Raw genomic sequence first — 234,017 nt, forward strand, 5'->3', positions numbered from 1 at the left:
TGAGACTTGCAAAACAATGACTTGGTCCCACCTCTGCTTCTAACTCAGTGGAGGAACCACTGTTGTGTCTAAACACACATATTTTGTTATTAGAAGCCAGTCACAAAAACACATAATTGTTCCCATTTCTTTAGTTTAACCCATGAAAACTGCTGATTAGTTGTCATATTGCAGCATGATATGCAGTATATGCTTAAAGATTTTAAGTAGTGCTGAGGACTTAAAGAAATGACGAGAGTTCACGCTGTGTTGAAGAATAAAAGAGGTCATACCAAATATTTCCATTATTTGTTACAATTATACAAACTTTATTTTTCTCCTTACATACTTTATTTCCGTGTATGTTTGCTCATGTTGCAATAAATCACTGCACCTATAGCTACATTTTAAAAAGAAGATGAGGCTAGTTCAAGACTTCTTGCACAGTAAGTGCTTTGAAGATAATGAAATTAATATTCTGGATCCATGGCCAGGAAATTTCTGAGTTAATCTGATCAATTTTACAAAGAAAACTACAAAGAAGAAGAATCAGTACTATAAATATTGACTTGTTGCATTAATTCCAAGTCTTTGAAACTTATGAAGGTTCATTATTGTTGCATACTTCATCAAAGAAATATAAAGATAATCTAAACACTGAAACTGAAGCGTATGGAGTACAAGAAACACAAAATCGGAGCCACTGCTGGAATTTTTATCTGTCACCATGCTCGCAAATGAAGTTAAAAAACATCTGAGTTCTATGTGTCGGATGAGCCGTCTGTAATCCAGGGCTTATTAATGCCTTCGTGTGTTAGCCCTGCCTCTCTTGGTTTGCTGTGTTTGGTGTCGCAGCCCCGAGGCGGTACAGGTCATCCTGATTTGTGCACAAGTGTTGAACTTAACACCTGACCCCGAGGCTCTACCGCACAGATCCAAACCCAACGTGACACACGGCTACAAACGGGCATAAACATTTCACTCCCCCCCCACTCTTCTTCTCTTTTCGTTTTATGTGTTGAATATTATTTAAAAAAAACAAAAACAAAACATAGACCGCTATATATTCATGGTGTCAGGCGGGAAACACGTGGAAGGTGAGAGGAAGACAGCAAGCGCTGATCATACGCTCGTTACGACGGACGCGTGTAATTTTGAGTCTTTGTCGAGTCGGGAGCAGTAATGCAAATTGTCCTGTCACTTCGTTTAATGCCGGATGGAGTAGGAGGCATGTGTGCTTGTGAGAGGTGAGAGGAGGTGGTGGTGGGGGGAGAAGGCGGGAATCAGGCCGAATCTCTTCAAAACTCACACAAAAACACGAACACGTACTTTCAGTGGTAGAACCTGAGGGCAAAGCTGAGCCTCAACCTGAACTTGGGGAGTTCATTTTGTTTCTGTATGTCTGGAGCAAAAGAAATAGCCCAGGGATATTTCAAGTAGTTTTTTTTTTTTTGCCTTCTTTCCTGCCTGCCTGTTCACTTAATGTTTCAGTAAAACCTCTGGAATTACAGGCAGTAAGGTAATTTTGGCTTTATTTATTTATTTATTTTCCAGCGCTCCCAATTGTTCTGACAGCCAACCGTGCTCGTGAGATTCTTCCTTTTGGCGTTTGTGGTGTGTGGAAGGGCGCTAATAAATCAGACAAGGCAAAAGATGAAAATCATGAAAAATAACAAGAAGAAGAAGAAGGTTAGGAGAAGCTCAAATATATCCAGCACTGGAGGCGTCACTAAAACTAACATATGCAGTTGGATTTCCCAAAACGGTTTAAGCAATCCACCTCTCAATAATCATAATAACAACTAGACACTCTTTACATTTGAGTGTTTCTTTTTCCTCACCTTCCTCACACAAGCAGAAAAGCCTGAGGTTGAAGAGAAATTTAAATCATTCCTCTTCCAAATAAGAGGACCAACCCTTTAAAACCTCTATTACAGGTATGAAATTTTTTTTTATCATCGTTGGCTTCCACTGCTCTTGCTACGTGTAAGAGCACGGCCTCTGAGTATTAGCGGAGGCAGTTAAAGAGAAAAAGTTCATTAAATACCTCGGGGATTAGCTGCCAGAGTTGGCCCGGCGTTTCGGCTGGCAACGGTTAAACCTTTTGCACCTGCTTCACCCTGTGCTGACATCCTTCTGCTTTTTTTTTGCCTGTTTTTTTCTTTTCTTGTCTTTTTTTTTTTTAAAGAGCTGCTTTTAGAAGAAGAAGAACTCTTCACCTGAATGGTAATGAAATCAGCCAATTTAGCCTGAAACATAAAGTTGGAGGGGGGGGGGCAGTTCGGATAGATGGCATTGAAGCATGCACTCGAAATGTGGACTTCAAAAGAGGAAGAGAAAAAGAGAGAAAGAGGGAGAGTTGCATCGAAGCACGGCGGTGGCTGCGGTGTGAGGGGAGAAAGTTCCGGAGAGGTGGGTAAATCTGTAAAGCGCTGGACCTGAGAGGGAGAGCTAGTCACCTCATCAGGCGTAGATTTTACAGCCCCCGTTGCCCTAATCCTGACAAGCCGTCCGCCATTAGGGAAGCTGCGCCTCTCTCCTCCACCTCAACCCCCCCCCCACTACTGTGAATTTCATCTCACTGCTGAAGATGTCATGCAGAGGACAAGGTGGGGGGGGTGAGTGCATTTATTTGATTAAAGCTGATGATAAAAAAAAAAGAGGGGGGGGGGGACAGGGAGAAGGTGTGGGATATACTGTGATTAGGACTTGAGTCTTCCTCTCACGAAACACACACTGTATATACTGTTTGTTTTCTAAGTGGGATCCAAATCAATATTCCAACTCCAGGAGAGCCTTCAAAGGCAGCCAAAAGTAGCCAAGTGAAAATACTTGTTTGGGAAATCGAAGCGCAGGAGCATTGGATTTGGTTTGGTTCAAAACAACAACAGGAAAGAAAAAAAAAAAAAAAAGAAAAACATGGAAGTACAGACAAACACAGCGACAATGCAATGCAGCGGTCCATATTTGAGCTTAATTAATTGCCTAATGCCAATAATATTGCTGTAATGTGATGCTAATTGCAGGGTAATTATGTAAACGATGGTTAACTATGATGATCAGCGCTCAAATTAGTATTCAAATCATTTCAGCGAGGGGCCCACCTCTCATAATTGCATTAAAAGATGTACACAAGTTAGAAAAGCAAGCAGAAGAACCTTCTTTCTGTGTGTGTGTGTGTGTGTGTGTGTGTGTGTCTGCAGGAAATGTGCAAATGCCCTCCTCCCCTCACCCAAACGTGACACACACATCACCGAGCATCACGTACACACCCTATCTTCCACCTCTGTACTTTTTTTACAGTCAGAATCCGCAGAAACATCTGTTAAGTAGGAGCAAATGTCAGCTAATTATTTCACCAAAGCATGTTTTTAATTGATCAACAGGGGAACAGCTGTAGAGTGGGTTCTCGCGCGTCATGCTACTGGTGAATGAAGATGGAGACGGGGGAGGGAGAGCGTTTTGGGGGGGGGGGGGGGGGGGGGGTGAGGCTTCTCTGAGACAAGAGAGCGTCGAAAAGGTTTGACCCTCCGCTCCAATTACTTATTTGAGCTGAACCGAAGTGCCAACCTGCGAAGTCTTGACAGAGTCAGGGGAGGTGCACTCATGTTAAACCTTTGATCAAATGCATATTAGCAGGTTCATATTAGATTTACAGACCTTTTTCACTAATATAATATGCTGTGAACAAAGGTCTGCTGTTATTCAGAATTTTTCAATGTAGTTTTTTTTCCACTTATTCCCTGCTAGAGGCCAAAACCGGCTAAACCCAGCTAAATGAAAACAAAACAACCCCAACTGTGAAGATAAAGGCAAAGTCAAATGTTAAAGATCATTTTCATGTTAATATGCATGCAAATACAGTACATAAGCCAAAAACCGAGTTTGTACAATTCAATGTACAACTTATCAAGCAAGTCAATATTTGGTGTGACCTTTATTCTTCAGCACACTCTCTTAGGCAGCTTTCTTGTCATTTCTTTAAGTAGTCTTCAGGAGTAGTTCTTCGGGCTTCTTGAAAGACATTCAAAGCTCTTCTTTGGATGTTTGTGCTTTTTGTTCTGTTCTCTGTCAACATGATCCCACACTGCTTCAGTAGTGGGGAGGCCAGTCCATGACTGATAGTGTTCCACTGTGTGTTTTTCTATCCAGGTACGCTCTTACTGCATTGGCAGTGTGTCTGGGATGACTTTCTAATACTACTCATCTGCTATGACTAGCTTTTTAGACCAGACATTTCTATTTTTGTCTGATTTTTTTAAAGACACACTTCACACCATGCTGAGATATACTGTGTCTTTGGCTAATAGCTCTCTGAGAATCGCCTTGTTAGTACAGAAACGCTATTTTATGTCTGTCAAACTGTGTTATCTTTGGTATTTTAAATAGATTCAAGTAAAGAAATTGGAACAAACAATGTGTTTTTATGATAGGCTGCTAGTATTAAAGTGCCTAAAGGTACAATTTAAAATTGGGTCTTTGTTGTCTCTTGTGGACAAAACACTGGTTCTTTTTTTTTATGCATGAATGAGTCATAGGTGAGTATTAAGTGGATTAACAAATACAAACATTCCTTTGAAAATTGTCAGGTACAAGGACTGGATGAAAATGAGTGAAAAAGCAGCAAATGTTCAAAGAAGAACTTTGAAAGACACCCAGAAAGCCTGGAAAACAATTGTTCAAGGCCACTAAAAAGAAATGTGGGGTAGTGCAAAACTTTTGCACAACAGTGTACATCTTAGGTCCCTAACGCTCCTCTTTATCTAACTACCAATGAACTGAAATGTCTTTTTTTTTAAAGATTTATACACCTATAACACAGTAATATTGACAGGCAATCACGTGGATATGTACTTAGCCAACAGTATGTTAAATGGGAATGTTAAACTGTTAGCTAAATGTAGTGAATAAATAACTGAAATCGATAGATAACATGTAAAAACTGCTAGCAAATAGTATAAAATAAGGAAACTCTTTGCTGAAAGTATAAATAAGCATTGAAATGGTCAGCAAACAGTTTGGATCAACACATTAAACTGTTAACAATGGATAATGAATTAGTTAAAAACTATTACCTGAAAAATAAACATTGTCGATAGGGGTTGGCTCTTCCTAAGGGGTCACATGAAGAACTGGGACTGTTGTGGAGGGCTGCACTTATTGGTGTGGCCCTCCACAACAGTCCCAGTTTCTCATCTGGCCCCTTGGGAAAATTAATTGCCTAACCCTATCACATATAAACAAGCACAGTTCACAGCTAAACATAAACATTTAAGCTTGGCCAATAAACATAACGAAAAGCTGTGGATGAATGGTTGAAATATTAAATCAAGCTGTGGATAAGTGACTGGGAAAGCTCTCTAATCATAGGATATGATCAGGTTACCATGGTGAGCTGAAAGAAGTCTAGCTTCAAGTTAAGAGGACTTCAGAAAGGGTGTGGAGAATTGCTAATGCATTGAATGAACACATTAAAAGTTGTTTTGTCAGATGTGTCAGAAATGAAGAGATGAATGCTCAAGCAGGAGTAAGTATGTTTCTACCTATAGCACCTGTCTGTAGGCGAGAAGTGTTTTTATAAAGTCTGGTAATCAATACAAGTGTCTCAGCAGTGACTTGACAGCATGCTTAGATTTCTTCATTGTATCATTACACATAGGCTATATTTGCTGTGTAGCTCAACAGGTGATGCACTACTCACAGCACTTGGAGGCACACTGTATAAAGGTGTCGACAGGAGGACATATGCTTTGGTGAAAAGACGAAAAAAGCGATTCAGGCGACCACTTCCAGGTAGGCAAGTCTCATCGCTGGAAAAGGCTCGACAGGTTAAGTGATGTGTGATTTGTTGTGAGCGGAGTAGTTTCTCAGAGGGCAAATGCTTTGTTGTTTTGCTGCTCCTATTTCTGTCAGATCCAGGTAGAGGGATCAGGGAGAGGGTGAAGACCCAGAGAGACAAACAAATCTGGGTTAACCTCTGTAGATGCTGTCCCTCGAGGCTGGATGTGAACTGTAGAGCTTGTAAATGGAGTCTGTGCATGCTGCCCTTTACTAGAAATGATAGCACATGAGTACTTATATCCACCACAGAATTAGGTGATGCTACTGACACGAACAATCCATAAATGGGGATGCAAGCTAAACATGTGCTCACGTTTTATTCCTAATTCGCTTTGACGCTGCCAAAATCATAGTTTAACATTTATGAGGTAAAAGACACAAACAGTAACCACAATGTCAAGTGGCTGTTGCCATGTGTCATCTTGCTTGAAGGTTGTGGATTTTACATGTGGGGGGAGGTTTGTATGCAAAAGGTCAATGATATCTGCTGCTTTGAATTCTTAAAATCCACCAGGTTGACAGTAGTAATCTACGGTTGGCGTAATGTGCACTCTTTTTATATAATTATTACTTGTGCAGGTGAGCAAAAAGAAAACTGTGATACCAAAATGTACGAGACTCTATAATACAGATCATCTTCTACTTTCTGAAAATGTGCATAGTCTGCTGTGGTTAAAACTGAGCACTGGGTCGGCTTTTATCAAAATCACTAATGATCTTCTCATTGCTGCTGACTCTGGCCACATCAGCATCCTAATCCTCCAGGACCTTTCTGCAAACTTTAACAACGTTTCTCACACAATCCTTCTTTCACATCTGTCCAACTATCTTCGCCTCTCTGGTACAGCACCAAACACACCGTAGGAGGCTGCCCTGCCACCTCTGCCCCAGTTGAGTGGTGTGCAAAGTGTGCAGTCAACCATAGTGTGCTGTGGTTGACCACAGGTTCTGTAGTTGGACTCCTTTTCATCAGATCATTGCCATGGTCTCTTCTTCTATTTCTATGCTGATGACTCACAATTCTATCTCAGTACCAAACTTACTTTTGCATTTTTAATAGACAATGAGCTTGGTTGGATTTAAAAAAGGTCATAATTTGAGTTAAAAGCATAGACAGTATAAAAGACGGACATCACTACTGTGACATCAGTCATTGGTATGCGACTAAATGTCTTCTGTTTTGAAGGCTCCATGAGCTTTTTCGCCATCGCCATCTTGGTATTTGAAACCAGATGTGATGAGCCAAGGGGAAGATCTGACTGTGAACCTTCATGCTCATTGGCTTGTCAATCATAAGTGGTGAGCTAATGGTCATATCTTTGACAATCCTCACCATAGAATAACATCGTTTACTAAATGATATTAATGTCTTATTCAGTGTAAATGAATACCTTCCATAAACCAGTCAAGTTTTTCCCATAAACTTCTATTTGACCGAAAGTGTTTTTGCAAAGTCTGGTTTTGCATCAGACTGAGATGCTTTGACGTGACCTTAAACAGGTGTTTATTCTGGAAACCCAAAATATGGCTGAATGTAAAAAAAAAAAAAAGTCCTTGATTTCAGTTCTTGCTGTCGGGGTGGCAAAATCAATTTAGGGAGCAATTATTTTTCACACAGGTAGGTTTGGATAAAGCTTATACCTTAATAAATGAAATCATCATTTAAAAAGCCATTTAAATATCTAATATTAAAACTTAGTGTGACAATAGAACTGTATTTTCCCATGTTGTTGCAAAACAAAACGTGCTTGCAGTTCAGCTAGCCTGGGACATTAATTAATATGCGACATAAATGCCAGAAGCTAATTAAAAATAGATAAACATATAGATCCTACAGATTGTTTTGAGGCTTTAAGTTGCAACCTAAGAAAAAGATTATTCAGCAGGTCTGAATTTTCATGTTTTTGCTAAGACAATTAAGAGTTTTAATTAGAATAATAAAGAACAATGAAGACTTTTTAATGAATAAAAAAAACAACTTGTTTTTGGGGGGCAAGGTTTTTCTTTTCAGAGCTTGTCCTACCTGGAATTTGGCTGAAAATCAGGAAGAGGAAGAGGATGCTGTTAACAAAGACATCAGTAGGCTCATGAAGTCTTGGCATCTCAAAAAACAGAAGGAAAAAAATACCCCCTTCTATATTACACCAGTTTTCTTTTTCTTTTCTTTAAAGCCAGTGCTTTTAAGTTCTGTGGTCAGCATCTCTGCGCTCTTTCACAGCCAGGATGAAAAGTTAGAGGGGTAGAAAGATGAAGAGCGAGCGGGAGAGGAAGAGAAGAGAGAAATCTTCCAACTGGCAGCAGTATGGACTAGGGGAAGCTCAAGCATGACTAAAAAGTACATTCACCGCTAGTCAGTGAATTTTGCTCCCTATTTGTCACTGCCACCTTGGAGAGCAGTAAGCATTAATAATACATGGGAGTTGGGGGAATCTATTAGAGGCTACCCTTGCGGAGAGGAATCAGACGTAGGCTGAGCACTGGAGCTGTTAGGAAGGGAGAGTTTGAAGACAGAGAGAGAGAAGAACAGAAAGCCTGAGTGCTCCGACCATGCCCCTCTTATTTATTAGAGAGATTTTTAGGGAGGGGGTGGTGGAGGTGTCAGGTGTGGCTCATGTGATGCATCATCGGAAAGGAGAGAGAGAGTAGGAAAGGAAAAAAAGACGAGAGAGTGTCGTGGCGAGAGGAACCTCAGGACATGGCTGTAATTGAGTTCATTGATCAAACAGAGAAGGAGGAGGGAAGTAGAAAAAATAAATATATAAATATGGGACATACTGTTACCTAACAGTGCATTCAAGCAGCTCAACAAACTCAAGGAAGTGTGCTTGTGTTGTTTGACCTGAGATAAGCTGGCTGATTTGAATCAAACGACAGCTTCTGGGGCTGAAAAGTAAACGAGGCTTTGCCCAACAACTGCATTTCCCTTTAGTCACTACCTGAGGCCGGGTCCAAAACCGAGTCAATCTCCATGTACTCCCATGTTTAAATGTCCAAATTTACAGCAGAATTAAACAATTTTATAAGACCTGTTGAATAATTAGGGTAACCAATGTAGTCAGCTGAGTGCTAAGCTTCATCTCAGCTGATTCATAACACCGAGCTGTATCTCTTCCCCCTGTTTGTGGTGTTGGTGCCATTCAAAGCTCTTCTTTGGATGTTTCTGCCTTTTGTTCTGTTCTCTGTCAACATGATCCCACACTGCTTCAATAATGTTAAGGTCGAAGATCTGGGGAGGCCGATCCATGACTGATAGTGTTCCACTGTCTGTTCTTCTATCCAGGTATGATTTTACTGTATTGGCAGTGTGTTTGGGATCAGATGTGTCTTCCAGACAGTATATGATGGTCAGTGTTGGTCAAGTTACTTGAAAAAAGTAATCAGTAACTAATTACTGATTACTTCCCCCAAAAAGTAATCCCGTTACTTTACTGATTACTTATTTTCAAAAGTAATTAATTACTTAGTTACTTAGTTACTTTTTAAAAACACGATTTACAACCTGAATAGGTGATAAAGCGATAGATCTTTCAGCCCAATTCTACTTTTTCTGCATAATCCATCATACAAAAAGTAATCAAATGGAAAAGTCTCTTTTTTTAACTTGTTTTATCAGTTTTGATCTTTTAACTTTATGCATCAAGCAAAAATTTTATTATATGCAACATTCTCTGACTGGAAGAAATTTGTTTAATATTTAAACCTATTTTCTGCACATTCCAGCACATAAAATTTTTTTTTTTTTTTTTGTGTGTGTGTTAACACTCAGTCTTTCAAATAGTAAAACACAGCAGAAAATAAATAAAGTCAAAGACTAGCGGTCCTTTTGCTCTATTTTCACCTGTAAAGCAGTAGTGGTGTAGGCGGAGGTTTACCCTGGTGCAGGTGTGCCGCAGCGGTCAGCGGAAGAATCCGGGAGTTTCTCTGTGAGTTTCCCATTACGTCGTAGCGCACTCGGTGTTTGCTTGGAAGTTTAGGGGTTTTTTTCACTGTAAAAAGAAGTTTTCTTCCCACGCACGATGGACACTAATGTTTTTGTCACTTTTTATGGAATCAAACTCAAAGTAAGGTCAGTACTTCCACGCTTTAAACGCTGCACGCTCATACTCTCTCCCGCACTCGATATACGATCCATTGTTGATCTGCACACAGCTGTTGTCACGAACGTCGCACTTGCTTACGTCACTGTCATGAGACATTCTCGCAAAAAATCACGGTTTTAGTAACTCAGTAACGCAACGTTCCTACGGGAAAGTAACGGTAATCTAATTACCGTTTTTGCAATAGTAATCCCTTACTTTACTCGTTACTTGAAAAAAGTAATCGGATTACAGTAACGCGTTACAAGTTACAAGTAACGTTACAAGTAACGCGTTACTGCCCATCTCTGATGATGGTACATTTCTGCTTTCATAATTCCATCAATTTTGACAAGATCGCCACAGCACTGGCTGAAATGGAGCCGCAAACCATGACAGAGCCTCCATCGTGTTTTACAGATGCTCGCAGAAATTCACTGTTGTACATCTCTCCTGACCTCTTCCATACATTTCTGATGATTATTTGCAGAAAAATTCAAATTTGGATCCATCACTCCATCATAAATGTTGTTGGAACCAGTTTATCAATCAGTTGAGATTGACAGAAGGATCCAAACCTCTGCACTGCACCAGATGCAGTTTCAAATTAGCGAAAGATGTACAACAGTGAGTTTCTACGAGCATCTGTAAAACACAATGGATGTACATATATATATTTATATATGATATGATATGTTACGAAATATGTGTGTGCCACCTTTCAAGTACACACAAGCCTCACTTCTGCCACAAGTACATAATCCTCTAGAAATCACTGAATTGCATTTTAAGATCAAATTATTGATATAAAGCTAAATTTGAATCAGCTAGTACTGTCTATGAAGACAGTATTTTTATCATTTAAGAACAAATTAGCGCCCAGATTATGTTGTTCTTTGTCACTCTGACTGAATTCTGACTGGATTCAGATATTTTTCTCTAAACAAAGAAACTCTCTTTGTTGCCACACACTCTTACCCCCTCTCCTACATTTTGGCCAGGTCTGAGCACTTTGTGGAGGTGGGAGGGTGCAAAAAGAGAAATAAAAAGAAGAAGAAGAAAAAAGTGGACCATTTGTTGCTTCAGATGTGCTGCTAATCCTTTGATCGAACCTCTTATGCTCTTCAAACTTGCGACCGGGGCCAAGCTACTAATGAAATTCTGAGGCCGGCAGATAGGCCTCGAGCCGGAGCGTGACAGAGTCCATCTGGTGTGCTAAAGTCCCCCTCTGCTCTCAAACACACATTGCTCAGTGCAACTCTATGGGAACACTTTGAAGTGTTTTTGCAGTATTTAAGCTGCTACACTGGGGCCAAATCCACTCTGCCCCTACCTGAAATTAGAAGCCACATTAACTGCGCTCTGTATATTTTAATAGTAATCAGCCATTTATGAATACATTTTGGTACATTAGAATTTAAATAAGAACATTATGATGAAACTGTCAGCTTGTCCAACAGTCTCTACGCTACATTTTTCACTGTGAGCCACCTGTTCGGTTTTGGAGGGAAACCTGCTGGACTGCTTTATGGCACGAAACAGGAGGAGGGCGCTGTTCTTCCAGAGCGAGCAGACACAAAGATTTTTGAGCTTCTGGTGACAGCAGATGGTGGAAGGAGTGAAAGACTTCCAACATGGCTGTCCTATTCAGGAAAAAGGGAGCAAAAGCAACAAAACTAGTGAGAAATGTGTTGAAGTGATACTTCAGACAAAGCACATGAATCAAACCGTCACTTCCTGTCAGCTTTGAAGGTGGACGCTTTGTGGTTCATTCGCTGGTGCAGAAGGCAGACTCACAGAAGTTTTATCACAGGCGAATGTTAATCAGTTGCTTTACCTTGTTTTCTGTTTTACTGCACAGCTGAAATGAATAGCCAGACCTTCTGATGACAGAACCTCCAAATGTAACAGTGTTACTAGTTTACTTTACATTATGTGATACCAAATCAAATATCTTTGCATTTTGAGTCACGTCTTTGGCAAAACAGGTAATTTGAAGATACTATCCTGAGCACAGGGAAGTTATACTGGACACGTCTATACTTCCATTGTTCCGCTTGGTTTTTTCGGGGTCCCCCTGGTTACCCTTTCTCTGTTTCTTCATTTCAGTCTTGTCCTTTTTCTTTCAATTCAATTTTTATAGTATAGCAGCAATTTAAAACAATAACCTCAAGGTGTTTTATATTGTAAGGTACAATATAAGTGAGAAAACCCCAACAATCAGACAACCCCGTATGAGTGACCACTTGGTGACAGCGGCAAGGAAAAACTCTCTTTTAATAGTAAAAGGAAGGGAATGCCATCTTCTTTTACCACAATATGCTATAAAATGATATTTTTTAATGGTTATTTTCATTGTGTGGTTTACTGCATTTAACTTCTTGCCTTTGTGCCCCCCCACCCCGATTGCTATTGTCCACCTTATTATCCATGGTGTTCCTAAGAGCTCAGATAATCAAGATTCTTGAGTTGGGAAGTTATCCCTCCAAACTAAATGTGTTTTATTTAATTGCTCAACTTTGCAGCTGTTTCCAGTATGGGTCTTTTGTCTAGTCTTCCTCCCCTCACCCCAACCCGTCACGGTACATGGCTGCCCCTCCCTGAGCATGGTTCTTCCAGCAGTTTCCTGTTAAAAGGGAGTTTTTCCTTCCCACTGTTGCCAAGTGCTTACTCAAAGGGGGGCATTTAAATTAAAGTTTTTTACATACTTTCTAAATTAGTAAATAAATGATTTCTTAGTCTTTTTATTCTTATTCTTAATACAATTAACTTTATCAAAATTAATCAATCATTCATCAAAATTTTAAAAATCATCGACGTACAGTGGGGCAAAAAAGTATTTAGTCAGCCACCGATTGTGCAAGTTCCCCCACCTAAAATGATGACAGAGGTCAGTAATTTGCACCAGAGGTACACTTCAACTGTGAGAGACAGAATGTGAAAAAAAATCCATGAATCCACATGGTAGGATTTGTAAAGAATTTATTCGTAAATCAGGGTGGAAAATAAGTATTTGGTCACCTCAAACAAGGAAAATCTCTGGCTCTCACAGACCTGTAACGTCTTCTGTAAGAAGCTTTTCTGTCCCCCACTCGTTACCTGTATGAATGGCACCTGTTTGAACTCATCATCTGTATAAAAGACACCTGTCCACAGCCTCAAACAGTCAGACTCCAAACTCCGCCATGGCCAAGACCAAAGAGCTTTCGAAGGACACCAGGAAAAGTATTGTAGACCTGCACCAGACTGGGAAGAGTGAATCTACAATAGGCAAGCAGCTTGGTGTGAAAAAATCAACTGTGGGAGCAATCATCAGAAAATGGAAGACATACAAGACCACTGATAATCTCCCTCGATCTGGGGCTCCACGCAAGATCTCATCCCGTGGGGTCAAAATGATCATGAGAACGGTGAGCAAAGATCCCAGAACCACACGGGGGGACCTGGTGAATGACCTGCAGAGAGCTGGGACCAAAGTAACAAAGGTCACCATCAGTAACACACTACAACGGCAGGGAATCAAATCCCGCAGTGCCAGACATGTTCTGCTGCTGAAGCCAGTGGATGTCCAGGCCCGTCTGAAGTTTGCCAGAGAGCACATGGATGATACAGCAGAGGATTGGGAGAATGTCATGTGGTCAGATGAAACCAAAGTAGAACTTTTTGGTATAAACTCAACTCGTCGTGTTTGGAGGAAGAAGAATACTGAGTTGCATCCCAAGAACACCATACCTACTGTGAAGCATGGGGGTGGAAACATCATGCTATGGGGCTGTTTTTCTGCCAAGGGGACAGGACGACTGATCCGTGTTAAGGACAGAATGAATGGGGCCATGTATCGTGAGATTTTGAGCCAAAACCTCCTTCCATCAGTGAGAACTTTGAAGATGAAACGAGGCTGGGTCTTCCAACATGACAATGATCCAAAACACACCGCCCGGGCAACAAAGGAGTGGCTCCGTAAGAAGCATTTGAAAGTCCTGGAGTGGCCTAGCCAGTCTCCAGACCTCAACCCCATAGAAAATCTGTGGCGGGAGTTGAAAGTCCGTGTTGCTCGGCGACAGCCCCAAAACATCACTGCTCTCGAGAAGATCTGCATGGAGGAATGGGCCAAAATACCAGCTACTGTGTGTGCAAACCTGGTAAAGACCTATAGTAAACGTTTGACCTCTGTTATTGCCAACAAAGGTTATGTTACAAAGTATTGAGTTGTATTTTTGTTATTGACCAAATACTTATTTTCCACCCTAATTTACGAATAAATTCTTTACAAATCCTACCATGTGGATTCATGGATTTTTTTTTCACATTCTGTCTCTCACAGTTGAAGTGTACCTCTGGTGCAAATTACTGACCTCTGTCATCATTTTAGGTGGGGGAACTTGCACAATCGGTGGCTGACTAAATACTTTTTTGCCCCACTGTATATACTTTTTTGTACAAACCACAAATACAAATCCTCCTGAGCACCATGTTAAACGTTATTATATTTCTATGCTGTAATTTATATACACTTTACAATATATTATATACAGTATAATAATACTATAATTAATAATTCCCAGTCTTATGGGATAAATAAAGTATATCTTAGCTCTACTGTCTATGCTTAAGTGGTTAAAGTAATTAATTCAAATCATTAGCATCACCCCACCCCGAGTTTTTTTTCTCAAAATAAGGATACAAAAACATATTTTTTTGACATCTTAGAAATAGAATGATGTTTATACTACAAAACCATTTTCTCACTTGAGAAAAGAAGCCAAACTGGGCCAGCATTTGATGCCAGCTTTCAGTGTTTGTTCCTGTCAACACATTTTGGTCGGTACCCAAAAAAAAAGAGAGAGGCTCAATATCAAGCTACCTGTGATGTTTTGGCAGCTTCTTAGACAAACCTGAAGAACCTGCATGTAGAGGTGTTGTTTGCTCCAAGTAATCCTCTTTATCTCACGCCAAAATTAAGAATAACTCCTAGAGAAAGCAACCCTGATGACCACTAGCATGTTTGAAAGAGCAAATCACAGTACAAGCTGCCGTCCTTTCACCCAGTTTTTGAACCGTTTCTGTGAAATATCCAAACCTATCAAGCCTTAGATAGAACCATTTTTTTTTCATACATTTCCACACTTGACAGACCTGTGTAGGAACCCTGATCTGTCTTGTAGCTTGTGTTTGAAAACATGCCTGGTTGCACTGACCCAATCCATACTACACAAACACACACACACATACACAAACACACATGCCTCAGCGCCTGAGAGGATGAAGCATGCACACACAGACACACCAGAGCCTTACATGCAAGGATGCCCGTTGATGCTAACACATAGAGAAAGTAATGCAGAGAAAGAACACACACACACACACACTTAACTATACACTTTCCTATGCCTGTAGGAAAAAAGACGAGAAACAGCGAACCACCTGCTGTGAACTACACATTCATTCTGTTTGTATTTTCTTCAGTGTGCTGAACTCGCTCTATTGATGTGCTGTTTGTCTACTTTTTCACTTTTCAAACTTACTTCAAAAGTGAGGCTCTGTCTGCTCCATCTTAACAAAGCTGGTTTCATCATGAGGGCCAAAAAGAAATCGAGTTTCATTGCACGGTGTTGAAATTGTTGTTTTTACATATGTTTCAGTTAAATTCGGTCATACAGGCACAAGAATTTCCACAAGAATAACTGGATGTTTTAGTTTTTAGTGCTATTAGTGACCAAGAAGAACTTCTGAGCATTTAAATGACCTTTCTGCTCTATTGCAGTGGCTTTGAACTTGGTATGGTTTGCCTGAGAAACTCCTACACAGGCAGAGAATGATTCAAAAGAGACAAAATATTCAGAGAGTGGCAGTTCTCTCTGTGAAATTACCTTGTTGATGCCAGGCGCAAGATTAATTCAAATGATCAGCTGTTGCAACCAAGGTATGCAGAAGAGCATTTCTGGACTCTGAACATTGAAGCAGATAGGTTACAGCTGCAGAACACCACGGAAAATCAGTAAAATTTTATCTAAACAGTCTTGATTTGTGCTCCAACATTCAGATAGTACGGTCTGAATTTGGTGTAAATGACATGAAAGTATAGATATTCTTCCTCGAATCTACAGTTCTAGCTGTTGGCGGTGTAATTTTGAGGGGCTTATTTTCTTGGCACACTTGCCATTTAAACACACAGCCTACCTGAGTATTGTTGCAGATCATGTACATCCTTTTATAGTGCACCATCTTCTGTGGCAGCTTCCAGCAGGATAACACACCATGTAACAAAGCTGAGATCATCTCATACTGGTTTCTTTCGGTTCTCAGGCCAGTAGTGCCCCTTTGAGATATGGTGGATCGGGAGATCCTCATCATGGATGCGCAGCCAACAAATCTGCAGCAACTGTGTGATGCTGTCATGTCAACAAGGACCAAAATCTCTGAGGAGTGTTTCTGGCACCTTGTTGAATGAAGAATTAATGTAGTTCTGAAGGCAGCAGAAGCAAGCTGCAACTCATAAAATGTCCAGTGTGTGTAGCTACATCAAAAAAATCTTTTTCAAATTTTTAATCAGACAAATAAGAAGCTTAATGTGACAACTGGCTGCGTGCCTTGTAAGTTTCATTACATGAAAATAAAGTTATGATATCTGTGTTATAAACTTCTAAAGTGACTGCGTTAGAAGTTTAAAAATATATATATATTGGTAAACAGTACAACTCTAGCGTGGAATAAAATGGATCAATCCAGCACCAAAAACCAAAACAACAATTTTCCTGCAGATAGCGCTGACAAAAAGACCGTATCATATGGACACAATCACATCAAATGGACTGAAGATGATGCAGTGTTCAGTGATATGGAGCCCCGAGGCTCACAGTAAATCTGACCTCTCACTGCTGCAAATTACAACAATAGATTCACAGCTTGCTGGTTTCACATCTCATCTTCAGTGTGAGTCTGTGTGTGTCCTGAACGTCAGCATCAAGCATCGACACGAGAAGTTCCTGCAGAAGAAAGTCTGAGAACTTTGCCCAAATACTTGTTTGTTTGTTACACTTTGTATAAACTAACATTCATTTCAGTGATCACCACAACGTAAAATTACCTCCGTAAAATAAATAATCACATTTAAATACTAATTTTACAAAAGTTTGCTGATTTCGACTCATAAGGTAAAATAAATTAATAAATCCATAAAAATATATTATTGAAATTACTATTAGTATATAATAATGATCAAAAAATACTCATTATTCTGACTATATACTGTTTTAAAATAAACAAATGTTCTGTATTCATTTACAGTTTATGGGGGGGGGCAAGCAAACAAAAATACAAAAATAGATAATGTACTACCACATTTTCTGTTTTCTTTTAATAATAATTTTTTAAATAATAATTTTAATAATTAATAATTTATAAATAACAAAGTTGCTTTTTTCTTCTTCTTGAGTTAATGTTTGCAAAATTAAACTGAAAATTATTCAGATTTCAATTCAGGATTATTCCTGCTTCTCTCTCCCTTTTAAAGTCTCTGTTAGGTCAGAATTTAAAATGTATGTTACATAATCTAAAAATTTGTTTGCTTGTTTTTTATTCCCTTGTGTATTTTCCTGAAAATGAAGATAGAGAAGTATCAAAGGAGGTGGTAGTGTGTCCCAGGAGGCGACAAGAAGGAGTTCACCCAGGGCAGGAATTTAACGAAAAGAGACGACTGTCTGGAGTTAAGGTTTAAGGAAATAACTTTAAGGTGGGCTGTGGTTTTTTGTTTTGTTTTTTTTGTTTTTTGTTTTTTTGTGTGTCTGTGTAAGGCAGGAGGGGGATGTCTGTCTTCCATCTGACAGTATTTATAGAAACAGGAAGTGAAGGAGGTTCATAATTCAGTTTCTGAGCCAGGTCACGGGTGAAGATTAGAAATCAGATAGAGGTTCAGATTATGATTAAGATTACAATGAAAAACAAGCTGAGAATTAAAAAAAAATGTAGGTTAAATTAAAAACATGGAGCTGTAACCACTTTATTTACCGAAATAAATTATTTAAAAAATGTAAGTAAAGTGGAAAGAATGAAGTAAATATATGTGAAACTACGGGCAACGCAAAAACACAGACAATTGGACGAAATCTGAGGGTATGGAGGACCAAAACTGCAAAACTACTAAACTAAAAAGAACTATATTGCCACAAAAAAAAAAGCTGGAAATTAATATTTTTACTTATGTTATTTTAGATTTATTTATTTATTTATTTATTTATTTATTTATTTATTTATTTATTTATTTATATAAATTATTATTTTAGAATAATTTCAAGTCAAAGGGATGTAATTTAAAGTGCTATCTATCTATCAGTTTTTGGACTGAGTAGAATAGAAACTTTAGAAAAAATAATATCTTACAGCTGCCAAATGTAGAAAATGACTACATTAAACATAGCGATGCAGGAGGGATCCTGATGTCTAATTGTCTGGTAAAACATCACACTGATCACTAAATATTATCTTTTAGAAACATGCAAATCAGGTTCAAAAACTCACATATGTGACTGTATCGTTGTGTTCCCAGTTCATTTTTTTTTTTTTTTTTGTTAAACGTACAAATAATGCTTCTGTTGTTGTATTTATTTTGCAGACAGGCTGCACAAAGTGCTTCACAGGCTTTCCTGGAAGACAGTCACGTGTTGGGGGGGATAAACCTGCCATTTTACTCACAGAATACCATATTTTAGCAACAAGCAGAGTGTTGTGAGGGGATTACTGAAAGAGCAGAGCAAATTAAAACTGTGAAAGTAAATGTGACGGAGGCATGCTGCTGTAGATTTCTTGCAATGGCACAAAAAACACCCCCCGAAACTAAAATATATCAACCTTTATTGACCTGAGATGAGTTCTAGAGACTAATATCTCACAGGAAGACCAAATAAAATCAAAACTGTTTTGTCTGCGCAGCATTATTAAGGTAAGAGAGAAAATATGTTATGCTTTTATTTGTAATCTAGGTGAACCAACGCCTGAGGCAACAGCAATTCTTAAGGGGTAAATAGAAGCTTAAAGCATAATCCACACACTGATGCTTGTTTAAGTGATTATTACTGGCTGGATTTACCCACCTTCTGATTCACCACTGCATCGCTGATTACCACCGATTTATATCTGCTGAGAAAAAGGTGGGAGAAATCTTTATTTTTGTGACAAACAAAAGATGAAGCGAGCTGAAACTGGAGTGGGGTTTCTTAAAAAGGTAATTGTCTGGAAATGTAAAAAGTGTGGCTTTTTATCCCCTTAATCCTGTTAGATTTGGGTGGAGATATGAATGAGGCGCTCTAATCTGTTCTAAGGTGTGGAAGAAGGGATAATGGAGATTGAAGAAGATAGGGGTGTTAAAGAAGTGTGCTGCAGCTTTTGATGAGCAAGAGAAATGCGAGACACGGCTCATAATGTGTTCGAGTGTCCTTAAAAATAAAATTTGTTTTCGGAGCTTCCAGAAAATTGGCATTCTACAATAGGTGATGCAAAAGGAAAAGGGATTGATGTAGTGAGACATAAAGACTACACAAGAAGAAGGGATAACGATGAAATTAAAGCAGAAACCAAAACTCGTCAACTTTGCAAAAACCTGAGACCGTCATGGTGTTAAATTTAGGAGAAATCTTGGATATACTCTGACACTGAGGTAACCACAAGAACAAAATACATTTCACATTCTCAGAGAGTGTAAATTACATTTTGGATTGACTTTACAGACTAGTATACATTACACCCACAGAGGGAAAGCAAATCATTCTTTGCAGTTAGACTTATCAATAAGGAAATAGTTTTGATTTTAACCCAAAATATATCATCAGTATAATCAGAAGCATCTCGACCCATGTGGAAGAAATTATCTTTCAGACTTGAATAATTTGATATCTGTTGATTCCACATAACCCTGAAATTTTGGGCTTCCAGTGAAATTTGGAGTTCATTTTAAAACATTGCTGCGTATACACACATGAGCCTTAGTGTCAGGCTGGACCCTCCTTTACCGTCAGAGCTGCTTTAATCCTTCGTTGCATAGATCCAACAAGGTGATGGAAACATTCCTCAGAGATTTTGGTCCATGATAACATGACAGCATCAAGCAGTTGCTGCAGATTTGTTGTTTGCACATTATCATCATATGATGTGAATCTCCTGTTCCACCACATCCCAAAGGTGCTCTACTGGATTGAGATCTGGTGACTGTGGAGGCCAACTGAGTACAGTGAACTCATTGTCATGTTCAAGAAACCGGTTTGAGATGATTTGAGCTTTGTGACGGCGTGCTATCTTGCTGGAAGAAACCTTTAGAAGATGGCTACACTGTGGTCATAAAGGGATGGACATGGTCAGCAACAATACTCAGGTAGGCTGTGGTGTTTAAATGATGCTCAGTTGGTACTGAGGGGCCCAAAGTGTGCCAAGAGAATCTCCCCACACCAATAAACCAAGCCACCTGCAGCCTGAACTGTTAAGTTCAAGGCAGGATGGATCTCTGCTTTCATGTTCACACTAAATTCTGAACCTACCATCTGAAAGTTACTGCAGAAATCAAAACTCATCAGACAAGAAAACCTTTTTGCAACCTTCTATTGTCCAATGTTGGCGAGTGCATATGAAATGTTGCCTCAGTTTCCTGTTCTTAGGTAACAGTAGGTAGGTAACAGTAACAGTACCCGGTGTGGTCTTCTGTAGCCCATCTGCTTCAAGGTTCAAAGGGTTGTGCATACAGAGATGCTTTTCTCCATATGTTGGTTGGAATGAGTGGTGTTTTTTGTGTTGCTTTCTTGTCAGCTATGTTCAGCTATGTCCAACATCCATGCCTTTTCAAAGTTACTTAAATTACCCTTCTTCTGAATTCAGTTTGAACTTCAGCTACCTTTTTAAATGCATTGAGTTCCGGCCATATGATTGGCTGATTAGACATTTGTGCTAATGAGCAGTTGAACAGGTGTACCTAACAAAGTGGCCGGTGATTGTATATCAGAACTTGTAAGCCAATAAGGTCAGCTGACTCTGTGATTTATTTTATGCTAGAATATGGTTGATTTTTGTGAACATCAGCACTCTTTTATTTCTAACTCTTGACTCTAAGTATGAATCTATGGGTTTTATCCAACATTGCAAAGTGAAGTTATGTGGTTAACTACAAATGTTTCTCTTAGAATTTTAACTTTGATGTAGAGGAAATGTTTAACAATCCCCTGTTGTGGGGAAAACAAACAGCAATAAATATTAAATGACAATTAACTAAACAAAGCTATGCCTATGAGACAGCTTATAAGACAATGGGAGTAAAAACTGGTGAGGAAAAAAATCTTCCTTTATGTTGCTGTCATTGTCTTTCATTTCTTTAAAACTTCAAGAAACAAAGACAAACGCTTCAGCTCACGATAAAACCTAATTTCTCTTCATTCAGCCATCCTAATGCCAGTTCATGAAGAAGTCGTTGCCTTTTGTTATGTCAGGGCAGCGGACGTTTTTGACACTGCTACTATAGCTCGTCGCCTCGAAGAACGACTCCTCGCATCGCTGTTTACCACTTTGACAGATTACATTATTCTTCCAGCACGACACTGGCACATCCTCCGACAGTTTCTCAAAGCCCAAACGAAATCTGGAAGACGCCCCAATGTTTCCCATCTTGCCAACCAAGGATATCACTTCTTCTGTAACATGCTGGCCACTCAAAAGTTGACACATTTGACATCACGCACAGACCCAGAAACATTTTGTCCTTTTTCTTTTTCCAGTTAAAAATTGTCTACCACAGTAATAATGATACCACTGACACTATACTCTCAGTGACACTGTAAAGGTAGTCAAAATAGTAGTAGTGGTAAACACTAGAAGAACCAATAGTTAAATGGGCTGCTACAGTTTATTATTTGAAATAAGTCTCAAGCCATGAATATTAAAATATGTCATAAAGAGAGCAATTTGAAATACCATAAAATCAGGTACATGTACTTGGTGTCAGCTCTAGCCATTTTGGGGCCATAGCTAAGTTTACCATTTGGTTAACAGATGTTTTGCCACATGTGTAATTTGCATGTGCGAGTTTCTTGTTTGGTGATGCTCAAAGGAAAGCCTCCCACCAAAAGCAACAGTAGATGTAGGTAAAGAAGTAGTGGTCATACAGTTCAAAGAAATCATTAAAAGCCCCCAGTGACCGTTAGCATCCTGTAAAGGGATGCTAACAATGGCTAACTGTACGAGGATGCTAGCATCTACTAGCATCCTCTTACAGTCAGTCTGTCTCCTGCCTGTACCAGCTGTAAATCACATTTCATGGGATCTAATTATCAAATTTTAAGAGTTAATCTGGAGCAAACACAAAATATTTGGCATACCATGAACTAGTGGCACCATAGGTGTCTTTGTAGACAATCTTTGCAAAAAAAGTCTGTCTTAAGCTCAGACAGTAGCTCTAGTCAAAGTAAAGTAATATTAATGATATATAATAAATATTTAAAGTAAAGAAAGTAATTAATAGGTTCTGTTTTCTAATTTTTACTTTTCTGACACTCAAGTTGCAGGTTAAGTGCATCAGTGTGGTCTCCAACTATCACTCCACTGTATATTATTCTGCACTGTTACTGTATATGGATATCCATCACGGTGCCAGCGAATGAAGCACGGGCTCCCCAGACAAGAGTTTATCGTTGTAAGTGTAAACACACCAGCGTGGGGAGGAAGGTGTAGCGGAGAGGATGTTGTGGATGTAAGATGCAGGTCGCAGATAAAAGCCGTAATCACAACAAATGACCCCTTATTATTACAGATGTTGAGGATAACATGTTAAACGTGGGAGAGAGCCCAAGGGGGAAAGGGGCTCCACGGTGGTTTATTTTCCTCAGCAACAGGAAAAAGAAAAAAGAAAATACCAGCTTATATGCAACAGTGCACCCACGCCATTCCCAGGTTATCCCAGACTGACCACAGTTAAGGTGTTCTTTGAAGTTCTGTTGCTAATATCCATCTGCTGCTCCTGTTTCTGTTTTAACTGAGAGACTAAACACTAACGCTTTCAAGCTGCACTAATCAGTGATTCTACATCACTGATGACACAAATCAGAATGTGACTCGTGCTGCTGAGAAAAAAAGAAAGAAAAGAATGAAAGACCTCTTCACATCTATTTTATTTATTATTTCCATCTTTGTTCAACGCTCTCAAAATATACCATAAATCCGAGTGGAATGTAAATTCAGTATGTGGCATGCACAAGCACTTCTCATGATGCTTCCTGTGTACTTCAAGGCGTATCAACTGAAGGGTCAACACTGGAGGTGGGGTTCACACAAGAGGACACCGCTAGTCCAGGTTTTAGATGGCTCTGGTTTCTACTGAGCAGAGGCTTTGTAGCGTGGGATATGAGGCCAGACTCTAAAGCCGAAGGAAAATAAACCCAAACAGGGAGGAAATGTTGGCTTATCTGAGCTCAGGAACATGTACAATCCTCTCCCACCCTCCTACACTCCTATCCAACTCCCAGAGGCAATTTCAGCAGTGCGTTATTATGCATTCTTTTTAAGCCGTAAAAATATCTAATATGCCCTTCCTGTATTTAAGTGAAGCTTACCTTATTACATTATTGTATCACGTTTGCTGCCCTGCAAAAGCTAGAGTGTGAGCTGTGTGGGCAGTGAGACTGAGCTGATCTCCTGCTCTAACAGGAAAGAAGCGGTGGTCCAGGAAAGGATTATTTATCATTTAGTCCTATTTATGAGCATAAATTGTTTCTGTGGTGAAGTCTAAACTGTACTTTTGACCTTTGATCTAACTTTGGTTTGTCTTTTCCCTCCTTATATGGAATGGGCAGACCGCAAGTGCCTCAGAATGCAGCTGGGGCAAAATGGGCATTTGCCCCGAGGCACCCCAAAGTCCGCGGGCACTGAAATCTCTGAAGTTATTGTATGTCATTTGGTTTGTGCAAATTTAATTGAGGGTTTGTTTGTGAATTAGCATGCCTAATGCACAAGATCAGCTGACATGACACAAGCCCCAAAGCATTTCAAGTTAGTGCTATACAGTGTAATACCAACTTTTTACGCCGAGCAGCCACAACACATAAACAAAAGAAACAAAAAAACATTAATAAAAATGAAAGTTGCCCTGGAAACCTTGGGGTTTTGCATCTATGTGAATGTTAGTTTGGCACCTACCACCCACTTAACCTCATTAACCAGATAATACCATGTGAATATGCAGTATATGTAGGCAAGGATCAGTATTATTGGCTTCCCTTGAATAGTTCAGTTTATATAGTTGCAACAGTCCTTTGTTAAGCTTTGTTAGTTAAGCTTCTTTTTAGTTCTTTAAAATGTGTCATTTAAACAATGACAGAGACAATGACATAGAATTGTCTTGTAAAGTTTGTATGGCAGATACCGATTTGTCTGTGGTCACTAACTACTCCCTAAGGCGGTTGTGAAACTGATGAGTCAGGGTTGACGACTGGTCTCCAGTCCTGTGTACCTGAGGCCTAAACAATGTTGTAGAACGTCTGTGAAGGTTCTCAGTCATCCAGGTCATCGTAGTCAAAGGAGCTTGCAAAGAGAAGCTTCTTCAGTTCTAAGGTCAAATGGTGGAGAGTCTCCACCATTGACCTTAGAACTGAAGAAGCTTCTCGGATGAGAGGTGAAACGTCTTCAAGCAACTTAAAGAAGTCCAGACGCTTTTCTTTGCAAGCTCCTTTGACAATGTTGTAGAACCTGACCAATATATTCCTTCTGGACCGACGTCCATTAGATCACAAACAGCACTGAGAATCAGTTTTAGAAGCATGCCAAATTTTGACCGGGTATTCAAAATCCCCAGCTCCAAATTTATATGGGGCATGCAAGAAGCCTGATCTATGGAGGCCATATTTCAGAGCCAACAGCACCCAGAGATCTTTTGATTATGTCCCAATTTTTCAGTGCTTATTTGACAGCTAGAGGTGGACCTACCAAATATTGACCGATCAACATTAATGATGATCCCAACCCTTATTATAATCCCAGGCAATTAGAGTATGTACTTTTAATTGCAGCCGGTCCAGGGTGACCGGCTTGAGACAGGTGAGATAGGCTTCAGCCCAACCACAACCCTGATGGATGGATGGATTGATGGATGGATGGATGGATTGATGGATGGATGGACATTTAGGCAATCAAAGAAAATAATCATTCACATATTTATCATTAAAATCTGATTCGCCATTCTCCAATCTGTAGAGCTGGTGTACCACGTATGATGGCTTAGCCCTCAAGGGTTAATATGATCAGTGTATATGTTCCTAGATTAGTTCAATGATTACCAGATACTGAAGAGTCTGCAGATAAAGTAAGGTCAACACATTGTTCAGAGGACTTCTAGCAGGTTAATCCCTGACGTTTTTAAATGACATACTCTGTATATTACTGCAATAATATGCAGTGTAAGCCTTTTGTTGAGCTGCAGCAATACAAATACAGGTTTGAGACTACTGCTGGTTCCTTTTGGATTGTCGCCATTTAGTCTTTGAGGAATTCTAGGCTGGAAAACACAAGTCTTAAAACAAACCTGTCATTTGCTTTCAAGTATAATTCATTTTAATGTGCCTGTGGTGACCTTCTTTACCTTTAAAAACATATGACTTCACACCTTAGTTTTGCCCAGTACAAGGGCAGTTTTCTACTCGAGGCCATTGAGGACCTCCAAGTCAAGCTTTGGCTTTGGGCTCTTGCCTAAAGGCATCTGAAACACATTGTGGGGGGTATTACTCATTCACATGTGTTTTCCCACCTGGCAAAATCCAAGTTTTATTAAACAGGCAGTTTTCAGGTGTGAATGTGCAAACCGATTTTTTTCACACTCAGCAAAAACTTTAATTAAAAATTTAAAAGTTGATTTAAAGGAAGTTTTACTTCAATCTGCTGCCATAATACACTTACAGAAAGGTATTCTTTTGTCCGACACTTCCAGTACCAAATACCAGATTTCCACCCCATTCTAACACCAGTTCCTTTCTTAATCTTGGGGACTCGCCTCTGGCCACAGCTGTCAGGGTTTTTCTCCAAGATGAGAGCATGCCGCATCCATCTTTGCCAGGAAGTCAATTCCTCTGCGGCCTCAGTTTGTCAGCCAGAGCAAACAGGGTTTTGATAAATGGAATCCAAGGTGCGCAGTCACCTGAAGTTGGCATTCAAAGTCTTTTCTCTGTGTGAGGGTTTGTGTTTTTACAGCTGTAAGGTGCCTTCGGTGAAGTCCTTTCCACTCCTTTGTTAAATTTCATGCCTCATCCCTTCACCCGCTGGCAACAGCAGCGGCTTGAAAACACACCTTGAGAAACTCAGCACACACAGTTATGGAATGTCTAATGTGGTCAGAACTGAAACCAAAGACATACATTCACTAAATTAGAGCCAGAAATCTACAAAAACTAACAAATGTATCATGTCCCATACATCTTTGACTAGGTGGGCCAATCATCTCAAATCATCTCTCTGTTTGGTTTGGGTCTACAGCCAGTGTGTAGTGGTCTGTCTTTGGTTTTGTGTAGACCCCTAATTGCACAATATTACAAACACCGCACACCACCTTTGTAAACTCTTATATGGCCTCTTGAGATAAAACAGACCAAGATGTAACAAGATGTTGCACTCACTAAACCAAAGAAACACAAAAAAAGGGCAACTCGCTGATCACAACTGTTTTTTTACTCCTTAGTTTCAGTAACAAAAAAAATCTAAGCTAACATACTTAAGCCTCAGTTTAGAAGATAGTTTTGATTTCTGAATTAACGGCTATAACATCCTCTGCAACTTACCTACAAATCAATTATTCACAGTGTTTACCAGTATAAAGAAATTCACTTCAAGTCTTTCTAAGACCTTTAAATACCACTTTTAAACCATCAAAGTAAAAATACACACTTTCCCAGTAAATTCATTGTTGTCAGTTTCTCAAAGCCTATGCTCTTTTTTGAGTTTGCAGTACGCTCAACATAGCACACAATTTGCATTGTAATCATTTCCAGCCACAAACGCTTCAGGTTTCAAGCAATTTGCCAATAATAGGAGTATCAAGTAGCTGAAACCATTTTATTGGTGCAACAAAAATAAACAATAATTCAAGCGGAGGTAGTATCTTATGCAGTTCTTTATGGAGAAAAGCATTGAGCCACACCTCCTAATCTTTGAATTCAGGTGTATTAAGGCAGACTGAATGGCTAGTTGCTTGATTTACCATCAAGCAACTAGCCATTCAGTCTGCCTTTATCAAAATGTTTAAAATAATAAGCTTGCTGAATCTGAGCATAGTACTGTAACATGGATACCACCAAAGCAACAAGTCAGCTTTTGGTATTTTTCCCCCCTTAATATTTCATGTTCAGCTACTTGTAAGTAGTATAGTAACCATAGCAACTCAGCTGTGGAGTGACAGACCATGTAAAATTACACACTTGTGATAATTGGGTGCTGAAAAGTGCATAAAAGTCTCCAACTGCAGAGTTGCAAACCGCCTCTCACATTAACATCAGTGTAACACCTGCGGGCTGGGAGCTTCATGGGATGGGCTTCCATGGCTGAGCAGCTCCTGCAGCTGTAATGTGTAAGTCACCCAGTACCTTTGTCCATATAGTTTTTTAAAGGTTTTTTCAGGGCTTTTAGTGACCCTATTTACTGCAAGATAGTCGGCTATGATAAGATGAAATCCTGGAATCCATTGACTAGTCTGATTACTTAGCCTCTGGGGGCAATGACCAATTTTCTGGGGGTTTCACTGGAGCCAGAATATCCAAGAGTGGATTATATGTCCAGTTCTGTGTCATTGCTTATGAGTGCACCTTAAAAGATAAATAAAAAGCTAATAAAAAATCATATCATCATTACGCGGTGGCTTATGCAGCCAAAGCCTACTCCACTGTGATTGGGTCATACTAATCATACTTAAAAAGACAACAAAGAAAAGCTAAAAAGCTTATTGTATCACACATCTTGTTGTTCGGCAACAGTTTGTGTATATTCATTTTCAGAAGGAAAAGAAACTTATTTTGACAGAATTGCAAAAAATCATTGCTGCATTAAAAAAAAAAACAAATCTTATGAAGGCTAGGAGGGCACATATAACTCATTAAATGCTGACTTCGAATTAATAACCTGTGCTCAAATGAAGGCTGAAGTTGTGAGAACCTAGGATATTTGGGCATAAATTGCAGCATGAGGTTATGCTACAGGTGCTGAAAGCTGCACTCGTCGGCCAAACATTACACCTGCCTCCACAGTGGCAGTGATGCAGTTACACACACAAACAAAAAGCCACCTTGCATATTCAAGAGCTGTTACGGTCAGACACTCTGACAACACAACTCGGGTATGTGTATGATTGCAAAACCCTGAGCGAGAGCAGCTCTGTGATTAAAAAAGAGCACTTGACTATTGAGAAGCACAATGGGGGCCTGACCTTCCCGAGTCTACAAGTGTGCCGCCGGCCCCCAGGGGCTCCTCGCAGCGACTACGGATCTCATTTCAAGACATGGTGATTAAGAGCAGGCAGAGGCCTCAACAGTCTCTGCACATCCTCGAGAATTCAATGACCTGCAAGATACTGAGGAGAATCTGATTATAATAACACGCTATTTGTATCCCCATACCCAATTTGCATGCATGTAATTTCTTATTTCTTGGGACACCTTTCTTTGAGTTTATCTTTTTTTTTTCCTCACTTTGAAAAAAATGCCAAAGTTAGGAACAGAAGGGTGCTGCTTAAATGGTAATGCCAATTTATTATAACATCTGTGCTGCTTTTGAAGGTCTTACCATCTTTACAATTGATTATTACTCAAATGTGATTCACAATTTGATTGCTAAGGAAAATCCTGGAAGCCGCTGGCTAGACTGATGACCAACTCTGTGAGGGCATCTTAGTGTAGCCCAAGTATCAGGATCGCAAATAATAGATATCTGGTTTAAACCCCTGATGGCAAAGTCATAATGGCTAATAACTCTACCCTACCCATAGTCTATAATTTGGAGAAACACGATAATTTTATGATAGATTGTTATTGCCAAAGGTTAAGGTTAGGGTCACCCCTGGTGCTAGCCTTGGCCTCAGAGGATCCTATTCCTTAACTTGAATAACTATACTTTCAACTTTCCACTTATTCACAAGGGGTCACCGCAATGGGTAGCTCCACATGTTTGATTTGGCAGATTCGTATGCTCTTCCAGATGCAACCCCAAAGAGTTTTGTCATTCGTCCCAAGATCAATAAGAGATCTTTTAAGAAAATACGTAATCCACAACATTATGAAAATTAAAAGGCTCTAATTACCTTCAAGTAGGGGTTTACCACCATCCAAGGTTCTCCAAGGTCGTAAAGAAAACTCTGGTGACAAAATGGCAACCAGAAAGCTTCTTATAAGGAAAAGTCTTTACCCATGTCTCTATTCTAGAGATAAGTAATGAATAACAAGTTCAACGAGGTTGTAAACAAGCCAAGATGATCCAAACCACTTCATTTGGAGGTAACATCTCTATCTCTGAAACTCAGGGATTGGATAATAATTTTACTCTTCTCTGTTTTCACTTCTAAATAAATTTGGCTCGCCCAGGGGTTAAATTACAACCTGTCTGATTGTGTGTTTCCTGCCCAGACTTCTGTTTAACAGCGTTGCCAGATCTTGGCAATTACAGTGTTGAATACAATATTATCACCCACAGGAATGATGTCCAAAAGTGGGACAAAAAACACAGAATTTTCCCTGTAATGATGCAGAACTTCAGTCGCACCTCTTTATTGCTTTGTGTTCACTGAGAGATAGAGAAAAAGAGATCAATCATACCTTTTGCAACTTTGCCTTGAATAACTTTTACCCCCCTCCCATCGACTCCCATCTGTAGTCAAAGTGAGGTCTGCTGTGAGTTATGTCAGATGGAGCGATTACCAGAGAGGGGGCCAGGAGGATAATGAGTAACAGATGTAGGTCGCTCGCTCTTGTTCTCATACATCCACTTTTTCTCTCCATCACTTCATCTCTCGCTTTTTTCTTTCCCTTTCTCTCCTTCACTCTCTTTTATCTTCCTCGATGTTTTACCTTTTCTCATCTATTCTGCCTACTCCTGACTTTTTTAATCTTTATTCCTCACTCTCTCCCTCTCTGTCTCCCTCTGGCCACCCACAGCTGTCCGGTACAAGGTGCTGGCGAACACTCCCTGGAGCGGAGGTGCACTTGTTCTTTCCCGCTGCTAAATAGCATGCATCAATCACGCAGGTGTCTTTCTACCAGCGGCGGGAGGCATCTTAACGCATTGCACATGCAGCCAGAGTCGATCTATCAGCAGACGGGCAATGTTAATGTGGGACGGCAGCCAGGTTTTATGCATCTGCAGTCCACTTTGTCATTCTAATATCAGCGCAAAGATACGCGCTCGCCACTCGGGGTGCACTCACATCGAGGACGCCTCAAGTATTTAATGCTTTGGTTCAAGTTTGTTTGGCCAGGTGAGAACAAGAACATCGCAGCACCCAGGCGCCTGAAAATGTGGATCTTTCTCCTCTTCCAAGCAAACTGCAGTGAGGTTTGTTAGTAGTGAAAACAATCTGAAACAACAGGAAGCAACCCCAAAACACAGGGGATTAAGGGTGTTAGGACACACACATACTGGATTGTTTCTCCATGTGTTCCAAAACCAGACAATATAAAACATACTTGTTAGGAAACCAAAACCTCTTTTTAATAAACAAGCAACAAGAGACTCCATAGTGGGCAACTCCTCCTGTGAAGGAAACAAATACAGAAAAGATTTATCTTTTATACGTGAAAAAGTACTGGCTATTCAAATTACAGTATTGATGCATTCAGAAAACAAACATTTGAGGTTAGTTATGAACTAAAACCTTGGGTTGGATAATGCTATAAATATATATCTAGAATATACTAAGAAAGGAATAAGAAACAGACTCCCATAGACTCCCATGTTAAGACTTTAGTCACACAGACCTAGGAAACTGTCAGCTCCCCTTTTGCAACCTCAGATTTTGGGTAAATATGTAGATTCTTCAACCAATTGGTGAGCGATAGTTGGTTCTTGTTGGTAGAATCTGATCATAAAGAGGGTAGTTGCATGGAAAATCTTCTTGTGATTGCTCTGGTTACCTGTAATTTGCATAAAATAAGTTGATTTGTCTACAAACACTTGCTAACTAACCGGCCAGTTCTAGTGTACCTTAAAAAACATGCAACATAGACGGGATATGGAAAACACTCGCCTTCAAAATAGAAGCTACGCATTACTGCTGAAACCAGCAAAAGGTGCAACTTTTACTTTGAAGGCAGGCGTTCTGTGATTTGCATCACGTTTCTAAGCTCCACTAAAGTTTAGTGAGTCTTCCATGTAAGCTACATGTAACTGATGCTGTAGACGGTTGGTGTCTGCTAACTTGAAATTTGCTATTTAAAGACATTTAACTGGGCCTTTCCACTGTGTTTGAGTGATTGGTGCTGTTGGTCATAAAACTAAAAGCGTTATGCATGGGACAGGTCATTCAAGCAGTTTGATGGGTCAAATTCCCTTGTTTTATGAGCCAGTTTTATTAGCCCGATGCATAGCACTAATTAGCTGATGTGTATATCTGTTTGCTGTACCTGTGCAGTTTATCCAAGTATGATCACTTCTGGCTCACAAAACCCAACATGGTGACAGGACAAATACTAAAATTGAGGCATTGTGTGGGTTTCATTAACAAAATACTGTATAAATCCTTTAGGAATGACAGTCTTAATAGTTAAATGTCATTGTGAATATAAGTAATGCTGTAAAGTTGCTAAAATGGTCTTAATATCTAAATACTTTTCAAATACATTTCAAAGTATTTCATGTAGAAAGTAGGAAAGAAAACCTCAGCATCTTAACTTAAAGTCAGTAGACCAAATATTTTGTGAGTTTAGGGAGTAGCTTTGATATTTAGCCAACAGACAATGACACAATCAACCACTAAGCTTTTAAAGTTTGAAACAAACAGCACTCAAAGTCATCTAATTGATGTGGGCAAATGTACAAAAACACATAAAGCCATTCCAGCGACATGTAAAGTGGGAAGCTCACCTTCCCAAACAGTAACTAGTCATTTCCAGGGTCCACCAGCCCCTCCTGCTTTTTCTCAAGCCAGCTAGATTTTGAGGAGCCTGTCCAAATGATGGTTAGTGTTCTGCCAAAGCAGCTGGAAAGGCTGGCAACCCTGCATCTTCCAGCCAAAATGTGTAAGCATTTGGGTAATTTTCCAGCTACACTCAGGTCATCCAACAACACCAAATGTGACACTAACCTTACTCGATCCATGAAAAGCAAAATAACTGATGGACACACCTACTAAGGGAGAAAATTGCACCATTTTACTTTTATGTCTGTATCCCATCCTTTTTTAATCATTTTCTTTGACTCAACATGTTACAACACAGTACTCACAAGCAAAGTATTTTGATTCAGAACAACTTTAGAAGCTAACAGCTGATATTGCTGCTGATATTAACGGCAAAGTACCTAATGACTTTGAACAGTGTTCTCTTTCTCCTTCAAAGAAAATGCAGTAACTATGTTTCTGTTCTTGCAGACAACAAAACATTGTCAGTACTCAAACCACAGCATCATTTTGTATGCTAAGTGCTGTATGCTGTATGCCTTTGGCTAATAGTTCTTTGGGAATCACCTTGTTGGTGCAAAAATACTATTTTATTTCAGTTAAACTGTGTTATCTTTGACATTTTTATAGATTCAACAATTGGAACACTATGTCTTTTTTGGACAGGCTGCTGGTAACGTTCTTCAGAAAATGGTCAAGTACAAAAACTGAATTGAAAATGAGTGAAAAAAACTGCCAATGTCCAAAGAAAAACTTCATAAATACTGGAGAACTCATTCTCAAGAACATTTTAAAACATTTCAATAAGGACTGATCATTTGGAAGATCTAAAAATGATTTATTGATAAGGAAATCAATGTATTTGGTAATTAAACTCCAATGACCCATCATGGCAACACAGAATCTCAGTGGTGATAGGCCGGTGACACTGGCGGTGGTGAAGATGAGGGTGGAGGCTTGGACGGAGCTCTGAGTAACTTGGGTGAGGTGGAGGTGTGGACGGGGTGGGTTTGCATGAATAAAAGTGTGAAAGGGAGATTAACAGACAGCACTGAGGCAGATTGTCTCAAAGAAGGCCAGCAGGAAGATGATTGGACTAGTGTAATAATGTCAGTATTGAGTTTGACAGTGTAGGAGGTGAAGAAGAGACCAACAGCCAAACACCCAGGAAAGCCAGCAGATGAATAATTACAGATCTTCCTTATTGAACTAATGTATAAAGTTCATTACAAGAAAGTTTGGCTCCTTGGAAGGAAAATATAAAGAAATGAGATTTGGCTCAAGACTTTTTGCCAATTACCAGATTTTATTAACACTTACAAAAATCTTAATACTATAACAAGTCCTCCCCAACATCACATAAATGATTGGTTGTAAATGTATTTCTTCATTTATAAGACAGATTCTGTGTATCTCTTCACATCTTGTAGCCCAACTACAGTGGGGCAAAAAAGTATTTAGTCAGCCACCGATTGTGCAAGTTCCAACTGTGAGAGACAGAATGTGAAAAAAAAATCCATGAATTCACATGGTAGGATTTTTAAAGAATTTATTCGTAAATCAGGGTGGAAAATAAGTATTTGGTCACCTCAAACAAGGAAAATCTCTGGCTCTCACAGACCTGTAACGTCTTCTGTAAGAAGCTTTTCTGTCCCCCACTCGTTACCTGTATGAATGGCACCTGTTTGAACTCATCATCTGTATAACAGACACCTGTCCACAGCCTCAAACAGTCAGACTCCAAACTCCGCCATGGCCAAGACCAAAGAGCTTTCGAAGGACACCAGGAAAAGTATTGTAGACCTGCACCAGACTGGGAAGAGTGAATCTACAATAGGCAAGCAGCTTGGTGTGAAAAAATCAACTGTGGGAGCAATCATCAGAAAATGGAAGACATACAAGACCACTGATAATCTCCCTCGATCTGGGGCTCCACGCAAGATCTCATCCCGTGGGGTCAAAATGATCATGAGAACGGTGAGCAAAGATCCCAGAACCACACGGGGGGACCTGGTGAATGACCTGCAGAGAGCTGGGACCAAAGTAACAAAGGTCACCATCAGTAACACACTACAACGGCAGGGAATCAAATCCCGCAGTGCCAGACGTGTTCCGCTGCTGAAGCCAGTGCATGTCCAGGCCCGTCTGAAGTTTGCCAGAGAGCACATGGATGATACAGCAGAGGATTGGGAGAATGTCATGTGGTCAGATGAAACCAAAGTAGAACTTTTTGGTATAAACTCAACTCGTCGTGTTTGGAGGAAGAAGAATACTGAGTTGCATCCCAAGAACACCATACCTACTGTGAAGCATGGGGGTGGAAACATCATGCTATGGGGCTGTTTTTCTGCCAAGGGGACAGGACGACTGATCCGTGTTAAGGACAGAATGAATGGGGCCATGTATCGTGAGATTTTGAGCCAAAACCTCCTTCCATCAGTGAGAACTTTGAAGATGAAACGAGGCTGGGTCTTCCAACATGACAATGATCCAAAACACACCGCCCGGGCAACAAAGGAGTGGCTCCGTAAGAAGCATTTGAAAGTCCTGGAGTGGCCTAGCCAGTCTCCAGACCTCAACCCCATAGAAAATCTGTGGCGGGAGTTGAAAGTCCGTGTTGCTCGGCGACAGCCCCAAAACATCACTGCTCTCGAGAAGATCTGCATGGAGGAATGGGCCAAAATACCAGCTACTGTGTGTGCAAACCTGGTGAAGACCTATAGTAAACGTCTGTTATTGCCAACAAAGGTTATGTTACAAAGTATTGAGTTGTATTTTTGTTATTGACCAAATACTTATTTTCCACCCTGATTTACGAATAAATTCTTTACAAATCCTACCATGTGGATTCATGGATTTTTTTTTCGCAAATTACTGACCTCTGTCATCATTTTAGGTGGGGGAACTTGCACAATCGGTGGCTGACTAAATACTTTTTTGCCCCACTGTATATCTGCCAAATCTTCTCAAATACAGAGGTCAAACGTTTACTATAGGTCTTTACCAGGTTTGCACACACAGTAGCTGGTATTTTGGCCCATTCCTCCATGCAGATCTTCTCGAGAGCAGTGATGTTTTGGGGCTGTCGCCGAGCAACACGGACTTTCAACTCCCGCCACAGATTTTCTATGGGGTTGAGGTCTGGAGACTGGCTAGGCCACTCCAGGACTTTCAAATGCTTCTTACGGAGCCACTCCTTTGTTGCCCGGGCGGTGTGTTTTGGATCATTGTCATGTTGGAAGACCCAGCCTCGTTTCAGCTTCAAAGTTCTCACTGATGGAAGGAGGTTTGGCTCAAAATCTCACGATACATGGCCCCATTCATTCTGTCCTTAACACGGATCAGTCGTCCTGTCCCCTTGGCAGAAAAACAGCCCCATAGCATGATGTTTCCACCCCCATGCTTCACAGTAGGTATGGTGTTCTTGGGATGCAACTCAGTATTCTTCTTCCTCCAAACACGACGAGTTGACTTTATACCAAAAAGTTCTACTTTGGTTTCATCTGACCACATGACATTCTCCCAATCCTCTGCTGTATCATCCATGTGCTCTCTGGCAAACTTCAGACGGGCCTGGACATGCACTGGCTTCAGCAGCGGAACACGTCTGGCACTGCGGGATTTGATTCCCTGCCGTTGTAGTGTGTTACTGATGGTGACCTTTGTTACTTTGGTCCCAGCTCTCTGCAGGTCATTCACCAGGTCCCCCCGTGTGGTTCTGGGATCTTTGCTCACCGTTCTCATGATCATTTTGACCCCACGGGATGAGATCTTGCGTGGAGCCCCAGATCGAGGGAGATTATCAGTGGTCTTGTATGTCTTCCATTTTCTGATGATTGCTCCCACAGTTGATTTTTTCACACCAAGCTGCTTGCCTATTGTAGATTCACTCTTCCCAGTCTGGTGCAGGTCTACAATACTTTTCCTGGTGTCCTTCGAAAGCTCTTTGGTCTTGGCCATGGCGGAGTTTGGAGTCTGACTGTTTGAGGCTGTGGACAGGTGTCTGTTATACAGATGATGAGTTCAAACAGGTGCCATTCATACAGGTAACGAGTGGGGGACAGAAAAGCTTCTTACAGAAGACGTTACAGGTCTGTGAGAGCCAGAGATTTTCCTTGTTTGAGGTGACCAAATACTTATTTTCCACCCTGATTTACGAATAAATTCTTTAAAAATCCTACCATGTGAATTCATGGATTTTTTTTTCACATTCTGTCTCTCACAGTTGAAGTGTACCTCTGGTGCAAATTACTGACCTCTGTCATCATTTTAAGTGGGGGAACTTGCACAATCGGTGGCTGACTAAATACTTTTTTGCCCCACTGTATATAAGCAGCCTGCCATCTCCTAAGAAGAATCAAGCTCTTATTGTGTTTATCCTCTCTGTCTGGTTATGCATCATCACCAAAAACAATCCCCGAAATATCGCAAATATTTTCAGGCATTCTTTGTCACAAAACCCTAACACCCAAACTTAAATCACTTTGCTGTGATTTAAAAGCTGAAAAACTTTCAAAATTGAACAGTGTATAGCTTCTCCGTGGCCGTTCTCATAATTCAAAAGGAAACTCATTTCTTAACCTATGAAGGTTTCTGAATGGTCACAATATACCTGTCAAGCAAGCAATGCCAAATATTAATCACTCAATAAACATAACAACAGGCCAAAATTCATAGTGCATTCACATCATTATGTGTAACATTTCTAACTCTTCTGGTTATGCTGATTGATGGGCACATCTATCAATCTGGGTTCAATTCTACAAATTCTGAACCCGTATGAGCAGCGCCTCTCATTTGCTTGATGCCAAGGCGCTGCTACACCCATTTTGCATTTGCTGCACTACAGGCCCGTGTATCGGTGTAATCGCATATTCCACCCTGACATCTCCCTCAGCTGCCAATCACCAATTAGAGCAAGCATTCAGACAACAGACAAACCGATTGTTTTGCAAGCGAGAAGCAAGTCAGTGAATCATTAGCAGGCAGTGGAGGAAGTGGCTGTATCATTGTGAAAGAGGCTGATTTTTGCTGCTGCAGGTTTAATATGTACATAAGAAATTACTTTTAAATTTTCATTGCACAAGCCTTTTGAATCTCGCAGATGAAACAGCATAGTGTTTTTTCCCCAGCCTTGAGCCACATCCTCATTGCCCTAGATACATTTGCCCCTTACAAAAAAAAGAAAAAAATCTTGTATTCATGTGGAATAAGGGGGCTTTGAGGATTTTAAGGCTGGTTTGTGGTATGAGTGAATCGAGACGGCTTGTGACACTGCTCTTAAAGAATATGCTGTAGATTATATTTATTATTTCATAGATACTTGTTCTAATGTTAATGACATTTTTTTTTCATTTCATTTTTTTCATTTGGTTAATCTAGGATTGTTGGGCTTTTGTACACAAATTCTACCTTTCTACACCAACATAGTAAATTTTGAAGTGATGTCTAACAGTATTGCTTTAACTGTTTAGGAATTACAGACATTTTTTACACAGTTCCTCATTTGATGCAGTTTCATAGCATGGTAGCATTATCACAATACTAGAATTTCAAACATGATAACAATACAAACAGCCCCCAAATACCTAACATCTAAATACTTTAGCTGTTGTAAATAAAGACCATTATGGAAGTTACAAATGAACTTTGAATAAAGTGTGGTATTAGTTGTGCTTAAATAAAGAAGATATTTTAAAAAAGGAGTTTGCTAACACAACAATGTTATTAAATATTTTTAAAAAATAGAAAAGTTTTTCATCTGGTCCACCTCAGCAGCTCCTCAGGTGGTTCGATCCCCATCTGCTCCAGGCTGTATGCTAAATATCCTTGGGTACTAACCCCAAGCTGCTCTCCAATGCATCCATCGGAGTATGAATGTGTGTGAATGTTAGATAAAAAGCACTTACATAGAAAGACTATGTGAAAAACCCTTGTGTGAATGAGGCAAGTTCAGTAAAGCGCTAGTTAATAAGTGTGGCAGATAGGAGGCTTAAAAAACTAAATTTTCCATCAATTAAACCAGAAATCAGTGACAGGGTGCACAGAAGAATAAAAACATTACTGACCATCAGATCCTGAAGCATCTCTGTGTTGATGACACTTTTACTATGTCACATGCACATGTTTTCTTACGGTATTTATTACGGTAAATCGAGTGCTCAGATAGCACAGAAAAGCACTAGGTAAGAACCAGTCCAGTTATCAGTTGTTTTGTTTTTTTAGTTTTTCTTTTTCTTGACCAATCTTATGGCTAGTTGAGGTCTGTTCAGTCATTATTCTATGTCAAATAAAACAGATAAAGGATCAAAATGGGGCCATTGAGCTCTATATTTCAGGTCTAAAGATGATGAAATTGAAGGAACCTATCATTAGGCTGAAAAACCAAAATAAGCCAATACAAAAAAGCTTCAGGAGTGACCAAATCACTGATCAACAGCAAAAGTCCTAAAAGACCACAGAAGACAACTAAAGTGGATGATCACAGAATTATTTCCACAGTCAGGAAAAACATCTTCTAGCACACCATCTAACCAAGTCAAGAACTCTTGAGGTTTTTGAGGTGGGCACATCATTTCCAGAGTCTACAACTGTGAATGTGAATACAGAGGGTTTACAACTAAGTGCAAACCACAGGTTATAGTCAAAAACAAGAAGATGAGATTAGACCAAACAGGAAAGAGTTCTGGAAAAAAAATCTTTACACCCATGGGACCAAGGTTAACCTGTGACCGAATGATGAGAATAGAATAGGATAGAGAAGAAGAGTATATAAAGTATATAAACCAATCATTGCATTTAAATCCCCCGAGGTGATGCACAGAGGGAAAAATACAAAAAAATCAAGTCACTGTCTAAATACTTAGAAAAACTGACCTGACTCTAGTTTTCCCCAAACAGGCTGCTGCCTGCCTGACTATTGAGAGGGTAAATTATGCGAACATCAAGCTGTATGGTCAGGATGTGTTGTTGTTCTTTTCATAGTGGAGGTGATTTCAAACAGCCACTAATCAATCTATGTGAATTCCAGCAAGTAAAAAGGTTTTCAGCTTTGTTAATATGGGTTTTAGTCATTCATTTTCCTTTCCCTCAAGTCAAGTGCTCTCAAGAAAATAAATGGTATAATGCTATTTGTGTATGACATATTTCAAGTGGTAGGGGAAAAGGGGGGCATTACATCCATATCTGGCTTTAAAACGCTCACTAAATCATAATACCTGCTAAACATGCATGAGTGCAAGCAGTACCGCTTTTTATAAGCCACATGGAGGAGAAAACTGAACCTTCATTACAGCGGTGTGAGAAAGTGCTGAATGTGTTATGTAAATCACAAAAAGGTGTTTCCACCACAGCTTTGAATAGATACAACCGTTTTGAGGAAGGTGCGATGTCCTGCTGTACGCGCTGAGGTTGCCCAATATAAGGCTTGTGGTTGGCAGTCTCCCCAGTGGTTGTGACATAAGAGGATACCTGGGGGCCTTGGAGGGAGTTTGGCCTCCTTTTCCTATGCAAGTGCACCACAAACCACACAACCGATTAGACCCTCTGTTGCACTATGTATTGTGCGTTTTAGAGGTCTGGTCTTATATTGGTATTCTAATCCCAAAGGTGTAGGAGTAGGTGAAGTTGGAATATGAGAAACTTCATTGGTTGGAAATCTAGTGGGTTTTTTTTTTTTTGGGGGGGGGGGGGGGTTAACTGAGGTGTTTAAACATACACAAAGATAATTTTCTGGTCTTTCTTTTTCTCTATTTTTTTTTTTTGTTCTAAAATATCAAATTTTATAATAAAAAAAACATTTATGTCCAGGTTGCATCTGGGTTACAACCACATGATGCCCATACTAACTACTGAGCACCATTTTAGTTAGTTCAATTAAATTTCCGGGAAACTGGACGAGCCCACTGCATCATTTTTTCACTTTGATTTTCAGGGTGTCTGAATTCAGCCCCTGTAGGTTGCCAATTTTCATTTCCATCAAAAGATGTGGCTGTCCATGTCAGTATAGATATCCAGCATGATTTTTTCCCCACTGAGATCTGATTAGTTCCTTTAATTCTTTTGAGCAGTGTACTTGAGCAGTGTAAGTGTTTGTAGATATATATATATCTACAAACACTTACAATGATAGTGAGACCTGCTGTGATGCATGGTTTGGAGATGGCGGCAGTAACATAAAGACAGGAGGTGGAGATCAAGATCCTTTTATTGGGAGTCACCAGAATGTATAGGATTTGAAATGATTATATCAGAGAGACAGCTCTGGCTGAGATGGTTTGGACATTGAAGGAAAAGAGGAAGACAGAGAGAAGAATCATGGATCCAGTGAAAGAGGAGAAGCAGAGGGTTGGTGTGACCGAAAGAAGAAAAACATTATTTCATATGTGTAATCTTGCTTAAATCCTTCATCATTCTGTATATGATCACTTTATTACTCTACATTAAGCCCACATTTTCCCAGCACTATCACCAAAGTCAGTAAGGTTAAAAAAAAAGAAAAATAAAACAACAGCATTTAGTCTGTGCTGTAGTTTGATGAAGTGCACCTCCTACATTTAGAAGTCTCTATACTTTCCAGCTTTACTGCCAAATTATCTCCTGCTCTGACTTCATTTCCAAGTAATTTCTACCACTTTATAAAAAAAGAGGAAGGAGGCAAGGTAACAACTTAATTTGTTAATAGGAATAATTATAGTGTAGCCAGAGGCTAGCTCCATTAGCAGAAACAAGAAGAATCCAGCTCATGTTTATCTTGCGCTAATTGTTGCAAGCAAACAGCAAATATTTTATTAACTTCAGGAAGGCACTTTACCCATGGAAGGAGTGAGCTGAATTCAAAATTGTCTCCTGAGCATGAGAGCGTTCACGGAGATGCACAAATTGACTCCACTGAGAGAGCACCTTGTACTTTTGCTGCATTAACCTCAAGAGGTGGTGAACTGTGACCAAACAAATTCATAGACTTATTCATCTTTAGGTTATTTTTAATGTTTGGGGGGTTTTTTGGCCAGGTCCAGACATATTTTGGTGTAACACATAATCCATAAAGTGACATATAAATTACAGTGAAGGCTAAGTTTGAGGTGACATTCATTTCTTCCTTTAATCTCTAGAGTTTAGCTATATATGCACTACCAACAATGGCAAAGTTGACTTCTCCAGACAGATGAAGGGAGTTTAGTAAGACTCAGATTATCAACTATTATATATTCCTGGACCTGGCTCCATCAAATAGTGGCAGTTGTTGTAAAAATGGGTTATCATGCGATTTCCTGAGGTCAGATGGCCCAGGATGTGAGTGGGCGTTAAGGCGTCTGAGGAGGGAACTCAAAAGCGACCATCTTTGAACAGAGGCGGTGGTTTACGACACCAACTGTCTGCCATCTATAATCCAGTTTTGAGCATACGTTTTAGTCTGTGTGGATTAGCGAAAATTCAAAATAAGGTTTCACACCAAATTCCTGTTTTTAAAACTTATTAGATGTGTGCAGTACAGTCATTCCAATCTGGAAAAACAACAGTTTAAAGAAATCATGCTCATGATAAGTAGATGTAATCTTTTGACCCCAACTGTGTACATTTCCGTTTACTAGACACAAGTCGGTTAGTGAGTCGTCTCCATTAGACACTCTGGATCCGGCTTGGCGTGATCCAGTTATTTTTTTCTATTTAGCTTTTCTTCTTTGCATTTCGTCATCCCCCTTGTCCTAGAGAAGAAGGAATCAGTGTCACTCTAAATACAGCATTCCTGTAATGACTCGGTCTAATCAGGATGATGCAGACGAACTCTGGCGCTCAGATTTTAGCAAATGTGGAAAAGGTCAGTTGTGGTTGCAGTGAAGGGAGGGAACACGGACAGATGTGAGCAGCTCTGACGGTTCACTAAACCGTTCCTCGCATCAGCTTAACTGTTCCTATCTATTCTGAGCCGGGTTTTGAGAGGTACGTTAGTGAGTAAGCGCCGCAAGTGTGCAGAATTCCTGCACGCATGTCAAGCACAGAATGCGGATTGGCAAAGACTGTAAGGATGGTCGAGCATGAATTAACACAGGACTCTCCAGTGAAATACGAACACCTTCAGTCGGGCAAGTCACACCGAGCATGTAACCTAAATTATTAGGCTATTAGGCTCATACCTTTACTTCACGCAAAGGAAGTGGACCTTCTCTACGGTTCAGTGAAATCTTTGCTTTCGCTCCAGATGTTGTGCTTTTGTATGTTGAGGCTATTATCTCCCCGAGCTGATGTGATCGTCTCGGCGCGTCTTAAAGGCGCACATTATAACCAGTGGAGCAAAAGTCGGTGAATAGACTAACACGGAGTAATGGGCGCGGACACTTGTCAAGTCGCCTTTTGCTCACATGGAAAGGCCGCCATTTGCCAAATGACCCGCAATTTATTTATTTATTTTTACATAACAGACCCTAACCCTAACACAGACACACACACAGCGCTTCTATTCACACTTTGGCTCTTTAAAAGTGGCTTCCCAATTCAACATGAAGTACCCAGACAGTCATTTTTCCAAAGAATCAGACCTTGACAGCGTGTCGGTGGAAGGTGTGACACAGCCAGGTAGATGTGACACTTCTCTCCCAGAGGTGCTGACACCGGTGTGAGTGAGAGGTCAACACCTCTAGTACGAGCTTGTCAAATTAAGGGACTTTGCACTAGTTTGCCGCTAACAGGCACTAATTAGCGGCACTAACACACAAGCTCGAGGGTGTCACCTCTGTAACAAACCAGAGATTACTTGGTCGGGTTGCGGGCACCCTCGGGGGAAGAGAGTCCATTGACTGGCGCTAAAAGTCAATTGAGACTTCTGCAATGTAAATCAAAGCTTTGTTTTTACCTGTTTAGAACAAGAGGAACAAAAAAAAGTGCTTTTATGTGCAGCCTGGAAGGTGTTTGCTCCTTTTGCTGCCGCGTTTTGTTCACCCGTATGTGTGTTCATCTCCTTCTTCCTCAAACGAGTGTGTTGTCACAGTTCAGCTGACTCTATTTTCCATATTTTATAAATAGCCAGGAGAAAAGTATTAATTATCCTTGTACAATTTAATGCACCGAGTACTTTAACCTTTCAGGTTTCCGTTAAACACCGACATAACAAGGCATATCCGTAGCGGCAAACGTGATTTATGACAGGAATGCCTAATTCTTGTTTTTAAATAGGTTGGACGGCAATCTGCATACATTTAAATGTGCCCGCAAACACGTTCTCTCCCCCCTTCCCCACCTCGCCTCCCCCCTGCTCTTGTCTCGGGGCCTTGTTTAATATTCAGGGATGATTTTTTTGTCCACATACATTTTGGTCTGTGTCACCTTAGATTAAATTATTACCGTTTTGCAGCCTTTGCGGTGCCGGCCCGGGGCCCTTATTTACTGGAATCAATGAAACAGTAATGAAAATCCATTTTTCATAGTATCAGCCCCCGCTGTCTTTTATTTAGTTAGCTGTGTCTAAGCAAGCAATTCATTTTGTGTAAATGCCACCCTGAGAAAAAGGCATTAGCGTGGAAAGGGTTAAACCCACCCTCCTCTCCAAAAAAAAGAAAAAAAATTAAGACGCTCTTCTCGCCACTGACACTGAATAACTTTATCCCCAAAACAGCCATGTGGGATTTTCATTGTTTGTTTATTTTGGGGGGTGGTGGGGTGGGTGAGGTTCGGTCATGCTAGGATGCTGTTTCATCCAGAGTATTGATGACTCAGATGTCAAACAGAGGATTTACATGTGCACGGTTACATGGACAATTAAATAAAGCGTAGCCAGTCGAGTGTAGAGAGGATTTGGTTGTGGGCATGTTAGGTACATGTGTGGCGTACCTTTGAGCCTGCATATGTAAAGTGTATGGTGGGCGGCGCTTCGCCTTCTGGGTCGCAGGTTATAAATGGCGAGGTAATATTACACAGTCCCAATCTTGCATATTGAAATAGCTCCATCTCGGGAGCACGGGGTCGGCTTCGGCTGACGCTCATATTCAAATAGGTTTGTTTATTGACTTTGGTCGGGGTCGCGGATGTGGCAGCAGGGTAATGAAACAACAGAACAGGAGTTAAGAGAATGCAGAAGTACAAGGACAAATGATTCAAGTCGCATATGTGTGTGTGTGTGTGTCACTCCCACCTCCAGCCTAGTGAACAGTTAGGAGCTTCTCAAACAGTCTGTGGCAGTTTTCTTATAGCAAGTTCATGTTGTTAGCTTTTTCCAGGCTAAATTAAGTCAACCAGGAATTCTTCCTCCAAAAGCTCTTATATTAAGACTGTATATTGAGGATGGACATGCCCTTTTTTCTTTTTGGACTCTATTTTAAAGCCTTAATATTAGTGTTTTGGCTGTCGCCACATTGGTGTTTCATTGAATTTAACTCACCACTAATCACTCACATGGATGCAACAGAGTCATAAAACATGTTGGTACAAAAGTTGGTGGCATCATACTGAAAAACATGGCAGATAAATATTCCACTGACACAGGAAGGTTTTAAATACTGGTCCAAGTTCAACTATTTAAACTGACACAGTTGGCCTCCACAGAGAGTAGGTATTAAGGATATATCAGATAATTATGCACTGGAAAAATTGATCAGGATGTTTTAAAAGCCCTTTAAGTAATAAACAAACAAAAAAAAGCGCCCATTTTTTTTCCACTTTGCGACTTTCTGACTTTGGGAACCCAAACCCCAGAGAAGCAGCATCTCCTCCAATCATGGCCACTTCTGGCTCCAAGACAGAAAGACAGATTCACTTCATGGACCACTGGGTGATGTCACAGTGGCTATGTCCATCTTTCATATACAGTCTATTGTATTTTCCAGTTCCCTTTCTTCCTTCTTGAGATCCTCGCAAATAATGAACTAGAGAAACCGCAGCGGTGTCTTTATGCATGCAATAAACACTTTGTTTAATTATTTAGTCATTTATTTAATAAGTTATTTAACAATTTGTGCTGTGTTTTGTTTTTTGTGTGGGTGCCTTTAGTGCACCTGCAATAAAATTCAGTTCAGCTGTCACCCAAGACGTGATTTTAATCTATTTCTTTTCTTTAATTTGCCAACTTGCTGCATTAAAATGACAGTAAATCTATGAAATGTTATGTGTTTTACGAACTACTTGTAAATGACGCTAAATGCCTTCTCCAAACAGCACCCGCCTGCATATCCATCGCTCCCTGCGCGCACACAACAAAAGATCAAGGGCCCCGCCATGTCAGACGTGACACTAGAGGTTCACACACGCCCTCCTGCTCTCAGATTAGATGACTTCATAAGTAAATGAGTGTGTGCGGAGGTGAAAGGAGGGAGGCCCCCCGCCCTTTCCATTGCCTGATGAAATAAAATTTAATAACTGAATAAAAATGTAAATAAAGATTTGCTTAAAATGAGTTGTCCGTGAAATAATTCCTTCTCCCCACCCCGCCCCTCTTGTCCTCCATCCTTGAGCTAATACGGTGATGCGAGGGGTGGTGATGAAGGGGGGGGGGGGGGGGTATATGAAGCCCGTCCTGATGTGGCGTGTGACCTTTTGAAAGGCGCTCGCCGAGGGTTGATTAAAGACGTATTAAATTTGTTTAAATAAACCTCCTTGTAATGGCACATCATTTGTAAGAAGCTATTAGGGAAATGCTGGAGAAAAAATTGTGACGCCGTTATTTGCATGAAAATGTGCCCCGACTGCTCAAATTGAGGAGCGCTCCTGAATGAACCTCGATGAGAGAGCGGTGGCACTTCTATAATTTCCCACCCCACCCCAACTTACCAGCCCGCCCTCCTTTGATGTGGTGACAAAAAGGTGATCAAACTTCCTGTGTTGAAACGCAGGACGGGGGTGGAGCTCTTGTCGTGGTTAAACCCCTGAAATAAAACAAAAAAAACCCTGTGACAGAGACCCATCGAGCCCACCTTCGCACGCCTCCCCTCAAGTTACACTGTTTGAAAGAAGTCATTAGGTGGTGATAATAAAAGAAGGCTCAAGAAAACTTGCAGATGGAAGAACTGAGTGACACGTGTTTAGAAATCTGCACCTGTGAGATTATGTCTAAAAATACATATATCCATTTTCTTCCGCTTATTCAATTCAAGGTCGCGTCGGTCACATTCACACCTACATCCAATTTGGTAACACCCATTAATCTAACCCCACTAACTGCATGACACTGGCCTGTGGGAGAAACCCGGAATACCCACACAACAGGCAAACTCCACACAGGAAGGCCCAGCAAGATGGTGGATTCAAACCCAGGACCTTCTTGCTAACCACTCTGCCACCGTGCTGCCTTATGTCTAATATATTTATGTAAAATGTAAAATGTCTTAATTAGAGAGACCATATGGTGAAAATGATTTCTCATATGGTTACAAGACTTTTATAAACTTAGTCTTAAGTACAAGAAAGTAGGAAAATAGGTAACCATATGGTGTTATTGCTGCACTTTGTATCTGAGGTTGTCTGAAAAACTCACAGCTAGTAAATATATGTTGAAACGACCGTGCTAAGAGCTCAGCTTTATTTAAAAGTATATTAATTACTCAAAGAGAAAGTTAGAACCCACCACGTGTCTCATTCGGATTATTCAGATCTGTATCTTCAGCCATGTAGTCCACTGAATGAGCTGCGTTTCTTCATTGGTTGCTTCTCGGTCACACTCGCTGTTAATGACAGTATCAAGGTCTGGCAGCCCTCGCCGGTCGACCTGCCCGTTGTGTCCATGTGTTGTGTTTTGTTTTCTTGACTCCGCTCCCGATTCCCTGTTTTGCTGTTTGCATGTTTCTGTATGTGACGTATGTGTTTTCGGAAGACTAGTTTCCGAGTGTCATCTGACTGGGAAGTGTTCCCGCGCTGGAGGCAGCCACACCTGTCGCACATCAGCCATCGCCAAGCTGCAGCTGATTACCTTCGTCAGCAGACTCTCTATTTAATCGTGTGGCTGAGCTTCAGTCGATGCTGGATTGTTGAGTTTACTCGTCAGTACAGCTGTGGATTGCCTAAGAAAAACTTTGTGTGTGTTTGGACTGGCTAGTCAACCAATGTGTGTTTCTTCACTAGGAGTTGGGATCGGAGTTTGTAACTGGAGCGGAGCCAATGTACAGACTGGGAGTTGCTGTTTCACGATTTGACAGCTGAGAAGTAGGCAAACATGGAAACAGGTAAACAGACTTAACTACCACGACCTGTCAAACGTTCTGATCTCCAACTATATCTTCCTATATATCTCATGGCCTGGGATCCAGTACGAAGTGGGGGCTCATTGCTTAAAATAGCACTGGATTTATTTTTGCCAATATATCAGCATTTATAAAATCTTCTAAAGAAAATGAAAAACAGTTAAGAAAAAATGGGAGAAACACCCTTCATCCATGTTATGAGCGTCTATGCTGCATAGTTTGTCCACCAGAGGGCGATCTCAACGCTTTTATGGAACGACCGAGCAGAGTTGGGCGGGAAGCGGGAAATCCACGATCTTTTGTGACATCAAAACAAGACCTTTTTTACATACTGTAGGTGGACCAATACATCTGTCAGAGAGGCAGAAACTCAGCCTGATCTGATCTGGCAACATTATACTGTATTTTATGTACTGTACCAGCTTACATCACTAAAGCTAATATTTAACTTTGAGTAAAAACAGGACAACTCCCAGACTCCAGGAGTATTTAAACTCGGAATAAAATTTAATTTTACTTGTTGATTTCTGTTTAAATGCATGATTACATGCTCTTTTGGGGGCCCCAAAATTCCTGGGACGCTAATGTTTATTGAAATCTTTCTAAGGCCTGAAAGTCAAGCTAGAAGTAAAGCGTTATTGTTATGCCGTTAAGAAAACATACTCGTGGTCCCGTCTAATCATGAAAAATATTACTTTAAGATCATCATTCAGTGCCTCTCATATACAAAGAACAAAGTTGCAAAAAATCTTTTTCACCGAGAAAGCAGTTCAAGTTTAAGCATGGCTGAAAACTCTTGTCAGCTCAGCATCGCTTTGGGTAAACAAACAGCTGCTTTTTGGGGGAGTTAAACTAATGAAAAATAAGAAAATGTTGATTTTAAACCCAATCTGAATACAAATATCAGCAGATCCCAGACTTGTCATTGCTTCTTTCAAAGTACCTACATAAAACTTGCCTTGTTTATTTAGAGTCTTTCTTTTTGACTGCTTCCCATTCAGCCCAGGAGGGAGCTAACTCCAGCCAAAAACTGGGGCAGGGAGAAATGAAGTGCTGTCAGCCCCCTCGGAGAGAAGTTCAAGGCCTCAGCCAACTTAAAGTTGCTGTGGAGGGATGGAGGGGTGCTCAGCAGAGCATGAGGCTGAAGCTAAAGTTGCTGACAGGCAAACAGCTTGGGGAGGAAAGTTGAGATAATTAAAAAGAAATTCTTTTTGGGGGTTAGAATGGCTCGTTGATCAACTTTAGAAATGAAAACAGACATTGAAATTGCTCCCTTCAGACTGCTGGCTCTGATGCTTCATGCTACAGTTTTCAAAGAAATACTGCTGAGTGATAGCTGGCTCCGTGGTACAGCATTGGCCTCTGGACTGATAGACCTTCTAGTTAGTTTTTATATGTGTCTAACGCACTACTTTGGAGAAAGTAACACTAATTGAATCTGAATTCCTATTCAGAAGTTTAAAGATCAACAAGTCCTCCAGCCAAACAGTGATATCAGTCATTTGTTCTTATAATTTCCAACCGCATAGAGGGGTTTCTCCCAGCTTTTAAGGCCAAAAAGAGACTGCATTCACATGGGTGCAAAGCTTGGAGTTTGAGTTTGGTATGGCCGCTTTCAAAGTTTCATTTTCTCTAGCTCTTTGCTTTGATTAGGCACCAAAACATCTTGTTAAGAAAAAAACAATGGTTTGGCCTAAAAAAAGACATCAAACACATGTTGCAAAGCTCCATTTTATAGATTTCCAGGGCACTGAGTTCCTAGCCATCTAAAAGGTGAAAACACCACAGCACATTTTATTCAAAAGGCTGCTAAATTTAAAGCATCACTATAGGTCATAACAATAACTTGCAAACATATCCTATGGCGATGGGTTTGTTTGTTTGTTTGTTTGTTTGTTTGTTTGTTTGTTTTTACATTGTACAAGAACTACGACCTTAAAAGAAATCCATATACAAGGAATTTAAGGTAGAAGTCACCGAATCTGAAGCATGTGAAAAAGCTGTTTCAGTGTAAGTGCTATAAAGAAATAAAGATCCACTACTATTACTGACAGAGATCGTCCAGCCGCTGGCCTTGCTGTGGGACCAGAGACTTGTCTGGTCACTGAAGGTGATTGAGTCTTTGCAGTTTGGGGCTGAACAGACTTTAAGACTTTAACTTGTGTTTAATGTAATGTTTCCTTTCCCCCAGGAATACACTGCATGCCTTAAACTGCTTGTCTTTTATTTCCCTTGCATAGCCTTAAATGATACCAGGGGTGCTCCAGTAGCAGGGTGTTTAGCCTGCACAGGGTCTTTTGATTAGATTTGTTCTCCTTTCCTGCTCTGTCCAGCTTGACAGGGCTTCTGTTAAAAAAAATACATTTGGTGTTATTTCAAGCAACGCGGCGCAGAGATCCGCTTCTGAAATGAACTGCAGCACATCTGGTAGACTCGCGAGCATTGTCTTGAGTGGGTGTGATCAGCTCGAGCAGCTGTAACGGAACCTGAACAAGAAGCATCCACACCCACGGCCATCCTGCCAAAACGGCTCACACAGGACCTCTGGATGTTGGATCCTGCTGGTTTTCAGGTGAAGGCCTCTTTTGGATCAGGTTTGTTGCAATGCATCAAATCATCTGCAGTTTTTGCAGCATTGTCCTACTGGAAGAGGCTGCTGCCATCGAGCAAAGTGACTCAGTATGTAGTCTGTAACAAAGTATAGGAGGGTGGTGTCAAGGAAATGTCCACATAAGTGCGAGAAAGACAATAATTCCCAGAGTATAGTGGAAAATGAAGAGTGCAGAGAGTCCCTTCTTACTGGGTCTCTAGGCAGCACAGTGTTGTGGTGGTTCACACTGTTCCCTCACAGGAAGACTGTTCTGGGTTTGAATCCACTATGGGGCATTTCTATGTGAAGTTTCCATGTTGTCGCCAGGTGTTTATGGCTTCTCTCTGGGTATTCTGACTTTTTCCAGATTGGCGACCTGCCCAGGGTTGTACCCTATCTCTCAAGCTGTGACAGATGGGATAGGCTCCAACCCCCATGACTCTGAACAGGAAAATGGATCTGTTGGTTTTGGAAGCTTTTCTTATTTGAATAGGTCCATCATGTTGTGTAGTTGAAGCATTTAACATATTTTATATCTTACAGTTTTTGCCCGTTGCTTGAACACCATGAACCCATGCCTAGACTAAAGTAACACAAGTTGAAGCTTTTGTTACCATACCTCAAACACATGTACCCCTACCTTAAACAAAAGCGCTGCTTTGCACCCCAGTTCCAATTATGCAACACACCTACTCCTTTATGCAACACACATGGTCCTGCATGCTACACTCCATTTCATACATAAGACACTTCGCTCACAAAATGAAATTTCAGGGTGCCATTCGGAAAACACATGTATCCAAAATACAAAACACATCGGGTAATTGCAACCACTCAAATACACACCTGAAAGCACTTACTTGCAAAACCGAACACCAATTAGCCAACTACAAAAAGCCCTCAGCGTAGCCATTTCAAGAACTTTGCAAGCATGGATGGAGGGAGAGCAAGAGGAAGAGGTAGAGGAGGAGGAGGAAGAGGAGGAGGAGGCCGAAGAGGCCATGCACGGACCCATATTTCTGATGAAATAAGAGCAACTTTGGTGGACCATGTCATCAACCATGGCCTGACTATGAGGGAAGCTGGGCAGAGAGTCCACCCAGATCTAAGCCGCTTCACAGTGGCATCTGTAATACGAACATTCCGACTAGAAAACAGGTATGTCTTCACCTCCATACCTTCTGCTCTACTCAGATGGTTTTATAGCACTGTTCTACAGTATATCACATTACCATATCAAGTGTACGGGGTGCTAATGCTCCTCTTGCAGCCAAAGGGGCTGATTCCTTATATTGAAGTACAATGTTGTACAGTGGATGACACAGTACATACAGTAAAGTATTGTAAGAAAAATAAGCAAACCGATGACAATATGTGGTTGTATTTCTCCAGAATGACCCGAAGACCTTCTGGGGGAGGACGGCAACGCCTGTTCACACAACAGCAGGAACTTGCCGTTGTGGACCTAGTGAGGGCAGACAATGCCATCCGTCTCCACCAGCTATGACGGAAAATACTTGCAGACAGGCGAGTGTTCAGCAACATAGACCATGTGAGCATCACCACCATCAGACGCATCTTGGGTAAACACAGCATCACCATGAAGCAGCTCTACAGAGTCCCATTCGAGAGGAACAGTGACAGGGTCAAAGGACTTCGAGCTGAATATGTACGGGTACGTGTAACTGTCCCTTACATTTACAATAGAGTATTGGTGAAGTCCAGTAGCAGCTGAATATGTACCATATCAGTACCACATGGATCTATTCTGAGAGCTACACAGGTACCTGTGTGATGGGGTGAGGGTGCTGTATGTGTAGCACTGTAGTACAGTGATATGTTCCCCTTTTTTTTCAGAGAATCTTGGCCATGGATGGAGCTGCACAGCCTCATGAATACATTTTCATTGATGAAGCTGGATTCGACCTGAGCAAAACAAGACGACGGGGTCGTAATGTAATTGGCCAAAGGGCAATTGTGCACGTCCCAGGGCAGCGCGGGGGAAACATCACATTATGTGCCGCCATATGCCTTCGAGGGCTTCTGCACCATCATGCAATACTAGGTCCATACAATAGCCAACACATACTCACATTTCTAGATGCTCTCCATGATATAGTTGTACAGAACAGACCAGATCAGCCCAGGTTTGTGGTGATATGGGATAATGTCAGTTTCCATCGGGCTGCTCTGGTCCAGGCCTGGTTCTCCAACCACAATCAATTTGAAGTGGTATACTTGCCCCCTTACTCACCATTTTTGAACCCTATAGAGGAATTTTTTTCGGCTTGGAGATGGCGAGTATATGACCGCCAACCACATGCCCGCATGCCTCTTCTGCAGGCAATGGAACAGGCCTGCGGCGACATTCAGGTGACAGCAATCCATGGATGGTTTCGACATGCAAGAGGATATTTTCCCCGGTGCCTAGCGGGAGAGGACATTGCTTGCGATGTTGATGAGGTCCTGTGGCCAGACCCCAACAGACGGCGGGATCCATGAGCCCACTTATGCACAATTGTCATGGTTTTTTGTGTTTACAGTATAGTGTTTTTTCTATTGCAGTATTATTGTGTTGTTGTTGTTGTTGTTGTTGTTGTTGTGTGTTTTTTTTTTTTTTTTTTTTTTTTTTTTGGCTTTATCTGAATTCATGGTACTGCAATGTACAATATTGAGTAGGTCTATTTGCGTTTTTGGTTGTTTGAAAATGTGTCTCCTGTAAATGTGCCTTCTGAATAAACAATGGAAATCAAGGACTGCAGTGTTTTATATAAAGAAGACTAGTGTGTTCCCCCTGATCTGTCAGTGTTTGCATATGATGCAAGTATGTGTCATTTTGTCAACAGAGTTACATTTTGACAAAGGAATGTCAGGTTTTGACAGCAGAGTTTAGGTTTTGGGAGTAGAGTTTCAATTTGGCACAGATGTGAATGGTATATTTCCCAGTGTTGTGTCATGTGTACTTGTGTGTACAGTTTTGGCACAGAGAGCGGAGTTTTGCAAAATGTGTTCAAGCAGTGGGCAAAAACTGTAAAATAACTGGTTAGACCTGGTTTCATTTACGTACATGAACAATATTGCAGACACTTCTCAGGAAAAAACACCACATCCATAATTTTCTCTGTATTTTCTGAAATATTAGAAAATTTCAGGATATGTTCTATTTTCACGCATCTTTGACCTGCAGATGAAGACTTTATCCGTCTGTCTTTATTTTATCTTTCGCCATCTTTTCATTCTCACAGAGGTAACAAAGGGATGATAAATCCTTTCACCCTCCACCTGTGTGTCCTTCTGAAGCCCGGACGGTGTAATTTGAGGTGTCTGCTTGGTGTGAAACAGCTGAGGGGAGCAATCAGGTTTGTGGCTGATTACCTTTATGGTGGCAAATTCACAGCACAAGTGTGTGTGTGTGTGTGTGTGTGTGTGTGTGTGATGTAACAGCACCTGACATGTTGGTTGTGGCATGTGGGCTTGGCGGTTGGTTATTCAGTGACAGCTACAGGAAGGCCGGAGAGGCTCAGGCAACCACACACACCCACTCTCACACACATACACTTCTCCTGTTATATGTGAATCTTCCATCTGCTTAACCTTTAACCTTAAACCCGTCTCCTTAAATCGACCGTGAGCATTAAAAGACGGTAAATCCAGTAACATCTAGACAATTATTCTAACACCGTCAGTACCAGGCAGACAGATACGAGTGACCAGCGACCTCCACATTTCAGTTTTTCTTTCCTTCAGGTAACTGCTGCACACAGCTGCACGCAGGAAGCACCTTTACATGAAGAAATCCCTCAGTTTGACATCGACACAACGGCCATCAAGCAGTCACTGCACTCACTCAGGATGCTGTTGCATAATGTGAACATAACGCAGCGTGTAGCTCTGAAATATTACACAATGCAGCTGAATACAACCTCTGCACTGGATTATTATGAATACTGTGACCCTAAAACTGCAGAGCAAGAGAGTGGAGGCAAAATAATCACAAACAAAGGATGAAATGATCCTTTAACAGCTCTTTGCATGTACACCACTTGCACTGAACTGCAGGAGGATTTTTACTATGACAATACTTACACTTACCTACAAATACTTATGGGTAGCTAGACCAGAATAATAGTGTGATAGCTGATAGTCTTTACAGGAAAGAAGAAGTAATTATCCTGAAAGTAATTTTAAGCAGTGGGTAACTTGTGGGTATTTGGGGCCTACGTCCTGTAATGTTTACTGAAGAAGCTTCTCGGATGAGAGGTGAAACATCTTCAAGCAACTTAAAGAAGTCCAGACGCGTTTCTTTCCAAGCTCCTTAGACTACTGATTATGCACAATATATGTTACATTATTGGCATTGTTGATAATACCACGCATGACCCGAAGCATGGACTACTAATACAAATACACACACCAAAAACACACGTGTGCCAATGTGCATGACATCTGAGGATTTCACACCCACTGAAATGTTTGTATTATAACTGATCATAAAGACTTCAATTTGTAACCACGCAGAACAATATATTAGTAGATTTATGCTTTAAAATTGCAAGACAGGAAATGAAACAAAAAAAATGTAAATAAAGTGCAAGTATATTAAAAATCTGCTTGTGTAAGTCCAGTGGCACTCAGTCAAATATTTGACTTGAAAGCAGCTATGAGGAATCGGTTGTGTGAGTGTCGCAGGCAGTCTGATTATTCAGTTTAAAACTCTTTAGCAGCCCTGACTTAAAGTGCTCTTTAGCTCAGCAGGTTTAATCTACCTTGTGCAGACAACTAACAGTAAGAAAACAAAATGAGTCCCCTGGCATCTCATCCACTTACAATAATGAACTGAGAGGCCTTGACAGCCAGTCGCGTACACATTTCTACACTCAGAAACATCCAACTCTTGCTAACTCAACAATGCTCAAGGTTTTCTGAGGACAGGAAATGGAGTCAGGGAGACATGGGGCTCAGTAATGCGAAGAGGTTGCGTCAAGGACTGAGCACAATGCAACAGGAAGGGAGTCCTGTGAGCCTCCTGACTGAGAGCACGTCTCCTGAAATTGAACACAGACTCTGAATGAGGGGAAAGAGCTACATGACAGGTAGTAAAACTACAAACAAGAGTTGTGGGATTACAGTTGAGACTGACTGGGAAACTACATGAAAAGAGAAAATGGAGAAAGTGCAAGTGACTAATATCTGAAGTAGCCAGGAATGCAGCTGAACTTGCAAAGTCACAGGTTTGACGCTGCTGGAACAACCTGGGAAACCCCCACCAGGTTGCTCCAGCAGAGAAAAAATAAAATAACTACATGCAGACTACTTTGGTAAAATAAATTCTAATCGTTTATTGCATTTTTATTTGTGTTCTTCCTGTTTTGTTTTTACATTATGTTGATTGGTGAATAGGACAGATTAAAGGCACGCATTTCGTTTTATTCAATCTTCCTGCACATTCTGCATTTGGATCCTCTTCTATGCCACAAAATATTCAGCAAATTTTTTTTTACATATTTTTTTTTTAAAGCTAATGAGTAAATAATTCACAAAGACACTGTGTTTCATCTTACACTCACTGTTTCCTGAAGATAAATGTTCTTTTCTTTCTGTTTGTCGAGAACTACCAGCCATATTTTAGTATTTTGGATCTGCTTTGACATCTTGATGCATGCTCAATCATCCAGGTAAAGAAATCCCAAAAAGTTCATTGTGTTTATCTGGACGTAGCGTTTTCAGTGGGAGAAATGTGACTTCATCAGGCTTCCCCAAACTTATAAAGAGTACATTTGAATGACCGAAACTAGCACTACTGACGAACAAGGTTATCTGCTTTGACCTTTTAAATGCTACTACATTAGTCTACTACATGTAAACAAAATGTATCTGTAAAGAAAAACAACTTATGTCATTCATCTTTTGACAACAGGCTACTAAATCATGGACTATTCTACCACAGAAGGTAGAAAGTGAAACACGGTGAGAGCCATTATCCACAAATGGAGAAAACCTTTAAGAGCAGTGAACCTTCCCAAGAGTGGTTGGCCGATTAAAATAACTCCAAGAGCTTCGACCACTCATCCAGGAGGTCACAAAAGAACCAGAACAACATCTAAAGATCTGCAGGCATCACTTGTCTTAGTTAAGGTCAAAGTTCATGATCCAACAGTAAGAAAGAGACTGGGCAAAAATAGCATCTATGGCAGAATTCAAGGAGAAAACCTCTGTTGACCAAAAAGATCACAAAGGCTGGTTTCACATTTGCCAAAAACATCTTGATGATCCCCAAGAAGATATTCTGTGGACTCACGAACAAAAGCAGAACTTTGTGGAAGGTTTGAGTCCCGTTACATCTGACATGAAACTGACAGCATTTAATAAAAGAACATCACACCAACAGTCAAACATGGTGGTGGTAGTGTGATGGGGCTGCTTTGCTGCTTCAGGACGACTTGCTGTAACTGATGGAACCATGAATACTTCTGCTCTTTACCAGAAAATCCTGAAGCAGAATGTCCAACCATCAGTTCATGCCCTGAAACTCAGGAGCACTTGGGTTATGCAGCAGGACAATGATCCGAAACACACCAGCGAGTCCACCTTTGAATGGCTCAGAAATGAATAAAAAAATAAAATCAAGGTTAGGTTAATTAAGGTCTAGTTAAAGTCTGGACTTAAGTGTCATTGAGAAGCTTTGATGTGACCGTAAATGAGCCGTTTTGCTTGAAAAGCCTCCAATGTGTCTGAATTAAAGCAATTGTGCAAAGAAGAGTGGGCCGTATTTCCTCCACAGTTATGTGAATGACTCATTATCACAAACAACTGACTGCAGTTCTTCATCCAGCTAATATTGTTTAGAGGGAAATAAGGTTTTTCACACAGGGGCAGGTAGGTTTGGATAACTTTTTTTTTTTTTAAATCTTAATGACTAAGTCATCATTTAGAACGTTCTATTTACTCAGGTCTAATATTAAAATTAGTTTGAAGAACTGAAACATGGAAGTGTGACAAATATCCATACAAACAAACAAATCAGGAATTTGTATTTCAGTCAGAGATCTTTAAAATCCTTCTGTCCGTCCATCTCCTTCCACTTATCCAATTTAGGTTGGAGTTGGGAGTTTATCCCAGTCCTATGACAGCTGGGGTGGACTCCATATAACCTCATGTAAATTCTGGGACATAAAAGGTTATCTGAAGTATTAAATGTTGTGAATTCTTTATGGGGTAAAAAAAAAAAAAAAGACAACTTAAGATGATTGATAACACAAAAATAAGAGAAAAACTGGGAGTTTTCGCTTGAACGCTCTCTAGACGTGATCGCCTGCATTACTCGAGATGCAGCATGATGAGCTTCAGGTAATGAGATTTCTCTCCTCTCCCCCCCCCCCCCCCCCCCCCCCCTCCTGTATAAAAATGCATATATAACATTCTGGAAACAAACTCTTCAAATACAGACATCAAAACAAATGGTGAATTAAGGCACGGCACTCACTGCCTTGTTCTGAGAGCATGGCCTTGAGCTACCGATTTTTAAACTGTGCCACCGTTAATTTATGCGAAGATCTGAACTAATTCTTTGGCAACTGTGAAGCGAGAATATTAACGCGATGTATTTCCTTGTCGATGATAATGCTGCGCTCTTAATTTGAGATGTGCGGTGTAGTCGAACATGAAATGGAAATTTGCCCCAAACTATGTATTTGTCACTGAACGTCGGATGTGGAATGAGGTTATATGCATCCTTTGCTACCCACACTCCTAAGATACAAGAAGAGGTGTATTTCTCTCACACACTTTAGGGTGTGCGTATGGAGAAAGCGTCAACTTACAGCCCCGTACAGAATATATTATATACACGTATATTTTTTTAACCCGTGCATTTGCATAGTTTGTGTATGAGAAAGAGGAAAGAGGAGCTTGTCTTGAAAAATAAGATAATCAAACAGGCAGGTTTCCCTAAAGCATCTAAAGACTCCTCTGAGGCCACAGCGCATTTCTGTAAACATTAAATCATCACTTGATCGACATTTATTTTATACGCACTACAAAATGAAGCTGCTCAGGAAACAAAAATTGTTTAGAAAACTGTTGAAATTAATTGAAAATACAGTAAGAATAATAGCAGCAAAGGTTCTGACTAAAGTCTAGCATATGTACACTTCAGTCTTTGTTTCTTTATTCAAATAAAGCTTCGCCTTGCAGAGCTGGTGGTATTTTGCATCAAAGTCTATTGACTTTCTGTTCATTTTAACATTTTTCTACCCTTTACCTATTACGAAATCATTTCAGCACCCTTCAGTGCAAAGTGAAAGTGAGTTAAATGTCCAAGTTCAACTTTTAAAAATGATGAACTTTATGAAAAACAAAATCAACTTTGATTAATTCTATTTAAATAACATCTGAGTCCTACATAAGAGCTTTAGCTGGGTGCTTTTTTTAAATGAGAGCAGCAGAAATGCATGCTAAACCCCACCCTGAGCTCCATTGGCTGTCTTTAAAATTTTAACATTTAAAAACTTCCTGCTTGAAACAAAAAAACCAAAGTTGGCTTTACTCAGGCACCATTTCTGCGCTTGAGTGTCGATGACATGCATTTCAATGAACATGGAATAGTCCAATGACTTTCTCTAAAATCTTAATCACTTTATTTTATTTTTAAATGTATTTTTTGTTTAATAAAAAAGTGAAAAAAGTAAAGAATATATGTCACAAAGTTTATTAATAAGCAAAAATGAACACATTTAGGCTAATAAGAAAAACAGTGATGACAGTGCATGTAAAGACCAGGTGAGGTCTGTAGATGCCTCTGTTGTGTAAATACAATCCTTGATGTTGATTGGCATCTATACAGATATGTATATATAATATTATTATTATACATAAATATTTGTATATTTGGTTCTACACATTATAGAGTATGGTCACTCACCATACTCCACAGATTTTCTGTAGGATTTCAACATTTCTGCATTTCTTCATTAACAGGACATTAAGGTGCCTTAAGGCGCTTTATTTTGTAAAGTAAAGACCCTCCAATAATACAGAGAACAACAATCAGATGACCCCCCTGTGAGCAAACACTTGGTGACAGTGGGGAGGAAAAACTCCTTTTTAACAGGAAGAAACCTCTGTGGAACATTGCAAACCATGGATCAAACACCACTGACTGTTGAGCTGAAAAGAAAACCTAAAATTCCTGCACAGTTTCTGAGGATATTTTTGCATTTTGTACGTTCAGCTCCGTTGATTTCCTGTAATTGTTTTACCTTTTAAAAACTATTAGCTTTGATGGAGAGCGCTTTGTATGAATGAAACTGAAATCCACTCAAACTTTATCTCAAACTTCAGTGACTTATTTTCTGCAATTACAAAAGCTGCGTTTGAGTGTAGAAGCGAATCATCTCCAGTAGAGTTTCTGTAGAATTTTCTCTGTTTATATGGAAATGTGCAAATCCACTGACTTCTTTCAATCCAAGTTAAACTGTGAAAGTTCGGAGACAGGTTGCCTCCCACCAGGTGACCTTTGCAGTTCCAAAGGGGTTGCCTTAAAACAATTCAATGTAGTGGCCTGTTGCAGGGAGGGTGCTATCTCATTTTTGCTCTACTGTAACTGATCAATGTATCAGATCTTCTATTTAATGACATGAATGAAATACTTTCTTTAAATATACAGTATAACCCTGATTATATCTTAACTGGCAGGGCAGAAAACACCAGTTGCATCATTTTTAAGGCTACGTCCACACTAATGCATTTTCGTTTGAAAAAGCATCGTTTTCTCTGTTTTGGCCTCCACACTGAGACGGCATTTTCAAAACGCTCTCGAAAACAGATACATTTGGAAATGGTGCTTTTGCGTCGCAGTGTGGAAAGCGAAAACGGAGACTTTCGAAAACGATGACGCATGTTAGTCATATGATATAGTCATATATGGGCGACCGTGGCTCAGGGGGTTGGGAATCGCATCTGTAACCGGAAGGTCGCCGGTTCGATCCCAGGGCTCTCTGTCCTGGTCGTTGTGTCCCTGGGCAAGACACTTTACCCTACTTGCCTACTGGTCTTGGCCAGAGGGGCCGATGGCGCGATATGGCAGCCTCGCTTCTGTCAGTCTGCCCCAGGGCAGCTGTGGCTACAGCTGTAGCTTGCCTCCACCAGTGTATGAATGTGAGAGTGAATGAATAGTGGCATTGTAAAGCGCTTTGGGTGCCTTGAAGAGCGCTATATAAATCCATTATTATTATGTGACCAATTAAACAAAGATAGCGGAGGGCATTATGCAGCAGTTGTTTTGTTTGCTCTCAATTTTGACAGCCCTGTTAAAGATTAATATCAGTCTGTACATGCTTCAGGTAGCTTTTCTTCAAATTCTTTAACTCTCACTTGCTTTTGCAACTTTGTGCTTTTGTGTTACTCGCAGCAACAACTCCACCTCACTGTTAGTCCATTTAAAAGACTCATTTTGCTGCGGCATTTCAAAGAGCCGGAAAGTAAATAAACGGCTGACATAAATGAGGCAGGTCGAATCTTCTTGCGTTTCGCGCATGCGCAGGACTGGAACATAAGCATTTTTGGCCGTTTCAGTGTGGACGCACAACTCTGTGAAAACGACTGAAAATGCTAGTGTGGACACAGAGCGTTTTCAGATAAAAACACAGTTTTCAAATCTATCTGGGTGAGTGTGGACGTAGCCTAAGTCACGCAGGTATCTTTGGAGGGCATTAAAAATGTTGCGTTGAGTTTCCATTCTCTGTCATCAGACTACAATAAAAAGTTTCCACCTTCTTTGACCAGCTTTCCTGCAGTTCTCATCACTGGTTTGGTTTTCCACCATGACTTGTTTAGCTTACAAAAAGACAAAGGCAAGTATATGTTAAAAAAAACATAATTGCATGCAGCAAGCATTGAAAAAAAAACAAAAAAACAAAAAGGAGGGGAAATACACTGCTCTAAATGTAAATGAGACATAAACAGAAGTAAATGGTGTGTAACTACATGACAGCAGTATTTTCCCGGAGCTGCAAAACCACCCACTCTAAGCTGGAGTAAGCAAACGCTCTGAATATTTAGAAAGACTTCAAAATATTTCACCTAGGTGAACCTGTGACAGAAGAAAAAAATGTCATTTTAAGAGCCTGCGAGAGGATGTGAGTACATAACATTATGGCCACCCCATAACCCTAATGGATACAAGCTGTCATCAGGCTAATTCCCAGGCCGCGTCATGGCAGTGCCACCCAGAAAGCGGCGGGCCAAAGGTAGCGTCACATTTCCTGCTTTCACAGGATGAAGGCTGGTGTCCTGGTGGGTATACGGTTGGTTTACATCATGCTAAATGAGGGGGAAGTGATGCGTTTATGCTGTGTAAACCTCCACTGAGCGTACAGGATGCTGCAGCTGCTTAAAGTTTACCTGCTGAATGTAAACTATGAACACCGCCACACACACACACACGCACACATATATTTATATCCTTTCTTCACCCTCTTGTCATCTTTGTATTGTGACGTACTGCACCTGTTAAATCATATAAACTCTCCATGCTGACACATTTATAAACAGGCGTCTAATTACTGCGCAGTTCATTCTCGGTGTGTTTGTCCTTTCATACAGCTCAAACTCTGTGAAATCCATCCACCTCCCTCTCACATATATTAACTTCCAGCAGGTCTTAAAAAACCTAAAATTGCTCCGAGAGAAATGTGCCCGCTGCAGGAGGATTTAACAAATTGGGAGAAAGCGCAGATTATACATGGTTAAATGATTAAATCGCAGAGGTAGCGAGCAGAAGACGGGAGGGAGAAGGAAGAGGGGGAAAAAACAGGTCAACGTGCACCCACAGAGTGCTCAGGGGAAGGCAGGAGATAAGAGTTTATCACATGCGTATAAGCAGATACCGTTAATCCTCCTTCTGTGAGTGTTCTACATGAAATAAATCTGTGACTGACAAACTGGAAAGATAGCATTGTTTTAAAGGTGGAGGGATGCAGGGGGATGGAGGCGGCAGATAAGCGTGTAGATAATCAATTCACGCCAGGTTGAGCAGTTTCCCCAGGAAGTTGCGGCAAACCAGCGAGGCTGGCAGAAGCAGGTAGACGGGCTGTGCTTAGCTGGTAAATGTTTAGTCCTTAATAATTAATCCCACAGACTAGCCAAAAGCAAGATTGATTATTCTATTAGAGGTGGGGATCAACAATGACCTGAGCGGAGCTCTATTTCACACACTGTTTGAGTGGCGAAAATTACCACCAGTGTAATGCACACTGCTCTTTTTCTTATCCTCTTAGCCTCTGATATTATCTTAAAATATCACTGTTTTATATATGTAGTGTGAAAGATTGGGGCACGGGGCAATGAAGGAGCCGAGAGAGAAATAAAAACGGAAGCATTTTCTACTGCGTGGCGAGCTCTTAATTACAACAAATTACTGACTAAGTGGGGAGAAAGGGACTTCTTTTATATATGAGATTTTATTGCAGTTATCTGACAGACTTAGGAAAAGAATTCCTGCCAGAGTTAGTCATATTCCTTCTTGGTAATCAGTTTGTGATTCCAGCCTCCACATGCTTCTTGGAGTTGATCAGGAGGGTCTCTACGTATCTCCACAGGGATTTTCCCCACTGCTCTTTGGCAAACTTCTGAAAAGCTTTGAGATGTTTTCTTGTTCTTTTGTTCTTTCTACGAACTCTTGATGGCTTGTCCATTACAGAAAATTCACTTTGTTGTCCGCAAACCATTTTTTGACGATTTGTTTTGGATCATCATCCTAAGGGAAGGTCAGTTTCTGCCCAAGACCAAATTTTTTGAAGGACGTCTTTTAGGTTTTCATGATTTCACCAGCTTTTGTAATATTTCCAGGTCTGTGTGCTCAAGAACAACCACAAATCACAACTAAAGTCACCTCAAGGTGCATTCTGGTAAAGATCCTACAATAGCAGAGAGAAAGCCCAACAATCAAACGATCCCCTTTGTGCAAACACTTTGTGACAGTGGGAATTCATTATGCTAATGAATCTGCATTTGTTCCATCAAAGCCAAAATTCATTAAATATGGGCAAAAATTAGCTTTTATGCAGAAGAGAATTTGAAAAATACAGATTTTTTATCAATACTTATCAATCACATCAATCACCACTCTATCTAGCTAACAATGGCCCATCTCGGCAGCGGCCCAAGTGACCTTAAAAAGAAACTAATCAACTCCAGTCTCACAGCTAAGAATATTAATAAAATGTAGCGTTGTGTTACTATAAAAATTCAGTACTACTATTTCACTTGATTTCAGCAGACAGCACTCCACTTAGTATGTATGCAAACACACACACAAAAAACTTGAAACAGCATTTAAAAAGATTGTTTGGCATCAGTTTTTCTAACATAAAGTTCTTTATTTTTGAAACAGGGGTCTATTCTCCTCATTTATGTCTGACAAAATTCACGTAGTATAGGATAATGCAACATTATGTGTGTCGTATGTAATCCAGTTGTTCTGAGAAGAAAATGCTGCTCAGCCATGTCTTGTAAGCAGCATTTGGTGATGGTGGGGAAGAAGGGACAGAAACAGCATGTTTTCTGTTGTACATCATGAGCTTATAGCAGCATTACTACTGGAGTGTTCAAGGTCACTTGATCCAGTCCTAACTGTTTTATCAAAAAGGAAAGTTTTAAGCCTGGTCTTAAAAGTAGAGAGGGGGTCTGTCTCCTGAATCTAAAAGCCTCTGCCTCCCATTCTACTTTAGAAACTTGAGGAACCACAAGTATTTTTGGAAAAGATTAAAACAATGAGAGATGTGCAGGGACAATTTAACCTTTGACAGCGTACAATAATTTGGCTAAATGAGCACAGAGTTTGTCATCTAGGCCAAGCTCTACCCACAACCCTGGTGAACACAGATGTCTCAACTGAGACCCTTTTGCAAAATCACTATTTATACCACTTTAGCAACTACTACTAGTACGTACTGCTTTGTACTGCACACAATTACTACACATCTGCAAGCCACTTAGCAGCCCACCTCTGCTATCAGCTCCTTTTAATTGCGTGCCTGACTTAATGTAACATCTTTTATCGTGCCTGCTTTTTTGTGTCTTTCTTCTTCTGTTCTGTCTTTAAGCAAATAAGGCACCCGATGAGAGCCATATAGTATAATTAGCTGGAAAGATGATCCAAGTGCAGGGCATGGCAGCAGACTGAACAACATAAAGCAACCATTTTATTGGTTTATTTAAACCTTCCAAGTAAGACAGGAAGTGACAAAGAAAACACAGGCAGCAGAGAAACTAGAAACACAACAAAACTCTATCAGGAACCTTTTAGAAAAATAAAAGTATATCACAAAGTCCTGGGACCATTGCCCAGCTCAAAATGGGCCCATAAGTGTTACACGTGTAAGGATAATTGGTCTGCCTACAGTTAAGGCAACGAGTGTTTGTTACCTTGCTTAATGTTATTTCTGGCCTTTTGGTAACTAAAATAAATTTTAAGCTTGCGTAAACCAAAACTAAAAAACTAAAAAACGTATTAAAAATCCCAGTCCCAGTCTGTAACTGGTAAGATTGTTTTTTTTCATCTTTTTTTTCCTCTTCTGATTATAACAAATGACAGATTTTCAATAGGTGCGATACTCACGCAGCCTGATTAATTCAAACCTGTTATGACTCAGATCCCGGGTCAGATCTCTGGTTGCTGAAGAACCGAGTTGACCTGCAAAGACCGTTTAAACCCACATTGGTCCCCGCGGTCGTGCCGAGTGTGCAGGCTCATATCATGAAACACTTCATAACTGTTCTGCAGCCTTGTTACGTTCTTTCCCTCCAATCCCACCTGCCTAAGAAAGACGACAACACCAGCTTTAAAGTTATTTATTGAAGGCTCGATTGTCTATCTAGTGCCAGGATTTTTTTTTCCTTCTTCCTCCTCTCTCTGGTTTCTGGAGGGAAGGAATTGTCCTTTGACTCCCTAAACCATCTTCAACCCCTCCAGCTTCTCTCTCAAGCTCATATCCATCCACAAAACACACACACACATGCACAAACATACACACAGGCAAAGCCACATATCAACAGGGTATCTAACCACTGGGAGGCAAGAGATCCACAGAGGTGTACATTAACATAAATACCAAATCTGTTGGAGGAGAGAGAGAAGTGTAAGGGGGGTGGTTTTAAACAATATATTCATTGTGTGCAGATGGAGGATGAGAGAGAAAGAGAAGTGTAGAGTGTAGCTCCATCTACAGGCCGAGAGATCACACACATTGGAAATGAAACACTTTCAGTCTTTAAAAAAAAAGGGCAGCACGTATAAATTTGCACACATCTCTGCAGATGACAGACAACACTCTGTTTTTTAAACCTTCTAAATTCTCTCAGGCATCATGTTAATGCAAATTACAGTTTACAGGAAAACAAGGCACACAACAGAGCGCCATCCTGCTTCCCTCCTGAGGTTCGTTAAGATCAGGTAATACAATTAAAATCTAATTAAAACCACATTACGTCGCTTTTCAGCGTCGTCACTTGTGTAAAGCAGGGGCGGGATCTCTATTAGCGCGCTCGCAGATGTGATCCGGTACAGGTGACACAGAAACACTCGCTGATGTATTCAAACAAACAAATAGAGGATTATAATGTGTCTAAATGTGGTAAGCAAGGCTGAGGTCATGTTTACATGAATTGCTGATGCGGAGCAGCATTTTTATGTCTTTTCTGCACACACGCAGATGTCGTCATTCAGCAGGTGTTCTCCAGTTTGCTCTAAATGTCAGTTTTAAAACCACAAAAATAACTGAAGACTAGAGTTTGTTTTTTTGTTTTTTTTGTAATGGCTTGTTGAGCTTATGTCATTGAATTTAGTGCTGAGGTGAAAATCCTGCATGAATGCATTGGTTTCTTTTTTATCTTTTCTTCAGGTAACGTACATTGGACTGCAGTGCATTATTACAATGGCGACCCTTTATAGTAGGAAAGTGAAAACAGTCCTTATCACATTGTTTTATATTATAAAACAGAATAATATAATAGCTTGACGCTAATGAGGCACAGACATCTAATGCATAATGAAAACGTAAAAAGGTAAAGTTAAGCCACTTCATAATACAGCCCATACCTCTTAGTTTAAAATGGAGGCATTTTGTTTGCTTTAAAGTACAAAATATTAAAGTATACTTATTATGTTTTTCAATATGGTTGCTATGGTGGAATCTGACAGTTTTTTTTCTATTCTTGACCCTGTATGGTGTCTTAATATGGCAATGTGGTCATGTCTGTTAAGGATGGGCTGAAATCTGAAGAAGACTGGCCAAAGTGGCTTGTTTCAGACAGAGGATGAACTTAGGGGCTCCATAAGCAGACACTAGCAGATAAAGAGGAATTATTTTGAACTGTGAGCCATGCAAAGCTATTCCATAGAGTCAGGGGTGGAAATAAGCCGACTTTAAACAAGGTTATGTAATACTTTGCGGCATTTTCACTGAGGTTTAACATCCTTGGATGATTCAAGAAGAAAGTGCAACTCTAAGCAAGGGGAGCTGCAAGTATCTTATCAAAAGTGGAGAGGGTAGACCGACATGCAACTCTTTTCAGTTTAGTCCATCAGTAACATCCTGCTAATAAATGGACACCTATAAGTTTATTTTTTGATTCTTAATGTTGGCCAGAACAACACCAAAAAGAACATCTACCTATCTACACGTAAATAAAGATTAATTAAAACTTTAAATCATGAAAAGCTACTCTAATCCAGTCCAATAATAAGAATATTGAGCTGGAAATGTGCAGAAAAGTCCCCTTTAAGCACTTCACTGAACCCTTAAACTCTGTAACATTACAAATGGATAGATAAACAGAAAGCAGCTCAGCTAACTTTCCCAGGACATTAAGAGCCTCCAGCTCTTGTTCTCCTCCACCTTAAATCCATTTAGCTGCTCACAAAGTCCCATGTGAAGCCAGTTGGTCCTGCTCTGTCATCACCTCAGCGACAGCGCTCTCATACACTTCTAGAAATTAGCGGCATTATGCAGAATCGGGTAACAAGCCTTCAGTTCCCATTGCCTTGATTTAGCCCAAGAGGAAATTTACAGTGATAGCTTAACCGAAAGGCTGACAAGCTGGAGGGAACAAGGAGGCTCAACAGGGCATGAAGCCTGAGCCACTTCCTCTTCTGTCTGTCTATTTGTTTGCCTTCATTCTTTTTCACATCTTTCTTTCTCCAAAAGAAAGCACAAACCTGGAGCGGACTGTTCCAAATGAGCTGCATTTGGGTGAAAAGCGTTTTCTTCTTTCTTATTTCATAAGAAAGAACACATCAAACACACATTACATCTACAGCAAAGCTGGAAGGAAGTGGTTTGTTTAAGGGCACTCCAGCAGGGCAGATATCGCTGCTCATCTATAAATGTGGAAGCACGTTTTAGTGATTTTCTCTCTCGCTAAACATAGTGGACAGAAAAGCAAGCCTCTCAGGTGTGATGGCATCAGCCGCATCCTCGCTTCAGACGCGACGGCGGAAACCGAACCTGACGTCGCAGAACTGAAAAGTAATTAGAGGCGGCGACGCCACGCTCCTTCGGCTGACACCAAATCAATGCAGTTTTTCCGCGTTATCAATTAAAGACGTGTAATTACAAGCGTGGAGAATTGCCTCTCACAAACAGTCAAAGCTGCAGACGGCCCTTCACCGCCGGCTGGCTCCAGAGCCTCTCCTTGCCCGTCTGCACCTTGACCCCAAATGTCACGAGTGACATCCTGGAGCCGCAACGAAGGGTTGTTTATGGATTTTATGGCACTTGCTCCAAACACCTGAGCGATAAACTCAGTGTAGCATGCAGCATCGAAACGCTGTACACTTGGTAGCGAGCCAAAGTGCAAAATGTATTACTCGAGAGCCCAGCTCCCAATTGGAGCCAGCTGGGTTTGAACCATTAGCCGATACAAGCAAAGACAACCTGGTTGCCGAGCGCGCCGACACTCCTGGGTAAATGAAACAGAGGGCTCTACACTGCTACTCCCCCCACTCACTCACCCTCCCACTCCTCTCTCCCTCCCTACATCCACCCCTACACCCCGCGGCCTCCCATCAGCACCTGGGAAAATGGATTTGAAACGAGGGCAGCTCCCCAGCCCTCTCCCCCAAATGAGCAGATGGAGGCTTCCGCAACGATTATCACCACATTACCTGGGAGTCTGTTGACGAACAAGAACAATACAGGCGCTGCTAATAAACCCCAATCAAACATGACACCCCCGCTAATGTCGCTCACTGCTCTATCCCTACAAGGCAGAGCTAGTCACACTGATTCGTTTTCATCACAGTGCCCAGCTACAGCTGCATTCTCTTCTGGCTGCGGAGAAACAGTAGAGGTGATTTCTTTCATTGCCTTAGATCCTCTCATGTTGGAGTCATCACTAAGCTTCCCCTTAATTTGCAGTCATTATGGTTTTCCTCACTTCCTGTCATATATGTATGTATGCTGCTACAGTGGTGGATGCTCACACTAAACATGGGAAGAGTTTCACATAACGACATCAGTATATGTAAATGTAATCCCCGTGAGACTAGAGTGGAGGCTTTTAAACACTGTTTCTGTCATAGCAAGGTAATGTGCTCATTTCAGGATGCCCCACCCACATGCTGTTCAAATATATGTCTGCAGAAAAATTTGAAGGTAACTTTTTCAGGCCTGCCCCCCTTTAGAATCTGAATATCAGCAACAAAAAGGGATGTGAGTTGAATTTTAGCAAGAAAAGGTCCACTGTACTTTGCTTCGAAGATGACAGTTTTTTCTGCAAAGACTCACACCAAGCTGTAGTGAAACTTGAATAAGTGCAATGCATACCAGAAATCAGAGAACTTTTGCATTCAAGGTAAAAGTTGTGTCTTACTCCAGCAACCAACAAAGTCAAAATGTGCAACATTTACTTTGAAACCAAATGTTCTCCATTTCTGGTTTCACAGTCTTCACAGTTTCACTGTTGCTTGGTAAATAGTTTACAAGTTGGCAACTAAGGATGAACACCAGAAATCTGCTAGTGACCCAAACAATTACAAGTAGGTATTTGGTGAACCACTGTATGCCTTTTTCAACCAGTTTGAAGTTGATAACCTCCAACAACCAATCACCAAATGGCCACTTTTCCCTATTGACCAGTTGTTACTAATGGGATTTCTGACCGACCTGCATGAAAGAGTCACCAGGTCCAGGGCAAAATCCAACCCACCTGTCTACCTTGAGCACAGACCCTTTAAGCCCCACCTGCAGTTGTTTGAGTTGTTCACACTGTGACAACTGCTATCCTAAACAGAGGGTGTCCTTCAAGCAGGAGGACCTAAACTGGCTTGAGGACTCACACCAAGGCCCAGGATAAGTTAAATGTTCATTAGTATGTTGTTCTTGCCTACTTATCTTTAACTTGTGTTTGTATTTGGTGAAATCTAGGGGTAAAAGTGTTGCTAAATGCAAAATGCTATATCAGAAGGGTAAATCTAGTAATCCATCCATTCATTGTTTTAACCATTTATCATTTCACGGTCAAACGTCTTTGTTCTTCTTAATTTAATTCAGTTTTTTTCTCTTTTATGTCTTTTTTTATTCTACTTTTATGTACATTTTGTGGTAGCTGGCATTGTTTAAACACTTAAAATAAACACCATTATTGGTTTAAACTGTGAATCATGCAGAGATATTCTAGTAGAGAGCATTTAGACTGCCATGAGCCTGAAACAGCTCGATAAACCTTGTGTGTACGTGCACAGCTGATGTTGATATGACCCTTTTTATGTCATGTGAATTTTTCTAAATGTGGTAAAACGAATGTTGCCTCTGAATACAATGGAGTTGTGTGTACATGCAGAGGTTAATGGAGGTTTCTGGCATGTGGCAGATGCACATTTCTCTCCCCAGACTTCACACTTCTTTTCATATCTCCTCTTTTGTTTTACTGTTAGTGCTCAGTTTTCTCCCTCGGGGAGTCTGGCCCTCTCTCCCTGTCTCTCTCATGCCTCCTTTTTTACCCAAAAAAGCCCAACTGTAACAACAGTGGTCTCTAAACAACGCAGGGATTCCAGACGACTGACCTCAGCACTGCTTGTCCACCGCTGAGATACAAATATTTACCCCTATCGCGTTCATCTCAGCAGCGAGGGCCCCTGATTGGGCCTCGCTTGGCTTGAATGCCCCTGGAAAACAAATCAAACTAGGTTTCGTTTTGTCTCTTTTCCTTCTCTTAAACCAACATGAAGACACACATGTCAACACACTGAGCCAAGCGCACTGCAGTCAACATAAATCAGACAGGCTTCTTGCAGAACTTTTAAGAGTTTGATCTAAAATTTGGAGTTTTAACAGATTTACTGGGCGCCAAACTGGGCAGAACACACTGAGTGGATGATAATGCACAAAAGGATCCAGCAGTTCCGCCAGTGGCCTTTTTTTTTTTGTAATAAACTACCAAATTCCTCACTGAGACACTGAAGTGAAGTGGTTGCACACAGTCACCACAAGACTAAGGCTGCGTCCACACCAATTTGAACCTCATGTGTAAAGCACAACCCTCTCATTCATGCTGATGAAGCCAGGCTGGAAACGAGGCTCGGATGCCACCACAGGGGGCTCTGTCAAAACAGTGCAACAAAAGTTCCTGTTGGGGGATTTAAACCTAAACCTCGGGGTCACGGCGAGCAAAGGTCAAACTGTTGCGACCATGATATCTTCTAGACTCGACAGTCTCGTTGCATTATTAAGAGTCGTGCAGTGTTTTGGCTTCTGTTAAGCCTCTTAACGTGTTTCTCTCTTTCTACAACTGGACTTCCTGGATTGTATTTCATCATCAGGTCCTCCTGCTCGGTGTTACATCAGCGCTGAGGGTCTCTCTGAGTCTTCTGTGATACGATAATTAATTGCTACACTTACAAGAAGTTGGTTGGTTTTCCAGTTGAAGGAGATCAAATCTGGCACAATCACGGTGCAATGAAGTGAAAAGTTCAGACATCCCTAAGCGCCTCATATCTAAATCACGCTAAAAACTGCAGTTCCTCTAACAGCCACTCGAAGCTTCCTTCAGAGGCTTCCCCATAGTCTCCCATTTTAAAATCCCCAGTTTTACAGGAGAAATAGACCTGCTTACATTCTGCTACAAATAACAGTTTTGATACCTATAGATAATCTTCCCCTTCATAAAACTGTACAGGGGTTGAATTTTTAGTTTTAATCATTTGAATTTTCTCTCTAGCTCAAAAAGGTTGAAGAGTACAGTAATGTGTTGTGTACATGACAACATCTAGTTCAGACAGCAGTACCTTGTAGAGGCAGATGGATGCTTCCTCTTTGCATGATGCTTTTTTGTGTTTGTTCCCTTTAGAGATTTTTTTAAGGCCAGATGCACTAAAAAAAAAAAGACAGGAACCAAAGATGGCAGAACCGAAGATGTTAAGATTTTCATTGGGAGACGAGATGGTTTGGACATGTGCAGGCGAGACATAGTGGATATAGTGGACAAAGGAGGTTGAACACGGAGCTGCCAGGAAAGAGAAAAAGAGGAAAACTGTGGAGACTGTTGTTTTGATGTAGTGAAAGAGAACATGCAGACGGTTGGTGCAACAAAGGAGGATGTTAGGGAGAGGGGTGGGATGGAGGCAGATGATCTGCAGTGGCGACCCCCAGCTAAGAGAGGAAGAATTATATGTGCAGGTAACCAGACTTACATCTGACGCTGAATTATATCGATTATATTTTTCTTAATCTATGAAAAAGCAATGTTACTGTGGTCTCGTTGTGTATATGAGCTGCATAGTATCAAAAGGTAATTTCTGGCTTTTACATTTCACAGTGATGATTAATTTTTATCGGTCTCAGCTGAGGTGGTGTGTGTATGTGTGTGTGTACTATGACCTCTCTGCAAACACCAGACATGTTGTTTACCTGTCTCACAGATTTTCTTTTCTTTAAAATTAAGATTTTTGAGTCTGTGTTGCTTCTACCACTGTATCCCCCCCCCCCCCCCCCCCCCTCACCCCCTTTAAAAAAAAGACTGTATTTTTCACATCTGGGTGAATTGGACAAATCATCCACCGTAAAAACCACCGCTAAGGGTCTGAAGAAGCCCGAGTACACAATATATTCCTTTTCAAAGCACCCGCTACAGTAGTTTGTGTTTGACACTGATCAAGCATAATCATCAGGCGGTCAGGGTCTATGTGTGTTTATGTGTGTGAAGAGCACACACTGACACACACAAAGACCATCTCCCTCTCTATCTTCCCAGTACAAGTAGAGCTAACCACTCCAGGGAGCTGGAGACTCAATTAATGACATACATACAGCACTTGCAAGATGTCAGGAAAGAAGCACACAACGGCACATATGCACATTAAAGGCTGTTTTATATAGCATATCTGTGTGTGTGCAGCTGTGTGTGTGTGTGTAGCTCTTGAACTCCAGGGCATATAGTGTAATATGCAGGCTAAGGCCCGTATGTTCTAGTGGATTATCAGCCTCTGAGTTTTAACACAGCCAATGAATAGCACCCTCTTATGTACTGAAAATTGTAATTTAAAATTCAAACCAATTCAGAGAAGAAATGGTGGAATTTGTTATGTTTATGTCATTTATGAATTTGACTTAAGTGTGAGTTTTAAAGCAGGAATGTCTGGAGATGAGAAATACTGTTGAAAACTGCAGTTCATTGAGTGGCCACTTGAGGCTTGAACTAATAGCGAGTCAGTTCCCATGGAGTCCCATGTTAAAATGTCCAACTTTAAAACAGATATAAACATGTTTACAGCTTAGTACAAAAAAACCCAAATGTCTCTGCAGATAAATTCATCTTTGCTACAAATATATATAGAAAAAATTATGTAACTGATCTTAAACCCATTAAATGTGCATCATGGCTTCAAATTATCTATTAGCAGCAAAAGAATGTAGTGGTTTTCATATTTGCAGACAGCTGCGTCCACACTGGAAATGAGTGGCTCATCGTGCATCACTGTGATGTTGCTAGCAGACGGTCCAGGTTCTGGTTGACAAGAACTTTAATTACCATTTGTCAATCAAAGGTATCCTACATTCTCATTGGGATTTGGATCTCTGGTAAACTGGTTGTTTCACCTCATCATTTGATATCCCTAACCGTCCATAACTTTCTATAGTCTCCCGTAACAGCAGCTGAAAGCGTGGACATACCTTTACAGGCAAAAGCTCTCCAGTTGGATCCCAGGAGAAGGCGCAAATCTCTTTGGGCTTGCCTCAGGAAGGACGTCCGGTGTAAAGATCTGCCAAAGCAAATATACAAAGAAATAAGTGAGCAGCTAAAAGTAGCTTGTTCTTCAAGTCATCCACTATTATGGGTGTGGCTGCTTTGAGGAAATGGTGGATGATCGCTGTCTCCTGTTTAAACTCCGCCAACTTGAGTAACATAACTGTATCTATCAACCATGCTGGGGTGTTACTGATTTTTGCAGTACTAATAACTAGTAATATGGCTTCCTGTGCTGTTAGTAAGAAGTTTATGCTCCAATTTTATTTATATAGCACTAATTCTGAATAACAGTCACCTAAATTGCTTTACATTGTAAGGTAAATATTAGAGAGAAAACCCCAACAATCAGATGCCCCCACTGAGGTAGCACTTGGTGACAGTGGGAAAGAAGAACTCGCTTTTAACAGGAAGACACATCCATTAGAGCAGGCTCAAGGAGCAGCAGCCATCTGCCGTGACCAGTTGGTGTTGCAAAACATTAAATAGAGTTAGCTGATAACTTAGCTGACAAATGTAGAGGCTTCTGAAAAGATGCTATTAATCAAGACTCCCATCCAGGACCTCAAACCAATGACTGAAACAACGTTCTCACAGGTTTAGGCAGAACTGTCCACACCACAAAAAGAATGTTTACAAATTTTGAGTTTTTCTCTGAAAATATTGAATTAGAAAATGTATTTTGTCACTGATAAGCCCTTACCATGGTCAAGAGACAAGAAGCCATTAGCAGCATCTCCAATATAGAAACAGTAATGTATACAGCTTACCTTTCCTTACAAAACCTCCGGGTCTAAGAACAGAGCATACTGTATTGGCAGCTCTAATAATCTTGTGGTCTAACAGTAGAAATGGAAGAAGATTGGGGCTCTAAGAGAATAACAGCAAGTTCATACCAGTCCAATAATAATTCTGGCTCAATCGTAATGTTTTTATTAGCTGTGAAATGCAGTTACACTTCTTCTGTAAATACGTTCTATTTTGCTAGCCAACTAAGACATTAGGGAGATTAATAAACCTGTAATCCCTGGAAGTTTGGTGAGATAACGTGTCCTTCTTTTTTCCAAACTGCCAAAGTTAACTCTCCATTTCACACCTCTGTGGTCTTCCACCCACCGAGACCTCATCTCCACACTCGCACACTCTGTCTGCCGTGGCTTAGGCACGGTCAGCTGCAGCTGACGGGTCGTCACTTGGAGGAAGACGGTGGCTGCTCACAGATCCCGGGGTCAAAGGTCATTCCTGTTCTCCTGGCAAAAGGTGAGAGGAGCAGAGCACGGGTCAGTGGTGCTGAAATCTCATTTAAGAGACTGACCCCGGAGGGCCAGCCTGAGCCGGTCTGACGCTCAGAGGCGCCGTCACTAGGGATGATGTATAGGTTTGGCCCGACAGAGGAGCGCGACGCATACGTGCACACACCTAGTCTTACAGGCGCTGACGCACAGAGCTTCAGAGCATGTCGGTTTGGCATCTCATCTCTTATTGGATGAGATAAAAACCTGTGCTGAAACTGGGAGGTTGCAGCAGCAATTAATAACAAAGAAGAAAGAAAACAGGGATACAGATAGGAATAAAATCCTACACACAAGATAACGTGAGCATGAAGAAGGATAAACAGGAATGGGTGGGTCACAGTAAAGCAGAGCAGCAGAAAGACTCATTATCAGCAGACTGAGATGAAAAGGAAATACAATGAATTGCTGCACTGCATGCAGCTACGACTTACAGGTAAAGTGAATAATACTGATGGATATTATTACAGTGCAATAATTTGCTGGAAAAATGTGGATCCTTACACGTAAACTGAATGTGGGTCAATTTATGTGGACACGTACCAGTCACCTAAACAGCGCTACCGACACCCGTTCCCTCAGGAAAACAAAGAATTCAATTCAACCCCTAAAAGAGAAAAAACTGAGCAGGAAGAAGAAAAAGAAGCCAAAACTCCTTATCCCAGCCTCAAAATTCCTCAAATCCTCATCCCAATGCTTTGCCTTACATACTGTATTTCCACGTGTCTTTGCACTGCAAAAATGAGGGGTGGCTCAAGACTTTTGCACAGTACCGTATATATGTCCCGTTCCTTTTACCTCAGAAGTCTGACCCGTGAGCGACATCACAGTGGATCTGACCGTCTTCCAGGAGTATTAATCGCCACACAGCAGGCTTGATCAGTTATCTGTGTACGAGCTGAGTGAGCTGAAAATACACAGTATAGATTACAAATCCTGTTTATGCAAACTGCTGACATGCTGGATGGCTGGTGTGGCTTCTCCAACTTTCCAAGTAGGACTTGAAATCCTGACTGGAAACTCGGGTTTTCCAACTTCCCCGCTGATATGGAAAAGTCTGGTGTGCTCCTGCAACCTTTCTGCTCTCCTGTGCCTTTTCCTTTTTTGATTCTGGTTTTGTTGGGATTCCTTTCTTCCTGTTTGGGTCCTTTAGTCTTCCGCTCCCACACATCTTTATCCATGCCCACTTTACTGAGACTTACATATCTGCTTGACCTTCATAAATCTGCCCACACCACTTATTTCCATGACTTAATTAAAACAAACAAAAACACTAATATTAATAACAATTTAACTAAAGTTAAACATTTATAATTGTTGTTTGTCACTTCTTTTAATAATAAGATTTCCCAACACTGAGCACATACATAACTTACGCTTGGTTTATAATCAGAAGGTTTTTCTTTGTTTTTTTTCTTGTCCTTTGCAGTTTAAATGTGTTTTAGATCTGAGGACTTGACGCTCAATAGCAGCGTAGAACTTGATGTAAGGTGGCAGATTATGGAGCCAATTGAGATAAGTTGCAGTGATAAATTTCAGGTGACAGGCTAGATACGCTCATTGTGTTCCTTTTCCTTTTTTTTTTCCTTCCCCCTTTTATCTGCGAACTCTTGGTCGAGTGCCAAGTGGAATCAAAGCATCGAGCAGCCGAGGAAGCGGAGGAGAGAGTCAGTTTGTGAACAGTCTGAATTTGAGCTCCTCCAAAGTTGAGATTTAGTTTTAGAGTTGGGGTTCAATTTTTTTTTTAATTTAGGCTTCGTGCATTTTCTACTTTTTCACAACCTCCGCCTTTATCCCCCTCTCCCTCCCTCAATTCCTGTCTTTCTGTCATTCTCATGCACCACATGGCCTCCTGCATGCCATTTGTGTTACTTTCTTGAGTTATTGCGAGAAGTGCGAGTGTCGAGGCGAACAGAAGGGAACAAAGACAGTGAGATGAACCCCTCATCGATCTTCGTATTGAGAACATCTGCCCCAAACCTGAGGGGGGTTAGCAGACTAAGTGGAAGTGGTGCGAAGTTGCAAGCAAACCAAGCAAACCGGAGTTCAGGTACAAGCTGATGTCTTGCATACAACTAATAATGCAACGGTTAGTAGTTTAGGAAGTACACCCGTTCAACTTGTCATTAACACAAATATCTAAGCCAATCACACGGCAGGAACTCAGTGCATTTAGGCAGGTAGACACAGACAACATGACCTGCTGAATTCCAAACTGAGCATAAAGATAAGGAAGGAAGGTGATTTAAGTCGTGTGGCATTGTTTTTTAGTATTTTTAGAAACTGCTGATCTGCTGGGAAATTCCCACACAACCATCTCCAGGGTTTACAGAGGATGGTCAGAAAAAGAGAAAATATCCAGTGAGCAGCAACTCTCTGAGTGAAACTGTCTTGTTAGGGTTTGAGGAGAAAGGTCAGGATCCTGACAGGAAGGCCCTAAATAACATGCAGAAGAGCCTCTCTGAAAGCACAACACCTCAAACCTTGAACCGGATGGGCTACAGAAGCAGAAGACCGCACTGGGTGTCACTTCTGTCAGCTAAAAACAACAAACTGAGGCTACAATTCACACAGGCGCTTCAAAATTAGACAACAGAAGACTTTAAAAATATATACTTCTATTAACCTATATTAATCTTTACAATAAAACAAACAAGAGTCAAATATATTAAAGAAGACATACAAGTTTGGAAGTCTGTGACAAACTCGCATTTTAACCACTCAAACAAAAAAGTCTTTTTTTCTACAGCTCAGCTTGTTTCCTCCCATAAACTCCTCATTTGTATCTTATTCCAGAGGCTACAGTGAAGAATGTTCAAACACAAATATTTAAAGTCACATCTGATGTCAGTAACTTAGAATAAAAGGCGTGCAAATTCACAGATCTGTCTTATAGACATTTACACATAAAAACCACTGTGGAGGAGGCGGAGGAGGGGGGAGCGATTCAACTCTGCACCCATGGGAGTAGATATCAGACCACAATCCAGCGTAGCCACAAAAAAGATTAGTTTTTCAGCATGAAAGGTTTAATGGTTGTAAATTCTGTGGACAAGCTTCATGAACCCATCTTTGGAAGCTGCCACAGCTCTTCTGCAAAGCATAAGGAAACTACCATAAGCACAATTAGAGAAGGCATTTTGAAGGAAAGCGGGCTGTCTGGAGAAGCAAGTTAAACCACTTCATCAAAGAATAACTCCTGGAATGCATTGAAATCACAGATTGATGATATCTAGGAGTGTAACAGTATCCAGTGGAGGGGTTTTCTTTTAACTGCCAGCTGCTGAAGTTTTGCGGTGCAGCTGTTATTAAATAAATGTCCCATCCTAAGCTCCGTATCAGGATGGCGTGAAGATCAAACACAGGGGGCCCATTCAAAACCTGCCTTAATTATAATAGGAGGAGAGCCCAAGCTCAAATATTTATCAAATCGTAATCCTGACGCTGTATCCGCTTCACACGAGACGAGCACTCTGATGGACCTGACAGCTTCCCTCTCGCCCAGGCGCCGGACGGGAGCATGTGCAGTCTGAGCGCAGCCACATGTGGGGCTGATTATGAGGGGCCGAGTGTTTACGGTGGACCCAGATGTTGGGTGTTTAACATGGCACGGGCCGAGCGGCGAGTTTTGACAGCTCGTGGTTCAGCTCGACCTACACTTTGGTTGTCGGGCCGCTGAGACAAAATGTCAAACACGCAGATAAGGGCCAAGTAAATGTGATTACAGCAATTCGGCTTTGCCGCTGCCCGGCCAATCTGTCCAGCGTCGGTCAACACCTCTCCTGTGTTTGGAGGGAAACATCCAAGGCTGAAGGGCTTCCTGAAAACCACCCACTGGTTAAAGTAAAATGGATGGATGAATAAATAGACGAGTAATATGTTAAAGGAGGGATCGTGCAAGTGTGATTAGCTTGACACATATTAGTCGATGAATGAAAGAGTGTTGGGAGGCAAGGAAAGAAGCATAGGATGAAAGGTAGAGTAACTGATGAATGAAAGAGTGCACCAATCGACAGATGAGAAAAGCAAAAGGCAAGAAAGACAAAATATAAAGAAAGAGTTGGAAGTGTGTCATTAGCTTCTGGATAAATGAAGCAAGGAATGAATGCAAGATTTTGAGAAGCGCACAACTCCAGGGCTGGGAAATAAACCTAATGTGGAAGTGCTCAAATCTGCAGTTCCTCTGATGGCCACTAGAAGCTGCTTTCAAAAGTGACTCAGTCTCCATAGACACCCAAGTTAAAACTTTACAGCAGACTTAAGCATGTCTAAAACCTGTCACATTAACAATAAACTCCTTTACAACAACCACCGAACCAACCATTACCTTCCGCTGGTCCGAATCATGCTAACGGCAGTCTAAGTGGGGGACATTATTCTCCACAGCCACACTTTCCAGTTCCTCCTGAAGGTGTCTCCTCCCAGAACACCTCCAAAGGTGACATCCCAACCAGACGCCCAAACCACCTCAACTGGCTAAGGGCAGGGTAACCTCACCTGGAAGCTGGAAATCAGGGCCCTCTTTTGAAGCCAGGGCCAGTAGAGAAGCTCGAAGGTGAGCGACTGTTGGTAAGGCCTGTCTTCATTGGGCTTGGTCTACCACTCATTGAAAAAATAAAAAAGAACATGGCTCCACCAACATGTATCAGTTTGTGAATATGGGGACTGGGCATGTAGACTCTCAGCAGATTCTTCAATTTTTTTTCACATTTTTTGGTAAATTTTTATGTAACCTACTAAATTTTATAGGTGCATTTGATTTCACTGACAAGTGGATGCTAACACAGGTGACTGGAGTTAATTCTCAGCCATTTCTCATGGAGCTTTCGGGGACATTGGTGCCTTTTTTGCAGTCGTTTGACAAATAATAGATTGTGCTGTGTGGTTAATTGTACAAACGTCCTGTCTGATAGGTCTGTGCTCCGGTTTTTAACATTTTTATTTATTTATTAACTTTTTTTGTATTGCACTAATCAGCAGTCACACACAGTCTGTGGATCTACCCTGCTAACAAAGCTTAGTTCACTGGCCGCTTTCTGGCTCCAAGATGGCATTGACTAATATGCTTAACTTGAGGCTTCACAAACATTGTGATGTCAGAGAGGCCATGTCCCTCTTTAATACACAGTTTATGAATTTATTCATTTGAATAACAGAAAGAGGGACTGGATGGATGAATGATTTTGCAGATGCAAAGGAGCAAAGATGGGGAGAATGGTGGACGGATGGAAAAAGGGAACAAAGAAAGTCAAAAAAAAGTTTAATAAACTGTGGGCAGTGATGTAGGTGGGAAGGACGGAGAGAGGGGGTGACAGAAGGAAATGAACCTGCTGACAAATAAATGAGTGAATGAACAGACAAATTAATTTGGGGGCAAAAAGAGGATGATTGTAAACTAGTTTCTGGCTGTTAATCAGCTTCATATGTGAGATGCTTATACCAATCTGTATCGGTGGTGGCATAACCAAAGGCCTAGTGCTCCCAGAGCAGTCATTCAAGTTGATTGGCCAGCCGCTGACCCATTCAGAGTTTCCACCAGTCACAGTCAGGAGTTTACTAAGCAGCATTTGCTCCATCCAGTAACTTTTTGTTTTAATTGTGCATCCCAAATATTTAACATGTAAGGAAAGGTACGTGGCCACTAACAAAAAGACTAGCTTCAACGCTTTACTTAATAATTGACCACCAATAACCACCTTTATTCTTCAGCACAGTCTGAACTCTCTTAAGCAGCTTTCTTGTCATTTCTTTAAGTAGTCTTCGGGAATAGTTCTCCAGGCTTCTTGAAGGACATTCAAAGCTCTTCTTTGGATGTTTCTGTCTTTTGTTCTGTTCTCTGTCAACATGATCCCACACTGCTTCAATAATGTTGAGGTCCGGGCTCTGGGGAGGCCGATCCATGACTGATAGTGCTCCACTGTGTGTTTTTTCTAACCAGGTATGATTTTACTGCATTGACAGTGTTTGGGATCATTGTCATGATGAAAAATGAAGCTGTTGCCAATCAGATGCTTTCCAGATGGTATTATATGGTGGATTAAAGCCTGGTGGTATGGTCTGTGTTCATAATTCACCAATTTTGACAAGATCTCCAACATCACTGACTGAAATGCAGCTCAAACCATGACAGACCCTCCACCATGTTTTACAGATGGCTGTAGACACTCACTGCTGTATCTCTCTCCCGGCCTCTGTACGTGGAGGATCTGAAGCAAAGGATCTAAATGATCTGAAGCAAAGATTTTGATTGATTGATTAATCACTCCATAAAACCACAAAATGTCATCCCTTGAGTTAGATGGCTTTATTGTGGTTAGGTAATTGATGGGCTAGCATTAAAGTGTTAAAGTTAAAGTGTTAACAAGCAAATAACATTCCTCTTCTTCATTACACCAGAAATGAAGAAGTTTTAAAAAGGTTTGCCTCACCAATGCAGCCAACACATTTCAACAGAATCGACTTTTTCTTTCTTTCTTCAAACCAACTGCTTCTTTGTAGCAGTTAGTTTGCAGATAAGTCTCCCTCTTCATGCAAACTACTTGGTTGCTATTGTGATTAAAGCAATTGCGAGGAGATTTTCAGCACTGTCTATCTCTTTGTGACAAATATCAACTAGTGACAGCAAGCAGCTTCCCACAACCACCATCCAAGGGACACACATTATTCCCTGGCAACCACTGGTTACCAGGGGTCTTTGACCGGTCTCTAGTACTTCTATCCATTTGATGAAGAAAAACATATTTTATGCTTTAGTAAATTAAGTTTAACAGCACATATCTGTTTTTTGTTTTGTTTGTTTGGGGGGGGGGGTGTTTTGGGAGGGGGGGGGGTATTAGAATCCAGATGGTTTTCCTGGAAGCCTCGTTTTTTGGGTGAGCTGCATGTATGTCTACACTGCTATTGGAAATGTTTAAAAATCAGCACACAGAACCTTCAGTTGATTAAAAGGTATTCGGTCTCTGGTCCAGCCTCCGTGTCAGCATCCTCATCACCTGCTTCGCCTGGCCCAGCTTCCGTGTCAGCATCCTCATCAGCTGCTTCGCCTGGCCCAGCTTCAGCATCCTCATCAGCTGCTTCGTCTGGTCCAGCCACTGCTTCGTCTGGTCCAGCCTCCGTGTCTCCATCCTCGTCTGGTCCAGCCTCCGTGTCTCCATCCACGCCAGCTGCAGCCTCGCCTGGTCCGGCTTCGCCTTCAGCTTCGCCTTCAGCTTCGCCGGGTCCAGCCTCCGCATCCGCTTCAGCGTCGTCTGGTCCAGCTCCCGCGTCCTCATCCTCGTCTGGTCCAGCTCCCGCGTCCTCATCCTCGTCTGGTCCAGCTCCCGCATCACCAGCTTCGTTTGGCCCCGCCTCTGCATCAGCCTCACCTGGTTCGGCCCCGCCTCTGCATCAGCCTCACCTGGTTCAGCCTCCGCATTCGCTTCAGCGTCGCCTGGCCCAGCTTCGGCTTCAGCCTCTGCCTCATCTGATCCAACCTCCGCTTCGCCTGGGGCTGCAGGGGCCACGCAGCCTTCGGGTCCCCTCCTACCACCTCCACATTGTCGGTCATCTGCCAGGCCGCTTGTTGGGCATCATCACCACCGTGGCCGCCCTCCGGACTTCTGTTGCCGCCACTGCCTTCCGCGTGGCCGGCCTCCAGGCTTGCATTCCCGCCGCCGTTGCCATCCGCACGGTCGGCCCCCAGAACTGCTTCCTCGCCGCCGTTGTCATCCGCACGGTCGGCCCCCAAAACTGCTTCCTCGCCGCCGTTGCCGTCCGCACGGTCAGCCCCCAGAACTGCTTCCTCGCCACCGTTGCCGTCCGCACGGTCGGCCTCCAGAACTGTTCGCACGTCGCCACCGTTGCCGTGTGCATGGTCGGCCCCCTGGACTTTTTTGTAGACTCTTGGTGAGCTCTGGTTTCGTTTTGTTTTTGATATGCTTTCCTGCGTTTTTTGGACTCTGGTGCTCCTTGTTTTTTTTTGCTTGGGCCTGTCCCTCCATCCTGGACCCCCTCCGCCCGCCCTGGCCTGGTGCTTTGTTGTGCTTTTTTTTGTTTGGGGCTGTCGGGAGCCAGCCCTTAGAGGGGGGCTACTGTCACGGTTCTGGGTCCGTTGGACCCAGTATTTTGAGTTTATTATGTTTTGGTTTATTTCTGCTTCATGGATTGTTTTCTTCTCGTAGTGATGATGATGATGATTATTTCTTGTTTCTGTTTATCCGTGCTTAAGGATTTGTTCTCAGTTATATCTCACGTTTAGTTTAGTTCAGATTCCATGTGTCATTCTGTCTGTCTCTCAGTGTTAAGTCTGCATGCTTGTTTTGTAATTCATGTTTCCTGTTTTATTGTGAAAGTCTTTGTCTTATGTTAGTGTGTGCAGCTTAGCTCCCCCGTCTCGTTAGCCCTGATCTCTCCCAGCTGTGTCTCCCTCCTGTTGCCGATTCCCCCGTTACTACCCTGTGTATATAAGCCCTGTGTTTTCCCATGCTCAGTGTCGCGTTGTACCCTCAGAATTATGCCTGTGTGTCCTTGGTCTCAGTGTTCCATCCTCACTCCATGTTTGTTTTTCTGCCAGCAATAAAGCTGAGGTTTTTTGAGTTTCAATTCTGTGTTTGAGTCCTGCATTTGGATCCTCATCTCTGCTTGCCCGCACACAGAGCCCTGACAGTATTTGGAAATTGGTGTATTGTTTGGTCTGCTTAAACTCTGATATAATGAGAAGACGTTAGCTGATATTATGCTCCAGAGTGAATGCGATTCCAGTGAATCAAGCCATCAACCTCCATTTACCGCTGTGACTCGATGACTCAGGTAAGTTAAAAACAAAAGGCAGATAACTCTGAGTGTCTGTGGGTTCACGGGGCGTCACACATTTCAGAATATGTTGCTGTCAGTTTAATATTCCTGGCCTGCGGGGAGGTGAAGATCAGGTGACTGGGGTATAAATAGGCCATCGGTTCATCTCGGCCGACTCGCTGACAGGATCAGAGTGACTGAGGACTGACTCTAATGTCACTCGAAATCAGGACAGTTGTCGCTGAGGGACCCTTCGAGTCGGCGGTGAGCTTTCGGCGTGTCCCCTGGATGCAGACGCGGAGAATGAGGTTTACATCTGTTTTCTCTGAAGTGATGGGGAGGTCACCGGGATCGGGCCCGAGGGAAGGTCAAAGGGCCAGCAAGGAGGTCTGGAGGTACGGGAGCAGGCAGCCGTTTCACCGCTGCTGCTTGAGGCGGTGCATACCTGAACAGATGTAACTGCCAGACTCAAATATACATGAATGTTTCTGCAGGGTAAATAAACACAGAGTACGCTTCAGTTTACAGGAAATCACAATCCCTGAAGTGCACGCCTCAGATCTGGTCTGCCAGTTTAGCATCTAGGTAAACAACTACCCTTCTTTTAATTCATTTTTAACCACTTTTTAACAAGGTACATGTGAGCAAATCCACATCCACAGCGTTGGCCTGGGGAAATATTTGCAGGAGGTGGGAGAAATACACCGTTACAGCTGGAGGATACGTATGTTTACCATGTTTGCGAGCTTCAAACAAAGTACTGCTGAGGGGGAGATTGGGGAATTCAAACTGCTGATAAAAAGATATAATACTCTAATGTTTAACACCTTTTAAATGTCTTGATTAACATACAAAGAAACCTGTGTGCTCAACCCCCCCATCCCTCAGTTTATTGCTGTCTCTAAAGCAGCGTTTAGATAACTGAGGGACAGTAAAACTCTCCAATGAATGCTGTTGAAATTTACTTAACAAGTCCTTGATGCAGGCATCTTTGCAGGTTTTACAGACTATCCCTTTGAAGGTTTTACTCACCATAACATCCTGAGAAATCACAAGCATATATAATAACAGTGCAGTCAAATAACACTAACTTTTTTATTTTTGAGAAAGCTCATTATTGTAGTCTCTAACCTTCTTAGCTGGAGTAATTTTGTTGAAAAACAATAAGAAGATACCCACACTTTGCTTTCTCATAAGTAGTTTTCCCTTAGAATGAAATGATCTTTCGAATTAAACAAATTGGTTACAAGACAACAGAGAACAGGTGTGTTTTTTTGCACTTTTTCTGCAGTAATTGTTATCCATGTGCATGTGCCTCTAGATGATTGTGCTGTCTTTATTAAAATATGATATAATCACTTGCAAATCCCTGCTCCCAAAGCAATAACATACCATGAACATCTTGATTCCTCCGTAAAAAAAACCCCCAAACATCTCAGATACACCTACAGTGTGTACTCATAAAAACTCAAGAAAACAAGCGGAATAATAACTTATTCATAGAGATTACAAAACGTGGTTATGCTGCATTTTTAACAGCAGCTAAAACCGAGGTCCTTTGCAAGTCTGATATATCCTCGTGCGTTTCAGCGATCTGTCAAGGTAATGTTAGAGCCGCAGTGACAGCATCAGCTGCTCAGCGCTGCTTTTTTCATTTTTGGAGGCGCTGCGAACAGGAGAAATGGTTGGAAAAGCAGGTGTCTCTGCCAGATTATTGAGGCAATAATCAACAACAAAGGTGGTAATTTATAACAGTGAATCCTTTAGATTTTACATTCAGCTGGAAATTTATTACCCTTTAATTCTTGGCTTACCGTTTCCTGCGAATTTTAACTGTTTATATTTTATGTTGACATAATGGCTCAGTCACAGTAGAGTAAAAGCAGGACAGCAGCCTCATTGCGACTATAAAAAATTGGTGTTTGCCCAGCTTTTCACTGAACTGAATTGCTACTAGTTGCAGCAACCACCTGGTCACCCAAAGGCTGAGCATGCAACACCCCCAACATCTGGGCGACCACTTTAGATTGTGCCGGTCGCCTGGTTGATGGCAACCTGACTGTCAACAAACTGCATTCAGTTGAGAATAACTCTTGTGCAATGCATCTCTTTACAGCAGAGATTTATGATGATTTACCAGAGTTTATTGTTGTCTTATCACCAATAAATTCCCAAAGATTTGATGCTCAAGATTTAAATTTTACTTTGAAAAGACATTAAATTAATTCTATGATGTTATGGATCCCTCTACAGTGCCTCTGGGGTGGTCCACTGCAGGGTATTTAGAGGGGTTAGGATGATGCATGACTCATAATGAGTGATAATTGGTTAGGTTCTGACAGGAGGAGTGAATCAGAGGCACAGCGGTGCCAGAGCCATTGACTAAGTAACTTAGTTTTTTTCCCTCGTCTTATCCTAATTTCAATTAAATGAATAATTCTTAATGTTGTTTTATTATTATTATGTTATTTGTTGTTTCTTTATCCTTCATTGTTTTATACACAACACTAATCTTCCATATTTCTATATACAAAGTTGCTCCTACAAAATAAAATCATTTAGAGTTTTAAAACTGTCTGGTTTCTATTGTGGTGGAACTGTAGTGCCTGGGCTCCTCACATTAATTCATTTCAGTTTAGTTTTATTTATATAGTTCAAATCACAACAACAGTCACCTCAAGGCAATATACATTGTAAAGACCGTACGATAATACAGAGAAAACCTCAACAATTAGACAAACCCCTGTGAGCAAGCACTTGGTGACTGTGAGAAAGAAAACCCTCCTTTTAACAGGAAGAAAACTCTGACATTAATAACATAAATTCTAGACCTCATTAATTTCCAAACCCTGGTTACCCTCAACATACATGTCAACAATTATCTGATTTAATCATGTCATATTCTGAGTATCTGGTTTTTTATCTTGTGCATCATTTTTAATGAATTATTCACTTCCAGTAACCTTTTTATTAAATTAATTAAAGATTAACTATCCAGGGCACTTTTTAGCCTGCATAGAAATGACTTAGGACAATATGTTTCACCGGATCAGCAAACAGCATTTTAGCGGCACATGTACTGTAAATAACACAAACCACTTTACTGTTTTGATGCATAAAGACAGAGTTCAGAAGACGTTAGATTTCCTTTCCTATTTCTCTACATCTTGGCTTATAAAATTCTTAGCGCTTTATCCATTATGCCATTCTCCCGGAATCCCTTGGAAATTCACCGCACCCTTTATAATTACTGCACCAACTGCCGACTGACAAGGCTCATTTGCCTTCGCTGGAAGAGGTTGTCTCTTTCCTTAGGTACCTCTGTTGTGCTGCTGCCCTCCCCTTGTCACTACAAATTCCCATCTTTACCTACGCAGCCGGTGGCATCTTCAAATATGGATACTCGGCCTGTTAAAGTGAGCGCTGTCAAGATAAACAGGGGTAGGGATGCTCAAAGGGGATTAGATTTCCAGGCAGATTTTCTTCTGTTTAAATTGATACCGCACAAGCAAGGCTCGCTTTGAGAAAGATGGGCCTGTTTCAAATAGTGAGGAATATATCAGAGGAGACACTGAGGAGGAATCTATTTTCACCATCATATTTGCTGTAAGACATCTGTCCACATGTTCAAGGAGCTTGTAGAAATTAATATTTACCGTGTGGAATATGATGCCAGCACATATGCCCCCCTTTCATATTTAATGTATTAAAGGTACAATCTGTGATCCAGATGCAAACAAAAAAGGCTGTCTTGAGCAATAAGAGTGAGAGTCAGCAACACGAGAAAGACAGAATTTTTTTTTTTTTTTTTATGTATTCGCTATAAAACCAGCCCTAACTTTATTTATTGGGTTTAAAAGGACGTGGCCTTAAATGCCAGCCAATATCAACAATCTGCTTGGATTAGTGCTGTGACAGAAGAGGTAAAGGGCACCAAGTGAAGTGCAACCTACAGCATCATGTGTCCAATATTAGCACATCAAGGTTCAAGTGCTGTGCAATCTGCTCATGCTGTCGACATGTCGCGGTACATTACGGTCACCTGGGAGGAACACTCAGCTGATAGCTCATACATTAGGCATGAGCTATATCATGTTTAATGTATGATGCTGGCTGCAAACATGACATTTCATGGGTGTCAGTTATAAAAGGAGGATTTTGGTTTTGTTCTGGGTTGATGTGTTGATTTTTAAACATGGCCAAACAACATTGTCACTGTTGCGAGGAGCCTGGCCACAAAGGAGTTGTAGCAAGGGTCAAGTTGCAAAAGTAACCTGATGACAGGTTTATCAAAAAACAGTTGAATTTAGCATGATGTGGTCATTTCCAGCTTCTTGTATTTGTGTCTGGTATTAGCCCTCTATGCAGCCCCTCAGCACCCGAGTGTTTAAATCTTTTTATGGTCTCAGTCATATTGGCCTGGAGGCCAGTCAGCAACCCCTATCAGTGCAGGAAGAAAACACCCACTTCATACTGGGCCCTTTTGTCCAGTATAAAGTTGCATGACCAAACACGTGGGGGTGGGCGGTGGGGTAGGGTCCAGACCCACAGCTCTTTCTGTGACTGAGATGACCACATGAGATCTCATGTCAGCCAGGTCCATTAAGAGCGGTCTTAAGCGTGAGCTTTGTTGCTCATGGAGATTATTTGTACCTATCTAACTGTTTATTATGAGCATTCACTGGAAAAGAGGAATAGGTCTGATGTGAGATCTGCGAAAAATGACCAGAAAAGAAACTCATATAAAAAAAATATTCTTTATGCATTTTTTATTTCCATGTGGTCCTCCAAACCTGAGGTTTTTAGGCCCACTGGATGATCTTTTTATCCAGTTGGATAATTACTCTGCTCATTGTCCATTTATTGCCCCTTCTGTCTTTACCATGTTCCTCATTTTTTCATGACAGATGGCTGAGACAGACAGGTAGCTGGTATGAGGACAACAACAGAATATGTAATTTCTACCCCTCCCTGTCGTCTGTGTTCCCCCTGCAATCACAACAAAAAGAGGATGTCTTCCCATCCAGTGTCTCCTCTGTTAACGTCGGCTCCGTCTGTCTCTGCAAAGTGAGCACATGGTTCATGCATAAATCAGCAGCACGGTGATCCCAGGTTGTCCCCTGATGCACCGCCTCCGGTGATCTGGCTACCGGAGCCGTGCCATTACGCTGGCGCATTGAGCCAGCCGCCACTAAACAAATATGAAACCATGCCACTTTGTGTCACAATTTTTTACATCCAACAGAGGTCACGTGAAACGCGAGGGAACCTTTTTCGCCCATCTGTGAGCTAAAAACGTTAAAAAGGTGGGCGAGCCTCGCGGGAGGAACGCAGAAGCAGGAAGAGCGAGGATGTGAGCCATTACGGCTGTGCATGTGACACCGCTATCTAAGATGCATGACCCCCGTAGCCATTTCAAATATTTACACTCTTACCTGTGTATCCCAAACCACAAAACGGGGCTTCAATTTATAAAATATGGTGACAAAATGGGCCTGGTTGTCATTGCAATAATTCGATACTGTTACTGGCAGCCCCTCAACAATCCACACAACAGGTCAGTGCACTCAAATCGTATTTTGCTTAGAAATGAATTAAAGTGGAGCAGATGTACCAGTACTCTATACTGGTACATCTGAAACTGGGTTGAGTTTGCCATAAGGTAATTAAACTCACAATAAAATGCCTTGTTTTTACTTTACCATATATCTGCTTGACAGGATCCATGTAAGTACAGAATATAACTTCAGATCATAAATAGTTTGTCAGCATCAGCATCATCATGTATTCCCTTTTCATATCTCACTAACTGTTTAGTGTTATTTCAGCTGCTGTTCGATCTACTGGTTTCAGTAAGGTTGCATCTAAAGACTGATACATCTCTTTTGGGGCCACAAGGTGTTTTCCCAGTTGTTCCACTTGGTGGGAGGCAACCTGTCTCCAAATGACTGGAGACTTTGAACAGCCTGGTGAAGGTTTATAACAGTTTACTAACAACTGCAATCAATCAGCAGGATCAGTGATTGAATGGAAATTGTTTGTGTTACATTGGGCGATCAGCCGCAGACTTTCCGGGGATAAGTTGATTGCACATGTCACCTGGTCGGCGGCAACCTGATTGCCAACACATCAATCCGAGCCTCAAATGAGTTGTGTCTTTTTGCAATAAGGGATTTAACTCAACTTGTTGTCAACTATTGTATTCTGGTAATATTCCTATTCATAAATGTCATTTTGGAATTAAATCACCATCCTGCATCAGCTATGTCACTATCTCTGGATTTCTCTTTTAAATCTACGAGGTTCTGGCTGTCACAGCAGTCTGTGTCGCTGTATTGATGCACCAAAACTATTTCGAAGACAACAACTGACTGTCAGTGGCTGTAGACTCAGTCCCTGCCTTAGAAGGGACCATTTCAAAGTCAACAAAATCCCTCACACTCAGTTTCAACAATTTTGGCCATGTGCCAGTTGCTGCTTTGCTTTTGTGAGTGTAGCTCAAAACATTAATACCATCATTATTACTCACACCTGTACCAGTGAACACAGAGAAGCTCAGCCATTAGTTGTTATTGAAGAACATATTTTTTGGTTAGATGCATTTTTCCCTACCAGGAGGCTGATCAGGACCCTCTTGGGTCCCCAAGTTTAACAGACTCCAAGTCCACCATCTCAGACTGCAGCTGGTGATTAATTTCTGCTATCCCTGTTCTACTCTCTGTCCTGCAGGTGGAGAACTTGGAGGTAGCATCAAAGCTGCACAGCAGACCAAGGACTTCTATCTCAAATAGTCGAAGATGGTGGAGTTTGAGTCTGTAAACAGGATGAACTCAAACTCAGTGAGAGCCCTCTTGGGATGTTGGGGGCTGGATTAGGATCGTCTGGGCTTCAAGATGGATTCTGTGAGATTGTCAGAAAACTCTTAATTTCCCACCGAATTTCATGGTGGTGGCAATAAAGAGTCACAAAACTAATCAAAGAGTGAATGGAGCGTGACTCCTCTTAACCATCCAGAAAGATGGATTTTAGTTTGTTTTGGTCTTTATTGACTGCTGTTGTTGGCAGGTTTGTGAGTGAGGAGTAGCTGACAATGCCTTTACTCCTGTGTATTCACCCGCAGGGAAATCCAGGAAATTGATGAATGCAGGGTGGGCTCCAAGTGATTATCCAGACCTGGACCTGTTCTCTAATAAGCATTCAGCATCACACCTTGGCTGGCCTGAACCTCCTTTTGCTGTGTTTCAACCACATCAGCTGTTAATTGGTTTATTTTCTCAAGCAGATGAAACTTGTTTCAGAGTAAAAGGAGAGCCGGTGAATGAGCTGGGGAGGAAGGAGGGTGTGGGGTACTGGAGGTTGGAGAAGTCACTTTTGATGATATTACGTTTTAATTATTTCTGTAAATACAGGAGGCTGGGGCTCCTGGGCGACCCTGTCAGTCGATTTTTCATTACACGTGTGGTTGTAAGGTGTCTGGGTCCAGCCAGCCGTCTAGCTGACGTTCCACCGGCGGCCATGAGGGAATAACACCCCCCTCCAGCACACACACACCCCTCTCTTCTTTCATCTTGTTAATGGACATTCCTCCACAAACGTCGGCGAGTCTACCTGACTGCAATCCTTTAAAGTTTAATTCACTCTACATTTAGCTCTGGTCATAAATACCATATTAGGTAGCAGCAGCATGTTTTATGTGCTCCCTATGGTCGTGCTTTTGTTTTAATGAAGCCATTTGCAACTTATGAGCAAAAAATAGGGAGAGAAAGTCGCATATTAGATGGGATAGATCAGTCAAACCTATTCCCACTCTGTGTTTTATACATGGGCTAGAATAAAATGAGGCCAATGCCCATCCACCAGTGAGGAAGGAGGACTCTATTTTGACATCCTTTTCAGTCCTTGATGATTTAAAGGGCTCTTTTATCAGAGAGTGACTGGTGGTTTACTGCAAATCATTGACTCAATCACATTATTCATCTGCTACCATAAATTATTAGAAATTTGTCTGGCTGATGCTGCTGTACTTATGTAATATGCCAATTGTTGGATATGGGAACTTCCTCCGTAACTGTACACACTAAATATTTGGTTTGATTGAGCCTATTGAGACTTAAACCACAACTCTGGCTGTATTTTGCTCTTCCTAATATAAAAACATGCTTACTGAGAAGAAAGAAAGCCTAATTTCAAGGACTTCTATCACAAATTGTAGGTTTCCTATAACAGCTTTGAACAATTTAGTCATTTAGGTTGGGATAGTTGGCACAGTTGTCCTTTCTCACATGTAGAACACAACAGGAAATAGTCTGTTTGAGATATAGTCAACTACAGGGAACACTCTGTGGGGCAAGATAGTTTCCTGGATAAAAATCAAAAATCATTCATACCAACTGTGAAGCACGGTGGTGGAGGTGTGATGATTTGGGCTTTGCTTTGCAGCCACATGGCCTGGATATCTTGCAGTAATTGGCTCAACCATGAACTCCTCTGTATACCAAAGTATTCTAGAATCAAATATGAGGCCGTCTGTCCAACAGCTAAAGCTCGGCCCAAAATGGGTCACGCAACAGGACAATGATCCAATGGCTTTGGCTGCAATGGTTCGGGCAAATTCCAGACTTCAACATTACTCAAACATGGTGGTGGGACCTTAATGAACTTGCCCGCAAACATCCCAGTACAGCTGTCCTTGATGAAGCAAAGCAACACTGTGCAGAAGAGTGGGCCAAAATTCCTCCACAGTGATGTGAGTGACTGATAAAGTCCTACAGAAAAGGTTCTTCTACAAGCTGCTGAATCATGGTGTGAACTTAGTTTTTCACAGGACTGCATAAAGTTGAGCATGAGTGTATATTCTGCTTGCAAGAGATAATTGCACTAGACAATGAGCACTTTTCATTGAAGGCTCACATCATGTAAACTCTGTATTAAGGAGCTGGCAGATTGAAGACCTGCACCTCTATTGTTTAGTGTCTACAAACAAACTCTACTGCATCAAAAGCATCTCAGTGACTTTCAATCAGTGTCTGTGTACAAATCTTAAGTCAAGGCATTAGTGACTCTATTCAGGAAGTGCGCTTTCAACGCTAATCATCACAGAGGCAAATCAATCAATTAGCAAATAAAATGACACAGAGCAGAAAAATCACCCCAAACAATTCAATCTGTTGCGTTTGTGTTTTTCCAATCCCACAACCCTAATGTGTTCAAAGTTACATCAAATAACAGAAACTGCAATTACAGGTTCAGTTTTCTCTGTTGCTTCAACATTAATATGGAAAACTGTAATTCCATCTCTTTAAAACTCTCTCTTACAACTTGTGAATGAAACTGGGAATGCACAGAGCAGAATTAAGAAGAAAAGTAATTATATGACTTTTACTGCATTTTCTAAAACAATGTATAGATTTTGCCTGCCATAGAGCTCCACAAATACCATAGAGAGCAACAGCAACAACATTAATTGCACCATTTAAATCAAATGAATCAAACAACGCCTTCAGAACCTGTCAGAAAAAATCCACTTCCCAGTTTATTTCACCACGGCCGATGATAATTAACATGTAAGCAACTGCAGAGGTCATTCTGACACCTACTTTAAACTATAAATACACATCAAGCCAAGTACATATATTTCTGCTTTATTAATCATATTTGTAAGTCTTCAAAAATATTATGTCCAGTAGTAAATATTTATTAATTTATTTTTATTTATATATTGATTTTTTGTATAATTCTTCAACTCTTGTATCTTATTTTGAAAAAGTATTCTAATAGATAAATACAAGTTTACTACTTCAATAAGAAAAAAAAGTGTGAGATTTTTATGACACATACAAACATTTAAACTATAATCCCTCTCTAGAATTTCTTATATTTCTTTTCCATATGGGGTTGCCTGTCGAATGCAGCAGCTGTAGTGCAGGATCTCTCTTTTCACCCATCCTTGAGATCCTGTTGGTCTGGAAGCGTGCCGTGTCATCTTCTGTTGTGATCCTTATTAGTTTGCCTACGAGTGTCACCGTGACAAATGCCTTACATTTATTTGTACATATGCTGTGTGCTGGGGAGACTTTTTGTGAACCCAGACTGTTTTGGAAACTGTTGAGTGAGTAAGAAAGAAAAAAAAAGTTGCCTACACTTTCTTTTTCCATTCAGTTGGAGCCATGTGGAAGACATCTTATCGCCACAAACATGCAATCTTTACAGCTTCAGATCTCCACATATTAAGAGAGGCGGGTGCTTATTGTGTATGCTAAAGACGGCAATAACAAATGCAAATTTATGGAGTGGTTAAGTGTCACCTCACTTTAAACGTAAGGAAGGCGTCCAAAATACGCTCCCCACACCCCCACCCCCTTCTTCACTTATTCAGAATGAATCTTGCATCAAAGTTATCGGGTGGGGCTTTGAACGGTGGGATGTCACATCTTTTGTTTCCTCTAATATCCCTGGAAAATCTGGTTAAAATTGGAGGAGACAGCAACGAGCTGGTTTTCTCTGCCGGTTGCAGAGATTCCTCACTGTTTTCACAGCTGTCTTGCTTGCAGGACGCGGTTGAAGGTGGTAGCGGAGGAGGGAATCAACCCAAGTGTAAAGATGAGAAATGAGAAGCAAAAGGGATAAACCAATACAATGAGTGTCTCACACCAGCGGCAGAGGCAGAAGAAAATAGAAAAGTTAGAGCGCTGTGGATCGTCTGCAAGGAGTTATAAACTCATGAGAGTCCTAGCAGTGCAAACAGTAAATAAAGACAATATGTTATCATCAGACAGGAAGTGACCAAAGGTTGCAAACCCAAGTTCAAATGACTTTAAACCAAAGACGCCAAACAGCTCAAATGATTATTAGTGACTCCATTCACATCTGATCGGTTATTGTTGGGCATGCGACTGGATGGCAGCTGCTCGCAGGTAATGTCCCCCTCATGTCGCCGTTATTAGGCCTCTGGTCAACAGCCAAACACAGCAGCTGTCCATCCAACACCAACCTATAAACCCCCGCCACTGCCCCCCCCCCCCCCCCCAGTTCCTCTTCATAAACAATAATATGCAGGCAAATGGGGTGGCCAATGTCAGACGTGGCCAGACAAACACGTCGAAGGTCATCGCTGCCACCCAGTTGTTATTCCTCAATGACTCAATTTTAAAGCTCTGCTTATGAAAGCAGGAGAGCAAAATGCTCACAGGACAAGGCTTCACTCGGCAATATCAAAGTGCACCAAAACTGAAAAAAATTATAAAAATAATAATAATTAAAGTAAATAATAAGTATACAGGAAACGTCTCATACCTATCATATTAGTTTAATCAAAAGGTTTTGATACACATTGAGAGTAAATTATTTTATTTTTTATTGCTGATTAATCTGTTGATTGCTTTATCGGTAACTAAAATGAAATGAACATCCTTCCCAAGGACCAGAATGAGCTCCTGAAATGCTCTGTCCACAACCAAAAACATCAAGTAACCATCAACTTTTTAAAAACTATGTTCACAGAACCTTTAACCTTTAAGAAATATAAAAGTTGAGTCTTTTATGACCTTATACTCCTTTCTCACCTTTCTCGCGTCATCTCTATACTTTAAAACATTGTTAACTTCAAGACTGAGCTAACTCAGTGCTTCCCAATAAACGTCCTTTAATGTTTAGTCACATTAGAGTAAAAACAGAGTTGAAACCACGTTACAACTTGGAAAAATTGGTGATGGCCATTGATTACACTGAAGTGGTTGCATTCAGGGACCAACAGCTAGTAGTTGTGGTAATCAGTTTCAATCTCAAGGTGATACCTCAGGTTGCCTAAGGGGAGGCAATCTGTCTCAAACAACTCGGACTGAGCGGATTCTGAATGTAAACAGTTCATGTGAAAATCTTTTTTGATGTCTTGAGGAACCAAAGTCGCTTTACAGACAGCAACTGACTGCAACTGCTTGCAGACTAGAGGTAGACAGATATCGATCCAAATATCAATAGACCGATACCAACTTTGATATTGGTATTGGATCGATAGTAGTGTGATAGGATCTATACTTTGTTTCTATCCCTTTCATTTCAGTATGTAACCCACTGAATTGTATTAAATTAATCATTTTGGGGGGAATTAAAAAATATACCTCAGACATGCACTATGAAAAATGTCTGAACCTTTTCGTGTTGACTGTTCAGTTTGACTGTTATGCTGATTAAACTGGCCGAACCATCTAACCATTACTGTTAGCTTACTTTCTATACCATCCATAATTACTGTTAGCTGTTACTGCATTTAACAGCTATTCATTGTCTTCAGTGACTACTTTTAAGCATTTACGCACTGATTTTAGCTCACAATTGTGCTTATTTATCAAAACTGTTACCTGTTATCCACAATTACAGGTAGCTATCTACAACCATAATTTTTGTTACACAGTATTTTAGCTAATACAGGGATGTCAAACTGAAGCTGTAAAGCTTATGAAAATACAGTTAAAAGTTCAAAAATGTGTGCCCTTCTTCTCATTTTCAAGTCATCCAGTGGGCCAGACTGGAGTCTTTCCCAGGCCAATTCTGGCCCATGGGACTTATGTTTGACACCCCTGAGCTAGCAGTTTCTATTATTAACAATTTCAGATGTTCAGTTTTTTCAACAATTTTTTTTCTAATTTATGCCTATAGATCTTTTTTTATATAACTTATTCACTGCTTCAATTTCTGTTGCTTATCTATCACTTTTGTTTTATTGTTAACTTTTACTCAAAGCTACTCCTGTCCATGGAAGTATTTAATTTAATTTAAATTAACTGATTTTTTTGTGTATAGTTTAGCAAATCTGTCCACTGACTCCTAAAGCATCCCTCCTGGGTACTTGACTTGTGACTGGGAGTCACTGGGTTAACACATTAGCCAAAGTAGATAATACCATTATATTAATTGGATAATTCTTTTAACTGGGTCTTAATGGCCGGCCTTTGGCTCACGCCACAAATAAAACATACATAAGTCTATTAATGGGATTATTTTCTATTATTCTCTTCTGGACAGAGAAGGTAAACACAGGTCACTCCAAACTGTCATGCCTCTGGTTATTTCCCATTTCCCTCATTCCCTTCTGACTCATGTACCTTGAAAGAGCTGCACAGCTGTGACAGGTTAGCACTCCATGTGACAAAGTGCCACCCCTGCTACCTTTTTTTGCCTTGAATAATCTGGGGACATTGGCCTAACGTGATGTGACATTTGAAATGGGCATTGCAGGTTTCTGTTGATAAATGATTCACGCAGGCGGCCCAGGAGACCTGGAGTTAATGCCATCTCTGTGGCGGCGATCTAAAACTTTGACTCAGATCCAGCTCCGTCCTCCAGGGGATGGACAAATGGACATGGCCAACGTCTCTGTGATGCCCCCGGTCTCCATTACCGACCCCAGAAAAAGGAAAATAACAGACATGAGAGACCATAATGATCCAGTGTCAGAATGCAAAGTGCCGCATAGCTGCTTTTATGTGTGTGTTTTCCCCCCATTGCAGGGAGGAGGAAGTTGTGATTCTTTTTACTGCCACACAGCTTTAGGTGCACTAACAGCATCCGAAGGTCCCTTAGAGAGGCCTAATGTGAATTTAATGACCTGACGCTGGGCGAATGACAAGTACGCAAGGTGAAGGTGACAACCTTTTTTTCCATCTATATGATTTTTCCCCCCGTCCAACTCCCTCACCGCTCCCCAGGTCTTGTTTTCCGAAAGCCGGGGTGATGTTACATCTATTATACCACTGTGCATCGTTGGCAGTCACCGCTGTGAATTTAAACAATAGTGAGAGCTCCCTCCAAATCTACATGCTTTCTGCATTATGCAAAAACTTCCCCTCTCCTTTGTCCACAGTGACATTTGCTTAGAGACAGCCTCACATTTTGTGGTTGTTTGCTTCTGCCAGCCACTCATGTTGCAGTTTACATCCATGTTTGTCCAGACTTGACCTGTGACCACCAAATTCTGCTCGGCTCATCCTTCAGCCCAGCATTTTAACATTTGTGCCAAACCTGAAGGACCTTTTAGAGGATATTCCTGAGAGGGAGGTACACGAGTTACATCCAGAAACATGTTTCATGAGGTTAAAATGACCTTGACCTTTCACCACTGGCAACAAATCAGTTTCTTGGGTTATCATGTTAAACTTTAATACGGTGACCTAAGGCCAAATATGTGTTTGCTGGTGTCATGGTGACTTTTGACCACTAAAATAGATTCAGGTAGTTTGTGAAATTTGCAGAAATTATTGTTTAAAGTTGTTCTATACAAGTTGAGTTATGGCAATCATGTGTCTTTTGGGCTCATAGTGGACTCCGCCCCCAAAATTCTGTTCAGTTAATCCTTTAGGCCAACATTTAATGTTAAAGAAACTCTCAGAGGTGATCCTTTTGGCTTTTAGCTATCTTGAACTTTTCAATCGAATCACCTTGAGTCCAAATTAAAATTTGACTCGTGGGCAAATATGTGGTTGGTGGAGTCATGGTGACCTTTGAAATCGAATAAGTTCATCTTGTGTTTGACCCCATGTGTTTAATGACCATCTAATTCTAATCAGCTTCTCTTTTATTCTGTATTTAAACACTATAAGGGACTTCCTTTGAGTCACTAGATGTTAGTTGAGGTTAAGTTGATCTTGACCAATAAAACCAAATCAGTTCATCCCTGAAATCAACTAAATATTCACTAAATTGTCCAGAAAAGCCTCTTTGATGTGCTCAACTTATGGCCAAGTAGGGCTACTTTGAGTCTTTGAGTCCGCCTAAACATTTGTACCAAACTTGAAACCCCCAAGTTGTTTAGGGGATATCACAGAATTAAATAGGACAAAGACAGGAAGTAAAGCAACCCATCGCCTATTGTCAAACACTGAAAAACACTGAGATCTTGAAATCTAAAAACAAGAATGAATGAATAACTACAACACATCCTCAAAATAATGGCATGTGCTTGTACACGTTTTGGAAAGATCCTATTCTATAATCACAACATCAAAAATCAGGACCCTAAAAACTGATTTTTATCCATATAGGGAAGCAACTGCCAGCAGTCCACAAGCGTACCCTCTACTGCTTCACTGACAGCCATTAAATTTAATTACAGTAATCCCTCCTGGGAACAAAGAACTTAGGGAAAGGTTCTTAATTTTTAAGTCAACTAAATAAAAGATCAGCACAGACTTTTCCAATATTTAACTCAAACCACAATATTTTTCTAACTTAAATCCAATATTTTAATTACTTACTACGAGACTTGTGCAAAAAGTGTGCATGTGAAAGCTGAGCCAGGCTAAGACCACCTATAAACTGTAATTTACTTCTACCTTTGATGTCATACAGCTAGAAATTGGGGTTATTTGGTTCTGCCAATTAGGTGTAAAACAATTATCGTAATAGATATTCCAATCTGCTAAATGCAATGTCAATAAAATCCACATAATATATAAGGTGAAGCAGCCACTCCCGAGAATAAAATCCCCGTCCTCTGACATGCTTACAGAGATAAATTTCCCACTGAGCATTACAACCATTAAGTGCATATATGGTCATTGAATCTAATGGTCATCATGATCACATAATGTACTTCAGAGGGCTCCCGGCAGCACAAACAAATTTATTTTCGACAAAAACTCTTTTCATACTTCTACAGGAAACCTTGCATTCACATAACACTTAGCCACGACCAGTTGAAATCTGATTAATGCTTAAACCAATTACAGCTTCCCCCAATTAGAGGACATTACCAGGTTAAGAGCTCTAATTTATCTTGCTCGTTTTTTTTTCATTAAGTATCTGTGGACATTCGTCAGCAGGTTTATGGACATACTTTGGTCTGGGGGACAACGCCGACACCCCCCATCACTTCAAAACACGTAAAGAAAAAAATGCTGGTGTGATTGTTTGGCTGACATCATGATCCAAGTTTCTAATTAAGAAACACGGAGCAGTGTGTCAAGCGCAGATGCATCACTCTGCTCCTCAGCCGTAATGTTGCCCTGTAATGCCCTGTGTGGTCTCAATTAAACTTTCCATGATGTAGAATAACAGCATTACAGCAAACCAAGACACGCATTCATATACTTGTAATTAAATAAAATCCAAATCAAGATCAGAGACGAGTGAGCTTGAGCTACATTCATTTAGACGGATGGAGCGCTGACCTCTTGGTTGATTCTTAAAGGGGCAGAGCCCAAAGGTCACTGTCATTGTTATTTTAAGGCAGAGCTTTACATTTAGAGCCCACTTTGCTGGTTGAAGAAGAGCCTGTACGGGTCTTTTTAGGTGTTCATTCACTTCTTTTTATCTCTTGATCCACACAGACAGAACCAGGGATCGATACCTCACAGCTGGCACGAATTATATAACTGGCAGAAAAATATTCTTGTTTGTTTTAAAAACCATACATCAAACAGAAAGAAATAACAATAAAATAAATAAATAAATGAAAGAGATAAAAATGAATCAGTAAATATTAAAACATGAAAAAAATAGACAATAAAATACTATTAACAAAGTACAGAGGATTAAGAGCGACCAAAAGCTGACTAAAACTGCCTACAAGCTGACTCTGGTACTACTCCTAAAATGCCTTGGAAAAAAACGGTGTGCTTTAAAAGTGATTTGAAAATTTCAAGTGTTGGGGCCAGCCTAATATGGTGGGGCAACTTATTCCATAATTTGGGGGCCACAACAGCGAAAGCTCGGTCCCCCCGGTGTTTCAGTCTCAACATGGGGACAGCAAGGACTGACTATACACTCCTTTGTGGAGTGTATAGTAGAAGGTCTGACAGGTAAGTAGGAGTCAGGCCATTTAAACTTTAATAGGAAACAATAAAATTTAAAAATGAATTCTAAAATGGACAGGCAACCAGCGTAAAGAGGCAAGAACACGGGCAGGCAATGAACACAGGTCTGAGTTCATGATAGTTAGTTTTGAAAGTGCATTTTCTGAATAGCAGCACAAGTTGAGAAACTGATGGGGGCTGTGGAGGCATTTTGGACCACTCTTCTTTACAGCGTCGCTTCAGTTCACTGAGGTTTGCACGGATTCATTCATTGAACAGCTCTCTTTAAGTTCACCTACAGCATTTGAATCAGGCTTAGGTCTGGACTTTGACTGGGTCCCTGCAACATCTTGATCCTTTTCTCTGTTTTTAGCCTTCCTGTTGTATCCGAAGGACATTGTTCCAGAAGTCTTCTGGTTTGTTCAGATGCACTAAAATTTTGCTATGCTGTCATGTTCTTTTAAAAGAGAAGAGGCTTACTCCTGGCAACTTTTTCATACAAGCCATACTTGTTCAGCCTTTTTCTAATTGTACTGTTATGAACTTAAACATTTAACATGCTAACCAATGCCTGTAGAGTCTCAAATGTCACTCTTGCTTTGAATTTTTTTGGGACGTCTACTCCTGGGAAGAATGTGGTGACACTTGCTAATGATCATTTAAAAATCTCAATCTTGAAAATTTGCTAAGACAATATTTCAGTCTTTATTAACATTGAATTTATCGCTTTGTTAAGCAAATAGAGATTGAAAATGAAAAGAAAGAAAATGAAAAGAAAAGTTGCTGCACACATCTTTACTACAAAACAGAATATAAAATCCTGAGCAAGAAAAAACATGTAATTTAACCCTTTAAGACCTACCATAGAACCAAGTCCGCCAGAGCTTATATTATATTTTTACATGGTGTGGAGCCATTTTTGGGAGCATTTCAAGTTGCTATACATCAATACAACAATTATAGCCCAGATTTTAATAATATGTATTCATTAAGTGCATAGTAATTACATAAATTGCAAAAAAGTGCAATAAACTACAAAAAAATTGAAAATCGTTTTTGTTTTTTTAACATATATTTCTAGTTAGAGAAATTTAAGAGGCTTATCCCTCAAAACTGTAAATACAAAAAAGTTGCACAAAATAGTTTCCTACCACAGGAAATTTATTTTAAGTGTCTTCATAGTTTTATTTTTGAAATACACCAATTTTTATATACTGCAGGAAAAACGAAAATAAATATTATACTGCAAATTTGCAAAAAAGCAGCATATGCATCCAAATAAACTATTTCCAGCAGTGCAATATGAGTCCTAAGCATCCCAGAAACGACACAGAAAGTCATAAAGTCAAAGATAACTTTTAAAAACACCAGTATAGGCCCTGAGGCCCTGATGGTAAAAAAAAAACGACATTTCCGCGAAAATTACGTCACATCCGGTTTCGGGCAGGAAATGGCGGACATGCAAAAGTTCGCGCTGACGTCTATTCCAACATAGGAAGTGTTTCTGGAATATTATCTTTTTGTTGCTGCAAGTGCTTTTTATGCAATTTTTGCAAAGCTATATGTGGAAGGAAACTGTGACCTAGGACAAGCTGATGGCATAAGATGTAAGTACAACTCCTCTGGTTTCATATGCAAAAAAAATTATTGCGCTAGCTTACGTGGTTGCAGAGCTACCGGGATTTAAAAATAGTTATGCAAAACAGAGCGTGCCCGCTGACCGGCTTTAAAGGGTTAAGCTGCCTCTAAGTGTTCTTCTTGAAATATTAGCAGCAATATTAATGTACTCAAATTGTATGCAACAGGTTTTCGGGGAGTTATTTATCAAGTTGGTAACACAGATGTCTCATGTATCAAATATGACACAAATAAATCTCTTAAAACATGGCCAAGCACCGCAGAATGCACAATGTGGAAATGTGGATGGATAATAATGCAGTGGGGAGTGGATTACTTAGAAACTAAACTGTGTTATGGGTGGTTTTATGACACTTTATACTATTAAAGCATATATAATAGGGGGGACAAAATCTCAGTTGTGGAAAAGATGTCATTTAGTAAACAAGCGACACACAAATGGAAGTTAAAAAGGCAAAAAGAAGAATGAGTCCTCTTGTGTTTCCTTTCATGTTATCGAAGCTGTTTTTGGGTTCGTTTTTGCAGGATTTAAACAGATAACTACACATAAGGCCATATTATCTGTCAGATATTACTATTAAAAGAGGTGCCAGAACCACATATAAGACTAAACACAGCTAAAGTACATGCAGCAGTGACATCAAAACAAACAAGTTTGATCAGAAAAACATGGAAAACAACTGAAATTGTCCTTTGTGTCACTCATCAATTAATGAGAGCCATCTGATCGTGCTTCGGCTCCCCTGTTTCATTTGTAAATCATTTGTTGACACCCTCCCAGCAGCCAATGCGCAGAGGTCAGGCAGATGGAGAGCAACCACTACCGCCCTCCCCCTCTCCAATGCTATCTACCTGCATGGGACCCCAGCCCCATGGTCGTTGCCCTGGATGGAGGTTGTGATGGTATTGGGGTGGTGTCAGTGGTGTTGTCATTTGCCCCAGCATGTCGTGCTGATGCTAATGGACTCACGCAGGAGTCCAAGCTAGATTGGTTATTTCGGTCTTAATTCAGCCATTAACATTTCATTAATGCACTGTCCTACTGCTCGCCTGCACCCCTGCCTGCTGGCTGCTGCCTGCTGATGACTGACACAAGCTGCAAAACACCACTTTCACTCAAGGTGGATGGGATCTTCTGTATGCATTCTATGCTCCATGGGCACTCCCCCTCCGAAAAAGTATGTATTATATATGAGACAGGCAAAGTTTAGGTTTCACTCAGCAAAAACATAATCATCAAATGCTGTAAAATACACACTCATGGAGACAGTTACAATATTTGACGTTATCATTTATGATTCATCTTTTGTGAACTAATTTGGGTTTCTTTTTCATTAAAGCTAGTGTTAGTTAAGGCACTAAAAGACACCCGATTAGGTTTAGACAATATAAACTAATCAAGTTTAGACAGTGTAAACTATTCTGCTGGCTTTAGGCGCTAACAACGACTTGGCTAGGTTTAGGCGCTAAAAACAACTAGGTTAAGTTTAGAAGATTAAGGTTTTGGTGAAAATACAGCAGTTGTTGCTTTTTCCGTAGCTTACCGTAGTTTGCTTGGTGGTCAGAATAACACGTACCTTATGAAGCCTATGGACAAGATATGTGCTGCAGCTAGCAAATATACATTTTCTGGAATAAATGAGTTCCAAATTTGGAACTCATTTATCATTACACGCAAAGGCGTGTAATGATAAAAAAAAAATACACAGACAATAATAAAGATGTCATGTCACATTATTTTGCAGATGATGTGGTTCTGTTGGCTTCATCGGGTGAAGGCCTCCAGCTCGCACTGGAACGGTTCGCAGCCGAGTGTGAAGCAGCAGGAATGAGGATCAGCACCTCCAAATCTGAGGCCATGGTTCTCAGCCGGAAAAGGGTGGAGTGCCCACTCCGGGTCGGGGATGAGTTCCTGCCACAAGTGGAGGAGTTCAAGTATCTCGGGGTCTTGTTCGCGAGTGATGGGAGAAGGGAGCCGGAGATCGACAGACGGATTGGGGCTGCAGCTGCAGTAATGCGGACGCTGCACCGGTCCGTCGTGGTGAAGAGGGAGCTGAGTGTAAAAGCGAAGCTCTCAATTTACCGGTCGATCTACGTCCCTACCCTCACCTATGGCCACGAGCTGTGGGTAGTGACCGAAAGAACGAGATCGCGGATACAAGCGGCAGAAATGAGCTTCCTCCGAAGGGTGGCTGGCCTCTCCCTTAGAGATAGGGTGAGAAGTTCGGCCATCCAGGAGGGGCTCAGAGTAGAGCAGCTGCTGCTCCACATCGAAAGGAGCCAGCTGAGGTGGTTCGGGCATCTGACAAGGATGCCCCCTGGGCGCCTCCTGGGTGAGGTGTTCCAGGCATGTCCCACCGGGAGGAGGCCCCGGGGCAGACCCAGGACACGCTGGAGAGATTATATCTCTCGGCTGGCCTGGGAACGCCTTGGTATTCCCCCGGATAAGCTGGAGGAGGTGGCTGGGGAGAGGGAGGTCTGGGCCTCTTTGCTTAGGCTGCTGCCCCCGCGACCCGGCCCCGGACAAAGCGGATGAAGATGGATGGATGGATGGATGGATGGATGTCACATTATTGTGACTTTAACCTTTGACCTGCATATCTGCAAATGTAAATTTTCCTGCTGAGCCAGGTATTAGAGCTTAGTCTACACTTGTACTATTAGTTTCTACATACACAGTACAGGAATATTTGTGTATGCAAATCACTCTCACTCTGTTATGCTCAAGGCAGTATCAGTTGCTAAGGTATCCGCCTGATAATGAACACAGCACGTCTGTGAGTGTGTGTGTGTGAGTGTGTGTGTGTGTGTGTGCAGGCTCCATCCAACAAGTTTAACACAATATTCTAATTAGACATCTATGTTTATTTAATGCGTCCTGAGTAAATTAGTTGTATAAAATTATGACTAATTAAGTGCTGCATTAATAACTGAAGCGCAATGGCAGCCTTTCTGCCGCTGCACAGAGACGGGCACATAGGTAATCATCGTATCTGTGCCATTCATTAAGCTTTTTGATCATCCTGACATGACATATGATAATTCACACTCTCATCTACATGCCGAGGCTGCTGCATATTTTAGACTCGGTTTGGAAACATGGAATATTTGAACGCAGCAACACCTAGTCTTACCTAGTTTTGCTTCTATGATTTCTGACATACACTGTAAAAAATTGACTCGATAGTAAAGATTAGATAGTAAATCTCATTTAGCTGGGTTTTCCAGAAGAGCCTGACAGGCCAGGTTGGCTTCCGCTTTCTATAAGAGAGAGCGCTTTTACTTGTATAAAATTGTGTTGGTTATCTTTAAATGTCTTTATAGTAACACATTATGCATTTAGAAGCACAAACTAAAGGACTCACCGACGAGCTCCTCAACAAGGCCTGGTCCTGATAACCTAATCCCATATAAGGTGACATAGACCTGAGTGATTCCTCCAGGTGTCTACTACACAACTGCCGCAGCAATACAGTAGTGATCTAATGAAAAGGATTCTAGTTGTAAAGTGAAGCAGGTGGAATGTTGCAGAATCTGCAGTAATGCAAATGTTGTAGCGGTCTGCTGCGATTTAAAGATCTACATTCCCAGCCTGTTCTGTGGTCTTGAGCTGTAAATAGTGACTGAAAGAATGAGATCGTGGATGCCAGCAGTGTTAGAGATAGGATCAGTCACTCAGACACTGGTAGAACTCGTAGTCCACTTTAGGAGTAGGTTGAGGTGGTCCAGCATCCACTTGAAAGCCTCCAGGAGAGCTCCTACGTGAGGTGTTTTGGCCATGTCCATAAGGCCACAAGAAAGACTCAGAACATGCTGGAGAGATTACATCCCTTGGTTAGCATCCCCTAGAAGAGCTGGAGAAGGTGAACGTCTGGCCATCTGCAGTTAGACTGCTGTCCCTGTGACCTGGACCCAGGTAAGTGGTAGAAAATGCATGGATCTTCTTCTATGTTCATGAGCTGTGACCCATAGAAAAAGCATGATGAATTTCTGATCAAATCCTCTTTAAAATGCTTTTTATATGATGTAAAGTTACTAAGAAGAACTATATCAACTCTTTCATCATTTCTCTTATTCACATATGGACTGCTATTTATATTTACTGGTCTAACTCGGCACCCCGACTACTCCACACTGCAAGATGAAGTCACCCTTTCACATACTCTGAAGTCCCTATAGCATTAGCACAGTGGTTCCCAAACTGTTTTTGCTGGGCACACACACACACAAACACATCCTCCAACCACACACACCCGTATTTTGTTTTCAAACTACATTGCGGTTCATTTCACACCTCAAACATTTAGTAAACAATTAAACAAATAAAAGTAAACTGCAATAAATAACAGGTAAACTACTAACTCTTTTATGCTACGGCCACACCTACACGGGTATTTTTGAAAACGCAGCTGTTTCTATGCATTTGGACCTTTCGTCCACACGTAAACGGCGTTTCGAATCACCGAAAACTGCGATTTTTAAAACTCAGTTTTTGCGTTTACGTGTGGGCGAGGAATACAGAGTTCATCACGCAACGTCAAAGGTATGTGCCTTTTTTAACGTCACGCTGTTATTGTTTACATGAGATGAATTGCAGAATGACAGATAGAGACAAAATACTGTTACTGTTAATCTGACTATCTTCAGGTTTTACACGCTTACATATACACACGCAGTTACTGTTCCTCCGTTTACAAAGGCAGAGGCGTCACGGTGTGATTATTTTACGTGTAGTTTTTTTCCTGTGTAATAATATTCAACATTGCCATCAATACATTTTTCAAAAAATGACTCTCAAAATGGGTTAAAAAACATAAACAACTGTGGGATCCTGTTTGTCCGTGATTTAAACCGGGGGAACAAATCATGGCAGGATCAGCCTGATATTATTTGTATCCCACTGTAACTTTACTGTATAAATAGCTAACATCTCCAAAATGTCTGGAGTAGTTAGTTATTATGAGAAGTGTTTGTGAACTAAAAATCAAGAATGTGGGATACTGTTTGTCCGTGATTTGGAGAGCCCAGCGCCTGCTCCCGACGCAAGGAAAGCTAATTCTGTCGGGGAGACCTACCTTGGCACTTGTGCAGGTGAAGCCAAAGGGAAGATATGCTTCACCATATTTTCTAGTTTTTGGCTTGAAAGGTTGGTTTGGAAACATATTTGGCGATGCTTTATCTCCTGCTTTGCGTTTGTGTGGGAGCCCCGTCAAAAACCTGTCCATTATGCTAGCAGTGTCCAAGCATTCTTTCCCCCCCCCCCCCTCAACCCCCTCTGCGCCCGCCCCCTCCCCCCCAGGGGGCAGGCCCTACACTTTGGGAACCTCTGCATTAGCACATGCAAGCAAAGTGACAGGATGTAAACTTCACACATGAACTGTTTTAGGACTGACCGTCGGACCTGTGGGTGCCATCCAATCATCGCAGTTTACTCTCCACACAGTGTGTTTGCCTCCAACCAAGGCCTGCGCAAAAGTGAGGGCTATTCTGTCAGTGCGCCCCAGGGCAGCTGTGGCTATAACGTAGCTTGCCATTGCCAGTGTGTGAATGTGTGTGTGAATGGGTGAATGACTGAATGTAGTGTAAAGCGCTTTGGGGTCCTTAGGGACTGAGTAAAGCGCTATACAAATGCAGGCCATTTATTCTTGCATCAGTTCATAGTCATTGCAATTCCTGCATAAACAACCACAAAGGGATCTAAGGGATTCGTCCAGACATAATGAAGTTCTGTACTTTTTCTTCAATATTTCAGGCATGTTTTTATATCTCTACTCAACACCTTCCAAGAGTAGGAATGCCGAATGTACTCCCGCTGTCTTATCTGTCGTGTTTAGGTTTTAAACTGCAGGAACATGTTTTGAAAAAGATGAGAAGTGGAAATAATGTGAAAAGTGTCAAATGCAATACTTCCCCAACCAGCTTGTAACATTTGGGCCTCAATGACAAAAAGACAGACTATTGGCACAGTCCTAAAACACATTTGATATTTCTGGATCAGTGAAGCTGTAGGTAGGCTGTTCATCTGTCATTACTTAACAGTGAGCGCGGGGAGAAGGAAAAAAACAAAGTGCTACACGAGTGATGAATATCCGGCTTTATCAGATATGTGTGTGATATATGAGACCGGTTGATAATCGACACTTAGTTCTGCCATATGGTTGGACCCGCCTGCCAAGGTACAAGGACTCAAAATATGGAGGTAAGCTCTCGGAGGGGAGAGAATAGGCAGCCTGTTTCCAAACGGATGGAAGAGAACGCGGCTGTTTTAAAACAATGACCTGAGTAGCTCTCGCGTCCTTTTCAAGGACACGTGAGCAAAATATGTTAAAAGACACACATAGACTGCTGAGATAATAGCTTAAACTGCTGTTTAAAAAAATAAAAGCACCGTATGAAAAGTCAGCTATGTCAACTATAGAAACCCTTTCAAACGGCTTCAATGGTACAGTAAGTTTTCATATAAGCCTTGGAGGTAATTGTCAGGTAAACTTACAACACAAATGATGTGGGGTTTTTGTCCATATGGAAAACATTTGGAAAGCTGTTACATGAGCGTAGTCACTTTACCTCGTGTCAGACAACTTGGCTGTGCCAAAGATGGCAATCAAAGCGCTCTTTGAGCACAGAGGGCTCAGGGTTTAGTGATGGATGAAGATGCTGGAGCCAGACGATTCGCAGAGTCCGTCACCAGTTTGTTTATTCGGAGGCAATTTTGTTTTCTGTGTGGGATTTGAGAGTTGGAAATTCTTATTGCTGTATTGTATAGCCAATATTAAGTCCTCTACCAGGTTTCAGCCTGCTGGGCCTAAGTTGACCCACGCTCATCATCAACACGAGAGATTTTTGCTCTTTTTAAACAGAAATCTACATCTCTTTAGTTAGGTACCCTATCTTATTATCCTACTCTTTGCTTTAACTGTTTTTATGAATAAAAATGTTATGATATAAGTAGATGTCTAGCCATCATAGTAGTCTAATTAAAGAACCTGACAGTGCATATGTATACATACTGGTGGCACAAGCTAGCACAAGCCATAACTAGCCAATTTTTACCCATGTGTGCTTGAGGTGCAAGCTATACTCTACATATTACACTTAATTTTGAGCTAATCAGTATAATGCGTCTATACTGCATATTGCTACCAAATATACCTACACAGCTGGTGATGCAGATTTAATGCAGTACCATGAATTATGGGTGTAACTGTATCCAGCTAGCTCATAATGCTGATACAATAAGCTTGTATTCTGTCAGTGTTGACATGCTGGTTTTAATGGTAATCAGTTCTAAAACATAAAAGTAAAAGTTACTTTTGTCCATGATTTATCAGCTCAGTTTCTCTCATGATATGAAAGCAATGCAGACATAACAGCACACAAACATGTATGCAAACAACAACCTCCAACACAACGAAGCAGGCTCAACACAGGGATTTGACACTAAAGTTACACTTTACATGTGATTTGCACCCTGATCATATGTCACCACCACATTTAGAACCTAGAAGGTGTGCTCCATCTGGTTTCTGCATTTGCTTTTCTTTTCCTTTATTCAATAAGTGATGTGCTTCGATGAAAGTGCTGCACGCAGATCATTGATTAGTTATTGGATGGATGGAAATTTATAGCCCTCTGCTCAACCCTGGGTGGGTACTATGATCCGACCACCCTGAGAGTGCTGTCATGTCCATTAAATGGTCCCAGTTTTGTGACTGACATGCCAAAATAACTGACACACATGCAGGTACGACTAACATTTAGAGACTATTTTTCTTTAAGAGCTTTGACATTTCTTGGACTTCAGGCCCTGAGGCAGCTCGGTACTGGAGGGCAAATCTCCAGCTGTCTGCTCCTCCATCATAAGTTATTCTAGATGAAGTGAAAAAAAAATACTCGAAATGTTTATCATGTGACTGAAGAATTGGGTAATTTGAAGAAAAAACCTCCCCTCCCATGTCTCATGATGTTCTCAAGACTTTGCCGCTGGCACCGATCAGAGCTGAAGCTTTGAATTCAGGGAGGATTCATCTTTGTTGGCTTATTATTCAAATAATTACCACTGTCTAACGAAGACCAATAAACAGTCGATCAAAAAAGAGCCAGGTCTTCCAGAATAAACACAAACGCCAGAATCTTGTCATCCTACACTCAGGCAGCGGGCGGGGGGGGGGGGGGGGGGGGGGGGGTCTTGTGATAGGCTCAATGGATTTCAGATGGACAGGAAGTGTAGGCTTTGAAATCTCTGTAATTCCAGGTGGCCGGGGAGTGTTTTGGCAGGCCAACCTGCGCGAGGCCCGCAGATTCGCCAAGAAAAGGGGACCTGGAGTAGGTGGAATGTTAATCAGAGAGGAGAACATGTGTGACAAAGGGAAAAGGATGGAAAACACATGTCCCATTTCACACTTATTTACCTTCGACTGCCAAACCCCTGCCAGATAAAAGGAAGAAGGGGGGGGGCAACGGCAAAGGTGGAACCCTTTAAAGTTTACCTCTTTGATGAAGACGCCAACTCTTTGGTAGCATTTCAAACAACTCAGGGAGAGAGGAAAGAGGAAACCTTGGCGGGATTGAAAGTTGGGCCTTGGCGGTGCAGCGGTCCGCTGACAAAAAGCTATGTGTAAAGACGAGGGGAGGGGATTCCGATAGGCTGCCATTAAAGACAGACAGAAAGGCATTGTTCTGCACGCACTGAGCATCCAGTGAAGTGAGCTGACGCTCTTTCCTCAAATGGTGTCTCACAGTTAAAAAATTGAATTGATTTATTTAATAAATGCCTTGAAGTATCAGTAGACGCCCCCCCCCCCCTCGTAGGTTGAACACACAGCAATTATTCAATTATTACATGTGCACTCCTGGTGACACACATTGCAAAAAATATGATGTGGAAAATAAAGTCATAAATTCTTTTTAATCAGTGTGTAATGAGGCAGCTTCATGTCTTCCTATAAGATGTTTGAAGCACGTCTTCTGTTGTATTTTTAATGGCTGCTGCGAGGCGAGTTTCCCCTGAAGGGACAATAAAATAAAGTGAGGCAAAGTGCAGCATAAGCTGCGCTACAGAGGTGCTACTGTGGGCTCTGCTGCAAAAACGGACCGTCTCTTGACTCTGTTAATCAGTTTCTGAGCAAAACCGCCCTTGTGCATCCCACTTTAAGTCATTGTTTTTAACCATTCGTAGTCCCAACACCTAAAATCTCTCAGATCTAAACAAGTATTGTCACCACGTTTTACGTCCAACTTTCAAGAAGTTGCCAAGAAACAAAAATAGGGGCGATTTACCCACTCACGCGCCCCATCCTGCGGAGACTCGGGAGAAAATATGACACCAGTTTTTGATTCCCCTAGCGTCTTTCCCCACCCCACTGCCCACCCCGACATCTCAAACTGGAGAACATAAGCGCACTTTGAAAAGACTGTTAAAAAGTGAGCGTGATTGGAGTTGAAAAGTTTGCCCGCCGTAATGGTGGCCGTTTGAGATAAGTGTAACTTATTTCATTTGTCGGCGGTGTCACATGCTCGCGCCGCTTTGAAGTGGCAAATTAATGACAAGTGAGAACAGTAGCCATTCTGCAAAGAGAATGACCTCTTTTCTAATGGCTGCGTGGCACAGCGAGAGAGTCATCTGTCGGCCCCATCTCATTATGTGAATCGAGCAGTTTGAAAAGTGTCTTAAGGCTGTTTAGGAATAAAAGGGACATTTAAATGCAGAGCACTTTGAAAATTACAGATCCTTCAAAATACTTTCCGCGGACGCGTCGCTTCTCCGCCACCGACTCCCATTTTTTTCTTCCTCTTGTTAACTCTGCTTTGAGACTATGCCGGCGTGGCATTCGGGGAAAAGAATTTGGAGATAACCTCCCACTCTTACCCCCCCCAACCACCACCCCCATCCTCCCTCTCCTCATACACACACATTCACACAACCTCCCCCCAAGTTTCCACTTTTCTATAGTAAACAGGATTCTCCTAAAACTTTGCCCCCCTTCTTCTTACTTCAGTGAAAAACCACATTCAGACTGGAAACAGTGCATCTCTTGTTCTAATTGTATGTGTGATATCCAAACTGCCTGCCATCTATCTCGCACTGTCCTCGGGCCTTTTTTGGGCCCTTTTATAATTCATGATTGAGATGATAATGGCTGACACTGACGATTCTGTTCCTTATTGAAGCTGCCAGTCCTGAATTTGTCATGTATATTTAAATTTGACTGAATCTCTGTTCTGAGACATATTAGATTTTTGAGAGTGAAAATCTTTTGAAACTGCATATTTACCAATGCGGGGAGCTTCTAATGAATAAATACAATTTGCAGAGGAAATATGATTGTGTAGCCGAGCTTGCGGATGAATTCTGCAGCAGCGGGCAGGAGTCGCCGTGAGAGACGGATGCCTTGCTCCATTTGCTTTGTGTTAAAGCGCGCTGGTCGCATCTGCTTCTTCAGCGGTGACCTATCAAACTTCTGTTTCCAGTGGACTGTGATACTGCAGCTCCTCACGCACGCATAGGCGTGAGCCTTAAATTAATATTCAGATATAATTCCACCCGTACACGGCTCTTTAATAACGCTGTGCATGTGCAGCATCGGGCTGCGCTTTTAAAAAACACACACACCACATCCAGCGAGGGCTTGAGATTAGACAGAAACAGTCCATCCCAGGCCACTTACACTAAACCGGGATGTCACCATATCAGGATTTATAAAATAATTCACTTCAGTGATATCACTGGTTGTCTTTTATTTAAAAAAAATTGAATGCTGTGTTATTTTGGGACTTTTTAGCTAATTTATTATACTCATAATAAGAGCAAATGCACATATGAAGCACAAATTTCACTCTCTTTGTTTTTAAAATGAATTTTCTGGCCTTTATTTGTCCGTTTAGCACTGAAGAGCAGAGAAGACATGCAGCAAAGGGCCTCAGGTTGGTGTAAGGATGCCCGTCTGCTCAACCAGTGAGCTAAAACTCGCCAGTCAACCTGAGTCAATCTGTGCCTGTTGGTATGCATCGTCAACACATCTCTTTGCCATAACTGACTCAACTCAACTGGTTTTATTCTGATTATATTCCTATATAAAAGCAGGTCTGCTGTGTGGTGCTGTGTGTCTGTTCACACTGATGCCGTTTTTATGCTCACACTGAAAATGATGTCATATCTGTTGGCGCGAGTCACTGTTTGGGTCTTGCTTCAGCCGGTTTTTAATGATTTTCCACTACAGAAACTCAGAGGTACACAAATATTCAAAGGAAGCTGTTGGAACAGTTTGAAAACAGGTATCGGGTATACTGGTGCCTTGCAGGTGCCAAGCTCAGAACTTCACATTCACAATAATTTTGCTTGTGCCACAGTCTCCAACCTCTGTTCCCCCTTGTATGACTGTAACATAAGCTCCAATACAAACAGTGTGGGTGTTTTTAAGCTAACTTTCTTGGCTGACTTGGTCACTGACAGACATTTAGCACCTACACCTCTCTGCTGACAGTTTGTACATTCTGTATGTTACATGTAGACACGCAGATAGTCATCCCAATCTGAAGGATGTGGAGAGAGCATGCATGTGGTGAGTGTATAGGCCAGGGGTAGAGGTCTGTCAGGCCAGAACAACCCTGAGGTCACTGGGAGATATCCCACTGTGTGTGTTTCTACACTGTTCTTCCTACCATGAGGACACTCTGATTACCAATGTGCACTTTCTTAATAACAGTTTAATGCTCACGCTGAAACTTAAGACTTAAAAAAGACACTGGCGGCTAATTACGTGAGCCCTAAGATGCAGATAGACAGAAGCCTCCCTTATTCTGGCTCGAGGATCCTATATGACATTTTCCAGGATCTGTGACAGCGAACAGACTCCTTGCTGTGACGTGACGGATGGTGACCTCAACACTGCAAAGCTGATTGTAAACGAAGAGAAGTTACAGGCCTGTCTGACCAGATTATTAGAGTCTTTCTGGTCTTTTTCCTTCCCTTTGCCTCTCAAAAACACCTTCTCATGCCTGCTGATTTTCTTTTAAATGTATGCAGATGAAGAGTCGAATGCATTGGGACTTTTAATTACATAGACTGAAATATGAGTATATTCCACCCAGCGCACCTCGGAGTAAGTCAGTGAAAAAAACTTCCTTCCGACTTATTTCAGAGGCCAACCTGAACATCTTGTATTCAAAGCCTCGCTCTTTCTCCTCCGCGTTTGGTTTTCCTAATTATTATTTGATTGCTCATTAGACGCTGTGTTCGCCGTGCGCACATCTGCTCATGAAAACCTTTTTTTGTGTGTGTGTGTGTGTGTGTGTGTGTGTGCGTCTAATTTCTCATACGCGAGAGAAACAACCGTCTCCCTTTAATTACACCGCCGTGCCAGCGTTTGTTAACGCTCCTCCGAGGATGCACGTGGACAAATGTAATACAAGGCCGTTTACAAGACGACGTGTTTCGGCGTGGACTTAACGCCGGGCTCAGCGCGTGTAGAATATTTTGGGAAATGCAGAGTTTTCATTAAACTAACCCCGACCCTCTCATTTCTAGCAGCTGTCCCTGCGGATACACACCCTGTTTCCCTTTTCTTACAGGGTATGATGTGTGGATGAAGGCTCTTTCCAGCACCATAATGACTGTACACCAAGATTTTCAAGGGCCCGCTCATGACAATCCCATTTTCTGTGTAATTTCATGGTTGTCTTCTTGAATGAAGATATTGGCTGCTCTGAAGCACGAGGTCAGAGTCTCCCTGCTCCGTTTTCTGGATTGTTCCGGAGTATGTTTCCCTTCACTTGATGAAAAGTAATTCATCATTTACACCCCTGAATTCTGCCACTTTTTTCCTTTTTTTTCTTTCTCTCTCCCTTTTCCACCCCTCCCTCCTCACCGCGCTATCGTCTCCCTTTCCAGTAACAACTTTCTTCACCTCCCCTCCTCGCCCCTACTTCCTGTTCAGACTCCCCAGCGGTACCTATGGCGGTGTTGAGAGATAGATAGGTTCAATACGACGACGCCGGCGGGTCAGCCATCCCTGGGAACAGGTTAGCCCCCGCAGGCCTCGGCGCTGCCCTCCACCCGTGATAGAGTTTGTCACCTCTCTACCTCTGGAAGTCAAATCCTGTCAACTCAGGCATCCTTCAGTATCCCCGAAGTAGCTTTGGCACCCAGTGGGGCATGTGAGCTTAAAATTGATTTCTTCTTTCTCTCCCACCCCCCCTTCTCCTTGCTCTCTGTGTTTTTTCTTCTCCTCCAGATCTGCCAGGTTCCCTTAAGGGAGGCGGTTGACAGCCAGCTGAAGGACTCAGCCAATCACGATTTGGCAGCGGTGTAAGAGACACCTAGGGAAACTCCTGGAGCCGGAGGGGGCAAAGGTTTCTGACATGTTTGAGGAAGAGAAAGAGTTGGTTTTTCTTGTTTTTTTTTCCTCCTTTCAATCCCACCTCTCCTCCTGCGTGGCCTCCTGACTTGCTCCGCCAGAGTGAAATTAATTGACTCAAGGGACCTCCAAACTCACTTTTAATTGTTTTCATTCCCTCGCTATCATTCCTGCCAAAAGAAAGTACAAACATGTTTCTTCAAGACCACCCCCCCTACATACACACACACACACACACACACACATCTTTTGCAAACATTGTGTTTTTCATGCAAAGCGAAGTTTAGATTTCTTTTAATCATTCTGTAATTGGGTCGATCCCTTATGCAGCTTTCCCTCTCTCTCTCTGCCTGAATATATGTAATCGTGTGTATGTGTGAGCCCACGTTTATTAGCGTTTTTCAAAGCAGCTAGCACGATGAGAGCTCACGTGACTTCCCCCAGTTTTTTTTTTTTTTTTTAGTTTTTTTTTTATGCCAGCTGGTAACATCTGCAGGGCGTCCAGAGTCCAATCAGGGAGTCTTTAATACTGAGAAGAGAGGAAACCCTTGAGACTTAAGAGAGACGGAACCTGATCATCCTGTCTCATCAAGGCTCGGGCTCTCCTGTGACCCTTCCACGCTGAATAAAAACCTCCCTCCACAGCTCCTCAGAAACTAATTCCCGGGTACTTAAGGAAGTACAATGAGCTCAGATTGGTATCATCAGTAAATTACACCTACAGCTCAGGCACCGCTGTCTGAATTCACAGAGCAGAAGCTCCTTCACGGTGACAGGAGATTATGTTAAGGTACATATGTTAAGGGCATGATGACACACCTCCAATAGCTGTGTAATGGGACCTTTAGACTGGTCACTTCAAAGGCTTTATTTCCCTCCTCCGAGGCATTGCGGGATTATCGCTGCTCTGCAGGAGCTAAATTAGGCAGCGACTACAAAAACAGTCAGGGTGTATTAAGTTGTTTTTACCTGGGAAGTGATAAATAAACATGACCTTTTAGCTAAGAAGGCATGACGAAAACGGCTCAACTTTGAATTGAAGAAAAACTTTGTATCTTTAGTTCAGATTAATTTCCATATTGATTAGGCTTACTCTAAATGTTTCTCCGAATGGGTAAATTGGATTAAAATAGTTGCCGTTTATCTACTTCCTGCCCTTTAACAGACATTTTTCCAAACATAAACTGGAAAGAAAGCAAAATATGACAGAATCTGATATCAAAACAACCACAGCACTAAAATTAGCTTGAAATGAGCTAAATGCTCTTGGATTTTCCCCTCATTAATTCTGCCGTTTGCTTATAAGGTGACAGTTTGAAGGTTTTGTACTGATACGAAACACAGGAAGGTCTACGTGCCTGCTTCAAGTCCTTTCATCTTCCTCTGAAAACATGGCTCATGCCCTCAGCAGACAAACTCAGACGCACACGTCTTGCACATCTTCGCCTCGGAGCCACTGGAGCTGCACCCAGGTGGCGCAGAGCAGGCGAAGCAGGGCATCAGGAGAAGGGGGATATCTGGAGATCTGTGCGTTTGCCATGGCTGAGCGAACTGAGTGTGGCTGCGCGCTATTTGAAAGAAAAAAAATATATGCACAGATGGATTTTCAGGGTTGCAGGGGCGATAAAAAATGGGGCAGAGTCACATGTCCCTCAGCGATGATAAAGACAGTTGGCAGAGAGAGTCGCGACTGTGTTCATGGCCATGGCTGCGAGTCAGGTGTCACTCAGGTGATGCATGGTGACATTTATAGCATCCTGTCAGATTAGCTTTATTTATTTACTTGCCTCACATTGTTTATGACATGAGGATATTAATGAACTCCTGATCATACTCTGAGGTAGCGTGATAATATCGATGGAAGCAAAAGAGAGAAATGTAGTCTGAATTTCCACAGAGCTGCAATTTACACTTCAAGCTGATTGAAGTTTTACAGAGAAGTGATTCCCTCTCAATTTTTCAAATTAAAAAAAAGAAATATTTTTTTACTATTAATATTTTAATATTATTTTACCTCACAGCACCCACAGTATGTCAGATTTACCTGAAAAACTTCCAGAGGAAAGATGAACTTCTAAGGCCTCAATCAACAGATCTAGAAACTAGTCAGCCATCCCATGGCAACCTCTGGTCACCAGAGGAATATGTGTATTCCCTGACAGGTTAAAGTAGGTCACAAAGAGGGTGCTGTACACAGAACAGAATGCTTTGGTTGTCAGCTGGTTGATGCGGTCGCCCATAGTTCACATAGACGAAGCTAATTTATCTACAGATACTCACAAAATGCTCACCAAAATGCTACTGAAACTGCAGAACATGCAATGGAGGCCGTTCAAAGTAAATGTTGGGCCTCATTAAATGCAATTGTCGAATCGATAAGGACCAACATTTACTTTGAACACAAAGTTCTCTATTTCCACTTCCACTTTGCACTTTTCACAGCAGCTCACAGAGCAATCAGTGAGTCTTTACAAACAAATCTGCAACTTTCATTCAAATTACAGGAAATCACGATAATCTGCTACCAAACCAGTTACAAGGAGGTTTTCAGTGCACCCAGCAAACACCCACAAACTGGTCCTGGGTGAACTGTCTCCCGGCCAGTGTGACTGGGGCCTGAAGTAGCTTAGTTAAAATAAAATAGTTTCATCTAAAAAATGCCTAATTTTTTAGATGAAACTAATTTCAGCTTTAGAGGGGTGAACTGTGGGGTGTTCATTGTGTATTACATGAGGCAGTCAAGAAAAAGGAACACTGACCTAATTTGAAGTTAAATTAAACACTATTATAACAAATAGGTAAACTCACAAAAATGTCACTAGGAAAGGACTAGGTTTTCTCTTAGAAAACTAAGAGTACATGTTAACAATATTTAACATCTAACCTTAACCCTAATAAACTATTAAGACACAGAGATGCCAGCTTTTTTCACATCAATGTGCCCCATACACCGCACAGTTACAGGAACCCTGAACAACGACAACAACAACCAGGAGTTATTGATCACCACAAGGGTCTCAGTCAGAGTGGCCACTCCGTTGCTAAACCTTTACAGTGCGTTTAAGCACACAAACACCAGAAACCGCATCACATAGCCACAAGAATCAAGGCCAAACATCTAATAATAAGAGTACTAAAATAAGGATTTGGTTATATTACCTTATAATAGCTAAGTATAATAAGTTATTATTAATCTCTCTCTCTCTCTCTTTCAAAGCGTGTCTTTGTTCTGCCAGAAGTTTCTTCCCGTTAAAAGGGAGTTTTTCTTTCCCACTGTTGCCAAAGTGCGAGGCGGTTGTCTAGTTGTTGGGGTTTGCACTTTACAATATAAAGCACCTTCAGGTGACTGTTGTTGTGATTTGCTGCTATATAAATAAAATTGAAGTATATGTAACTGAATTACTTTTTGTATTTCTTTTTTACTTTTTGTATTTTTAAAAAATTATCTTTTATTTATACAGGTGATCCCACTGACACTCGGTGTGTTGATTAAAAGCCAGACCTGTTTCAGACACTTTTAATTAGTGTAACAATAATCTTCCCAAAAACGTGTTTTTATTCTTATTGTTAAACATCAAGAGCCTTTGTGGATTTTACTTAGAAAACTAAAATTCTAATTATTAATTGAAATGAGTACACATATCTATCCTGGTCAATATGTGAGCAAAAAGAAGAGATAGCTTAAAATCATTAAGGAAAAAACAAGTGAAAACACCAAATTTAAATGACTTTGGAACAATATTTGCATTTAGATTGGTAATCATGAGATAATATTACTTTTCAATATATAAGAAATGTTAGCTTGATCTTGTCCAGTGTGTCAAAGGTGGAATATACCCACACAATTTGAGTCGAAATTGTTTTATTTTTATTGAGCAGATCGTTGATTAGTGTCTATATGTTTGTTACATCAATTTATGAAAAGGCACAAAGAACAGATTTAATTAAATATTCTATATCTCTGAATACTTACCTCTAAAATTGCTGAAAGGAAGAAAATATATTCTGTGATGATGTATTTGCCACTTCATGCCTTCACCTCAGTTAAGATTTTACTGCCATTCTCTCATTTCTGGATGTTCCCTTACGTGACCACTTATGTGTGGAGTAAATTTCCTGACCTTTCACGACGCCATTTATAAATCTCGCAAGCCTGGCTGCATTTTCCCGATTTCGAGTTTTTCCCCCACGAGAAAATTTGTTCCACAAGCATCGGTGCTACCTGTTATAAGAAGTGTAAAGTTGCAGGTAAATTTTCTTCCCCTGCATGATTTTAGGAGAGTCTCTCTGCTACAGAGGCTTTCACACTGTCTCGATGCCCATTAGTCCCGTCCACCCGGCCAGCCACCTCTGCATTACCACCTCATTTCATACACTAAAATGCTTTACCTTCAGGAGTGTGAAAGCTGTCGGGTTATCTGTCCTCCCCTCCGTCTTCGCTGCTCTCACACCTCTGCCTCGTGCCTGCTTTTAACCGCTGTGAATAGGCTCGCAGTCCACACTCACGGTGTTTTGGCCCTTCAAATGAGATTGGACAAGAGTCATATTCTGATAAAAATGATCCTTAACCCGGCAGTTTACAGTTAGCTTGCAGGTGCAGTACCTTCCTTATCCCTTTAGTCCTTAAAAGCAGGGCCAAAGTGCTGCTAGGCTTCCATCAGCACATATTCTGCAGCCTTTCACTCCAAATGTGGCCAATACAACCAACACTGCTGTGTGTCACTGACCCTGAAATAAAACTCCCCATTAGATTATGGTACTTGAATTGATTGCATTAAACTTTTAGTAGGTGACAAACTCCACTACCGAGGAATAATATGTTTGGTGATTATATCTGGAGGCTGACTTGGAGTTTTCACTTTCACAATATTCTTATATAACAGCCAGGTTGCAGAGTGCTTATGTTATTTTGTAGTTAAATGGTTCTGGCTGGACTCTGAATGTAAGTAGTTCATGTGAATTTCTGTAAATGCAGATAGCAACAGACTGCAATTTGATTCCATTCAGTTTCAAACTGATAACAGACTGACTCCATTTTACTGCAATTTTATCGCTGTTGATAAACCAAAGTTGCTTTTAAGACAGCAACTGACTGCATGTGGTGCCAGACCTGATCCTCATCTTCAAAGCAACAATTTCAAATGTAACAAAATCACAATTTCATTTCACACTAGGGCTGCCACAAATGATTATTTTGATTTTCGACTAGTCACCGATTATTTTTGCGATTAGTCGACTAATCAGATCATGCATCAATTGGATCAACCAGCAGCATCTGCTCTTATATAACTATCATTAGCTTACAGCTTTAAGTGTTTAAGGTATGTGCTAACTAAAAATAAAGACAAGATGATAGTTTATTAAATTTTAATGAAATTTGCAGATTGTTTCGGTGAAGTTTAATAAACTCCTTGCTATCTAAAATATAACAGGACACCGGAGTATATTCTCGAGCATCTCACACTTCTGATAATCAGTTGCCTGCTTGACGTTTATTCAGCTGTGTAAAAACTATAACTTTAATCTCAGCCAAACCGATTTACTCAGGAATAAATAAAATACTAAAAAAAAGCCAAACAATAACATTTTAAGTTATCCAAGTGACTTATATATGTTTAACCTGAGTAGCGAAAGATGGCAGTGGGTTTGAAAACGATTTGCCGGGAGTCCGGTGTTCTCACGGGCTCTAGTGAGCCTTGCCCTCGGCTAGCTATCGAGCTAGTGGGTAACAGACGTCTCTGAAAACATCGGAGCAGTTTTGAAAATATGTGATGTCTTGATAAACTGAGCAGATATTTGAGGTTTACACAGCTACATTCTCACCTGAAAATATGTTAAACGTTTATTTTGTGACCCAGAAAGAATAATAAGAGTAATATTAAAACTAACTAGCTGCCGCCATTGTTGGAAACTGAGCTGGGCCGCGCTATGAATTCTGGGACAGAGCTACTTCTTCTTTTGGGTTTAATGGCAGCTGGCATCCTTGTACATGCAGTGCTGCCATCTTCTGTTTCAGTCCGTTATTACACTCTTAAATCCTACTACTTATTCCTGCGTCTTTTGTGATCTTACAAAGCTTCAAACGACGCGTCGACTATTAAATTAGTCGTCGACGATTTTGATAGTCGACGTAATCGTGACTAGTCGACTAATCGCAGCAGCCCTATTGCACACACAGTTGCAATCACATTGGTTGTGCTGCAGTCTCCACTGTTTTCCCAAAATGTGGCTTTACAATAACTTTCTATCTTTAAGAATAAGAAGAATGATAGTTATATGTCTCCATTCTGGCTTCAAAGCAGCAACAGAACACAGCAGCCATCAGAATAACAGACATGAGCTAAATTAAGCAAAGAGAATAAGCTGGGGTCGAGTTGGGTTGCAAAGCAACTTGGACAAGTAGCAGAAACTGTAGAAAAAGTAAAGCAACATAAAACCCAAACCCTGCCAATAAGATTCTGTGGTTTGGTATTGAGATGAACTGTAATCAGGTGATGTACCAAGATTGGACACTGTTGTCTTCGTAGGCTGCTTGATATAACGGTGCAATCAATTTTACAGTAACTCTGCTTACAACTTCTTCACTTTCTCCAAAGTATAAGATATCCCCTGGGCTGTGACTCCAAATCATTTTGAAAAGCATAAACCTTTATTCCCTCATTCATTTCCATTTCTTTCCACCTTCCTTTCATTTTTACCCAACTACATTGTAACTGTACCACTGAGCCTGCTTCCACGGTTTCTACAGCTGTTTTACTCCACTCTTATTCTCCCAGCTCGAGAAGCCTTCCCCCCGCCCTTGGGTGAGGTGAACGGGGTGCTGGGTTGGTGGGGGTGATGCATGGCATAGGAGGCGCTCTGGTGCGATAAGCGAAACCTCGTGGGACGACAGTGAACTTGTTCGCAGCGGTACGCCGCTATCCCGCAGCCACTGATGAGCCTGATAGGTTTAATTGGGGTGGTCCATTTCCCATCCAGCCTTCTCTACCCCCCACCCCTCCTCACCTCCTCCCACTACTCTTCGGATCCACTCCTTGTCATTTATACCGGAACCATGACTGTAGGCGGATGGCAGGGAGGGAGGGGAGGTGAGGTGAGAGGGGGGGAGAAGAACAAGATCCCCCTACAAAACAGAGATAAAGAAAAAATGTAATACTTCCACATTTTCCACTGCTCCTTTCATCATTATTCAAAAATTAGTTTTTAATGCAATGAGTAGCTCCAATCATGTTAAGGTCTGCATGATTCAGATAGTATCATAATTACAATTAGATTACATTACCGCAATCAGAGAAAGGGAGGATCGTTAAGAGAAGGAATATAAATTGCTTTAGTTTTACAAGTACTGAGCAAGCAGAAATTTGAATTAATCTCCACTTAAACATCTTCCCCCTTACAGAACTGCAAAGCATGCTGGTTTCTTCTAGGCCATCAATACAAATTAAGAGAGAAGTATGATTTTTTTCTCCCCTCTTTTTGAGGGTCTTAACATTTGAAGTTTTGCATTGAGAGCTAATGTTCACTTCACACTAGGAGAACATGTTTGGGTTCAAAACTTTCTTAACAGGGACGGACTGCTTCGCTTTCAAGATGAGACTTGTGCAAATTTACATGTCAGCCTGTTTATCTTTGTAGAAATTCGAAAGTTTGCACACAGAACGGGATGTGCCATGGCATAAGGCAGTCAGCTGGACTGGAGAGTGTGTGAAAGACAACTTCTAAACATCTGAGAATACATCATCGTCTACTCTATATGTGGCTGATAACTGATACAGCAGATGGAAACACGTATTTGAAACGTCACAAACAGCAATCAGTTGATCCAGCAGAGTCAGGTAGAGCTTAAAGGAGCAATCCACAACTTGTGACAATAAAACAAGATTATTTTTATACTGTAATGTCATATTATCATAAAGAAGTGCATGTAAAAGAAATATCTTAGAAATATATTTGTGTGTGTGTGTGTGTGTGTGTGTGTGTGTGTGTGTGTGTGTGTGTGTGTGTGTGTGTGTGTGTGTAAGAAAATTTTTTTTTTTCATATATTGGATTTTTCAATCACCAAATATCAATATCGCTCTTAAAAATCTTATATCGGTTCAGCTCCAGTGTTTTCTCTGCACCACGGTCAGTCTGTCAACAAAGACTTCCACTGTAAGTTTTTGAAGGTTTCAAGGGACAGCGTTCAGTAGAAAGTACGTGATTTGTTTGCATTTGGACACACCTGCCCTTAGTGCTGTGCGATATGACCAAAATCTCACATATAAGACATATATCGTCCTGATAACGATATAAATCACAAAAATGTAACATTTTCTGTAAATTCTGTGAATCTCGGGCAGCTCCACTTGCGTGAAATGTTTCCAGCTGGGCGTCGTGTACATGGAGTCGAGTGTTTTAACTGATGCATGAAACTATACAGTTTTAGACATAAGTTGTAACGGCCGCCATTTTCTTTGTGAGTATTTATTACACAGTGTGCTGCGGGGAAAAGCCTGTTCTAACGTTTGAGTCTAAGGTTTATTTTTAGCACCTGGCGGCTCTTTTTGCTTCTCATCCGTAAACACTCTGCATACTCTTTCACGTGATTCAGTTTATTTTGAAAAGTTTCAACGGGATCTTGAGCTTTATTGTGAAAGGTTTATGTGGAAAATAAACAAGCGGACACGCAATGGTTTTACCATTGTTGTTGCAAACGGCAAACGACAAGGCATAAAAACAGGCGCTTCTCTGTCTGTAGTGTGGTTATATTAAATATAAGAGAAAGAGAGAACTTTAAGACATTAATATAGCCACTACAGTGACCATCAAAACCATGAAAAAATATTGCCGTAAACAGTTTATTTTGCGACACCACAAAACAAACAATACAAACGATGAAACTATAGACGTTTTTATATCGTCATCCGATATATATTGTAACGATGGTTAAGTGTTACTGGACAGTGACATGTTGGTTTTCTCTGCACACTGTTGTTGTTCCTTTAAGATTCATGTTTGGTTGGGCTGCAGGAAGTAGTGAGGGTGGTGTACAGGAAGGGGTGGGGGGACCTGGTTGTTCTGTGTGTGTGCCAGGCTGAAGAGAGGTGTAGTTCGAGAGCGCTTCCCCCTGAGTTAACAACCCGCTGGCTTATGTGCCGAATAAACGGACAAACTGAGACCCCAACCGTCTGGTTCTTGTGAATGTTACAATATCGTTATATTGAACAGCCCTACCTGCCCTTCTCGCCAGATCGACATTACTGTGACTGCATCTTCTCCTTGAAAATAGTATAAGGAATATCATGTGAGGGAAAATGCAGCTCATCTAATGGCCACTTGAGACCAGTTCCAAAATTGAGTCAATCTCCAGCTTCATACCAGAAATTAACATTTTTTTAAAAAGCAGTTTTGGTCTCCATTCACCTTTGTTATCACTGTATGGGGGTAATTTAGGGAACATGTTTAGACTATTCTGACACTGATTTTTGTTTAGCTGTTAATTTTGCCACCAACTGGCCCAGTTTTGAGTGAATATGCATGCCTGAATGATGGCATCTTAACGGTCTGTATGCCACCTTGCTCATTAAGCTTACTAGCGTTAGCTGATAACTTCGCCTTGTTGTCCAAATACAGTAACCTCTGGCTTCAAGAAAGTGTTAACTGTGCAATGACTGCATTATTTCACTTGAAACTGATGAGACAAACCAGAGCTGGAAGGTTAAGGGAGTTCTCTGTATGTAGAAAGTGCTTATATATACATGCGTACATGTCAGCAGACGTAAATGCACAACTGTCCTTCTGCAGTGCATCACTGTGCGCCCATTACACTACCAGAACTGACAGTCAATGTCCTCGCTGTCCTTTCCAAGTGAGAATGTGTCTCAAAGCCTGTTTGGTCACATTGTGTGGGATTATCCCCCAACTGCAGAATACAATGCAATACAAATCACTGAGAGACAGAAATATAAACCATCAGTGGGGGATGATTAGGTCTGAAGTTAGCAAATCCCTGATCCACTAATGAATTAAGACTCCAGTAAAGAGCAGCATCCCTTTCTTGGTGACAGTTTCTCTGAGCTACTCCGTTCACTTTCCTCACAAACAACAGTTTTGCTTAATCGTACTTAACGCATGAATGACGAATTGAAACAAAGCACTTTTCCCTCTCCTGTTCAGCTCGCACAATTTGCAGTTTGTGCAATTAATAACGCACATGATCGCCTTAGTTATATCTGCATACACTTTTTGGGAGGTCTGCCCATTTGCTGGATATCAATTACCTTTTTTTCCCTGCCTCCTATTTATTCCCTTCTTAAGCCACGATTGGAGATTAATGTGCACTTCTAAATTACCACACATGCCGGCCATTTATCAGCTGCGAGAACAATCCTGCAGATTCATCCCAACGCTAAGTGGCGGAATATTCATGAAATAGTGGGGAAAAAAGAGTAATTTCGTACACCCTTTGATGATTAAAAAAAACGGGGGGAATTTCTCACTCTTGCTCATTTACTTTGTGGGGTTTTTGTCATTGTTTTCTTGTGCGGCCACTCAGAAAAGGACAGGCTTCATTGTGGAGGCAAATCCTTCTTAATTTAGCTGAAAATATGGACTTATATTTATGGGTGTGAGGAGGGGGGAGAAAAAAAAGAAGAGGCGATACATTACGGTCAAACAATGTGATAATGGCGATAGCACGGTGCATTGTGCTTGTTTGTAAAGCCGTGGTGCAGAGGCCCATAATAGACCAGCATTCAATCCCTGACTTCAGTAATGACTTCAGTAAACAGAGCTTTCAAAATGAGTTTCTAAATCAGTGCATAGAGGCAGGAGGAAAAAAAACAACAACAAAAAAAACAGGGGGCTGGGGGCTTCTGGTCCTCGACACCCTGGCTTTAATCAGGCATTAGGAAAAGGGAGTGAAGATGTTATGAAAATGCGGCGCTGGCCTTTGTTCAGCGTCTGTCATGGCATTGACTTCCCTGACACAATGCTACAATGCATGACGGATCAAAGTAATTAAAGTTCCAATAATTTACCTTCCTCTGTTGCGTGTCAAGTCTGCCAGACTGGCTGCTCTCAGGCCCTTCATTGATTTCCTCACCGCTATCAGAGCGCGATCCTTAAAGACAGAAAAGACACGAGGGCAGGCTGTGTGTGTGTGTGTGTGTGTGCTTTAATAACTTTCCATGCTCATATAATAGCAACGCTTCAGATGTTTAACCATTAATGATCACAGACAGATGACGGAGATAGAGAGACAAGTGCGTCTGAACCCTCCTCACCCATTGCCTCCCTGTCAAATCACTCTTCTTCTGCTCCTGTTCTCTGAAGTTGCCTGTCAAGCGTGCACACGCGCATTAAGTTTCCTCACCGGCTCAGAGCGGTCGAACTCGGAGTCTCGTCTGCTTCACCTTGTTAAAACTTCGGAATCTGGGAGGAAACTCGGCTTTATCCGCAAATCCGCGGGAGATTCAGACACCGGTATGCGAGGATTGTGAAATCATTATCGGTACACAGAGGAGTAATTCTGTCTGCGGTCTAGGCCCCAGATTGATGTGTAATGCTTAGGAGAGACTCCCCGTGTCGATGTCGCCGTCATCGTGGCAGCCCTGTTTCACCACAGCAGTCAGAATAAAAACTTCCCTCACTCATGTTCTTGAGGTTACTCTGTCTCTGTCGTTCTCCCTCCCTCGTTTTTCCCCTCTAAGGCACGACAATGTGTCATTGTCATCGCGGTTTTTACAGCCGGTTTCTGTGGCATGAGGTGCTAGTGGATGGAGAGAAGAAGAGGGGGGGGGGGGGGGGGGGGGGAAGGGGGGGGTCCTCTTTTGGAGGCTTACCCCCCACCACCGCAACCACCACCACCAACCATCTCTCCTCCCTTGACGAAAGTTAAATGGTTGAAGTATTCCTGTTCTGAGATGTGATTAGCATGTCACACATTAAAAATGCCATATTAAATAATCCCATCCTTCAGGCTTTACTTCCTCACCAGGTATTAGCTTAGACGGAGAATAATCCTAAGCTATTTGGAAGTAGGGAATCCACATAAAGATCTTGGCACTCGGTGTTTGAATTTTTTCCATCTGCCTGGTAGGTGCGATGCTCAACCGACTTACAGTGCAGACAGCGGAGGAAGCCGAGATGGGGCGCTTAGAGCTCACCGCCACGCCGCCAGGTTTTCTGCTTCTAATCTTGTCTCTCTTCTCAGTCGAGACTTCAAGATTTTCCCCCACAACTCGAGGTTCGGTGGTTGAGTGCGTTTATGCTGGAAGCCAGCTATTGGATGCTTGTTGTGCGTTACTACTGCAGTTATTACCAGTTATTACAGGTGTCTGAATTGAAGCTTTTCATACTGTATGCTCAGGTCAACTATTATTTTGAGTGTTTTAAGTAAAGAGAGCTCACCTTAAGACCTAATTCATCCCAGTTTGGAAGATATCATCTGTAGGAACAAAATATTAAGGCAAACTTCTCATCAGGGGTAGGTGGACACTTCTTTCTGTCCAGTGATTCATTTAAAGGGTGTCATTCGGTAGAAAAGAAATAGTTCCTGTAGGGCTTGAGGATTTCTGGGAAGGTAGGCAACACCTCCAAAGCTGGGTAAGTCGCACTGAATCACTCTAGATGACTACAGGTCAGAGGGAAATGTGTGTAACCTCAGTTTGAGGAGAACTGTTACTGATACTGAAGCAATAAAAGCTTAAAATCATAAGTAAGCACCTTTCAAGAACAAAATTCTCCAAGTAATCGTGAAAAGGCATAAGTGCAACAATTAAAATACTGGATACAACTGAGTCTTAAACTTTAGTATCTGCAGATCTTTAGTCCAATGACAGTAAGTTCGGCAACTTAGGAACCCCAGCCTCAAAAGTCTCCTTAGCTTGGACTGATGTACCACCAGCAAGCGTTGGTCAGCAGACATCAGGGGCCTGATAATTATACATGGATGTAAAAGCTCACTAATGTAGAGTGGCTGAAGGTGCTCACGAAAACATGTCAAGCAGCTTTTTGATAATGATATTTATCAAGATGAAGAAGAGCGTTCTTCCAGTGAGCTACTGGGAAAAAATATTTTCTACCTGGGATGTCACACCAGTTATAACTTTACCAGTTACTTAAAGCACTCCTTTTCTGCTTTGTGACCGTGTTTGTTCTCCCTGTCAAATGAACGATATCCTGGGGCAAGTGTGGCTCATACTTTGCAAAGTAATGTGATGTACTGGCAGCTGTTGAACTCTTTTAGTTTATCAGATATGCAGCTCTCACTCTCAGACATGCCCAGGCTTATGTCATTGTTTTTAGTAACTTTATACTAGTATAACTGCGAACAATTTGATATGGCAGAGCCCTAGCTGGCACTGATAATAATTTATAAAACAAAAGCTGGCCTGTAATATATCATATGAACGGGCATTGAGAGAGTTGTGCAACACACTTTTTATTTTTGCAATTTGGCGCTCTAGTCACGCTGACACCATAACAATCTGAAGTCAGCACGTTGTAATACAAACATCATAAAACATCAAAGCTGTTGCACTCTGTCCTGGGTATACCCCACCTCTCACTCAGTCACAGCTGGATAGGCTCCGGTCCCAGACCCTGACCACAAATTTGATAAGTGATTAATAAAATGGATGAATGGGTAAAAAATAACGCCACTCAAAAGTACCCAGAACAGATTTGACTGTTGATTCTTCCTGGTAACTACAGAAATGTAATTACATTTAGATAATACTCTAAAACAACTCCCTAAAGAATGGCCTTGGGTTGTTGAATGATGGCTTTGAGCACCACAAGTTTAAAGTGCCACTTAGTTATACTGAAGAAGAAGGCAGACATCTCTACAAGTCACCAGCCAACCCACATAAAAAACAATCAATATAGAGATCCTGGCCCTTTAAAACTCTCGCATCACCAAAATCCCAAACATATATAAATTAAAAAAGAGTCAAAAATGAAAAAGGTGACACTTTTTATTGTAAGATATACAAATGGCAAGATAAATTGCTTTTTCTAATCTCTTGCAATCAAAATACAATTCCAATGTCATGATTGCACATTTGATGCAAGTCAAGGTTGTTAAGGGTTCTAACTATCTGGGTAGATTTCTTCTTTTTGAAGTGATTTAAAAACCTGATAAGTTCATAGTTCATGTGACTTTATGAAGAACTCATTTACATCTAATGGAAACATAAACAGATTACACAACTGCAGGACAGAAGTCTTTATCTTCTGTCGCCCGGAGGAGAGATGAAATGATGTTGCAATCAGAAAGTACACAGTGTTCTCCCCATGTTGTTTTATTGTATCAAGAGTGTGATGATGGTAAATCTGATCAAAAGGGGCCCTTAAGGTCGATTCAGCTGATGGAGACTGATTGGTGTGATAATTTGAAATTTGCCAGACATCGTGGAAGAGTAATTTCAGCTCATATACTGGAAACTATACAATAAATTTAAATATTTCACACTGAAGCATGTGAACAAGTCAACGGGCGCGGTGTCAATGTCAGACAAAGAGAGCTTTAAAATCGGTGGGTTTGTTTTCGTCTCTGCTTGGAGGTCATCGCCCCGTGGCTGTGGATGGCTAATTATCATCCTGCAAATGGGTCACAGTTGTCATTACTTTGGGTCACATGATTGTATTCATCCAACATGTTTTTCTGTCTTTTTTTAACTCGCGATGACAATGGAGCTACAGTGATGGGGAAACTCCTCAGAACTTCCCCCTGGAGTTAAACATTTGTTACGCGGTCACAAGTCACGTCAGTTCAGCGGTACGCTGCACACACATCAGGTCACAAACTAGTTTATTTGTGTAAAATATACATTAGCTGGGCTTAAACTTATGAACTGAAAACAGTTTCATGACATTAAGAGACCGTATGTCACGTCTTTTATGTTATAAATTACACACTAAGCAGTACTGAAACAGTGAAGAGTGCAACTAAAACAGGAAGTGGAGAACATTCACCTTTAAATTAAAAGGTGCACCTTTTGTCAGCTGCAGTAAGCCATAGCTTTTATTTTGAAGGTGACGTTTGCTGTTTCCAGTTTGCAACACACCTTTTCAATGTTTCAGTGGTACTTAGAAACTATTTGGCAAGTTTTTAGACACAAGTCATTTTGCATTAAAACTACAGGCAACTACAAACGATCACACAGAGTTTTTTGTAACCACTTTGCAACCAATTTCACCAAATGACAGTCAGCAACCTCCAACACCCACTTCCCAGTGGGGAATACCCATTTTTTCCTAGCAACTGGAGGTTGCCAACTGGTCTTTAGGCCTGTGTAACTGAGGCCTAAAACAGTACACTATCAATGTGTGATGCTTTGGTGACTATGTCCCAACAGATCAAGACATGCCACAGTCAAATGCTGTTAAACTTTTGTTTTCTCTCTTGGTTTGGGTGGATTCATTCCCAAATACTCATCAAGTGTTCAGCCCTATAAGAGAAAACAGGCTGTTTACTTGTACTCTCTAAAAACACAAGTGTTACTAAAACAATTGGTATGACAACATATGTTTACAGGATTTAGGTATCATTGTCACTTGGGATCATAGCGAGCTAACATCCACTGTGGGTACAGTGGCTTTGAATGTCAAGCCATCCAACCAGACCGCATCCCAAAGAGGACATAAGGATTTACGTGGTAACGTCAAGCTTTGCTCTGGAGAGCCAGCAGTCATTGTTGGTGTGACCACAAGAGCACACTTATAATTATACTCTTAGCCATTTGAGGGAACAACAGATGCTGATTCTTGTTAAGACAGCCCCCAGGTATCTATTAAAAGAGTTCAAAGACAACAACAAACGACCTATAACACTGTATCACAACCTCTCCCAAATATGGGTCTATTATGCAGCTAATTATAAATGGACAAATGAGCCTATTTTCTAATTTTTGTGGATAGTAAGTCAAAAATGAAGCTCGGAGCAGAGTTGGAGGCAAACATGGAGAACAATCTCTACTCATTCAGCTCTCCGAAGCAGAGATGTTGTGAAAGTGTAAAAATAAGAGCATAAAATCATAGTAGATGATGGATAAAAAAAATTTCTGCACAGCTGTTTCTTTCTGCTTTTCGTAATTTTTGGAGCCAGAGCGAAGACTGTGACCTCAGGGAGAGCGTGAACACAGAGACAAAACAAGGCATTTTACTACTGAGTTTAGACTGTCCACGGGCACAAGTGCTGACAGGATATAAATAATGTTGACACACACACCATCGTTTCAGTACTGGCTACTGCGGCTGTGCTCGAGTTTTCATAGTGAAACTTTTTTGCTTCTGTCTGGGAGGAACAAAAATCAACGAGGGCCATCACAGTGAAATTTAGCAAACAAAATAGTAAACAAACCTATAAGAGATTTTTACTAATAAATGAATCAAGTGAATGGGATTTATGCTTTAATGCTTCTATTAATTCTCTTCGGCTATATTCATAACTAAAGCCAGGTGGCAGATGATGCTTGAAGGAAAACAAATACCCATTTGTGTTTGTTGCATCGGTGAACATTGTCCATCCACCGTGGGCTTTTTATGACGTGACCCAGGGCAAAAAAAAACCCTCCTTCAGTGTATCTAAATGCTAAATCCAGGCTGGGGAGGGTGTGTGTGAGTTTTTTTTCTTTTTCCCTCCAAAGTGCAAACAGAAGAGCTCTTTTCAAGGGATTTGATTACAAAGAAAACCAGGCAGAGTTTAGATTCCCCGCACTTTTATTTGTGTAATTCAAGAGGCGTGTAATGCTGTTAATACACTCGCTGTGGCGAGTGTTGCACAAAGACACTGGAAACGATGCTCCCTCTTCTATTTGTCTTTGACAATGTACGGATGGATTACGCCCAGAAACCATGAGTTATTCAATTTCCACCTGGAAAAGCTTAGCTGGCGTTCATCATATTATGAGCGTATCTGCTCGAATGGATATAATTCACACCTCAACGGAAGCTTACACCTGCTTGAGGGAATTAGGGCTGAGGCCTTTAATAAACGTTTAAACCTGTCAGACAAATGAGATAAGTGCATTCATGACCTGTTCCTCCCGTTCGCCGCCTTAATTCCGTCTGAGGGGATCCCGTGCCATACCTGAGGAAAGCGTGGCTCTGCGCTGCTTTAAGGAAGGAGCCCTTCGAAGCAGCGGGGTGCCAATTCACCGTCAAAAGCAATTAGGAATATATTTGACGAAGGTCACCGGGTGTCAAGGAAAGTGACAGGAATGACGGTATTTAGAGAGGAGGAAGAGAGGGGAGGTAAATGCTAGTGCTACTTTTTTTTTCCTTCCTCGTCATCCATTATAAAGGCCTCCTCTAGAGCGAGTTTCTGTGTGTGTGTGTGAGGGTAGAGGGAGGGGTAAGGGCCATGAGTGGGGCCCCGCCGAAAAAGACAGTAAGCGGATGCTAACTTCCCACTGAGAGAATTTCTCCAGGTCGAATGCAAAACGTTCCCGACTAATCATCCGCGCAGTGGAAACGCCAGCTGCGGCCCGTGGTAGGATTATCATTCTCATAGACCTCTTACCGAGCTTTTAGCTAAATGAAAAATCTGCTCCATAGCCTAGGGAGAAGGCAGCGTGCAGATAAGAAGGAAGAGTGTTTACCAAGAGGCAGCGCCGGTGAAAAACAGAACAGGTTTTTTCCTTTCCTCTGCAATGTAAAAATGGTAGGGGAAGAGATCATTAAGCTGGGAAAGAGGGAGGGGAGCAGGGTGAGGAGGGGGGAAAAAACAGCAACTGAAAGAAAATAGACTCGAAAGGAGAAAAGATCAATGTATTTACACGATTCATTTGTGACAAAGTTCTTCTGGGCTCATTAATTTAATGTTTCTGTCTACCTTCTGTCCTGAGGGCAACATGCAATTTGTTATTCTATTGTTCCCCCCCCCCCCCACACACACACACACTCCTTTCCCCTGCTTCCTCGCTGCTAATATTTTCCATTACAAAGCTGACTTATAATCCTTGATCTCAAATGGCGGTGGCGGCGGCGGTGGTGGCGGAGGATAATCAAATCGCCTTCTTCATCAGGCCCGCTGCCGGACCGGCCGCCACCTTTGGGCGTGATCAAATGAAATAATCAGTTTTAAAAGGAGGCAGAGGTCAGCCACGAGTGTGGTAATCTTATGAGGCTCTTTGCCCTCCCCCAGACACACACACACACACAGAGCCAACCTAAGGGTAATGGATCTCTATTAGCGCTCTATTACCGACATCTGTAACAACGGAGCGGTGCGCCAAACACTGCTAACAAGGGCAATGTATTTGGAAGTCACTAGTCTGCTCCCTCCGGACGCTGCCTCTCATTACGAAGCTATCAGGACCACTCTGTTTGCCCGGACACTGCGGTGGGCGGGGGTGGGTGGAGGGAGAGAGGAAGAGTGAAGATGGGGCAAAAGAGGAGGGAGGAGGGGGGGGGCACTGAAATAACAATTAAAGGCCTCTGCGGCAGTCCCACCACGGAGCTGTTAGGGGGTTTTGGGGGGTGGGAGTCCCCAGGGTGCCCTAGAGGTCCAGTTGCTCTTGACCCTGCCTCCTCTGATCTGACAATGCCTAAGCAGGGAGGTTAGTTTATTATTACGGGACCTAAGTCACAATTGACTGTGAGGTTTGGAGTCAAACGTGAGTGGGAAAGTGCATAAATGATTTACAAGCCGAGGGATTCATATAAATATTAGTGAGGAATGCCACTGAAGTCCCCCTCCCTGGCTGATTTCTCATGCTCCGCTCTAGCCTTAATCAAATAAACCTCAGAGTCTTAAAGGAGACCAAACCAATTTTGCTTTGGAAAATAAAGCAGCCTTTCTGTGAACTAGTTCAAAGTGATTACTCTGATTATAGCTCAGTGTAGAAGCATTAGATACGCTCTCTGTCAGTGATATTTTGATCTTGACACGGGTGTTTTTTGAACTGTAGGATCAGGGTGACGAGAGTCCCGATATTAAAGACATAGCCCGAGGGCGAAAGACGGGGCCTATCTTAGGAATAAAAGGTTACGATCGCTTCCTGGCAATGAGGAAGGCAGCTGAAGGTGTCGCTCTAAAGCCGCAACTGAAGTTAAATAAAGGAAAACACTAAAATGCTCAACCCTGCTGACACTGTCGGTCACAATGCGTTTAGATAAACACACACAAACACACACGCACTTGAAAAAAAGAAGGATTTAGAATAAGTCCATCACAGCAGTGCTCGGCGCCTGATGCTGACCGTATGTAGGCTGTCAAACAATGTGGAAATATCCCCAGCACGATGAGGCTTAATCCAATTGGCATTGGAGCCAAACTTGTAAACTAATCTAAGCATTAGCCCAGCTGGCACCGCGCACCCAAACACTCCTCTGGAACCTGGAGTTTGGAGCTGTTTGTCGCCCGTCACTGATAAGAGCCCCCTGCAAGCCCTCTGAAAAAGTGGGCTTAGCCCCTATTCTTTTCAGCTGGAATCACTTTAGTCCATTTATCACTCTACCTGTCTCTGAGACCTATTTAAGATTAAGGTCAGCGAGAAGGGGGGAAGAAGAAGGGAAAAAAAGGCTCCCCTCTCTCAGTTCTTTGGGTACTTTTAAAATTCATAAGTCAAGAGGCTTAGGCTTTCTCAGCGCAATTCTTCATAACAATGAGATTTCTAATATTTTATGTAAGAATAGCTGACAGGAGATTTTTTTTCCACCCCCCGCTCTCCCCTTCTTTGCTCTGTTTCACCCTATCAGAAGTATAAACACGCCAGCGGTTTGACAAGATGAGAAGACGAGCGCGCTCCCTCCTGACGGACACAAATCCCGCCCAATCACATCACATGCATATCCCAACGACGGAGCCGGAGAGGTGAGCTCTCCTCCCGCATCTGTGCAAATTTAAGTAGCGATAAACCTTTTCAATATGCATCCAGATTCCGTGTCTGCTTCATAAGATGCTCTGAGTTACACAATCTTTGAGGTCTAACTTAAAGCACGGCAGCTGCCACTTCTTCTGCTCCTGCTGTGGTTTTTAAACACTGAATTCACTATAGTTGAGCTCTTAAGCTCCGGTACAGATACAGCAGTTATTGATCACTTATGCCAATGTTGCTCCTTATCATGGCTAGACTTCTAAAGTCGGGAGTTGCGATGAAATGATGCTCAAGCACGGCACTGACTGACACGCTCAGTCATAGATGTATATAAACATGCAGATGTTGTATTGTGGCCACCATATTGTTAAGGTGGAGCTTGGCTTTGCAAAATTAAACATAACACATTTGTATTTAAATGCTATACTACATGTATTTATGAAAGAGGATACTTATCAATTCAATAGTTTTTTAAAAATTTAGTAATTAGAAAATTCTTTTTAAATTTACGTTTTCATACACAGTAAAGGAAATTTTATAGAAAGTGCAATGGTCCAGGTTTAAAAGGCAGGAATTTAACATCCATATTTATTAAACCACGCAATGAATCTTACCATTTTCGAAAAGTTCCATAAAAAATGGATAATATACTGCCAATAAATTACTGCTCTGTTTTTGGAAGTTGTTTTACAGTGTAATAAATGTGGCGCTTTTTTCTTATTTGTGCTGTAAAGACTGAATGCAAAAATACAACAAATGTGATCATTTAAGTTCATTAACTGCTGTCCAGTCATGTCAAAACTGAACCACTCTCTCATTCGATGTCTTCTCTTTAGTGCAGCGATCCACCGATTTATATTTTAAAGAATCGACAAAAACATTAAATCCATGTGAGCAACGCTATTCAGCTCGAAATACTCTTATAGCTATAACTCAGGTACATACATCAGTTACCTGTTATTCTATATGTTTTGTTAGTGAAATGAAACATTTGGATGATTTAGATCGACTTAACACAACACTATAGACAACTTTGTGACTGACAAATTTACTCAAATATATATAAAAATAACTTCTTGGTTTAGTCTAAAAAATTCGATTCTGGGCTGATTGATAACTAAAGTTGCACAAAATCTGAAAAATCTAAAAAACAATTATTTCTTTTTCGAACTAACATAAAAAATAGGATTATTTCCAGCGACGAGTCGAGTTGAACATGTTTGTATTTATGTTTGTTTGCATGTCTGTAGCAATAGAAATGAAGAATGAAGCTATTTGAAATTAAACTAATCTGTAGATCAACGGATCTATTCCACCAATCCCTTCCCAGTGGTTATACTTAAGTGCTGTAGAGTTGTGACACGATAGCTTTAGGCTACGCCCACATATACATGCTTATTTTGGTAAACACAGCTTTTTCCTTTTCCTTTGTTCACATGTCAACTGTGTTTTGGATGCCAGAGTTGCAGGTGAGACCAAAACTTAACTTACCTTGACTTTAGTCTAGAAGGCTGTGCATTATTATGACATCCATCCATTCAGACCTTCAGTCAATGGAAAACAGTGCATTGGAGTGAATGTAATGGTTTTACAGTTCCTTTAGCTTTCAATGATTTGATGCTTATCCAGGGTACAAAAGATGTAAAAATAAAAATGCCCGTTTGGATAATGGTTGCATTAAAAAAAGAAAACTAACAACTACAGTTTCTTTTCTTTTCTTGTTCCCTTGTTGTAAAATATTCAAAATACTGTTAAATTAAAGGTTTATTTCTGGCTTTTTAGTCTATACTAGACAGGAAAGTAAAAAAACATCACGCAGGATGTGTTTCTTTTTAAAAGGAAGTTACTACAGCCTGTGAGATTCTGAATTTTTAAATAAAAAGGGGGCTAGATCAGGTTCCATTTTAATGAATGGGGTGGACTGAACCCAGTTTGATCTCAAGTGGGGGAGACCAGGAAAACCAAAATAATAACTTAAAGAAACTACACCTTCTTCTTTTTTTCTTTCAGGCATGTAAACCAAATAAGTTCATCCCGAAATCATTCTCTTAAAACAGACAGGATATAAGACTGCCTCAGACGAGGCTGTAATTGCAAAGAATCAGCGCGGCCCTTTGGCTTGACCTCTTTATTTTGTACGGCAGGTCAAAGGTCATGTCTCTGCCAAGGGGTTTCAGGCTTCTGGCTGGAATGAAATTAACAGTTTAAACAACCATTGACCTGATGTGATCCGTTCCTAATGGCTCGTGAGATACTTCCTGTTTCAAAATAATCCAGGTGTGATAATTAGTGGACTTATTCTGGCCACATGTTTGGCGTCATACAGACTGAACAGTTTATTTATTGTTTCAACTGTTTAAAAAAAAAGTTTTCAAGAGTTGTTTTGTACATCTAAGCAGTTAAATAAATCTGTAACATTCAAACACTGCAATCTGAGCGAGATTCAAATCAACCAAAAAAAAAAGAAAAAATAGGATGAAAAGTACAAATTCAAACTCCAAGGAAAAAAGGGGGCGCTAGCTTACGCGCCCACACACTCATCCTGTTAACAATCTATACTGCAGTCCATTCCTGTAATGCAGAGTAAATCCCAGAGCAGTTCAGCAGTGCAGTTAGCCTACAAGTAAAAGCAAATGCCTTGCAGTCTTGGCTGCTCGCCACCAGCTGGTGCTCCAGTCAGCTGTAGGTAAAGGGAAGGAGGGAGGGAAAAGGGAAAAAAAAGAACATGTTTTACATACTTGCAAAGCCAAGGGATTGGTTTTGGACCGGTGTCAAATTTCTCCGAAAAACTCGGGGAATCTCTGAGTGCTTCTCGCAACTCGGATGGCGGTGGATGTCTGCCACGGGGTCACGTACAGCTCGAAGTGCAGAGCGTGCACGCACATACACACACACAGAGTACAGTGTGTGGTTTGGTAACACATGAAAAAGATTTTAAGAAGTATTTCTGCTGCAAGTTAGAGAAGTAATAACACTGCATTAGACGTCTTTAGCTACCTCTAGGAATGCAAAACAAGCTTGATTCGCAGGTGCTTTAGGGGCTGTTTCAGGGTCAGAAAGCATATTTTCACCTACATCAGATCGTCCACACGTTCTTTTCTTTCTGTCAACTTTAGAAAACAAAGCTGTGTTTAAAAAGTTTGCATTAAAAAACCTGAAAAAAAGGTCATTTTTTATCCAGGTCTGTATTTGGGTCGCCGTATTTATGAGAGATTCAGGGGGGCAGTAGGAGAGGAGGAGGGGACACTTGGTGACGTGGTGGTATCATTCTATTTTTTATTTTTTTGGGGGGGCACCAATAAATAAATATGCCAAGCTGCTTTCTCCCCCCCTTTTTAAAGGAAGAAAAGAGAGATTTACATGACCAATAAAATATTCGTGTGTAGGTGATATTTGGGCCGGGGCGTGAGAGAAAATGCCTCTAAGATGAATTGAATAATCCCCCCCCCCCCCTTATTGAAGCTAAATAAGAAAATTGAAAGCACAAATGTAGAAATTAATTTCTTCTCTGTGGCTTTTTTTTAGCTTTCAAGTGGGAGGAACGGAGATCTTCTGTTAAGCATTTTGTCTAATTGAATATTTTTGAATCAGGGCAAACTTTTTTTTCCTTCCTTACACTAATAATCGCTTCACTTTAACACTTTAAGTCTTCCCCCCCTCCGCTTTTATAGCCATCTAATTCTGAGGCAGAAGTTGCTGTTGTTTCCCATTATGCCTCAGTAAATTCTTGGCAAGGACACGTTGGTAAATCACACAAGTCAGCGTTACCCTGCAGTCCTCTACGTGAACAGTTCATCCCTCAAAATTCCTAATTTCATGTCTAATGACGCCTATTGTGGCAGTTGGCTTGTAATTTTCCTGCTCCATCCCTTAACCCAAGCGTCAGTGTCTTGTGTAAGGTGCGGCGGGCTGGCCTCGGCTTCATTTTCGACACATAATGTAATGAATGCCACTTCAATTAGCGCAATCATTTCACGTTCCAAATGGAAACGCTTGCCGGCAAATGACAGCCTAATCTCGGCCACGCCGGATTTTCTCCTCCTGCCGTAAGAAAAAGAGGTTGGGGAGGGGGAGAAAAGTTCATTTTGAGTAGAGTAGTTAACAATACCTCCTCATCACCTTGAGGCCATATTTAAATTTGCCATTGAAAACTGAACCCTCTTTCTCTCCTCTTTCTTCCCGTCTCAGTCGTTCGGTTTCTCCCCCCAATCAAAATGAAACAACCTAGGCCCCGGCTAATTAAGTGTGTGAATATCTGGACCCTAATTAACATATTTGTGAGACAGGCAGACGTAGGGAGGGCCTCCCGTGTTTGCTCACAGCTTGAGCAGCGTCGCTGTGTCTTCAGTTAAAAAGGAAGACGAGGCGTTGCTCGGGCTCCAGGTCTGCCCAGGCCCCTCCGAACATGGAGGGTGAGGCAGGAGGGGGGGGGAGAGAAAATGCCAGTAATTGGATGACCGTCTTATTATCCCTTTGTTGGTTGCAATTCCCTGATTAGCATTTTGGAATATTTTAAATTATAATCCAGGAATTAGGGGATTTTTCTTCTTTCTTTTTTTTTACTTCCTCCCCCTTACCAGCTTTCTCCAATTAGCTCTGACGCTAAGCAGGAGGATGAGCCCGCTGAGGTTTCTAACACATGCAGCCAGGTAGAAGTCTCTTTGTGTTATTAAACGCTTCGATCCATAACTACATGGGGAAAGCTTTTGGGGCTCAGAATTGCCTTCACCTGGATTTATTTATCACCGGCGAGCTCACGCAGGGCTTTGTGTTTCACATAACAGCGCAGACTATTTAAAACACTTCATATTTTGCAGCCCTGTACGCCCCACGCCCTCTCATCCATCAAATATTTACGCATTAAATTGTGCATTTCACAAAGTCTCCATTGTTGCTGAGAGGTGATTATCTCCACTGATTTCTGACTTCTCCGTATTTCTGGGTGCTTCCTGTTTATTTGGGTCAATGGAAAGCTCCAAACTGCAGCTGTTTTTTTCTTAGCAGTAAACTCGCATCTCTGAAATCTTTTGTTCTGATTGTTTCGGTGACCCGAGGCATTGTGGATGCGTGCCTGAAGTTTCGTGACTCGGTTAGGTGGTTGACGGGTGTGTGCGTGTGTGTGCATTCCTGTTTGGCTCATGTGGATGTAAATACAGATGTATGTGGGTGTAAGCGAGAGGTTCTGCACAGCATGCGCACTTCTACACGCTCAAGAGAGGGAGAAACTGTGTGTGTGTGAAGTGTATATATATATATATATATATATATATATATATATATATATATATATATCGAACTTGCGATCGATTCCTGCCTGGGGCGTCTGTATCCAGTAAGGGTCCTAAGGCTAGACCCCCTATGCTAAGCAAGCCTACCGCAGACATGAGCGAGACAGATAAATATGAAGGCATGCCGGCTCGGACGTCGCCCGGATCAACAAGGTCCGCGTCAGGTGTTGAGGAACCAGGGCACCCTGACGAAAAGTGGGCTACTGGAACAAGAAGGCATCGGTGGGCAAGAGACGAAAACAGGGCATTGTTGGAATGCTACTACGCAAGTAACCCTGGCGGAAGGGGCTACATGAATAGGATGAGGGACCTATGGATTCTTCGATACCCAACATCCACAATGACGGCGAAACAACTAGTAGCTCAGTGTTCCAACATTCGAAAGAAGGGACTGCTCTCACAGCTAGAGATTGACGAGGTACAACACAAATGCTACGGCAAGGAGGAGTCAGGACGCCAGGTCAGGGGGGAGATATCATCACCCGAGATTGGGTACATAGCCCCAAGTGCGATAGGAGAAGGATCGTTGAGTGCGAGAGGAACTGACCTGAAAAATAGGATCATGGCCAAGCTTGAAACCTGGATCCCCCGTAGCCGGTTACCAAGATTACGTGAAGTACCCTCAGAAGGTCTGCTAGATGATGTTAATGCAGCACTACGGGCAATACCTACAACCACGATTACCGACACTAACAAGCTCATCTACAATACGGCAACAGTGATCAGTGAGATGCTTGGCTACAAGTTGAACAGCGACAAGGGGCAGTACCCTCCATGGAGAAGGAGGCTAGAGGGCAAGATCAAAGTAGCACGGAGGGAGGTTAGCCAACTAACGGAGTTGCAGAAAGGTGCGACAAATAAGGTGCATAAGAAATACAGCAAGCTGTCCATACCTGAGGCCTTGGAAACTGCCAAGCAAAGACTCACAGCCTTGGCCAGCCGCTTGAGGAGGTACACCAGAGAGATAGAAGGCAGGAGAATAAACCAGCTGTTCTCCACAGAACCAGCAAAGGTGTACTCTCAGTGGCAAGGGAACAATAAGAGAACAGCACCACCAAGGCTGGAGACGGAGCAATACTGGAAGAGCATATGGGAGAAGGATGCAACCCATAACGGCAATGCTCAGTGGCTAGAGGATCTGAGGGCAGACCACAGCGACCTCCCTGAACAGGGTCCAGTAACCATCACAGTGGCAGATATCCAAGAAAGGGTCTCCAGTATGAAGAGTTGGACAGCACCAGGGCCCGACATGGTTCACGCCTACTGGCTGAAGAAGCTGACTGCACTCCACGAGCGTCTGGCAGCACAAATGAACCAGCTGCTAGTTAACGAGAGACACCCGGAATGGCTAACTGAAGGCCGGACGGTCCTGATCCCCAAGGACCCCAAGAAGGGACCGGTCCCCTCCAACTACCGACCAATAACCTGCCTCAGTACTACATGGAAGCTCCTGTCAGGCATCATATCGGCTAAGATGAACAGGCACATGGGTCAATACATGAGCGGGACACAGAAAGGAATTGGCAAGAATACCAGAGGCGCAAAACACCAGCTACTGGTAGACAGAACAATCAGCCGAGACTGCAAGACCAGACTGACCAACCTGTGCACTGCCTGGATTGATTACAAGAAGGCCTATGACTCAATGCCCCACAGCTGGATACTGGAATGCCTAGAATTGTACAAGATCAATGGGACCCTAAGAGCCTTCATCAGGAACTCAATGGGGATGTGGCGTACAACACTAGAGGCCAACTCCAAGCCCATAGCACAAGTCACCATCAAGTGCGGGATCTACCAAGGAGATGCTCTGTCCCCACTGCTGTTCTGCATAGGCCTAAACCCCCTCAGTGAGATCATTAACAAGACTGGCTACGGATACCGACTACGGAACGGAGCAGTTGTCAGCCACCTCCTGTACATGGATGACATCAAGCTGTATGCCAAGAGTGAACGAGACATCGATTCACTGATCCACACTACCAGGCTATACAGCAATGACATTGGAATGTCGTTCGGACTGGAGAAGTGTAGTCGGATGGTAACAAAGAGAGGGAAGGTAGTCAGAACTGAGGGGATTGAACTACCAGAAGGCAACATTGCAGACATAGAGGACAGTTACAAGTACTTGGGGATCCCACAGGCGAATGGGAACCATGAAGAGGCCGCTAGAAAAGCTGCAACCACCAAGTACCTGCAGAGGGTCAGGCAAGTCCTGAGGAGTCAGCTGAATGGTAAGAACAAGATCCGGGCCATCAACACGTACGCCCTGCCCGTGATCAGGTACCCTGCTGGGGTAATAGGCTGGCCAAAGGAGGAGATAGAAGCCACTGACATAAAGACAAGAAAGCTCCTTACCATGCATGGAGGGTTTCACCCCAAATCCAGCACCCTGAGGCTGTACGCTAAGCGGAAGGAAGGGGGCCGGGGACTGGTGAGTGTCAGCACCACAGTCCAGGATGAGACAACGAACATCCAAGAATACATTGGGAAGATGGCCCCAACTGACCGAGTGCTCAGTGAATACCTCAGGCAGCAGAAACCCAAGAAAGAGGAGGGAGACGAGGAACCATCATGGAAGGACAGGCCCCTGCACGGTATGTACCACCGGCAGATAGAGGAGGTGGCTGATATCCAGAAATCCTACCAGTGGCTGGACAAAGCTGGACTGAAAGACAGCACAGAAGCACTAATCATGGCAGCACAAGAACAAGCTCTGAGCACAAGATCCATAGAGGCTGGGGTCTATCACACCAGGCAAGACCCCAGGTGCAGGCTGTGTAAAGATGCCCCAGAGACAATCCAGCACATAACAGCAGGGTGCAAGATGCTAGCAGGCAAGGCATACATGGAACGCCATAACCAAGTGGCCGGCATAGTGTACAGGAACATCTGTGCCGAGTATAACCTGGAAGTCCCGAGGTCAAAATGGGAGATGCCCCCAAGGGTGGTGGAGAATGACCGAGCTAAGATCCTGTGGGACTTCCAGATACAGACGGACAAAATGGTGGTGGCTAACCAACCGGACATAGTGGTGGTAGACAAACAGAAGAAGACGGCCGTAGTGATCGATGTAGCAGTTCCGAATGACAGCAATATCAGGAAGAAGGAACACGAGAAGCTGGAGAAATACCAAGGGCTCAGAGAAGAGCTCGAGAGGATGTGGAGGGTGAAGGTAACGGTGGTCCCCGTGGTAATCGGAGCACTAGGTGCGGTGACTCCCAAGCTAGGCGAGTGGCTCCAGCAGATCCCGGGAACAACATCGGAGATCTCTGTCCAGAAGAGCGCAGTCCTGGGAACAGCTAAGATACTGCGCAGGACCCTCAAGCTCCCAGGCCTCTGGTAGAGGACCCGAGCTTGAAGGATAAACCGCCCGCAGGGGCGTGCTGGGTGTTTTATATATATATATATATATGTGTGTGTGTGTGTGTGTGTGTTGTGGGGGTGGGGTGGGGGGTTGCAGAGCAGCGGCCCATGTCGTCCCAGGCCTCCTTCAGTTAATTGGAAACGTAAATTGTTGAGTCAGCGTCAGCGCTCTAATCAGGAGCTTGTCTCTAAAACTAAGGGGACTAAATTTAAATCACAGCCAACCAAACTCGTCACTGTTTGCAAGGATCACGTTGAAGAGAGAGGTGTGGAGAGCGTACATTTGTTGTGAAGGACACAAGTCAATTCAAGAGGATGGAGCCGAGTCCTTAAAGTGAATTATACAGCCGGGCAATCAGCTCGGCCTTTTACTGCAGCATCTAAAAATAAGTTCTGTGGATGAGCAAAAGAAGAGATGCATTTCTTTTCTAGCTGTGATGGTTTAAGAAGGAGGGGTTAACCCTTCCTGTGGCTTCTCGAGGTGTCAGCTCAATCGCCCTCGCAGCAGGGGCACTTCCAGGATTTTTAAAATGGGGTGCCACCAACCTACTTGAGGGGCTAGATTAGAAGGCTAGATTAGAAGTTTTATTTCTTGTGACACTGACCTTTTACCTTGTGGTCATTCTAGTAATGTGTTTTCAATACTGTAATTTAGTTCATGTTTTGATTTTTCTAAGTAGTAGTAGTTTTAGTTCCATCTGGATTTCTATGAATGTTCCTCACTCTGTCTGAGCTGTTAGGGTCTGTTACCCCAGCTCCTCTATATGTATGGCAGGTCTCGTCTGTGTTTTGGGTTTGTTTTTCGGTTATTTGCTGTTTTACTTTTTGTGCACCATTCCCCACCGGTGTCCCATTGTCAGTCAGTTTTCTGTGTGTGTATAGTCCTGAGTCTCCCACTGAAAACACTACGTCCAGATGAACAGAATCAACTTTTGGAGATTTACTTACCTGGATGATTGAGCATCAAGATGATATATAGTCCTGTATTTCTTTCTTGTATGTTCCTTCAAGTGTAGCTCCATTGTTATTTTTTGGATTTATCACCTGGCCCTGGTTTATTGTTTGGGTTTTTAGGTTTTACTTTTCTTTTCTTTCTTTCTAAGTATTACTTATCACAGTGAGAAGTAATACTTACAATGATTATTCATCACTTTTAGAGAGCAAAATTGCACATTTTGTGCCACATCTTCACAAATACATATCAGATGGAAATTAGAGACATTGTGCGACATTCTGATATTTTCTTGAGATCGTCAAGACAAACTTGTTTTGCATGCTGTCAGTTATTGTTCTTGGGAGATCCAAATGAGGCCAAACTTTGAATGAGGAAGTCAAAATTGTCAGTTATTCTGCCTTGAACTGATTGATATTTTTAAGCAGCCTTTTTGCATAGCTCTGTGCAGATATACATAGCCCATATGCTGTCCAACATACATAAAAGCATGCGCATTCCTGTCATTCTTTAACAATAGGACTCATCACCACAATGGCACCCACAATCCCTTGACAGTACTGACATGCATTCAGTGTGATAAAATGGGAAATATTATGTGACATTTTAAACAATGGGAACATATTTCAACAAGTCAGTGGATCCAAGGTTAAGACCTTTCTTGGATTCTCTCTGCAGGATGGCAAAAGGAAAGTCGCCGTTCCGAGTTATCCCATTTGAAAATGTGCACATATTTACACTTACGCTCCAGAAAAAACAACTAGCTCCAAGTAGCCACTCTCTCGATGCTGCTCCGGCTCTCCTGTAAAGCCTCTTAAGCCATTTTTCAAACACCAAGAGATCCTCACATGGCTCTTACCACACGTATGATTTATTACATTCACCTAATACAAGAAAATGTCATCCTTTCTATGGCAAGACGTGTCCTGACAATACCAGTCAACGGCGCTTTGAATCGCACGCCTTCTTTTGTGGCGCTCCCCGATGCCAAATTGCATTTGTTCCAAGTGTCACGTTAATGTATGAAAAGTTTAAGATGTCACTGGCGTAATCTGACAGGAGAGGTTTTAGTTAAAGCAAACGTGTCATATTGTACTTCTATTAGCAGGTCGCCATTGCACTATTAGTGACATCCCCAAGTCACTGGCGTGTCACCTTAATTTAAAGTTAAGCACTGTGACAGTTTAATATGCCAGGGAGATGAAAGCCCCCTCTGTTTCGGCGCCACGTCAAACCTTTTTCAAATGGGCGATAAATAGGGCTTATTGTTTCAGCAATTGAGAGGAACTGTCTGTCTAATGTGCCTTTATTCCAACCGCCGCCACCCCACCCTCCTCCTTCTCCTCCTCTGTCGTCCTCCACCTCCTCTCCTCTCTCCCTTATGAAGATTTTGTTTTCAAGCTTGAGCGGCGCTACCTAGAGGTTGAAGATTACGCTTTGAACACAGGCTGAGTGTCTGTCAGCCAAGGGTCGAGCGCGGCTAAGTTGAAGAAGAATAAGAAGAGAGGGGGGTGGGGGAGGGGAGGGGTGAGGGAGATGACTTTAAACTAGAAGACAAATCGCTGTGTTGTCTCTAAGCCGCTTCCTGTCTTCCTCTCTTCTTTCACTCCTCACAGACCTCTGAACTTTGACTCAGTTTACGAAGGACAAAAGTCGACCATGCTGCCAAATCCAGATCAGTCCTTCAAATGTGCTTCGCTCGCACGAAAACTGACCTGGCAGGGTTTGCAGGGAGCTTTCTCCACCTTCTACCAACTTCTGCCTGGCTTTTTACCTTGAGGCCGCTTCCTTCCCCAGTGACTGCCGAATCGTACTTACAAACGGCCGCCAATAATTTCGGCAGCGGCAGCGGGCGGCCTCTTTGGAACGTGGAAACGCCTCGCCGTGGGTGTCCTCTGACACATCATTAGTGATGGCAAGCTGAGAGTGACACAGGTTGCTCGCTGAAGAGAAACCAACTCCCCCATTAGAAGAGCAGCAAAGGCCATCCCCTCCTTCCCCCTCCTCCTCATCTGTCCTCGGGCTACAGGTGGGCAATTTTTGATGGCTGCACAAAAAAGGAGCCTGGGGGATCCTGGAGCTGAGATAAGGAGGACTATTAGACCAGGCAACAGTGGAGGTGTTGGGCAGCGAGGATGTGGTGGTGGGGGTGGCCACGTCAGGCGAGTCCGTTTGTTTTTCCACGCTCCCTCCTTTCCCTCCTATACCCCCCCTCCCTTTCTATCTTTTTATGCGAGGTGGAGGAAAAACGAGGTGCCGTGAAGCTTGAAAGAGTGCCTGACATCTGAAGTCTTCTGATAGCTCCCCGCGATGCTCGGGAAAAAAATTAACTCTGACGCCCAGATCAAGCCTCAGGAGCTTAATTACATCAAAGAGAAAAGGATCCTTGTTAGATTCAATCCAAACAAAAAGAGAGAGAGAGAGAAAGAGAGAGAAAATGATCAGTACTTTTCAAGGCTTTGTTTGACATTGAGAAGACGTGAATGTAAAAATAAGAGAAAGTGTGTGTGTGTGTGTGTGTGTGTGTGTGTGTGTGTGTGTGTGTGTGTGTGTGTGTGTGTGTGTAGGGGATAGAAAAAGAGGAAGTTTGTCGTGCAGAAAGGCTCAGAGGAAGAGAAGAAGAGCAGGGATTATCAAAAGAAGACAAGTCATTTGAGGGGCCGTACATGACGCCGATGCAAGGACGCGTCAAGTTGAAATAAAGTGACCAATGTGAAGGTCCAAAAGAAGACAAAAGAAACAAGTAAAAAGGAAGAAAAAAAGGTAGTTTCACAGGGGCCCTCTCCTCCCCCTCGGCCATCCTATTGACAGGGATGACAACGGTCCCATGACGCACCATTATCCTTGACCGTCAAGCCGACATCAAATGGGCAGGGAGCTGTCCCTGTCAAGGCCTCTCAAAAAGTACAGAGAAAGAAGAGATGGAAGAAGAAGAAGAAGAAGAAGAAGCAGAGACAGAGGAGAACAAGAGGAGAGCTCGTTACATACGTTCCTTTCCACCTTGCTTTGTCAAAACAGGCTTATTCAGTGTGTACACAAGCCTTGAGGGATGTTTCTTTCAAAGGCGAGGGAAAGAAAGGCGGGAGACAGGATAAAGAATCAGACATTCAGACACGAATCCAATGACTTGTTCCCTCTTCAAGGGGGCGATGCTCTGCATATGTTTACGTAAACCTTTACTTCACACTTGAAATGAAAGCGAGATGGGGGGGGGGGCTTGAAGGGGGAAAAAAGTGTGGTGGGTTGTGATGGAGGGAGCTTTGAAGCGAGATAAAACACGCCGCTCCTCTGCAACGCATGTCGTCTCATCTTTGTGATGTTAAAAGCAAATTGATAAACAAGGGCTCTCGCTTTCAAGGGGTCCTGTCACGAATTCAGGGTGCAGAGGCTTCTCACTTTCATCAGCTGAAGAGTCCCCACATGAGTAAACTCTTGCTTAGCCGCCGTGCAACTTTCCTTGTTCTGATGCCGCTCATTATTATATACCATTTTGTCTCAAATCAAAAAGGTCTCGCTGGCTCCAGGCGGGCACTTCATAGCCATAACCAATCACCTTTCCAAATATTTGCGCCAGTTTGAAAAAGCAAGAAATTGAGGCTCTTGTAGAAAATGAGTCTCTGTGCCCCTTCAGGAAGAAATGAACACTGAGAGGCTTATACGAGCGTGGTGGTGTTGGTGGTGGCGGTGATGATGTGTGTTTTTTGAGACACTCACAGTGCAGGGACCTGAGGCTGGTAGAGCACACAGGCAAGAGATGATAAAACGTGAGATAATTTGGTTTAATTTGGTGTATAAATTGTGTTATTCCTACAGTTTATCCAAACACAAAAATTAGTTTTGCAGAGGGTTATCATCTTCTTCTATTCTGGGCAATACGATGAATAAATCCTTATTACTTTAATTCATAATTTTCACCACAAATCATAGTGTTAGAGTAATATTAGCTGTGTTATTTTCTAAAGGTTTATGGTCAATTTTGAAAATGTTAGCTGGGCGTATTGAAAGTCACAATTACATAAAATAATCTATTCAAGATAAATACAAAATCTGTATTAATGATCTCTAATGTGTAGCTTTCATGTCCAGTATAATCTAAATGTACCTTACAAAGGCTTAGGTGGGTGTGCAATCATTTCTGATCATCAGCCTACACACAGCCCCACACACCGCCTTCCCCCAGCCACCCTCGGGCTGATGCACTCTTGTCATTGTAGGAGCCTTAACTCCCCTAATGGAAGATTATCCACTGCTGCAAGGTTAAAATCAATCAGTATTACACAGGGAAAAAGTAGCAAACACAGACGCCCACACTGTACATGGATTATTTCCACACTGCAACTTATTTAGTCACATGATGGATGCCTTAATAGCTGAGTGAGACATAAGAAAAGAAAACAAAATGAAAATGTAAAAGAAAAGTAAAAGAACCTGTGGATACCTAACCTACACTGTACTTAAATGCATTAAAATGGTCACTTTAGGAAAATATTAGACTAAATTCTGAATTTAATAATACAAATGAATATGCGGGTGACCTTTTGACCTTAAAGAATACATTGCAATAAAGATGGACAGACATCGTAACGTTGGCGCCATATTCATGATGACTTTGTAGACCCAAAAGCTGGACACCAGAGATGGTAGTTAAACACAAACCAAACCTTCAATGTGAAAAATATCAGATTCAGTTCAAATTCTATTAATTATTAAGTGGAACAGCAGGGAATCCAAATATCGAGGACATTTACGAAAACAAGTTTGGGAAAGATGGGAATATACAGCCAAGGACACAGAGCTAAGTGGACAATAACAACAAATACAGAAGAAATAATCAGGCAGATCAAATTTAAGGTTGAATATGTTTGAGCGTACTGGTCAGCCTCTGTTGCCATGGCAACGTAGACTGATTTGGTATGGTTGCGCTGGTTGAGTAAGCAGACTAAGCGACACGCTATGAGCACGTGCGCCAAAGTTTAACAAACTATCCTCCTGTTCGGATAAGAAACGCCAGTGCTGTAATTATTTTGCGTAGAATACGATGAAATACAATAAAAATAATCAAAGATAAGAAGACAAGGAAAGTAAAACCTGGAGCAACATACAGAGGATAAAACAGGTAAACAGCCAACACAGAGACTTTACAACAACACTTTTTAGCTGAGCAAACAACTAGCAGCTACAGCTGCCTATTTTAGCATCAATCTGTCAGTCAAAGTAGCCAGAGCTAATGAAATATAAACGGGTGAGTTCTTTAATAGAATTCAGTGCAGTTTATATTAGCAGGGAAATCAGCACTAGAGACCAAATATGCAATTGTAGCAGACTATAAACAGGTTTATTTCTGCTATAAACTAGGCCATTTTCACACAGGAGTCTGTGGGGGTCGATGTAAACCTATTTTAGATTTCTGTGGGAAATCTGCGTCGTACCTATTGGCGTAACTGAAAACCACTTTTAACCCTGCGCCATAACCTGCCGTGCATCTCCCGAGAAATGTAACTGCAAGTCGGGTCGACAGAGCCCGCAATGACTGAAGGACGGCTCGGGCTTAAAATGGGTTTCGAGTTACATCATAAGTTACATCATAGATTTCCGGCAGAAGTCTAATTCACGCTTTACTTTTGGAGTCATGCTCTAGTGGCCATCAAAGGAACAGCAGTTTTGTCACTTTGACGTTGACAGTCTTTTTGTCCTTGAAGTTACAGCTTATTTTGAATTTGCTTTGATAAGAACAAAATTAATGGGTAGATAGGAGCTTCATATCTCTCTGAACATATATAATTTATCTGCATAAATTCTTATATTTGTTTGTTATCCTCATATCAGTGAGGCTACCTGTTTAAATGACGGATTTATCACTAGTAATTTAAAGAATTCATAAAAATAGACAAAGATTTGTTTTTGCCCTGTTTATCATGCAGCCCTGCATAGTGCCCCAACACCAAGCTGAATTACAACAAACAACTCAAATAATAATAAGGTTATGGCGTATGCAAATCAGAGGAAGTTCATCTGTCATTTCTGTCACCCTCAAAATGTAACTAATAAGAATACAGACAAACAATGCCAGTTTTAACTGCTGAGCACAAGTTATATGCCAGTCCTGGCTGCAAACACCATCTGAAAACCCTCCAAGTACATTTCTTAAGAAATGCCTGACTTGAGCAGTAGTGCGTCAGAGATGCAAACCATTTGGGTACCCAGACAGCCTGAAGCGAATGCTCTGAGTAATTAAGAGTTGGGATTTTAATTTGGCCGTGGACTGAGAAGAGTGAGGCCGTCTGCTCCCAATCTGGACACTGACACCAAAACTCAGGATGAGTCAACATCACAGTTTGAAGCGCCACAGACGATGATGATAATGGCATTTCGTGACATCCAGTTTTATTCGGCTGACAGTTTATGCATCGCATAACTCCCTAACAACACCGCAAATAGGTATATACACATGTTTTAACTGATATTAAGTTGTTTTTAGCACAGAGGCAGAGTTTGGTGAGAAATGCGTGCAACTAGACACAAAGTGTACCTTATGAACAGCTCAAATGAAATCCTTCTGTGCAACCTTATGTCAGCCGTGAGAGGGGTGATGATTTGTTCATATTTTCCAGGTATTTGCCCTCTCTCTTTTTTGAAGTCATATATGAAGCCTGCTGGTTTCATTAATATTTCATGTAAAGGTTCCATAATGGTATGAGAAAATTACCCGAGCATTCGAGGTATTTGATTGGCCTTTTGGTCAACGAATTATTTCGAAACTTTTCCTAAAGGGTAAAGTAACTCCCATCCTGCTCCTGGACTCATTAAAGTCAGTAACTTTTGGCGTGTGATTACCTATCAATGACACCAATCAACAGAAATCTGGGGCAGATTTGGCTCATTTTTTGGACCTGTACTACCTACACCGCGACCACAGGATTTTGTACTCTGCAGAGTAGGCCCCCACTAACAACCTCGTTGGCATTCAGCTCTGAAAGATTCATGAGAGGGCCAGTGAGACGGGCCGGTCTAATCATGGAAAAAACACCACAGGCCATCGGCCCGGCTTGCAGCCACTGAATTCAGTGAGACACCCTTAATAGTGTGCTTAACCTTTGAACGAGACGTGTGAGGCCAAATCCTGTCAGGGTCCCATCTAGCCGACAAGGCCTCAGTCATTGAATGAGCTTTAACCATCAGTAGCCAGATCAACCACAGGCCTCCGGGTGTACAGGCACCCTCACTGGGCGTCACACTGGACACACTCCTGCTAGATGGAGCCTTCATCCCCCTCAGATCCTCAGATGAGGGAGGAAAAGAGCAGTGGGTGGTAGTAGCATCATGGTAGGGTGTCTGTCTTTGTCAGAACCGTTGTGGTCTCCTGGGGAATTTCACACCACCCTTCGAGGCAAAACCACTTGTACCTACATCTATTATAAAAAGATGGTGAAGCTACTGGTCCTGCAATAAGAATATACTGAATAGGATCATGCTTCTCCTACCGTTATGGACCTTTTCTCTAACCAAAGAAAGAAGTGCTAGTAGAAAGCATAGCTGGGCTCATGTGGGAGCTCATTTATAAAAGTATTAATAAATTTATACTAGAACTTAGTCTTAAGATTCCCGATGGTGCTCTTAGGCTTGAATAGTAAAATATGCTGAGCATATATAACACTGCTTAAGTGGATTTCAAAAATCCCATTTGTAAGTTACACACCTGTAATCTGTATGTCTGACAGCAGCAGTGTTGGGATTTTCCTTCCTATAATGGCAGCACAAAGGAGAATGCAGTCCTTTAAGGCTATGGACAGAAAAAGCATGTATTTGGTAGACTGAATTGTGGGTTTGCACAGCCGATGAAGCAGTAATCAAGGTGATGCAAAAAGACAAAAGTACAAAGGTCATCAGAGGCTTGGATCAGACTGTAATGTGATTTGATCCAAGGGTGTCAAATACTGCCTTGATACAGTCCTGTGACAGACTGCCATCCTGTCCTCTGTCTCCCCCTATGATACCTGGGATAGGATCCAGCTCCCCAGTGACCCCGATTTGAGTAAGAACTTTGCCAATGCAGACTCGTTGCAGTTCATCAAATACTTGTGTTCCTGTTTGCACATCTGAAAATGCACCCTTTGTAAGAAGACGGTCCATGACATCGGTGTATTTCTAGAAGAATTCCTCTGCACATTAAAGCAAGCAGAAAACAGCACTGAAGCACCTCTGATACAGGATCACTTTCATCAGAATACCTCAGTGTTCTCTAAAACATAATGCAAATAAACTGCTGGAGGCCAGTGACCAGATCTGTGGAGCTCTGCATGGGAAAAAAAACCCCTCTGTAATTGCAGTGTTTTGTTTCAGGGGTCATATACTGCGCTGTATCATCCCCCAGGCCCCCCACACTAATCGTATTTTGTTCAGTTAAAAACCTGTTGTTGTTCGCCCTTCAGCGGCCCTGAGTGAAGAGTGCACTGTCTGGCAATTACTGATGAACTTTTCAAAGTATTCATAATTGGATTGGGCGCAGTATAAAGTTAAGATGGTTATTTTTGTTGTGCATATTCAAGGAACAGGCTGTGGAAAAATGATGTTTATGGCTTCTGAAGAAACATTTGGCAGCCAACGGTCATTAAGAGGAGTCCCGCCAAGTGAAAAGTTGCACTCTTTACCAAAATACACACGAAATCAAGACATAAATACTCAGAGGGGAAATGCTGCACGCTTGCCTGAACTAACTCCAGCTCTCTATCATAATTTCATTAATTGCTCCTGAAGTCTATGATATAGCGAGCAATGCACCAACTGTGAAGAGAGCAAACATATTTCCTGGGCCAAATGTGCACAGGAAAAAACAGTTTTATTTTGAACATATCCAGTCATATTGTATCCTGTGTCATTTGTTGAGTTAATGCGTGCAGCAGAAAGACACCAGAAAAATATATTTTTCAGTTTATTCACTTAGCAAGTCCCGGTTATTATAAAAGCAGCGCAACGCTAAAAATCATCACATTAATTTCTAAGAAAAGCGATACAATTTAAGTCTCATGGAGTTGGATATTGCAACTCATTATTTTTATGAAAACTGTCCAAAACACGTTCATAGCACTGACTGCTGAAATTTATCAAGAGACACATCCTGTCTTCATCTCATTTTAAATTCCTGATTTAATCATTTTTGACTGCAGTTCATCAAGTTTTTGTACCCTGATCCGTTAAAGAGTGAAAAATGTCAGGATTTGTTGTTTATTAAAGTACTAATTTATCTTCAGATTTACCTGAAATAAAGATAGAAAATCATATTGTTATTAGTGATCTCCAAAGGAAGAGGGCTGGCCGGGTGGATAGGTCATCAAACAATGTGGCTTGATGAAGATGAATATATTCAGGGATGCTATTTTTCATCAGAAAGGGAAAACTACATACTTTCATTTATTGCACATTTAAATCTGTCTGTTTGGTTCTCAGTATTTTAGCCGTCAGTTTCACAGCAGCCCTCAGCAACCCCTTGCAAGGTACTCCTAAATGGTCCACAAGGGCTAAAGCCCCATTCAGTCAACCACTAGAGTCCGGTCAGTGAACCTCTAGCAAACAAGTGTCACTAAGGAAAGGTGTGAATTACACAACCGGTTGGTGAGTGGTTGCTAGCGGTTGCAGGGAGTTGCTATCAACTTACAAAGCTCTCAAGACCGTTTAACATTCATGTCATGTCATCTACATTTTTAGGAAAGAAGTTACAACAGAAAAGTACGTCTACAGACCCTGCTTAGATTAAGCAATTCTATCTTCTGTATCTGGAAGAAGAGTACTGTACAGATTAACCATATCATTGAACCTTGCTCGCCTTGCTGTTTATTGATACTGTATTAATCTGGACCCTAAGCTTCACACTTTAATCACTTTGTAAACTTCTGTAAGGCTGAGATGACAATAAAGTTTACTTTAACTCTGTTTTCCCACAGATTGCCGTAGTTTGCATGGAAGATGCTGACTTGTCTGCAAACACTTGCAAACCACCAAAAGGAGGTTTTTGGTGCTGCAGCCTCTTTGTGATTGAGTTCACCTAGCAACAGCCAGCAACTTCTAATTGGGGAATTCACATTTTTCCCTAATTGGAGGTCGCTAGGACATCGCCTCTCTAGGCCCACTTGATGTTTTTGTTTTATGTACTAACTAGCCTTCTGCTGCCTGCTCTGTGTGAGAGTCAAAGTGGGACGTACCCAGCACCACAGCCAAGACATTTGATGCTGTCATGAGGTTTGACCCCCTGCTTCCAAGCATTTGTCGAGCAGATTTTTGAACTCCATTATATTTGCTTCATCTCTGGCCATTACTCTGTCCATCGTTTTGCTCATTTAAGTATATGTCCCATTTCTGCTGCCTTCAAAGATGCCAACTTGCCAGCTAGCTCAGCATTTCTGCTTTTATTTCCTCTTATGCTGGGAGAGTAGATGCTACTGTACAAGCAAAAGAAACGTGCAACCAAAGATAACTGCAGAAGTCCATTGTAGCTCACATTTAGATTTTCAGCACAGTGAGCTAAAACTAACGTGTCTCATTTCTGCCGCAACTATTTTGCGAGCAGTTTGGATGGGTGGAGGAACAGCTGAATAATTTCCAATGCCTGAAATGCTCATCCTCCCTTATATCAATATTTCTCACTATTTATCAGAGGTGGGTAAGTATTGCAGAACAAACTTTTACTTGTTATTTTATTGTAAATATTTCAGGGAGTTTAATTAAGTAATTGTTTTCTGGCAACTTTATATTTTTACTCTCTACATTTTAACACAAATATCTAAAACTTTTTTACATAAAAAAAATTGTACAATAATGCAAACGGGAATATAGGTGCGAATATAGCACTAAATTCCCGTTTGCATTAAAGTGGGCTCAACAAATATCAGCAAACACACATACTGTTTCTGTGTAATGTGTCTGCTATCTGAATGTACAGCTGCTGTAGTTACCATCAAGAGAAAAAAATTGAAATAATACCACTCGGAGACGGAGAAAGATTTGAGGAAGACGGGAGAGTGGATGAAGAAGAGAGGGTATATTTAAAGGTAAGGACAGCTCAGTGGTGTTTCGATAAGCTGGAAATTTAAAGCTTACATGTACAGGGAGTGCAGAATTATTAGGCAAATGAGTATTTTGTCCACTTCATCCTCTTCATGCATGTTGTCTTACTCCAAGCTGTATAGGCTCGAAAGCCTACTACCAATTAAGCATATTAGGTGATGTGCATCTCTGTAATGAGAAGGGGTGTGGTCTAATGACATCAACACCCTATATCAGGTGTGCATAATTATTAGGCAACGTCCTTTCCTTTGGCAAAATGGGTCAAAAGAAGGACTTGACAGGCTCAGAAAAGTCAAAAATAGTGAGATATCTTGCAGAGGGATGCAGCAGTCTCAAAATTGCAAAGCTTCTGAAGCGTGATCATCGACCAATCAAGCGTTTCATTCAAAATAGTCAACAGGGTCGCAAGAAGCGTGTGGAAAAACCAAGGCGCAAAATAACTGCCCATGAACTGAGAAAAGTCAAGCGTGCAGCTGCCAAGATGCCACTTGCCACCAGTTTGGCCATATTTCAGAGCTGCAACATCACTGGAGTGCCCAAAAGCACAAGGTGTGCAATACTCAGAGACATGGCCAAGGTAAGAAAGGCTGAAAGACGACCACCACTAAACAAGACACACAAGCTGAAACGTCCAGACTGGGCCAAGAAATATCTCAAGACTGGTTTTTCTAAGGTTTTATGGACTGATGAAATGAGAGTGAGTCTTGATGGGCCAGATGGATGGGCCCGTGGCTGGATTGGTAAAGGGCAGAGAGCTCCAGTCCGACTCAGACGCCAGCAAGGTGGAGGTGGAGTACTGGTTTGGGCTGGTATCATCAAAGATGAGCTTGTGGGGCCTTTTCGGGTTGAGGATGGAGTCAAGCTCAACTCCCAGTCCTACTGCCAGTTTCTGGAAGACACCTTCTTCAAGCAGTGGTACAGGAAGAAGTCTGCATCCTTCAAGAAAAACATGATTTTCATGCAGGACAATGCTCCATCACACGCGTCCAAGTACTCCACAGCGTGGCTGGCAAGAAAGGGTATAAAAGAAGAAAAACTAATGACATGGCCTCCTTGTTCACCTGATCTGAACCCCATTGAGAACCTGTGGTCCATCATCAAATGTGAGATTTACAAGGAGGGACAACAGTACACCTCTCTGAACAGTGTCTGGGAGGCTGTGGTTGCTGCTGCACGCAATGTTGATGGTGGACAGATGAAAACACTGACAGAATCCATGGATGGCAGGCTTTTGAGTGTCCTTGCAAAGAAAGGTGGCTATATTGGTCGCTGATTTGTTTTTGTTTTGTTTTTGAATGTCAGAAATGTATATTTGTGAATGTGGAGATGTTATATTGGTTTCACTGGTAAAAATAAATAATTGAAATGGGTATATATTTGTTTTTTGTTAAGTTGCCTAATAATTCTGCACAGTAATAGTCACCTGCACACACAGATATCCCCCTAAAATAGCTAAAACTAAAAACAAACTAAAAACTACTTCCAAAAACATTCAGCTTTGATATTAATGAGTTTTTTGGGTTCATTGAGAACATGGTTGTTGTTCAATAATAAAATTATTCCTCAAAAATACAACTTGCCTAATAATTCTGCACTCCCTGTAAAGTCCTCATTCATTTCAGGACTTGTAATCACATACGCCTGACGTGCTGCTGAAGCTAATGTCTTTATATTGTAAAACGTTTGTGAAACAAACTAACACTGTGTTATTTAAAAGTACTGTGGTGAACTGGCGAACTGGTGATTTGGCGTGCTGGCCTGGAGCACAGTAACAATAGCTTTTGTGGTCTGGGTAACACATCAGTTTGAATTTACCTGATGATTCACTCACACCTTGTGAGGTTTCTGTGCTGCTTCCTCATTAGGGAAGGCTTGAGAGAGGTCGTTATCGTTCTCGGATATACAGCCTGGTGTTTCTTGGTGTTTGGGTTTGTTGGAGTTTGGTTAGCATCTCACATCCGGACACTGAACACGCAACTGACTCCACTGATCTTTTAGCTGCTTTAGTTTTGCTATGTTAAATTAACATTTCGCTTACATATTACTTTTACTTCAATAAAGGGTCAGAAGTGCAGATACCTGAGTTAAGAAATACTCTAGTAAAAGTTGAAGTACTAAGTGAACAATGCCTGTACTTTTGCCACCTCTGCTATTTATCTGCATCTCCTAAAAAGCCTATTCGTGTTGCACTGTGAACCTTGCCTCACTGGTATTTCCATAACAATAAATGCTCTTCAAATTACGACCAAAGCTCAGCTCTGTGTTCTGTTACTTTTGTGTGCTCATTTGCAGAGTTGCATATAGCAGAGCAGCTCTCGGTCCACTCAGAAGGAGTTGGCAGGATGTGTGCCAGTGTACAGGGAGGATCAAACAAACAAAAGAGCAAAAAGAGAAGAAAAGTTTTCAACACATACAAAAAAAGAAACAGAAAGAGACGAGCCCTGACACTGGCTCTGCACTGTACCCATCCAATTTGCTTTGTTCCCAGTTACCTGCCCCTGCCATCAGAAGGGGAGCCACTGGGGGCCATATTGAGGCCATCTTTGCTCCCATGGCCCCCTTTCTCGCCACAGCCTTTAAAGTCCTGCACTGCAATGTGCATGGCCTTGATGTTTGCCTTGTACCCTACATGCAAAGCTATCATTATCCATGCCTCTTGACAATCGCAGGCCCTGTCTTTGTTACATCTGTAGCTCTTTGCCTTGGGCTATGACATGACTGTACGGTTGATCTCTTCTCTTTTACATATTGCTCCCTGTGTCTCTCTTTCTCTGTTTTTCTCTACTCAGACTGTGTACCACGGCTGAATCCAACTCTGATTTGACGACTTGTAAAATCTTTTACCTCTCAGCCTGTGCGACACCTCTGCTGCTTTGATCTGTTCGGCAGTTTTCCAGATAACTCGCACTACAGTCGGGCAAAAATGTCTATTGATGTTCGGCAAACGTTAGCTCGCAGGTTTGCTTTATGTGCTAGTGTTTTTCACACCATCTCTAAAGGCATTTCAGACAATAACAACCCTGACTGAAAAGGGCATAAAAGTAGAAAAGATAAAAGTAAAAAGAAAGGTATATTATCCGTAACATCAAATCAACCGAGAACTGAGCATATGAGGAATTCGGTGTTAAAAGCAATCTTTGAAATAGCCACAAACTTTCTAATAATAAATACGGAACAGAATCTGCACATAACAATAACTGGACAGCATTTGTAAACTGTGAACCGGCCAATTTTTGTCTTTGATCACGCCTTCTCAGGATAATCTGACTCACAAGCACAGAGGAAACCGGAGATGGTGAATTTCTTCAGAGACACACACAGATGTGTGTTATGCATGTTATCTGGTAGTTTCATAAGCTAAACAAAAACTTTTAGGCAGCAGAAGCATTTTAACAACTGAAGACAACATGTCCAGGTTGAAGACACGCTAAAAAAAACCAACAACAGACGAGTATATCCTCAAAACAACATTAGCTAAATGGATTACATGAATTTAGAACATCATTTGCAGATGAAACCATCTGGAAGCCTGCTGTATCACAAGCTTTCTGTACACCCTCTTTGTTGTATTAGATTCTATCTTCGATGCAGACATGACTGTCACCCACTGGCTTCTCAAGTCCCATTCTGAAGCCGTAAAGGAAGCATTATAGCTGTTACAGTCAGAAGTGACCACATTTGGATGACCAGGTGGAATCAGTCGTTACCTGGTAGAAAGCTTGGCTAACAAGGTGTATTCATAAATTGTATTATTTATTTCTGCTAATTAGTGCTACTATGATTTCACTCATCAAAAATTAACCCTCAACTTCTTGGACTAGCAGGAAAGCAATGCAACAGTCAGATAACTGCAGAACATTGACTCTTATTAGCCAAGGTGAAGCCTAATGCCTCAGTCACGCTAGAGGAATTTGGAGACTATAGCACAAACCAAATGATTGCGATCATGTGCAAAGAACTTGCAATCTTGTTGCCTTTGAAATAGTTGCTTCAAAGATGGGGACCAGGTCTGCAACCACTCAGCCTGTTGCCTGCAGCAGATTTATTATTTCTGCTAGTTTATCAAAGTTAATTGATGTATTGTCACAAACAGATTGCATATAATTGCCAAACTGACCTCATTCAACTGATGGCAGACTGAATGTTTTTGTGCGCCATCTTTACGCACCAAAATCACAAATGAAGATAGATGGTGATAAAAAAGTATTAAGATCAAGTCAGTCCACTATCAGTTGTTATTGGATGAAGTCAAGGTGGCAATTACCTGCAATCTGTCTGTGATAATAAGACAAGTAATGGTGATAAATTGCAAATTTGCACCATATACATGAATTCATATAAACTACTTAGGTTCACAGTTCAGAATCTCATACATTTGATATAGAAATTCCTTGATAAATAGTTTCATAGTTGCTGCAAAATGGCAATTTATTTTCAAAGTTATACAGGCATTCAGAAACCTTGCCTAATGTAGCAATATAACCAGTACAACAATACAACCAGTTGGCAACCACTCGAGTGGAGTTCCCTATTGTAAAGACATGCGTGCAGACTAACTCTGATTGATTACAGAGTGTTGACAGTCTGTCAGCATTTATAATTACAGACTGATTATTTGCCAGCCTTTCACCATCTGACTGTGAATGTTTACATTCAGTCCATTTGCATTGTTCAGCTCCCACCAGGTCTTGCAATTGAAAAGGGTCACCATAACTACTGGCAAAAGGTCACCAAAAAAAAAAGCCTGTAAACCTGTTTATTCCTGCTATAAAGTCTTAACATGGAAGTCTTTGGACTGAGCACCAAGTGGTCACTAGAAGACCTGCAGTTTTGGGGCATGTCTACCTCGAATAGGCATCTTTTTAATCTTTGATTTCACTGTGATGCTTAGAAATTTTGAAACATACATGGCGTGGAAAGAAGACTTGTGGAGAGACAGTACCACAGTAATGTGGCATATTTCAAAATAAGAATGATCCAGTCAACCAAATTACAGCTTTAAACTTTTTGAATCTTGTGTTTAGGTAATTAACAGACACTACAGGAAAAGAGCAGATAAAAAACTGGTTAAAGCTATATAGAGAGCTGTTTTTTTTCTATTATGGAAGTCACTGGATGCACCGAGTACTCGAAATCCAAGTCCAATCAATTATACACATCTCCAAAGTCTAAATCTACCCCAGCGTGCAGTCATTTACATTTTGTATTTCAGCCCAAACTCTAGAGCTTTTAATTAGTTTAGTGCTTATAGTCTGCCAAAGCTCGTGTGACCTTCACTCTCCTCCTCTGCTTGACGTCTGGACTGTATTTTTGTTCCTCAAAATTCCTCAAAACACACCAACTAATACACGTACACACGCAGTCTAACCATACATTTTCAAATAGTTAATTCTTCTGTCAGCTATCTGGAAGTATTTTGTAATGCATGAAGCACTTTTTAAACTTTGTTTTTCCATAAATACTCTGTTTTGAAGCCGTCGCTGTTTCTGTGTTTTGCACCAAAAGATAACCCCTCACCTCCTACAATCACCCACCCCAAGTATCACACAAAACCATGTCATAGGAAGTCAACGGCTCCCTTTCTCATCAACCACAGGAGGTAGCAGCTCACTGCGTTTCTCAAGCCCACCAGTGGTCTTCAGACGAATGACCTGCAGCTGGCAGTGCTCAAAGACCTAAACGCTGCTCTGTTCTCCATGCGAGGGGAGGAGGGATGTGAAGGGGAGTGTAACCGATCGACAATTTCACATAAAAATGATTGCTGAAAATTTCGGTCTGAGCTCAGCTCTGCACACCTACTCTGAAAGGCATTATTCAAACTAGCACCAGGCTTCAAGCTCAAGCTAATCATCCTGACTGACCCATTCTTGAACACGCACTGCAAACCTAGACTTTTGTAGATATTACCTGCTGGAGATGGAATGGGTGAAGTCTGCTAAAGGTGCAGAAGTCCTTCTGAAACAACGCCCGTTAAAATATGTTTAGAGACTATTGTACAGCTGGGCTTCCTAATCTTTAGGTATTCTCTTTATATTGTTCTTCTAACTGATTATTCGTTGGCTGTGTAGGTATTCTGTTAAATATTTACTATTTTTTATTGTACCATCCAAGATACCACTATATGTACCATACCAAATAATTGCACTTTTAAAATTTATTACCGGTATATGCTTTTTATTGGCAAAGTCTAAATAAACAGCAGTATAATTTCACCATCCCAGACTAAGGATGTTGTGGGACCCATTTCAACAGCTGTTTCAAAATTATGCAGTTCACCACAGTACTTTTTCAAGAATTTTATTATAGTCCACGTAGAGAGTCTGGGCACCTGGAGGAATCCAGTAACTCTCTCTGTGATACTTGAATTTTATCGGAATGCCACCGGATAGCAACAGCTGTTGTTGCAAAAACAGATTTCTAGTCTCACATGTTGAATGAAAAATTAATGTTTTAAAATAGAGGATTATCTGTGGTATGAAACTGCACACTCACTGGCTAACAATCACAAGTTAGCCAATCAGTGTCCAGATTCACAGTCAGAACCACCTCTGGGTGATGTCACAGTTGATATCTTTTATACTCTCTGTGTCAAGGGTGGGCAAATAACTTTAACTCAGAAACTGGGACCGTTGTGGTGGGTCTCACCAGTAATCTAAACTCAACCCTGCTTTATTAGTGCAGCCCTTCTTCACAGTCCCAGTTTCTCATTTCCCCTTATGAAGACTTCGTGCTTTACCCCTTCAGTGATCCACTGAGAATATATAAAATATGGACATGTGTGGTGGGCATCCTACACATTTCACCTTACCTACAGAAGCTGCTGGGCTTCTGTAGGTAGGTGAAATGTCTAATCTGTAGAAATCTATGCCATGAAGCTCCTGGTTCACAGTTTTTTGTGCTGATTTTAATGCTAGATGAGATTTGACGCTCTGCAGTCATTCAATCCGCAGAGCGCTGGCAGCTTTAGCACTTAGTGACTTTGCTCTGTAACTTCACGGCTTAGATGCCGTGGTTCCTGAATGCTTCCATTTTGCAATAAAACCACTTACAGTTTTTGACCAATCATATTTGAATGCGCTAACTCAGCTATTAGCTAGCTATTTGTCAGCTATTAGCTACCAAATATTTAGCATTTTTGTTAGCTGTATTTATACCCAAAACGGGAAATGCTGATCTAGACAGGATTTAAAAAACTCAGATTTTAAGTTATCAAAATGTGCTCTTACTTTTTCGATTGTCTCATTCCAGCCTGCCACGGAAGATGGCTGGTGATCTCTTCCTGTTAAAACGCAGTATTTAACAGATTAAGATGTAGGAACCAATACTTTTGTCAATATAGTATAAAAATACTGAAGACAGAAGCTGTAAATACATTACTTGATATCTACAAAAATAAAATGTATTTGATGTTCTCATATATCTCAAGTTTCCATTTTTTAAACTCCAGTATGATTAAGGATGTGGTATAAGTATCATACAGGGAATATAAGGAATACACGGCCTTGCTACTGAAAGATGGCATCGGGAGAGGAAGGTTTTACTTTTAACAACAGGATGAGACAGACATGAAACAGAACATGCAGTTTCACGTAGAGATGAGAGGGGTTTTTGGCACGCCGTACATCCAAAGCTGCAGAGAGAGACAGAGAAGAGGAACACAGATGCATGCAAAGTGCTTTGATTAACTTGCATTGTCTTTCAGTGTTGCTTTGCTAACACTGCATACGGCATTTAAATGAAGTCCAAGACAGGGAGTGAGGGTTGACGCCAGAGAGCTTGTGATTCTCTCGCTCTCTCTGTCCAATGTCTATTTCAAGACCCCCAACCCCCAGTACGGGAAATTAATAATGAATGCATCCTGTCCGATTTAATTCGGCACTAATTAGGTCAGGAAAGTTTGGGAGTGAAAGGTACGGTCCAGGCCACGTGGTCGGGTCTCTCAGCGGGCAGCCACTTTCATGTGGCGAGTAAAAAGTTGAGCGTGGAACAGAGGGATGGCAGGGGCAAGGCCAGTGCCAACAGCGCCAGCACAGGGACGAAGGGCCAGGGCTGGAGACAAAGATAATAAAACCAAGAAGTGGCAGCTTCAGAAAGCCGCTGAAAAAAAAGGACACCAGGGAGATATCAACCGTGGGCCTTCGCTGAGTGGAAGAAAAAAAAAGAAGAGAGCTGTCAGTCTGTTTGTTTGGACTGCGACCGCTGAGAAATAATTATTCCCTTTTAATTACAATTTGGAGAAAAGAAATGTAGTGCTCAGGCTTAGGATGGCTCCTCTAGACAGGGAGGCTGGTGCGAGGCAAACGGAAATGCCAAGACCGCAGAGCAAAGTGCCCGAGGACTCACAAAGCAATGTTATCACCTTTACCACGCTGCCGAGCAAAAGAATAAACGACTTTGATACGACTGCGAGTGCACTTTGGCCAACTTGGGTGGCAGTGTGCAGTTAAAGCAGAAACTCTCCGGCAGGAAGAGTTCAGAGCACTGGGGGGAGGAGGAGGAGGTGGCGGGGAGGGGGGACAGATGAAGGTGACAGCTTTAGAGGTTAACCTCGATTTTAAGTCCCAGCAGGGTTGGAAAATCCCGCAAGGCTAGATATCGCTCTGATCTTTCACATCTAGCTCACAGATATTGTACCAGACAGTGCCAATAATATCTCTTCAGGACAGACTGACAGACCTAAAATGTACTTCAAAAGGTTCCCCGACATTCTTCAACTCTTTACTGAACAACGAGCTTTACTTCCGACATGTATTTTTAGCTGATAAAATAAATCTGAATAACAAATTCCTCTTCTGTATGAAGACTGGCAGAGAGTAGCAGCTCCCCTGATTCAAATGATGCCAACCTGCTTAGTGGAGGCGATCCAGATGGAGTATCAGTTCAAGTACTGTAAATCTGCCTGATTGGAGGGGTTCAGACATTTGCTGGAGAAGGGCGACTTAAAATCAAATCTAGCTGTGATGTTTTTACCTGAAAATAACTTTGAAGCCATCTCATAAAAATCAAAAAACAGTGAATATGCAGCTCTGTGACAGTCTTTGTCCCCTTCCTGGTTTCTTTTCTTCTTCTTTTTTTGCATATTTTTCATATTTCAGATCATCAAAAAAATGTTAATGCTACACAAAAATAACCTGAGTAAATACAAAAAACAATTTTTAAATGACAGCAAGAACTGCAATCAACTGGCAATGAGTCTTTCACATCTCTGTGGAGGAATTTTGGCCCACTCTTTTTTACTGAATTGTTTTCATTTAGACACACTGGAGGGTTGAATGGCATGAATGGCCTGTTTAAGGTCATGCCAAAGCATCTCAATCTGATTTAAGTCCAGACTTTGACTAGGCCACACCAAAGCCTTTTTTTTTTTGAGCCAATCATAGGTGGACTTTCTGGTGTGTTTCAGACCATTGTCCTGCTATGTAACCCAAGTGCTCTTGATGGTTGGACATCCTCTTTCAGGATTTTCTGGTAAAGAGCTGAATTCATGGTTCCATCAGTCACACAAGTCATGCTGAAGCAGCAAAGCAGCCTCAGAACATCTCCCTACCACCACCAGGTCTGACTGCTGGTATGATGTTCTTTTTATGAAATGCTGTTAGTTTATGTCTTGGGCATCATCAACATATTTTTTGGCAAATGTGTGTTCAGGCCGAGTGAAACTGAACTCCAAAAAAATACAATTTATCACAGTTAATTCATAATTTAACGAGGAAGCAATTACTTTTTAACAGTATTAAAGCCTAAATGTGGAACATATTTTCAATTGATTACTTATTAGTGTTTTCAAGAGTAAAAAAAGATATATATATATATATATATATATATATATATATATATATATATATATATATATATATATATGTGTGTATGTATGTATATATGTATGTATAATAGAAAGAGAAAAGCTCTGTCTTTTTCCTTCTTGCGCTGCTTTAATGATATATATATATATATATATATATATATATATATATATATATATATGTATGTATATATGTATGTATGTATATATGTATGTATATATGTATGTATGTATATATGTATGTATAATAGAAAGAGAAAAGCTCTGTCTTTTTCCTTCTTGCGCTGCTTTAATGATATATATATATATATATATATATATATATATATATATATATATATATATATATATTAGGGGTGCAACGATATTCGTATCGATATTGAACCGTTCGATACAGTGCTTTCGGTTCGGTACGCATATGTATCGAACAATACAACATTTGTAATTTATTTTATCAATTTTCCTTCTGACGATGCTGTCTGTGTGGAGCACTCAGTGAATCTGTGTTCGACTACTCCGCCTAGGCTGCACTGTCCAGCGCAGATCCACTGAGCGCTCAACACAGACAGCATAGTCAGAAGGAAGAGCGCAGGGCAAGCTAGCAAGACAGAAGTTAAGCTCTCCTTACAACAGGCAAATTGAACCTCATTCAGATCTGGTGTTTGGAATTATTTTGGTTTTCATGTGACGTATGACCCTGAAGGTAAGCGAGTCATGGACTAAAGTAAAACAGTATGTTGAATGTGCCATGCAATGCTCAATTACATTGGTGTGAACTAGTGTGTTAGCGCAGTTAGCTCGTTAACGTGTTGGCCGTCTAGCCCCATGCACGGAGTGATCGGCGGTAGCTCGTTAACGGAGATTTGCTGTGTTGTGGCGTTAAGGTCATTTCAACGAGATTAACCTGAAAGCACTAGTGGGAACACAACGAATATGACTGCACATTTACGCTGACATCATCGTAGTGCAAAGACAAGTGGAAGCAGACAAAAAAAAAGCAAGCATGCTACTAACTTTAGCCGAGTCATTTAGACAGCTGTTAGCACATGATTCTCCTTATGCTGCTGAGAATATAGCCCAGAAGAAGCGGATAGTATAACTTTTATTTTGGAAAGAGACATTTCTCTGTAATAAACTCTCTTTTCCAAAGATGAGTGATTCCTCAATCAGATACAGGGCTTGCAATATCGCTAGCCCGACGTCCCAGAGCTAGCGATTTTTTTCAGTCGGGCTACCAAAATCTATCTCTGCCCTGCCCGTCGGGCTATTGTAGGAAGGAAAAATATATGTCAATGCTTTTGCATTCTTTCAGAAATGTAGCTGGGTAATTATGTCATTGGCATCGGTGAGCCGCTGTCAATATGTGACATATTGAAGTCGCGTTTGAATTTGCGCTTGTTTTTTTGCTTTCACTTTGCAATCGTGCGAACTGTGTATAGAGAGCGACAGCACTGATCTGTGAGTGATGATAATTTGTGCACCAATTCCTCTGACATCGTCTTATTAATCGTTAGCTTACTATGCAAACATGACAAGTGAAATCTCCCGCAGCAAGCTTAAACATGTGAGAGGTTGATCGCGCAGAGAATCGCTGAGCTTATGTGAGTGCGTGTGTAAAAGCATTTCAGTTCTGCTGAGCCAAATAAGACAGGTCAGGGTGAAGAAGTGACAGCCAAAGAAAAGCTTACCACAAAACGGAGAAGTTATGACAAATCAGACTATAAGGCAAAAAGAAAGTGCAGCTTTATGGTTTCATGGACAAAAGAATTTCTGTGGCTGCAATATGACGAGCTAAATAACCAGGGCTGCACATAAGTGGTCCGCAGGTGCGCATTCGCTGTCAAAATAAAAAACACGCACAAGGGTTAGGGTTAAATTTAAAAACTGTACTTTTGAGTTAAAATATATATTTATAATTTTAATAAATGACAAATTAAAAAGGCATGAACATTTTTTTTGTATCGAAAAAATATCGAACCGTGACACCAAAGTATCGAACCGAACCGAACCGTGAATTTTGTGTATCGTTGCACCCCTAATATATATATATATATATATATATATATATATATATATATATCATTAAAGCAGCGCAAGAAGGAAAAAGACAGAGCTTCAAAATCAAGATTGGGAATGATCAAAAACAGTAAACTGAAATTAATTTATGATGGAAAAAGCAACATTACCAAAAATCATCCTGGTTAGTAAAGACAACAAGAAAAAAAATAATAAAAGAAAAACAATTACAGCAAATGTAACTGGTTTATTGTAACAAATAAAGGCAGTAATAATGAAAAAGCAGATATCTCCCTGCATTCATCCTGAAAAAAAACTTAGCTTAAAATTTTGAACACTTTTCTCTTTCTATTATTAATTCACACACTCACACTGATGGATTGTGTATCTTGCCCAAGGATACTTCAACATGCAGACTGGAGGAGCTGAAGATCAAACTATCACCCTTCAATAGTGGCCAGCCCGCTATACTTCCTGAGGCACAGCTTTCCTGTACACTAAAAGAAACTAATTTAATGCAATAAAGCAAATGCTGAATCCCAGACTGTGTTCAAACTATCGTGTACATGAAATCCATTATGAATATAATAGATAAATGTTTAGTGTGAGACCACCAACCAATTTCCAGCTTGAAGAAAAGGTAGTTTGTGTCATGAATAAATAAATAATAGTCATAAAAAAATATTTTTATGGTCTTGGCAACAAACTGTGACATTTTCTAAAGTCAGTAAAAACACATTTGTTAGTTGTTCATTTTAGAAGAGTTAAAAGCCTTTGTATTTAACCCAAAAGGCCACATTTTTTCATCACATTTCTCTCATGTTTTCATTCATGTCAAAGGAGATGAATCAAAGGGAGAAAAGAATTGCAGTTAATTGCATTAATACAGATATTCAGGTTTAAGTTACACTCACCAGGTTAGATAGTTTTAAGCAATAAAACTATCTCGATAAGCTCCAAAGGTTAGAACATTTTGTTTAGGATTAGAAAAAGATGGTTTTAGTTAAAATGTGACGGTTGTCAAGGTGCCGTATACAGGTGTGTATATGATTCCTTTGGAAATGCATTAGCTGCAATATGATGGAAAACAAAACAAAAAAACAAGAAAAAAAACAGAACATTTGTCCGTGTGCATGAATTTCAATGAGACCGGGTTGTCCTGAGTCATCTTTAGAACAACACTGCCAAAACCTTTTTTTTTGTGCCCTACAATAATACAACTGTGGGGGCAGATTTTCCTGCAGCTCACTGTATGTACAAGGCCAACAGTGAGGTAAAAATCCTAAAACACATTTTCTAAAGCACAGTTAGAGAAGCTTATCAATAAATCGAGTTGTCAAGAAACACGTAGGTAAGCGGAAGAGGCAGGAATGTCTGTTAATGTCCTGCTTTGATATCCTGCCAGGTTTAAAGGATGTGATTTCTGCAGCAGAATATGAATCAGCGCCTGGGAAACCTCTCCCTCCACTGCCAGCCAAACAACACTTGTGTTTACTGCTGCGCTAAAATAGACGGAAACTGAGGAGGTAAGCAATACGTACTGTAAGGAGAAGTAAAATTCAAATCTACATGATAAACGTGTTTTTGTTGTTTTTTAAATCTGATAAAATATCCTTAAGTTCCTTTCTTTTTTTTTAAACTAAATATTTCTTTCTATACAAAGCATAGATACTCATCTGTGCTTTCCTCACAAGTCAAATGAACCCTTTGTGAATTAATTTAAACAAGAGCCTACAGGAAATTGACCTCTATGGGGGGAGCAATTTTAAATGAATGAAGCCAGTTTCAATCAAGTGTGCAGTAAAAAAAGAAAATATAATAATAATGGGGAAAAAGGTTTGGAGAGCTGTGGCACGAAACAGTCGACAGTTCAACCTTTTCCTTTTACTCTGTGCTGTTATTCAAGCCCAAACCTGCTCTCAGGATTTTAATACCAGCAGACCTTTCTCCGTCCTTTGGGAGCAGAGAAAGTAGAGAGATATAATCCTTTTCCCTGTAGAAAATGCCTGCAACAGAGAAGACTAGCAGCGAATCAAATTATTCTCATAAGATAGTATGACCTTAGCTACACTTTATTCAAGGCTTCTTACCTCCACAATTTAACTGCTGTTCTTTTTTTCCCCTCGACAACTTCTTGCCATGCATGAATCACAGGTTAAATGCATTCCTTTCAACGCCGCGACGGAAATATAATTATGTTTTACAAGTCGACTCTTATCTGTAGCCTCCTTCATTTCCCTGCCGACTCTCGGTGTATTTTGAGGGCTTTTCAGAAGTACTTTACGGTGTGTCAGGTTGCTGTTCCTCCGTGTAAATGCACTATTGTATCACTGAAAAGGTCTCCCCTCTCCATATCAGGGAGGCAAAAACATGGTGTAAATAACCTTTATTGCGCACTTCACTTTCTTCTAGCAGTATGAAAACTTCTATTAATAGAAGTTAAGTGGTTTTCAGCAGCTTTACAAAACCCGTAGGTTAAAATACACAAATATAGCCACTTCTATGAATACTGTACTGTGTGATGTTTAATGAATACAAAGGATTTGTAGATGCTAATCTGTAAAAGATCAAGCACATAAGATCAAAGTATGAAATCATGGTTTCTCCTAGCTCAAAATGGGTGTTTGGGGACTGAACAACAATTGGTCTTTATATAGTTAAGGCCTGAATCAAAATATGTTCAAATAATCCCTGAGAGCCTGTCTTCCTGAGTATGAAGTAGGTAGGGTAGGAGCAAAAATCCCTAATATTGGCCCTTCACCTTTTGTTTGCAAAAGGCAGCCGATCAAAAGGAAGTCGGGCGCCCTTAAATGGTCCAATGAATATTAAGCACGTCTTCAGGTTATTAAGTATGAACATCTGCTGTTCTGAGATCTGCATACTGTCATCTCACCCCCAACCGGCCGTGGCAGATGGCTGCCACTCCCTCAGCCTGGTTCTGCTTCAGGTTTCTTCCTGTTAAAAATAAGTTTTTCCTCCCCACTTTTGCCAAGTTCTTACTCATAGAGGGTTGTGCAGTTGTCGGGACTTACTCTTCTTCTCTGCTCACAGTCAGAGTTGTGTGACTCAAATGAACATATTAGGAGTACAAAAACTGTTTTGAAATTTAATATAAAGAGGTATGAAAATAGGAAAACGCATTATAGATCTACTTTAAATTTGAAAAACTGAAACAGAGCGAGTATAACCAGTGCTGTCACCCAACCTAAAGCATGCCATACTAGACAAATTAGATAATAATCACAAATGCCATCACACCACACGTTTCAATTATTTAAGGTGTTTTTGTCTTTCAGTGCTCACACAGCTGCTTGCTCCTCATAGATGGAGTTTCTCTGTTACCAGGACACTATGTCGTTGATGTCAAACACCAATACATAGCCGTTCTGTTGGTGAATGCTTCACCGCTCCCAAATTGCTCCAGCTCAGCTCCCAGTGGCCGGCAGCAGAGGGCTGCGACTATACTGGGCAGCTCCCATGTGCACACAGAGAGAAGCGGAGCGAATGCGAGACAGAAACAACACCTTCTCTGGATGAATAAAGATAAATGAGACGGGGGTCAGTTTGAGTGAGATAACTCCAGACTGTTTGTGACACATGGAGATAAAAATACTCGCGGGTTGATTCACATCTCGACTCGTGACACAAATATTATTCAGTTTCAGAGTGTGAATGAAAAAAATATATATACTTGTTTAACCGCATCGCTGCGTGCAGCAGAGTTGTGACTATGTTATAACTGCTGCAAAAAACCACAGAAAAATAAGAAATATTCATATTAAAAGGATGATTAACTGCCACAAAGCTTCAACAAAGCTTTACTCTGAGCTCCAAGAAACAAAGGATGTGATGACTTGACTACAATTATAACAATTATGCTCCTTCTCTGTGTGTGTGCAAAAGACATAAGAGGACAGGTGTCTTCAGGTAGAGGGGCCCCGACTGTGAGCTCTCCTAAGCTTTATCAGCCTGTCTTTGTCTAATCAGCTCCTATTGTTAATACTGCTGTATTCCTCATTAGCTGCCATTGTTAACAAGCACGTTTAATTATGCTAGTTACAAGACTGTTGGCAGAGCTCAAAACAAAATAATAAAATCCCCCTCCAACCCATCTTATTAAAAAGCCAGGAAGACAGAAGGGTAAGAAGAAAAGCAGGAGGAAAATAAGAAACAGGAATACTAAATGGGGGGAGAAGGGGAAAAAATGAAATACAGAAAGAGGAAAGAAACAAAGATAGACCGACAAAAATAGTCCATGTGAAACAAAACAAACACTCTTTGTGTGGGAAAATACCTGCCGGGCTGCTGCCGCCGCCACCACAGTTAGTTACCGCTGATCCTCCGGAGAGCTTCTCTCCTGGGCCGCTCCTAAAACATGACAGCAGAGGAGGAAACAAAACACGGGCGTCAGGAGTCTCAAAGCACAAAACAAATTATCCCCCAACTGTTACATAACCCGTTCAAAGGCCTTCAAACAAGGTGAGAAGAACATCACACGAATCTCAAAGTCTTTCGAGTGACTTCAAATGCAAATTTTGAAAAACACCTTTAGCAAGTCTAGCTCACTGCCTTATTTTCAGTTATTAAAAACAACAAAAGACAAGGGATCACACATGCAAAATCTGAAATGTAATGTTTATATTTAACCAACTCAGGGTGGAATATGATTTTAAACCCCTAAAATCTACATAAGGTGAGGGAAAGGGGAATCACAAAGAGATAAAGTTGCTCTGAAGTCAAAAACGCTACAGATTGGTCTACTTTAAGAATAGCACTTTCTCAGGCTGGGCATAAAGTTCAGCTCATCTAAATCTTATTTGCTGATAACTCAGCTGATACATTTCTATCCATCCAAATGGCAACTCTTATTTATGACCCACCATCAAAGCTACTCCAGCCTGACTCGAGCTGCTGTGCATCTGCAAGCCTATTGGCAAGCCACCTCCAGCCTAGTTCCTCTTTTTCATCACGTTTCCTAATCTGTGCCCTTCCTGCTTTTGCTTATGTCTGTTTCACAGGTCAGAGCCATCAAATTTAAGTGGAAATAATGTAGAGACAATCTGCTTTCGACTATGGGGGTCCTAACTGTACTGAATATTTATTGCAGTGCACATTGTTTGGATTCTAAAGGGCTAAAATGCAAGTGGTGTATTGTTCTGAAGATTTTTCAGGCTGTTTATCAACTCTTTCATAACTGTTCATTCAGCTTCATTAAGGTGGGACAGGCTCCAGCCTACAACAACCCTTAACTGAGTAAGTGTTAGAGGATGGACAGATGGATGGGCTCAGTTATAGGGAACATTTTCAAAATAGTATAAAGTACTAACATTTTGATGTGTTTTATAACAGATCATTCGTTGGTTTGACCCGTCCATCCCGTTTTAAATCAAGCTGAGCTGCGTGTAGCTAAAATGAGATTGACAGAGTTTATAGAAAAGAAAAGATTAGTTTACCAGCCCTATGTTCTGAATTTTGGCACTCCCTGTGACAAGCAATGGGTTTGACTCAAACCAAAGACACTGGACAAAGTCACTTGTTAATCACAAGACAGCCACACACAGATTTATCATCTATTTCACTCAAGTTGGACCATAACTTACCAAATTAACCACCTGGTGTACTCAAAAAGACTTAAAAGTAGGAAGTGACGCCAAAAACTCATCACAAAGGTGTCATAAATGAAGACAGCAGTGGGGTCTAAACAATTTCCCACGTGTGGGACTAATAAAGGTTATCTTATCTTATCTTATTACTCAGTCCTAGAAGCTGCCCCCTGGTGGACACTGGGGAAAATGCAGCTTTAAAGTACTTCGAACCTTCCAGGCTGAGGTTTGCCACAGCATATGAGGCAATTCCTTCCTCTGAAGAATATTTTTAAAGCTAAAAGTCCGATCTACAGGCACGTTCCCCTCTCCTGCAGTGACAGGGGCAGGATATTGTTTTGTTTTGGTGGGGGCATGCAGGGAGTAGGTGTGAATTATGCAAATGCATTCTCTGACACAAACTTGGACGGGGATTCAACGAGGAAGAAATTGGCTGAAGGAGGAATATGGCGGGTTTGGTGGCGGCAGGGCCCCTCTTCTCCCTCCTCCCCGCTCCTTGCTCTTTACCTTGAGGCAGGAGCTTATCTTATTTGCCGCCTTTTTTTTAAAGAAGTGTCAGGATTAACATAAGCACCTCCACCATTGTGCTTCCACTCAAAATAATTTTTATCCGCCTGCACTCTCAGGGGAGACAATCAGCGTTTTATCAGGTAAGCGAATACCTCTTTCTTCCCTCCTCGTGCCACAACCACCGCTAGAAATGTGCCTTTGAGGACTGCCACCACCAAGCCCCTCTGTTTGCCGGTTTATATTTAGAAATACACCACTTATTTTCCCGTCTCCAGAAAGGAGGGAGGATGACACAGAGAAGGCCTCGGGAGGGGTCTTCCACATAAACACCAGCTGGTTATAAAGGTACAAGTGAGGATAAAAAGGCAACTCTTTTCAGATTATCTCACTGCAGTGAACGCGAACCTGCTCAAGTGTACCTGTGTCTGCACCCTTCCCACCACGACGAGCACATTTTAAACACTCCCTCTTGGTTTCACCCCTTTTGCCCCGTGGAAATTGCCCATTAAGGGGATTTTTTTTATTCTCTTTTTGGCAGCTGAGGTTGACAGGAAACAGAGCAGGAAATGATATAATGGTTGCAGACCGGAGTGTTTCTCCCATGCCCAGCTGCTCCCCGTATGACCTCCGAGGCTGAGAGCTGGAAGGAGGAGGAGGAGCTGGCATGCCTGGCATTGCTGTCTCTATTCTTAACAATGGAGGGTTCAGAGTTTTATTTTCATTTCTTTGGCTGAGGTTTCTGTACGGGTGAGTGTCTGTCCATGTATGGCAACAAGGAGAGCAGAAGACTTAAAGGCTGTAGCGGTTTATGACAGTCTAACTTGGTGGTTGATTAATAAACTGATAATGACATGGTATATGCTGATGTAGGTTTACCAACACTTAGAAATAATTAAAGCACATTTCATTTCAGTTGCTCTGCTAATAAAAAATACTCCCCTCGCCCTCCTGAGAATAATCTTATCGTGGCCCTCTGGACTTCTACTTTCCAATTGCTCCCTGGAAGTCCTGTTCTGAGCACACAGAGTGTAAACATGAACTTCATGGCCAAGCCAACACAACTTTTATTAAAGGTGCTGGAAAAGTACTGGAGAGGAGATCTAGGTCTCCTGCCTCCAAAACACCAGTTCATAGCATAATACGACAAGAATGAATTTCTTAGGGCCAAATTGTTAATATGTTAAGTACACTCAAAAAAATCTGTTGTTGGATGAACACAATTTAATCATGGCACCCTTTTTGCACACAATTTAACCAAGTACAATAAACCCTTTTGGATCATGTCAAACCAACACATTTAGCATTTGGTGGTTTAATGTAATCAGATTACGTTGGATCAACATACTATACTTACATTGATTTGAAGTGATTTATTTAAGTATGTAGAGTGAAATTTGTTTTAATTCATTCTACACAATTTAAAAAGTTTAGGAAAACAGAATTAAATCTTGTTGTTTCAACAACTACTTTGTTAATCAAGGCAATGATTTCACTCATTTCAACCAAATTATTTCAATTAGATTTGTTTACATTTGTTACACATTTAGAAACCCACTACTTTACAAAAAAAGTCACAATCAGATTATGATAACATTATCTTTATTAACTGGATTTAGTGGACAATATAAAAGCTTACCATTTTTGTACACCTGCAAGCATTATGCCACTTCAAAAGGTAAAATGTTAGAATACTTATTTACATAGGTAATATGTTGGAACCAAAGCTTCCACAACTAAAAACAGATGCAAAATTTGCTCAATATATCGACTGCATTTTAAAAAATTAAACTAAAAGATAAAAATACATCTCCCACTTGGCAAGTTAAAACATGTGACAAAATCGAATTGTGTGAATTTGTAAAAATAAAATAAAATAATTAGAAATATTTTGGGGGCAATACAACAACAACAAAAAATTCCATAGGTGATGAAAATCTATATTTGTTTGGTGTATCTCATTGAAATAATTATTAGTTTGACCAATTTTTATATTTCTGTATTTATTTTTTTAATTTTGGTTGCAGTCCTCCACAGCTAGCAATATAGTTTTGCTGTGTTTTAAAACATGCTAGCAAGCAAAATGGAAACAATAATACAGTGAACTTAACAGGTGGCAGTGGTCTTAAACTTTACAGGACCTTGATACATAAACACAACATAGTACTTCTGTCAGTACTTCTGATCCATTTTGAGCCATCTATATAAGGACAAACAAAAATCATCTGCAGTGCTGTATAAAAGGTGAATTGCCCAACAGAGAGAATCCAAAAACTTAAAAAAAAAATGTTTTAAATGAAAGAAAAAAAATATAAACAACTCAAATATTAACATTATATATTGGAAATCACCATTGCACCAATGAACCATTCAAGACCTATCAGTCATTTTCAAGTGCTCTCACCCCATAAGCTTGTTTTTCAGAAACTGTACCTTTGAAGACAGCTTTTGTCCATCAAGATTTAAAAGTATCTTCTGGAGGACTTCAAAGGTGCATTTAAGTTCTGGTGGGTAGCTCAGGTTCAAACGGTATATGAGTCCAAACAACAGAGCACATGCTTGTGCAATGTTACCCAAATCAGTGTTAGCCTCCACACCCTCAATCACGACACCAACGTCCTCTGGGTCATCTTCAGGTTCAGCACCCTCCTTCTGGATGACGTACACCCCCATCACAGTTTGCTCCATGCAGCTTTTTGCCTCGCTGTCCGTATCCTACATGAAAGAGTATAAGACAACAAAGTAAAATTTAAGAGATTGTTTAAACAACTGTTTCTATGCTGTTCATAAAATCCAAGTAGTCAAAGTAATAAACAGAAAATTACACCACTAAAGTAGTTGTTAGTAATTACTCCAATACATAAATTATAAAATACACCTCTCATGTCAAAAGAGGTGGCATAATTGACCTCTCACCGGCCCCTCCCCCGAAAGGGCCATTGTCCAATTACACATTATAGCAACCGTTACTGTGTCTGACAAACATTAACCTCAAGCAAGATGGAGAAGCGGTGTGCCCACCGATACGCCGAGAGATTGTGTCTGGAGGAGTTGTGTTCTTTCCATTCACAAAGTCAAAAACAACGTGAATGGATTAAACAGTGTGTATGGCCCCATTCCCAGGTAAATGTACCGAACATTATGAAGCATGTCTGCTCGCACATTCGGGTACCCATTGGGGCGCAGAGGAAACCATTTGTTTGTCGGACGTAGCAAGAGTAACTTAGGGGGACAGGACTCGAGAAAAGGCTAACTCAGCTGCTAAAATAAAACAGGTATAGAAGTGTTAGTACTAAACAGCTCAAAGTTCATAGACATTTCTATTTACAAATACTGATGACCATAACAATGAAAAAACAACAGGACTTGTTTTAATCCAAGTACAGATTCAAAAGCAATATAGTCGTGATGCATGTTAAATGCATTGTATGTTTGTGTATCAAGTTTAAGTAGGCATAAATTTCTTTCCTTCCAATACCAAATTCCAGAAATTCTTTATTGCAACGCTTAATACTGTTTGGTATTCAAGACATCCTTTCCCCAATACCAGGTGTCTTGTTGCTAATCTCAAAATTTTAATTTTAATGATTTGCATTTGAGGCAACGTCACAATTTGTATGAGAATGTTACAGACAACATGCTGTCACAATGGCTCACCAAGTACTCCTTTATTAACTTCTCATAATCTTCGTTTAGGTGGATGCACAAAGACTTCAAGATGCATGCTCGTCTGGTATGGATGTTGTCATGCTGGAGAGGAGGAGGAGATAATATGAGCCAAAACCAGTCTGTTTTTCTTAAAGCTAGGGTAATCAGTTAACTTGCATAATTATTCTTTAGGTTAGAACCTGGCATGTACCACTTGTTAAGCCGAAACAAAATTGACAACTTCATCTCCAAATAAAAGTTATTTTTGCTGCCTATGACAAAGTCTACTCAATCCTAATACAAACCTTGGAGATGGCAAGCATGAGACCTCTTATTTTCTTTCCACGTGTCCCTCCTTTGGTCAGAAAGATTTCCATTAAGCGTGGCACGTATTGGTCAAGCTCGGCAAAGAAAGTAGATAGCAGAGGCTTTGTGGTGATTCGCAGAAACTCCTTCTCAATCTGCAATAGAGAACAAATACATTGATTAAAAACGCAACTGTATATTTCACTCACTTCACATCTAAGCTGACTAAAGCTGCTTTTAGAAGACCATGCAGACATCAGTGCTGTCTGTGTAGGACATGAATCAGTCTGTGTCAGATACTGAATTTGAAATTTCCACTAAAGTCACAAGTAAGAGGCAAGTGGAACCATGATCTAGGCCATTTGCTTTTTAAAGTTTGCAAAGACTGCTAAATTGCACCAGTGGTAGTTCACTCTTTGCAACACAGTATGCTGTTCTAAACAGATTTTTCAGGTTTATTTTTAGTATATTATTTGCAATTGGTGTTTGTTCTGGGAAAGATATTGCAGACTGAGCAATAATCCATTTCTAATGGGGGCCTTTCTTAAAATGACTGGTCCCAGTAACAAAGGCGCTTGTCGACTCAGAAATCGAGGGAAAACCAACAACACACCCGGCAGAACATTATGTTATTTACACGGGTGCACATAAGTGGTCCGCATGTGCGCATTCGCTGTCAAAATAAAAGACGCGCAACAGATAAGAAGTTGCAACGCACGTTTGCATCCATATAAAAGGCACTGTTTTTGTCCGCTAGAGTGGGATTTTCACGGCACATTCTGCACCACATCTGTGTGTTCATCATTTGTTTGAAGCCAGCTCACCTCCTGCAATCACTTTTGCGAGAATACGTGCTTCTTTTGTGGTTCGGACTCCTTCTGACATTTCTTTGGAGGTGGAGGAAAACCAAAGTAATTGCTTAAAGGAGCTTCTTCGACATATTTAAGAGTTCTAAACAAATATGTCCTCCTCCAGAAAATCTTATGTATGCAAACACGCGTTGCAACTTCTTATCTTGTGCGCGTTTTTTATTTTGACAGCAAATACGCACTTGCGGACCACTTATGTGCAGCCCCGGTTATATAGCTCGTCATGTTGCAGCCACAGAAATTCTTTTGTCCATGAAACCATAAAGCTGCACTTTCTTTTTGCCTTATAGTCTGATTTGTCATAACTTCTCCGTTTTGTGGTAAGCTTTTCTTTGGCTGTCACTTCTTCACCCTGACCTGTCTTATTTGGCTAAGCAGAACTACAATTAATATCCTGCTGCTTTTACACACGCACTCACATAACACTCAGCGATTGTCTGCGCGATCAACCTCTCACATGTTTAAGCTGCGGGAGATTTCACTTGTCATGTTTGCATAGTAAGCTAACGATTGATAAGACGATGTCAGAGGAATTGGTGCACAAATTATCATCACTCACAGATCAGTGCTGTCGCTCTCTATACACAGTTCACACGATTGCAAAGTGAAAGCAAAAAACAAGCGCAAATTCAAACGCGACTTCAATATGTCACATATTGACAGTGGCTCACCGATGCCAATGACATAATTACCCAGCTACATTTCCGAAAGAATGCAGAAGCATTGACATATATTTTTCCTTCTTATGACAGCCCGACGGGCAGGGCAGAGATAGATTTTGGTAGCCCGACTGGAAAAATCGCTAGCCCTGGGACGTCGGGCTAGCCATTTTGCGAGCCCTGTACAGTGTTTCAATAATTGTAGCTACTACTCTCCCTGATGGAACAACGCTTGCACTGCCACATACAAGTCACTGAAAGAAAAAAAGAAAAGCAGTTTTAAGGATAGTTTTATTGGCACCTTTTTTTCACTTTGATTAAATCATAAAACTATCATAAAAAATATATGATGGTAAAAGGCTTACCATGTATTAAAGAGGAGGCACAAACAATCAGAAAAAGGGGTCAGCTTTCTTTGTGGTGTTACTATGGTAAAGAAAACAGAAAAAATTATTTTATAAAAATTCCACAGTGGATTTTTTTTACTTTGTTGCAAATGTATAAAAAAAATACAAATACATATAAATACCTCTTGCAATATAAAATTCACAGAAAAATATCCAATCTGTTGCCAAATGTAATAGCATTGTTTCACACTATGCAATAAAGATGCTGGTAGTTGCGGTAAAGGTCCCACAGGCAATTTTCATAACTATCCGCCATTGCCTTTTCCTCTGACCTCGTGTTTATGCTCTTTTTCCCATGCACTAGCATCAAGTCAATTCGAAGGATGCAGCCCCTGAATTTGGACACAGCTAATATTTAGCAAATCGCGCATGCTAGTTTAACTTGCATTACTGTGAGAGGCCGAATGCTTAAAATAAAAGGAGAGAGAAAGAAAGAAAGAAAGAAAAAATGCAAATGATAATAAAAAAAGTGAACAAAGACCATGTCTTGCAATAACCGTCATTTAAAACCAAAGTGAATGCTAACAGAGCTAGGTAGAAGTTCAATGAGACAACCATACTAGCTTTAGCTAACTTCATTTACTTTGAAAGTGAATTACAAACGTGTTAAATATTGAATTAAACATATCAATAACCGCTAAAAACACTATAAGACTAACTGCAAAAACGGGTAAAAAAAAAAAAAAAAGAAAAACAATGAAGTGGAAATGCTAATAATAGTATAAATATACCCAGAGCGGATTATAAATCAGGTATTAGACGGTACCGATTGGCACCGTCTAATACCAGATTTTCACTGTATTTGCTCCACTCCCGCTGTCTAATGACAACTTACACATTTGGAATTAAAAACATTGTTAAACAATTAATGGACAAAACAACTTCGTTTGACTAAGATATTTTGAGTTATTTATTACTTACCTGTATTGTGGAAGATTCCGCAGAGGGAAATGGCAGTCCACTGAACACATATAACTTCTCCGCGTTCCCGCCTCTTCACTTTTGGGAAGTTTGAGCATGCGCACTAGGCATCGGTTTTAGAGTTGTTGATTTAAAATAATTACATTTAATTGAACTGAAGAATGCAAATCTAGTTCATTAAACTTTTTGTTATTTTATGTTAAACCAACAACTGATAATGATTTAAAAACCTAAACTCAATATGTTCATGTTAAATAGACAAATGTCTATTGAATTAATCAAACAACTGCCTTAGTTGACTTTTTTGAGTGTAGAGCCTGACTGATATAGGATTTTTTAAGACTGATACCAGTACCGATACTTGGTGGTAAAAATCAGATATATCAGCCAATATTCTTTTCTCCTTTCAGACAGAGAAAATACTGATTATTATGTGTGTTTATTAATGAGTCCTTACTAAAATTTATACTGTTTAAAAATGCTCGCGTTTTAAAGTCACAATAAATCGATTACACGATGGCTGACTCTCCTCAGATCAGCTGGTTGTTGTTTGTGCTCTTCCACACTCAGGTGAACAAATTCTGCAAACATTAACTGTCTTCTGTAGTTTTTAAATTTTAATTTATTGGTCGCTATAAAGGCAGCTACCAATATACCCTCAAATAGCTAATATTGGTTGATATATCTGCAAGGGTGAGCTCTAGTATCAAGGATCTGAGTGAGGGCCATACAGTGGGGCAAAAAAGTATTTAGTCAGCCACCGATTGTGCAAGTTCCCCCACTTAAAATGATGACAGAGGTCAGTAATTTGCACCAGAGGTACACTTCAACTGTGAGAGACAGAATGTGAAAAAAAAAATCCATGAATCCACATGGTAGGATTTGTAAAGAATTTATTCGTAAATCAGGGTGGAAAATAAGTATTTGGTCAATAACAAAAATACAACTCAATACTTTGTAACATAACCTTTGTTGGCAATAACAGAGGTCAAACGTTTACTATAGGTCTTCACCAGGTTTGCACACACAGTAGCTGGTATTTTGGCCCATTCCTCCATGCAGATCTTCTCGAGAGCAGTGATGTTTTGGGGCTGTCGCCGAGCAACACGGACTTTCAACTCCCGCCACAGATTTTCTATGGGGTTGAGGTCTGGAGACTGGCTAGGCCACTCCAGGACTTTCAAATGCTTCTTACGGAGCCACTCCTTTGTTGCCCGGGCGGTGTGTTTTGGATCATTGTCATGTTGGAAGACCCAGCCTCGTTTCATCTTCAAAGTTCTCACTGATGGAAGGAGGTTTTGGCTCAAAATCTCACGATACATGGCCCCATTCATTCTGTCCTTAACACGGATCAGTCGTCCTGTCCCCTTGGCAGAAAAACAGCCCCATAGCATGATGTTTCCACCCCCATGCTTCACAGTAGGTATGTTGTTCTTGGGATGCAACTCAGTATTCTTCTTCCTCCAAACACGACGAGTTGAGTTTATACCAAAAAGTTCTACTTTGGTTTCATCTGACCACATGACATTCTCCCAATCCTCTGCTGTATCATCCATGTGCTCTCTGGCAAACTTCAGACGGGCCTGGACATGCACTGGCTTCAGCAGCGGAACACGTCTGGCACTGCGGGATTTGATTCCCTGCCGTTGTAGTGTGTTACTGATGGTGACCTTTGTTACTTTGGTCCCAGCTCTCTGCAGGTCATTCACCAGGTCCCCCCGTGTGGTTCTGGGATCTTTGCTCACCGTTCTCATGATCATTTTGACCCCACGGGATGAGATCTTGCGTGGAGCCCCAGATCGAGGGAGATTATCAGTGGTCTTGTATGTCTTCCATTTTCTGATGATTGCTCCCACAGTTGATTTTTTCACACCAAGCTGCTTGCCTATTGTAGATTCACTCTTCCCAGTCTGGTGCAGGTCTACAATACTTTTCCTGGTGTCCTTCGAAAGCTCTTTGGTCTTGGCCATGGCGGCGTTTGGAGTCTGACTGTTTGAGGCTGTGGACAGGTGTCTTTTATACAGATGATGAGTTCAAACAGGTGCCATTCATTAAGGTAACGAGTGGGGGACAGAAAAGCTTCTTACAGAAGACGTTACAGGTCTGTGAGAGCCAGAGATTTTCCTTGTTTGAGGTGACCAAATACTTATTTTCCACCCTGATTTACGAATAAATTCTTTACAAATCCTACCATGTGAATTCATGGATTTTTTTTTCACATTCTGTCTCTCACAGTTGAAGTGTACCTCTGGTGCAAATTACTGACCTCTGTCATCATTTTAGGTGGGGGAACTTGCACAATCGGTGGCTGACTAAATACTTTTTTGCCCCACTGTATGTGAAGAGGCTCTCTCAAGGTCCTAAGATAATTCATTCATGAAAAGATAAAACGTAACACTGGAAAGTTTAGCGAACAGAATAAAGTGACATGGAAGAGAGAGGCACTGAGTAAATATCCACAGGTTAGTAGTTTGCTGACAGGCAGCAGGGGAGGCAGACTGAACACAGGTGACCCTGATGACTGGAGGGCAGAAAATCAAAAAGTGTGAAAAGTAGCACAGGGAGGGAGTAACAGTTAAACAAATACACAAGAACTAATGATAAAACCAAAACAGGAAAATCTTGAACCAGATATAATCACAAACCATGTCAAAAGCACATATAGTACACAGACAGACAGATAATACAAAGACACATTATGCACATTGACAAATTATCAAATGCAGGTGCTAGAGCAATTGCACATACTCAAATATCTAGTTTCAGAATTCTGCACACTTAAATGAATTACAGGCGTATAGGAGGAACAGTTTTTGAAAAGGTAAATTCTAACCTCTGCACACTGTCTCACAATTAATTTATTAAATCACAATATTATGGTCCAACCGACCTTCATCAGGCACAAAAAATGCACAAACATAGAATGTTATAAAAATGAAGAATAAGAATTTAGCTTAATTTTATTTCCATTCAAACTCAGTGTTGCACTCTTCAGCATTTCACAACTTCTGAGGAAGTAGCTGGCAAGTGCAAACAACATGCCATCTTCCATACAACCACTGGCAACTACAGCAAGACTTTTGCTAATTTCACCTTTCAACTCCTAGAAACCTCTTCCACCACTCTCCAACTAATTGGGGACTACAGGGTTTACTAACTGGTCTCTAGGCTTGTGTGAATGTGGCTTAAGCAGTTGTTGTCACAACAACCACCTGCAATATGTTTAGGTAACACTCCTTTTTCTGGCAAACATCTGGCAATCGCCGCCTGCCAGATGGTTGCAGATTGGTCTCAAGGCTATCCAGGACCTGTGGGGTAGTATCACCCGATTTGGATCCTTGCAACTTTGTCCACTTCCCTCAAATATGCTTGAAGCTAAATTCAACCCAATCTAAATTAGGTATGAGCTGAGGTAGTTTTTTATTGCATAATCTTACACTCACAGCAGCCTCAGTCTTTTCATGTTTTTTTTTGTTAAGGTTTTGCATAGAGGCAGAACATGCAGGATTCAATTTAGTTTTCCCCATTCTACAAATAAAACTATGTAAGACAAACAGAAGTTGATTAAGGAAAGTAAACAAAGTTTGTCGTGTAACTGCAACATAATGGCTTACTTGCGACTTCCCTTTAACAATTAAAGATAATATAATTATATCATGTGCTGCATTACATCTCGCATTGTGCTGCCAAAAATGTCTTTGCATGCATGTAAGGGACTTTTTCCTGTCTGTTTGGGCCAACAGTAGGAAATTATGTCATTTTCCCCCTTCAAAGCAGAGGAAACCCTTTGATGCAACTTACAATTGGTTAATATACGTTCATGAGCAGAAAATTAAATGAGTTTCAAATAAAATAAGGTAAAGATTGTTTATTTAGGTAAAACTTCCCAAACATGCAAGTTAAATTATTTAAAGAAACAGAAGTGTTGCTGCTTAAATGCCCCACAGAGAAAGTATTTTTTAAAAGTGAGTTTACTCTTCTTGGCTTTCCTGTTCACATTTAATAACACATGGTAAATATTATATGAACTCTCTCCTGTGTTTGGATGTGTTTGGATGTGTTTGGAGGGATGGACACTGAGATATTTTCACAGAATTCCTCGGCTAATTAGGCGCACAGTTTTCCATGTCATCCAAATTTATCTTGACTGGGGCAATGAGAGAGAAACCTCTAAGCCAAAGTATAATGTGAAAGTTTTGCCTCCCCAAACCCCCCAATCTGCTAAAATTTGTGCACAGAGGCTTAATTAGGGCCAAATCTTGTCAAAGCCTCTTCTAGTGAACATCCACTACAGGAGATCACCATAAGGATCCAAACTTTTAACAAACTAATACTTAGTTTCTTTCTGTTTTGAGTTTAATTCAAATCATTAATAGCACCTCTCACTGATGAAATCAAACAGAACGACAAACTACATCTTCCAAAACTACCAGAAAATTTAATGAAGGGCTCGGCTGAAACTGTTTCGAACAAAACTCTCAGCTCTCTGACTTTCAGAGGAATCCACAGCAGTATTCCTGTTTAACGCTTTATGTGTCTCATAAACTGGGAACTGAGTATATATTACTTACAGACTTTAATATCCAATTGATTAATTAATTAATTAACTAAACATTTCAAAATAAATTTAATATAGTGACGGTCAGCTCATGTTTTCAGCTGAGATTTATGTTTATTTAATGTATAAAACCTTATGAATGATACTCAGACATGTGCAAATACAGTTACTGAATGGCTATATGCACCAGTATGTTACAGAAACTACAGCCCACCAGATCTGTGCTGCGCTTAAAAGTTACACCTTTTAATATATCTTTTTAGTCAGCTGTTTTACATGGAAATATGGCCTAAAAAGGCAGCCTAATGTTTATATTTAATATTCTTTTACCTGTTGACGCTGATGTCCCTGTCCACTGATTATGGTAGTAATTAGCTAATAATTATTCATGAATTCGTGAATGGCTACGTTCCTTTCTCTTCATTCTGGAAGAAGCAACTTTAGCCTGGTTTAATGGAAGTTCATTAAACACTCACGAAAAAGTAACCTGTTCTTTTTTTTTCATTTTTATAGGACATATATTTTCTATTAAGTTGTTACCATACTAAAAAATTTTTTTACATATAAGACAGTGTGTATATTCTTAACAAAACCATAATAAACAGTGTTTAATGTCTTACCCTAACCAAGTACTTTTTTAATGCCTGACTATAACCAAGTACTTTTTAATGAGTAACCATCAGCAACCTATTTGTAATTAACAACGTATTTAAAAATGATATGCAAAACTCAAACTTCCTATGCTGGCATGACAGACTCCAGCACTCCTCCAATCTCCAAATGTGCACTTTTTCTTTATTTTTAATCAGGACACATGAGAGTGGACAGATAGAAAAAGCTACAATGACATACACGTCCCCCTGTAAGTAACTCATGTTCAGTCTAAGCGTTCAGTATTCTTTAGTCCCAGGCTTACCAGGTATTTCAGTAAACTGTGTTTAAATTATATCTTTTTGTTTTTTACGTCTATATATCTATTTTAAGTCTTTTTTGCACCTTGTGAGTGAGTATTGCTTTAATTTTGTCTTGGAAAAAAGGTCATGGATTACAATAATATTGAGAAATTCATGTTGAAAAACTCCAAAAAAGTAAATGAAAATTGATACCCAAAACACAAATCAATAGATTATACGTTGTGACTAAATCACGAGCTGCTGTGAAACCTGGTTGAGTAAGAAAGTAGTGAGAGCTACACCCGAGCAGCTCATCTGTTCCAATTGCAGCTCCTTTATCTTTACTAACACATATGCTAAATATGTAGTGTCAAAACTTGCTGAGGTTTTTAAGTCACGCTTCAATTATTAAGAAAATCAATCATATTAAACAATTTAAGAGAATTTAAAAGACTGCAGAAAGATTTACTTACACGCACTGGTCACGTTTTTAGATATACACCCTCAACTCATTTTTAATGCATCTTAATGCATTTTCTTCCAACGTCAATCCCACAATTTAAGGGCCTTTAAGAGCAAATCTCTAATTAGCCAGTCACATAGCTGCAACTCAGTGCATGTAGACATAGTCTAGATGAGCTGCTGAAATTCACACCAACCATCAGAATGGGGAAAAAGACGATTTTCCAGCACAACTATCTTTAGGGTTTATTGAGCGCAGTAAGAACAGAATGGCCACACTAACAGGAAGGCAACAGTGACTTAAATAAACACCCGTTACGACCAAGGTATGCAGAAGACCGTCTCTGAATTACAGCAGCAAAAGACCACTCCAGGTGCCATTCCTGACAGCTAAGAATGGGAAACTGAGGCTACGATCCACACAGGCTCACCAAACTGAACAGGAGCAGGTTGGAAAAATATCGCCTGGTGATGAGTTACAGTTTCTGTTGCAACATTCAGATGGTAGGCAGTTCTGAAGGTAAAACCTGGTACTAGCAAAGTGAAGTGAACGGTGAGGGTATGTAGCTCCACTGATCTGGTCTGAGCAACTTTTGGTGGAAACTCTGTGCGGTTCCTAAAGTCAGTTAATTAGAAAATAAATAAGAACCACAATTTAAGGGCCTTCGACTGTTATTCATTTTAAATATTATTATAGGATAAATATTATGTCTTGTTATTAAATGGCTACCTGCCATGCAAAGCACATTTGAGTATCCGTGATTCAGGATAACGTCAATTTCCACAGGATTACTATGCATGTACTTTTGTGCTTTTGCACCACTTATTATCGAAGCCTCTGCCATCAGTCTGTGAACCAGCAACAACAAAACAGACATATTTTTATAGATCAAACTAAACGTTCATCTTTTTCTTCCAACGTCAATACCAAAAGGGTGGAAAAACACCGAGGTCATTTTCCTGAAACAGAGATCCAGATTACAGTCGCATGTTTTTGTGCTTTTCATAATCCTTCATCCGTTCCGTTTCGAGCGGGCGCATAAAACCGCCCGTTTTTACTCGTCCGCCTAACTAATGCGTTTTGTTTTGTTCGGAGCGACTCTCAGCTGTCAGTGTTTGAAACGCGTCCTCCTGGGGTTCGGCGACACTTTCACGCTCACCGTGATAGCTGTGCATTAATGTCACTCACATGCTCGACACCCATCTATATGCTCCAACATGCACACACATGCACTCACACACCGAGATAAATATAGTGCTGGCTATCTGTGTCGCACAGGCGTGTTAGCGAACACACAGGAAGCATAGAACGACACACACCTGCATATATTTGTTTGTGTGGTCTGGAAGTGCGCACACACAAACATACATACAAGTCTTTTTTTTTTCTTCCCCTCCTTTATTTACAATGTTGCTGTGTCAGTCTGCAGTGTTATAATCTCCGACACATTTACATAACATATATTACCCCCGCTGTGTTGACGGCCAAGTAAGTACTCAAGCTCATCCCGGCCCCTTTTCATATTTACAGCGTGACTGATTTAAGATGGACTGATTGTGGGGATTTAATTACGGGGGACACAATGGCCACACAATTCTGTTTTCTTCTCTTCCCTTCTTGCGAGGCGCTGACACGCAGCACACTCGGCTGCACACTGCCGAGGAATGTTTTACACTCCAAATGAGCTGTGCTTGCAGAAGAATTTAATTTGATCTGCTGCTGTAATTGTGCTCTCAAAAAAAAGAAGAAGAAGAGGAGGAGGGGGAAAGGAAAAGGAGAGGTGGTGGTGGAGGGTGGTTGAGGCGTGCTGGGGTGGGAGGGGTCGTGCAACTTTAAAATGTAATATGCACAAAAAGTAAATTAACTCAAGAGGAGAGGCCCTTGTGATGTGTTGACACTTGCACTCTTACAGGGGAAGAGTGGAAGGAGGAGGAGGGAGGGTACAGAAAAGAGGAGGGGGTTAAGAAGAGGAGGAAGGAGGAAAAAAAGAGGGAAGGGGGGGCCAAGAAATGGCCATGATAAAACACCACAAAGAAAAGCGTTATGAATTTTATTAATGACTTGCAAGACAGTATGCAAAACATCAAAGGTCCACAGGAAAGATTAATGACCCTGTGTGAGACTGTTTAATTACCTCCAGCTAATTAGATTCTTGACCAAATTTTTAATATCTGCGTTCGTGCCCGACGCCTAATTGAGATTCCACCGTATTTATCAATCTTTAAAAAAAAAAAATCTCAGTGGTGTGGGGGTTTTTGGTTTTGTTTTGTTCCCTTTAGCCTTTCTCCTGCTGATCTCGACACTTCGTCGCCGTTTAAAGAGCAAATAATCTCGCCCAGGTTGGACGGGGAAGGTTTCCAAAAACAAAAAAACAAGAAGCCGCGAAGGAGGACTGATGGTTATTTACTCGCTAACAGGAGGAGGGCTGCTTATCAACCTGATCTCGGTTTCTAATGAAGTGCGCTTGCTAATAAACAGACTTAGCCAGCTCTGTCAACTCTCCTTGTTGTGCCATAATTCTCTTATCTGGACCTGAGCTGCGAGAAGACGGGCTCTCCGAGGAGCCCGCTCTCCTCTCCGTCTATGTCTCGTTTCGCCTCTCCTTCCATCTCCCTCCTCCGGATAATCCGGGTGCTGTTTACCAACACACACACACACACGCACACACACACTGGGTTTCATCTAAATCGTTAGCTTTGAACTTCCAGCACACATTATCTGTTCTGTGACCCTGTTGTTGTTGTTGTTGTTGCGGCTGCTGCAATAATTGCACTTGGATTATTGCAGTGAAGTCAGAGATGACTCTTCCTCTGGGTTCTAGGCTTCTTTCTTTCTTTTTTTCGCACACACGTAACGCCGCGGCTGTTTGCTCGGCCGTTTTGCCATCTCCAAATTGTATCGGGATCATAACTTCAAGTTCATTATTAAATCTGAGCAGAGAGCAGAGCTTCCCCACCTCCAGGCTGCAACATGATTACCGAGGAAGGGGAATAAGAAAAGACTGAATTCTGTAAACTGCTCATTATGCGGACTTTTCTCGAGACTTACTCTCTTTTTTTTCACCTTTTCAGGCCTCTGCGAGTACTCAAAAAGTTATTAATTGGACTGCTCATAACTCAAGCTCGCAGGGGGGGAAACATGCAAAATTTATAAGAAGGAAAACAGTTCAAAGATTGAGATTCTATTCTTCAATTTATTTAAAACTTGTGAACTTTTAGCGCTTTAGAATTGGCATAAAGTGTCTCTGATGTCCATGTTAACTTCAGATTCACAGCGGTGCAAACGCGAACCTGATTTTCCTCAAAGGCTGGAGTGTTTCAAGTACTTCAGAAGCATCTTTGCAGAAGAAGGTGCCACAATCTGAGCCACGCACAGCACCATCTGCTGTGCAAACATCTGCATTACAGTGGTATCCCACTTCCACAGCTGACAGGCACAAACAGGCAGGGCAGCCGTTCCGGACAGCAGTTCACTGTGAAATCATATCACTGTGTCAAGTTTCACAACACTAGTTTGAGAGCGCGTGTGTGTGAAGGGGGGTTTTAGGCCTTTAATTAGAATGGATTCAATGCATCTATAAAGACCCCCACCCCTTCAACCCTTCCTTCTGCATTTCTTCTACTTTACTTTCAGTCCGTTCCACCCTCGTTCTTCCTCTCCCTCCGTCTCTACTCGCCTCCATCTGCTTCTCCGTCTCCCCTTTAAAGACGGAGATCTAAATAGGAGTAGATCACCTCCCTCGCTGGCGTTTCATTAGAGGCAATTAGAAAGCCGATGCTGCAGCGTCCCATAAGGCTCGACGGGGAGAGGCAGGACGCGGGCCGCATTAGCTCGTTGAGATGAAGTATGTATGACAACGCTTTCATCAACGTGCAACAATTCCTCGCCGACGTCTCCGAGCCGACTGTCAGAGGTACCATTCTGACAATTATGACAATTAACACTGTCAAAATAAAGCCATTAGCTTAGCGAGAGGGCAGAGCAATACACTTAATTACAGGGTTTTCTGTCAAAATGGATTCCCTTCAGACCGTTTAAAGGAGGGAAAAAAAATGAAGGAAAGACATGCGATAAGTTGAGTATATACAGTGGAGGCCAGGGTGAAATAGCTGACATCTGCCACTGCGTTCATGCACGCCCCGGGGTCGAGGCACCCCCGAGCTGCAGCTTCCTGTCCCGTAAGCGTGACTTGCACACAGAGCGGCCTAGCATCAGATTAAGGAATAACGTGGACGTGATGTTCAAATGAGCAAAAGAATTTTATCTTGATGATTAAACCACTTTTTCTGCTTCTTTTAATACTCATTGGTGTCTTATGGTTTATTGTTTGTTTTTCAGGTTGTAGTGGGGTTTTAATTTATCTTTATTTCTTGGGGGGGGGGGACTACAAGGCGAGGTGGACCACAGCAAATCTATGTGTACCCTCACAGAAATGTGTTACATGAACTGTGACACAGCACAGGAGCCTGAAATTTATTTAAGTGGTAGTCCTGCTTCTAATACTACAAAGGTTTAAGCCTAAACATAAACTTAAAACACCTAGCTGACACCGAGCCTGATCTGTGTTAGCAATTAGCTTATAAATTTGTATCAGCATTTATAAGAGAAGATAAATTAAAATTTAAAACGGTAAAGAACAACTGAGTTGTGCAAGTGTTGATGTTAAATATCCCAAAAGGTTGATTCTGTTTATCTGGATGTTACTTTTCTCATTCAAGTTTCCCCGACCAGTACATTTGCACAATGACTGAAACTAGCCCACTGAATGAACAATGGGCTGTGAGGTCAGTTCCTTCAATAAAACGCTACATTCAGATGAACCGAATCAACCTTTTATGATTTTCCTACCTGGATGATTGAGCATGCATCGAGACGTTGATGTTGCATAGTTTGTGCACAACCAACTTACCTGAGCAGAAGCAAGCAGAGCGTAACTGTTGTGATAATAAAGCGTGTGATTGAACTACACTGTGATATTTTCTTAGTGGGGACTCATAAATAATTTAATTTTAAATCATCTAATATCAGTATTAGTATAGTATAAATCTGGGGTTCTTGCGCACAAAAAAGGAATAAGCAAGTACAAAAACAAAATAAGGAAACTAAATTAGAACATTAGCATCAGCCAAACAATTATCGCCGTAGGATTTATCAGTATGTGCCTCTCTTACAGGGAAATGCCAAACAATTGCATCCAAATAAAAATCATGATGGATTAAAAACAGCTTTAAAACTGTTGCATTATTTTATGCATTTGTTGTAACCAGTGTTGGTCAAGTTACTTGAAAAAAGTAATCAGTAACTAATTACTGATTACTTCCCCAAAAAGTAATCCCGTTACTTTACTGATTACTTATTTTCAAAAGTAATTAATTACTTAGTTACTTTTTAAAAACACGATTTACAACCTGAATAGGTGATAAAGTGATAGATCTTTCAGCCCAATTCTACTTTTTCTACATAATCCATCATACAAAATGTAATCAAATGGAAAAGTCCCTTTTTAAAACTTGTTTTATTAGTTTTAATCTTTTAACTTTATGCATCAAGCAAAAATTTAATTATATGCAACATTCTCTGACTGGAAGAAATTTGTTTAATATTTAAACCTATTTTCTGCACATTCCAGCACATAAAATTTTTGTGTGTGTGTGTGTGTGTTAACACTCACATTTTTTCAAAAAGATGCAAGTAAAACACAGCAGAAAATAAATAAAGTCAAAGACTAGCGGTCCTTTTGCTCTATTTTCACCTGTAAAGCAGGAGTACGGTAGGCGGAGGTTTACCCTGGTGCAGGTGTGCCGCAGCGGTCAGCGGAAGAATCCGGGAGTTTCTCTGTGAGTTTCCCATTACGTCGTAGCGCACTCGGTGCTTGCTTGGAAGTTTAGGGATTTTTTTCGCTGTAAAAAGAAGTTTTTTTCCCACGCACGATGGACGCTAATGTTTTTGTCACTTTTTATGGAATCAAACTCAAAATAAGGTCAGTACTTCCACGCTTTAAACGCTGCACGCTCATACTCTCTCCGCACTCGATATATTATCCATTGTTGATCTGCACACAGCTGTTGTCATGAACGTTGCACTTGCTTACGTCACTGTCATGAGACATCCTTCAAAAAATCACGGTTTTAGTAACTCAGTAACGCAGCGTTCCTACGGGAAAGTAACAGTAATCTAAGTAACGGTAGTAGCTCTTATAAACGAGCTATAACTACTAGTTACCCTCCAACAAACCACATGGTGGTTTTCTTTACCACACCTGACAGTAAAGTTAATCGATTTTAGATTGTGTTAGACAAAGTAAGAGACTTGATCTGCTGTTTTCATCATTTCCTCTACAGTGGACTGCAAGCCACCGTGGTCCTGTGCTACCAAATGTCACAGGGTGTTGTGTTTTTAAGGTGTTCTTGTTTTTTAGACATCAGCTACAGCTTTTAAGTTAGCTCATAGAGTATTATTGTTAACAGTCAGTTCATATTTTGTTACTTTATTGTTACATTGCAGTTAAGCTATCTCAATGATGCACATACTGTATGAAAACGATGTTAGTTTATTTGTATGCTTTTCTAAATTTATGTTTACTGAATGTCTTACCAACATATCCATGCTCTTATATTTTAGTTAATTTGCACAACAAAGAAAAAAAAATAACTACAATAATTTAATGGGTAACATTATTACTGTGATTTTGATGCCAAAATTTCTATAGCAGCCATACGGAAACCTTTATTTGCAATTCTGTTATCGGTTCTCATCCATATCAGATGTCATCATGTTGCCTAGTAACCAACTATAGTTGATGCATTTTAGTATTTATGCACCTGTTATTTTTATTTCAAGACAATAACATTTTCATTTTCATCCACTAAAAAATGGCTCATGCATAATATATTAAGTTGCCCAGCAACCACCTAGTAAATGACTGAAATTACATGTATATAGTACAGTATCAGGACCTTAGTATCACAGAGAACCCACAAAGATAGGCAAATTGTTCCCACTCAGAAGTTAAAATTTGTGTCAGTGTGTTTTAGTTAGCTATCACACCACAATGCCTATTAAAAGGAAACATTTTACCATTTCACCCCTATTTTTTTAATCTTTATTGTCAGTGTGATTAAGTATTACATTTTGCAAACAGACCAAATAATACTGTAGCATGGGCATGTACTACCACTCATAAAATATCAGCATCACACATTGTTTTGACCACAATAAAGAGTTTTGAGAACCCAGATGGTGATTAACACTGTATCTCTAAATGAAAAGGTACATAACCACAACCTTGGTGTTGTGTCCTCAGGAGAGCCTCACTGAACAACAAGAGGAATCTTTCAGTCTCCTTCAGGCTCTGAGTACACAGTCTGCAGAAACTGTGAAACTTTAACCACAAACTGCAGAAAGTAAATGGGATGGTTGTGGTCGCCTCAGTCTCTGAGAGAAACACAAATATACTGTAAAGGGTTGTAAGATTGAGTTTTGTCACCTTTAAAATATGCAGCGGTGGCCATCTGTCTGCAGCCGCTCCAGGGGAATCTGCTCAGCTTTGACGCGCCAAAGTGAAAATACAATTACACAATCTCCAGGGGAACTCTGGCCTGTCACTTTGTATTTACCTTGGGTTCAAGCGAATGTGTAGCTGCTCCTCCGTTGATCCATCCATCAATCCAAACATCTTCCCTGAGTGGATGAGGTCATTCCTCACACAGCAGAAACTGCGTCTGTTTCGGCGCTTTTCCCCCCCTTGTGAAGCAGTAAGAGCAGATGTGTTTAAATGACTGTCTGCTGTTGTTTATGACATGTACCTGTTTTCAGAAATCCAAAGCAAATCAAAATCAAATTTCAGCAGGCTGTGGGCCCGGTGGGAGTGATACAATAGTATTAATGTCACGCACGTGCTACTGAGGAGGCTACAATTTGTGCGACTGGAGTCAAAACTGCTGCATGTTTTGAATTATGGGATGAATGTGAGATGATAGCATACTTCTGCAATGATAAAAGGAGTTAAGATCAGAGTAAAATCCAAACAAAGAGGCAGGAAGGTGCACTTTAGGTGAGCAGGAAAAATGTTTCTTTTTCACACACGGGTTAATTCTTAGACTACTGTAAAATGCATATAGAACACACTGCAGGGTGGATATTCATGCAAGTTAGTGCAAATTCAATGAGGAAAAATATCTATCATAAGCTTATAATACAAAAACATAATTATGTTAATGTCGCACAATCAGTGATGGGAAGTTTCACAAACTATTAGTTAAAACTATTACCTTTAAATACTAGTCTCCACAATACATCTTTGCTTAAATACCCCACGCTTTTCAGTTTATATTCTGGGTGTTTTTTACTAAAGTGTTTATTGATATATTATTCAGATTTCCAGTTTTTATTACTGAAAAACATGTTGCATCACATGTTGACAGTGTTTTCTACAAGATATTATTATGACCACATTAAGGGAAAAAAAAACAGTAGAATAATATTTCTAAGAATAAAGTCGACATTGTGACGTCAGCTCCTTTAGTCTATCAAGTAAGTTTAAGAAAGGCAAAGCTGAAAGTGACTTACTTGCAGTCTTAAAGTTGTATTCTTAACTGAGAGCTGCATTATATAAATCAGAGCCCCTGAGTAATAGTTTTAGCCTCTTTTCTTCTGAACAGATGCAACGTCCTGCACAGTCTCTCGTAGATTATTGACAATTTCAAGCAGAATCATTTAAAATGCTAAAAAGACAGTGTGAAAATTTGCTTCATGTCAGAATAATTAAAAACACATCACATGCAGTACTGAGAAAAAGGCCTGATCCGACCCCTCATAGTTTAATATGACATTTATTGAAACCTATGCAAACAAACATAGAAATGCAGTATATTAGGCAAAAACAGTCAATATTTGGTGTGATCACCTTTATTTTTCAGCACAGTCTGAACTCTTTTAGGCAGCTTTGTTGCCATTTCTTTAAGTAGTCTTCAGGAATAGTTCTTCAGGCTTCTTGAAGGACATTCAAAGCTCTTCTTTGGATGTTTCTGCCTTTTGTTCTGTTCTCTGTTAAGTCTATTTGGAACAGATTGTCAGTCCAGTTCTTTCCCTTCCACTGACACCATTTCTGATGAGCCTTCATTGAACACTAGATGATCAGCTGAAGGTCCAGATGCATCTCTCAGGTCCTCTGTCTGTTTTTTTCCTGCGTGTTAAGGAGATGCCTTTCAGATACTGCTCATCTGCTGCATATAGTTTTCTTATTTTGTCTTTCACTTTTTATGGTTGAATAATTCACAGGTCAGTGTTAGGTGGGTTAACAAATATAAAATAATTCCTTTGAAAATTGTCAGGTACAAGGACTGAAAATGAGTGAAAAAGCAGCAAATGTTCAAAGAAAAACTTTAAAACACCTTTAGAGAACCTGGAGAACTATTGTCTTGCTGCTTGGAAGCAAAATATAGAAAACACATCTTATCTATAAAAAGTAAAACGAGGGTACATCGGAAAGTTAAAATCCGATTTACCATCTTACTAAAAACATAAATGAAGCACTCAAAATACTAGATCAACTTTATTATCAAAATGCACGACTCACAAAAGTAATCCTGATACATAAATGTATTTTTTATTGCATTTATTTGGTATTTTGACCTTAATGTTCTTCATATGTTTGCATTTTTTCATTTGGAAAAAGTTAAAGGCAAGCGAATGACTGTTTAATTAGGAAGAATGCATTATTTGCATGTCTTCTTTTAATGCAACTAATCATTGAGGAAAGGTTTATGATGATATGTAATTTAACATGTTTTATATTCGCACAAATTGCAATTTTTAATCACTTTTTTCATGTTTTGGGTGTTTTTGTGAGATGTTTTCAGCAATGTTTTATTGTTTTGCCTCATTGAGAGTTTTGCCATCTTCTGCTGGTTGTTAGCGAGCTACATGGAAAACTGAAATTACTGCTCCAAGTTTTGTTTAAAATATTCATTGTGGTGCCAGTGGTAACTTTTTTAAGGATAAAAGGATTTTTTAAAAAAAAAACAACCCATAAACCTATAAAAGCTTTGAGATACTTTTCTCTGTTTTTGCCCTTTTTTTATAATGTTATAACTGTGGGGGAAAAAACAATAATGGTAGTCTTAAAAAAATCACCATTGTTTCAAGATCTGCATTAGTTCTCTGTTCTCACTGTGTGGCATAATACGAATACAAATACAATAATGTGCATTCAAAACACCTCTTCCTGCAGGAAATCCTCATTAACAGACTGAATTTCAGCCTAAAGGTCACGGTGGTTTACTGAAGGCTGTGACCCGTAAACAACCTCTGGCTTCCAGACGTGTTCTGGGTCAAACTGCAAAGTCACAAAAGGTGAAGGGTCGAAAGTTTGGTCCAAAATCACTCTTCCGTAGTAAACACTGTTCACTGACCAAAGCGGGGACTGAAGCTGTTCCGGGTCAGCGAGAGGGTTTCTCTTAACGCCTTCCTGATTGGTTTGTAATTAATGATCTCAAACAAAGCGATATAATTGATTGGCGTTTTAAATGCCTCTGCGATTAGCATAAGGGAAACTTTAGAAGGAAAAAAAGAAAAAAGTTACTTTGGAACTGGAGCTATGAATAAACTTCAGCTCTGGCCAACGTCTTGGTGAGTAAATTGAAACATGTTCAGACAAACTGCATAAAACAAAGATGTTATTTCAGTTACAATTATGTGTAGCGTCTCATTTCTTCAATCTTATTTCCTGACTTAATCCGCGTCTCGGCGGAATCAGCGAGTCTGTAAATCAGCCCGCGGAGGGCTCGCAGTCGCTGCCGGTGCCTCTTCCCCTTTTTGGTTTTTATCAGAAAAGGAAGCTGATGAGTCCCTTCAGATAAGGATTGGAGCCCTTCGCTTAAAGCTCCATGTTAATAAATGAATATGTTCTCCATCACGCCAACCGCTTATTGTATTTCACAGGGACGAAATGCAATTTGTATCATTTCTGCGCCGCACATCAAAAGGAAGTGGGCCGAGCGCGATGACTCATTGCACCGAAAAACGCTCTGTTTCCAATCGAAGAAAATCAGATCTCAACTCTGTTTCTTCATTTCTCTTTACATCTCCATTTGTTTGATAAGGCTGTGTGTGTGAGCAGTGACGGTAAATGGGTGGATAAGTTAAGGCAAAAACGGGCGAAACAGGCCGTCAGCTTATCAATAAATGACATCATCTGCCCCCCGGACAGCTCTGCTGTCACATCGGTGGCACTCGGATTAAAGAAAAAAATAAAACAGAGGGAAAAAATGTCTTGTTTTTTTTGTACCATTAGGGCTGTGTGGATGAGTCAGTCATAGACGCTGGGGACAGTTTGTCTCCAAATGTCTGTGGAGATCAAAACTTTGCAATGTGCTGACTGCTCAAACCAGCTACTGACACCCTGAACTAAGAGTACAGCTAAAACTGTAGATTACAGTTGAATACATAACAGCAGAATTTATTTTATTAGAAGACACCCATTTTTAGAGTTGGCCAAAACAATTACTGAGACATCTTCTTGACAGCAATCCTTCCACTGAGACCATTTCTGATGAGGCTTCAGATGGATCAGCTGAAGGTCCAGATGCATCTCTGTGCAATGATCCTGTGTCGAATCATTACTGGATTTGTTCTGTTTCTTAAGGACTTGACTTTCAGATATTGTGCTGTAGTGGCCTGATATTTCTTCTTTTGTTCTCCACCTCAAATTTTTAACAACACACTTGACACCATGTTGAGATATGCCGAGTTTTTTTGTTTTTTTTTTTAGCTAATATCTCTTTGGAAATCACCTTGTTGGTGCAAAAATACTATTTTTCTATGAAACTGTGTTATCTTTGACATTTTTCATAGATTCAACTAAAGTAACAGGAACAAATGATCTGTTTTTGTGACAGACTGCTAGTAACAAAGTGCCTAAAGTTAGAATTTCAAATTGGTTCTTTGCTACATTGTCTGTTACGTGTCGACACAACATTGTTCATCTCTTGACTTGAAAACAACTGAAAAAACACTTGTCTGGCTCCTTGGAAGCAAAATATGAATAAATGAGGGGTCGCTCATGACTTTTGCACAATACTATAATTTTGATGTGACTTTCCTTTGGACAGCACTCATCAGCAAAAAGGTCCTGTGTTGGAATCTACCAGGATGCTCTTTCTGGATACTCTCTCACGGTCCAAAAACATGTTTGTTAGGTTAACTGGTGATTCTAAATTGGCTGTAGATGTGAATTTGAGCGTGAATGGTTGTCTGTTTCTGTGCTTCCCTGTGACACACTGGTGACCTGTCCAGGATGTGCCCTGCCCCTTGCCCGATTCTGAATTGGACCAGCATTGATTGTCAGGAACTTGAAATAAATAATTTCAAAACCCTGAACGACATATTTGGATATTTAGGGGTACTTAGGCTTCACAGAGTTTATTAAAATCCAACTTATACCAAACTTTGAGTAGAACATATAAAAAAAAACGAGACACAAGACTATTACCTTTTCTCTGTATTGAACTGAAAGTTAACATTAAGTGAAGATGGAAACCACAGCTTTGCAAACGAATGGTGACCGAGCAGAACAAGAGAAAACATTAAGATGGAAAAGGAAACACACGGTAACAAGTGAGGAGCGCAGCAGCTGACATCACCCTACACTACAGTAGCCACTACAGCACTGCTCAACTTAACAAACATTAAGCATCTTTAACACAGTGCATCAGATTATGGCTGAAACACAAGAATCTCTGTTGTAAAATATTCAGAGAGATGCCTAAATATAGACAGTATTATACAATAACACAAAAACAGACTAGAATAATCACTCTGATTAAGAAGGGAGTTACTGATGAAAGAGAAAACTCTGAATTGTAGGGGAAGAAATGGACACATTCAACTTGTGTTTTTAAATTTTACAACTTAAAATAATTATCATTTACTTCACTTTACTGGTGCGGGGAAAACCAAACTGTCCCAGCTGCCTAATATTATTGGCCTTATTTATCATCTGATATAAGCAAACCCATGACCAACAACCACCCAGGGCAGGAAGCCTTGGAAAGCCCCCTTTCGAGAACAACGATGTTGTTGTGCGTTTTGTTTGGATTTTTCAGTGTTGTTGAATTTTTATTTGAGTGGCATCATACACATCCCATTAAAGTTATAACATGCAGGGTCCACAATTAACCTCCATGAAAGAGGTTCTCAAAACGTTTTGCATGCTTAAAAAATATAGGATAACAGACCACAAGGGGCATGTAGACACGAACAATATCACAACTGTATTTCTGTGCTGGGCACAACATTTCACTAGTTTAAACATATGCTCAAAGCTCAGCAGAAGACTTCTCCGGATTGGAAATAAAAGCTTGATCTCCAGAATTAAGACACCAGTCTTCTCACGTTCCCATTTAATTTCTTTTCCATCTTTCCTCCTGTCCTTCACTGGTCCATGCATCAGTCTTTGTGAAGAGTCCTAATGTGCATTTAACATAACACAATTTTTTGAATACTCAAACCTTTTTATTCAACTGTGCAATTACCTCAAGCTGCAAAAGGTCTCGTTGTAGTGAGCAGCAATGTGCAGTTTGCAAGGCCATTTTTTTTCTTCTGACACATGGTGGTGATGATGATGGTCGAGCTCATTAGCTGTCAGCTGTCAGCCTGTAAGGCCAAGTGTTTGCGACTTCTTTTTAATGTATTTTTGAAAACAGCAGGAGTCTATGACTCTGAGCAAACCTGGAGCAAATTACACAGTGGGAGATTTTATTTCTGACTGTGACAAACTTGTGTAATTTTGACTCAGAAATTGGAAAAAGATAAACATTACACTGGTGTGTTGTTATGCTTTGAGTTAGGTTAATCAAATACAGAAAATAATTGAGGAAAAGTTATAGAATTAGATACACTTTACCAAATGTCCCTGTAAACTTACAGTACAATTCAGGAGCCTAAATTTGGCAGCCTTTAATTATATTAAGCAACAGTTTAGTACTACTATAAAAGACACATAGTCAGACAATATGTTTTACAGGCAAAATTCTATAATCTGCAGCAAAAAAATAACAGTGAGAAACTGGTATCATAATACACAATAACAGTGTGTTATTGAAAAAACGGTATTATTGAATAAGAGTGAATCTATTAAAAAAAATTACAACACAATGTTTTACAGTGTGTTAAGTAGAACAATCACAAAAAATAACATTAAGAGTTACAGTTAGAGTTAACAGGTAAGGTGTTATTCTACATCTTACCCAACATAACTTCAGTCACATCTACAACAAAGCCTGCTACTGAAAACAAAATGACAGCATGGAATAAGTATCTTACCATAAAGGTAATAGTAATAAGTAAAAGTATATCTACTTCAACAGTTTTGTACTGTAAAAATACAACAACAAAAAAGGTTAGTCCACAGTGAACCTCTTTGTTATTACTAGCCAATGTCTGCGTTCATAATGGCCAATAAATATCGATATCAATAGATATCGGTATTGGGCTTCAAAATATCAATATCAATAGATATCGGTATTGGGCTTCAAAATCCTATATCAGTCGGGATGCTATGTTTGTCTGCCTTTACATCCTGAAGAAGATGACAACGGATCCATACAAGAAAAATAAAAAACTATTGTTAGTATTTTGATGACATCCATTGTAACCACCATAATTTTTACTAAAAATGGAGAAAGAATAAGAAAATATAGAGAAAAGAAGATAAAAATACTCCAGTAGAAAATGCTTAACGGTGTAACAACTGTAAAGTACTACAGTGACTATTTTTTATTTTAGAAACATTAAAGTAAGTCACTACTCTACTAGTGATGGGATTTCCGGCTCTTTTTTTTTTTTTTCGGCTCACTAAAAAGAGTGAGCTCCAAACCGGCTCTTCAGGTTGTTTTGTTGCTTTCATTAATTTATTATTAACAATAATATAAAATTACGCACAAAAGGAATTACTAATGTAAAAAAAAGTGGTCTTATTTATATATGTTTATATATAAATATATGCGGTGGCCCCTAGAGACAAAACATGTACAAACTCCAAAACACCTTTCTAGCGTTAACTGAACTTCAAAACAGAGCTACCTAGATCACTTAAATTACACAATTGAAAGCATGTGTGTATTGTTTATGTATTTATACACAAGCACTCATATATATTCAAAGAATTTTTTAAAAAGTGTTCATTTACCTGTTACTACCACACACCAAATCCCATCGTTGGTACTTGCTGGCTTGTGTAGCCACTAGGTAACAAAAGCTCAACACAGTGCCTAGCATCCTGGAGCACTTCTGTTGTCTTTTGTACGTGTTTTGAGTTTTTATGTGCTTCTAAGTTTTTACGTGTTTTGGAGTTTGTACGTGCTTCAGGGTTTGTACGTGCTTCAGAGTTCGTACGTGTTTTGGAGTTTGTATGTGCTTTGTCTCTTGGGGCCACCGTAAATATACTTTTATTTATTCACTCCACATAAAATGTAATAAATAAATCATATAATACAAAAACCAACTATCCATCCATCCATCCATTCGCTTATCCCGGAGGGAACCCACACAAACACGGAGAGAACATGCAAACTCCACACAGAAAGACCCTGGCCTGATGGTGGAATTGAACTCAGGATCTTCTTGATGTGCGGCAACAGTGCTAACCACCATGCCACCGTGCTGCCCCAAAAACCAACTATTCACATTTCAACTTTTAACTATTTACATTTTCAGCTTTTTCCTTTTACAAATTTAAAGTAAAACAACACAAAACACTGCAAGCCACAACACAATTAAATATAAATTAAAATATGAAAACAAAAAGAACATGCACATTCTCTGTCATATGGGCCTGCATGAATAAACGTTCTGAATCCTTTATCATCTGCAACTGAAACTAGTTGTGGGTGATTACTATACCTTTCTAATGTGACGTTGTTGTCCCTGGTTCTCTTTATCTCTCTCTCCCTGCTGCTCTGTTCCTGTGCTACTGCAAGTGTAACTACCGCCCCTCCCCCCTCTGCCCAGCGCAAAGCACAAGGCTCGCGTGCGGAGTGACGCAGAAAAAAAGTGCGAGAGGGTGGGTGAGAGAAAGAAAAAAAACCCACCGCTCGCAATAAGGAGCCGGCTCGCGTCGTTCGCGGCAAAGAACCGGCTCTAAGAGCCATTTCATTTGCGACCGACACATCACTATACTTTACAGTATAAGTGCTGTAATCTAGAACAGAAGTTTCCCATTTTCAAAATATTACAATGAGAAAACATTGGTTTAATATTCTTAATTACTGTAATCTACAATAATAATTTATCACGTAAAAATAGTCACAGACAGTTTAATACTTTAAAAGTAATACAGAAAATGGTAGGTACTGTAGGTGCATCTATCATAATCTGCCACTGAGTTTCTTAAAGAAAAAACATCACTGTATGAAACAACTGTGTCAAAAAATTGACAGTAAGACAATGTTATAATTTAACTAGTAGTCTATAACAATAGATTCATACTTTAAAATATAGTAATAGCAGTAGTAGTAATAGTCTGCCTACAGCAATCTATAGTTTTCTATTGTGAAAACAATATTACTCTATAAATACTGTATAAAATGACCGTGTCTTACTATAAAAAATATTACAGTAAATTGTTATTCTACATTGTACCTACCCTAACTAGGTATTGTACTGGAAATGCAACATTAAAGCATTAAACAAAAGGTTCAGAGGACAAAGTAAATGTTACTGTCATTATCAATCCAAACTATAATAGTTTAATAATGTAAAAAGAATTTAGGAACTGTATATTTTTATCTATATTCATTACTTTTGGTGAACAAGGTATCGGTCTGTTTGTTCTCACCCTGAATTCAGCTGCTTGTCTTTCTTGAACTATGACAGGACACCAGGTTTTATCACAGATAGAGACGCCCTGAATCTGTGCAGGGTACTCCTCACACTAGAGCTGCTGTACTTAAATTTAGAGCTAAACACTGACTGGATATGATGTAATTAATCGCAGGAGTCTTGGTCTTGGGGCCCATTACAAAACAAATATGCTGGAAACTAAGCAACACATCAACAGCAATCAACACTGATGTTGTAGCATAACTAAAATAACAATCCTGATGAGTCTAAATTAAGGACTTTTAAATATAAACTCAAAACTGCCTTCAAAAACCATTGTATTATATTTAATTTCTTTACTTTATGGACCACTAGCAAGCCTTTATGTAACATGATGATTTTACGCAGATAAATTAAATATGGGTTCATTTCTAATGTCAAGAAAAAAACACTGTAATATACCATAAGCTCACAAGCATCAGCATATATATTTGCAGTATAAAATGTACTGTGTTGGCTGAAATTTGAAATATTCCATTACATTAAAACAAAATATTGATAACCTCTTTTTTTTACATCAACTCAAAACAGTTTTTTTACAGCGTCATAGCTGCTAAAATAAAACCACAATAAAGCTTAAACATTTTATTCTGTCTGTACAAAAGGAAATATAAACAACTTATAACAAAGATATGGCGTAAAATTTGAACATCATGCATTAAGTCCTGCCATCTGCGTAGTGCTCTCTGAAATCTATATTTCACTCTCTGCGACCTCTCCTGATCTGCGTCATCAATCATTCAGCCAGAGCTGGTGGCACGAGAGGGCATCTGAGAGTGAGGGCGGGGGGGGGGGGACTTCAAAGGCAGGTCGGACTCGGCCTGTCAGAGTGGCACGGCTGAAACAGCATTGTGTTTGCACAACAATGGAGAGCCATTACAGCAGAGACCGTTATCAGCCGAGGGGTACCAGGGACGGTTCCTGTCTCATTGTGATCCATCGGAGCAGATTGTGTTCAGGAGCAAGTTTAGACTAAACATATTAGGGCGTAAGAAGACACACCTGAGGCTTATCTGATGGGAAATGGAAGTGGCTACAATATCCCTCGCACCCCCCCTAAAAAAAAGCATCCTGCCGAGTCTTTAGATTGCGTCAGTGGTTTGTATTTCTGTGTGTGAGTGTGAGTGTGTTTGTGTTCTCAGACCTGCCTTTTACAGTATATTAAGTCAGTTTGTGTCAGGATGTAAGTGTATATAATGGCCCTTACTTATGTGGGAGTACTGCTTAAGTGTGATTGTCACTGTCATGTTTGTGTCAGCGTGTGTGCCTTTGTTTTCTGAAGACAACACGCGGACCAAAATCCAAGAGTATCTCTCACGGAAAAGTCAGTGTGACATCTTTTAATGATAAAGCCGCAGATGAATTGTTTATGGTGCTTTTACGGGTGTGTATTACTTTGTGCGTGCTGTTTGGGGGGGGATAGCTGGAGTGAATAATTCAGAGAAAAAGCCGTTTGTTTTCAGGGGGCGAACGCAAAGACACATCTGAAACATATGGGAGGAAATCACATTGAAAGCAGTGAGCAGTAAATTAATGGTAACAGATGCCAAGATGTCTGGCTAGTGTGCTTTTTTTTTTTTGGTCTCCTCTTTGCTTTTGTTTTCTCCGAGAGCTCTCGCATTCTTAATGTTGAGAAATAATACAATTAGGACTTCCTCCTAGCGTGTGAAGTTGGACATTGTCACTTCTTCCTCTGGTACCTTAGCTCGGGTATCACCCCCCACCACCACCGTTGTTTAATTGATTTTAATTCACTCGTCGCAGATGATGCCATAAATTATTGACGCTACCTTGATGATGCGGGCTTGCTTCACTGATGAGATGAAACAGAACCGCTGTTTCCTGCATCCCACCCCTCACTCCCAGAGAGGAGAATATCTCGGCATATCAGAAATATGTCTAAGCTTCAGCAGTGTGTGTACGAGGGGGTGGTGGGGTTGGGGTGGAGGGGGTTGGCCTATGTCCAAGCATGAGATGCAACAAAGACAACCTTGCTCTTAATGGCACATATCTGGGAGATGGAGGAGCCCGATACATGAAAGCGCTGTGATCATTACACTGATAGCAATTATCCTTCAGGAGGCTCTAATGGCAGCAGGCTCTCTCGCACACGCGCACACACACACACACAAAGACAGCGACAAGCTTGCAATCAAGGGTGGCGGGCAATTAAATGCAATGCTTTTTGGTGAACCTTTAACGACGAACAAAGCCTGACGAGGAGATTTAATAAAGAACAAAAGGAAAAATCAGGACAAGAAAGGGACAAAGAGGAGGGGAGAAAAGAAAAGATATTAATGTTGTTTATTAATCTATTCTTAATGTGTTGCGGTGGACTGATGGGGGGAGGGGGGGGGGGGGGTCTCTGGAGTGGAGCCGTGGCTTTGCTTTGGCAGCAGTATGATTGAGTGCAGGGGCCAGTGTGTCAGAGGGACAAAAACAACAAGGTAATTAAAGCTTAAAGCGTGCCGTTTATGCTCCGCCATCCGTGACAGGCGTAAGGTGTCTTCCATCCAAGCCCCCCGCCAACACCCCCGCACCCCATCCCACGAATGAAAAATAAGTCAGGTAATTGTCATTGTGCACTGCATGTCATTATTTATTAAACGGGTAATTCATCTTCATGGAGACGGCAGAGGAAAGCAGGTAGGCGCTGGTTTATCTGTCGGGATTTTACAGGAGAAATGACAAACATACAAACAGCGAGAAGCGTTGCTCACTATTACACTCCCTTGAGGTTGTGTGTGCGCGTGTCTGTGTGCGTGTGTGTGGTGGCGATGGAGAGAGTGGAAAGTCACCACATGGAGAGAAATCTTTGAGTTAAAGTTTTTGAAGGCATCAGCAACACCCCCTCGTCTCTCACACACACACACAAACACACACTCCTTTTCCACAGTATATTTTTTTCTCAAAGTGGGGCGGGTTGACTAAAGAGAACGCTCCCCGTTGTTTTTCCTCGCGCGGTTACAAAGAGGCGCGTAAAAAGTTACAAGGTTGTCCCCCGTGGGGTTAGATTTCAAACAGCACCTGTCAAAGCAGATGGGGCATTTAAATAAGAGTCTTTAAGAGGTATTTGTTACAGCGGAGCTCAGGAGTACCTGCTGTGCTCGCCGATGCTTTTCACGGCTGTCGTTGCTCTCACAGAATCTGTTTGCTGTGTTTGCGGGGATAAACATCACATTAAAAAAAAAAAAAAAACAACACAAAAAAACCCACTGAGGCTACAAATTACAAGAGAGAAGACTGCATTTATGTAACTGCTGAGGCGATGGAAGCCATGTCTGCCAGTACTACTGTGCGTGCAAGTGTACAGGAAGATGTATTACATGCATTTCCATGTACATATGGATGCTTATATTGTTACTAAAAGCTGGAATCTAAAAGACAAGAGAAAGAAACTTAGGATTTTTTAAAAATGTGCACGCATGGAAGCGCATGTATTCACAGAAAGGTTTTTCAGAAAACTTTCCAGGAGTTTAAAAAGTGCATTTTTTTTATTGTCTTGAAGGCTGGACAAACATCAAATTAGAGGCTTGAAATCTTTAAATATTTTTGAGTGCTGTTCGCAGCAGAGTTAACACCCTCCAAATTCTAAAGCACACGCTGGTTTTTGAAGATGCCCACCGCAGCGTCCTGACGCCAGTCGGGGCCTCGGCCTCAGTGTGAGCGCACACCTGGCAATTCAGGCCAGTCTGTGACTAAACATCACCCCTGGACAGATGTGTCCTCACAGCCGAAGTGGTGTCCTCAGAACAAACAAACGCAACCACCTATAAGACTTGGAGGACTCCTTGGAAGCTTCAGTTAAAAGAGGTCAAAATAAACAAAAAAGTCAATCCGTGACCTTTTTAAGTCAGGAACACCGGAGTCTGCTTTTGTTTGGTATCCGCGGCGATGTCTTCTGTCCAGCCCCCCATGAGAATATAAATTCATGTTCATAGTAAGACAAAGATTTCTTGAAAAATATGTTGGATGACTTGAAAGAACCCACCCACAACACCTTGACCACGAATTTGTGGTCTAGCAGACGCCATTGTTGTAGTAGCAGCACGTCATCGACAGGTTTTATTCCTGTTATTCAAAAAAAATCATCATAACTAACACATTATTATTATTATTAATGCTATTACTCCTAAAGGTTCTGTTATTACCTTTTGTGGCAGAACTGTGAGAGATATTTTAGCATGACTCCTGTATGTATCATTAATCAGTATTAAACACTGTGTTGTATTACTATGTTTTACCTTTATTACTTAAAAAGTGTGTGTGTGTGTGTGCGGGGGGGGGGGGGGGGGGGACTACAGCTAAATACTGGAGCAGTGTACTAATGTCAATAAAGGTGCACTCTACTTTTTCGGCTACTGTTTTCTCCCCTCACCCTCAAAAGGTCATGGTGGATACCTGCCCCACCCTGAGCCCGGATATTTCTTCCTTTTAGCAGCGGATTCTTTCATCCCACTTTTGCCAAGTGCTTGGTCACAGGGAGTGTGAATGTTGGGGTTTCTCTGTATTATTGCAGGGCCTTTACCTTACAGGATAAAGCACCTTGAGGTGACTGTTGTTTTGATTTGGTGTTACATAAATACAATTTTTATTTTATATTTTAAATATAAAATAGCAGTTCATGTCAAACCAATCTGTGACCACATTTAATTTGCTTCTGTTTGATTTGTTTCATTGTGCTGTTTTTTTGGCATATAGTTTTTTTAATTTAACTATAGAGGTGTAGATGTAAATAAGCAGTTTTATTATAATCTGGATTTTTCACATCTTATATTGTTGGTGCGTTGATATCCATTAACATTACAAAAAAAGACTGGATTGAAGTTAGGCTCTATGTTCCTAGTTGTTACTGGGACAGGTTATATTGAGACATGTCACTTCAGACAGGTAACATGACATTTTTTAAATGTGCAAATAATTTATATTTTCCTTAAAAATCTCAAGAGAAAAGTGTTTTTTGTAAAAACAGGCAGATTTGTGACTGAATCAATCAACTGTTGCAAATGTGTGGCTTCATAGCTGTGCCGGCTGGAAAATCAAGCAGCGCAGGGTTCTTCTAGACCGCACCTGGTAAAGCAGGTGACCCATATGCTAAAAGGCTACTGCAGGGTTTGAGTCCACCCCAGTCTGTTTTCTCCTAGAACTGTCTATCTGCTGGTATAATAAAGGCAAAAAAAAAAAAAAAAAGAATTAGCAGAACCTAGATTAGCATCTTTACTTGGACATTGTAAGTAATCTGCAATATTTTAATGAGCAGAAACAAACCATATGGACGTGGTGACATCTGAAAACTTACAAGCTCTCACAAACAGAAATAAATAAACTAAGTACTTTTTGAGCATTTGCAGAGAAGGATCTTCTTGTTTCTTCTTTGTAAAATGATGCATTTTTTAATCATAATGAAAAGGTGTAAAGCACAAAAGTCTCCTGTCTGCCACATCTACTATTTATGACTCCGCCACCACTTCAATCTCCTAAGATGGACGTAGAGAGATAACTGTTATCTCTCTACGTTCAACATCGCTGCAGTGAATGGGCGTCGTGGTGCGATGCAAGTGTCGTGTTTTATAAATGAAATATCAGAATTTTTGTGCCAGTTGATGAATTAATTTGTTGTTTCAGCACTCATCACTGCCCCACATCACTCTATACTAAACTTAAGTCCTACTGTTTGCCTCTTTTTTGACATCATTGTTGATAAAATCAGGGAACAAGTAGAGGAAGAAGAGGACCGTGGCTGACAGGCCAAGGAGTTGCCATGTTTGAGACTGATCCTCTCATGAGATGACGCTCCTGTCAAACTGGCAGCCCGCGTGCTTCATCACTTTGCACCCCGCGTTTTCCTGGGGCTGTGACCACCAGGGGACTGTGGACACGTAGCGGGGGGTCACTGTGTGATACTCCGTCCCCTCCCTTACCTTCCCGCCTATCGCCACAGTACCACACAGCTTTCTTGCTCCTTCTGTCATTTCCCTCTCTCCCTCTTTCTCTTTGGCCCTTCCCATCTTTCCATCAGCAGGAATATAAGTAGAAAAAAATCGGGGACGCCTTCTTGTTTTTTCGCATGCTAAACTTCATTCAGATTGTCAGACACTTTGGAGCTGACAAAATGCTTTCTCCGACTCCCCGTCATTCCCTCGGCTGTCACAGGAGATAATAAATAAGAATGACTCCTGCGTGGGCGGAGGCAGAAGGATCCAGACAGAACATCAAGAGATGGACAAAGTGTTTGCAGAGGCCTGTGGGGAAACTCGGGTTAAAACCACACGTCAATGTATACGAAGGCTTATAACGCGAATAGGCATTGTGACAAAGAGTTAAAGGGATGGCAGGCCTGTGTTCCAGATAATAGGACAAGCTGTCTAGAGTTCCCACTTCCTGCTTTGCTTCGGTCAATCAAGGCCTAATGTGGTGGCTGTGCAGCCGACTGGGGGTTTTAGAGTGGGGTGGGTGAGCAGATAAACTAAATACAGCCTCGCCACACAGGCCTCGCCAGACACCGGCTGTATTTACAACTCCAAACTTGAGCTTTAGAAAGGGCAACAACTTCGGATAATGAAGTCAAAGTCATCCGTCAAAAGAACGAGGAACCCAGCAAAAAGAAAAAGGTGAAGCACAGAAGTAGAAATCAGTGGTAAATCCGGCGACATCAACAGCCACATGAAAGAGACACAAACAACAGAATGCCCTTGCTTTGTGGGGGTTTGCAATACTTTACGAGTGAAGGACAATTGGTCCTCGGTGTAAAGTGAGCGCTTGGCTTTTAACGGACCTCTGCATGCCAAGTCCTCAGCAGGCGAGGCTGGGGACGCTACCTTCGCTGTCATTCAGCCCCATCTCGTCGACTAATCTTCTTGGTGCAATGAAAGAGCTTAACAGCTTTGCAACACTATCCCTCCCCAAATGTCATTATCACAATGTACTGCGCCGACCGACCGTCTCAACCGGCTCCCTGCTTATCGTTTTCTTCATGGGAAGTTGAAGGCAGGCGTCCGCTGACATTCACCAAACTCTCTCTGCAGCACTTGTCCTTAGCGCGCCAGACAAACACATTCACAGAACATTATTCAGAAGTCATTTCTGTACTTTTGAGTTTATTGCTTGTGTGCCTGTCTTTGTTGCGTGCTGAACTCAGTGTTTGTACATAGAGCCAGACCTCATTGAAACATGACATTAGTGTACTAAAAAAAATACTGAAAATACTGAGCCTAATTCATGGAAAGTTAAATATATAATTATGTAGTCACACATAAAGTATCAATCCAATAAAAGGCATTGCATTCTGCTAATATATTTCACTTTATAATGTGAAATCCAATTCAATTTTATTTATATATCACAACAACAGTCACCTCTATGTACTTTTTATTATGAGGTAAAACCCTTCAATAATACAGACAAACAGATATAAGGGTTTGTCAAAAACAATCAGACGATTTGTATTTTTTAAAGGGCATAGAAGCTAGTGGTAAATTTTAAAAGACATGGCTAATTATAAAGTTTTACCCACAAAATGTTCACAGATACCAAAGGTTTCCCTCTCTGGACCAGACAGCATATGGTTATACAACAGTCAAACTCATCCCATACTGTTGTGAGCATGTCTGGAGTCCCAGCAGTTGTTTTGCTACCTGCCGGCAACCACGTGAAACTCATTAATCCGGTGTTTCTAACAGTACATGTTTCACTCTTTACTGGTCCACATACTCTCAGCACAGTGTAGCAGCGTCGCATCACAGCTGATGCCGGGGTGGGCTGGTGGTGAGTTATGTGCTGTCTTCACTTTGCTAACAGATAGCTAGCAACAACAGCATAAAAGCACTTTGACATCTGAATTATTAATAATTCAAGTTTGAATGAAACCCCAGACTCTGTCCTGTAGATTTACACATTTTTCATGTAGTTCCATAGGCCCCGCCCACTTAAACTCAACGTGGGCTGCAACTGCATCCCTGTAAAGCACACATTAAGTGACTGCAACTGCTACATGCTACATACATACTATATAATGAATTTCTGAGGTACTGAGATTAAAAGTATTATAGTAATACTATAGTAATTATTTTCTCTCCATGTTTTTTCAGGTTAGCAATTAGTTAGCAAAGTGAAGACAGCGCATAACTCTGCCCACCTTGGCATCAGCTGTGATGTAACTGCTATACTGTATATTGTCACATCATTTTTACATTATTCCAAGCACCTTTTCCTCATTATTTCCTCTTCAAAAATCTAACTGTCTGACCTCGACTGATCTGTCAGTGAAGAGATATATATTTTGGGCTCTCATTGTGGGCAGCTGCTTGAAAATTATGTGTTTGTTTATCGTGGGAGTTACGTTCTAAAAATAACCTGCGATAGGTGAAATCTCTGAAGTAGCCAACTTTATTTTTTACAATAACTATAGATGCTTTAAGGCTGTAAAACCCCTCACTACACACTTTATACACTTTTCTCAGACAGGCATGAACATTTTCACACTTCAATGGTTTAAATACTTTCAAAGTTCAAACCTTCATAGAAAAATAAATCCAGTATTATTGAATGAAACCAAAGGCACCCGCGGTTGCCTTTGGCGGTGCAAAAGTTTCATCGACATCGTTGTGTTTAACGGGGAGAAAACAAACATACAGTACAGCACTTTATGTCTTGGCAAGATTTATGTAAATTTGACAAGCTGAACGCATTTTGTACTGGACAGGAGATGCGGCTGACAATGATTGACAATGGTCTACAGCCAATCAGGACGCAGAACACAATGCGCTGTAAAAGAAATAAATAAAAAATTGCACCAAAAAAAGGTCAGCGAAACAGTGAGGCCACAAAAGCTGAACCGCGTTATTGCGAGGGACCACTGTATATTTTTATGTGTTAAAGACTTTTTGTGCCATAACTTTATATTTTATGCAATCTGAGTGGAGTATAACAACAGATATGAAGTTATCATGTATCCAGTGTAAACTGCAACACTACAAATTTAGGACTTGCTCCAAAAGTGAGTCAGGCCCTATAGACTCCCATAAATATCCCACCTTACACCTGTTTTAACTGGATAATGAAACAGATTAACATGAGCGGGGCTGCTGTGACTGAGAGATAGCTAGCTTCCTAGTCGGCACTTACCTCTTAGGCTTTACCTACACTAATTCAAGTCAGTGACCTGAATCTCTCAACTATGGTTGTGCTGCTGGCACCTTCTGGCATTTTTTAATTAAAATTCATATAAATTATAACATCAGCACGCTGTCCCACTTACCATTATTTTTATTCAGTTCAGTTTATTCAAGTTCCGATCTGTGCGACCTTCACAATCAGTAAGATTCAGCCAATTAGGGATTCCTGGCTACTAGACATCTCACACGTGCATAGTATCAAACAGGTGATGATTCTGTCATCGAGTCTCCAAACAACAATTAACATCCACATCTCCTATATATTCTAAAAATTCAATTCAATTCAATTTTATTTATATAGCGCCAAATCACAACAAAAGTCGCCTCAAGGCGCTTCATAGATACAGAGAAAAACCCAACAATCATATGACCCCCTATGAGCAAGCACTTTGGCGACAGTGGGAAGGAAAAACTCCCTTTTAACAGGAAGAAACCTCCGGCAGAACCAGGCTCAGGGAGGGGCGGCCATCTGCTGTGACCGGTTGGGGTGAGAGAAGGAAGACAGGATAAAGACATGCTGTGGAAGAGAGACAGAGGTTAATAACAGATATGATTCAATGCAGAGAGGTCTATTAATACATAGTGAGTGAGAAAGGTGACTGGAAAGGAAAAACTCAATGCATCATGGGAATCCCCCGGCAGCCTACATCTATTGCAGCATAACAAAGGGAGGATTCAGGGTCACCTGGTCCAGCCCTAACTATATGCTTTAGAAAAAAGGAAAGTTTTAAGCCTAATCTTAAAAGTAGAGATAGTGTCTGTCTCCCGAATCCAAACTGGAAGCTGGTTCCACAGAAGAGGGGCCTGAAAACTGAAGGCTCTCCCTCCCATTCTACTTTTAAATACTCTAGGAACAACAAGTAGGCCTGCAGAGCGAGAGCGGAGCGCTCTAATAGGGTGATATGGTACTACAAGGTCATTAAGATAAGATGGGGCCTGATTATTTAAGACCTTGTATGTGAGGAGCAGGATTTTGAATTCAATTCTGGATTTAACAGGAAGCCAATGAAGGGAAGCCAAAACAGGAGAAATATGCTCTCTCTTTCTAGTCCCTGTCAGGACTCTTGCTGCAGCATTTTGGATTAGCTGAAGGCTTTTCAGTGAGTTTTTTGGACATCCTGATAATAATGAATTACAGTAGTCCAGCCTGGAAGTAATAAATGCATGAACTAGTTTTTCAGCGTCACTCTGAGACAGGATATTTCTAATTTTAGAGATGTTGCGCAAATGGAAGAAAGCAGTCTTACATATTTGTTTAATATGTGCGTTGAAGGACATGTCCTGGTCAAAAATGACTCCAAGGTTCCTCACCGCGTTACTGGAGGCCAAGGTAATGCCATCCAGAGTAAGAATCTGATTAGATACCATATTTCTAAGATTTTCAGGGCCGAGTACAATAACCTCAGTTTTATCTGAATTAAGAAGCAGAAAGTTAGCGGCCATCCAGGTCTTTATGTCTTTAAGACATTCCTGCAGTTTAACTAATTGGTGTGTGTTATCTGGCTTCATGGACAGATAGAGCTGGGTGTCATCTGCATAGCAGTGAAAATGTATGCTATGTCTTCTAATGATACTGCCTAAGGGAAGCATGTATAATGTAAACAGAATTGGTCCTAGCACTGAACCCTGTGGAACTCCATAATTAACCTCAGTGTGTGAAGAGGACTCTCCATTTACATGCACGAATTGGAGTCTATTAGATAGATATGATACAAACCACTGCAGCGCAGTACTTGTAATACCTACAGCATGTTCTAATCGCTCTAATAGGATATTATGATCAACAGTATCGAACGCTGCACTGAGGTCTAGCAGGACAAGCACAGAGATGAGTCCACTGTCAGAGGCCATAAGAAGATCATTTGTAACCTTCACTAAAGCTGTTTCTGTGCTGTGATGATCTCTGAAACCTGACTGAAACTCTTCAAATAAACCATTCCTCTGCAGATGATCTGTTAGCTGTTTGACAACTACTCTTTCAAGGATTTTTGATATGAAAGGAAGGTTGGAGATTGGCCTATAATTAGCTAAGACTGCTGGGTCTAGAGATGGCTTTTTGAGTAAAGGTTTAACTACAGCCAGCTTGAAGGCCTGTGGTACATAGCCGATTATTAGAGATAGGTTGATCATATTTAAGATCGAAGAATTAATTAATGGCAGGACTTCTTTGAGCAGTTTTGTAGGAATGGGGTCTAAAAGACACGTTGATGGTTTGGAGGAAGTAATTATTGAAGTTAACTCAGAAAGATCAATTGGAGAAAAAGAGTCTAACTTAATATCAATGGTACTAAGAGTAGCTGTAGATAATATTACATCTGTGGGATGATTATTGGTAATTTTTTCTCTAATGATAAAAATTTTATTTGTGAAGAAGTTCATGAAGTCATTACTAGTTAACGTTAAAGGGATGGTTGGCTCAAAAGAGCTCTGACTTTTTGTCAGCCTGGCTACAGTGCTGAAGAGAAACCTAGGGTTGTTCTTATTTTCTTCAATCAGTGATGAATAGTAAGATGTTCTGGCTTTGCGGAGGGCTTTCTTATAAAGCAGCAAACTATTTCTCCAGGCTATCACTTAGATCCAAAATTACCACAAATATAAAACCAGTTTACAACAAATATTTATGCTAAAGTCAATTCCGTGATGTATGGTGTTTTTTATACAATTTACATATCAAACCAAATACAGCTCAAAAAATCAAGGTCATGAGTACAAGTTGCATCGAACATCATGTTTCATGTCACACTTTTATGTTCACTTATTCTCTGTTTTAATTTCCGTGTAGTTTTACTGATATATGCAAGACTACAAGGGGAACGTATCTTATGTATCACATGAGTAAATGCACATGTAATCACATTGTTAATTAAAAGTTTTTTACCGGTATGTGGATGTCAAAAGTATGTAGTTTTACTAATGTTATGATTCTGGGTGCCACATCGATAATTTTAATTTCCAAGGGGACTCAAGAGGGTTTGACATGGATGACTATCGCGTATCAGCGTGAACCAGGTAGTCCTTTAAATTTCATCCTCATTTAAATGGAGGATGAAATTTAAAGGATTACTCCACTGAGTGAAATGCAGCTCCAAACCATGACAGAGCCTGTTTTACAGATGGCTAGATGGCCAGTCATAAATGTCAAATTTGGGTTCATCACTCCACAGGACATCTAAAAATGTCTTCTTGACAGCCACCCTTCCACTGAGACTATTTCTGATGAGGCTTCAGTGAACAGTAGATGATCAGCTGAAGGTCCAGATGCATCTCTCAGGTCCTGTGTCAGGTCTTTGCTGGGTTTTCTTTCCTGTTTATTAGGGTCATGACATTCAGGTACTGTTCATCTGCCTGTAGATAGTTTTGTGGGCCTGAAACGTCTTCTTTTCTCCTCCACTTGCCCATTTTCCTCACACTGTGCACAATTTCCTCACACTGTGCACAAGGCAGCACGGTGGCACGGTGGTTAGCACTGTTGCCGCACAGCAAGAAGGTCCTGAGTTCAATTCCACCATCAGGCCGGGGTCTTTCTGTGTGGAGTTTGCATGTTCTCCCCGTGTTTGCGTGGGTACTCCGGCTTCCTCCCACCGTCCAAAGACATGCTACTTGTGGGGATAGGTTAATTGGATAATCCAAATTGCCACTAGGTGTGAATGTGGGTGTGAATGGTTGTCTGTCCCTGTGTGTTAGCCCTGCGACAGACTGGCGACCTGTCCAGGGTGTACCCTGCCTCTCGCCCTATGACAGCTGGGATAGGCTCCAGCACCCCCCGCAACCCTGAAAAGGATAAGCGGAAGCGGATGGATGGATGTGCACAATTCTGAGATATTTTTCAATGAAAAGCTCTTTGGAAATCACCTTGGAAGTTAGTGCAAGATCCTTATTTTACGTGTGTTAAAAAGAAGCAGAAGCAGCCCTTGTCTAAAGAAAAACCTTGAACAAGCTTTAGAAAATGGAAAACTTTTGCTCCACCTTAAAGATCACCTCAAAATTTACGGGCCTATTTGGCTCCTTGGAAGCGTAACATAAAGAAACGAGAGGTGGCTCCACACTTTTGCACAGTACTCTAAAGCCTGTGAGCTTCCTACAATACACACAGTGCACATGCATACATCTCACTGATGTCTGGATGTGCATTGTGTTGATGGCATATTTCATCCGGATGAGGACGTCTTTCTTTACGACGGGTCCCGGCGGGGAGCCACCGATCTGCCGCTTGGTCGTGATCTCCGAACTCTTTCTCCCCGCTCACTTCACTCTTTGTTTACTCTCACACAGAGTTGGTGATGAGTGCCCAGCCCCTCCTCTTCCTCGCCCACCTACCCACCACCCACCACCTCATTACCTCCTCTACCTGATGGGCCCACTCCTCTTCCCTCCTCCCCCTCTCGCTCCCTCTCCACTTTTATTTATATATTTATTTATTTTACCCCGGCTTTGCGGGTTACCGTTTTTAATATCATCGGTGAAACATGATTATTACCTCTTAATGCTGAAATTACGGGGGCATTCTTTTTGTCATCCTCGCCGTTGCATTTTTCCCGCGTAGCACCCCGTGGCAGGAACATCTTTATCTCCCCATGTGCTCCTAGTTTTAAAACCTTTACCCCTGCTGTTTGAAAAATATTTCTCATTTTCCTCCCCCATGGCGTGGAGAAATCCCCATAGGCAAACCATTAGTGATCTTTCTGCCTTTCCCAAACACTTATTACTATCACCCGCACTCCTTGAGCTGCCTCATTGGCTTTTGGTAAATTATGCAAATAAGGTGATGTTCGAACATATAGTTTTTCTGTTTTTCTGCAACTGCGCAAGTTTGCACAGCCTTCCACCGAGCAGCCGCGGCACCATTAAAGTGACTGAGCACGTCAGCAAGATTTATGCATCAGTGACAAATTATAATGCTTTGTCGCTAATTTCCCCGCTGCTTCTTCAACGCACAGGTTTAGTTATGTGTTTGCCTTTTGGGGAGGCCTTTGGTTGTGAGTTTTAGTGTTTAGTAGGGTTTTTTTCTCCCTCTCTCTCTGCATATCAATGTGTCACTTCACTTCACATCTGCAGAGACAGGAGGCTGCAACCCAAGCGAGTCAACTGTGGTGTTTGACTCATTACAGACAATATAAAATCTATTCTGGAGTTTCACTTTTCTTCATGAGATTTGTCAGAGTGGCTCTAAAGCAGATAGAGGGGCAAGGAAGGGTTTAACTTTAAGATGGCACATTTTAGGGTACCTGCAGCTGTTTTCACATAGTTGAATGTTACATGAGAGGTAACACTGAATTCCTTTGCCTTGCCTGGAAGGTCCAAGGTAAGGTAAAAAACCTATTAATGTCATTTATTTATGAAAATGAATTCAATAAAAAGCAAAGGTGTTCATGTGCGCAAAATGCAGTACCTTACTGAAACATGACAGCAGGGTTTTAAACTCAAACTTGATCTACACGGGGTCGGACTGCATGATAAGCTAGCTTTATCTTTTATATTTAATTGTCAGTTAATTAAAAATAATATTGAACTACTTTCTTTAAAAAAACAGTATGTCGTATTACATGTGCATTACATCTCAAAGTGGAGCAAATATGCAAAGATCTAGAAATAACTATATTTTTTTATAACATTTCTGTTACACTTCTCACACTTTGCAAAGCCACCCATTGGTCTGTATTGGAAACCCTGACACCCGAGCTTTAGCGGTATGTTGTAACCTCTAATGTACTTCCTTTCTTCTCTTGTGGTTTGTACCTTACTGAGACAAATATTGAACGTCTGGTGGCAATTTTGTACCTTAATCCAAAAGTGGCCTTTACAAAAGAAGGGAACACATGGTTCGGATTCCTCCATCAGCTGATGGGTGACCATGGAAGAGCAAACAGAGAAGGGCAATAATAATATATTTTATTATAAGTAGTGTTGACTCATTTTTAAAAGGACAGGAAACTGCTCAACGTCCACATTACTTACTAGAAAGAGTATGTCATTGCAGAGCTGTTTGAATCAACACACGGTTTGGACTCAGCTGACGGAGAGGTTATCCAAATCACCGACTGTGGAGAATTATTGGTTCCTGAACACCCTCTGCACCATACACTGGACATGCAGCTGAGCACTTTCTCTAACACTTTTTTCAACTGCAGTCACACAACAAAACACACAGAAAATATTTACTACCTCTTACCACAATGCCTGCATTCATTTTTAAATTTAAACTCCTTGTTCATATCATATTATATTTAGACTGATTAGGGTCTTTACTTTGTGGTATTTTCCTTTTAATTATCTATAAGGTTAATTATTCCAACCTTTGACATAATAAACTATTGCCTGCACCCTTGGCCAACTTAGAGCCACCGAGACCTCTAAAATGTGTCCGAACCCAGATCCAACCTCTGCACTGTCATGCTGCCACATTACAGAACAGATAAAGCTGTCTAAGTGTATTAGCATTTCTTTCTTAAGATCACAATGGGAACTTTGTGTGCATGCTGAACCTCAAATTCTTTTCTGGGAATGAATCCTTTTTCTGTTGAGATGACCAGCATTAAAGCTGAATACTGTACGCTGCTTTGTTTTACATTTTATTGCCTGCTGGGGAAACTCGCACTGTTTTCTGAATGCTGCTGCTTAGTAACCATCTTTGTATGTATGCAGACTTTCTCATGGGTTTGCCTTTATATATAAATCTGTCATTGAGCTGCTTCCATTTTACCATTTTATCTACATGCACGGACAAAAACATAACCATGAATGGGGAAAACAGTGTGAGTGGTTTTAAAGTTGCCCTGAAATCTATTTCAATTTGTACCTTGTTTAATTGTAATAGTTTAAAAAGCTTTTAAACATACTTCCCTGTTTGTCCTGAAATTATCAGAAGTGGTTACTATGGGGGGAATTCATTGCATGTTATCTGATAGCTGTAAATGGATTTACTTTTACTAAAAGTAAAACCAGTCTGATAATGAAATTCATATTTTACCTGATTTCTTGATCTAGTGAACAAACCCTGACCTACTATTTATGTCGTTTTCAGAAGAAACTGTATAAATATGAATATTGGGACCACATATGTGTATATGTATCTTTCTTGGTCTTTAAAAGGCTGCACATATTTACCTTGAGGTCCAGTAATTAGCCCTGACCAGGAACATTTGTGCAGACTCTATTTTTAGGTGCACAAATAGACTTTTTTACCATACCCCTCTTTCGGGAAGTGAAGCACATAAATATTTCCTCATTTTACATTTTAATAGTCTGAGTGTCGGAAAAACCTAATTGAAAAATCACATTAAGCATAGATGAATCCTGTCAGAGGGGGATCCAGCATCATTCCCTCTCCACCCAGAGCGAGCTGCATCCCACCTTGCCTTCCTTCCTCTCCTCTCGCTGCATAATTGTTTTTCATTTACTTTGAAAACAGCTAGCTGAAAAGATGGGCCGTTTCAATGAACAGATTAGGGCCTGCGAGCACAAACAAATGACAAATCCCTCTTAACCCTGTGAGCCTCTCGCTCTCCGCCCCCCCACAAACACACCTCACCCCGTCAAACATTCGGGCTCTGGCAATGTTATTAAACACAACTTTGTAGATTTACTTCCTTCAAAAGTGCCATTTAACCAGGCGGCGGGCAGGAAGGAAGCAGCGCTGCGAGGGGAATTACAGGTTGCCAGCGTTTCGTCTTTGCGGAGGAGTGACAGGGCCGTCATTTTGCCGGCGGGGCCACCTCCCGTGTTGTTGTGACAACCGGTCATTATACATCGCCGAGATGCTCTCAGCTGCAGGTTTCAGCCCAGATGCAAATGGACGCAAATGGGCTCCGACCGCGACCAAGCTAATAACGTCCTTTTCATCAGCTTTGCTTCCTTTTTTTTTGTTTTTTTTTTCCTTTCTGCTCTTTTCTCAGCCTCCTCCCTCTCCTTTCTCCTGCCCCCCCCCTCACCCCTACCACACACACACACTCATCCTTAAGGTGCACAGTTGAGAACACACTATCAATAATGTATTTTGAGACACTTCAGGTTATTTGTATTGAAGTTAAAAATAACTAAAATCTAACACCTGATATTAAGATTAATAAAGATGAAGCTGAGGGATAGGTGGAGTAAAGTGTCTTGCATATGAAATAATTATTGACTTTTTGATATTTTTTTAACAATTGGTAATTAAGCTACATATTCATTTTCTTTTTTATGTTCCTTTAACATCTAACTTAAATACTTGGAAGAACATAGAACTCTAATCTTTTTTGGACATCTTTACCCACGCTATATTTAATGGATGCTCTAAATCTTTATATAACATTTTTAGCATTTTTTTTGGTCTTTTTTCCCCCACCAGTTGGCAAGTAAATAAATGACATTTTATATTTCTTTTTCAGATCACACGTAAGTCAAATAACTTGCTAGAATAGAAGGTTAGGAGGATTGAAAAATGAAGCTTTCAGCTTTTCCCATGCTACATTTAGTGCGTGCCCTTAATCTTTCCAAAAAAAAATTGAGTACACGAGGAGGAAAGAGGAAAAACACCCTTTTAAAAAATGTCACAGTCCTTTAGGACATGTTGGCGCCGTGTTAGCACCTGGAAATATTAAAACAAGCTGGGATACTTGTCAGATTCATGGGCTGATTCCTGTGTTTCAAGATTAATTTGGCTAAGAGCCAGTGCTAATGCTTTTTATTGTTGTTGTTATTTTACGTAGTCCCCCTTACATGCTAGGGAAACAATTAAGTCTTCATTAAAAACTCACATTTTAAATCACTCTGTTAAAATCAACCTCAAAACCGAGATGAACAGGAGACACTGATATCTGCAAATATCAGGTAACGTATTGACCTATTAGACAGACACATACTTTATTGATCCCACAAGGGACATTTTTGTGTTACAGCAGCATGACAAAGAGTAAAAATACTACAGTCTACAATACACAACAAATAAACAACAGTTAGGGGGTAAGGGGTTTATTCTATGAGAGAGTGTATAATGATATCTTTTCATCCTTAAAAACAAAACTAGATGTGACCAAACAATCAAAAAAAAAAATTCAGATTAAAATGAAGCAAAAGAAAAACACATTATTTGTAGGTGGAATTTAACATTTTTCTCATCTTCACAAATTTTAATTATGTTACTCTCACAGGATGATAATTATAAAGCTTATGTTAATTTAAAGAGTTCATTCAAATAACAGCGATTTCGCACTGATTACCTGCTCATGCACAATGCTCGTTTTGTTGTAAATATCTCATTCTTCTTCTTGTATTTATTTACAAGCCGAGTCTTTACATCCTTTCAATGGTTTACCTGAGTGAACTGCTCATTTCATCTACTAATCCCTGAGCTGTTTCAACACTAACTCACGACCTTCCTTCTCCACTGTCACTGTGCAGGACACGCTGCAGAAGTATACACATACTTCTACATCTTGTAATATCGTCAGATCCGGTGTAGGGCTTTTGTTATTTCTTTTTTGTTAATTTAAACCTAAAAATCTGTTGATTAGAAAGCATAAACAACACCAATGCAACGTTAGCATGGTGGGACAAGCAGACTTAGGTAACCACATCTTTGTTTAAAGTGTGTGAATGCACACTTAGTTTGACGAGTGTTAAAGTCGTTTCCAGCGTCTCTTTGTTTGGTTATTTCACTTTCTCTTGTTTCTTGGATAAAAAGATGCCATCAAATGGAACCCTGCTTTGTGCTGCTATTTATCCAGAGAGAGGGGGAAAAAAGAGAATTATCATATTGCTTTTGGTAATGCCTACTCTCATTCTGGGGGTCAGATTTGATTTGAGTAGTAGTCCATTAGCACAAGTAAAATGCTAGTGTTTTGGATAAACAGAAGCAGCAGGGGACAGCTTTTTGCAGACAGGAACTGTCTTTCTTCTGCAGGTCTTTTGGTTTAATGGGACAAAATGTGACAGGTACACACAAACCAGCCGCCGCTCAGCAGAGCTGAGCCGCAAAGTTAATATGCAGTGTTTCCTAAAGCCGAGAGCGCGGCACTGCAAACCCTTCAGAGTTAATAGGTCTGTAAGCGATGATTATTTTGGATTGAAAAATCTCCCCTGACAGAGCTGATGTGGCAGCACAACACTACATACAGTGTTCGGGAAGGTATTACGGTCGTGCGATAAACAGGCAAAAAGGATATACTGCATGTTGTTGTACATTCATGATGAGGTTGAGTTGCTATATTTTTATATTTAAGATGCAGTTGATGCATATTTAAATATTTTGGAGTCCGTGAAGCTGCTAACTTGGAACGGTAAAATGAGTAAAGAAATTGTAAAATTATTGTTAAATTAAGATGTTATACATTTTTACCAGCAAGGAGATTGTGTGATTGGTCCTTTTTGTTGTTGTTGTTGTTTGTGTTTTTTCAGGATTACTCAAAAATGTTACTTGCACATTTTAGTTGATTTTTTTTTAAGTTTATAACTTTATTTATATTATTATATTTTTTAAATGTATATAACTTTATTGTACTTTTTCACTAATGGTGTGACCAAGCACCACCTTCTGGACCCAATCGTTTTTACAAAGGTTCTTTTCCATTTGTAACAAAATTGGTCCTTTTGCCCCTTCTCTTTATAAATACATACCACCCAGAAACAAGAAAATGTTGGGACTTTGTATTTTCTCGAAAAAAATCATGTAAGGTGTGCGGGGACTTCAAAAACACCACCAGCAAACCACTTTTTTTAGGGTTTCCATTGAAGTTGAGATATCAAGACCAACTTCTGGTTCAAGACTTCCTGTTCGGTTCAACACCCCCTGTTTATGAATTCGGATTGGTTTAAAGAAGCTAATTAAAACAAAATAGTCTGGACTGCAGTTTAGCAAATGTAATCATTGGATTGTTCTCCATGCATTGCAACCAAAGCTTCCTCCTGCATAATTGGAGGTTCCCAGAATCTTTTTTTGCCTTCAGATTTGTACATCTGTAGACCAAGATTATAATAGTTACCCAAACCACATAAAAAATAACATCTAAATGTGAAAAACATTTTAGTAGACTAAACAACACAAATGTCTTTGTTAATTTGGTCAAAATAATAGTCCAAAGTCTTCATGTTTTACTTTATCTTTTGTTAACTTTAAAACTTCAAAAACCTTCCAGATTAACATGTAAGAAAGAGAATTCATTTGTCTTTGTTTAATTTGCATGTTTTTTGTTTTTTTTACTTGAATAAATTAAACTGGGTCTGTCTGAATAGTAATCATTCAAAAATTATTGAAATTAATATCAAAAATTCTCTAAGTTTGCAAGAAACTGTCCATCAATCAGAATCCGCACAGCGCATCACTAAAGGGGGCAAATATGGCTGCTGTAGCTCACTTGGTTGAGCAGACACACCGTATGCCGAAAGGCTACAGAGGTCTGGCTTTAATTTTGTCCCAGACTGTTTCATGTGTCATTCCCATTTGCTCTTTCCTTACTTGGGAAAGGTTGCGTCAGGTCGTACACCAAGGAGTGGAGGGGTTTCCCCTCATAGCTGAGTAGTTTGCTGTACAAGGCAATGCAAAATTGTGGGGGTTTTTCATGTTCCGTTCATGCATCAGAAACTGTTTGGACATCATTTTTAAGAGATTTTTGCAGACAGTGAAGTTAAGATAACAAGCACTGGAAATATTAGAAAGTCTGTGGCTTTTTCAGGCTTTTCCCGTCCCTGCCTAACAGAGAACAAACTTTGGCGGATGTTTTAGAGAGTGATATGTCTATGTCACTGAATCATCTGTCTGCATTGCTGTATTATTTCACTCTTCTGAACTTCTTAAATTTTACATTCTTGCAATCATGGCAGCAAAGACTTATATTATCAATGAAACTAGGAATACACCAAGAAGCACTGAGAGAGAGTACAAGCCTCTACCAAAGCAGCTGTCTGGGCAGTTTGAGTCAAATGTGTCATATCTTAAATCTTTACACGTATACGGTACTTTCTATATTTTGACCACAAACACCAACCTTGTAAAAATCATAATTTCTAAGTTATAAGGCTTTTTGTCAAATCATTGAGTTGACCTTGAAGACATTGGTGGATGCAAGCCAAAATTTAATGGATTGTTAGCATGAACTCGCTCTACAGCCCTACGAAGTGGCGGATGTAATGAACTGAACCGATGTCAAACATATAAAGCTAAAAGAAAATAATAATTTACATTCAGTCTAAGGCTGATAACCCTTTCTAGAGAGTCACTAAAGAACAGAATGCCACAAATAAAGGATGCGGTCCTTGGTAATTTCAGTATTAATAAGCTGAATTAGAATTACAAGTCTGTTACGTGTTATGACTTTTGCTTTTTTTGCAGTTTTCGAGCTAAAATACAAAACTATAAAGTTAATACTAGCTGACGAAAACCGAGTTGTTGTTACACATTAACTGAATTTTCTGATGCTTAGCATTCGCATGCACCAACTTTTAAAACTATCTGGAACATGATATGACGGTTTTTTGAGCCATCAGTGCCATTAATCCTAGATGAATTGTGATCCAAAAATAAATAAATAAAAAGGCTATCCGTCAGTAGAGAGAAGGCCTTCCCCTCAAGGGTCTTATCCAAAGTCAGCCCAACATGGGAGGCGTGGATTTAAAGAGCACTGATTACCATTGTGAATTATCTTTTCCATAGCAGGCATGCGCGAGCCGCTTTGAAATGCCACAGTGAGAAAAACCCTCCAAACATGGATAACGCCATTTAAGGAGAAGTCCGAGCTTTATCTCGGCACATAACAAGCCAAGCATTCATAAACTGCAGCTTCAATTAGATAATTGGATTGCTGCTGGAAGATTAATTGCGTATTATTACACTTTATACTTTGTGGGGGCTGGACTGCAGCGTGAACCCGCATCAGTGGACAAGCGCTAGCCAACTCTAATTCATCACACCGTCTTTAAATAAATAAAAAAATCTGATGTTTGATGTCCACAAAGAGCACAAAAGTCTCATGTGTCTTTCTCTGTTACAGATATAAATGTTTGCGGTAGTTAATTTTTGTCTTTACAGGAATCCACATCTAAAAAGGTTAAATTGGGCAATACAGACCAAAGCATAACAAACACCATTATGTCAATGTCCTTGAGAAGATCGAGGCACGTTACTGTAAGGGAAAGAGAGAGAAAATAGGATTTAGGATGTCTGGGCCAGAATTTATACTTCCTTGTTCTGCGATAAAGTGCTTTATAATCTGGAAATAGAGTTTCCTTTAAAATATTACGTTTGAAGGCAGAGGATAGAGGAGGGCCGAGGGAGGCGGAGGAGGGGGAGGAAAAAAAGCAGAGCTCAAAGCAGGCCTCATAATCTAATAAATTGATTTGCAATATCCTCTGAAACTGTGAACTGATAAATGTAGCTTCTCATGTCGCCCCGCCTCGTCCCCCCTGCTCTCTGCGTAATGTGCTTCGGTGCATTGAAAAGACAAAAGGACAGCCCCGCTAGTTTTGAAAACTATCCCGGTCGCCTTAATGTAAGCGCTCATCTGGGCCTCGCCACTGGTCACCCAAGGATTAGTGGATGCTGTTAACTCCTAAGCTCGCTTTCTCTCGTTTCTCTCTCTCTCTCTCTGCGACCCGCCCTCCCTCCTCTCTCTCTTTTTTTCCACTCTTCTATTCTTTGACCAAACAGTAGTATGCACTCGAGACGAGGCATTAAACAGGGGGTACAGATTATCCTTGGATATGAACTCCCGTATTCTTGGGATTGCTGGACAGCTCTAGCCAAAATGAACAATAAGCATTCGACTCGGGGTCTGCAGCTGGTATCGTCTGCGCTGGCTGATTGCGGCATCACACAAAATAAGATCCGGCGACTTCACAGAGCCGCCACAACGCCACGCGGCCCCAACGTGTTAAAAAATAGAACTAATCTGAGGCCCCTGAGGAGACCCCTCCTGCCCCGCCCCCGACTGACTCTTCAGGGCGGGAGGGGAGATTTACCACCCATGACTCTGCTTGGCGGTTGTGGAAGATACCACCCTACTCCACACCCTAGCCAAAACATTACGGTGCACAAAAGAGGGCGAGAAAAATATAACAAAATGTGATTTGCACCCAAATCCTCTCAAGTCCTCGGAGTGTGGCGCAAAGCGTCTCTTTGCAGGAGCCGAACAGATCTCCCACAGGTGCCGCGTCTCCTAATGGCTTATTTATTATCATCGCCGTCAGCCACGTCGTCTTATCAGACGTTTTTGTTCGCTCGCGAGGTGTACCTGAGACTCGGAGAGGCCTTTTCGAGGGATTACCGCCAATCTGGACCGGTGACAAAACCGGCGAGAAGAAGCGACTAAGACGAAGAGAAAGACAGCAGCTCTGGGTTTGGCACTCTAGTTTGGACCACACAGATCACCGGGGACCCTCGCATGAAAACATCCTCTTGTCCGTGTATTTAATAAATGCCACTTGACATTGGGAGAGGCTTTAGCGGCATCCCTCCTCTCCACCCTCCTCCTCCTCCATGCTTTGGAGGCATGAGGACTTGCTGTGGATTTGGGCAGTTGGCGGGGCCTATCTCCACACTGGCAGGAAGCATCGGGGATTTCATGGCTGTTTGCCCGCCCTAGTGCTTTTCTTCTGCCTACACGCCCCACTTGGGCAGACAGTTTCATTTTTTTTGTTGTTTTTTTCTGCAGTCTGAGTTGTTTGGATCACAAAGATATTTACATTTATCCCAGCCAGTATATATGTGACCTCTGAGCATGAGGAAATATAAGGCAAACACAACTTTTAAGCTTCTAAAGGCACTTTAAAGGAGGAATACAAATGTTTTATTACAGATTTAAATGCATTATAATGTCTATGACATATTTAGCTCTTTCTAGTTCGAGTTATGCGTTTAGAACCTCTGATCAATTTGTCTTACTGCGTGTTTTGTAGCTAAAGAGGTTGGCAAAAACAAAAAGCTTTTATGTTTAAGGATCCCTCTGATCGGAAAAAGCTACCTTTAAGTATCCACTTTTTATCATGTGTATGTCATCTACTCCTTTATTTTGGTTATTGTACTTTATTTGTTATCTAACTTCATTGTTCATTAAATTTGGTCTTTTTAAGGCTGTAGTTTCATTTACTTTGTCAATCTGTGGCTTCATGTGATTTCTGTCTGTATTATATACTGATTGTTTCTGTCTCATGGGGTTTATCCAGATATGATGACATTTACATTTCTTCTCATAGTAGAAAGATAAAAAAATTGTCCTTTTCATGTTCGGGTCTAAGACATATAAAGGAATATGGCTTTTGAATGATACTGACATTTGTAATTATCAAGTAATCTGCTTTTTCACTCCAGTTCTTGTACCTGACCATTTTCAGAGGGAAGCTTTGTTTATTAAGACCCTTAACGCTGACCTATGAGTCACTGAAGCATAAAAAGGGCCACTAACACAAAGAGATGTGTCTATGCATAACAGAGAACTTAGCAAAGGGTCACTTTGTTATTAGCAGCCTATTACAAAAGCAAGTTTGCATTCCTTTAGTTGTCTGTGAAACTACAGAAACGGCTTTAAAAATGCCAAACACAGATCAAAGACAGAAAACAGTATTCCTAAATTTGTGCGTTTGCGGTTTTATTGTCCGATTAAATAAAAATACTCTTCGCACCATTATGAAGTTTGTTTCCACCACGGAAAGTAAATAATAAATACATAAAGTATTTATATATTTATTAAGTTCAACTTTCAGGTTATTACAGAAAATTTTCAACTTACTGACTCTAACTTCTGAGAGAATAACTAAAACTTGAGAAAATAACCTGAATTTTTTTGTTATTAAGTCGCATTTTGAACTTTTAGACTTACGTTATATTTTACATTATATTCAAATATTTGAAAATCATGAGCATCCCTATTTTTACACCTTGCTGCTATTTTTACCCTCTCCTCATCTGAATTTTAAACCTTTGATAACATTTTTGCACATTTCACTGTTTTGTTGCTGTTCATGTTCAACGAAACTCTATTTATTGTTGTTTTCCTGCTCTGTGAAACAATTTGGGCTATGAAAGGTGTTGTGTAAATGAGGCTGAGTTCAGCTGGCTTACACATACATCTGGAAGAGATCTGATTGCAGAGTATTTCGGGCACATACCACATGGGTGCAAAGCAGTGCCTGGCTTGATTCCCGACTGCAAATGTCATTCCTCCACTAGCTGTTTTTGTCTCTTTAAAAGAAGCATAAAATTCCCCCTGGATAATCTATTTGTGCGGGGTCCCTGAGAACAGTGCTAAGAAGAAAGTGAAACATCACCAGCGCTTAAATCTGCTGAGACAGGATGGCACAATAACAGTTGTTTCAAGAAGCCCGTTTCCCAAAGTGGAGCAATCCAATGACCCCTCCATGAGGAACACTTGGTGACAGTGAGGAGGAAAAACTCCCTTTTAAGAGGAAAAGCTGAGAGGGCTGCCGTTTCCTGTGATATCGTTTAACTATTGTTTCATGCACAGGTGCTTTCAAGCTTCAAAAGAGCACATCATGAGGGTGGGGGTGGGGTTAAGAGGTGCATTATTGTGGCTGCAGGGCTCCAACATCTGCATAGCCTCGGAGAGCATCCAGCCTGCTCGACCAGCCAGCAGCTGTGGCCGCCTCTGCACAGCCTATGGGCAGTTACGCCTGGATTCTGGCATCATTTTTTTCCCTTTTTCTTCTTGTTGTTCTCGCTCTTTGTAAAACTTTTAATGTTCCTATGTGTGTGTGTGTGTGTGTGTGTGTGTGTGTGTTTTATTTTTTTAATGTGAAAGAAAAGAATAAATAACCGGGCCTCTGATTTGGCTGCGTGATTACGTCTCTGCGCACCACAGACTGCGCGGAAAATCCAAAATAGTCCCAAACCTGCGTTCTCACACGGAGTACAGCTGGGGTGTGTCAAAGCCCACAGCACCACTAATGCAATGTTTGACTGCCAAACAATACTGAGCCTACACACACACACACATGCTTACACACAGGGAATATTGAGTCTCATCTCTCCAAGGCCGGATGATATCACCCACCCATGCTTCTCCACCTTTTCACACACAATTACCAACCAGCAAAGAACTCTCTTCCCCCTCTCTCGCTCCATCTCTCTCAGCTGGAATGGCAAACGCTATAATTACAGCAATCACCTCAACACAAGCTGCGCTTCTGCTCACGCTCTGTGGACGTCGGTTCACAGCCCGAGCCGGGTCGCATCGCCTTGTGGAAGATAGGGACCGCCATGATGGATGGGCAGACGCTTTCCAGGCCGCTGGTCATCATCATCAGCTTCCCCCATTTCCTGCTTCGCGCTGACCCCTTTCCTGGACCCCATCAGCCACGGGATGGGTCCGGGCGTTCGGTCACATGGGGAGGGAGGGAGGCCGTGTGAGATCAGAGCTCACACAGCAGATTAATGTGGGTAAACACTCCAGGAATTGTCACTTTTCCTGAGGTTACTTAACCGCAGAGTAAATAAGAGTAATCGCAATAATAATACATTTTTATTGGTGCAGCAGTTTTCGCAGCAGAGATAAAGTGCTTAGACAAGCCTAATAATAAATAAGCCCGACACAAATTAATAACAGGAGAAGCAGCTACACGGCTCAGGGTAGGTAAACACTACAGGATTTCCTTGACATAAGCAAACATTTATGAAACAAAAAAGCCCACGAGGTGCCTGATGATGGAGCTGAATATTCATGATGAGCAAAGAGCCCAGATTTCTGCTCATATTCAATAAAATTACTCCCCCTAAAAAATATCTGTTACTGAAAGTAAGAACAAAAAAAAGGACAATTTTTAAATATTTACCTTGGATTACCATCCCTATCATTTCACGCTGGCTGTTATTTTCCCCCCTGACGATCTAAAAACCGCAAACCCCAGCGTGGCATTTATTACCGATACCTTTGTTTTCACTGCAGCGTGAACAACGGAGCAGGTCTGCTCTTATTTGTCTGGGTTTCTCAGGGCGGACGGGAAAAACGCCGTGAGAGAAAAATTACGATATTCGTTTCAATTAGGACGACTCGTCCTCGCTGTAATCTATCAAAGTCAGCCTCCGTTTCCTCCGCAAAATGAAACGCGAGCTCTTAACTCGATGTTGTATAATGTTCTGCGGCCTCCACATGAACTCTGTCTGAAGACAGCAAAAAAAAGAGTGAATGTGGTGAATTAAAAAAATATTTTAGAAACAGGCTTATTTGGCACATCAGCTCGAACTGATCTGGACGAGTGCTATTATTTCTTACTGGGAACCACACTCTTCCATCCTTCCTCCCATCCCTCCATGCATCCTTCTCCTCACTCCGAGACATGTAATTTGTGTACATGGCCTCTGGTGTTGTTTTAGGCCTGGCTCCAAAGCCACTCTAAAAAGGTATGTGGCTTTGGCGGGGGAGAATAAACAGCCACCTCATTTCATTCTCCCACGTCTCGGGACAGTCGTCTCTGCTCCTCTCGCCCCCACAGCCCGATTCCAAAGAAAAGCACACATAAAACACGGCACTTTGGGGAAATCAAGAGGCAGGAGAGGGAGTCGAGGGCCGAATGGCTAAAAAAGGTTATGGGGTGGATATTGGAGTCGTTTAAACAAACGGCAACACGGGAAAAAATGCAGATACACCAGTCTAGACATCTTGCTTGTTTAATGTTTGTGATTTTTAGGTGCAATTACAGAGGAATATTAGGGCCGTGGGAGGTTTAAAATAATAACAGCGGGGGAGAAAGGATGCAGGTGAGGGTGTAAACATGTACAGATCTAACTTTCAGCTTTCAATTTATAACTCATAAGGAAAATTGTAGAAAGGCACAAAACAAGCCGGACAGATAAGACTGGTCTGTATTTGAAGCTGTCTTTGTGTTACTGGCTTCATAAACATAAACTGTACAATTATCAGCGCGGGACAGGATTTCTTCACAGATAGCAGTGAATATTTGATCCAAATATGGACCACATCGGCCACATTAGCACTGACTCAGTGGAGCTCGGCTGCAGCTCCGCTTCATGTGAGTGACATCTCAGTCACAAGTGCCAAAAATAGCTAAAATTAGGCCCAAATGAGGCTACTGTTTCAGCTTCTGCTGCGAGCATGCAGGTCAGCCCGGACATGACAACATGTCAGCTGTTAGAGCAGGGTTTCCTCAAAGTGCAGAAGCTTTGAGGAAGTTAAGTGTTTTTCCCCAACTATGAAAGAAAGAAACGTGTCTCTAGAGGATAAATAATAATATAATATACTATTAAGTTAAGTTTGGGGATGCTTTTTAGTTGCATTGTCTGACTTCTTGGGTAATCCTAACTGAAGGCTCAGACAACATAACTGACCAGTTCTGCTCTTTGACCCGCATTTTTAGGATGGTGTAAGAACAACACCAACACAGGGATATCAGATCAGGCAGTCAGGTACCATTTGTATGTGCAGAGGAGCACCGTACAAATGCAGCTGCTGATTGAGTATGCTTTGTCTGCCTCGTTCCTGGGTGCCTGGTGGGTGTCAAAGTCTGTTTATCGTCACTCTGGTCCAATAATTCTACTGCCCGCCTTGCGTGAGCCCATCAGCCTCTGTTCTTTTTAAATCTTAGTGCTCAGCCTTATCTCTGCATCCACCAGTCCAGAGGTTCTAACTTCTACCAATGTCGGGACTCTCCTGTGCAGTTTCATCAGAATCTAACTAGTAAATAGCTTATTACTCACACTCTGTGGTTCACTGAATACCATTCTTCTTCTTCTTCTCACCCTATCGCTAGCATCCTGCTCTGCATGTCTCCCTTCACTACAAGAAGTATTGTTCAGTTCTTTCAGACAATATCACCTTAATGAGATGGTATCATTTATTTAATGGTAATTTAAACAGCCTTCAATTACATGAGAAACTGTAAAGCTGTTTATAAAAAGATATGAATATGAAAGGTTATATTTCACTCTTCTTAAAGTTACAAATTGCTTCATAGAAAAAAAACTGTCACAAAAGCAGACAATAATTGGAACCAAATTAAACCAAGTAAAAAAAAAAAACACAAAGAAAACCTTTTTCTCAGATCTGACTGTGTCTGATTGAAACCAAAGCCTTATCAATGGCTTTGGTTTCAATTATGTGGACTGCAAGAGGCACCCAAAATCTTGTTGCGTGCTACCAGATTCTGCATTTTCATACTCAAATTTGTGTTTACAGAGATCCCAAAAAGATCAACATCAGCACAAACAAGTAAAAATCAAAACTATGAAAAAGGTCAGCTGAAGCTTGGAGGAGCTCGAGGGGAAATTGAACCAGCCTGAAGATATATTTTCTACGTACTCTCATACTGTCAAACAACTGTTTAAAAAGATTAAAAAAGTGCAGCCTGCTTCATCTATCACAGCGTCCTCTGACTAAAAACAGCACTGCTGTTATGTTTCTGTTGAAGGTGATTCACTTAGACAGCAATAAATTAACTCTTCAGGACACTATCTGTTGTTTGGACAGCACAGAGGAGACAGATGACCCTCCATGTGTGGATGAGTAAGTGCAGACTTCATCGAAACTGCACTTATACCTCTGTTGGCGCCTGAGAGGTGGTGAGTGAAGGCCTGACAAATCGGCGCTGACAGATCCACCTCTACCTGGCCCCTTTCCCCGCTCTCATCAATGTCGACGTTGTCTCAGACCTGACGGGTAACGGCCCGCGGCGCTGCGGAGAGGTCCGAGACTTCACGGTGAAAATGCCAAACAGGCACGACGCAAACACACAAAGCCCCTCTTCTGTCACGAAGAGGATGCGGAGGTCACGAGCGGAGGCCGTCACGTCTCACCTGGTTAAGAGACGCTTAAGATGGCTGGCAGGCTCGTCGGCGAGACGTTTGTAAGAACAGCGACGAGTGGAGGAGGTGATATGGCCTCGAGGTTGTCGCTGACCTCACAAGACAAGGAATGAGACAGACAAGGATGGGCCTTTTTTTTCCCCTTACCTCAAATGTAGTAGCAGGCGGGCAAACATGAGGGAAATAATGGATATTGGCTTAACCTGAGGTCCTCAAGTGGCAGTTTTGTTCAGAGTTGACCAGTTTAGGAGATATCAGCTGTCGAGATCTACAGTTGCTCTTTGCAGAATGTTCTAGTTACTCGATAAAATCCACCAAAATTGTTGTTCCAGGAACTATTTTCTCTTTTATTGATTTAAACTCTTGTCTATTGCACATCTACCCAACAACTAAACCTGCGCTTGTCAAAGTTTAGATATCTGACTGCAAATTTAATGCTTATGACTTACGCAAGCATTAAATCTTTGCATTGTTTATAATGTCTTCTGTTAGCAGTTGTTTTTTGCGCTAGGAATTTAACCATTATTAAGGAGGTGATGGTCTATTTGGGTTCTAGTGACCTAAATTTTATCTCACTTTTCTATTTTTGAGTTGGTACTTTTAGGTTGTATTTCTTGTTTTGTCTTAGTTTTCTGTTTTTTCATAAGTAGCAGAAACCCTACATAAAAGAGGCGAAATATGCATCGTGCTGTACATGGAATGAAGAAAACTAAATGCAAACATTAATTTTCCTCAAATCCAATCTTCAACTCAGAGAGGCTTTAAAACTCAGAAACTCTTAAAAAACACACCTTTTGGGGGTCTGCCAGACTTACCCAGACAAAACATCTAGGTTGAATAATAGTTCCAAAATAAAAGTTGAAACTGGCGTCACCAACTTTACCTCAATGTTGGTTCGAGGTGTTTTCAGAGTCTTTCTCCCTTGGGCGTCTGCTAGGAGTAACTTTTCTGTTTTCTGAACTGAGCAGTTCCCATAATATTTCAGGCCGCCTTCCAGAACAAAATGACTGGGTGTGCATCAGAAGTTAGTGAGAGTGATCTCTGCCTGTACAGCTTACCAGGCCTACCCTAGGAAAACTCCAGAACCTGTTCTAATGGTTGTCAAACAGCGCTATTATTAATATATTTGGAGGTGTCAGAACTCATCATTAAGGACACAGGGGAGGTCATCAAACGTTGTCTTAATGGCAGAAAGACTTAAACATCGCCTGGATGTCATTGTTGGACTTTCTAGAACCAAAACATTTGTGTTCAAGAATAGTTTT

General features: G+C 41.0%; 2 protein-coding genes and 3 long non-coding RNA genes across 5 annotated transcripts; 1 reads left to right on the forward strand and 4 right to left on the reverse strand.

Moving 5' to 3' along the window:
* Nucleotides 1–74,185: 74,185 nt before the first annotated feature.
* Nucleotides 74,186–83,050, reverse strand: LOC309701255 (uncharacterized protein; the record flags this gene model as incomplete). Its single annotated transcript, XM_082525349.1, has 4 exons — nucleotides 74,186–74,246; nucleotides 81,399–81,652; nucleotides 81,685–82,179; nucleotides 83,045–83,050. The coding sequence occupies 4 exons, from the start codon at nucleotides 83,048–83,050 to the stop codon at nucleotides 74,186–74,188; spliced, it is 816 nt and encodes a 271-aa protein (XP_082381475.1).
* A 30,969-nt stretch (nucleotides 83,051–114,019) lies between these two features.
* Nucleotides 114,020–116,897, forward strand: LOC309700715. The gene is made up of 3 exons (XR_014274731.1): nucleotides 114,020–114,201; nucleotides 114,375–114,505; nucleotides 114,718–116,897. It is a non-coding gene; the product is annotated as an uncharacterized lncRNA (long non-coding RNA).
* Nucleotides 116,898–119,249: 2,352 nt separating this feature from the next.
* Nucleotides 119,250–120,984, reverse strand: LOC309700714. The gene is made up of 3 exons (XR_014274730.1): nucleotides 120,664–120,984; nucleotides 119,444–119,568; nucleotides 119,250–119,358 (listed from the first exon to the last, which is right to left on the reverse strand). It is a non-coding gene; the product is annotated as an uncharacterized lncRNA (long non-coding RNA).
* A 609-nt stretch (nucleotides 120,985–121,593) lies between these two features.
* Nucleotides 121,594–192,697, reverse strand: LOC309701256 (uncharacterized protein; the record flags this gene model as incomplete). Its single annotated transcript, XM_082525350.1, has 5 exons — nucleotides 191,714–192,697; nucleotides 171,422–171,495; nucleotides 162,536–162,588; nucleotides 121,846–121,963; nucleotides 121,594–121,757 (listed from the first exon to the last, which is right to left on the reverse strand). The coding sequence occupies exons 1-5, from the start codon at nucleotides 191,809–191,811 to the stop codon at nucleotides 121,594–121,596; spliced, it is 507 nt and encodes a 168-aa protein (XP_082381476.1). The 5' UTR covers nucleotides 191,812–192,697.
* Nucleotides 177,274–180,337, reverse strand: LOC309700145. Its single transcript, XR_014274597.1, has 4 exons — nucleotides 180,048–180,337; nucleotides 179,085–179,145; nucleotides 178,929–178,973; nucleotides 177,274–177,346 (listed from the first exon to the last, which is right to left on the reverse strand). It is a non-coding gene; the product is annotated as an uncharacterized lncRNA (long non-coding RNA).
* Nucleotides 192,698–234,017: the final 41,320 nt, after the last annotated feature.

Source organism: Aulonocara stuartgranti (assembly GCF_965226115.1).
Source record: "Aulonocara stuartgranti genome assembly, chromosome: 23".
Lineage (NCBI taxonomy): Eukaryota > Metazoa > Chordata > Actinopteri > Cichliformes > Cichlidae > Aulonocara > Aulonocara stuartgranti.